Source organism: Aethalodelphis obliquidens, unplaced genomic scaffold (assembly GCF_003676395.1).
Source record: "Aethalodelphis obliquidens isolate GAN/ISIS:26980383/991018 unplaced genomic scaffold, ASM367639v1 scaffold3, whole genome shotgun sequence".
Lineage (NCBI taxonomy): Eukaryota > Metazoa > Chordata > Mammalia > Artiodactyla > Delphinidae > Aethalodelphis > Aethalodelphis obliquidens.
The window spans coordinates 69105135-69393492 of record NW_020837947.1 but is presented as its reverse complement, the minus strand read 5'-3'; the positions used below and the strand labels follow the sequence as shown (position 1 = coordinate 69393492).

The following is a 288358-nucleotide window of genomic DNA, read 5'->3' as shown; positions in this document are numbered from 1 at the left end:
CCTACAGGGCTTTGAAAAGCTAACAGATTATTCATATCAAGTTGCCAGTTCCAGAGATTCTACCAATTTCCAGAGTTCCCCTCACTTGCAATCAGGGATAACACTGAACACAGATGTACAGACTCTTAAAAAGAATGTTGGGGCTTCCCTGGTGGCGCAGTGGTTGAGAATCTGCCTGCCAATACAGGGGACACGGGTTCGAGTCCTGGTCTGGGAAGATCCCACATGCCGCGGAGCAACTAGGCCCGTAAGCCGCAACTACTGAGCCTGCGCATCTGGAGCTAGTGCTCCGCAACAAGAGAGGCCGCGACAGTAAGAGGCCCGCGCACCGCAATGAAGAGTGGCCCCCGGGTCTTCCTTGGTGGCGCAGTGGTTGAGAGTCCGCCTGCCAATGCAGGGGACACAACTTCGTGCCCCGGTCCGGGAAGATCCCACATGCCGTGGAGCGGCTGGGCCCGTGAGTCATGGCCGCTAAGCCTGCGTGTCCGAAGCCTGTGCTCCGCAACGGGAGAGGCCACAACAGTAAGAGGTCCTCGTGTCGCAAAAAAAAAAAAAAAAAGAGTTGCCCCCGCTTGCCGGAACTAGAGAAAACCCACGCACAGAAACGAAGACCCAACACAGCCAAAAATAAATAAATAAATAAATAGATAAATAAATAAAATTAAAGAAAAAAAGAATGTGTTTGCCACTAAGAAAATGAGGTAAATTGGGAGATACTATGAATGTATAAATTTCTGGGGGAAGAGATAAGGAGATGAGTTAAATAGTAACTGTCTCTAGTTCAAGGACTTTGGATGGAAAGTGAAGAATGAGCCTCTCTGGGATGACAAAGAAAAAGGGGCAAGCATCCAAACAGAAACATGACATCTCTGAAAATGAAACAAATTATGCTCTCCTTTTTTTCAATTGAAATGTAGTTGATTTACAATGTTGTGTTAATTTCTGCTGTACAACAAAGTGACTCAGTTATACATATAAAGATATTCTTTTTTATATTCTATTCCATTATGTTTTATCCCAGGTCATTGAATATAGTTCCCTCTGCTATACAGTAGGACCTTGTTGTCCGTCCATTCTATATGTAATAGTTTGTATCTATTAACCCCAAACTCCCAATCCTTCCCTCCTCCCACCCTTGGCAACCACAAGTCTGTTATCTACATCTGTAAGTTTGTTTCTGTTTCATAGATATGGTCATTTGTGTCGTATTTGAGATTCCACACATAAGTGGTATCATATGGTATTTGTCTTTCTCTTTCTGACTTACTTCACTTAGTAGGGTAATCTCTAGGTCCATCCATGTTGCTGCAAATGGCATTACTTCATTTTTTTATGGCTGAGTAATATTCCATTGTATATATGTACCACATCTTCTTTATCCATTCATCTGTTGATGGACATTTAGGTTGTTTCCATGTCTTGGCTATTGTGAATGGTGCTGCTATGAACATAGGAGTGCATGTATCTTTTCAAATTATAGTTTTGTCTGGATATATGCCCAGAAGTGGGATTGCTGGATCATATGGTAATTCTATTTTTAGTTTTCTGAGGAACTTCCATACTATTTTCCATAGTGCCTGCATCAACTTACATTCCCACCAACAGTGTAGGAGGGTTCCCTTTTCTCCATACCTTCTCCAGCATTTGTTATTTGCAGAGTTTTTAATGATGGCCATTCTGACTGGTGTGAGGTAGTACCTCACTGTAGTTTTGATTTATATTTCTCTAATAATTAGTGATGTTGAACATCTTTTCATGTGCCTATTGACCATCTATATGTCTTCTTTGGAGAAAGGTCTTTTTAGGTCTTCTGCCCATTTTCCAATTGGGTTGTTTTTTTTGTTGTTGAGTTGTATGAGCTGTTTGTATATTTTGGAAATCAAGTCCTTGTAGGTCACATCGTTTGCAAATATTTTCTCCCATTCCATACTGTCTTTTTGTTTTGTTTATGGTTTCCTTTGCTGTATACACTCCTTTTTTTTTTTATTGAGGTGAAATTCACGTAACATACAATCAACCATATAAAGTGTACAGTTCAGTGGTGTTTAGTGCATTCACAATGTTGTGCAACTACCATCTCTTTCTACTTTCAAAATGTTTTTCTCACCCCAGAACACCCATCATTCTCCCCTCCCCCATCTGCTTTCTGACTCTATTGATTTGCCTATTCTGGATTTATCATATAAAAAGAATCATCCAATATGTGTCTTTTCGTGTCTGGCTTCTTTCACTTAGCATAATGTTTTTAAGGTTCATCCAAATTGTACCATGTCTCAGAACTTCATTCCTTTTTATGCCTGAATAATATTCCATTTTATGTACATATTGCATTTTGTTCATCCATTCCTCCATTGACGGACACTTGAGTTGTTTCTACCTTTTGGCTAATATGAACATTCATGTATAAAGTTCTGAGAAGTCAAATCACTTCTTCTTGCAACCCTCACAAGAAGGAAAAAAAAACATATCTAAGGTAGCAATTCAGCACTCATCCTCTACATGTTCCAAGGTGTGCAAAAGTATTAACTTGAAGATTACCCAGACCCAATAAAGTAGAAAACCTGGTTGTGTTCTTAGCCACATATCAAACTGGAAAACTCCAGAGGCTGCCAGCAGCACCCAAACACACTTAACAGGGACCCTGTTCTCCACCCAGACAGAATCAACAAGAATGAAACTGACCACACTTTACCAAGAATAAAGAAATGTCTTGACCAACTTCAGAGACATCTGAACAGGGGTGTTTGCAGTGACTAATGAATTAACATCAGTGAGAAGTGAGCTCTTATGATCACGTGCCTACAGGCAGACAAGGGGTGGGGGCAGGAAAAGGAATTCAGAACCATTGTCTACTTTTTTTTTTTCCATAAAGCTTGTTTTTTTTTAATTTACTTTTTTAAGGACTGCACAGCTGCAGGGATTGTGTGAGCATTCTGGGACTGTCAAACCATCCTTCGACTTTGTGAAGAATTCTTCTGAGGTGGATTTTATTGTTTTCAGCTGGAGAATCCATCCCAGCCCACCCCCTCACCAGCACAAAGCCACATGCCCACCAAGCTTTGCCTCTCTCTTCTGCCCTGCAGTGTTCAGAAAGCAAGAGTCCACCACAAGGGAAACACCATGAGGAGATAAGGCAGCGATGGCAACATCCCAACAGAAGGAGCAACCCCACAAGGATCACCTTTGCTACGGGCATTTGTCCCTTTGTGGAGTCTCTGTTTTCTTTTTCTTTTTGGCAGGCAGTGCTCTTGATTTTCTAAGTGTTCAGTAGAAGAGTGTTCAAGATTTTTCCTTTCTGAAGCTCCTTTCTGGAGCTTCCGCAGCACTCATGTATTCTGTACGGCAATGGAGAAATATTGCTGGCACCAAATAAATAAAGAGTCTAGGGAAAGGGGTGGGGTGGAGGCTGCTGGGAAGGAAGCCGACATCTGCTTCTGCTCACACATTCAATTCGGCCCACCTCGAAGTACCGCCCCCTCCCGTCCCCACTCGTTGTGGATTCTCTGATGTTCACAGAGCGGCTCGCCCCTCCTCCAAGTCACCACGTCAACACAGGGGATCTAACAAAGTGTTGAAAAAGCAACGTAGAGGACCTCCTCCAGACACACACTGTGAACAGAAACGGCAATCAATTCAGTTCTCTTTGCTCGGAAAACCAAATGTAAGCCTTTGCCAACTCTCTGGCTTTGAGGACAAGCTTTGAGGAAGACCACTGCAGGATAATATTTCCCATGTTGGAGATAAATTCTAAATTTTTCCAGGCCCAACATGAAGGAAAAGTTCTTAAAGACAAACGAATCCAGCCAAGTAATCTTCACTTTAGGAACCCTGTGACAACTTCCTCACCATTAAAATGCACTCAAAAGAGACAATTCTACAGACTCCCCAGAGAGAGAGGTAGGGGAGAAGAGAGAGGGAAAGAGAATTCTCGATAGGGAGTCAGTCGGATGTGTCTGGGAGTTCAAGTTCAAGAAGACCTCAAGATCAACAAACTTACAGTTACCAGGGGCTGAGGGAGGGAGGGATAAATTGGGCGATGGGGATTGACATATACACACAACTATATATAGAATAGATAACTAATAAGGACCTACTGTATAGCACAGGAAACTCTACTCAATATTCTGTAATGGCCTATATGGGAAAAGAATCTTAAAAAGAGTAGATACATGTATATGTATAACTGATTCACTTTGCTGTACACCTGAAACTAACACAACGTTGTAAATCAACTACACTCCAAAAAAAAATTTTTTTAAAAAGACCTCTAAATAAACTTGACTTAGTTTAGTGTACTCATTTTTTAAAAAGAACGTTCTCGCTGAGATAAAAAACGTAGCAGTTCACTAGAGTCTCTGACTTTTAACAATGGTAAAAACACACATATAACACATAACATAAAATTTACCGTTTTAACCATTTTTAAGTCTACAGTACAGTAGCGTTGACCATATTCACATCTTGTGCAACAGCTCTCTAGAACTCTTTCATTGTGCAAAACTGAAACTCTACACTTATTAACGACTCCCCTTTCACCCTCCTCTCAGCCCCTGGGAACCACCATCCTACATTTTGTTTCTAAGTTTAGAGTCCCTGACTTTTAAAACCGCAGCCCAAACCCAGCCCTATCCCCAGGGTAGTATGACATCAATAACGTTAGTATGATATTTGTTTTCTCCCATCATCCAAATCAAGGTTCACTTCCATACAAAGAAGCAATTTTGCAGTAATTCATATATTACAAACATCAAACTACAATTCCAGAAATATTTTGTAAACAGAGCAAGACAAAGTTATGTCCATCACATAATCCTCCCCGAAACCCTCTGCTCAGGTTTGTGAAAACAGTACAAAATTCCCATGCAGAGTCTGGAAAAAGCTCTGTGTTAAAAAGAAGGTGAGTAGTAAGCCTAAGTAATAGAAAATTTTGCAATTTTTTTATCTGCAATGAACTCACAGTAAGTATAAGACTCAGAGAGGGAAAGAATGTGCTGATCACAGGGTGGCGAGACATGGGAATGAACCACCCAAGAATGTGGCAAAGTCACCTTTCCTGATGGTCATTAGAATTGGTCTCCAGACCCTCCCCATCATGACATCCCTGAGGGAACTCCTCATGTTTCCTTTCCAGGCTTCAACTCCATGACTCTTAGGCACCTGGGTTTTCACAGGCCATCCCAGTGGCCCAGGTATGGGCTGAGAAACAAATGAGGGACTCTTGCATCCCAGTGGGAGCTTTATCTTTGGGGCAGCAGAACAGAGATTCTGATAACACCCTGTATTGGGTTTTTGTTTCTCCCTGGATCCTCAAAGTCTACCTGGGTGACAGCCTAGGAGACAGAAGATAGGGGGAGCCCAAAGTTATGACACTAGAAAGACTAAAATTGTGTTTGTGAACTCACAAATTTGAGCTGGCGCTGGAACTCCAAAGATGTGTACACAGTAAATGAACTCAGAGCAAGGAAGCCACAGAGCCATCCAAGACCTTTGGCAGCAGCAGCAAAACTCATGGTAAGGAGTTTGGACTGTGGTGACAGCCCATCTGTGTTTGCATCTCACCTCTTGCTTGAAGCCCTGGACAAGTCCTCAAACCTCTCTCTGCCTCCATTTCCATAAGTATAAAATGAGGGTGATACTGGTAACTACCTCAAAGGATTGTGATAAAGATAAAATTAGTTAATATATCAAAAGAACTTAGCGCAGTGCTTGACCAATGATAAACAACTCTAAAAAAAATGCCAGCAATGGTGATTACTAATCTATCCAAAATATGCTCACTCTCTCTACCACTCTATTCCTCCTCTTTCTTTCCCTAACATCTTTATTTTCTTCCCTTTTTTCCCTTATCAGATACTGCCTATGATTCCGCTCATACCCATGGGCAAGACCAATCTCATGTTTGGTGATTTGAGCAGACTCTCTGCCATATCATAAAACTTCCTCTAAAATATCATAATTAGAACTTCATTCCTATAAATAAATAATCATCCTTTTTAATATAAAAGGCCTGGGAGAAGCAGTACACTAAATTATTAGCCTGCCTCTTAACCACTCTAGTACATCCTCTTGCAGTTATATCCGTCTGAAATTATCTTGTTTATTTATTGAGTGTTTAATTACTGTCCTCCCCAAGCTCTGTAAAAACAGGAGCTTATCAATCTCATTCATCACCATATCCCCAGCCCTTCAACAGAGCCTGGCATGTAGTCATTGCTCAATAAATATTTGTTAAATGTTGAATGGCTGAACTACTTACTTTTCCTCAAACTATGCCCTGCTGTCCACCCTCTTGCTCTCTGAATATGCTATTTCCTCTGCCCAGAATGTGAGTTTCATTCCAGATGTTCAGTGCCTGCCAACTATGTGTTCCCAGGCCCATTCCTACCAGTTCTCCGGGGCTCAGCATGGGCATTTTATCTTCCACGGGGCCTTCTCTGATCCATCCAGACAGGGTCCATGCTCTTCTGCTGGCTCCCACAGTGCCCTTGCCTATTCCACCCTCAGCTCAGCAGTCCTGAAATCGTCACATACCAGACCACCCCTCAGTATAACGAAGCTGAGAGTCTCCACCATAAAATTGCTACCGGCGTTGAAAACAACAAAGCAGTTCCAAAGGGACTGTCGTGGAAGGAGGAAAGCGATGAGGGAGTCCACTGAACTCAATCACTGTTTCAGTGGCCCCCTTGCCAACCATGACCCGGACCTCTGCAAAATTCAAAATTCTAAATGAACATCAAAGGTCCAGTTCTATAACTGTTAGGTTTCTCACTCTGAGAACTCTTTGAAGAGGAAAACTCTGTCTTCCTCAGTCTCCCCACACTTGGCCCACTGTTGGAAAGTGTTAAAACCTCCACCATGTTTGCGAACTAAATGAACACTACTGAACTTCTATCAGTTTAATTACTTTGGGCCATGAAACTGTTTGTTTTTTTTTTAATCAGATTTTGAAGGATTTCGATGACATGCTTTCCCCATCCATTGTGTTCTTGCTTAAGCAAGAACACAACGCTTAAAAATGAAAGGTTTCTTTTTACTTCTTCCTTCTCCAAGTTGAAACGATGCATCTAAGACAGAAAATCCAGAAATAACACAGGCGGAGAATGGAATTCCAGACACTTCAGTAGACTCAGCTCTACCCCAAATCGAGACACAGGGTCTTGACAAGTGACTACCCACACACTTGGGTTAGACCTTGTTCTCTGTTCTACACTGATGTTCTCTGGACACAGTTGCTGGAGGTAAAAAAGTTCTGAATGTGTGACAGAGCTAGTGGCAGGCACAGGCCAATGTAGGAAAGCAAAACTTGCCACCCCAAACGTCTCTTCAGCATGAAGATTATCTTGAGCTGGAAACAATCAAGCCCCAAAGACTTGGGAATAAACTCTGACCTTCCCTTTAACTGCTTAAAAGAATGTAGACAGAGGACCTGTTCCAGGAAGGGAGCTATCACCATGATAACTAGGGTATGAACCAGGTGTGTAGACAGGGAGGAACCTAGCAAAGTCTGTTTGTTAAAATTCTTCTCTGTGTCCCACTGTCTCTGCAGGACCCAGCAAACATTGGTTTACCAACCATTTGCTGTTCCATCTCCATGTCAATTGCTTTCCTCCCCTTTGAGGTTTCAAAACCACTACCCCCAGCAACCTCTTTTGTCTTTAGCTGAAGATGGTATTTAAGGTGAGGGTTTTGGCCATTTTGGTGAATTACTCAGTTTTCCTTGGTCTCTCCCATGTATGTATGTTATTAAACTTTTGTTTGATTTTCTCCTGTTAATCTGTCTCATATCAATTTAATTCTTAGAGCAGCCAGAAGAACCTAGAAGGGTAGAGGAGAATGTCTTCCTCCTGGACACCGGCATCAATAGATTTAACCAGGGTAAGTATGGAAAGGGACTGGATTCTGGTTCTGAACTAGTCCCCCTGCCCCCCAAACCCAGAGATAATCCAGTAGCTCTAAGCCTTATTTCTCAAGTCAAGTCAGGCCCAGAAGACATTTTGAGAACCTCCATCTGTGGGAATATGCCCTCAGTTCCCCATGGGAACAGGTAATAAAATAGGGTGAGATCAACATACCCAGTTTTATTTCTAGACGATATAGTCAAAACAGAAACAGTCTAAGGTTGACAAATTTTCTCAACTGTACCATAGCAATGATTTATATCTCTTGTAATCTTAATATTGCCTCCAAATGTGTGAAAGAGGGAACTGTACCATTTCAAGAAATATAATTTTTGATGTCAAAATAAGTTAGACTCATTGTACCACTTCCAGACAATTAGGGAGGTCACCCTGATATATGTCTGTACAACACACCCTCCCTGAAAATACTCTGTTCCATTGCTGAAAGAGAAAATGCACTGGAATCGTTTGGGGACAAATTTAGACATGTTGGGCAACAAAATATGCAGACAGCTGCTTGGTATGCAATTAAAATACCACTAGTGGGAAAGACTGGCTCTGGCAATGGTACGGGAAATAGACTTTTCCCTTCAGGAAACCAATTCCAGTTGACAGCCTCACTCAGCAAAATGAGATGGGGTACTTAGCCTGGCTTCTGGGGAGGGGTCCACGTGGCCATGCTCAGCACCTGATCAGCCACTGACAGACTGCACAGAGGGAAGTGAGAAATACTTCTGGAACAGAAGCAGAGAGAGCTACACACACCTACAGTCTGAGTTCACAGACAAGGCATGTTGGTGCAGCCTTCTGGGAGCAAGTTGCAAGAGTGGAACTTGGATCCAAAATCATGAGTGCCCCTCTCAGTGTCCTGGAGGAGACACTTGAGCTAGAAGTCACCAAGTGCACAAAACACCTCCAGGAAGGCCCACGACAGAGTTTCTAGAGGATGCAGCTGCCCTCTTCATAGTACTTCCAAAGATCCCAAAATGGCAGTTAAGCTTTCCATTGCATGAAGGAAAGGCCAGTTTACCTCATTAAAAAGTCCACAAACAATAAATGCTGGAGAGGGTGTGGAGAAAAGGAGACCCTCCTAAACTGTTGGTGGGAATGTAAGTTGGTGAAGCCACTGTGGAGAACAGTATGGAGGTTCCTTAAAAAACTAAAATTAGAGCTACCATATGATCCAGTAAGCCCACTCCTGGGCATATATCCCAACAAAACTATAATTTGAAAAGATACATGCACCCCATATTCATAGCAGCACTATTTACAATAGCCAAGACATGGAAGCAACATTAAGTGTCCATTGACAGATGAATGGATAAAGATGTGGTATGTGTACAATGGAATATTACTCAACCATAAAAAAGAATGAAATAATGCCTCTTGCAGCAACATGGACGAATCACGAGATTATCATACTAAGTGAAGTAAGTCAGAAAGAGAAAAACAAATACCATATTATATCTCTTATATGTGTAATCTAAAATATGACACAGATAACTTATCTAAGAAACAGAACAGACTCACAGACATAGAGAACAGATTTGTGGTTGTCAAGGGGGAGGGAGGAGGGAGAGGGATGGATTAGGAGATTGGGATTAGCAGATGCAGACTATTATATACAGGATGGATAAACAACAAGGTTCTACTGTATAGCACAGGGAACTATATTCAATATCCTGTGAGAAACCATAATTGAAAAGAATAGGAAAAAAGTATATATATATATATATGTATAACTGAATCTCTTTGCTGTATAGCAAAAACTAACACAACACTGCAAATCAACTATGCTTCAACAAGATAAATTAAAAAAAGAAAAGGCCAGTTTATTCCATCGTTTCACCATAACTGTGGGTGAGAGAAAATCCTATCTCTAAGTATACCTCTTCTCTCTTTTTATGGAAAATGTCAAACATATACAGAAATAGAGAGACTAACATAATGAACCTTTCACCCATCACCTAGTCTCAACAGTTATCAACTTTTGGCCAATCAGGTTTCATCTATAACTCACCACTCCCCTCCACCAACTATGGATTCCTTAAGGCAAATCCCAGACATCATACCATCTCATCTGTAAACATTTCAGTCAGTATCTTTAAAAGATAAGGGCTCTGTTTTAACACAGCCATTAACAAATGTAAAAATTTTAAATAGTTCCTTAATATAATCAGATATCCAGCCAGGAATCAAACTTGCTTGAGTCTCATAATACTTTTATTATTCATTCAAACTGAGGTCCATACACTGCAATTGATATGTCTCATACCTCAATCTATACTCCCCGCCTTTCTCTCTCTTGAAACATATTGTTGAAAAAAGCCAGGTTTTCTTTCCTGAATCATTTCTCACATTCTGTATTTTGCTGGTTGTATTCCCGTGGTGTCTTTTAACATGCCTCTCTTCCCCTATTTCTTCCTGTAAGCTATTAGTTAGGTCTAAAGCCTTGATTACATTCCAGTTTCTTTTTTTTTTTTTTTTACAAAAATACTTCCTGAGTGGTTAAATACAGGCATCAGGAAGCAGGCCATGGCTGTCTGTCCCTCTTTTTATAATGTTAGCAGCCATTGCAGATCATTGCCTGAATTGACTGTTTCATTAGTAGTTGCAAAACGGAGACATTCTCATTCTATTCTTTCTTTGTTTCTCTTCAATACTTCTTTAAAGAGAATGGTTCCTTTGTCAACTATTACCCTAAGGTACACCTTGCACAGGAAAGAAGGTAAAATGCTTGGTTCTTTTGCTTCATCAACTTTCAAAAGAAGGAGTTAGCTCACGAGCATCCTCAAAAGGACTTTTTTTAGTATTATTATGAACACATGAATTTTAAAGTATTTTGTATATTTCAGTCTATTGCACTTATTAGTCCATTGTTTATTGATGATCAAATTGTCCCATTTTTTAACTAATAAGAATTCCTTCAAGTTGGCTTCTGAGTTCTTTTGTCCAGATCTCATATTCTTTAATAAACTCCTTGCTCTATGTTATAGTAAGATGTTTCAGGCTTATCTTGTATATTTTGTACTCCAGAGCTGAAGTCAGACAATTCTCTAGGAAACATTTTTTGTCCTTAAGGTGTATAACCACTAGGAATGTGTTTTAAAAGTCTCTGGGAATAGACTTTATATGATTATAGATTTATATGATTATGTCACCAACTTGATACTCGGTTGGATTCATTTGTTTCATTTTTAGTTGATATTTTAGAGATTTCTTTTATCAAATTTCTCCACCTTACTTTTTTCACTTAACGATACATAATGATATATTCTGGTGATCACTTCGTGAAAATATATAGACATACTCATTTACTTTTTTTTAATACTGTAGTTACACAGTGCTCTTATTTATTTTTACAGCTATATAGTACTCCATTGGGAGCCTGTACCATAATTTATACAACCAGTCCTCTATTGAAGGACACATGGTCTTTTGTTATAGCAAATACTGTTTCAATAAATTGTCCTGTGCATAACTTGGGGACATAACTTTGGGGACAGATAGTGTCTTTGGGATAGAGTCCTAGATGTGGGACTGCTTGCCCAATAGATAAGTGCATATGTAACTTGCCTAGATATTATCAAAATCCTGCAACAGTTTGCATTCCTACTAGTAACACCTAAGAGAACTTATCCTCCACAAATTGAGAGTGTTTAATGTAAAACTTTTGCATTTTTGCAAGTGTGATAGTTGAGAATTTTTATCTCAGAGATGTTTTAATTTACATTTTTCTTGTTAGAAACAAGGTAGCATCTTTTCACATTTCTAAAACCTATATGAATTTCTTTTGCTATGAATTGTCAATCTTCCTTATTTTATTTTTTTATAGGATTGCTGGCCTTTTTTATTTTTAGAAGCCCTTTAAATACTAGGATATAAATCCTTTGTCTGTAAGAAAAGTTGCAAATATTTTGCCAGGTTGCCATTTTACTTTATTTATAAATGGTATTTGGGGGAAGGGAATAAAAATTATTTTTCCTGCATATTTATCAATTCACATTGCTTATGGATTTTGAATCATAGGAACTTTTTATCCAGCCTATAGAGAAACTCATCTGTGTTTTAATCTGATAATTATATGGCTTCATTTTTTGACAGTAAATCTCTAATACATTTAGAATTTATCCTGCTGTGTGGTATCCTTTTCCACATAGTTATCCTGCTATCCTAATACCATTCATTTGAAAGTCTATCTTACTTATCATGGTGCTCATTTTGAAATATATAGAAATATTGACTTACTGTGTTGTATGACAGGAACTAACATAGTCTTGTAGGTACTAACCTATAAGTGTAACTGTAAACTTCACACACAAACTCACTCATAGAAAAAGAGATCAGATTTGTGGTCAACAGAGGCTGGGGAGAGGGGAGAGGGTATTAGATGCAGGCAGTCAAAAGATACAAACTTCCAGTTATAAGATTAATAAGTACTAGGGATGTAGTACACAACATGATAAATATAATTAATACTGATGTATGTTATATGTGAAAGTTGTTAAGAGAGAAAATCCTAAGAGTTCTCAATACAAGGGAAAACTTTTTCCATTTCTTTAATTTTCTATCTATATGGAGATGATGGATGTTCGCTAAACTTATTGTGAAAATCATTTCATGATTATGTAAGTCAAATCATTATGCTGTACACCTTAAATTTATACAGTGCTGTCTGTCAATTATATCTCAATAAAACTGGGAAAAAAATAAAAAACTAAAAATGTATAATCAGAATTGAATCGAGAGGAAGCATCACAGAAACCCAAAATTAAGAGATATTCTTTAAAATTACTGGCCTATATTCTTTAAAATAGAGCACATAAGCAAAATGGCACAAAAGCTAAGAAAAGAAACTAAAAGAAATACTTGATTCCAATTGGCATATTGAACTAGGGGAAAATTTGCTATGAAGGACATAGTTGGGATAATTGACAGAACTGGGATACAAATTGTATATTAAAGTGCTTTTTCAATGTTGGATATGCCAACATTGATACTCATATGGTAGGTACATATGAGAATATTCTTATTCTTAGGAAATACACACTGAAATATTATCAGATAAAGGGACATGACGTGTCCCTGAATCAAGTGATTCAGAAAAAGTATATACATAAATTGTGTGTGTGTTTGTGTGCGCTGGGGGGAGAGAGAGGAAAAAAATGAGGATAAGGAATGGGAATGATAAAGTAAACCTTGGGGAAGGTTATATAGGAGTTCTTTACACTATTCAAATTAACAAAATAAATAAAATTCTATCTGAGCCCACTGAGCTCAGATGCTACCTGCATCATATTCATTATTTCCATCTGCAATTAGGTTTATACAGTTCCATTCTCTATGAATGAACACTATAACAGTTTTCACTATAGAAGCCTTATAATACATCTTAATATCTGACAGAACTCACCCTCCTCATTGCTCTTCTTTTTAAGTGTTTCCTGGATGTTCTTGCTGCTTTGCTCTCCTTTACAGACCCTTATGGTATTTTTATGGGATTTGCATTACAGGTGCTGGTTAACTTACAGAGGACTGACATCTTTATAATCTTAAGTCTTTCTAACCAAGAACTTAGTATGCATTTCCATTTGATCAAACCCACTTTTGTGTTTCTTGACATATTTTATAGTTTTCCTCATCTACGTTTTGACACTTTCTGCTTGCTTATTATTCCCTTCCGTGATAACTTTTCCAAGTTTCAACATCCCTTTTGAGTTTCCCAAATGAAAAACTTCTCTATCATTTTGTAATTATTCTAAGGCAGACATTTTATAACCTATTTTTAGCATCATACTGTTGCCGATTGTGCTGTAAAATTCTCAAAACAAAATATACTATAATTTGCTGGAAAGAGTCAAGATGGCAGAGTAGAAGGACATGCGCTCACTGCCTCTTGCAAAAGCACTGGAATCACAACTAACTGCTGAACAAACATCGACAGGAGGACACTGGAACTCACCAAAAGAGATACCCCATATCCAAAGACAAGGGAGAGGCCGCAATGAGATGGTAGGAAGGGCACAATCACAATAAAGTCAAATACCATAACCACTGGGTGGGTGCCTCACAAACTGGAGAACAATTATACCACAGAAGTCCACCCAATGAAGTGAAGGTTCTGAGCCCCACGTAAGGCTTCCTAACCTGGGGGTCCAACAATGGGAGGAGGAATTCCCAAAGAATCAGACTTTGAAGGCTGGCGGGATTTGATTGCAGGACTTCGACAGGACTGAGGGAAAGAGACTCCACGCTTGGAGGGCACACACAAAGTAGTGTGCACATCAGGACCCAGGGGAAGGAGCAGTGACCACATAGGAGACTGAACCAGACCTAACCTGCTAGTGTTGGAGGGTCTCCTGCAGAGGCAGGGGTGGCTGTGGCTCACCATAGGGACAAGGACACTGGCAGCAGAAGTTCCGGAAGTACACCTGGGCATGAGCCCTCCTGAAGTCCACCATTAGCCCCAACAAAGAGCCTGTAGGCTCAAGTGCTGGGTCGCCTCAGGCCAAACAACCAACTGGGAGGAAACTCAGGCCCACCCATCAGCAGACAAGTGGATTAAAGTTTTACTGAGCTCTGCCTAACGGAAGAACACCCAGCTCTACCCACCAGCAGTCCCTCACATCAGGAAGCTTGCACAAGCCTCTTAGATAGCCTCATCCACCAGAGGGCAGACAGCAGAAGCAAGAAGAACTAGAATCCTGCAGCCTGTGGAACAAAAACCACATTCACAGAAAGATAGACAAGATGAAAAGGCAGAGGGCTATGTACCAGATGAAGGAACAAGATAAAACCCTAGAAAAACAATGAAATGAAGTGGAGATAGGAAACCTTCCAAAAAAAGAATTCAGAATAATGATAGTGAAGATGATCCAGGACCTCGGAAAAAGAATGGAGGCAAAGATGGAGAAGATGCGAGAAATGTTTAACAAAAACCTAGAAGAATTAAAGAACAAGAAAACACAGATGAACAATACAATAACTGAAATGAAAAATACACTAGAAGGAATCAATAGCAGAATAACTGAGGCAGAAGAACGGATAAGTGACCTGAAAGATAGAATCGTGGAAATCACTGTTATGGAACAAAATAAAGAAAAAAGAATGAAAAGAAATGAAGACAGCCTAAGAGACACCTGGGACAACATTAATACACCAAAATTCACATTGTAGGGGTCCCAGAAGGAGAAGAGAGAGAGAAAAGACCCAAGAAACTATTTGAAGAGATTATAGTTGAAAACTTCCCTAACATGGGAAAAGAAATAGCCACCCAAGTTCAGGAAGCACAGAGAGTCCCAGGCAGGATAAACCCAAGGAGAAACATGCCAAGACACATAGCAATCAAATTGACAAAAATTAAAGACAAAGAAAAATTATTAAAAGCAACAAGGGAGGGCTTCCCTGGTGGCGCAGTGGTTGAGAGTCTGCCTGCCGATGCAGGGGACACGGGTTCGTGCCCCGGTCTGGGAGGATCCCACATGCCGTGGAACAGCTGGGCCCGTGAGCCATGGCCACTGAGCCTGCGCGTCTGGAGCCTGTGCTCCGCAACAGGAGAGGCCACAACAGTGAGAGGCCCGCACACAGCAAAAAAAATAAAAATAAAAAAAAGCAACAAGGGAAAAATGACAACATACAACGGAACTCCCATAAGGTTAACAGCTGATTTCACAGCAGAAACTCTACAAGCCATAAGGGAGTGGCCCAATATACTTAACGTAATGAAAGGGAAGAACCTACAACCAAGATTACTCTACCCCGCAAGGATCTCATTCAGAGTCAATGGAGAAATCAAAAGCTTTACAGACAATCAAAAGCTAAGAGAATTCAGCACCACCAGACCAGCTCTACAACAAATGCTAAAGGAACTGCTTTAAGTGGGAAACACAAGACGAGAAAAGGACCTACAAAAACGAACCCAAAACAATTAAGAAAATGGTAATAGGAACATACATATGGAAAATTACCTTAAATGTCAAAGGATTAAGTGCTCCAACCAAAAGACACAGGCTTGCTGAATGGATACAAAAACAAGACCTGTATATATGCTATCTACAAGAGACCCACTTCAGACCTAGGGACACATACAGACTGAAAGTGAGAGAATGGAAAAAGATATTCCATGCAAATGGAAACCAAAAGAAAGCTGGAGTAACAATACTCATATCAGATAAAATAGACTTTAAAATAAAGAATGCTACAAGAGACAAGGAACGACACTATATAATGATCAAGGGATCAATCCAAGAAGATACAACAATTATAAATATATATGAACCCAACATAGGAGCACCTCAGTACATAAGGCAAATGCTAACAGCTATAAAAGAGGAAATCAACAGTAACACAGTAATAGTGGGGGATTTTAACATCTCACTTATACCAATGGACAGATCATCCAGACAGAAAATTAATAAGGAAACAAAAACTTTAAATGACACTATAGACCAGATAGCTTTAATTGATATTTATAGGACATTCCATGCAAAAACAGCAGATTACACTTTCTTCTCAAGTGCACATGGAACATTCTCCAGGATAGATCACATCTTGGGTCACAAATCAAGCCTTGGTAAATTTAAGAAAATTCAAATCATATCAAGCATCTTTTCTGACCACAACGCTATGAGATTACAAATAAATTGCAGGGGAAAAAAACGTAAAAAACACAAACACATGGAGCTAAACAATACGTTACTAAATAACCAAGAGATCACTGAAGAAATCAAAGAGGAAATCAAAAAATACCTAGAGACAAATGACAATGAAAACACAATGATCCAAAACTTATGGAATGCAGCAAAAGCAGTTCTAAGAGGGAAGTTTATAGCAATACAATCCTACCTCAAGAAACAAGAAAAATCTCAAACAATCTAAACCTACGCCTAAAGGAACTAGAGAAAGAAGAACAAACAAAACCCAAAGTTAGTATAAGGAAGGAAATCATAAAGATCAGAGCAGAAATAAACAAAATAGAAACAAAGAAAACAATAGCAAAGATCAAGAAAACTAAAAGTTGGTTCTTTGAGAAGATAAACAAAACTGATAAACCTTTAGCCAGACTCATCAAGAAAAAGAGGGAGAGGACTCAAATCAATAAACTTAGAAACGGAAAAGGAGAAGTTACAATGGACACCACAGAAATACAAAGCATCATAAGAGACTACTACAAGCAACTCTATGCAAATAAAATGGACAACTTGCAAGAAATGGATAAACTCTTAGACAGGTATAAACTTCCAAGACAGAACCAAGAAGAAAGAGAAAATATGAACAGACCAATCACAATGAAATTGAAGCTGTGATTAAAAATCTTCCAACAAACGAAAGTCCAGGACCGGGGTGCATTCTATCAAACATTTAGAGAAGAGCTAATACCCGTCCTTCTCAAACTCTTCCAAAAAATTGCAGAGGAAGGAACACTCCCAAACTCATTCTATGAAGCTACCATCACCCTGATACCAAAACCAGACAAACATACTACAAAAAAAGAAAAATTACAGACCAATATATCACTGATGAATATAGATGCAAAAATCCTCAACAAAATACTAGCAAACAGAATCCAACGACACATTAAAAGGATCATACACCATGATCAAGTGGGATTTATCCCAGGGATGCAAGGAGTTTTCAATATATACAAATTAAACAATGTGATACACCATATTAACAAACTGAAGAATAAAAACCAAATGATCATCTCAATAGATGCAGAAAAAGCTTTTGACAAAATTCAACACCCATTTATGATAAAAACTCTCCAGAAAGTGGGCATAGAGGGAACCTACCTCAACATAATAAAGGCCATATATGACAAACCCACAGCAAACGTCATTCTCAATGGTGAAAAACTGAAACCATTTCCTCGAAGATCAGGAACAAGACAAAGATGTCCACTCTCACCATCTCACCACTATTATTCAACATAGTTTTGGAAGTCCTAGCCAATGGCAATCAGAGAAGAAAAAGAAATAAAAGGAATACAAATTGGAAAAGAAGAAGTAAAACTGTCACTATTTGCAGATGACATGATACTATACATAGAGAATCCTAAAGATGCCAGCAGAAAACTACTACAGCTAATCAATGAGCTTGGTAAAGTAGCAGGATACAAAATTAATGCACAGAAATCTCTTGCATTCCTATACACTAACAAGGAAAGATCAGAAAGAGAAATTAAGGAAACAATCCCATTCACCATGGCAACAAAAAGAATAAAATACCTAGGAATAAACCTACCTAAGGAGACAAAAGAACTCTATGAAGAAAACTATAAGACACCGATGAAAGAAATCAAAGATGACACAAACAGATGGAGAGATATACCATGTTCTTGGATTGGAAGAATCAACATTGTGAAAATGACTATACTACCCAAAGCAATCTACAGATTCAGTGCAATCCCTATCAAATTACCAATGGCATTTTTCACAGAACTAGAACAAATTTGTATGGAGACACGAAAGACCCCAAATAGCCAAAGCAATCTTGAGGGAAAAAAACAGAGCTGGAGGAATCAGACTCCCTGACTTCAGACTATACTACAAAGCTACAGTAATCAAAACAATATGGTACTGGCACAAAAACAGAAATATAGATCAATGGAACAGGATAGAAAGCCCAGAGATAAACCCACATACTTATGGTCAACTAATCTGTGACAAAGAAGGCAAGGATATACAATGGAGAAAAGACAGTCTCTTCAACAAGTGGTGCTGGGAAAACTGGACAGCTACATGTAAAAGAATGAAATTAGAACACTCCCTAACACCATACACAAAAATAAACTCAAAATGGATTAAAGACCTAAATGTAAGACTGGACACTACACAACTCTTAGAGGAAAACATAGGAAGAACACTCTTTGACATAAACCACAGCAAGATCCTTTTTGACCTATCTAGAGTAATGGAAATAAAAACAAAAATAAACAAATGGGACCTAATGAAACTTCAAAGATTTTGCACAGCAAAGGAAACTATAAACAAGATGAAAAGACAACCCTCAAAATGGGAGAAAATATTTGCAATGAATCAACAGACAATGGATTAATCTCCAAAATATATAAACAGATCAAGCAACTCAATATTAAAAAAATAAACAACCCAATCCAAAAATGGGCAGAAGACCTAAATAGACATTTCTCCAAAGAAGACATACAGATGGGCAAGAAGCACGTGAAAAGCTGCTCAACGTCTCTAATTATTAGGGAAATAGCTCACACCTCTCAAACTGAACATGAGCCATCCTGGATGTCTGAGGGAGGTTTAAAACCATCAGATCAAATTAATGTAATTTCATGTCTGCAAAGATGTTGGAAAACCCTAGATTGTTTTAGCTCTGTGATGAGGAAACAGTTGGCTCTTCTGGACCTGTAACTGGAATCCTGAGGAAGAAGCCGGGTGGACCGATTGGCCTTTGAGATTCCTCAGACATGCAAGATGCTCCACCTGATGGATTCAAAGGAACTCAAAGGAACCCCTACAACAGGGCATGGGAGTCCATGACGGAAGCAATCCAAGGATTGTGCTGCCAGGAAGGAAGCCTGACAGGAAGAGCAGATTTTCTAGTCATTCCAATGAATGGCGCTCGGGCTACGTAACACTTTAAACCTCAGCAGTTAGGTGATGGATACTCTCTTCTAGTAGAGATTCAGGAGGATCGACAGGAACTCCACTTCAAAGTCACACTAATTTAAAATTATTCTCCAGAGCGGCCCTACCAAGTTCTCCAGGGTTTTTGTTTTTTGCCTTCCTATTCAAGGGAGGAAACCTGACAGGATTAGGGAGTTTGACTGCCTGCCTGGAGTTTGACATTTCACATAACCAAATAAATAGGTTCATTCCTCTAGAAACTCTCTCAGATGAAAATTAATTTAAGAACCAAGTTGAAATCTGCTTCCAGCTGACTCTTTACCATTAAATTTCCATTGAAAATTTTGCCTCCACTTTTTATACATCCAATATATTTCCTACTTTATTTCTTCTCAAGATTCTTAAGGTCAAAAACTTTAAGAGCTAGATTACAGTAAATGATGCTGAAATTATACTAAACCTTTGAACCCAAAGTCTGGCTAAACCTACGGCTTTGCTAAAATAAATAAGTGGTTTTATTAGGAAATTGCACAGTACATTTAGAAAGAGTCAAGGCTTCTATCCTATTTATTAACACTGGCTTTCATCTCTACCCCAACTACCTTTTTCTCTGCCAACTAGAAAGAAATACCAAGTCTTCTTCTCAGGCTTTATTGGGGTTTAGCAGGCATTCTCAAAGTCACTAATCTGACTTGTTCTCAAGAGCCTGTGCATCCTCAGACTTGGAGAGGTATGTGTATTTTTCTTATCTTTTCTTTCATGTTCACTAAGAGAAATAGATAGCTAGGAGACAGCTTTGAGATAATAAACTTGCCCCTTGACCCGTGGGTTCACTTTGCCAAAATAAGAAATGACACAGAATAGTCAGGAAGACCCACGTTCTACCCACTACCCTGGCAACATAGGTATTTACCACCTGATGACCAGTTATCACTTCATGCTATTAATATTCCAGGACATTGAATGAGGAAACCAACAACAGACCCGAAGCTTCCTATTTTTAATTCACTCTTTTTGGGGCCTGATTCACAGCTTTGTGCCCTGCCCGCAACTCACCCCCTTTGAATCATTGGGCTGTGAGTGACTTTTTTTTTTAATTTATTTTATTTATTTATTTTTGGCTGCTCTGGGTCTTCATTGCTGCACGCGGGCTTTCTCTAGTTGCGGCAAGCGGGGGCTACTCTTCTCATTGCCATGGCTTCTCTTGTTGCGGAGCATGGACTCTAGGTGCGCAGGCTTCAGTAGTTCTGGCACGCAGGCTCAGTAGTGGTGCATGGGCTTAGTTGCTCTGCAGCACGTGGGATCTTCCCAGACCAGGGCTTGAACCCGTGTCCCCTGCATTGGCAGGCGGATCTTAACCACTGTGCCACCAGGGAAGCCTGAGCTGTGAATGACTTTTGACCTGCTCCATTCAATGTCAGATAATCAATCAACCATCAGTTTTTACTGAGTGCCTACTATGTGGAAGAAGAATTCCTAACCAATGTGTTAGGACCCTTGTGTTTAAGGGGGATAATTTAGGAAGGATGACATACACATAACCAAAGACCCCCCCCCCAGAGACTTATAATATGTATATCTCCCTCCCTAACTCTTAAATTAATTGGGTTTGTGTCCTGAGTGTTTATGAGGGAATTATATCACTCACACACATACAGATATGCATATGCACTTAAACCTGAGACACGCCTGGTCCCTGCACTAAATGTTAAGAAGGGCCCAAATATTAACACGGCAGTCAAAGGAGAAAACAGCTTTCCATACAGAGGAAAACACAACTGCAAAGCATGGAGTCATGAAATAGTATAAGAAACTACAGCAGATGGTGAGATGTAGAAAATGTTAAGACCAGAGGAGTGGACAAGGTCCAGATATGAAATACCTTGAAAGCCACCTAAAAAATTTAAAGGTTATCCTTAGCGATGGTTTCAAGTAAGAGAGACATGATCAGATTTGTATCTTGGAAAGCTCATTCTAATAGCCACATGGAAGATGGATTGGAGAGTTCTGACACTGAAGTGGGGAGGGGGTCCCAGTTAGAAGGCTGTTGGAATGATGCAGATAAGAAACGAGGAAAGCCTGATAAATCAGTAGAAGAAGAGATAGGAGGGTCATAAAGAAGACACTATGAGAATGCATGCAACATATTCATCAATTAGGAACTGAAAAAAAGGAAACGGCGGAGTCAAAGATGACTGTCAGCTTTCCAGTTGGAATCACAGGGCATAAAGCAGTGATATTTACAACATGAAGAACAGGTTTGGCTTGTGGGGAAAAGAATGAGCTCAATATTAAACGTACTGAATTTGAAGCAACTGAATAAAAGACAAGTGGGGATGTCCAGAAGGCAATGGATAAATCATTCTGGAGACCAGGAATGAAGTCTGGACTGGGCTCCATATTCACATACATGGCAGTTTAAGGCAAAGGGGTAGGTCAGGTCTCTGAGGGAGTGTGTCGAGAGAGAATAAAGCAGAAGACAGAACCTGGAGTCCCCCCTCCCCACGATATTAGGGGCAAGCGGAGGAGGAGGGGCCAACACAGAGACGGAGGAGAACAGAATATTCGCCAACTGGAGGAAGACCAAGAGGTCATGTTACCACGGAAAGAGTCTCTGAGGCTGGAGAGCGCTTCAAATGCAAAGACATGGTCAACAGGGTCAAACTCCACTAAGGATATAAACAAAAAGAGAGGGGTAATGAAGATTCCTTTGGATTCAGCAATTTGAGCACAGTCCTGAAAGAGGTCCAAGAGAGTCCAATCGAGAGCGCAGGTGGAGGAATCAGTCTGGAGAGAGGGCAGAGGTGCCCCTGAGGTTAGTGATAAGTTGAGCACAGAGAGGGCAGAGAGGAGGTATCGTAGAGTGGAGGTAGAAACTTGAGGAAGTTCATGCCAATGGACTCAGTTCGTCTGAATAGAGGCAGCCAAGGGAATCTGTTAAGAGAAAGGGGGGCAGCAGCGAAGGGCAGAAGCCATGATGTTTGCAGAAGATGCTGCAGGAAATTCCTCCCTGCCCCACTCCACATCCTCAGTGCCCACCCACCCTGTCCCTAACACACAGCCCGTGCCTGGGTCACAACAGGTGTTTAGTGGAAGACGGACAAGATGACACAGTAGAAGGGCCTTGAGCTCACCTCCTCTCATGAGCACACCAAAATCACAACTAATTGCTAAACAGTTAAAAAAAAACTGGATAAAAACTCGATAAAAAAAAAAGACTGGAACCTGCCAAAAAAAGATATTCTATAACCAAAGACATAAAGAAGGAACCACGACAAGACGGTAGGAAGGGCACACTCACCCTATACCCCTCAGGTGGGTGACCCATAATAGGTGTTTGGTATTTATTTTTTAAATGTATTTATTGGCTTTTATTGAGTACCTACTTGGCATAAGACACTGTGCTAGACTCAAGAGATGCAAAGATGCCATAATATTTGGAGAACTCTAAGTACTCCCCACCAAAACTTCATCAGTGTAATGTCTACTCATCCTTCAGGTCTCATTTTCAAATGCTACCTCCACAAGGAAACCTGTCCTCACTCCCAGACTGGGTCAGGTCCCTCTATTAACCCTTCTCAGCACACCAAATGTCTTTCCTTAGTACCTCTTACAGTAGTGACAGCTAAATGATTAGTTGTATACTTATAAAATATACAATATAAATATATTGATTATGGAATTGTACATCATTTTTAATATCTATCCTCTTTCCCCACCTGATTGTAAGCTCCACAATGTCTAGGAGTTTGTCTCTTTCATTCAGTGCTGGATGGTGGACATCAATAGACTGACTGGTATTTATTCATTCTTTCATTCATTCACCCAATAGTTATTCAGTCCTTATCATATAAAAGACATGGTGCACATACCAGACATTCAAGAAATATTCATTGAAGGGACTTCCCTGGTGGTCCAGTGGTAAAGAATCCGCCTTCCAATGCATGGGACGTGGGTTCGATCCCCGGTTGGGGAACTAAGATCTCACATGCCACGGGGCAACTAAGCCCGTGAGCCACAACCACTGAGCTCGCATGCCTCAACAAGAGAGGCTGTGCTGCAAACTACAGAGCCCACGTGCCCTGGAGTCCGCGTGCCACAACTAGAGAGAAGCCCGCACGTCACAATAAAGATCCCGCATGCCTCAAAGATCCCGCGTGCCACAACTAAGACCCAACACAGCCAAATAAATAAATAAAATATTAAACAAAAAGAAATATTCATTGAATAAATGAATGAATGATGTGCTATAGGCTCATGCCTGAAGGACAAATTCTAACGAGCAAATAATCCTTCATCACAATTTGCTATAGTACAAACTACTTGCCATAAGGCATTCCAAGTATGATGCACTCAGTAGGGTGAATTCAAATAGGGAAAGCTAACTCTCAACATTGAGGATTTGAAGAGAAAATAATGAGTATGGATTAGAACTGATGCTAGAAGGGTGGGTGGCCGACAAAAGGAGATGTTATTACCAGAACCACTCTTCCCAGTATTCACAGGTGGGATCCAGCTCTCTACTACAGCACTTTGAGTAAAAGGAATAGAATTTCTTACTTTAACTGAACCATGAATAATACTTCCGTGCTACTTCAAACCATAAACCTATATATGACTCCAACAGTTGTAAGATAAAAAACTAGAACTTGCAGTACAATCCTGAGAAAAGAAGTATCATTGTACTTTTCAAACTCTCAGATCTAATTAAAGTTTAGAAATGAAAAGCGGCTCTATGTCACTCCCCAGGAAAAATGATCTTATCCCACCATGAGGAGCAGAATCATAAAAACAGTAAAATGATAAACATTACGGTCCTTCAAGCTCGAAGTTGTCTACCATGTAAGACATGAACTTGAGAATGTTTTCTTGGCACTTTTGGACTGTTTGAACTAAATAGAGCATAAAAAGGCCTTACTCATTTTTTTTTTAATTCCATTCACCATCTTAAAAAGACCAATGAGTCTTTGAATAACTAAACAGTGAGTCTGGAATCATACTTGATCCTAGGACCTTTTACACTGTTGAACTGGGTGGCCTTCAACAGCAGATACAAAAACACCTTTCCTGCAGTAGCTCTTTGCAAATAAATCACTCTTGCAAACAGCTTTCAAAAATCAGGAGGGCTCCAATAGCAAAACCATGTGGCTTCCATGGTTTCCTTGGCCCTGGCCATATTCACCCAACCAAGGTCTCCCCACATTTCCATCATTGCCCATATATCTAATACAAAGAAAAAAAAAACATGGGCACCATTTCATCTCCTGCCCCCAGCCCCATAGAAAATCATAATAAACAAACCAAATGCTAATAAAAGGAAAAGCTAATTAAAGGAAAGTGTAAGTAAAGGAAAAGGTTTAAGTAAATATTCACCAATATGGCCGCACCAGCTCTTAAAAGGTTGAAATACTTCTACACCACCTGAGGGCTCCCTCCCTCCCCGGCCATCTGTATAGTCTAGCAAATAAAAGGTTAATGCCTGGCACCTATAGAGGCAGGCATTCTGACTGGTCAGTGCCTGTGCTATGTGTGATTACACAGAGATGGAGGTGGAGATCAGGCAAACAGACAGACATAATACTATCCTTGGAAATAGGCAAACTGCATTCATTCTCCTTCCAGCACCTACTTCCTGATTCCCTTTACGGTCATCATACTTTTTCTTTAGCTCCTGGGCAAATGCACTAATTTCACAGTTAAAGAAAATAAGAAGGCAATGTTTAAAATAATCCTATATTTCTTCAGCGATATAATGCAGCAAAGCTGGCACAAAAGGATTGTAATAATAACCCAACTCCTACTTTGATTTCATTATGAAATGGAAGGTTTTTAACCCCAAAGAAAATCTCCTAACAGACTTTGTCATAGGGCTGTAAACCAGTGCTACCCAAGAAGGTCGGCTTGTGCTCAAGGGCTGAGGCAGGCTGAGCCCCACTGTACATTTGCCACCCTAGTTCTCCTGATCCTGGGAGGTGCCCTAATCACTCACCTCCCTAGCTAGCCCCTTCCCAACTCCCGGTTGTCTCCTCTGCCACTCTTTAAAAATATCTCTCATATTCTGTTAAAAGTTTCAGGAATTTCACTTTTCCATTCCTTTTCTCTGGGTGTTTACAGTTCCTTAAGGAGCCAGGGTACTTACCAACACTTCTCCAATAAAAAGAAACCCATGAAAATTCTGGGAATTTGAGGCTAAGTGTTAACAAATGAGTGAGTTCCCTCGAAGCAAAGGACACCCCAACTGCACGTGGACGCCTGCTAGATTCCACATTCCCCACTGGCTGATCATTAGCATGCAGCTGTAGCTGGGTGAGCCTAGGGGCGCCTAGATTGACAGCAGGCTAGCTGTGGAGTCAAGGGTATTCCCTCACCTGTGTCTAATGAATGAGTTCACTTTCCTGAAATCTGCATGCCCGAATCCAAACCCGGTGTGATAGGATTAGGACGTGGGTTACGCTATTAGGTCATGAGTGTGGAGCCCTCATGAATGGATTAGTGCTTTTATTTTTTTTTATTTTTACCGGAGTATACTTGATATACAATGTTGTTACTTTCTGCTTTACGGCAAAGTGAATCAGTTATACATATATCCATTCTTTTTTAGATTCTATTCCCATATAGGTCATTACAGAGTATTGAATAGAGTTCCCTGTGCTGTACAGTAGGTTATTATTAGTTATCTATTTTATATATAGTAGTGTGTATATGTCAATCCCAATCTCCCAGTTTATCTCTTCCCCCCTTTCCTCCCTTGGGAAAACAAACCATGAGTTTGTTTTCTACATCTGTAACTCTATTTCTGTTTTGTAAATGTAAGAAACCCCAAGGAAGACCTTCAAGATGGCGGAGGAGTAAGACGCGGAGATCACCTTCCTCCCCACAAATACATCAGAAATACATCTACATGTGGAACAACTCCTACAGTAACACCTACTTAACGCTGGCAGAAGACCTCAGACCTCCCAAAAGGCAAGAAACTCCCCACATACCTGGGTAAGGCAAAGGACGGCACTCACCAGCCCGAGAGGCTCGTCTGCTCACCCGCCGGGGCGGGCGGGGTCTGGGAGCTGAGGCTCGTGCTTTGGTCGGATCCCAGAGAGAGGACTGGGGTTGACGGCGTGAACACAGCCTGAAGGGGCTAGTGCGCCACGGCTAGCCGTGAGGGAGTCCGGGAAAAGTCTGGCGCTGCCAGAGACAAGAGGCCTTTTCTTGCCTCTTTGTTTCCTGCTGCGCGAGGAGAGGGGATTAACAGCGCTATTTAAAGGCGCTCCAGAGACCCACGGCCATCAGCGTGAACCCCAGAGACGGGCATGAGACGCTAACGCTGCTGCTGCCGCCACCAAGAAGCCGGTATCCCGGGAGCCTGTGCGGCCCGCCGCTGACAGGGTCACGTGATCCACGGACAACTTCCACGGGAGAACGCACGGCGCGCCTCAGGCTGGTGCAACGTCATGCCGGCCTCTGCCGCCGCGGGCTTGCCCCGCACTCCGTGCCCCTCCCTCCCCCGCCCCTCGGCCTGAGTAAGCCAGAGCCACCCCATCAGCTGCTCCTTTTTTTTTTTTTTTTTTTTTTTTTTTTGTGCGGTATGTGGGCCTCTCACCGCTGTGGCCTCTCCCGTTGCGGAGCACAGGCTCCAGACGCGCAGGCCCAGCGGCCATGGGTCACAGGCCCAGCCGCTCCGCGGCATGTGGGATCTTCCCGGACCAGGGCACGCACACGTGTCCCCTGCATCGGCAGGCGGACTCTCAACCACTGCGCCACCGGGGAAGCCCTCAGCTGCTCCTTTAACCCCGTCCTGTCTGGGCGAAGAACAGATGCCCTCTGGCGGAAAGGCGGGGCCAAATCCAAAGCTGAACCCCGGGAGCTGTGAGAACAAAGAAGAGAAAGGGAAATCTCTCCCAACAGCCTCAGGAGCAGCGGATTAAAGCTCCACAATCAACCTGATGTACCTGCATCTGTGGAATACCTGAATAGACAATGAATCATCCCAAATTGAGGAAGTGGACTTTGGGAGCAACAATATATATATATATTTTTTTGCTTCTCCTCTTTTTGTGACTGTGTATGTGTATGTTTCTGTGTGTAATATTGTCTGTATAGCTTTGCTTTTGCCATTTGTCCTAGGGTTCTGTCAGCCATTCTGTTTGGGGTTTTTTTAGTATAGTTTTTAGCACTTCTTATCATTGGTGGATTTACTTTTTGGTTTGGCTGCTCTCTTCTTTCTTTGTTTCTTTTTGTATTACTTTTTAATTGTTTTATTTTTAATAATTATTTTTTATTTTAATAACTTTATATATATTTTTTCTTTCTTTCTTTCTCCCCTTTATTCTGAGCCATGTGGATGACAGGATCTTGGTACTCCAGCTGGGGGTCAGGCCTGTGCCTCTGAGGTGGGAGAGCCGAGTTCAGGACAGTGGTCCACAAGAGACCTCCCAGCTCCACATAATATCAAACAGCAAAAATCTCCCAGAGATCTCCATCTCAACACCAACACCCAGCTTCACTCAACGACCAGCAAGCTACAGTGCAGGACACCCTATACCAAACAACTAGCAAGACAGGAACACAACCCCACCCATTAGCAGAAAGGCTGCCTAAAATCATAGTAAGGTCAAAGACACCCCAAAACACACCACCGGACGCAGACCTGCCCACCAGAAAACAATATCCAGCCTCATCCACCAGAACACAGGCAGTAGTGCCCTCCACCATGAAGCCTACACAACCCACTGAACCAACCTTAGCCACTGGGGACAGACACCGAAAACGGCAACTACGAACCTGCAGCCTGTGAAAAGGAGAGCCCAAACACAGTAAGTTAAGCAAAATGAGAAGACAGAGAATCACACAGCCAATAAAGGAGCATGGTAAAAACCCACCAGACCAAACTAATGAAGAGGAAATAGGCAGTCTAACTGAAAAGGAATTCAGAGTAATTATAATAAAGATGATACAAAATCTTAGAAATAGAATGGAGAAAATACAAGAAACGTTTAACAAGAACCTGGAAGAACTAAAGAGCAAACAAACAATGATGAACAATACAATAAATGAAATTAAAAATTCTCCAGAAGGAATCAATAGCAGAATAACTGAGGCAGAAGCATGGATAAGTGACCAGGAAGATAAAATAGTGGAAATAACTACTGCAGAGCAGAATAAATAAAAAAGAATGAAAAGAATTGAGGACAGTCTCAGAGACCTCTGGGACAACATTAAACGCACCAAATTTGAATTATAGGGGTCCCAGAAGAAGAAGAGAAAAAGAAAGGGACTGAGAAAATGTTTGAAGAGATTGTAGTTGAAAACTTCCCTAAAATGGGAAACAAAATAGTCAAGTCCAGGATGTACAGAGTCCCATATAGCATAAATCCAAGGAGAAACACACCAAGACACACATTAATCAAACTAGCAAAAATTAAATACAAAGAAAAAATATTAAAAGCAGCAAGGGAAAAACAACAAATAACATACAAGGGAATTCCCATAAGGTTAACAGCTGATCTTTCAGCAGAAACTCTGCAAGCCAGAAGGGAGTGGCAGGACATATTTAAAGTGATGAAAGGGAAAATCCTACAACTAAGATTACCCAGCAAGGATCTCATTCAGATTTGACAGAGAAATTAAAACCTTTACACACAAGCAAAAGCTAAGAGAATTCAGCACACCACCAAACCAGCTTTATAACAAATGCTAAAGGAACTTTTCTAGGTAGGAAGCACGAGAGAAGGAAAAGACCTACAATAACAAACCCAAAACAATTAAGAAAATGGGTATATGAACATATATATCAATAATTACCTTAAATGTAAACAGATTAAATGCTCCAACCAAAAGACATAGACTGGCTGAATGGATACAAAAACAAGACCCGTACATATACTGTCTACAAGAGACCCACTTCAGACCTAGGGACACATACAGACTGAAATTGAGGGGATGGAAAAAGATACCCCATGCAAATGGAAATCAGAAGAAAACTGGAGTAGCAATGTTCATATCAGACAAAATAGACTTAAAAATAAAGACTATTACAAGACACAAACAAGGACACTACATAATGATCAAGGGATCAATGCAAGAAGAAGATATAACAACTGTAAATATTTACGCACCCAACATAGGAACACCTCAATACATAAGGCAAATGGTAACAGCCATAAAAGGGGAAATCGACAGTAACACAATCATAGTAGGGGACTTTAACAGCCCACTTTCACCAACGGACAGATCATCCAAAATGAAAATAAATAAGGAAACACAAGCTTTAAATGATACATTAAACAAGATGGATTTAATTGATATTTATAGGACATTCTATCCAAAAACAACAGAATACACTTTCTTCTCAAGTGCTCATGGAACATTCTCCAGGATAGATCATATCTTGGGTCACAAATCAAGCCTTGGTAAATTTTAAAAAATTTAATCATATCAAGTATCTTTTCTGACCACAACGCTATGAGAGTAGATATCAATTACAGGAAAAAAATCTGTAAAAAATACAAACACATGGAGGCTAAACAATACACTACTTAATAACCAAGAAATCACTGAAGAAATCAAAGAGGAAATCAAAACATACCTGAAACAAATGACAATGAAAACACGACGACCCAAAACCTATGGGATGCGGCAAAAGCAGTTCTAAGAGGGAAATTTATAGCAATACAATCCTACCTCAAGAAACAAGAAACATCTCAAATAAACAACCTAACCTTACACCTAAAGCAATTAGAGAAAGAAGAACAAAAAAACCCCAAAGTTAGCAGAAGCAAACAAATCATAAAGATCAATTCAGAAATAAATGAAGGAAATGATAGCAAAGAACAATAAAACTAAAACCTGGTTCTTTGAGAAAATAAACAAAATTGATAAACCATTAGCCAGACTCATCAAGAAAAAAAGGGAGAAGACTCAAATCAATAGAATTAGAAATGAACAAGGAGAAGTAACAATGGACACTGCAGAAATACAAAGGATCATGAGAGATATACTACAAGCAACTATATGCCGATAAAATGGACAACCTGGAAGAAATGGACAAATTCTTAGAAGAGCACAACATTCTGAGACTGAACCAAGAAGAAATAGAAAATATAAACAGACCAATGACAAACACTGAAATTGAGACTGTGATTAAAAATCTTTCAACAGGGCTTCCCTGGTAGCACAGTGGTTGAGAGTCCACCTGCCGATGCAGGGGACACGGGTTCATGCCCCGGTCCAGGAAGATCCCACATGCCGCGGAGTGGCTAGGCTCATGAGCCATGGCCACTGAGCCTGCACGTCCAGAGCCTGTGCTCTGCAACGGGAGAGGCCACAACAGTGAGAGGCCCACGTACTGCAAAAAAAAAAAAAAAAAATCTTCCAACAAACAAAGGCCCAGGACCAGATGGTTTCACAGGCAAATTCTATCAAACATTTAGAGAACAGCTAACACCTACCCTTCTCAAACTTTTCCAAAATATTTTTAGCAGAGGGAGTAACACTCCCAAACGAGGGAGTGTTCTACGAGGCCACTATCACCCTGACACCAAAACCCGAAAAAGATGTCACAAAGAAAGAAAACTACAGGCCAATATCACTGATGAACATAGATGCAAAAATCCTCAACAAAATACTAGCAAACAGAATCCAGTAACACATTAAAAAGATCATACACCCTGATCAAGTGGGGTCTATCCCAGGTATGCAAGGATTCTTCAATATACACAAAAAAATCAACGTGATACACTATATTAACAAATTAAAGGAGAAAAAATATACGAACATTTCAATAAATGCAGAAAAAGCTTTAGACAAAATTCAACACCCATTTATGATTAAAAAAATACCCTCCAGAAAGTAGGCATAGAGGGAACTTATCTCAACATAATAAAGGCCATATATGACAAACCCACAGCCAACATCGTCCTCAATGGTGAAAAACTGAAACCATTTCCACTAAGATCAGAAACAAGACAAAGTTGCCCACTCTTACCAATATTATTCAACATTTTTTTGGAAGTTTTAACCACAGCAATCAGAGAAGAAAAAGAAATAAAAGGAATCCAAATCAGAAAAGAAAAAGTAAAGCTGTCACTGTTTGCAGATGACATGATACTATACATAGAGAATCCTAAAGGTGCTACCAGAAAACTACTAGAGCTAATCAATGAATCTGGTAAAGTAAAAGGATACAAAATTAATGCACAGAAATCTCTTGCATTCCTATACACTAATGATGAAAAATCTGAAAGAGAAATTAAGGAAACACTCCCATTTACCATTGCAACAAAAAGAATAAAATACCTAGGAATAAACCTACCTAATGAGACAAAAGACCTGTATGCAGAAAACTATAAGACACTGATGAAAGAAATTAAAGATGATACAAACAGATGGAGAGATATACCATGTCCTTGGATTGGAAGAATCAACATTGTGAAAATGACTATACTACCCAAAGCAATCTATAGATTCAATGCAATCCCTATCAAACTACCACTGGCATTTTTCACAGAACTAGAACAAAAAATTTCATAATTTGTATGGAAACACAAAAGACCCCAAATAGCCAAAGCAATCTTGAGAAAGAAAAATGGAGCTGGGGGAATCAGGCTCCCTGACTTCAGACTATACTACAAGGCTACAGTAATCAAGACAGTATGGTACGGCACAAAAGCAGAAATATAGATCAATGGAACAGGATAGAAAACCCAGAGATAAACCCACGCATGTATGATCACCTTATTTTTGATAAAGGAGGCAAGAATATACAATGGAGGAAAGACAGCCTCTTCAATAAGTGGTGCTGGAAAAACTGGAAAGCTACATGTAAAAGAATGAAATTAGAACACTCCCTAACACCATACACAAAAATAAACTCAAAATGGATTAAAGACCTAAATGTAAGGCCAGACACTATAAAACTCTTAGAGGAAAACACAGGCAGAACACTCTATGACATAAATCACAGCAAGGTTCTTTTTGACCCACCTCCTAGAGAAATGGAAATAAAAACAAAAATAAACAAATGGGACCTAATGAAACTTCAAAGGTTTTGCACAGCAAAGGAAACCATAAACAAGACAAGAAGACAGCCCCCAGAATGGGAGAAAATATTTGCAAATGAAGCAACTGACATAGGATTGATCTCCAAAATTTACAAGCAGCTCATGCAGCTCAATATCAAAAAAACAAAAAACCCAATCCATTATGTATGACTGATTCACTTTGTTATAAAGGAGAAACTAACACACCATTGTAAAGCAATTATACCCCAATAAAGATGTTAAAAAAAAAAAACCCAATCCAAAAATGTGCAGACAACCTAGATATTTCTCCAGAGAAGATATACAGATTGCCGACAAACACATGAAAGGATGCTCAACACCACTAATCATTAGAGAAATGCAAATCAAAACTACAATGAGGTATCACCTCACACCAGTCAGATTGGCCATCATCAAAAAATCTACAAACAGTAAATGCTGGAGAGGGTGTGGAGAAAAGAGAACCCTCTTGCACTGTTGGTGGGAATGTAAACTGATACAGCCACAATGGAGAACAGTATGGAGGTTCCTGAAAAAACTAAAAATAGAATTCCCATACGACCCAGCAATCCCACTACTGGGCATATACCCTGAGAAAACCGTAATTTAAAAAGAGTCATGTACCACAATGTTCATTGCAGCTCTATTTACAATAGCCAGGACATGGAAGCAACCTAAGTGTCCATCAACAGATAAATGGATAAAGAAGATGTGGCACATATATACAATGGAATATTACTCAGCCATAAAAGGAAACGAAATTGAGCTATTTGTAATGAGGTGGATAGACCTAGAGGCTGTGATACAGAGTGAAGTAAGTCAGAAGGAGAAAGACAAATACCGTATGCTAACACATATATATGGAATTTAAGAAAATAAATGTCATGAAGAACCTAGGGGTAAGACAGGAATAAAGACACAGACCTACTAGAGAATGGACTTGAGGATATGGGGAGGGGGAAGGGTAAGCTGTGACAAAGCGAGAGAGAGGCATGGACATATATACACTACCAAACGTAAGGTAGATAGCTAGTAGGAAGCAGCCGCATAGCACAGGGAGATCAGCTCGGTGCTTTGTGACCGCCTGGAGGGGTGGGACAGGGAGGGTGGGAGGGAGGGAGACGTAAGAGGGAAGAGGTATGGGAACATATGTATATGTATAACTGATTCACTTTGTTATAAAGCAGAAACTAACACACCATTGTAAAGCAATTATACTCCAATAAAGATGTAAAAAAAAAAAAAAAAGAAAGAAACGAAATTGAGTTATTTGTAGTGAGGTGGATGGACCTGGAGTCTGTCATACGGAGTGAAGTAAGTCAGAAGGAGAAAAACAAGTACTGTATGCTAACACATATATATGGAATCTAAGAAAAAAAAAATGTCATGAAGAGCCTAGGGGTAGGACGGAAATAAAGACACAGACCTACTAGAGCATGGACTTGAGGATATGGGGAGGGGGAAGGGTAAGCTGTGACAAAGTGAGAGAGTGGCATGGACATATATACACTACCAAACGTAGGGTGGATAGCTAGTGGGAAGCAGCCGCATGGCACAGGGAGATCAGCTAGGTGGTTTGTGACCACCTAGAGGGTTGGGATAGGGAAGGTGGGAGGGAGATGCAAGAGGAAGGAGATATGGGGATATATGTATATGTATAACTGATTCACTTTGTTGTAAAGCAGAAACTAACACACCATTGTAAAGCAATTATACTCCAATAAAGATGTTAAAAAAAAAAAAAAAAAAGACACAACAAGAAGCCTGCAACCTGGAAAAAGGCCCTCACCAGACCATGCTGCCACCCTGACCTTGGACTTCCAGCCTCCAGAACTGTAGGAAATAAATTTTTGTTGTTTATCAGCTACTCCGTCTGTGGTATTTTGTTACAGCAGCCTGAACAGACTATGACGCATGGGGACACAGGGATCCTGTGAGAAGAAAGTCATGCTATGTTATGAATTTGGAAGCGGGATGGAGAAGATGAAAACAATGGAGGGCAGGATGTAGCCCCTGCTCCAGCCCACCCTCGATGCTCCATCAGACCCCTGAGGAGGAGACGACTGGGTCCCTTTCTCTGAGGCGTCTCTGGGGCTTCAGTGAAGAGTGGGGAGTCCAGGGACCCTTCAAGGTGAACGGCACCAGCGACAAGACAGGGATAAGTCCCTCCCTTAATTACGGAGAGCAGTGGGCACAAACAGAGACACTGGAGAAGAAAATATGAAGAGCCTGAGTCCCAGGCACTTGAGAGAAACCTAATGAGGGCCACCCAGAAATAACTGAGGAGGGCTTTCAGGAGGAGCTGTGGTCCTTCACGAGCAGGTGCAGACAGGAACCAGAAGACGTAGCTTCTGGCTCTTTCTTCACTCATACTCCCGGGAGCTCCAAACACACACGGAACCCCTCTGAGGATGTCAGAAGGGAAACAGCAGAGCTGTTCATGAGAGTTTGATGACATTCCCTCCCATGGGCCTGTGTCTTTCTACACATGGACTTGGAAAGAAGGTTCCGGACAACAGAAGTGCTTTGACTCACTCGGACTTCAGCATCAGGGACAAATTGTCCCCTCCACTTAGACCAGTGTTGCTAAAGTTTCTTTCATTATTGCCCTCCAAGGAGCCTTATTAAACTATTTTATTCCTAGTTGCCCTTCCTAATGATATTTTAATACCACAGATATACTACACATCTGTTTATGAATGTATTCATATATGTATGCTTCGTACACCAAAAAAAAGAGTAAGACTTTTTTGCCTCCCAAGAACACTATTTACCCCCTTGAAGGTGATGTTGCATTGGGAATGCAAGATTTAGACTTCTTTTGCTTTCACAGCATGTGCATCTCAAGATCTAACCCTGCAAACCTCTGGCCCATCCGAGGCGCAGCCCAACTTCCACTGGAGCCAGCAGCACATACAAAATACCCTCAAGGGTCTAAAATGTATCCTCGTGCAGACGCCGGAGGTGGTATCCACGTAGACTCCCCAACACCATGGCTTATTATTATTACAACACCAAACTGGCTGGCTGTTGCTTTGCTTATGTCCAAATAATATCAGCTTTTGTTTTGCTCTAAAAAAAACATGTGCCTGATCAAATGAAAATCATGACTACTCATTAATGTAGTTAGATGTGTTCTGAGTTTCTCCTGAACACTGTAGTCTAATCACTTTTCCCTCCGTGAACTAGAAAATCAAATTTCCCTTTTTATACCAGATGTGTTTTTATACAACATAGCCTCTCTGAAGTCTCCCTTCATACAAAGTTTTTCGAATTTCCCAAATTTCTAACTTTATTTTTCATTATCTGTACCAACTGTCAAGTAATGGGTGAAGGTGGCAAAAATGGGAATTCACACTAGTTTTTATTGGCTCGCTGCTCACCACTGAAAGAAAATAAAGTCAACATCTGCCTTTTTTACCACGGGCTCTAAAAAAAATCCTCAAAACATGAATTTTTAAATAGAGAAGGTGTTTCCCAATAATATGAAGCAAAGGGAATCATTAAACAGGCACCCACCACTCTAGGGGAAAGTCCACACATTAAACGCTAGTCATCATAAAATAGAAGTATCCTAAACAGAGCCTTTATGCTACACCATGGCACCTTCAGCCTGCATTTAGTGGTCTGACCTTCTTAGTAAGTCTACTCCAAAGCTGCTGATAGTGTTCAGTTAATCAATGGGGAATTAGACTTTGTGATGCAGAGCAATGAAGTGCTAACGAGGACCACGTGTGGCTGTGAATGGCCTCCATGTGACCAGCCAGGCTTGCCAAGTGGGGAGAAAATACTTAAGACAGAGCTATTAGGAATCTTAGAGGGTGACCCCAAACAGTAATGCTGTGTGTGCTGGGGCGTACCAGGGGCCTCAGAAAGATTCCAAATGGTACATTGATGTTTTGTGTCAATTTAATTTCAAAACATAGTGTTTTCAAAATCTTTGGGGAAGTTCCTAATTCACTCATAATGGTCATTATGGGTCCATTACCCTTCAACACATGACAATTTAAATTAATTTAATTCATTAAGAAGAATGAGTGCATTGGAAAAACAAACATACCCAAACTATGCCAGGCTTTGTCCTTCCCACCTGAACTAATCATACAGAATTGATAATTGGTTAACATATCTGAAATATGCTTTGAAAGACTTGAGTGCAAGACCAGCTTCAACTTTTAATCAACCCTCAAGATTCACACATTTTCACATTTTGCATTTCCGTCAATCATTTATCAGCCTGACACCAACTGCATGTAGAGATAAACGGCTCATGTCAAACTTCTAAGTCAACATTTCTTAGCCAGGGGCGTGCCTCTAAGTAGCCTGGAGAGATTTTGAACATGACATGCTGATTCCCTCACCTGGACAGGTAGACTGAGCAAGGTCTAGGGGTGGGCTCTGGAATCCTTATTTTTATTTTTATTTTTTTATTTTTTTGCGGTACGCGGGCCTCTCACTGTCGTGGCCTCTCCCGTCGCGGAGCACAGGCTCCGGACGCGCAGGCCCAGCGGTCATGGCTCACGGGCCCAGCCGCTCCGCGGCATGTAGGATCTTCCCAGACCGGGGCACGAACCTGTGTCCCATGCATCGGCAGGTGGACTCTCAACCACTGCGCCACCAGGGAAGCCCCATGGAATCCTTATTTTTAAATAGCTCACCCAGAGTTTGGTTTGCATGTAGGTTTAGGAATAAATGCACTAGTCTTTAAAAAACAATGATTCAGAGACTTTCCTGGTGGTCCAGTGGTTAAGACTCAGCACGTCCATCGCAGGGGTCACGGATTCCATCCCTGTTCGTTCAGGGAACTAAGATTCCGCATGCTGCATGGCAAGGGCAAAAAAAAAAAAAAAAAAAAAAAAAAGATTCAATTAACCTTTTTTATTCCTATACAACTTTAAAGATGTTGCATTTATTTGTGCTTATATATAACTTTAAATCTTTTGTGTAGAGTGAGGTAAATGTGCTCAGAAGACAGGGCAGTCCGTCTCTGGAGCTTACAATGATAAGACATGCAGAAAGAAACAGGAGAATGTGTGATGTCGCAAGAGCAAGAGCAAGAGGCCTAAGGAAATCGACATCGTGCACCATCAGCGACAGTGCAGCAAAAATCAAAGAAAGCTGTTGAGCAGAAGGAACTGTAAGGGCTGCAGAGTCTCCTGAACAAGCCTGAGGAGGCTGCATAAAGCACTGCTGCTGCTGATGCAGAGGCTGATGGTGTCGCTGTGCACCAGGGCTGAGCTCGCCCGAGCCATGGGCGGCAGGCATCAGGTGCCGGGCACCTGCATGGCCCGGAGAGCCACGCATCCAACACCATGCACAGCAGCTGGCACTCTGTGGCCTCCCATCTCACCTGGAGCCATAGGTGCAGCTTCTTAAAGAAAGGAGGAAATGGCAAAACAACAAACACTGGATTTCTTTTTTAAGTTAATGCAGAAGGAAAACAGGACCAGCAAACCAGAGCACCCCTGGGGCCATAGCGTGCTGTCCTCCGATTCCCTTCCCTCCGCCTCTTCTCCATAACTCAAAAGCCCGCATGTTTCACTGTACAACGCCACCAGGAAAGCCTCGTGCTTTCTGAAAGGTGAAATGCTCTAGGTACCATAGTCTTTTTTAAATTTGTTAGGGATTTAAGATGTTTAAAACTTTTATTAGGTTTTTAGAAGAGTATTCCTTACTAGACTATACAGGTGTTGAACGTTCCACCCAATTCTGTTTTTCCCATGAGCCCCATCCTTTTTATTGCACGAAATTCTATCATGTCTCAATTTTTAGGAAAACATATATTACATTGTAGGAGAAACAACTGTATTATCTCATTTAATTCACCTTTTATCCTGACTTTACGAAAGAAAATACTGAACACTGGGAGTGGTTTTCATTTGACATCAAAACCCCACATCTGGAGCATCTTTTCCCAACTTGTGTTCCTCTTCTTTTTTCTAATATTACATTTGCCAAGTTTCTCTTCCATTCAAAAGCCTTTTACTAAGATGTCATGCTGAGAAAAATCATGATTAGGGGAGTAGCTCCCAGCCCCTCTGAAAGGAGGAAATTTGCTCGGCATCCAAATGGAAACTGGTTTCTAGTATTTAGGTCAAAAGTTCACCAAAAAAAACAGTTCTCAAAAGAAGTTCTTGAGGACTAAAGAAAGAAATAAAAGAACTTCCAAGAAATAGATCCTAAAGAAAAAAAAAAAAAAATCCAACTGGCTATCTGAAATAACGTAGGCAATTTTCCCTAAGTGACTGACCACTACTGCATTACCTTCCCCATTACCTTCCTATTCAGCAACAGAATAGGAATCAGAAAGACCAACTAGGGACCTTCTCTACTCCTTTTAAATATTGTGTTTCTGTTGGTTGGAATGTTCGTATTTCTGCATCAGACTGTTCTCCTTGCTATATTTCACACCCCCTCTGGCTTCACATCAGAAGAACGAGGTCAGTATTTGTTTATAATGGAATAGGGGTGCGATGGTGAATAATACGGATGTATAGTTGACTTGGAACAAATGCAGTTCACCTTTCTTCTCTGAGTAAGTTCAAATCTTGAGAGAGACTGCAGTGTATAGGCCTTCAAAAGGAGGCCCTCCTTGGGTATTCAAAACATATTTTATCAAACCACAAGATCATCTTGTTTCAAGCAAGAAGCACCTCCAAAGAAAAAGACAGTTTCTGTAAAACACTTGTTGCATTTTTGGTTTGTTTTGAACAGTTGTTATTTCTTTTGGGACAAATTTTAAATGTTAACAGAAAACCAAATTATTTTGATGAAATTAGGGTGAGGGGTTTAAGTGAATGATTTCAAAAAAGTACATCTGTGATATGGAGAAAAGGGAAACATCATAACACTCTTGGTGGTAATGTAAATTGTTGCAGCCACTGTGGAAAATACTATGGAGGGTTCTCAAAAAACTAAAAATAGAACTACCATATGACCCAGCAATTCCACTCCTCAGTATATATCCAAAAAGACCCAAACTATAATTTGAAAAGATACATGCACCCTAGTGTTCAAAGCAGCATTATTTACAATTGCCAAGATATGGAAGCAACCTAAGTGTCATCACCAGATGAATGGATAACGATGTGGTGTATACACACACACACACATACACACACACACACACACACACACACACACACACACCATGGAATACTACTCAGTCATAAAAAAGGAAGGAAATTTTGCCATTTGCAACAACACGGTTGGACTTGGAGGACAATATGCTGAGTGAAATAGTCGGAAAGACAAATACTGTATGATATCGCTTACATGTGGAAGCTAAAAAATACAACAAACTAGTGAAAATAACAAAAAAGAAGCAGACTCACAGATGCAGAGAACAAACCAGTGGTTACCAGTGGGGAGAGGGAAGGGAGGAGGGACAAGACAGGGGTAGGGGACTGAGAGGTACAAACTACTATGTATAAAATAAATAGCAGGCTTCCCTGGTAGCGCAGTGGTTGAGAGTCCGCCTGCCGATGCAGGGGACACGGGTTTGTGCCCCAGTCCGGGAAGATCCCACATGCCGCGGAGCGGCTGGGCCCGTGAGCCATGGCCGCTGAGCCTGTGCGTCCGGAGCCTGTGCTCTGCAACGGGAGAGGCCACAACAGTGAGAGGCCCGCGTACTGCAAAATAATAATAAAAAAAATAAATAGCTACATGTATACATTGTACAACACGGGAAATATAGTCAATATTTTATAATAACTGTAAATGGGATATAACCTTTAAAAAATTGTGAACCACTATGTTGTACACCTGAAATTTATGTAATATTGTACATCAACTATACCTCAATCCAAAAAAATGCAATAAAAATGAACAAATAAGTACATCTGTAACATCCTGGAATAGTACATTTTCTCAGACCCTTTGCTTCAGGTTTTAAAAAGAATTTGGAATAAATGTTTCTACATTAAAGTAGAATGCTAAGACTAAGACGAAGAGAACCGATCCTACTGAGCTCTTGAAAGAGACAGAACAGGCCCAAGCTTTCAGCATTACAGGAGATTATCTCCCATTTGGAAATAGGCAGGAACTAAAGATACAGAACATAAAACTTTCCATTAGATCCGTATTTTATTTCTTTTGTGGCCACATGTGTCTGTTGAATCTTGACCACAGAATCAGAACGTTGAAAGACTTTGAGGGTTCATCGAATCCACACCCAGGCTTATAGGAAGACCTCCCACTAAACCTCCAGACACATGGGAACTTCATCCTGTTTTTAAAGACCTCCACGAAGTCTTTACAAAAAGTATTCAAACACCAGCTCTCCTGCCAGCAGGCGACTTGGCTGGTTGAATTTGCATTGGTCCCACCCGCGTTAATCAATCCCACCCCAGCAAAGAGGAGTAGGCCTCTTGTTTCTGCTCAAAACACCCCAACATCTGCCCATGCTTATAGGCCTGGTGTTGCCCAATCCAGCCCCCAAGACAGCAGAGCCCTGTTCTAAGCTGGGGCCAAGGCACAGGTGCGGGTCTCAGAACCGGAACCCCTCCTCACATCCCCGACATTGGCAGCACTTCCGCCTTGGAGAGGCCACCATGAGGGGAGGCAAATTCCTAAACACTGGAGAGCTTTGGAAGGTTTTATTCTTCACAAGGAAGAAAGATTCGTAGATCATCTGTCAGGGAGGCTGCATGTGACTCCTGACATGAAATATTTGCCTTTGTTTTTAAAAGCAGTGGATTGATCGTTATTTAGCTTCCCCAAATCAGACTCCCAACCACGCCTCAAAGTGTGCAGGGCCAGCTTCTAACAGAATTCCCACTCTGCTAGCTTGAAGCAGCAGGGAAGTAAACTTTGTTTCCCTCACTAATATGAAAGAATTGGAGGTGTTGGAAACAGCCCCAGGACTAAAGAAACAGGTGCTAAGAATGCTGTTTCCCAGGAAATGTCTGTGGCCAGCAACCTGAATGAGACACACGCCTTCAGCTTGAGGGATCACCTGCTCTCCTGTTTCCACTGTTATCATTCCACTTCGGAGGGGTTCCCGGAAGCAGCTTTTCCTCCATTTCCCCTGGCAGTGATTTAAGTTTTCCCCTGTGTTGGTCATCCAATGGCCTGAGAGAAAAATATGGGGATTATCAGTAAGTAATCAAAGAAGCTTGGATCATGCAAGAAAAGTGGGGTGATCACTGTACCCACAGCCCTGGGCGGGCCACCCTGGAGACCAGTGAAGGGCCATCACCCACCTGGGGAGGCAGAGCCCTGTCTCACCATCTGCCTCTGTTTCAGCAACAGAAGCAGAAAGGCCTCGAGCTATGTGAAGAGAAGGGGTCTGGTGTTACTGATGTGACCATCCACTCCAGTCTGCAATGACAAAACCCTGAGAGAAACCCAAGCTGGAAATGGAGAGGCCTTCAGGAGCAATCTCTGGTTAGGCGGTACAGATTTTCCAAAGCCCAGGCCCCTCAGACCAGGACCGTATCCCAGAGAGTTGGATGAACCAGCTCCACCCCTGCAGATGAGGCCACTTGCTTCCCTTTAACGTTCTGCTTGTTGTAGGTTCTCTCTGAAGGCCTCCCTTGAGCTAAAACCAGATTTCGATATTTAGTGTAATAACTATGAAATGTCCCCCCCCTTCATTTATCATAATCATATTTCAACCTCCCTTACTTGCTTCCATATTCACTGAGAAATCACGTCCAAGTTCCTACGACCCCTAGCAGCTCAGATGACCTTGAAATGACGTGTGAATTTGGGTCCCGTTAAATCACTATTCCCAAAGCTCGGGTCATCCTTTCTTTCACAAGGTGACTTTCCCAAACTAAAAGAGGACATTTTTATGTGGCAAACAGATTGCTTACACAAAATAGCTTCATGTGACTTTTAAAGAAAGCATATAAATTACACCATCATAAACCTTTCTCTTTGGGGGTTTGTAACTAGACTGTCATAAATATCAGGCTTGATCATCTTTGGTCCATAATCCAGATGTCACTGTCTTCCAGTGAGAACCACGTGATTCTTAGGAAGGGTAGCAGCGCCACCTGCTGGTGTACTTTGCAGGCTGAGTTTTTACAAGAGGGAAATAATGGGTATGAAGTCGTTTGAAATCCCTTGTAGTTAGGAGAAATGAGGGTTTGAATGCATCTTCATTTCCTCAGCAACGCACACTGCAGCAAAGAGACGCTCACATTTCTCCCATTATTATTTCTAGCATTTAATATAGCCAGTCACATTAGAACTGATGACACCTTGATGGCATCGTTCCCCGTTACTAATAGGGTGCGACAAAACTAAGGGGACTCAACTCTTTCCACTCTGTGTGATACTCGCACCCCTGGCAATCTTTGAGGTGGTCCCTCGGGAACCACAGCAGGACAAGGACAGCCCACTTGAGATGAGAGGCTCTGATTCTGTGCCACTCAGCTTACTACTCCAGAGACCAAGTAAGAGCTTGAGTCTGCAGGAAGAAATCCCTGAAGAAATTTATAGATTATAAATCCTGATCTGAAAGTAGCTCAAACACCCCGACCATTTACTACCAAAGGAATCCCTATGGATCCAGAAAACCAGAAGACACTTTGGGTGGCTGGAGTGTATAGCCTTGTATCGATGCAGTCATTCACTACTCAACAAAAATATAACTGTGTTCAACAAACATTTAGTGAGCACTGATAATGTCTTGGCACCCCGTCGAGATCAAGGATACAATGGTGAACAAAAAAATAAATAAAACCTGCCCTTAATGGAGCTTGTTGTCCAGGGGGAAAAAATAGGAAACATGCAAATAATCCCCCAAATGAACATATTACAAACCATGGCAAAGGACACAGAGGAAAGGCACCTGGTGCCAGGGGGCATATAAATTCTAGGGGATTGGACACAGTTTCTCTGAGGATGTGACATTAGAACTGAGACCAGAGGGAGAACAGGAGTTACTGGAGGTTGGGGGTAAGCATTCCAGGCAGAGCAATGAGCCTGTGAAAAGCAACTGTGAAATTCCAGGCAGAGAGGGTCAAGTCAATGGATGTGAACCTGCCGTGGGTGTCCACAGTGTTTTATGACAGTGTTTCTATAAAACTGACTCCAAAAAAAAAAAAAATTGCAAAAGCCAATAAATCTTTCCCAGCAATTGACCAAATTCCTGCAGCAAATTGAGTCATCAGATTCTGTCTCGGGAAATGAGAGAACAGCGGCCAAGCTTTCTGGCAATCTTTGAGGTGGTCCCTCAGGAACCACAGCAGGACAAGGACAGCCCACTTGAGATGACAGTGGGCGTTCCTCCAGTTCTCAGGTCTAGCTGCAGGGAGCTCTGGATCCCACTGAGCTCTCGGCTTTGTTTCTGCAAACCTCTAGCATCTTGCCCCAGGTCCCCAGGGCCAGAGTTTTCCCTTGCACAAATAACATACTCAGGATCTCTCAACTTCCCAGACCCCAGGCATTCTTCCTGTACTTCACAGTGACTCCACACTAAAAAGTCCAGGAATTTCACCCTCGTCTTCTTTGACAATGCCTCGGAAAGATGATCTGCAACATCATCTTATTTATATCTGTTATTTTAACAAACACTCATTTAGAACTTACTCTGTGCCCGGTGAGTGCAAAGTGCTTCACAAGTAGTAACTCATTCAATCTTCACGGTAATCCTATGAGGTAGTTACTAACATTATCCGCATGTTACAAATGGAGAAACTGAGGCACCCAGAGGATAAACTTTCCTAGAGGGGTGGGATAGGGAGGGAGATGCAAGAGGGAGGAGATATGGGGATATATGTATAACTGATTCACTTTGTTATAAAGCAGAAACTAACACACCATTGTAAAGCAATTATACTCCAATAAAGATGTTAAAAAAAAAAAAAAAGAAAAGAAACTTTCCTAAAGTCACTCAGTCAGTAGGTGGCAGAGCCACAATTTGGCTTCTGGAAACCAAGCTCAAAACCATCACTCCAGGAAGGATAGACTCCATCAATTCTACCTCCTAAATCTGTCTCAAGTCCTTCTTGCCTCCCTCCCTTTGGTTTTTGCACCAGCCCAGTTCTATCCTCTTCAGTGACCATCATAGCATCCCAGCATCCTAGGTGCTCTCCGGGCTCCAGGTCTTCTTCCCTTCTCATCCACACCCCACACTGTTCACAGCACTCTAGAAACAAATATTTGCTCTGTGTATAACCTTCACTATGCCATCATCTCACCACTGCCTACAGATGGACGTTAACCCTCACATCGGGTCCTCCACAAGTTGGTCCCAGACTATTTCTGCCATTTCATTTCCCAAATCTCCACCCCACTCTCATCCCCGGCTCACACGTGCCCCTCCAGCATCACTGGCCCACTGCCTTCCTCCAGGGACCCATGCTCTATCACACTTCCACGCCCTCCAGATGTGGGGCCTCCTACTGGAAACGTCTTCCCCTTTGAGGCTCAGGTAATAACTCCCTTGCCAGGCCTCCCCTGACACCCTGCATGCCCCCTTCTCCATCCCCCACAGGATCTTCCTTTTCTTTGTGGTGCCTCTAAACCTCGTGCATAAAGTGCTGGTGCCAGGCTGGGAAACACAGAGAGGAGAATGAGGCACCTAACACAGGGGCACATTTCAGGGGATGCCAAAGCATTCAGTAATCAAATCAGTAATCAAAACCAATAATATTTTTATTGTGGGAAAATACACATAACATAAAATGTACTGTTTTAACCATCTTAAGTGTAGAATTCAGTGGCATTAAGTATATTCACAATGTTGTACAATCATCACCACTACCCATTTCCAGAATCATTCACCTTCCCTACAGAGCCTCCTCACCCATTAAACAGTAACTCCCCATTTCCCCTCACTCCAGCCCCTGGTGAGAACTATTCTGCTTTCTGTCTCTAGGAATTTGTCTAGTCTAGGTACTGCATATAAGTGGAATCATGCAGTATTTTATGACTGGCTTACTTCACCTAATAAAATGAAGATAAATAATACTTAAAGACAATGTGTTTAATAATCAAAATTAATGCAAACAATTCAAGATGAACAAAGCTTCAAAATTTTAGATAAAAATAGGATCAGTATCACTGATTTTTGCTCTTGCTTCAGGCTCCGATGTGGCTCAGAGCTGATGCTGTCTTTACTGAAAATTTTAATATTTTGTTCATCATCTATTAAAATGCATGCATTAAAATTTCATGTCTCTTGATTACTGATTTTTTTGGTGCTCCCTTGCCTGTTGCACTCAAGGCAAGTACCTCACATGTCTTATCCTAGGTCCAGCTCTGCTGGTGCCAAACTCCGTCCTCACACCACCCCGAAAAAGCGTACAACCAGGGTAAGGAATGATAGGCTTGTCTGCAAACTGAGCTTCAGGACAAGCCCTCCTGCAGTCATCACCCCTCAATTAGACTGTTACCATCAAGTCCCTCTCATACTCCAGACCCACACTGCACACACCCTGGCTTACACATCCTGCCACACTCTCTACCTGCCTTTCTAGTCTGTGAGCTCTTTGAGGCCAGAGATGGAGTCTTTTTCATCTTTGTACCTACACTGCCTTATACAGAATTGGATTCACAGAAGACATTTAACAACTGTTTGTTGAATGAAAGCCCTTCAGCTCCTTTTCTCGCCATTAGTGAGTATTTCAAGGTAGCTCAATGAGACTTTGCCTTTATCTAGTTTAGCTCCAATAATCCATATAGGATGATCATATATTATAATAATATATAATTTTGAGATCAGCCCCATCTCCATATAGGTCTGTATTAAAGGGCTGGTGTTCTAGAAAGTTCTAACCTTGGCACTCCTCGGAAAAGGATATTTCAGGGTTACTTGGTCTCCATGGACCACGCACTCTCGCTTCCCCACACTGCCTTCACCCACTCACCATCCTCTTGGTCAGCTATAGCACAGAAGAGGGGCAAGCCTTGAAAATTGTGGGAGCAATAACTAGTTCTGTTTCTCTAAGGCACTGATTCCGCCTCTGTCTCTGCTTGACCAGAGTCCCGTCTGCATGTTAGCCTGGGGCTCTTGGCTGTCTCCCTCCTGGCTTACAGAACTGGCTGAGCCTCCAGTAGGTATGCCTGACCCACTGTGTGGTTTCCTGCTCTTACTTCCTGTCTTGTGGCCATAGTTCTGACATTGGCTTGAAGTCTCCAACCACAGCCTATGGCCAGCATCCCTGGGTTTCAAGTCCTAGCATTGTGATTTACAGATTTCTCACATTTGAATTTAGTCTGGACCCTATCACCTCAATGGAGATTTTACTTCTTACTTGATGCCAATAGAAAATGGGGGTTCCAACTCTTGCACTGCTGGTGGGAATGTGAATTGGTACAGCCACTATGGAGAACAGTATGGAGGTTCCTGAAAAAACTACAAATAGAACTACCATATGACCCAGCAATCCCACTACTGGGCATATACCCTGAGAAAACCATAATTCAAAAAGAGTCATGTACCAAAATGTTCACTGCAGCTCTATTTACAATAGCCCGGAGATGGAAACAACCTAAGTGTCCATCATCGGATGAATGGATAAAGAAGATGTGGCACATATATACAATGGAATATTACTCAGCCATAAAAAGAAACGAAATTGAACTATTTGTAATGAGGTGGATGGACCTGGAGTCTGTCATACAGGGTGAAGTAAGTCAGAAAGAGAGAGACAGGTACCATATGCTAACACATATATATGGAATTTAAGAAAAAAAAATGTAATGAAGAACCTAGGGGTAAGACAGGAATAAAGACACAGACCTACTAGAGAATGGACTTGAGGATATGGGGAAGGGGAAGCTGTGACAAAGTGAGAGAGAGGCATGGACATATATACACTACCAAATGTAAGGTAGATAGCTAGTGGGAAGCAGCCGCATAGCACAGGGAGATCAGCTCGGTGCTTTGTGACCACCTAGAGGGGTGGGATAGGGAGGGTGGGAGGGAGGGAGACGCAAGACGGAAGAGATATGGGAACATGTGTATATGTATAGCTGATTCACTTTGGTATAAAGCAGAAACTAACACAACATTGTAAAGCAATTATACTCCAATAAAGATGTAAAAAAAAAAAAATGGGGGTTCCAAATTCTTAAGTGCCTAGAATTGTTCCTCTGGCTCTATATCTAGAGCAAAACCAAACAACCCAACATCCAAAATCTCAGCTCCTGAATTTATCATCCACTTCAGAGTCAAACATCCCTACCCTAATGAAGTTCATTTCACCAATAACTAGTTTTGCTTGGATCGATTTTTCTATAACTGTTGGATCACTTAACTTTATAACTAGAAAGTGTCTTCCTCTGCTTCAGGATGCCCACTGGTTTTTAAAGTTCCTCCTTCTCTCCTGCCTTGATAGTCTTCAGTCAGTTTGCACAATTAAAACCAACTGACAGGAGAGGTGTGATAAGCAAGGTACCCAGGAACAAAGAGATGGCCAACCATTGTCTTGTAACTGCTGTATCATCTTTCACAATATTTTAAAATAAAGTCTGAGCTGAAACCAATCTGAGGTGCTCTTTCCAATTTGATGGATGCCAACATTAACTAAAAAACACAGACCAAAACTGGAAGAAAAAAGAAAATGGAAGAGTTCAGGGAAGATGTAACATCCAAATTCATGCTGAGACTATGGGAGAACAGCCAGTTCATGAATTTTAGTTGGGAAATAAGTGTCCTTAAGCACGCAGAAAAGTATAAAGGTAAAATTACTGTGGTTCCTTCATGGCATAATTCAGGCACTTGAAGTTGAATGTATTTCATGGCATTAATCCAGATCTCTTTCTTTATTTAGAGGGTGATTACAATCATTAAAGCTAATTTTCATCTGTGCCTTATGGAATTAGTTAGATTTTTAGTATACCCATCTTAGATAACTTGGATAAATATGCGATGATAAAATTACTATGATCTTAGATAACTTGGATACATATGCAATGATAAAATTACTATGATGATATTATTTTTACATATACATACTGTATTAGTTTGCTAGGGCTGATGTAACAAAGTGCCACAGATTGGGTGGCTTGAACAACAGAAAAGTTATTGTCTTGCAGTTTTTGAGGCTACAAGACCAAGATCAAGGTACTGGCAAGGTTGGCTCCTTCTGAAGGCTGTGAGGGAGGGATCTGCTCCAGGTCCTTCTCCTTGGCTTGTAGATGGCCTTCTCTTTACGTCTCTCAATGACATATGCTTGTCTGTCTCTGTGTTCAAATTTCCCCTTTTTCTAAGGACACCAATCATTTTGGATTAGGGCCACCCAAGACCTCGTTTTAACTGAATTACGTCTATTAAGACCTTACCTCCAAATAAGGTCATGTTACGAGGTACCATGGTTTGGGATCCAACATAACTTTTTGCGGGGGTGGGGACAAAATTCAACACATAACATATACCATGTTCATGTTTTTATACCTTAATTCACTTCAGAAAGGATTTAAGATAACCATATGTGTATGTTAACATGAAAAGTAAATTTAGAAAATATATTGACTTACAAGACAAATTCCAGCGTTTCCCACACTCATGGACCTTCCAGAAGAGATCATTCCCATGGCGGTGAGCGCCAGCCCTGTGGAGAACAAAGAAACAGAGCAACTTCCTTTGTTTCTTCTGGGTCATGATTTTCTGATGTTATGGTGAATTTTATGTCATGGACAGCCATGGAAAAGTTTTAACACAGATATTTTATTCTCAAATTTATTACATTATAGGATTTAAATGTTACGTCTTGTCATGGTTGAAAGAGCAATCTACCCCACCTTCACCACAGCTGAATTCATTTCTAATCCCGTTCTCATTTCACCCGGTCAGAACTGGCTACCATCATTTGCAAGGCCTAGTGCAAAAAGAAAATATGGGGTCCTTTGTTCAAAACGTATTAAGAATTTTAAGACAGTGACATCAGAGCATCAAATTAAATGTAGGGCCCTTCTAAGCATATTGGCCCCGTGCAACCACACAGCTTGTGTGCCTGTGAAGCCAGCCCTGGATGCGTGTATTGGAAGAGATCATACCAAATATACATTTTGCAATGGTGAAAATATCGTTAAATTGTTTGTGTTGAAGAAAAGTTCTAGTGGAGGGTGCAGGGCACAAGTGACAGACCTCCTCAGTGACCTATGAAAAAAGGAGACTGTACTGTTCGTCAAGGTTCCACAAACAGTTTTGGGGCTTGGGGGGTAGACTAGATCTCAGAGGCTCAGCCCAGATCTACCTCTTGCTCATTTCACTGTTGGAGGCAAGTCAGGCAACAATCGCATGAGGCTTTACTCTGAGCATATCGAAGCCTTCTGTCTTCCAGCTCCACCACCTTGGAGTTCTTTGCCTCTAGCCACAAGGAACAGAAAGAGAGTAGAGAAAGCCCTTCCTCTCTTAATTGCCTCAAACCACAAGTGTCATATCATCTTTGCTCATGTTCTTATCGACCAGAATTCAATCCAATATTCCCAGCCTAACCTCACGGAGCTTGAGAAATACCGTTTCCTTATATGCCCTCCAAAATGGCAAGGAAGTGTCAGGAACATCTAACTTGACTCTGCCACAGAAACGATCAGTTTCCATGGAAATATGAAAGTAAAATAAATCCATCAACTACATATTAATAAGTGCTAACTAAGCACATAGGATTGTGCTGGTCTTTGAGAAGACGTTAGAGAAAATATTTTTTTGAGTACCTTCCCTCAAAAAGCTTAACGTTTTCATTGTGGAGATAAGACACACAAACATGAAAAAGATCAACACCCAAGGACGTGCTTATATCATTGTAGGCTAAGGGACTGGGACAATTCCTTGCAGGAAATTACTTGAGAAGCGTGTGGAAATAAATGAAGACCACCCGCATGAAAACAAGCAAATTCTTTTTTAATTTTTTTTAATTGAAGTATAGTTGATTTACAGTGTTATGCTAATTTCTGCTCTACAGAAAAGTGATTCAGTTATACATATATAAACATTCTTTTTTGTGTATTCTTTTCCATCATGGTTTATCACAGGATACTGAATATAGTTCCCCATGCTGTACAGTCGGACCTTGTTGTTATCCATTCTATATATAACAGTTTGCATCTGCTAACCCCAAACTCCCAATCCATCCCTTCCCCACCTCCCTCTCCCCTTTGGCAACCACAAGTCTGTTCTCTATGTCCGTGAGTCCATTTCTGTTTCATAGGTAAGTTCATTTGTGTTATATTTTAGATTCTACATATAAGTGATATCATATGGTATTTGTCTTTCTCTGACTTACTTCACTTAGTATGATGATCTCTAGTTCCATCCATGTTGCTGTGAATGGCATTTTTTCGGGTTTTTTTAGGGCTGAGTAATATCCCATTGTATATATGTACCACATCTTCTTTATCCATTCCTCTGTCGATGGACATCTTTTTTGTGTGAATTACCACTCATCTTTATTTTTTTATGCAGAGCTTGCTGTAGCAAGAGAGACAGCCACCATTACGTGCATTTGGCAGGGACTCAAAAGTAGGCAGAGGAGCAGTAAAGTTTCACAGTAGAAAAAAAAGAAGACTTCAGAGAAGCCCTGATTGGAGGCTACTGACCTGGGGAAGCTGTGGGTGAGATGAGTGGAAGTGGGGCACCCTGTATGATTGGTTGCTTAGGGTGCATATTTGACTTTCTCCAGTTGGTCCTAAGTTGAAAGTGTGGGAAAATTAGGGATTTTACGATGGCTTGGCTGTTTAGGCCCGTAGGTCACAGGGCTTTGGGCTTCCCGGACTGGTTGCTGGAGATGGGGGGTCAGAGTTCTATTTTTATATATCATCTGGTTATTGTCTGTATATTCGGTCTCTCACGAACTTTGGAAATCTCAACCACAGGATTGGAATCTGTGTACTGTGGAGCACAGGCCCCGTTTCAGAAAGCTTCAGGAGGGTGTGTATCTGGTTCTAGTTTATCCCCATCAGGAGGATGGCCATGTGTGTCCCAGAAGAAAGCCAGCTTCGGGTTTGCGATCCAGTTCCACCCCTGATGAGCTCTGTAACTCAGGAAAGTTACAGAGCTGAATCTACTGGTCTGGGTCTAGTTTCTTTCTAGAGAGAAAGCACGCTTGATAAGGTTTTGCATGACTGAAAAGAAATTACTAGCTAAAGTGACTGAGAGGGTACCAGGCACTTGTAGGATCTCATGAATCCTTAGGTCCTCTCCCTTTCCTGCCCCTTCGTTCATGCGCCACCGTGAGTTCCAGTTCTGAGGACTATCTGGGCGAGGAGGGGGCAGAAAAGGTCTTACCAGATCTAATCCAATCTTCAGGCCAGCTCTAAGCAGCCTGTGACCCACGGAGACCTTGGGCTACTGAACACTAACTGTTCCCTTCTCCAGGGCTGATCTTCTCCTAAATCTGCAACTCTGGATAAGACCTGCCCTCTGCAGGCCAGAGAACATGGTGAATACTTGCCCAGTGTTTTAGCAAATTGTTTCCAGTCAGTCAATTTCATTTGGGGAAAGAAAGAATTCATTAGAGAAGGTGGCCAGAGAACAAAGGAAGTCACCCGTTCTTCCACAGCAAACACCCCTGGAACGATTCTCCCTAGATCACCAGCCCTGGACACACAGCCAACCTCACAGGGCCCCCGCCAAGGTCCAAAGTCACACACCATGCAGTTTTGTACACTCACCCTTGAGTTCTCGGATTAATAATGAGATTATTACGGCATCTGCTCCCTGCCATCCACTGCCCTGACTCAGAAATCTGCTTGCCTAACTCTCTTTGGAGCAGGGGGCCATGGTCCCTCACAAGAGTCTCTCGGGTAGTCACACACGCCCCCAAGGCTGCTCCCCAGATGCCCTGCGCCCTGCACTTCTGAGGTAGGAGACTCAAGTGAAATCTTCCCCTTCTCCTTTCTCTCGTTCTCACCCACCAAACTGCCTGGCAGCTCTGGTGACCATGACGAGCACTCTGCAAAGAGGGGAGCAAGGTGACCCCTCCCCCCAACTCAGCAGCTCCCAGGCCCTGAGACCCACTTCAGCACATGGCTGTGTTTTCCCAGTTGGAATCAGGATAAGGTCTCTTTGCCCAGCTGTGCAGATTGCACCCTGGCATGAGGCTGTATCCACCAAGAGGACATTAGATTTCTCTGCCTAATCTGCAGAGCTATGACAGCTCTGAATGTCAAGTTATACGCATTCTACATTCTAAAGTAATACAGCCAAGAGAATTCGACCTATTTTGAAGGTGTTCCATGATGGTAAGTTCCTATCTCCACCAGTCATGCCAACATACTTCTGCATCAATCTATATATCAACTCAGAATCCAGTGGGCTCTCTGCTCAATACTATGTAACAACCTAAACGGGCAAAGAATTTGAAAAAGGATATGTATATGTATAAATGAATCACTTTGCTGTACACCTGAAACTCTCACAACATCGTTAATCAATTATACTCCAATATAAAATAAAAAGTTAAACAAAAAAAAAAAAGAATCCAGTGGCCTCATGCAATGTAGATGGAAGGCAGGACTTGAAGTCAGCTGGACTGGGTTCGGCCCTTGGATGAACCTTCATTCATTCATTCAAAACTATTTATTGAGCACCTCCTCCTTGCCAAGAATAGGACTAAGCACCGTACGGATGCAACAGTGAATAAAATAGAGAAAAAGCCCAGCCTTCGTGGTGTTTACATACTACTGAAGGAGAGAGATGATAAATAAAATTAACAAGTGAAATATACGGTGTGTCAGAGGGTAGAAACTGTTGTGGATAAAGTAAAACTGGGAAAGGGGATTGAGTGTCCTGGAGGAGAGGGCATCTGTAGGTGGTCAGGCAGGAAGAGAGCAGGCCATGCAGATAAATGGGGCAAAGAGCATTCTGGGCAGGAGGGACAGCAAGAACAAAGGCACTAAGGCAGGAGAACACTGGGCTCATTTGGGAGACAGCCAGGAGGCCACTGTGCCCGGAGCAGAGTGAAGAAGGGTTAACAAAAGTAGAAGATGCAATTTAACTACGAGACTGTAACTCGTCATGTAGCCCTTTTAAACATTTAGTTTCCTCCTCTGTTAAAAGGGACCAGAGATACCATTTCACAAGGAGTGATAAAGTACTGGAATACATATGGGAGAATTCTGCAAACAGTAAAAATTGTGAGGTATTGTGTAAACTGAAACAGCAACCCCGTCCTCCCTCCCTTCCTGCTGCCATTTTCATTCTTCTTTCTCTGTGTCCCTATCCAGCCATGGGTACCACACAAAATGGAAGTATATCATCCCAAATTCTCCAAGAATGAGCTCTGGACACCAACACCCATATCCTGACTCTGTGGTACGTGGAGGTCTCTCACACCCAGTGCCTGGACAGTTTTATAGAAGAAAGGACGACACACTTAGCCACCCACTAGCTACCACAAGGAGTCACTCATCTCCACACAGTGCCTAGAACACAGAAGAGGCTCAATAAATGCCAAGTGAATTGGATTAAACTGAAACAGAGTTTACAGCACAGGTGAGAAGACAGAATAACAAAAGTATTCACAAAACAGAGGCCAAGAACTAAGGAAGGTCTCTACAGACACTCATAATTAGGATGAAACTTGCAGCTAAAACTATAAAATCTTGGTCTATCAGAGAAAACCTGATTGCCCTTGTCCAGCATTTCAAGCTACACCTTCAAGCCAGATGGCTCCCAGTTGCATCTGCTCTCGTACTGAGGACACATCTCTGCTGAGGTTGAGTAGACTTACAAGGGAATTGGGAAATCATTGAAATGGAGAAAATCCCAGAAGATCAAGGCTTCCAGTCACATTACTCTAGGGAGCCAATCCATGGTTATTGGCTTACCCCACAGGAAGGCTGGTTCCAGCATTTGATGCTCAGATGGGCCACTTCCCCACTCACGGTGGGGCAACGGCTGAACTAGACCAGTTGTCAGCCAAGAGGGCTAGGGCAACGGCCAGCGGTGTTCCAAGCTAAACTCAACAAGGGAGAGTGAAGAGTCAAACCTCGAGGCAACCAAATACAAACACCAGGTCCAGAGGCAGAATCAGAATGGGAGTAAGGAGCTAGGAGCTCAAAGAGAAGAGAAGACCAAAGCAAGAGAAGCTGCCTTCAAGCAAAGGGAGGCCCAAGCACTCACCTGCAAGAGTTCTGGGGGGTCGGCCACCCTGGCTCAAAGGGCAAGAGGCGGGTTCCACATCAATCTAGGAAACAGGCATTCTTCAAGGCTTCCTCTCTGCTTGTGCAGTGATACCCAGTGAGTCCACCTGAGCTCTCTCCTTTCCCTCCACCACATTTGCCCATGCCTATATTTCCATTTTTATCAAACAATAATAATATTAATCCCTTAGGAAGTCCTTTACACTTGCACGGGACTTCATATTTTACATCTGTTTGACATGCATAGCTACACTATGAGGTCAGCCCAGCAGGCAGCAGTATCCCCATTATACAGACGTGAAAACAGATCCCAGTCACACTGGTCAGCAGTGGGATTCTGACTGGAGTCCGGATCTCCCGGGCACATCTAACTCAACGTGGGGTTGGGGCTTAGAACTCCTGGACAACCTCATGCTTCACGTGCTAACGGAAACGAAACAGTCACGTCCTTTCTCGTGTAGCAGCATTTTGGCCGTGCACTTGGTAGGTGCTGGGTTACGCTAACAGAGGGTTGACCTCTGATCAGCAGCTGAAGGGCCAGTATATCTGTACTGACTGAGGACACATCCCCACTCTCCACCCACCCTCCAGCCGCGTCAAATCGACAACAAAGGGGACATTTCAGTTTAGAGAGAGGATCTTAACCTTTGTAGTAAGGCCTGAGTCAAAAGTTTTCTGGCCTCCTATGAAAACAGGCTACAAGGGTTCCAACCAAAGGACGAAAATTTTTCTCCCCAAAGTCACATGAGCTTAGAAAAAAAGGTTATGCTTCCTTTCACTGAAGAGAAAAACATACGAAAACAGAAATATAACCATAAGCACTCATGCTCCATAAAAGCCGGTCGCCACCACCACCACCAAAACACACCTTCTAATTCAAGTAGTGCTTTGGGTGCTTTCTCTCCATCCACGTTGCTTTATTGCTCATTAGATTTGATTTTGCGTCCACTAGGGTTGGAATTGGGGAGGAAACAGTGTGATTTTCCCCAAGGTCCAGCCCCCCTCAAAGACGGCACGTTCATTCAGCTCAGTCTTGGGGGGTTAAATCACTTAAACACATTTCTGTGGTTTCATCTGAAACATGGGTTCTTCCACCTGCCTTTTCCCAAGTCTGTTTTGAAGGAAATCCAAACACTGTCCTTAAACACGGCATGGCCCCGAAAAGGATGGTTTTGGTAGAACCAGCAAATTCTTGACTTGAGGAAGGCCAGTAGAGAATGCTGTACCATTTCTAAGAACACGGTTCTGGACTGCTACCAGATCCCTCTCTCCAGAGAGTGGTTTTTACAAGCACCTTGAATGTATATGTTTAACACAAATTATTTGGTTCTTGATAAAACACTGGCACATTTAGATTACCATGGCACGTTTTTGCCTTTATAAGGATTTTAATAACTTTTTCTCTGATATGAGTTCCGAGAACCTCTGGGCTAGCGGAGCTGGCATGTGACGGTGACACGCTAGATGTCCAAAGTTAACAGCTATTGGAAATTTTAATTTACTTTCTTCTGCTTGAGTGTACTTAGTGCTATTAAAGTTCTGTCTGGCAGCAGAAAAGGGTAGAAACGTGGCCACTTAAGAAAAGCAATTGGGCCATTTGTGACAACAGCTGCCTGATACTGCATTTTATTTAATTGGAAAAGGATGCAGGAAGTCTGTGGCGCATTAAAGAAACTCAGAGTTTGGAGATCATAGGAATTTTCTTCTAATAAAATTACCATTATTCAGTAATTTATTGAGTGTCAACAACATACTAGACACTTCTTAAATTTTTTGAAATGGACTGATTAAGAAAAAAATCATTTAAACTCTTTTGGAAGGGCTCTCCACAGACCTTGCAGAGCATATGTTCACCTGACAGGGTGACACTGTCATTAAGACCATCCCCCCATAGCTGTGGAGTCAAAGCCAAGACCCTGAACAGGCACGTTAAGGCCCTGCCTCCACCTTCTGGCCCTGCCTGGCTCCAAACTCTTCTCCACCATTTGGTCTTCCAAGCACCCCAGGGCTCAGCACCCTCCCACTTCCCCATCCTGGCACCCGCTCTTCTGTTTGGCACACGCTTTCCAACCGGTCTGCCTAGTGAACTTTTTATCCCTTAAAACACAAGCATCAGATCCAGCAATTCCTCTTCTGGGTATATACCCAAAAGAACTGAAAGTGGGAACTCTAAGAGTTACGTGCATACCCATATTCGTAGCAGCACCACTCACCACAACCAAAATGTGGATGCATCCCAAGTGTCCATCAACAGTTGCCTGCATAGAGAAAATGTGGTGTGTACATACGATGGAATATTATGGAGCCTTAAAAAGGAAGGAAATTCTGGGCTTCCCTGGTGGCGCAGTGGTTGAGAGTCCGCCTGCCGATGCGGGGGACGCGGGTTCGTGCCCCGGTCCGGGAAGATCCCACATGCCGTGCAGCGGCTGCGCCCGTGGGCTATGGCCGCTGGGCCTGCGCGTCCGGAGCCTGTTGCCCCGCGGCGGGAGAGGCCGCAACAGTGAGAGGCCCGAGTACAGCACAAAAAAAAAAAAAAAAAAAAAAAAAGGAAGGAAATTCTGACACATGCTACAAAATGGATAAACCTTGAGGACATTATGCTAAGTGAAATAAGCCAATCACAAAAAGACAAATATTGTATGATTCCACTCATGTAAGGTACATAGAGTAGTCAAATCATAGAGACGGAAAGTACAGTGGTGGTTGCCAGGGGCTGAGAGGAGTGGGGAACGGAGATTTATTGTTTAATGGGTATAGAGTTTCAGCCTTGCAAGATGAAAGTTCTGTGGATGGATGGTGGTGATGGCAGCACAAGAATGATAACGTACTTGGTGCCGCTGTACATTTTTAAATAGTTATGGTGGTAAATTTTACGTGTGTTTTACCACAATTTTTTAAATTTAAAAGTTGGAAAATTAAAAAAAAGAAAAAATAATAATTTTTAAATGTTTAAATCTCAAGTATCAACATCTCTTGGAAAACCTTTCCCATCTCCCAGCACCAATAGAATTAGTCCTTCCTTCCTCTGAGCTCCTGCTACACCTAGCACCTAATTTAAATTATTTGTCTCACAAATACTATATGATATCACTTATATGTGGAATCTAAAATACGACACAAATGAACTTATCTACGAAACAGAAACAGATTCACAGACATAGAGAACAGACTTGTGGTTTCCAAGGGGAGGGGTGGGGGAGAGATGGAGTGGGAGTTTGGGGTTAGCAGATGTAAGCTATTATATATAGGATGGATAAACACCAAGGTCCCACTGTATAGCACAGGGAACTATATTCAATATCCTGTGATAAACCATAATAGAAAAGAATATAAAAAAGAATGTCTGCATATGTATAACTGAATCATTTTGCTGTACAGCAGAAATTAACACAGCACTGAAAATCAACTATACTTCAATTTTAAAAAACTTAAAAATAAAATTAAAAATATATTTTTTTAAATTATAAGTAAAGAATTTCTCTCTGTGCTGTTCTCCTCTCCCTTCCAACTGGGAACTCCTTCAAAATCACAACTCTGTCTTTTTCATCCTTATCTTCTGTGATTGTCACCAGGACAAATATCTCCTTCCTGGCACCTGGTAGGATGGTACTTCTCTATCATGAATTTCTTTGGCCAATGAATCAATGTGCATTAGCCACGTGCTCTTTCCCCTCTGCCAGAGAGTAGCCACTCTATCACAAGTCCCCAAGTAAACACTAGATGACTCAGAGTGACCCCCAACGGACATGCAGAGAGAGCAAGAAATAAGCCATGTTGTTTAGGCCACCAAGATTTTAGAATGCTTTGTCACCACAGCTTGGCCTAACCTCTCATGACTGATAAATCCCTAAGGCTTAGCATAAGCCTTACGATATGGCCATTACTTGAAAAAATGTTCTTTATATAAATGAGTAATTGCATTACTAACTTAATGAATAATAAACTACCCCTTTAAGATAAAGTCAAATATAGAGAGTTTAAAAGTATTTTTAATCCATTTAAACTTAGTCTGTAAACTGAGGGGACCACATTAGCAAGCAAGAGAAATAATGTAATAACGAATCCGCAATTCTTTCTCCAGCCCCTTATATCATTATTTATTAATTATAACAATAACAGCTACCATGTATTGAGTTCTGGTAGCTGCTAGAGATTGTGTTACGAGTTTCACGTCGTGTATTTTATTGAGTAATTGTAACGATTTACAAATTGCAAGACTGAGAACTAGAAAAGTTAGCTAACTTTCTCAAGACCATAGAGCTGGGAATTAGCAGAGCCAGGATTTAAATCAGACCTATCACTTTTTTTCCAAAGCCCAGGAAAGTTCCCCTCTAGGCCTACAGATGAGAGAAACAAGTAAAATCAGCAAGGAGAAAACATCACTCATCCATCTGGTTGGCAAAACTAAAAAAGAGTGATATCATCCAGTGCTGGCGAGACTGTCAGAAACAGACCTTCTTACATTGTGGATCAGAGTGTGAAATGCGATCATGTTTTTGGAAAGCAAATTGGAAATATCTGTTAAAATACACATACGGTGTTGCCCAGGAATCCCACTTTGGGGAATCTTATGCTACCAAAAATATGCACAGATGTCGTACAAGAATATCTTTAGAGTCAAAAACCTGGAAGAGGGGGCTTTCCTGGTGCCACAGTGGTTAAGAATCCGCCTGCCAATGCAGGGTACATGGGTTCGAGCCCTGGTCCAGGAAGATCCCGCATGCTGTGGAGCAACTAAGCCCATGTGCCACAGCTACTGAGCCTGTGCTCTAGAGCCCCACGAGCCACAACTACTGAAGTCTGCATGCCTAGAGACCGTGCTCTGCAACAAGAGAAGCCACTGCAATGAGAAGCCCACACACTGCGACGAGTAGCCCCCACTTGCGGCAACCAGAGAAAGCCCGCGTGCAGCAACAAAGACCCAATGCAAAAAAAAAAAAAAAAAAAAAAAAACCTGGAGGAGGAACTAAGGGTCCATTCATAAGGAAATGACTGAATAAAGTTCAATAAGTCCATGTGATGGGATATTACCTAACTATTGAACAGAACAATTGAGATTCATAGCTTTGTTGCCCAGAAAGACGTCCTTGATATATGATTGAGTGAAAGCAAGTGTCACAAAATGTTTACAGTGCAATTCATTTTTGTGAAAACAAGTCAAATGAGATCAACAGTAAGAACAACACGTGTGTATCTATGTTCATATGGGACGTGTAAGGATAGTCACCAGCTGTTGATTAGTTAGTCACCCTGAGGGGATGAGAAAGGAGAGTACGAGGTAATACTTGTCACTTTTTCTTTATGCAGATTGAGCATGTTCCACTTGTGTTTGAGATCGAAAAATATTAATCTAGACTTTCTTAAGATATGGATAGCATTGATTTTTTTTTTAGATCTCAAAAATAAGTGAAACACCCTCAGTCTGCATAAAGAAAAAGTGAAAATAGGTTAGGTCATTCCTTTCCACTCCTTTCCTCAGGACCACTGATGCTGGGTGACTAGCCCAGCTCCTCTCCTCAGCTTCACGCTGAGTCCCCAGTATCAGACCAGCTGTCTGATGATGAGATTCACCTCCCAGTCAGTACAACTGGACCCAGTACCCAGTCTCCTCCACTTGCCTCAATCCCTTGAAACTAGACCTTGCTCCCTTTTACTCTGCGTCTCCCAGATGAGGCCCTCAGGCCATTGACTGATACCTCCCATCCCAGGGACAGTACACCTCTGGCTCCCAACAGACCAGCCTAAGAACAATCAAAGGCACTGCAGCATTCTGGTGAAACTATTGTACTTTCTTTTTAAAGATGAAGCATTAGGTGCTGGAGAGGGTGTGGAGGGAAGGGAATGTACACTGTTGGTGGGAATGTAAATTGGTGCAGCCACTGTGGAGAATAGTATGGAGGTTCCTTAAAAAACTAAAAATAGAATTACTATATGATCCAGTAATTTCAATCCTGGGCATATATCTGGAAAAGACAAAAACTCTAATTCTAGAAGATACCTGCAGCCCAATGTTTATAGCAGCACTATTTACAATAGCCAAGACATGGACGCAACCTAAATGTCCATCGACAGAGGAATGGATTAAGAAGATGTGGTACATATATACAATGGAATATTACTCAGCCATAAAAAAGAATGAAATAATGCCATTTGCAGCTACATGGATGGACCTGGAGATTATCTTAATAAGTGAAGTAAGTCAGAGAAAGACAAATATCACATGATATCACTTATATGTGGAATTTAGGAAATGATACAAATGAACTTATTTACAAACAGACTCACAGACATAGAAAACCAACTTATGGTTGCCAAAGGGGAAAGGGGGCAGGCGGGATAAATTAGGAGTATGGGATTAGCAGATACATACTACTATATATAAAATAGGTAAACAACAAGGATTTACTGTATAGCACAGGGAACTAGATTCAATATCTTATAATAACTTATAATGGAAAAGAATCTGAAAAAGAATATATTTGTGTATGTGTGTATACATATATATATATATATATATATATATAAACTGAATTGCTTTGCTGTACACCTGAAACTAACACAATATTCATAATATTGTTAATTAACAACAGTTCAATTTTAAAATTAATTTTTTTTTTTAAAGATGAAGCATTAAGGATCATTCCAACCTTTCAGTAGCTGGAAGTAAGGCAGGTAACAAATACATAAGTATCCTCTTGAAAGGTCAATGTTCCTAATTTATAAGAAAGTCAAGAACCCATCCACTAGAATTAGAAGTAATCTGATTAACCACATCATAAAAGATCAACTGCACAGGGAATGAATTTTGTTTGGAAGGTGGAGGGTACGGTTGGGTGGTGATGACAGTAATGATTTTAGAGCATAGGGTCCTTTCTGGAGTGGGGCAGGGTTAGGGATAGGGTTAAGGCACATGAGGGAGGAGGATGTTGAACAAACAAACAATCTGTTTAAAAAAAAAAAAATTAGGTCTGGTTGGTTCTGTGTCCCAGAAGGGGGGAGTAACTTCTTGTCTTTTCCTCTGCCCAGCACCAAAGAACTAATCCAGTACTCAGGGTACTACTATAGGTTATGCTGTAAGGAGTAAATAAGCCCTTGTGAAAATATTTCTTAACTCATAAACGTTAGGAATACGATATATGTGGGTATATTAAATGAATTAATAAGTATAATTAACTATACTTAATGAATTATGAATTATACACTATATACTTAATATAAATAATGAATTATATTTTTACTATATTTTCATTAGTAATCTCTTGGAAAAATACAGACTAATTTCCAAACTTTGTTCCATTTGTTCAATAGAAGACCCCCTGTGCTGAATGTAGTCAATGAGTTGTGAGCTAAAGAAGATATGGGGATATACGTACATGTATAGCTGATTCACTTTGTTATAAAGCAGAAACTAACATACCATTGTAAAGCAATTATACTCCAATAAAGATGTTTAAAAAAAAAAGAATACTTTGGGAAGAAATACCAATAAATAACACCCTCTATGGAGTTTCCTAGGGCTGCTCCAACAAATTACTACAAATTTGGTGGCATAAAATGACAAAAAATGTATTCCCTCACCATTCCGGAGGCCAGAAGTTTGAAATCAATGTGTCAGCAGGGCTATACACCCTCTGAAGGCTCTTCCAACTTCTGGTGGCTCCCAGCCATCCTTGGCATTCTTTGGCTTTTAGCTGCTTCACGCCATCCTCTGCCTCTTTCTTTACGTGGGGTCTTCTCTGTGTCTTCTCCATCCAAATTCCCCTCTTCTTTCCTCTATAAAGACACCAATAATTGTTTGCAAGGCAGAAGTAGAGACACAGATGTAGAGAACAAATGTATGGACACCAAGGGGGAAAGCAGGGTGAGGGGTGGTGGGATGAACTGGGAGATTGGGATTGACATATATACACTAATATGTATAAAGTAGATAACTAATAAGAACCTGTTGTATAAAAAAGTAAATAAATAAACAATGTACTACTAATACCAAAGAAAAAGACACCAATGATTGGATTTAGGGCCCACCCTAAATCCAGGATGACCTCATCTCGAGATCCTAAATTAATTTCATCCACCAAGACCCTGTTTCCAAATAAGGAACATTCTGAGGTTCCAGATGGACATGAATTTGGGGGAGACACTATTAACCCACCACATCCTCCAACCATGAAGCCAGTAAACGTGAATATAGAAGTGAGATGAGTCATTTACAGGAGTTCCCCACTGAGAATGAGGTGCTCCCTACGACTCATACAGGGAGAGGAATACCTTCTAAATGTCTTCTAAATCTCTGCGTACTATCAGTTATTTATATGATTGAGACTTGTGTCTACACAGAAAAATAGGGATGTTCGAGGCCAGAGGAGGGGGAGTCTGCAAGCCTCGTGGTAATTTTTGGTACCATCCCAGAAAGAGGAGGTTTGATGATAATTATCATTATCAGTTACCCAGAAGAGAATTTCTCAAATTGATTTTCAAGAAAAAGTACATCTGTGGGATGTTAGTAGAATTAAGTCTCAACACTCACACAATTGCATTTGGGAGGAGACAAGCTAAGCACCTGCCCTGGTCCCAAGGTGGCCTCACCGCAGGCGGTGGTCTGGAGCAACTTCCTAAGCAGCCAGCTGTGCTCTCTCCACAACCCCACCCTCCTCCCACGGCCCCCTCTACTCCTGCAAACACGCACACATTCCACATGTCAACAAACGCTTAACAAGAGACTGAAAATGTCCAAGTGTTTAGTCTCTTTCCATCAGGCAACTGAAGGAAGCAGCTGTTCTCCTAAGAGAATACGAGTCACCGAATATATAATTAAATTACAGAATCTACTTCAAATCATACAATGAACTTCTCGAATAACTTAGAAATCTTAAAAATGGCATTTGAACAAGTGGGTGTGCTCTGAAGCATTCTGAAGTTCCACCTGTTTAAAGATTCACTAAAGGTAAAAGAGATTTCTAGAGGTACCTCATTTAAAAGTTGGAACTCTGGGCTTTTTGCACACACACACGTGCACGCTTGCACCCGTACCATACACTCCTGGCCTGGTGCCACAGTCACCTCCTCACCGCCAGGCACACCTATTTACAAGCAGGAGGAATCCGGAAGGAGTGAGACATGATCCAAACCCCCAATATTTGCTAAAAATCCATTACATTTGGGTGCACCTCTAAGTATCCAGTCTTCTCAATTATCCTCACAATGGAGACCCATTCTCATCATGACCCTAAACAATCCCCAGAAACTTGAAGCCATCCCCTTCTGGCAGAGTAAGAGCAGAGATGAATTAACCATTAGTGGTTAGTTGATCAAGTACTGGTACCCAGGTGGGATGTGTTTCATAAAATAAGTTGTCAGGGTTGGGGACAGGAAGGAGATAGCATTCTAGGCTCCAAATAAATGTCTCTTGGATGCATGGATGGACAGATGGATGGATAACTATCCCAGGAAGATGGAAGAAGGTTGTTTAAACTTTCAACGACATGATAAAGTGGTTACTGAGCTCTGTGTTGGGCCACGACTTACATGTTTACTTTTTATAAAGTGAAGCTAGGCTTAACTGTTAATTACCAAAACCCTCAGCTAATAGGAACAATATGTCTTCGGTTTCAACAAGTCATTGTGTGTGTGTACACGCATGACTTCTATTTGTATGTATATTGCTATTCCTTAAAAGATGACCGTTACAATGGGCATCGTCAAAAAATCTACAAACAAATGCTGGAGAGGGTGTGAAGAAAACTGAACCCTCTTGCACTGTTGGTGGGAATGTAAACTGATACAGCCACTATGGAGAACAGTATGGAGGTTCCTCAAAAAACTAAAAATAGAATTACCATATGACCCAGCAATCCCACTACTGGGCATATGCCCAGAGAAAACCATACTTCAAAAAGACACCTGCACCCCAATGTTCATTGCAGCACTGTTTACAATAGCCAGGTCATGGAAGCAACGTAAATGCCCATCGACAGACGAATGGATAAAGAAGATGTGGTACATATATACAGTGGAATATTACTCAGCCATAAAAAAGGAACAAAATTGGGTCATTTGTAGAGACGCAGATGGACCTAGAGACTGTCATACAGAGTGAAGTAAGTCAGAAAGAGAAAAACAAATACCGTATATTAACGCATATATGTGGAATCTAGAAAAATTGTACAGATGAACCGGTTTGCAAGGCAGAAATAGAGACACAGATGTAGAGAACAAACATATGGACACCAATGGGGGGAAGGGGGGTTGGGATGAATGGGGAGATTGGGATTGACATATATACACTAATATGTATAAAATAGATTAACTAATGAAAAAAATGAAATTGCAAAAAGAAAAAAAAGATGAGTAAGATCCCAGATACCTCCAAATTTCAGAAAGTTACCTCTAACTTGATAACCTCTAAGACTACTTGATAGCTGGTCCCTTACTATTAACTAAGCTAAAAATATCTTAAACTCATACTCACAAATTCAAAAAGGCAGTGAGCATTACTCTTTCTGCGCTTTGGGCAAGTGGTATAACAGATTTCCAGGTCACAAAGCCAAGGCCGGGGGGCAGCTGCGGGTGTGGGTTCTGACTCTGGGCGTGTGATTTGGGGCAGGTGGCTTTAGCCTTTCTGGATCTCCGTCTCCTCACTAGCAGAACACGGTGTGGCAGATTCGAATAACTTCTTAAATTATATTTTTAAATATTTCTGTAGAGTGAAAATAAAATGTAGTGTAATAACTACCATGTACCTAAAAAACCAAGCTTCACAAATGTATTGGTAACCCTTTGAACTGGGCTCATCAAAAAGGCCCCGACTTATAAAACGAGGCCCGGGGTGAAACCAGCCCTGAGGGACTCATGTGCCTACAGCTGGCAATTACAGAAACAGCATTCTAGACGGAGATCTGCCATTTGGAACTGGGGTTTTGCAAGGGCACAGACACCTGGCCAAGAGGTGACTAAAAGGATGTTCAAATGGGACTCTGGACTTCAGCTGAGAACAAAGAATATTATGTGTCACACTTTCTAAAAAGAGGTACAGGGTCATCAGGGCGGGACTTGCTGAGGGCGTCCCAAAATATGCTCTGCCATTTAAGTCCATCAATCTCCAGGCTATAAAAGAAAGAGCTAAAGATTCTTTAAGAAGATTGGCAGAGAAGACCCGTGGGCAAAGAGATGTCAGAGGACTGAGCTTCCTTCTCTCAGCAGGGGTCCTGGGTCCCCCTCACTCACTCCAAGAGTGGGCAGGTCCAGCTTCCACAGAGAGCTTGGCCTGAGCCCCTGAAGTCTAGGGGACACACTGACAGGTAAAGGCGAGAGTGGCTGTGCTGCCCTGGTGGTCAAGGGAGGGGAGGGGAGGGAACCTTGCTGAGAGCAGCTGACAGTAGGCGGTGTGTTTCCCACGGCCAGAAGGGACCTTGGGAAGAGAGCAAGGCTTATGGCATCTGGAGGGAACCCCATCCAAGAGCTCCATCTGCCTGGGCTGGGAGACCTCAACAGAAGGGTCCTGTGCCAGGGGCACTGCCAGAAGCACAGCAGCGGACAGCGCCAGACAAAGGCACAGTAGGAGGGTCCCTCATGGGGGAGATGCTCCAAGTAGTCCAGATGTGCCCCACATCACATGGGCATCTGCTCAGCCAGCGGGCACCAGCCCAAACCGCAAACTGAGCCGGTCAGATCCAATTTCTCTGCCTTGACCTCTCCTTCCCACCCCTGCTTCGTGTGTGTGCGTGTGCGTGTGCGTGTGCGTGTGCGTGTGTGTGTGTGTGTGAGCGTGCAGCTGTCTCTATGCTCAAGGGACAGCAGAGAGTAAGGAAGAGGAGAGGCTGACACCAGAAGTGTCCGAGCCTGTAGGTCCAGGTACCAGACATGGTGAGAGATGCTTGAAGGACACAAGAGAGTGGCATGGACATATATACACTACCAAGCGTAAGATAGATAGCTAGTGGGAAGCAGCCGCATAGCACAGGGAGATCAGCTCGGTGCTTTGTGACCACCTAGAGGGGTGGGATAGGGAGGGTGGGAAGGAGGGAGACGCAAGAGGGAGGAGATATGGGAACATATGTATATGTATAACTGATTCACTTTGTTATAAAGCAGAAACTAACACACCATTGTAAAGCAATTATACTCCAATAAAGATGTAAAAAAAGAAAAAAAAAAGCTTTTGTTTAGATCAGATTGAGTTTTTAAAGAACTTTTAAAGGTATTAAATTTTTAATACCTAAAAGTGACAGCAAAAGCTCTGGAATCTGCCCAAAATATCATCCAGAGATAGAAAAAGGAGACTTCCATACACAGATGTGAAAACAGTGGTGTGAGAACATAAAAGTATTTCGTGAGATCTACACCACCGAGCTCAGCCGGGACATAAATATTTTGCCACGTTGTCCTCAGATCCTTCTTTTCAATAAATAAAACTAAACAAAGTCCCCTCTTTCTGATACTATTTATCCCCCTCCCTCCCCAGGAGCTACCTCCATCCTGAAGTTGGTGTGTTTCATTTCTGCCTGCGTTTTTATTTTCTCACAATGTAATTATGTATTTGAAAACAGTATATGGTGTTTGTTGGAAGTTTTTGGCATGCTGTCTAAGGTCTTTTGTAACTATAATTCTACAGTACAGTTCAGCTTTTTTATTTTAGTAAAATAATAAGTGAAGGGACCACTTAAATTCTCTACACTTATGTCTCATTGATCATGAATGAAATACTGCATGATAATACAGAGGAGTTCGGCCTGAGCAATCGGCTAGGCTAAATTAAACGAAGCAAAGCAAGGCAAACGGTGCACTGGAAAGAAATCACAGAGCAGATACAGAAGGCATCCAGAAGAGGGCGACATCATCTAATAAAAAGTGCAGATGCAGGCTGGAGCTTCGGACAACGGGATCATTAGGAGAACAGAACAGAAAAGTTCTCTAACAGAACTTTTAAGCGCTAGAAGGTAACATTAGGAAACACAAGCCTGATCATGTGAATTATTTGCCCAAGGTCACAAAGCTAGTTAATGTTTACTATCTCTGCCTTCCAGTTCAGCACTCTGGGAGGTCTGTCAGCAGCCCTGGGAAGGATGCAGCAGACACAAGGAATCCGATTAGCCTAAACCAGATCATGAGCGATATTCATACTTATCATCCCTTGTGCCAGTTTTAAGCCCTTATCGTGTTCACCTGAACACTTTGTTCGTCACGAAGACGACGTTAAGGCTCGAGGAAAGAACCAGAGATGAAAAATTTACACACTGATAAAATTATAAAATCGTGCTGAAGCAGGGGTATCTTTACCCACCCCCCAAAAAGAAACTTGAAGCTCTAATCCTTTATATTTGTTCTGAGCACGTGTTGATAATGTTTGTGTGAAACTGTTTGCATGATGTCAAAGGTACATTCTGTTGACCATCCGGTTGAGATAGAAGCATTAGACAGATTAGGATGCTTTATACTGAAGCCACAAAGAAAGCATCGCAGTAGCCAACTCTATAAACCAGGGCTCAGCAAATAGGCCCAGTGCTTATTTGTGCAATGAGTTTTATTGGAACACAGCAATGCCCGTTTGTTTACACATCATCTGTGGCTGCTTTCAAGCAGTTGGGTCATTGCCACAGAGTCACATGGTCTCTTCAATTTGGGCTCTTAGCCTACAAAGCCTAAAATACATATACTAACTGGTCTTTTACAGGAAATGTTTGCCGACCCCTCCTATAAAGCAATGTCATCCAATAAAACTCTCCACGATGATGAAAATGTTCTATATCTACACTGTCCGATATGGTAGCCACTGGCCACATGTGGCCACTGATTCTCAGGGGTGGAGGCTTACGGGGGTTCTGATGCCTCTGTGACTATTACTCTCTCCTTGATTATCCTCCCCAGACTCGAGCTTGGAGAAGCAAGGGTTACCCCTGTAAACCATCACAAATCCCTTAGCAACTTCTGCAAGACTTCTTTGGGAGTTTCCATTTGACTCCTGTAGTCACAGTAAATACATTATAAAGCTTTTTCATTCCCAAAGTTAATTTTCCTGGAAACCAACTGTTGAACATGGATATTTTCCCACAAGACTCATTGGGTTTTAATTTTGAGCTCCAAAGAAAAATGCCAGTGAAAACTATATCATTATTAGAAAGTGCCTTCCATTTTCAAATCTTAGCTATGTTATTTTTAACAACTCTAGGTTTCAAATTCTTTATCTGTAACATAAAAAGCCAGAGCCCTGCAGTCTCAGGTACCACGATTTCTGGGATTCTGGGATTTCTGCTCTTCAAGCTTAGAACTTTGGGAAAAGTCCACACCACAGTGTAAAAAGACACCCGAACTCAGAGTCTAAAACTGTCACTGACTGACGAGAGTAGATTCTCAGAGGATGCTTCATAGAATTTTAGCTCTAGCTTTTTAAAGGCTGGAGGTGATTGCAAAGTGTACGGTTGGACTTGGAAAAGGAAGACATTGATCATTGCCAAATGGCCTGAAGAATCTGTAGAAAAGCCAGAAAAGTGATGATAGACTAGGGGAAAACAGAAAAGAGGGAGGGGAACCCCTTCCCAAAGCATCCACTCAGATGAAATGGGCTCTGATGCAGGAAACCAGATATCCTGGGCTGGTCAGATTCGCCTTCTCCATCCACATCAGAGCCTGATTGAAAGACTATCAAACACAGACTAAAGACGTGGCCTGTGTCAGATAACACGGGTCTTCTATCCCTGCAGTGGAGTTTTCAAAAGGATGTTAATGCGTACTTTGTAAAGGAAAACCTGGAGGTCAGCCCGACAGAGATTTCAGTTAGACAACCACAGCCCTGAGACCATCCCGTTCTGAAGTGGAGAGGGGGAAATTAGTGAACGGAGTCATATAGTCAGGCAACTTTATTCCTTTTTGACATGAGTTTAACAAAAAAAAAATAATGACTTTATGGGCAGTTTGCAATAGGTTTATAATAATAAGTCCCTGAAATTTTTATACCAACTATGATAATAAGCACGGTATATGCTGGGGTTTTTTTTTCCCCCTGTAATGGGATTTCTTAGCTTTCAACAGCATCTTTCACAGGGGTTCACAATCCCTAAAAGGCTGACAATCCCTGGTGGTGGTGGGAGAGGAGTTGCTGAACCACCATCAGGAAAAGTTATTAATAAGGGGAGTCAGTGTTCTTCGCAGCTGAAATAACCAGAGAGGCCAGCTGTGAATGTGGGTAATCTGTGATTGCTGGCTATTTGGTAGGATTTTATTAACTAGTTATTTAGTGTTGAACTACCAAGGGAATGGGGTTTGAGCTAATCTTGAGAGGGCTACTGATAGCAGAGGGACCACATCTGGGAGGCAGTATATGATTCCGAATGACAAGACCTGTACAAATGAAAGCGCTGTGGAGCAGAATCCAGAAATCTTCCACCGCAGAACAGAATGAAAGTGTTGACATTGATTTAAGTCAATCTTTTTCCTACAATCACATAGGACATAAATTAAAACCTCTTTTCTCATCCGCAAGACAGACACATAGTAGGCAATCAACGGGTGATGACGTGATAGTGGTGGAGGTGATGCAGGTGATGTCATTTATTGAAAGAGTCCAGAGGGGATGGGTTATTATTTTGACCTGGAACAAGTCTTCCCAGCCCAACCATATCTTATCCATGCCAAACACCTTCTTCATAGAGCCTTCTCAAAGACTCATGGGATTTCAAGTGTTCATACTGAAAGGAAAGTTAGAAATCGTTGACTCCAATGCTCCTGTTTTGTTTTGGTTTGGGTTCTTTGCTTGTTTGTTTTGATATGTTGTGTTCCATTTTTATTCTTTTTTTAAAAAGACTTTAGGGACTTCCCTCGTGGTCCTGTGGTTAAGAATCCGTCTTCCAATGCACGGGACGTGGGTTCGATCCCTGATCGGGTAACTAAGATCCCACATGCCACGGGGCAACGAAGCTGGCACGCTGCAACTAGAGAGAAGCCCACGCACCGCGAGGAAGAGGCCACATGCTCCAACTAAGACCCTACACAGCCAAAAATAAAATAAATAAATGTTTTTTAAAAAAGACTTTCATTTTTACAGCAGTTTTGTTCACTGCAAAACTGAGAGGAAGGTACAGAGATGTTCTATGAAGTATCCCCTGCTACCACACGTGCACAGCTTTCCCCTTTCTTCACATCCCTCACCAGAGTGATGCCTCTGCTACAACTGATAAGCCCACGTTGATGTAGCACCCAAAGTCCATAGTGTACGCTAGGGTTCACGCTTGGTATTGTATATTCTGTGTGTCTGGGCAAATGTGCAATGACACACATCTATCATCATCGTATTGTAAAGGGTAGTTCCACTGCCCTAAAATTCCTCTTTGCTCTGCCTATTAATGCCACCCCTTGTCCCCCAAACTCTGGTAACCACTGATCTTTCTACTGTCTCCATATTTTGCCTTTTCCAGAATGCCATCTAGTTGGAATCATATAGTATGTAGCCTTTCCATATTGGCTTCTTTCACCTATTAATATCCATAGCTTGATAGCACATTTCTTTTTAGCACTGAATACTATTCCATTGTTTGGAGGTACCACAGCTGATTTATCCACTCACCTACTGAAGGACATCTTGGTTGCTTCTAAGACTTGGCAGTTATGAATAAAGCTCCTATAAACATCTGTGTGTAGGTTTTTGTGTAGACTTAAGTTTTCAACTCCTCTGGGTAAATACCAAGGAGTATGACTGTTGGATCATATGCAATGCTCCTGTTTTAATAGATGTGGAAAGAGATTAAAGGAACTTTCTCAGAGTTAAAGGCAGACTTCCACATCACTCCTCCCTCCTCTACCCACCCCTAAACAACCACAGTCTTTACAATTCACCTGGAAATCATCCACATTCTGCTCTGTGACACCTTTTCTAATAAGTAGGTGTTGAGAGCTTTTGCTTTCATTTTCCTTTATTTCACCCAAGGTGGTTAAGCCTTATTTGTAACTTTTAGATTAAATTTTCTGAGCTTTGCTCTGAGCACTCAGGAACTGTGTGCTAACTTGACTCACTCCCAGCTCCTGAGGGCCACGCCAAATGCACGGAGCATGTGCTTGTTATCAAGAACATTTATTCAGAACTTCAGACACATCCCTATTAGTATGAATCACTAAGCTGCTTGTTTGCCAATAATGTGCACTAGAAATGTACATTTGAATGCGTAATATTTGATTCTAATAAGACCAAACATGAGGAGTATGGTTTTCTCTTTAAAAAAAAAAAGGCTGAAACCATTTTGTAAAAACTCCCTGGCACTATTACTAGTTGCTAGAAGTCCAAAGTTTGTTCACCTCACGTCCACTGCACACACACTCCCCTTTTCCAAGTAAAACCAGGGCGTGTCTCAACTAGAAGAAAAGTACAACAGATATCAAGTGCTACAATCTTTTTTGTTTAAGGTTGCATTCCCCCGCCGCCCCTCCGTTATGAATGCAATTGGTACCTGCGAACATCATGGCTTGTTTGACTGGACACCTATATAGAGACCTTTCCCTTGGGGGAGCACCATGTCCCTGAGTTACAGACACCAGAAGTCTATTATCCAACCCCTGGATTTTTTGACTGAAAGCTCATTAATATTCATTCACTGTTCTTCACAAATAATCACCATGCAGATTACTTTAAAAACTAGCATCGGGCTTCCCTGGTGGCGCAGTGGTTGAGAGTCCGCCTGCCAATGCAGGGGACACAGGTTCGTGCCCCGGTCCGGGAAGATCCCACATGCCGCGGAGTGGCTGGGCCCGTGAGCCATGGCCGCTGAGCCTGCGCGTCCGGAGCCTGTGCTCCGCGACGGGAGAGGCCACAACTGTGAGAGGCCCGCGTACAGCAAAAAAAAAAAAAAAAAAAAAAAAAAAACTAGCATCAATGGGTAGAAATAACAACAAAATTTTAGTTCAATAAAGGAAGAATGTCTCAGAATTCAGAGCTGTTAAAAAATCAAATAGTCACGTTCATGCACAACCAAACTGAGGGATATTCTGCAAAACCTCTGGTCAGGGCTCTTCAAAAATGTCAATGTCAGGAAAGAAAAAAAAGTAATAAGCAGAGAAATTGTTTTGTATTAACGGAAATTACATCAACTGGATTAACTACAGGCTAGATGAAAGGAAATACAATGCAAAATATTTTGTCAAATACTGATTTGACCAAAAAAAAAAAGCCATAAAGAAACCATTATTGGGAAAATTGGAGAAACAAGTATAGATACACAGTTCACATTAAATAACAGAAGTGTATCAATGTTACGTTTCCTGGGGGTCGTGATGTGTACATCAGTTCCCCAAGGTCATAGGAGGGAGGGAGGATCAGAACTCAGCCCTTTGGCTCCAGAGCGTCCTAACAGTTTCCTGTCATAAGGTGTTTATACAAAGACTATCAATCACCAGTAGTAAAATTATCAATTCAACTCACCTAGCCAGGGAAAGCTTCACTACTGGCTACCTAGGTATAGTGACCTCATTTTGGAAAGAATGAGGAGAAAGGAGGCTTCATAGGCAGGAACAAATATGCATTAAAGATTTACTCTGTGCCAGGCATTAGGCCGTGCACTTCCACACATTATCTCATTTAATCTCTCAGTAGAGCATTAAAAGGAATGAAGGGCTTCCCTGGTGGCGCAGTGGTTAAGAATCCGCCTGCCAATGCAGGGGACACAGGTTCAAGCCCTGGTCCGGGAAGATCCCACATGCCGTGGACCAACTAAGCCCGTGCGCCACAACTACTGAGCCTGCGCTCTAGAGCCTGCGAGCCACAACTACTGAAGCCCATGTGCCTAAAGCCTGTGCTCTCCAACAAGAGAAGTCGCCACAATGAAGAGTAGTCCCTGCTCGCCACAACTAGAGAAAGCCACGCACAGCAACGAAGAACCAAAGCAGCGAAAAAAAAAAAAAAAGGAATGAAAAGCATATCCTGTTAGGCAATAAATTAGTGCTACACGGAGGCAGGAGACAATCTGGGTCCCAGATTGAACAGCCAGAGTTCATCCCCTTGGACAGATGCTCCAAAATAGCAGGAAAGAGGAGAAGCTGAGTCCTACCCAGATAAGAGAAAAAAGACCACATATTCCTCATTCTCGAAGTCAAGGAGACCTTCTTGACTACACATGCGCAGAAAGGCTCCCCGGAGGTCAAAAGGGAGGGGGCGTCACCTCATAGTAAGTGATGCCCACTACCCACAGGCCTCTTCGCTAGAATCCATCTTGGCTAAGAGAGGTGCACGCACACAGGGGAGGACCCTGAGATACACCAAATACGCACTCAGAACCAGGCAAAGCAAGATGACTGGCCAGAGGAAACCCAGAAGAAATGCCCCATAAAAGTGGGGGCGCAACTCTTTCTGAGCCCGCCCGTGTGTCTATCCACACGTACTCTTTTTCCTCCTAATAAACACTTTATTTGTTTCACTACTTTCCGTCTCTATGTGGAAATTCATTTCTACACAGCTGACAGGCCAGGGCCTTGTCACTGGCCACTGGTGCCAGGTGGTCTAGTGGCTAGGATTCGGCACTCTCACTGCTGCGGCCTGACCTCAGTCTCTGGCCGGGAACCGAAACTCTGCTTCAGGCCAAGGCCACCCGAGATCATATTAACCTAGAAACAAAAATGGTTGCTCACTGCCAGAGGGAAGGACTTCACGACGCTCAAAGGAGACAAGATCCCTCTCCCTCTGTGCACACTCAACCACCATTCAGCAGCCTCACTGCTTCACTCGTGTTGTCTCGCTGGGTTTGTCATCTGAAGATGGTGTGTCTTGCCGTTTTCCTCAGGCCTGTTGTCTCCAGACCACCTTACCAGACTTGGACGACTGGCACGGAGCTCTGATCTGTCCCCGTCCCTCCGTAGCACTGAGTAGATGCCCTGATCCCTGGAGCTGCTCCCCGTACACTTATTGAAAGAAATTGCAGTCAGAGAAGGTAGAAGGAGACCTTAGTGGAGGAGGTGGGAACAGCATTCCCCAGGAAGCACCCCACAAAATTACCTCAGCTTTAATTGCTTAATTGGAGCAATGGTATTTAACAACTTAATTAAGTTATTCAAGTACACTCCAGGAGGCCCTGTAGCATCCATCTTTCCCTGCTGCAAAGCTAAAAGAACTTTTCATGACTTAATTGAAAACATGTTCCTCAACTTAAGCTGCTTTGGTGCAGCTCTGAATCGAAATGCAAGTCATGAATTCCACCAGGGGTTCATCTAGGCCTGTTGATTCTGGGGATTAAGTTTTTCAACGTCTGGTGGAGCCACCTGAGGATATTCTTAGACTTGTCCATGTTTTTATTCTGTGAGCTAGGTCTGGACTAATCTCTCTTCCCTCACTCTTACATTTCCTAGAGGGCATTTAGCTTCAACCAGCAATAGGTTAGCCAGGGTGCAATTTCAGGTTTGGGGGAGCTGGAGACTGTTAGATTTGAATCACATGTAATTCTCTCAAGCACTACAATTAAACCTACTTATAAAAATATGTTAATAATACAACGTCATTAACACTGACATGTCACAGCACACATACAAAAACATATAATGTCACACTACCTTTCGCAGTTGTCAAAGACTTAAAAACTAAAATTCTAAATTTGGACTTGCTGACATTCAGTTTTCTTTACCTTAGCCTTTGACTTTTGGAATATTTCTTTTCCTAGGAATTATAAGTGGGGCGGGTAGAACTGTAACAAACTAGAACAGGTTATTTCACGTCCCTGATCTCGTGAGCCTGGAGTCAGTAATGTTTGAACTGAAATCACAAGGTAGAGAGGAAGTCACTAGGGGGTGGGGAGTGGGGATATGGAAGGGACAAGAAGGGCATTTCAGGGAATGTAAACAATATAAATAATGGTCCTGTGGTACTTCCTTCAAGACGTCAGTTGATTAGATGCAGGAATCTCCAGCCTCATTCAAAATACAAAGGAAATTAAAAATATATATAATATTATAATATATATATTGTTGTTTCATGTTAAATACACAGCTGAGCCCAAAAGAAATGGACATCTTCATATGCCAGAAATGAAGAGGGAACACATCACCATGAATATATGCGGTTTTTAAAACCACATAGTCCTTGGAAGAAACTGGACCTGATATATATCTTAAGGGCTGGCAAGTTCATACCTTTGTGAGAAAGGAATTTAAGCCTCAGTCCCCACATACATCAAGGAGTAGGAATGAGCATTCTGCTTAGCACTGACTGTCCAAAAATGTGCTGAAAAACTCATAAAACACCTGAAAATCTCCTTCAACATGCCCAGGGTTTCAGGAAGAAGTGAGCTGACTTTCTCAGGCTCTCAGAGACAGAGATTTCAAAAGCCACTCCCACATACAGAGAGGTTTGAATGTTGAGCCTGTACCAGTACAGAACCAGCCACCTTTCCATTACCAGTGTAATATGGGAATCTGAAGCTGAGAACCTAGTGTCAAAGTTGGTTCGCAATCAGTGGACTCAGTAGGACTTGGGCAAGGGCAATGGTGAACCTTGTCATCAAGAGAACTCTCTAACCCAGGGCATGGACAGAATTCGCTCCAAAGATAACCCTTCCTGAAGATGAACTTGTAAACCTAAATTATAAAACACATGAGGAAATACAAAGCAAAAAGGGAAAGTCCAAAGACCCCAAAGTGGAAGAATTTATGCTTAATAATGAGTATTGTTAAATAGATTTTCAGCTGAGTATTTTAATTGTACAAAGAGATAAAAGGAAATGTAAATACAACTTTTTAAAAGGTACAGAATAAACAAGAACAGGTTGACTTGAAAATGAACCAACTAGAAACTTCTAAATGTGAAAGATACAGTGGTCAAAATAGAAAGAGTCATTAAACTGGCTAAATAATAGACTAGACTTGGATGAAGAAATAATTCATGAATTGGAATATAGATCTGAGGCATCCAGAGAACAGTATAGACAGAAAAAGAGGTGAAAAATATGAAACAGAAGTTAGGAATACGGCAACTAGAATGAAAAGTTCTAACCTATGTTTAACAGATGCTCTAGAATAGAAGACTAAGGAGATTCGGAAAGAGGAACTTTTCAGGTAACAGTGGAGAATATTCCAGATTTGAAGAAAGTTATGAGATGTCAGATGAAAATGCACAAAACTGAACAAAATAAATAAAAACAAAGGTTTATCTACTGCCAAACCATCCACAATAAACAGAAAATCTTGGAAGCTCCTGGAGAGAAAGGATAGGTTACCTGAAAAGGATCAACAATGAGACAGAATACTTGTCATCAGCAACCATATATGCCAGAGACAATGGCTGAATATCTTAAGAATGATGAAGGAAAATAATTGTCAGTCTAGAGTTTTATATCTGGCTTAACTATAAGAATTTAGAGGAAATAAAAGCACACAAAGACAAGGAGGTAACTTTCCAGAGACCCTCACTGGATAAGCCTACTGAAGGATACACTCCCACAAAATGGAAGTGAGTAGCCTCCACAAAGCCAAGGTTAAAACAGAAACAAAAACAAAAAGAGAGAGAGAGAGAAAGGAAGAGAGAGAGAGAAAGAAAGAACAAAAGAAAGAATGAAAGAAAGAAAGAAATGAAGGAAGGAAAGAAGAAAGAAAAAGAAAGAAAGAAAAAAAAGAAAGAAAAGAAAGAGAAAGAAAAAGAAAGAAAGAAATAAAGGAAGGAAGGAAGAAAGAGAAAGAAGGAAAGAAAGAAAGAAAGAAAGAAAAAGAAAGAAAAGGAAGAAAGGAAGGAAGGGAAGGGAAGGAGGAAGGAAGAAAGAAAGTTATAAGTTGTTGAGAAATATTTAAAACAAAAGCTTCTCCCAACCCAGAAAACTTCTCCCCAAAGATAGAAGAGAAAGAAAAAAATATATTATTGAATAATCATTAAACAAGAGTGTGATGCTGATCACAGGCAACATCTTGGCTGGAGATTGCAAAGACAGAAGAAAATCTTACTTTTTTTGTATAGCTAAGTAGACACAACCCATTACATTCATATTTTCAAGATGAGATTGTTAAGCTTATTTTGTCCTTACAATTAGAAATAGGGTTTGCCATTTGGAGTCAGGGGACTGCTGAAGTTAGGCCCGTTATCTCCCCGGTTATTAGCACCTGGGTTCCAGAGGCATTTTTGTCTCTGAAGTCCTGTGACCCCAAAATCATACCTTGAAGTGATTAGCTTCTCCCCTTGCTCAAAAAATCCATTCAAGTTTAAACGTTCAAATTTGTATGTTCAACTCAGATGTTCAAAGCATTTTAGATCAGTAGTCAGGACATATCTTCCCTGTCCTGACTGTGCCGTTAATGAGCTGTGAGGACCCACGCAAGTTATCTCCTCTCTGGTATGAATGCAAAATGAGGGAGCGACGCTGAATAATTCCTGGTCCCTCGGCTCTCGGTCTGTATGCCTCTATTTAGGACACAGTTCAAATTGGCTGTGTGTGATGGACTCCTATTCCTGTTCTTGAAGAGCCTTAGGGCAGTTCCATCCTGGAGAACAGAGCTCCTTTCAGTCCAAATGCAAATAATCAACATGAGAGTGAGAATAAATGAGCAGCTGCCGTCTCTTCAGCCCGTGGGTAGTGGCAAAGCATTGAGAAGGCAAGAGCACAGGCTCTGGTTTGATTCCAGAATAAGACTTTGACGTTTGCACAGAAAAAAAATCACTAGTGCATCAAACCCTAAAAGTTAGTGTCTGAAAACAACAACCACTTTATTTGCTCACAATTCTGTGAGCCTACTTTGGCCTAGATTCAGCTAGAAGGTTCACCTGCTGGTCTTGGCCTGAGTCACTCACATAGCTACAGTCATCTGAGAGCTCACCTGGGCTGGATTGGTCTAAGACAGCACGAGTCTAACATCTGAAAGCTGGTATTGTCGGCCAGGTGGTCTGTGTGTCCCCAGAAGGCTGCTCAGAGCTTCTTCATTGGACAGCAGCATTCCTAGACGGTGAGAGCACAAGCTCCTGGGCAGGGCCTCTAGAGGCATAGCCTTGAATTTGAAAGTTGCACATCATTCCCCTGTCTTCTATCCCTCAAGTAAGCCTCAAAGCCAGCCAGATTCAAGGGGGAAGAGAAACAGATTCCACCAATGGACGGGAGAGGCAGAGTCACATGGCAAGGGGGAGTGCGTGAGAGCATGGGAGGTATTTTGCAAATGTCTTTGTAAACAAGCGACCACACTCATCACAGGCAGCATCTCTAGCCTAGCGTGAAGCAGGCACTCGGTAAACTTGTTTAAAGGATGTATGTCTTCATCTGCAAAGGCTGATGGGTCCTTCCCCCTCCTAGGAGATAGTAACAGTGATATAGATTAAGAGATCTTACCACTGGACCCAGTCAAGCCACTATTGAGTACAAATACTGGTGCACACCATTAGGGGGTGGGTTTGGTTTTTTTTCCTTTGGTTTGCAGTGGAATTGTCATTTCCCTTTGCTCCGTGGATACAAAACATACTGAAATGGAACGTCGACCCCACAATAACATCTTAATGACAATTACGTTTCTGTAAGAAAAATACCACAGGTGAGATTTGATTCCCATAGATTCCCTCATGGCAAAAAGAAGATATGTATTGTTCTCTATTTGCTTTCTTACTCTCTTATCTTCATGAGGAAAACAAATTATCAAGTCGATCAAATTCAACAAATAGGTAATTAATGCCTCTTTAGGGCAGGGACATACTACCTGGAAAAAAGGTGGCATGGAAATAACGTGTGCACCTCCTCGCCCATGTTCAGCCCAGGTTTTGTTAGATCTGGAGGTACAGAATGTTTCTTACTATTCTCACTGTTACAGTCTCAGAAGTACATGCACCAGGATAGGTTGCTCTAGATACCCTGCCTTTCAGATGAAAAGTTATGAGCTAGACTTAAGCAACTACTTGCTTTTGGGGAGAAGGGAGGGTAATTTGTATTTACATATACTATTCCTTTTTTAATTTTTATTTTATATTGGAGTATAGTTGGTTTACAAGGTCATGTTAGTTTCAGGTGTACAGCAAAGTGATTCAGTTTTACATATACATACATATACCTATTCCTTTTCAGATTCTTATCTCGTATAGGTTATAACAGAGTTTTTCGTTTGTTTGTTTGTTTGTTTGTCTTGGCTGCTTCAAGTCTTCGTAGCAGCACGTGGGCTTCTCTCTAGTTGTGGCGTGCGGGTTTTCTCTCTCTAGTTGTGGCACACAGGCTTCAGAGCACATGGGCTCTGTAGTTTGCGGCGTGTGGTGCTGAGTTGCCCCGCAGCATGTGAGATCTTAGTTCCCTGACCAGGGATCGAACCTGCGTCCCCTGCACTGGAAGGCAGATTCTTTACCACTGGACCACCAGGGAAGTCCCTATAACAGAGTATTGAGTAGAGTTCCCTGTGCTATACAGTAGGTCCTTGTTGATTATCTATTTTATATACAGTAGTGTGTATATGTTAATGGTCCGAAGGTTGTGGGTTATTGTTAAACTATTCCTTTTGAATGAAGTGCCTTTCTCCTCTCTTCTGCTCAGCTCAGCATTTCCTTCCCTAAACCCACACCCTACCCCAGCCACGTGGCTGGTCATCCATCTTCCAGACTCTTTGTTGCCCTGAGCATAGCTCCACTACACACCCATCACACCTACTGTACTATTGGTCTACGTGGCCATCTCTTCCAGGACTTTGAGCTTCCTGAGAACAGATAGTTTCTACTTATCTCTACAACTCGAGGCAAATAATAAATGTGTGATAAATGATTTAAGAAATGAGTGAAAGAAGAAATGAACAAATAACAAGTCAAAGAGCAATAGGTAACCTGCACTAACATTCTGAAGCCCCCAGCATGAGCTGACCTCTACTTCTCATCTCAAAACAACAGAACCCATTCCTCTTTGTTTCTGCCTCCTTCATGTTTTCTGCCTCTAACAGACCTGAAGCAAAGTTTTAAATCTATAATCGTATTTTATGTTACCGTCAAGGTAACACAGATGATGACTTTCTATGAAAAGAAAGATCCCTGTTCTTGACTTGGCTTTTTTTTTTTTTTAACAGAGGGATTGCATTTTATCTTTAAATGCCTAAATGATCCCCTATGTTGACAATAGCTGTTGGGTTTACTTCAACAGAAATGGTTTACTTCAACATAATTTCACTGGAATCCAGAAAGCGTTTTGGGGATATTAGTTTTAATCAGATACAAAATCATATCTAGGGAGGACTGTGCTTAGTAAAACCTTTGAAATGTGTTCAGTCATGGTTTTACCACCTTTGCTGCAGCTGTGCTGGGGAAAAGGCAGCTGGGGAACTCATGTCAGTCTATCAAGGTGGCAGCTTCAAGGCACAGAACCTAGGCCACCAACGCCTGGTTTAGTGATAGACTTACCAGTGGATGTGTCACCAAAGCTTGGGTAATAAAAGCACCCAATCAAAACAACCAAAAACACAGTAAGTCTCCAATGATATGATTTTGTTTAATAATATGGAAGCATTAGGACATAATGTCTTTGCTAATCTAACAAAGAAAGGCCCTAAATTTCTTGAGGGCAAACCTTACTACATCCTTCTTTATCTCATCATTATCTACCATGACTGGCAGACACAGCGTAAATTAGATACCTAATTAATACTTGTAGTTGAGATAGGAGTATATGAGTCAGAACTTATTTGGAGGACTTCCCTGGTGGCACAGTGGTTAAGAATCCACCTGCTAGTGCAGGGGACATGGGTTTGGTCCCTGGTCCGGGAAGATCCCACATGCTGCGGAGCAACTAAGCCCGTGCGCCACAGCTACTGAGCCTGCACTCTAGAGCCCATGAGCCACAACTACTGAGCCAACATGCCACAACTACTGAAGCCCGTGCGCCTAGAGCCCATGCTCCGCAACAAGGGAAGCCACCACAATGAGAAGCCCGCACACCAAAACGAAGAGTAGCCCCTGCTCGCCACAACCAGAGAAAACCCACGTGCAGCAACAAAGACCCAATGCAGCCAAAAATTAAATAAATAAATAAATAAATAAAAGAATGTAATGGCAGTAAACAGACTCATGCAAAAATTGTGGAGTTCCACTTCATTAAAAAAAAAAAAAGAGAAGTTATTTGGAACCGAAGTCCAATAGATGCAGCTAATTAAATCATAAAACTTGGACCAGAATTTGTTGGGTGCCTTAAAAGCTTATATCAATGAATTCATGCAAAAATGAAAAGCAGTGAAGACAGGGGAAAAAAAATGAAACCAAATGAAAGAAAACAGCAAAGTTTCATTGGAGTCCTCACCAGGGGTAATCCTTCTATGGTTCTCCTGAGTAACTACTCTCCTTTTGTTTGACTTGGTCTTTCTAGAATGTTAATAAACATGCCAGGAATTAGTTAGAACAGTGGTTCTCAAACCCAGCTAATTATCTGAATTACCTGGGGTGTTTTTTAAGTGTTCAGATTCCCAATCCCATTTCAGACCCACTGAAGGAGAATCACTTGAGGAGTACCCAGGAGTCTAAATTTTTCAATCTCCCCAGGTAATTCTTATGATCAGCCACTCTCAGCAAACATTGCTTTAGACCAGTGATATTTTTTTTTTTTTTACAAAAAGACAAACTTGAAGGTGTACTGTTATGGGCTCAATTATGTTCTCCCAAATTCATATGTTGAAGTCCTAACCCCAGTACTTCACAATGTGACTGTATTTGGAAACAGGGTCTTTAAAGAAGTAATTAAGTTAAAATGAGGTCATTAGGGTAGGTCCTAATACAATATCACTGGTGTCCTTGTAAGAAGAGGAAATAAAGACACAGACAGGTATGGAGGGAAGACCATATGAAGACACAGGCAGAAGAGAGCCATCTCCAGGCCAAGGAGAAAGACCTCAGAAGAGACCAACCTTGCTGGCATTTTGACCTTGGACTTCTAGCCTCCAGAACTGTGCGAAAATAAATTTCTGTTGGTTAAGCCACCTAGCCTGTGGTACTTTGTTAAAGCAATTCTGGCAACTAATACATGTACCTTCCTCTGCTAATTTGCCAACTGACAAATCTGAATGGCAAGAAGACATTGTAAAGGGTGTCATGTAATAAAGAGGCATTATATTATATTTCAAAAGAAACAACAGTCCTGCTCCGGTAGCTACTTAATTGTTAAGTTTCAGTATTGTTTCAACTTCAGTAGGGAGAGAAGTTGCTGAGGGAGAAGGGAAGGAGAGGAGGAGAGAAACAAGTCCAAAAGAGAAAGGGAATAGTGAAGAGCTGGTAAAATGGGAAAAAGGAGGGACATTCTGGAATATGAAAACTGTAACCCTAAGGAATGAGCTCTAATACAATGACATTATTAGGAAAGAGCCTCCCCAGGAGGGAGACAATGAAAAGGCATGCCCACAAACGCCTTGAAAGTGTAAATAAAGAAGAACAAAGAGGGCTTCCCTGGTGGCGCAGTGGTTGAGAGTCCGCCTGCCCATGCAGGGGACGCAGGTTGTGCCCCGGTCCGGGAAGATCCCATATGCCGCGGAGCGGCTGCGCCCGTGAGCCATGGCCGCTGGGCCTGCGCGTCCGGAGCCTGTGCTCCGCAACGGGAGAGGCCACAGCAGTGAGAGGCCCACGTACTGCAAAAACAAAAAAAGAACAAAGAGCTTTCTTTGCTCACCACTCAGTTCTGCCAGGATTAAGTCATAAGCTGCTGTAGTCGCTGATGACAGGGAACTCTGAGAGGAAATTAAGATGATAACAGCATGCTTTGTGCTTTGGGCAAGCAGCCTCCATAGGTAGTTAGGGTTAGGGTTAGTTAGACGACTAGCTCAGGGATAATTTTAATTATGTTTAATTATATTAATTATTATTTAACTAATAATAATTATTTAATAATTATTCTATGATGGATTCTTCCATCTTCCCGTACATAGAAAAGCATTAAAATCATTAGCTTGAGATATCTGTTCCTTGTGACTAGCTGTCATCTTTTACTGAGATGTAAGCCTGACTGCACATATTCCCCAGCCGACAATCATGATTAAACTGGGCTTCTCCCCCTACCTCTTTGGAGTTTACTCAGAGCTACCGAGCAGCTGTCTCCCAGGCTATAGTCATCAGTAAGGCCCTTGAATAAACTTAAACGCGCAACTCTTATGTTGTGCACTTTTCTTTCAGTTGACAAAAGGTCATAGTGAATTTTGCCTCTGAGTCTTTCCTGGCCAGAGGGAAAAGTTTAATTTCTTTCATTCATTAAGTCAATGACCATTTATAGCCGACCTACTACCTGTTAGACACTCAGACACACTCTGGCAAAGATGATTAACACAGGATCTGTGCCATCTAAGAATGCCAGTCTAGAAAAAAAAGAGTTCTAGGCCTTCTTCAAGGTCCAATCCCAAGAAGACATGCTGATACTTTCTTTAGGAGATCTTAGGTTCTACAGCTATTTATCTCTCTGTAGAGCTCCCAGGTTTCCACGCTGGGAACCCATTGGTAATTCCTGTCCCTAGGAACCCAAGGAGCATGTATGTTTCAATGTTTTCAAATGTGCCCCCAGTGGGCTGTGATCAGGAACTGTACTTCTCTGACATTCCGACTCTAGCACAGAGCCAGGCACAAAGCAGGTGCTCAATAAATATTGACTTAATTAATTAATGGTTCAGACAATCAAATCTATCAACACTAGAAGCCCTCCTAGTGAGTCTGGTACACCTTCCCCCTCCCTTGCACCCTAGATCCTTCTCAGAAGCAGTTTGCCTTACCAGACTCCCCCAGAAGAGGCCACATAAGGTATTATTTGGGAAATTTAGTTAAAAAACAAAATCTCCTCCAAACCTAGAAAACCTCTCCACCAAGGTAAAAGAGAAAGAAAACAATTTTATTATCGAATAAAACCAGAATATGATACTCATCACAGGCAAAGAGATTGCAAAGACAGAGGAAAGTCTTTTACACAGCTAAGGGGATACAATTCACTGCATTTATGTGTTCAAGACAAAATTGCTAATTCTATCATATCTTTATGACTGGAGGTAGGAATTGCTGTTTGGAGTTGGGGGACAGTTGAAATTAGGCCCATCTTCTCCCAGGAAGCTGGAGATAGGGCCTTACCTTCTTTGATGGTCACATTTCAAAGAGATGTGATCTCAGGTCTGTGACAGAACATTCCTGAGCTGGCAAGAGATTAACTTAGCATTTGAACTTACAGTAGCAAGAGAAGTCCTCCTGGAAGCCCTCCTGGAAGCCTGAAGACTGGCCTGCCCACCTAAACACAAGTGCCCAGGAGCAGTCACAGAACCACAGGTGTTCTGTTAACCAGGTCTCCTGGCCATGGCACAGGAAGCTAAGGTCAACTCTGAGGACAGAAAGGTGAAACCTCTTTCTGAAAAGCTACTTGATAACCTGTTTGACCATGATCTTTAAGCAACATAGCCCATAAAGCACAAATTTTGAAAGTAGACTTGCACTAAAAGCCATGCTCCATCATTTATGTTGTCTGATTTTGAGCTAATTGATGAGTTAATTTTTCCAAAACTCAATGTCCTTGTCTGTAAAATGGAGATGATCCCTTCCACAGAGAACACATAAGAAGAGTTATTAAGCACTCATGTTACTATCATTGAAGCAAAAGAATATAGAAGCTTGGAGCACACACTCTGAACCTGCCTGGCTTTCATCCCAGACCCACTTCAGCGAAAATCATTATCTTGTTGCCCGATTTCTTCATAAGTAAAGTATTTAGAGAAGTATAAATGTGTATACACATATAAGTGTGTAATCAGTGTTGGCTATGATTCTTTTAATTCTCATTAGTGTTTCCAAGATGCTAAAGCAAACCTTCCATCTCACTCCTTTCTCTTTTTCTCCTACTTCTCTCTTCACGTTCACCTCCCTTTTGCCCATGGGGATGGAGAAAGAGTGTTAGGATTATATTCCATCATGCTTTCAAGTTGTTTCTTTCATTTTTAATTAGGTAGAAACCCCTTGAATTGCAATATCTCTAGACACGATATTATCCAGATTAAACCCATTTAAAAGCCAATGAAAATAATTTGAAAAACCTAAGAAGCACAAAATTCCAAAACTGCAGTAGAGAGAAGGCTTCTGGCTTTCCTCCTTTCTTAATACTTATTGGCTTCCCTCTCATTTGTTTCTTTTCTTGGCAGTTTCTGAATTAAAGGAGAAAAGCCTAGCCTTTCATGCCATTTCACACCTACTTAACAATTTACATCACTCTTAACAAAGCCAACTATATACCCAGAGACAAAGTGACTACTAATTGCCCTCCTAATACGTAACAGTAGTCATTCTAGGTGGAGACCAGATCTGGGGGCAATGCTCAGCTAAATAAACGACCCTAATCAAGTCCACTGACAAACTAGAGTATTACATAAAGAATATTTTTAAACATCTACATTAGTTGACCAGATGCAAGCCATTTATTCTATTTAGTTGAAACTAAATACAAATCAAAGCCTTAATGTGTTGTGTAGTGTCTATGGAGATGGGAATTAACTGTCTCTCCATCTAAAAAATAATGCAGTGTCCTGGAACTGGTAGTATTAACTCCCAGGTCTTAGGCCTTCGTCTGTTGAGTAGCCATGATTAAAATTGTCTACCAAGTTTGATTTGGCCATAGAATAAGCCAGAACTTGGGAGTGGGGGGTAAATAATGAACATCATTTTGGGTACTGTAGTCCAATGGGACAATTTAATCTTTCACTTTTCAACCAGCTGCGTTTGCATCCACTTTCCAAGACTGGCCTCTAGAGATCTGGATCCTATATTTGCTATTTACCGACTGTAAATTCCTTGAGCCAACCAATGAAACTCTCTGCACCTCAAATTTCTGTTCCATAAACTACAGATCATGATACTGCAATGGACTGAAAGGTTGCGTCCTCCCAAAACAAATATGTTGAAAGCCTAATCCTGATGTTGATGGCATTTGGAGGTGGGACCTTTAGGAGATAATTAGGTCATGAAGGCAGATCCCTCATGAATGGGATTAGTGCCCTTATAAGAAGAGGCCAGAGAGCTAGCTCTCTTTCTGCCATGACTGGATACAAGAAGTCAGCAGCCTGCAACCCAGAAGAGAACCTCACCAGAACCCAACCTTCCTGACCCCCTGATCTCTGACTTACAGCCTCTAGAACTGTGAGAAATAAGTGTCTGCTGTTCATAAGCCACCCACTCTATGGTACTTTGTTACAGCAGCCCAAGTTGACTACAACAGATACCTTGCCTCATATGGTTATACAAGGGGTAAATGTGACAGTGTGGGTAAAATCTACATTCCTAATCACTAATTCTAATTCCTAAACCCCCTTAAGGCTGTGGCCCATAGCCTACACCCAATAAATGTTGGTTCCCTCCCCTTTCCTTTCCCTTCCAGTCAAAGGGTCTATTTGTCAGGCTCAGACCACAGATTCAATGTCATCCACCCAACCCTGTAGGAAAATAACTTAATTCTGACTCATTCTTCAAATCCTAACCTTATCCTGCTCCCTCCATGATCTTGTTCATCCTATGCTGAAACCATTTCTCCTTTCTCTGAATCCCTCTATAGCTGTTATTTTGTTCCCATTCACAGTACGCAGGCACATTCAGCTGGTGATACATTTTGCTTAGCCCTTTCTCTGTCTCCATCACTAGATCCTTGAGAGTATCTCTGGTGCCATAGTCACAGTATATGCTTATCTGCTTCTGGGTTCCTCTGCAAGAAACCCTGAGGCAATGCTGGGTTCGAGTGTTTATTAGGAAAAGGATCTCAAGAAACACAAGTGGGGGAAGCAAGGCAGGGGTGGGAGGAATGCCAATAAAGCATGCTCTGATGAGCTGATGGCCACTGTGGGCAGCGAGAGCTCAGTCCCGCTGAGGACCCCCTGAAAAGGAGCCTTCAGAAGTATCCCACCAAGGAATGGCAAAGCTGGAGTACTCATCCACTGACCCTCATCCCTCACTGTTAACAGCTGACCTCGGGGCATCCATTTCCACACTTCCAGCAGCCTTGTACATGCACTGTACAAACCCTTTTGGTTGCAGGTCTCCCTTGCTTTGCTTCTCTTGAAGCAAAGAGACATGAACATTTAAGGTGGGAGGCTGCCAGTGTACACAGGAGCTGTCTGCTGCAGCTGCAGGTGAACTCAGGGATGGGGCTCAATAAAAATCTAGATGGTATTGAATGAATGGAAAAAAATATTGCATAAACACTGCCTATATCTTAATGTAAAGTCACCCATCTAGAAAAGTTACACCATATTTTTTTTTATCCACTATTCTATTTAACCCGTTTAACATATAATGTTCTAAGACCCAATTCTGGAGTGTTCTAGAATAGAGATCACGGGTATTTTACTCTCCGATTCTGTTTAGGAGATTGTCGAAGCCCCTGGGTTTTGTAAAAGACGAAGAGGAATGTGGGAGCTGGTGGCTACCAGGAACTTTTCTCAATCATCTTTTGAATATGCTTTATGAATGTACAGTGACTTGTCCAGACCCAAACAGCAAGTCAGCTCTCAGACTGGAAAAACAACTTGGCATTTCTCAAGTTTACCGAAAGCCCAATCAAGTGAGACAAGTAATTAACCACTCACACAACCCACATCCTTGACTCTCCACCTCACTAACTATTCCGTTCATGCTTCCATCACATTTTCTTTCCTCCTACAAATACTGTGACTTTATGTTTCCACAGAGCTGCTGCTCCAGGAAGACCACAACTCCAGGATTCTACATAGCTTCTCTTTATCCCTCACTGTTTCCCCCAAACACTGTGGGTGGTAATAGTAGAAGCCCATAATTTTGGTGCCAACATGTAATATTTTTAATCAGGCTATACAAGTCACACAGGAATTTCTTGGGGGAATGTCAGCTTTTACATCTTACATTTTTCTACATTAATAATGATAAGATTAGCCTAAAATCGACTAATAAATAAATGCAAAAGCAGTAATAAAACTCAGAGTTGCTTATCAATTTTTATCAACTCCAGTCCTCTTGTTTTGTAATAGCTCTAATTTGACACCTTAAACTAAAGCAAAGATTCTCAGCTCAAGCTCAGAGTCTTCAAAGATTCAGGAACATTTGACCAGAGTTTAGCACAAACCACTGCTCAGAATGAGGGCTTAAATAAACATAAGCAACTCTGGGAAATTGTGTACACTCTCAAAACTGATTCTAAACCAAACTAAAGATGACCATCTTTAAGAGCTATTATTCTGGGGCAAAGCAAAAATGTGAAAAGTTTCCTCAGGATTAAACTTTTAAATTATTCCTGTTCGAACTGTTTCTTTTTTATTGTTTTTTAACTTTATTATGGTGCTAAGCTAAGAGGAGATCATTTTATTTGGGTAAGCTGGAATCTCCTACCAGTTTTATTCACAAATATAAAACTGCCTAATGAATGCCAAATATTCTCATCACCCATGTTTTACAACTACCTTCAAAGAACAGAATTTTCAAAATCACATGAAAACCAGGAAGCCTCAAGCAAAGAGCTTACTAACTGCACCTCTTCCTTAGCTACAATTTTTAAGAAACAGAAGAGGGAGGAGACCCGAGAACACGAAAGGGAAGAACAAAAACAAAAGACCTGTGTACGTGCCAGGTGCAGACTCGGGAAGGTCTGGGCACAATGAAAGCAGAAGTGTAGTGCTGGCTTTAGTAGCACATATACTAAAATCGGAACAATACAGAGAAAATTAGCATGGCCCCTGCCCAAGGATGGCACACAAATTCCTGAAGCGTTCCACATCTTTAAAACAAACTTATGGCTGCCAAAGGGGAAAGTGGGGACGGAGGAGGAATAAATTAGGACATTGGGACTAACATGTACACACTACTATATATAAAGTAGATAACCAACAAGGACCTACAGGGAACTATACTCAATATTTTGTAATAACTTATAAGGGAGGGACTTGCCTGGCAGTCCAGTGGTTAAGACTTTGCCTTCCAATGCAGAGGGTACAGATTCGATCCCTGGTCAGGGAGTTACGATCCCACATGCCTCACAGCCAAAACACCAAAACATAAGACAGAAGCAGTATTGTAACAAATTTTTAAAACATTTTAATAATGGTCCACATCAAAAAAAAAAATCTTGGGATTTCCCTGGTGGGGCAGTGGTTAAGAATCACCTGCCAACGCAGGGGACACGGGTTCGATTCCTGGTCCAGGAAGATCCCACATGCCGCAGAGCAACTAAGCCCGTGCACCACAACTACCAAGCCTGCGCTCTAGAGCCCACGTGCTGCAACTACTAAGCCCACGTGCTGCAACTACTGAAGCCCATGAGCCTACAGCCCGTGCTCCGCAACAAGAGAAGCCACCGCAATGAGAAACCCGCGCACCGCTACGAAGAGTAGCCACCGCTCGCCACAACTAGAGAAAGCCCGCGTGCAGCAACGAAGACCCAACGTAGCCAAAAATAAAAATCTTAAAAAAATTAAAACCTATAAGGGAAAAGAATCTGAAAAACTATATATACATATATATATATATGAATCACTGTGCTGTACACTGTGTTGTGAAACTAACATAACATTGTAAATCACCTATACTTCAATAAAAATAAAATTTTAAAAAGCAGAGTGTGGAATGACCCCCAGCAACCACGAGGATCTTGGGAAGTGCTTAAAAATACGAGTGGTGGCCACGAACAAGAGAGGTGTTCACAGCTCCTGTGGAGGAAAAACCAGCAAACATTACATCGAATAGACTCAGACACTTTGACAGGCAGATTTCTACCTTGTGGGCTCTTTCTCTGTTTCCTCCTTACTGTACCAACCCCAGGACTGCCCATTTAGAAAGCAATCCTTCAACCACCCATAAGTATGTATTGACTCTTTTCAAGAGACCATGCTAGGTATTTTGGGAGGTGAAGAAGTAGAAGGTTCTGTCCTTGCTCTCAGAGTGGTTACAGCCTAGCTGGGGACTGGGTTGATAACATTCAGAAAGAAACAATGAGCACCTCCAAGCAATCCCACGCTGCTGGATTCCAGACTCAACATGGCCTGGAGTGGAGGGGAGGAGTCTGGGGGAAGACTGACTGCCCCTTATTTACCATTTACCTTCTCTGAGCTTCCATTTCTGTACAATGAGGAACCTAGGATGTCGTGAGAGTTTTATAAAGTTGATAGCACTGCGTAAGTACAAAATAAACAGCTACTTCCATCGTTATTATCATAAGCATCATCATTATTTAGTAGTATCTCCTAAAAGAAGAACTTCCCAAAAGGTAGGGCAATGTCTTGCAAGTCCCACCCTGGAACTGAAATGCACTTGCCTACTGTTATCAATAGTATTTAGGGAAACTGACTACTTCATGGATTAAACGAATGTTTATTATTTGTTATCAGACTACATCCACCACAGATAATGTTCTTTGAGACACTGAAACCGAGCTCCCAACAAGGTCAACATTACTCACGCTCGGCAGATGAACAAGCAGACATTTGGAGCCATGCCGTTTATAACTAGTGTCCATCAGTGGGTGATAGGGAGCAGACTGATAAAATAAGCAATGTGCTCAGGTCAAAGTCCCCCAAGGATGGAAGGGCTGGATTACAGAGGCTCTGTGATGGCAACTGCTCGTCAGGTGTCTTAGCAATTTTTCCACCAACTCAGGTGCCACCTTCTCCATGAACCCTTCTCAGAGGCCCCCAGACAGTTAGCTGCTTCTCCCTAGGAGTTAAGAGTATTTTCATGCTATATAGTATAGAATATTATGCTTGGTTATTTACATGTCCCTCTGCCCAGTTAATGTGAATGTTCATCATGGTCTAGGGCTATAACTGAATCAAAACTTGTTGAAACTCAGAAGGTGTCAACTTAAAGAATTTTTTGCCCTCAGAAAAATTAGATGAACCTGGCTCAGGCCTCCCAATCGCACCATCTTGGATGAGTCTCTTGTCCTCCCCACAAGAGCTGTGACATCCAACCCTATTCCTTTGAGACACTCTTGTCTCTGCTCCTGCCTCTGCACAGGCAGTTCTACCCCGAGGCACCCTAAAAGCAAAACCCACGCCTATCATTTTTCCCAGAAAGGAACTCAGACACACTGAGCATATCATGGTTATGGTTGTTGGCTTGAAGATCAGAGGGTCCCTGGGGGTGGGGGCCCTTGTCACAGTACATCACAGGGCTCCCACCCTCACCTCTTGTCTTTCTCAGAGAACCAGCCCACGCCCATGCCCTGGTCTCCAGAAGCCCCAGCTCCAGCCACCCACCTGCATCCTACACATGGAAATTTGGGGAAATCCAGTTCGGCCGTGTCCTCCTGCCTGCTTCTCTCCTGGGAGCCAGCCCCTGTCATTCCTAGTTTCTCCCAAAATTCCAGTGAATAAAATGTATTCACATAAATGAATAACTGAGTGAGCATTTGGCCCATAGCTGACACTTAATAAACAGTGGTGGAATATATGTAAAGGAGTGAATGAACAAATGAATGAACGGAAGCTAGTCATGTGTACCTCTGAATCAAGCTGGATTCCAGGTTGAGGTGCAGAATACATGAAAATGGACAAGTCAGCACAAGGCATCTGGCTGTCATCCAATTTCCTGATCAGACAGAATAAAAGCCTATATGGCATAGAGGTTACCTACAGGCTGGAATGTTTTCTATTTACTTATTTATTTCTTTTTATTTATTCATTTTTTTTTTTGGCTGCATTGGGTCTTCGTTGTGTCATGCGGGATCTTCCTTGCGGCATGCAGGCTTTTTTGTCGTTGCGGTACACGGGCTCTGCGTTGCAGTGCATGGGCTTCTCTCTAGTTGCAGTGCGCAGGCTTCTCTCTAGTTGTGGCACACAGGCTCTCTCTAGTTCTGGCATGCAGGTGTTCTCTCTCTAGTAGAGGTGCACAAGCTTAGTTGCCCTGCAGCATGTGAGATCTTAGTTCCCCAACCAGGGATTGAACCCACATCCCCTGCACTGGAAGGCAGATTCTTTACCACTGGACTGCCAGGGAAGTCCCTGGAATGTTTTCTAAACAAAAGAATAAAGATATTATGCCTGAGAAGGAAAAGCAAACCTGGAGCAAGGGAAGATTCCTTAGTAAAGAAGCCCAGAGCACTTGCCTGTGACAAGAAGGCAGACAGTGAGAAGACTGGATTCCTGTCACCGTTGATGAACGTGCCCAACGCACAGTGAGGTCAAACGAACCAAAACCTCAGAGTTTGGAGCAGAGAAAGGTTTATTGCAGGGCCAAGCAGGGAGAATGGGTGGCTCGTGTTCAAAAGACCCCCCTCCCAACTCCCTGATGGTTTTCAGGGAAGAGTTTCTAAAGGTAAAATTTGGGGTGAGGGCTGTAGGGTGTATAACCCTCCTCTGATTGGTTGGTTGGGAGGTAACAAGGTGGTGTTTCAGGAATCTCAGTCATCAGCCTTCTGATTCTGACCACTCTGGGGTCTATGTGCTTGGGCTCAGCCTGAAGTTACCATCCTCAACCCAGGTGGGGACTTAGTTCCTGTAGAAGAACCCAGAGATATATATCAGATTGTTCTGTAAAAGGACACAGAGATGCTTTTGTACCTGGGAGGGCCCTGTAGGGCCCTGCTTGGCTTCATCACCAGAGCAGGCCCCCTTCCCTGATTTACCAAACCCCCATGGCCAGTACTGGAGCAAGGCACAGAATGTGGCTTCAGCTGTGAATCCTCATGGTCAGGGAACCTCTGTCCCCAGCTCCAAAAAAGGGCCTGATTGCCGGTCTTCACTGAACAGAAAATCCCTCCTTTCTCAGAGCCTTGGGGTGGACCTGCAAGCTGTCCTCACATCCCCATTGGCAGCCTCAGAAACCTCATCTCCAACCCCTGCCCCAGAGAGAAATGCCAGAAACATCCACATCATACTGTAAAAGACAGTTTTCCAGAGAGACCAGTTTTATCCACCCCTCCTTATGTGGGCTTTCAAATGTTCTTTCCTTCTCTGCTGGGTATGAATGAATCACATCCTCAGGAAATACAGCCCGTTGAGTAAATCAGCACTCTGGAATGTCTTTAGAAATAAAGCTAGTTTGGCTGACTCATTGGACCAATGCAGCTGTAACCAAACACTTGAAGTCCTGAAACAGGTATCCTCTGGTATTGATTCAAGGTGGGTTACACTGGTGCCCAGGTATTTGTTGAACTAAAAGGGCAAGGCGGCTTAAGAGCCCTTCCTCAGTGGGGTTACTCATTTACCTGGAAAAATGAGGAGAATCAAAACAGTCTGGGAATCTAGCTTCAGGAGTAGCATGGCTAAAGTTCCTTTTAAAGGAACAATATTAGGGAGCTACCAAGGAGAGGTGGTATGTATTTAGAGCATCTTTTATCAGTGTGCTGGAAAAATGAAAGAGATTTAGAACTTTGTGTCCAAAGATAAACTCTGAAAAAAAGAACAGTATTATTAGTTTATGGTCACACAATTTGTCCCTGGGTTTCAGACTTAATGGAATAATTTAGCATTACTGGGGAATGTGAGTCAAGCTGGGGGCAGTTCAGGAAATTGGGTGAGGCCCATCTGTCCTATGCAAATAAATAATACTCCCAGACACAGGCAAGATTTTCATCTACCTTCCAAAATCAGAGTGAACTCTTACGCCTAAAAATAAAGGGCAGTGAAGTGTACTCATAATGCCATCTGAGGCACATGACTCAAACCACTTAAACCCAGTTACTCCCCCCTGTCTTTTTTCCGTCACAGCCAAAAGAGACCTGACTGCAAACCTGGCTGAAGGGGTCACAGGTACCAGAACACAGGTGAGAGATCCTTGGCACCCCCTAGGTGATGGAAGGGAATCACAGGTGTCAGTACTCAACTGGGCACAGCACACCAAGTCACAAGAGAAAATTTTATTTCTCTTCTAAGCTGAAATAATACATCCTTCCAGACCACAATCCCTCAAATTTCATTCCAGTCCATGTCCTTCCAGTCCAGTTCAAGCTGTGGCTAGGAATTCAAAATAAACTGTGCTGATTTTGAGAGCCATAAAGCTTTGCACAGAAAAAGAAAGAAAGCTAGTTGTTATTGTTAAGGGAAAAACTACACACATATTTGGCTCAAACCAGAGGAAAGGTGGGGCTAAAAGCCAAGTATAAAATGAAAAAAATTCCTCTTTCCAAGGATGGGTGGGTTCGTCTTAATAAGTTAACGCCTGATAAGCCAGTGCAAAATCCAGGGTGGAGGGCTGCCCCAGTTCTAGCCAGGTCAAGTCAGCCTTAACACTGACTTGGAGAAATCCTTACCTGGGTGGACCTTGCCCTTTAGAGATAACTCCCAACATCCCTCCTGTTTTCTGGCCTTCCTCCACCCACTCTAATGCTCCTTTATCTACCTGCTCTCTCTTCAGCAAGATGCTCCCTTACAGGGGAGCTACCAGCCTATTCAGTCCCTTTGTGTGAGATATGAAAGCATACATCCCAGCCTGACGGACGGGTGGCACCTCTAAGGGGCAGGCAGCAGCCCTTATAAAGCTGTCCAATATTCCCCTCACCCTCAGAGGGCACAGGTTCACACAGAGATATACCCATGACTGTCTTCATTCTCCCCAACTCTAACTCACAACCCAACATGAGAACCACCTCAAGCCAGGTCCCAGGTTATCTGTCACTTTGTCACTTCCAAAGAGCCTCAGGTGACAATTTCCTAACCTCACCCTTGCTGGAATGCTAATTAAAAGTGGTTAAGAAGAGAGCCTTAACCAGGGCCCTTCTTTCTCAGACACTGTTTTTGATGTTTGTTTATGATTTACAGTGATACTTTTTTACTGTAGAAAGTATAAGAGCCTATTCTAATTCTTTTCTTTCTTTTTTTTTTTTTGCAAATTATTGAATAGGAATTTTTTGCATAAGGTATCATACTTATTCTCCTATGCCATTAAACATTTTTTGAAACATTGTAATGGCTGCAATATATTCCCTTGCATGAAAGTACCTATTTTTTACCCTCAGCTTTATTGGGGTGTAATTGACAAATAAAAGTGTAAACTCTGCATTTTTACACCCTTCCCCACATTTTATGTTTTTGATGTCACAATTTACACCTTTTCATATTGTGTATCCATTAACAAATTACTGTAGCTACTTTTAATACTTTTTGTCTTTTAATCTTCATACTAGAGTTATAAGTGATTTACCCATCATCATTACAACATTAGAGTATTCTGAATTTAACTATATATTTACTTTTACCAGTGAGTTTTATATTTTCATATATTTTCATATTTTCCTGTTACTAATCAGTTTCCTTTCATTTCAGCTTGAAGAACTCCCTTTAACATTTCTTGTAAGTCCTGTCTGGTGGTGATGAAGTCTTTCAGCTTTTGTTTGCCTGGAAAAATCCTTATCTTTCCTTCAATTCTGAAGGAAAACTTGGCCTGGTAGAGTATTTTTGATTGGGAGTTTTCCTTTTCTTCCAGCACTTTGAATATATCATCCCAGTCCCTTCTGGCCTGCAAAATTTCTGCTGAAAATTCTGATGATAGTCTTACGGGGGTTCCCTTGTACATAACAAGTTGATTTTTTTCTTGCTGCTTTTAAGATTCTCTCCTTGTCTTTAACTTTTGACAATTTAATCATAACGTGTTTCATGGTTATGAAACCATGAGTCTCTTTGGTTCCTCTTATTTGGAACTCTCTGATCTTCCTGGATCTGGATGTGTGTTTCCTCCCCCAGGTTAGAGAAGTTTTCAGCCATTATTTCTTTGAAGAAACTTTCTGCCTCTTTCTCTCTTTCTTCTCCTTCTGGCATCCCTATAACGCATATACTTGTCTGCTTGCTGATGTCCCATAAGTCCCTTAAATGATCGTCACTCTTTTTCATTCTTTTTTTCTTTTTGTTTCTCTGATTGGATGGATTTCACTGCCCTGTCTTCAAGTGTGTTGATCCTTTCTTCTGCTTGATCTAGTCGGATGTTGAACCCCTCTACTGAATTTTGCATTTCAGTTATTGTATTCCTCCGCTTTGTGATTTCTATTTGGTACTTTTTAAAATATTTTCTATATTCTTGTTGAAATACTTACTTTGTTCAGGCACTGCTCTCCTGACCTCAGGGAGCATCTTTATAACTTGTCATTTTGAACTCTCTATCAAGTAAATCACTTATCTCTGTTTCACGGTGCTCATGGTGTGTCAATGTGGGTTCATCAATTGTAACAAATGTACCACATTGGTGGGGAATGTTGAGAATGGGGAGGCTGTGGCGGGGAGGGAGGGAAGAGGGTATGTAGGAACTCTGTACTTTACTCTCATTTTGCTACAAATCTAAAACTGCTCTAAAAATAAAGTTGTTTAAAAATTTAAAACTAAAACTAAAACAAAACAAAACAATTGTTTCTGGAGATTTATTTTGGTTTTTGTTTGGGACATATTCCTTGCTTTCTTCATTTTCCTTGACTTTCAGTGTTAGTTTCTGCACAAGTCTTGACAGCGTGGTCTTGTGTAGGAGATAGACCTCATCAATCACTCCTGCCTGAGCTCCTGTTTGTCTTTCAGACCTTTTGGTTGTCCAAGCCACCTTCTTTGTTCTTAGTGGCTTCCAGTAGTTGAATATGCCAAGACCCATCAGTGTCCCAAAAGAGAAGATTACATTCAATACCTAGATGCAGGCTGACTGGAAGCTGGACCTTCAGGCAGCAACTGGGAAAGTATGTAGTTAAGGTCCTTCCAGGGAGAAACTGGGAGATGGGTGTTTTAACCTGCTCTTTCTGCGCTGGGCCCACAGGAGATTGTTCTTGTGCCCATTAAGAACTGCTTATTTGTTTGCTAGAACCTTGTAGGACTTGTGAATGCAAGCTCCACTGACTATGAGAGCCAGGTGATCTGGGGGCCCATCTCTCAGATAGCAGCTACGAAAAGCGGGGTGCCAGATGTTTGTAAAACTCCTTCCAAAGAGATACTGGCAACTTGGAGCCAGCTAGAGGGATAAGGAAAAGGAGGTGTTTGCCGGTTTCCCCAGCCTCTAGAGAGGACTGCAGGCAGCACCTAGATGTGTACAGATGAGATGCCTAACCCTCTGGCAGCAGCTTTCAAAGTACCTCAAAGAGAGGTCCCAGCTTCTCTCAAGGCAGCCTTTCCATATGACTCTCTGCCCTGGTAGCCATACTCCCTCCCTGGCCCCTTCAGGCCTAGGCTATTTCTAGCCCCACACTGAATTCCCCAGTAGTTCCCCCAAACCCTGCTCACGCCTTTGTAAACAGTCCCTTAAATAAAACCTTCTTAAGTGACCCTATTCTGTTTCCTTCTGGGGCCCGGACTGATATAGCAGGGATGCACAAGTTCTCCTTTAATTAATTAATTAATACACCTACAAGTAGGGCCAGCTCCAGGTTTCACAAACAATTTTGCTTTTTCAGGTCCTTTGAGGTCCTACCATGAAAGAATAGGGAGCAAACTGGCAAAACAAGTCATAAAATGTTTCAGCCCATGATATGTGCTGTGAAGATGGGGCAAATAACGTGCTGTACAAGCACACATGAGACGGACCCACTCAAGCTAGATCCCTGAGGGTGAGGAAGAATTTAATGGGGCAGGGAAGCCCTCACCTGGATCAGAGAGCCTCCCTGCCTATGTTAAACTATGCCAGGCACTGCCTGCAACTTGAAGCTTGTTCTGGCACCAAAAAACTCATGTCAAGGAGAGTTATAGGACACCCGGCACATCATTCATTTATTTATTGAATGCCTCAATGTGCCAGGCTGTGTTCCAAGTAATGACCTCACTTCCAAGCATGCCTTTTATCCCTATATTCTCCCATCATGAAACGAAAGGCAAGTCACACACCATCATCATCATCACCGTCATCATCATCATCATCATCTCTTATCTGCCATTAGACTTTGGTTTCTCACCTTTAGAACCACATCTTCAATTTTCCATCACCCAGAACTCTTCTTCCTCTTAAGTTTTACATAAGATACCCCAATATCCTACTCTAGCAAACCCCTAGCTGTCTCATGTTCTCATTCCCACGGTACCTTCCCTTCCACCTCATACAGATATCTAGGACTTTAACCTTCCATTTATTTCCACTCATCTATTTCCTCTTGGATCCCCTTCCTTCCTTACTATTACCCCAAGATTCTAACAGGTCTCCCTACATTTAGGGTCTTCACCACTCAAATCATTTTCCACCCTGACATCAGGGAGATATTGCTAAAATTACTTCTGTTCATGCCACTCCCCCAAATCTTAGCAGGGCACAACAATCCTGAACTACTCACTCTTCTTCAACCTTGGCGTGATCTCTTAAGGTTTGGAAATTTTGGCTTGTATTGTGTTCTACCCAGAATGTTCTTTCCTCTTTCTGCTTCAGTGAGCCCTTATGGAACCACAGAATTCCAGTCTGTCATCACTTCCTCACCCTGGTAGATGAAGCTGAGAAAGAACTTAGAAGAAACAAAATATTCAGTAGAAATTTCATGTTTCTGCAACAGGGTGATCAGTGAAACCCCTTCTCACAGCTCACTGCATTGTGTTATTTTGCTTTTGTGGGCATAGAGTCTTCTAGGAATAATCATGATAGGTGTAGGATTCTGCCTCTGGTTGACATGGTATGTTCCAGGGACAAAAACAAGTGACCTCTGTTGCCTCTGCTACATCCCTGATCCCACTGCCCTGGTTCATAAGCCCACCATTGCTTCCACATACTAGGGCAGCCCCTCTACCTGAAAATGCTTCATGTATTTGATTGCCTGTTAACTGTCAGCTTTCCCCACTAGAGCAGAGATTTTATCTAACATTTATTTATTTACAACACCTGCAACATTCCAGGAATCTAGCAGTTCAATAAATATTATCCGAATGAAGGCAGGAAGAAAGCCTCCTAACAATTCTTTTTTTTTCTTTTTTTTTGTGGTACGCGGGCCTCGCACTGTTGTGGCCTCTCCCGTTGCAGAGTGCAGGCTCCGCGGCATGTGGGATCTTCCCGGCCCGGGGCACGAACCCGTGTCCCCTGCATCGGCAGGCGGACTCTCAACCACTGTGCCACCAGGGAAGCCCTCTAACAATTCTTATAATTGCTAAGTCATGTGTGCCTCCAGGTTGGAGAGGCCAGAGACTTTCGGATTACAGCTAAAACTCAAATTTATCCATGTCACTTTGCTTCTCAGAAGTTTCAAATGCTTCTGTGCTTCTCACTGGCTGTGGTATAAGTGCTACAAAATTCAACTTCTTAACATGGGAGGAGGAAATGTCTCTGATCTGGCCCCTGCTTGCACGCTGATCTCATCTTTCACCATTCCTGGTGCCATATTTTACCCTCCAGAGCCACTTAGGAGTTTGCTGCTTCCCCGACACATCATGACGTGCTTCCCTCTATGCCTCTGCTCACACAGTCCTCTCCACACCTGTCCCCATTCTTCTCATCTCTCTCAGATCTACTTATCCTTTGAGAATTTACTCAGCTCTTATGTCTTCTATCAATTCTCCCTTTCATCCCAGGCCCCATCAGGTTTGGGAACGTGCTCCAGGTCTTGGGACAAGGTCTAGCAGAACTTGAATAACTGGGCAGGTTGTAAGGGCAGCGATTCAGGTTTGAGAAATAAGGTAGAAGGCTTAGAAGCCTTCACTGAGAAGGCTCACTGAGAAGAGGTGGAGTCCCAGGTCAAAGAGATCCCAGCCACAGGGCTAGTTTCATCTTTATGGTGAATATTTACTGAGCACTTACATGACATACTCTTTGCAAAATGCTTTACAAATTTAAATTAACTTAATCTTCACAATGATGCTATAAGATGGGGACTACTATTGTTCTTATTTTATAGATGAGGAAGCTAAGCCGTAGAGAAGTTTTTTCCATATCTGGTTTCATAACCTCTCCTAGGTCCCCCAGCAAGTAGGTGGCGAAACCGCTGCCTGGCTCCAAAGTCAAGCACTTAGCCGAGGCTGCATACCTTCCTGCACAGTGATTTACAGTCATGAAGCGGTCGAAGTCTGGACACGACAGCACCTAGACTCCTCAGGTCAGCCAAGAGATGGACTTTATCTCGTAAGACTATGAAAATTTCTTTGCCCTGAGATCCAAACTCATCAAGCAACTTTTAAATTAATGTTAATACCAAAAGGCACCAGGACTAGGGGGAGGCCTGGATCACAGATATAAATATTCATGTAAAAAAATTATACGATTTATCTATTGTAAGTAGATAAAGTGACTTTCTGATTTACGGACAGTCTCTCTTGTACCTAACTCAGCTTAAGATCAACTCTGAGTATAATAAATTCACCCAGATAGACCATATTCTGGATCATAAAACACATCTTAATAATATAAAGGAATAGATATTATATAATGACTGCTCTCAAACCACAATGGAATTAAAGTAGAAATTAATAACAGAAAGGTAGCTGGAAAATCACCAAATACTTGAAGACTAAATGATATACTTCTAAGTAATACATAGGCCAAAAAAGAAATCTCAAGAGAAATTTAAAATATTTTGAACTAAATGAAAATGAAAGTACAACTTATCAAAATTTATGGGATGCTGTGAAAGCAGCGCTTAGAGGGAAATTTATAGCATTGAATGTATATATTAGAAAAGAAGAAAGAGTCAAAATAAATTATCTAAGCTTCCACCATAAGAAACCAGAAAAAGAAGAGCAAATTAAATCCAAAGTAAACATTAAGAAATAAATAATAGGGCTTCCCTGGTGGCGCAGTGGTTGAGAGTCCGCCTGCCGATGCAGGGGACACGGGTTCATGCCCCGGTCTGGGAAGATCCCACATGCTGCGGAGTGGCTGGGCCCGTGAGCCATGGCCGCTAAGCCCGTGCGTCGGGAGCCTGTGCTCTGCAACGGGAGAGGCCACAACAGTGAGAGGCCCATGTACCACAAAAAAAAAAAAAAGAAGAAAGAAAGAAATAATAAAAATTTTAGCAGAAATCAATCAAACTGAAAATAGGAAATCAACAGAGAAAAATCAATAAACCAAAAGTTGACTCTCTAGAAGATCAACAAAATCAATAAGGCTCTAGCCCGGCTAACTGAGAAAAAAAAAGAAAGAGAGGTCGCAAGTTACTAATATCAGAAATGAAAGAGGGGACATCACTATAGATCTCATGAACAAGGACAATAAAGAATACCATGAACAACTCTATGCCAACAAATTTGATAACCTAGATGAAAAGGAACAATTCTTTGAAAGACACAATCTGCTAAAACTCACACAACAAGAAATAGATAATATGAATAGGCCTATATCTATTAGATAAATTAAATTAGTAATTAATAATCTTCCAAAAGAGAAAACACTGGGTCCAAATGGGTTCACTGGTGAATTCTACCAAACATTTAAGGAAGAAATTATACCCATTCTCTACAATCTTTCTTTAGAATTGGAGAGAAAACGTCTTAACTAATTCTATGAGACCAGCATAATCCTAATACCAAAACCAAAGACATTATAAGAAAATAAAACTATATACCAACATCGCTCATGAAGATAAATGCAAAAATCCTCAACAAAGTATCAGCAAATCAAATCCAACGATGTATAAAAAGAATTGTACACCACTACCAAATGGGATTTCTCCCAGGAAAGCAAGGCTGTTTCAAAATTAGAAAATGAATTAGTGTAGGGGGGCCTTCAAGATGGCGGAGGAGTAAAACGTGGAGATCACCTTCCTCCCCACAAATACATCAAAAATGCATCTACATGTGGAACAACTCCTACAGAACACCTACTGAACGCTGGCAGAAGACCTCAGATTTCCCAAAAGGCAAGAAAATCACCATGTACCTGGGTAAGGCAAAAGAAAAAAGAAAAAACAGAGACAAAAGAATAGGGATGGAATCTGCACCTTTGGGAGGGAGCCGTGAAGGAGGAAACGTTTCCACATACTAGGAAGACCCTTCACTGGCAGAGATGGAGGGTGGGCAGGGGGGAAGCTTCAGAGCACAGAGGAGAGCGCAGCCACAGGGGCACAGAGGGCAAAGCAGAGAGATTCCTGCACAGAGGATCAGTGCCAATCAGCACTCACCAGCCTGAGAGGCTTGTCTGCTCACCGGCCAGGGCGGGTGGGGGCTGGGAGCTGAGGCTCAGGCTTCGGAGGTCTGATCCCAGGGAGAGGACTGGGGTTGGCGCCGTGAACACAGCCTGAAGTGGGCTAGTGCGCCACAGCTAGCCAGAAGGAAGTCCAGGAAAAAGTCTGGACCTGCCGAAGAAGCAAGAGACCATTGTTTCAGGGTGTGCAAGGAGAGGGGATTCCTTCCCTGTGTGCCCATAGAAGGCAGAGCACTGCCTAAGCGAGTTCCAGAGACGGGCATGAGCCACAGGTAACAGCACGGACCCCAGAGACAGGCATTAAACACTAACGCTGCTGCCACCAAGAATCCTATGAGAAGCACAGGTCACTATCCACACCCACCCTCTGGGAGCCTATGCAGCCCGCCACAGCCAGGGTCCCGTGATCCAGGGACAACTTCCCTGGGAGAACACATGGCGCACCTCAGGCTGGTGCAACGTCATGCCAGCCAAGAGTGCCCTAAGCAGCCACTGCTTTAACCCCATCCTGTCTGGGCAGGAACAGATGCCTGAGGGTGACCTACATGCAGAGGCGGGGCCAAAACCAAAGCTGAACCCCAGGAGCGGAGCGAACAAAGAAGAGAAAGGGAAATCTCTCCCAGCATCCTCAGGAGCAGTATATTAAATACTGACAGTCAACTTGATGTACCCTGCACCTGTGGAATACCTGAATAGACAACCAATCATCCCAAAATTGAGGCGTGGATTTTGGGAGCAACTGTAGACTTGGGGTTTGCTGTCTTCAACTGATTTGTTTCTGATTTTTATCTTAGTTTAGTTTTTAGCGCTTGTTATAATTGGTGGATTTGTTTATTGGTTTTGTTGCTCTCTTTATTATTATTATTTTAATAATATTTTTATATTTATTTATTTTTCTTTCTTTTTTTCTCCCTTTTATTCTGAGCCGTGAGGCTGACAGAGTCTTGGTGCTCCGGCCTGGTGTCAGGCCTGAGCCTCTGAGGTGGGAGAGCCAAGTCCAGGACGTTGGACCACCAGAGACCTCCCAGCCCCATGAAATAATAACTGGCAAAAGCTCTCCCAGAGATCTCCATCTCAACACTAAGACCCAGCTCCAACCAACAGCCAGCAAGCTCCAGTGCCGGATGCCCCATGCCAAACAACTAGCAAGACAGGAAAACAACCCCACCCATTAGCAGAGAGGCTGCCTAAAATTATAATAAGGTCAAAGACACCCTAAAACACACCATCGGATATGGTCCTGCCCACCAGAAAGAAAAGATCCAGCCTCAACCACCAGAACACAGGCACTACTTCCCTCCACCAGGAAGCCTACACAACCCACTGAACCAACCTTAGCTGCTGGGGATAGACACCAAAAACAAAGGGAACTATGAACATGCAGCCTGCAGAAAGGAGAACACAAACACATTAAGTTAAGCAAAATGAGAGGCAGAGAAACACACAGCCAATGAAGGAGCAAGGTAAAAACCCTCCAGACCAAACGAAGAGGAAATAGGCAGTCTACCTGAAAAAGAATTCAGAGTAATGATAGTAAAGATGATCCTAAATCTTGGAAATAGAATGGAGAAAATACAAGAAGTGTTGAACAAGGACCTAGAAGAACTAAAGAGCAAACAATGATGAATAACACAATAAATGAAATTAAAAATTCTCTAGAAGAAATCAATAGCAGAATAATGGAGGCAGAAAAAGGATAAGTGACCTGGAAAATAAAATAGTGGAAATAACTACTGCAGAGCAGAATAAAGAAAAAAGAATGAAAAGAATTAAGGACAACCTCAGAGACCTCTGGGACAACATTAAATGGGCCAAAATCCGAATTATAGGGGTCCCAAAAGAAGAAGAGAAAAAGAAAGGGTCTGAGAAAATATTTGAAGACATTGTAGTTGAAAACTTCCATAACGTGTGAAAGGAAATAGTCAATCAAGTCCAGGGAGTGCAGAGAGTCACATACAAGATAAATCCAAGGAGAAACACAGCAAGGCACATATTAATCAAACTATCCAAAATTAAATACAAAGAAAAAATATTAAAAGCAGCAAAGCAAAAGCAACAAATAACATACCAGGGAATCCCCATAAGGGTAACAGCTGATCTTTCAGCAGAAACTTTGCAACCCAGAAGGGAGTGGCAGGACATATTTAAAGTGATGAAAGGGAAAAACCTACAACCAAGATAACTCAACCCAGCAAAGATCTAAGTCAGATTCAATGGAGAAATTAAAACAAGCAAAAGCTAAGAGAATTCAGCACCACCAAATCAGCTTTACAACAAATGCCAAAGGAACTTCTCTAGGCAGGAAACACAAGAAAAGGAAAAGACCAACAATAACAAACACAAAACAATTAAGAAAATGGTAATAGGAACATAAATATTGATAATTACCTTAAATGCAAATGGATTAATGCTCCAACCAAAAGACACAGACTGGCTGAATGGATACAAAAACAACACCTGTATATATGCTGTCTACCTGAGACCCACTTCAGACCTAGGGTCACATACAGACTGCAGGTGAGGGAATAGAAAAAGATATTCCATGCAAACGGAAATTAAAAGAAAACTGGAGTAGCAATTCTCATACCAGACAAAATAGACTTTACAATAAAGACTATTACAAGAGACAAAGAAGGACACTACATAATGATCAAGGGAACAATCCAACAATTGTAAATATTTATGCACCCAACATTGGAGCACCTCAATACATAAGGCAAGTGCTAACAGCCATAAAAGGGGAAATTGACAGTAACACAACCATAGAAGGGGACTTTAACACCCCACTTTCACCAATGTACAGATCATCCAAACTGAAAATAAATAAGGAAACAAAAGCTTTATATGACATATTACACAAGATGGACTTAATTGATATTTATAGGACATTCCAGCCAAAAACAACAGAATACACTTTGTTCTCAAGTGCTCATGGAACATTCTGCAGGATAGATCACATCTTAGGTCACAAATCAAGCCTCGGTAAATTTAAGAAAATTGAAATCATATCGAGTATCTTTTCTGACCACAATGCTATGAGACTAGATATCAATTACAGGGAAAAAAACCTGTAAAACATACAAACAAATGGAGGCTAAACAATATGCTACAAAATAACCAAGAGATTACTGAAGAAATCAAAGAGGAAATCAAAAAATACCTAGAAACAAATGACAATGAAAACACGGTGACCCAAAATCTATGGGATGCAGCAAAAGCAGTTGTAAGAGGGATGTTTAAACCAATACAATCCTACCTCAAGAAACAAGAAACATCTCAAATAAACAACCTAACCTTACATCTAAAGCAATTAGAGAAAGAAGAACAAAAAAACCCCAAAGTTAGCAGAAGGAAAGAAATCATAAACATCAGAGTAGAAATAAATGAAAAAGAAATGAAGGAAACAGTAACAAACATCAATAAACTAAAAGCTGGTTCTTTGAGAAGATAAGTGAAATTGATAAAGCATTAACCAGACTCATCACGAAAAAAAGGGAGAAGACTCAAACCAACAGAATTAGAAACGAAAAAGGAGAAGTAACAACTGACACTGCAGAAATACAAAGGATCGTGAGAGATTACTACAAGCAACTATATGCCAATAAAATGGACAACCTGCAAGAAATGGACAAATTCTTAGGAAAGCACAACTTTCCAAGACTGAACCAGGAAGAAATAGAAAATATGAAGAGACCAATCACAAGCACTGAAATTGAAACTGTGATTAAAAATCTTCCAACAAAGAAAAGCCCAGGACCAGATGGCTTCACAGGCGAATTCTATCAAACATTTAGAGAAGAGCTAACACCTATGCTTCTCAAACTCTTCCAAAATATAGCAGAGGGAGGAACACTCCCAAACTCATTCTATGAGAGCACCATCACCCTGGTACCAAAACCAGACAAAGATGTCACAAAAAAAGAAAACTACAGGCCAATACCACTGATGAACATAGATGCAAAAATCTTCAACAAAATACTAGCAAAACAGAATCCAACAGCACATTAAAAGGATCATACACCATGATCGAGTGGGGTTTATCACAGGAATGCAAGGGTTTTTCAATATATGCAAATCAATCAATGTGATACACCATATTAACAAATGGAAGGATAAAACCCATATGATAATCTCAATAGATGTAGAAAAAGCTTTCAAAAAATTCAACACCCATTTATGACAAAAACTCTCCAGAAAGTAAGCATAGAGGGAACCTAACTCAACATAATAAAGGCTACATATGACAAACCCACAGCCAACTTCGTTCTCAATGGAGAAAAACTGAAACCATTTCCTCTAAGATCAGTAACAAGACAAGGTTGCTCACTCTCACCACTATTATTCCACATAGTTTTGGAAGTTTTAGCCTCAGCAATCAGAGAAGGAAAAGAAATAAAATGAATCCAAATCAGAAAAGAAGAAGTAAAACTGTCACTGTTTGCAGATGACATGATACTATACATAGGGAATCCTAAAGATGCTACCAGAAAACTACTGGAGCTAATCAGTGAATTTGGTAAAGTAGCAGGATACAAAATTAATACACAGAAATCTCTTGCATTCCTATACAATAATGAAGAAAAATCTGAAAGAGTAATTAAGGAAACACTTCCATTTACCATTGCAACAAAAAGAATAAAATACCTAGGAATAAACCTACCTAAGGAGACAAAAGACCTGTGTGCAGAAAACTATAAGCCACTGATGAAAGAAAATAAAGAGGATACAAACAGATGGAGAGATATACCATGTTGTTGTATTGGAAGAATCAACATTGTGAAAATGACTATACTACCCAAAGCAAACTACAGATTCAATGCAATCCCTATAAAACTACCAAAAGCATTTTTGACAGAACTAGAACAAAAAATTTCACAATTTGTGTGGAGACACAAATGACTCAGAATGGCCAAAGCAAACTTGAGAAAGAAAAATGGAGCTGGAAGAAACAGGCTCCCTGACTTCAGACTATACTACAAGGCTACAGTAATCAAGACAGTATGGCACTGGCACAAAAACAGAAATATAGATCAATGGAAGAAGATAGAAAGCCCAGAGATAAACCTACACACATGTGGTCACCTTATCTTTGATACAGGAGGCAAGAATATACAATGGAGAAAAGACAGCCTCTTCAATAAGTGGTGCTGGAAAAACTGGACAGCTACATGTAAAAGAATGAAATTAGAACACTTCCTAACACCATACACAAAAATAAACTCAAAATGGATTAAAGACTTAAATGTAAGGTCAGACACTATAAAACTCTTAGAGGAAAACATAGGCAGAACACTCTATGACATAAATCACAGCAAGTTCCTTTTTGACCCATCTCCTAGAGAATTGGAAAAAAGCCCAAAAATAAATAAATGGGACCTAATGAAACTTAAAAGCATTTGCACAGCAAACGATAAACAAGACGAAAAGACAACCCTCATAATGGGAGAAAATATTTGTAAACGAAGCAACTGACAAAGAATCTCCAAAATATACAAGCAGCTCATGCAGCTCAATACCAAAAAAACAAACAACCCAATCCAAAAATGGGCAGAAGATCTAAACAGACATTTCTCCAAAGAAGATATATAGATTGCTAACAAACACAGGAAAGGATACTCAACATCACTAATCATTAGAGAAATGCAAATCAAAATTACAATGAAGGGGCTTCCCCGGTGGCGCAGTGGTTGAGAGTCCGCCTGCTGATGCAGGGGACACGGGTTCGTGCCCCAGTCTGGGAAGATCCCACTTGCCATGGCGCGGCTAGGCCCATGAGCCATGGCCGCTGAGCCTGTGCATCTAGAGCCTGTGCTCCACAACGGGAGAGGCTACAACAGTGAGAGGCCCGCGTAACACACACACACACACACAAAAATTACAATGAAGTATCACCTCACACCAGTCAGAATGGCCATCATCAAAAAATGTATAAACAATAAATGCTGAAGAGGGTGTGGAGAAAAGGGAAATCTCTTTCACTGTTGGTGGGAATGTAAATTGATACAGCCACTAAGGAGAATAGTATGGAAGTTTCTTAAAAAACTAAAAATAGAACTACCACATGACCCAGCAATCCCACTACTGGGCATATACCCTGAGAAAACCATAATTCAAAAAGATACACGTACCACAATGTTCACTGCAGCACTATTTACAATAGCCAGGACATGGAAGCAACCTAAGTGTCCATTGACAGATGAATGGATAAAGAAGACGTGGCACATATATACAATGGAATATTACCCAGCCACAAAACGAAATGAATTTGAACTATTTGTAGTTAGGTGGATGGACCCAGAGTCTGTCATACAGAGTGAAGTAAGTCAGAAAGAGAAAAACAAATACCATATGCTAACACATATATATGGAATCTAAAAAAAAAAAAAAAAATGGTTCTGATGAACCAGGGGCAGGACAGGAATAAAGACGCAGACATAGAGAATGGACTTGAGGACACAGAGAGGGGGAAGGGTAAGCTGGGACAAAGTGAGAGAGTAGCATGCACAGATGTACACTACCAAATGTAAAACAGATAGCTAGTGGGAAGCAACTGCATAGCACAGGGAGATCAGCTCGGTGCTTTGTGACCACCTAGAGGGGTGGGACAGGGAGGGTGGGAGGGAGACGTAAGAGGGAGGGGATATGGGGATATATGTATACATATAGCTGATTCACTTTGTTGTACAACAGAAACTAACACACCATTGTAAAACAATTATACTCCAACAAAGATGCTAAAATAAAAGGTATACAGATGGCAAGTAAGCATATAAAAAGATGCTCCACATAATATGTCATTATGGAAATGCAAATTAATCCAACAATGAGATACCACTACACACCTATTAGAATGGCCCAAATCCAGAACTCTGACAACAGCAAGTGTTGATGAGGATGTAAAGCAACAGGAACTCTCAGTCACAGTTGCCAGGAATGCAAAATGATAAAGCCACTGTGGAAGAGAGCTTGGTGATTTTTTACAAAACTTAACATACTCTCACCATAAGATCCAGCAATCACACACTCCTTGGTATTCACCCAAATGACTTGAAAACATCTGTCCACACAAAAACCTACATCTTTATTTATAGCATCTTTATTCATAATTGCTGAAACTCGGACGCAATCAAAATGTCCTTCATTAGCTGAATGAATAAATAAACTGTGGTACATCCAGACAATGGAATATTATTCAGAGTTAGAAATGAGCTATCAAGTCATGAAAAGATATGAAGGAAACTTAAACGCATATTACTGAGTAAAGAAGCCAATGTGAATAGCCTACATACTGTATGATTCTAACTATATGACATTCTGGAAAAGGCAAAACTACGGAGACAGTAAAAAGATCAGTGGTCACTAGGAGTTGGAAGAGGAAGGGAAGGATGAAAAGGCAGAGCACAGAGTATTTTTAGGGCAGTAAAAATACTCTGTATACTACTATAATGATGGATTCATGTCATTATACATTTGTCCAAATGCACAGAATGTACAACACCAAGAGTGAACCCCAATGTAAACTATGGACCTTGGGTGAGTACAATGAGTCAATGTAGATTCGTTGATTATAAAAAAAATGTACCACTATGGTAAGGGAGAGTTATGCATGTGTGGGGACAAGGGGTATATGGGAAATCTCTGTACTTTCTATTCAATTTTGATGTGAACCTAAAACTGCTCTAAAAAACTGTCTATTTAAAAATATCTAGGTTCTGCATCTGGTAAGCTGAGAAATATATAGTACATATCTTAGGATGGGAAATGTAACCTACCTACTTAATACATAGGAGTAAACACAGAGAATTAGGCAAAATGAGGAGACAGAGGAATATGTTCCAAAAAACCACAGAAGAACTAAGCGAAGTGGAGACACTTCATAGAATTTTATTTTATTTTATTTTTACTTTATTTTTTTATTGAAATATAGTTGATTTTAAATGTTGTGTCAATCTCTGCTGTACAGCAAAGTGACTCAGTTATACACATATAGACATTCTTTTTTTAATCTTCTTTTCCATTATAGTTTATCAATAGGACCTTGTTGTTTATCCATCCTATATATAATTGTTTACATCTGCTAATCCCAAACTCCCAGTCCTTCCCTCCCCCACCCCCCTCCCCCTTGGCAACCACAAATCTGTTCTGTTCTCTATGTCTGTGAATCTGTTTCTGTTTTGTAGGTAGGTTCATTTGTACCATATTTTAGATTCCATATATAAGCAATATCATATGGTCTTTCACCTTCTGACTTACTTCACTTAGTATGATCATCTCTAGTTGCATCCATGTTGCTGCAAATGGCATTATTTCGTTCTTTTTTATGACTGAGTAGTAATCCACTGTATATATGTACCACACCTTCTTTATCCATTCATCCATCGATGGATATCTAGGTTGTTTCCATGTTTTGGCTATTGTGAATAGTGCTGCTATGAACCTAGGGGTGCATGTATCTTTTCAATTATAGTTTTGTCCTGGTATATGCCCAGGAGTGGGACTGCTGGATCATATGGTAATTCTATTTTTAGTTTTCTGAGGAACCTCCACACTGTTTTCCATAGTGGCTGCACCAACTTTCATTCCCACTAACAGTGTAGGAGGGTTCCCTTTTCTCCTCACCCTCTCCAGCATTTGTTATTTGTATACTTTTAATGATGGCCATCCTGACCGGTGTGAGGTGGTACCTCATTGTAGTTTTGATTTACATTTCTCTAATAATTAGTGATGTTGAGCATCTTTTCATGTGCCTACTGGCCATCTGTATGTCTTCTTCGGAGAAATGTGTATTAAGGTCTTCTGCCCATTTTTGATTGGGTTGCTCTTTTGTTGTTGAGTTGTATGAGCTGTTTGTATATTTTGGAGATTAAGCCCTTGTCTGTTGCATATTCGGCAAATATTTTCTCCCATTCCATAGGTTGTCTTTTTTTATGGTTTCCTTTGCTGTGTAAAAGCCTGCAAGTTTGATTAAGTCCCAGTTGCTTACTTTTGTTTTTATTTCTATTGCCTTGGAAGACTGACCTAAGAAAACATCGGTACAATTTATGTCAGAGAATGTTTTGCCTATGCTCTCTTTTAGGAGTTTTATGGTGTCATGTCTTATGTTTAAGTCTTTAAGCCATTTTGAGTTTATTTTTGTGCATTGTGTGAGGGTGTGTTCTAACTTCACTGATTTACATGCAACTGTCCAACTTTCCCAGCACCACTTGCTGAAGAGACTTTTTCCCATTTTATATTCTTGGCTTCTTTGTTGAAGATTAATTGACTGTAGGCATGTGGGTTTCTTTCTGGGCTCTCTATTCTGTTCCATTGATCTGTATATCTGCTTTTTACCAACACCACACTGTTTTGACTACTGTAGCTTTGTAGTATTTTCTGAAGTCTGGGAGAGTTATGCTTCCTGCTTTGTTTTTTTCCCTCAGGCTTGCTTTGGAAATTCTGGGTTTTTTTATGGTTCCATATAAATTTTTGGATTATTTGTGCTAGTTCTGTCATGGGTATTTTGATAGGGATCACATTAAATCTGCAGATTGCTTTGGGTAGTATTGCCATTTTAACAATATTAATTCTTCCAATCCAAAAGCATGAGATATCTTTCCAATTCTTTGAATCCTCTTTAATTTCCTTTATTAATGCTTTATAGTTTACAGCATATAAGCCTTTCACCTCTTCGGTCAGGTTTATTCCTAGGTATTTCATTTTTCTGGTGCTATGTTAAAAAGTATTGTTGTTTTACTTTCCCCTTTTGATATTTCATTGTTAGGGTAAAGAAATGCAACTAATTTTTGAATGTTAATCTTGTATCCTGCTACTTTGCTGAATTCACTTATTAGATCTTGTAGTTTTTGTGTGGAGTCCTTAGTGTTTTCTATATGTAGTATCATGTCATCTGCATATAGTGACAATTTTACCTCTTTCCTTCCAATTTGGATACCTTTTATTTCTTTTCCTTGTCTGATTGCTGTGGCTAGGACTTCCAATACTATGTTGAATAGACATGGTGAGAGTGGGCATCCTTGCCGTGTTCCAGATTTTAGCAGGAATAGAATTTTAGTTCTTTTAAATTTGTTAAGGCTTGATTTATGATCCAGGATATGGTCTCTCTTGGAAAATATTCTTTGTGAACTTAAAAAGAATGTGTGCTCTGCTGTTGGATGGAGTTTTCTATAAACATCAGCTAGATTCAGTTGGTTAATGGTGTTTTTCAGCTTTCTAACCTCACTAACATTTTGTCTATTGTTTCTATTACTGAGAGAGAAGTGTTTATCTTTCCAACTATATTTTCATGTATTTTGAAGCTCGTTGTTAGGTATATACACATTAGGAATTTTTTTTAATTAATAAATTTATTTATTTATTTTTGGCTGCATTGGGGCTTCGTTGCTGTGCGCGGGCTTTCTCTAGTTGCGGCAAGCGGGGCCGACTCTTCGTTGCAGTGCAGGGGCTTCTCATTGCAGTGGCTTCTCTTGTTGTGATGCATGGGCTCTAGAGTGCGAGGACTCAGTAGTTGTGGCTTGTGGGCTCTAGAGAGCAGGCTCAGTAGTTGTGGCACACGGGCTTAGTTGCTCCACAGCATGTGGGATCTTCCCGGACCAGGGCTCGAACCCATGTCCCCTCCATTGGCAGATGGATTCTTAACCACTGCGCCACCAGGGAAGTCCGCACATTAGGAATTTTTATGTTTTCTTGGCAAATTAGTCTTTTTTTCTTATGTAATCAATGTGTAATGTTCCTTTTTATCCCTGAATTTTCTTTCCTCTGAAGTATGCTTTGCCATTATATAATCATTCCAGCCTCATTTTTATTTAATTTTTCATGGTATATCTTTTCCCAATCTTTAACTTTTAGCCCACCTATATCACTGTATTTGAAGTACTTTGTTTACATACAGCATATAGTTTAGACTTGCTTTTTTTAATCCATTCTAACAATCTTTGTTTATTAATTGGTGTACTGAAAGTATTTACATTTAGTGAAATTAATGATATGTTTGGATTTGTTTACCATTTTATTATTGTTTTCGCTTTGTTCTCTTATTTTGCATTTCTCTGTCTCCCCTTTCTTGTCTTTTATTGTGGGGCATTATTTGAGCACTTTTTAATGTTACTCTATTCTAATTTATCTATTATGATTTTTAACAGCATCTCTCTATATAGTTTTTTAGTGGTTGCTCTAGGGGTTGCAAAATACATACTGAACTTTTTACAATCTTTTTAGAATCAATATTTTGTCATTTCCATTGGAATATAGAAACTTTAACATCATAAAGCTCCCCTTATCCTGCCCTTCTTATTGTTAGAGGTATTGTCTTAAATATCACATATACTGAAAACTTCATCAGACCATGTTATACTTTTTGCTTTCAACCATAAAACGTATTTTAAAGAACTCAAGAGAAGAAGAGTTTATTACATCTATCCAAATATTAACCACTTCTGTTCCTCTTTCTCACTCTTGATGTTCCCTGCTTCTCTCAGGTATCATTTCCTTTCCATCTGTAGAATTCCCTTTAGCAATTATTTTAAAGCATCTGAGGATGCCTTTATTTTACTTTCATTCCTGTAAGATATTTTTGTTGTACACAGAACTCTGAGTTGACAATTCTTTTCTTTCAGCGCCTGAAAAATGTACTACTTCCTTTTGATATCTACGATTTCTAATGAAAGAATCATTGTCATCAAATCACTGTTTTTTAGGGAGGGATAAATCAGGAGCTTGGGATGAACATACACACACTACTATATATAAGATAGATAACCAACAAAGACCTACTGTATAGCACAGGGAACTCTACTCAGTATTCTGTGATAACCTACAAGAGAAAAGAATCTAAAAGAGAATGAATATATGTATATGTATAACTGAATCATTTTGCTGTACACCTGAAACTAACACAACATTGTAAATCAACTATACTCCAATAAAATTAAAATTTTTAAAAAGTCACTGTTTCTCTCTAGCTGTTTCTAGAATTTTTCTTTGTCTTCGATGTTTCAGAAATTTGTGATGTGTTTAGCCATAAATTTCTCTGATTTTGTCCTGTTTGGAGTTTGCTCCACTTCTTAACTTTGTAGGTATGTGTCTTTCTCAAAATGTGTTAAGTTTTTAAACATTATTTCTTCAAACATTTTTTCAGCACCACATTTTCTTGTCTCCTTCTGGGAGTCTGATGACACAATACTAGACCTTTTGCTGTTGTTCCATTGGACTCTGAGGTTCTGTTCTTTATTTTATTTCAATCTTTTTTCTCTCTGTTGTTCAGATTGGATAATTTCCATTGATATGGCATCAGGTTCACTATTTCTTTGCCCTGTTCTTCATTCTGTTATTGAGTCCTTTCAGTGGATTTTTAATTTTGGTTATTGTGTTTTTCAGTTTTAATATTTTCATTTGGTTCTTTTCTATGTCTTCTATTTCTATTTTTAACTTTCCATTTTAACTTTGTTTCAAAAAGCACTCATGATTGCTCCTTTGAGTATATTTATAATACCTGCTTTAAAGTCTTTGTCAAATAATTCCAACATTTGTATTATCTCATCATTGGTATCTGTTGATTGTCCTTTCCAAACCAAGTTGAGAATTTCATAGTTCTCCATATACCAAGTAATTTTGGATTGTATCCAGGACATTTCTTTTTTTTTTTTTAAGTCTTTATTGGAGTATAATTGCTTTACAATGGTATGTTAGTTTCTGCTTTATAACAAAGTGAATCAGCTATACATATACATATATCCCCATACCTCTTCCCTCTTGGAGACGCAAGAGGGAAGACATATGGGGATATATGTATATGTATAGCTGATTCACTTTGTTATAAAGCAGAAACTAACACACTGTTGTAAATACTTTATAAGACTCTGGGTCTTGTTTAAATCATATGAGAGAATGTTGATGGTTCTGTTTTAGCAGCATTTGACCTGGTTAAGTTCAAGTCATAAGTTCCAGCTCACTTTCTGTGTGTTGTGGTTACAACATCAATTCAGATTTCAAAGGCTTTAAGTGCTATTGAGATGTGTCCTGTAAGTATGTCACCCAGTGATTAATCTGGGACAAGGGAAGAGGTCTGTTAGCTCAGTTCTCACAGTCTTTGGAAGGCTAATTAGGAGCAGAGGTTGAACATGTTGGAGACCAGCACAGGTTGAAGACCAGCCCAGAAAGACAAACAATTTTATGGGATCCATTTCCTGACCTCTTTCTTCTCCGCTATCTCCCAGCACTGTCTGGTTCCCTGAGTCTCCTTTTTTCAGTCCACCAGCCAAATGTCACTCACTTCTGTGATTGAGTCACATCTGGGGTCCAAATGACAAGAGGCCAGAGACAGAAAGTGAAGAAAAAAAAAAAGAAGGGAGAGGTGGCTTGGTCCCGCCTCTTACAACTGCAGCTCCACTGTCCCCCTGCTCAGAAGTCTGGCTTCTGCAGTTTTCCACAGGGGCTGCTTTGCTCCCACTGCTCCCACCGCAAAACTGCCTGGGACCTGGGGTGAAAGTGAATGGAGAAAAAGGGGAGGGGGAAAAAAAAGAGTGATTTCCTCAATCTCTGAGTTTTAGGAGTTCTTTTCTGCTCCTCAAGGCAGAACTAGAAGGATTTTCCTGGGTCTCTCTCTATCTATTCCATAATGCTTACTTTTGCATTTTGACTGAATGAGATCAGGCTGGCGATACCTGAGGAAAAAAATATAGTTAACTCCCTGCTAATTTGGTGGTACTCCAAATTCTGATATTCTTTCCCCACCTGACTACTATTGCAGATGGAAGTGAAGGGCAGTAGGGCAATCCTTTGAAGAGACTAACCAGCCACTTGTTGGCAAGTTGACTTAATTCAACCCCTTCAACCCTCAAAGGGGCAGCAATTCATGCTGACCGGTAACCTTCCTTTTATAAGTTCCCTGGGAACACAGACTAATCAGCATCCTGAAGGAGCTATTCCCAGAACATAGTATACCAAAAAGGTGCGTCCAAGTGGTTCAAGAGCTGAAGTGTAACGTATGCTGTGCTGTGCTGTCCAGATCCCCCCTCCGGGACTGAAACGCTCATCCTCCCAGCCGCTAGGTGTGCTGGGAATTGATGGCTCTCAGCCGAGTCCCTCTCTGGTCATTGCCCTGGAAAGGCAAGCCAAAGAAAGCCACTCTCCCCAAGGCCACATGCTACGGATGTGAGTCAGCTCACATCCAGGGAATGGTCATGGAGTAAGTACAAAGCCAGGCAGTCTTAATGCAAGGAAGGACAACTCTGCCTCAGCTCAAGAGTTCCCCATGGAGTTGGCTGAGTTTTTTGTTTAACCCCTTCCTTTGCCCAGTGCTACTTCCTTCACTCCCCAACAAATGTTCATTGGAGGACACCCTCCAGTAAACCTCCTGCACACAAACTGTCTCAGAGTTTGCTTCCTGGGGAACCCACCATACGACATGTACTAGGTCTAAGCATGAAGCTCCCCTCGTGATGAGAATTGGTTCAGAAATGGGCACATGACTCAAATCAGGTTAATATGAAATGAAGGGACTTGTCCTGGGATCTTCTGGGAAATCTTCCTGCCACTAGAGAGAACCATAGGAAAAGATGATCACTCTTTCAAACTAAACCAGAACAAGGACTCTTATACCTCCAATTGCAACTGACAAGTATATTTTGATCCCCAGAACATCCAGCCTTAGAACAAAGTTTATACTGTCATTGGCAGAATAGTGAGATGGGAGGAGCCTGAGTCCCTAATGATATCATTGAGTCACAAAGTCAATGCACCCTGAAGGCCACCCTATTTTTAGATTTCTTATTATATAAGCCATAGATTTTATTATTTAAGGCAGTCTGAAGGCTTATTTTTTGTCTGTTTCTGCTACTTGCTGCCGAAATATCTAACTGATACAGATGTGCATTTTACTGTAAAGGAACTCTCCCTTCCTTTACTGCTTCAGGAGGAGGTTTTCATGTTCATTGAAAAAAGCATGAAAAATCCTTAGCCAAGACAATGGACGAAAAAAATTGAACAGTGACCAAGTGCAAGTGGCTGATGATAAATTTTCTTTTCCTTCCTCCTTTCCTCCCTTCCTTTCTTCCTCTCTTTCTTTCTTTCTTTCTTTCTTTCTTTCTTTCTTTTCCTCCCTCCCTTCCTTTCTATAGGGAACTGAAGATACTTTTTTTTTAAGAATGAAAAAAGGAGACCTAGTTGAACAAATATATTTTGTGCACAAAAAAATAAAACCACAGCAATACGTGCAACTTGGTTGAGAAAATTTACCTTAAATTCTGTTTTTAAGATCAAAGTACAATCTAGGCCATGATCTGAAATTTGGTATATAATTGGAACTTCTGAAAACTCTCTCTGCAATAGGCAGGTGAAGACAGACACCTGGTAATTGCGAAGAGTATTTATACGCCTGTGGAGGAGGAAGAGAGAGATTTTTGCAAAATTACTTCAGAAGGAAAATGCCTATAAAAGAAAAACGTGATTCCAAAAGTGATTCAGTTTTCAATCTGAAAGACAAACAATCCATTATGACAACCCAAGAAAAAGTTACTTACCCCCAAACACATAGTATCTTGAGTCAAACTCTGAAGGTTAAAAGAGTGATTTTGGCAGACGAAAGAGGAAAGAGCTTTCAAGAAGCAAAGGGCTTTGCCTTTTCTTAGAGAATGCCACACTTGCCCTGTTTCAAGATTCAAGGATATGGCAGTGGAACACTGTGCTCTGATTTCAAAAGTTATGAGAGTCTCTCATGTCTGCTTAATTAATCATGTTCTCTTCTTCCCTATCACTTGCCGTTTCAAAACTGTTTCCTCAAGCATCTGAAAACAAAATCTAACGACTCCATCATTATAGATAACAGACAAAGCATAGGGCTGGACTTGGGAGACAGGTTTTAATCACGGGTCTGCCCACGAGCAAGCTGGTGGTCATCGGTCACATCACTTTTCTCTCTGGGCCTCCATTTCCTCATCTGCAAAATGATCCTTTGGTCTCCATAATTATAGATTCTTGGGGAAATGAGGATCTGTATAAATATTGGAGTGGCATGTGGCAGTGATAACCCACTTTTCCATCCACTCTATTCACCTGACATGTCACAACTCAAAGTCTTAGCCCAATTTACAACCTATGGTATGTCAGTCTGTTGTGGGCAAATACCCAAGACAGAAAAAAACAAATCCTCTTCTTCCAAATCTGCATTCAACATCCACTTTACTTTTGATGCCTTGAGAGCGAGTCCACATCATCACTGCAGAGGAAAAATGAATCAAACACCCCGGTTTCTTTTCTGCTTCACATTTTAGAAATGATCCCAGAGGTCGCAGTATGTCGAGTATGACTGATTTTGTAGAAACATAGGTTAAGATGGTGATAAGTAGGAACTGAATGAACCTGGAGTCCTTCGGAGGCATATTAATGAGGTTGGGTCTTCAAATGTGTATAAAAATAAACTCAGTTCTCTAAGTGCTTACCCTAAACATCCAGTAAGGTTCTCAGGCTAAAACATCCAAGGCAACCCCATGACTCATAAGACCAGGACTAGAAGGACTGACTCAGAAGTACCATCTAACACGGAAACAGTGATAGGAACCCATGGAGCGCTTTGCAGAACATCTGGCCTGGACACTTCCAAGATTCAATACAAAAGAACAGAGGGAAAAGGGGAGGCTGCTCTAGAGTGACGTCTACTAAAGAAACACAGCAGGCAAATGCAAGGCATTAACTTTGACTCTAATGATATTCTGGAAACGATTTAAGAAATTTGATAATTGACTATGTGTTGCATATTATTGAATTAACGGTTTCTTTAGATGTGGAAATATTATGATTATTGGCTAGGAAAGTGAAAATGTCTTTGTTTACGAGAAATCCATTATTTGGAATCATATAGAAGTGAAATGTCATGATACCTGCACACTACCTTTGGATGGCTTACAAAAGGAAAGGAAAGTGTGTGTGTGTGTGTGTGTGTGTGTGTGTGAAGATGTTAACAACTGGTGAATCTAGAAGACCAGTATATGGGTGTTAATAATTCTGTTCTTTCAATTTTCCTCAGATTGTTTTTTCTTAAGATTTCTTATTTATTTTATTTATTTTTGGCTGTGTCAGGTCTTAGCTGCAGCACGTGGGATCTTCTCTGAGGCATGTAGGGTCTTTCGTTGCGGCACGCAGGCGTCTCTCTAGTTGTGGTGTGTGGGTTTTCTCTCTTTGGTTATGAGGCGCAGGCTCCAGGGCACATGGGCTCTGTAGTTTGTGGCACACGGGCTCTAGCTGATTCTTTACCACTGGACCACCAGGGAAGTCCCGGGATTTGATTTTTTTACCTTAAGAAAGGTATACAATCCAGCCCAACCTAACATGGCCAGAGAGCATGTGGGCGTTCCAGGGGGTCTCATGGCTGCAGGACCCCAGGATGTTTCCCTTTCCCAGGAGTCACTTTGCTTCCCGGGCTCCTAGTAAAAATCATACTGACACTTGTCACGGCCAAACACATAACTCACAATTGCTAGCAAAAGATACAGGGGGAAATACTATAATCTCCACTTTACAGAGGAGAAAACGGAAGCACAGCCAAGTCAGCTGCCTTGCGAGACCTCTCTGCAGGAGGCAGGCCGATGTCCTGCCTGCTTCCCCTGGAGTCCCTCTGACCAGTTCTGTGGGCCTGTCTCCCAACTTCTGTCTCCTTCACTGCCAATGGCTCTCACCTCCAACCTTCTTCAAAGGACGTACCTTGGGCTACCAGAACCTCTGCATCCGGATTCCAAACTCCGGAGAGCCCGAAGAACTAGGGAGCTGATGTCTCTCTGGAGTGACTTGCAGCTGCTGCTGCCCTATATCAGTTTCAGGAGACTAGGGATTCCTTCCATTTCAGTTTTAGCCCAGAAAATAAATCCTCCCGTCATTGTCATCACTGTACTTACGAAGCTCGACTGCTTATTTCCCACATCAAACCACTTCCTTCCTAAACATCCTGGTAATCCCACACACAGGCTTGTCGTTTCATCCCACGTTCTCTGGGTGGCCATGGATGAGCCGCGCTCCGAGATAAAGTCCCGTAATTGCAGACTTACACTGTATTCTCTTGACTCTTGCGGCCACCCTATGCCTAAACCCAGAACAGGCAAACAGAGGCCTTAAGGTAGCACCTGGTTCTTCACTTATTTAATGCCTATGAATCTCATGTAACATGCGAGGTATGCACTTTGTGAAAGGGTTTGCAAGGTTTATGATTTTTTAAATATCGCGTTTGGAAGGGGCCTTGGAGGACATTCAAGTCTGCTTCTAGTGACAGGAAGCTCACACTTCAGCAAGATAGCTGGGTCTGGATTGTGGCCATCTAAGTTATCATAAAGTTCTTCCTTATGAGGAAAGTGTGTGATCATTAGTGCCTAGACTTTGAGGGGTCTATCCTTACTGTTCAGGGATTTCTTGAGCTTCCTTCACAAATCTTGGCTAAATTCCAGGACTGGGACTTCCCTGTTGGCACAGTGGTTAAGAATCCTCCTGCCAATGCAGTGGACAGGGGTTCAAGCCCTGGTCCGGGAAGATCCCACATGCCACGGAGCAGCTAAGCCCGTGCACCACAACTACTGAAGCCCACATGCCACAACTACTGAAGCCCGTATGCCTAGAGCCCATGCTCTGCAACAAGAGAAGCCACCACAAGGAGAAGCCCACGCACGGCAGCAAAGAGCAGCCCCCGCTCGCCGCAGCTAGAGAAAGCCCACGCGCAGCAATGAAGACCCAACGCAGTCAAAAATAAATACATTAATTAATTTTTAAAAAATAAACAAATAAATTCCAGGACTAAGACTGAGTGGATAACCATGTACTGTCTAGGTTAAGTTCAGTTATTTTCAGGAGCTGATAACCAAATATGTAATACCTGGTTTAGCATAGACGGCACCAACTAAGCAGAGTGGATGCAGGCATGGGTACAGGGCCCTAGGGCCCCAGGGGATCCTGCCCCACCTATGCCAGGGGTGAACCTGACAGTAGCTGGACTGTGTGGAGGCTGGGGGACCCCTGGCAGCAGAGGAGCATTTGGGCGGCACTGGCGGGGGGAGCGGATTTGTGGCAACAGTTATTTGCCATCAGGTCCAAAAGCATTTCCACATTTGACAGTCATCATAGCCATACCACTGTGCACTGTGTGAACAACAGTTCTGGTTTTGTTTTAATGGTAGGAGTAATAGAAAAAAAAATACTTTGAAACCATAAAAAAGGAGAAGGTGAGAATGAATGAATGAATGCAACGTGGATGTAAAAGACAGCCCTATACACAGACACCTACAGTCTCTCTCTCTCTCTCTCTCTCTCTCTCTCTCTCTCTCACACACACACACACACACAATTAGAAAAACAAGTGAAGCTCCACATCCATGGCAACCAGAATTTGTGGTCAACCTCAGTTCTCCCTCAGCTTTAGAACTTCAGTCCCCTCGAGCTGTGTTTTAAGGCCGCTTAGAGAAAAGGCTGTTTTGGTGCTTTCTGCCACTGAGTTTCCCGGCCGGCCAGCCAGGTGCTGACCTCAGGAAAATGTGAAACATTATTCAGCAAACAGGGAGGACACTGGTCAAAGCAGGGAGGAGAGCACTAAAGGTAAACAATAATATTATTCAAGAGAACTCAACAGGGGAAAAAGCAACCCCGAGCAAGATAAGCGAGGAGGGACACAGAGGCCCAGGAGGACAGAGCTTTCCCTCCCCCGCTATCTAGAAAATGCTTCCCGTCCTCAGGCCCTAAAAATCGTCCCTGGTCAGCAAAGTCCACGATGGCCGATACTGACGCCTTACCCCTTAGTCAGCAGCACCGAGGCAGCAAAAGGAAAAAGAGCCTTGACTTGAAAGACTAATTTAATCGTGTTTCCCAATTAAAATGAATATAAGGAGTTTTACTTTTGTTACTCACCATTTAAAATCCATACAGAAAACAAACTTACAATTACAAGTGGGGGAAAAGCGGGGAGGGATGAGCTGGGAGATTGGGATTGACATATACACACTGTAATAGCCTATATGGGAAAAGAATCTAAAACAGAGTGCATATATGTATATGTATAACTGATTCACATTACTGTACACCTGAAATGAACACAACATTGTAAATCAACTATACTCCAATAAAAAATTTTTTGAAATCAAAAAAATAAAATCCATACACAGTGAGAGATTAGGTTAACTAAAACAAAGAATGGTCTATTGGCCTGGAGGTAGAAAATCGCTGCAAATTCCAGGTGGGGATTTCCAACCATCCAGTCAACATAGAATGCAAACCCACACCAGGAGAGCCCAAAAACTTCACACGAGGGAGAAAGTTCACTTTTTTCTTTGTGACTCTCCATCACACCAAATATTCGCATGGATCTAAGTTTTATCTCCGACAGAACTGTCACCAAAAAGGAGTTTCCTCATTTCAGGATGATGCTACTAAGGCAAGAAAAATGAAATGACTGTTAACAAAAGACGTTTGCTTTTCCCGATGACCCCTCAAAGACAGGAATAATACCAGGGGCAGCTGCCAAAATGTGTACTTAGGGCGATCGCACTAACAGGGCAACCTAAACAAGTTTAACTGAGCCAGTGGTTGCGTGTCAGTAATGAGATAACCTGGAGAGGACAAGTGTAGGAAACACAGCCTATGACAAAAAATGGGAGCGCTTGACCTCCTAGCATCAAAATCTGTTCCAGAAATTTAATATTTCACTTTGGACAATAGAGAACTTAAAAAAAATACAGGTTCAGAAGGAACTAATCCAAGGCACAACAATATTTGTTTTTCTTTAAGAATCATCAGTAAGACTATCTTAGCTATTGATTCCTGATTATTCTTCAAGTCCCAAGTGCCCTGGAAAGTCTTTTCCCCTGACCATCTGAGACAATGCTGATGTCTCCCTGTTCTGAATGTATCCTATAGTATTTACATACACAGCATAGTATGCACTATGTGAGGTCATCTTTACGTGTGGATATTCTCATTACTCTAGCTAAGGTATAAGTTCCTCAAGGACAAACACAGGCTGTGGTCATCTCTGCATCCTCCACAGTGCCCAGCGCCATGCATGGTGCATCGTAGAGGTCTACTGGAGAGTTGATTTATTGATGCTACTGGGGCTCCCAGACATAGTGCAGGGAGGAATGGAAAGTAGAGAGAGAGGTGGAAGACAAGAGAGGGAAAGAGGAAGGGGAAGGGGAGAGAGGAGGAAGAAAGCTCTATGCGGAGGGCCTGATCTAGAATCTGGAACGCTGTCACAGGAGTCCATTTAGTGACCTCAATGGTACAGGTGACCTAATTCAGTCTAAGGCAACCCCCTGATTTCAGAAAGGTATGACTATAAAACAATCCAAGAAACACCTGTCTAGTTGATAAGAACTTAAAGGGGTTACATTAGTCAAAACCTACTTTCAGAACATTTCAGATGACTGTGGAACAAGGCATTGCCAATTTCTCAAATGCATCAATTAAGTAGATTTTTCATGCCAAGCTTTATCCATATGAGAATTCAGGCTCATCCAGGCTATTGATTAGACCAATAATCAGCATTTTCTTCTGAGATAAACGAGAGTTACACCTTTGCTGAAGTGCTTCTGATGCTGTACATGATGATGATGCTGGATTGGGTAACTGGACAGGCCCTGTAAGGATGGGCTGCCGTGCTCTATCCCCTCCTTGCTCGGTTTAAAATTCTCCTCTGCCAGAGATATCTCGAGAGTTAGTTCCACAAAAACGAAATGCAATAGCCTAGGAAACCTACAACTCTTGCCCTGTTTTAGACGTTGGACAATTCCCTTAAGAAAAGTCCTTGAGGCCTGGCATGATGAGGATGTAAGAACTTCTGATGAATTACATCTGAAAGGCACTAATTCCTGAGATGCCTCCTACTGCCGGCTTGACCTGGGCCCAGTCTTAACCCTTTAAGCTCCTCGGTGGCTCCCAGGTTGCTGCTCATTCCTTGTCCCCCACTTCCTAAGGTTTCCTGGGGTTGCTGGGCTGCAGGGAGAAAAGAATGTGCTTCTTGTTTCTTTCTGTTGCTGCTAGCACTTGGCACAAGGTCTCGCACTGCTGCCTCGTGGCTTGAGCTCAAGCCTGAACGTCCCAGAAAAACACACAGACGAAAACATTGTTCTTACACTTGATTTTTCATCGTGGGTGTGACCATGTCCCCCAGGTCTGCAGAGCCAAAATCCTTGGGTCCTAATCAGTTCCCCAGCAATGGGAGGGAGGATGAGGACGGCAGGGCAAATGGAAGAAAGGATGATGTCAGCACATGGCCAGGGGCCAGCCTCAGCTATAATTATATCCTATCCAGTGCCTTACAAAACTTACTTTTTGTTAGATTTTAATAATAGATTCAATTCATTTTAAAAGGGTAACATTAAAAATAAAAAGGGCAACATTTATAAATAACAAACTTGGAGTATGTTCATTTTAAGTGTTTTATATGAAGTATGAAGTGCTCTAGAATTTTAATGTGCACACGGATGCCCAGTGGATCTTGTTAAAATAGAGCCTGATTCATTAAGCCTGGGATAGGGCTTGAGATTCTGCATTTCTGACAAGCTCCCTGGCCAGGTGGGTGCTGATGGTCTTGGGACCATATTTTCAGCTAGAAAGTGTGTGGACTTGAAAGAATGTGGCCTGCTCCCAAAAACATTTAGCTGATTTAATGCCAAAAAGGAATATCCTATAGCAAAGAGTTTAAATCATTTGCCCCTGAAATATTCACAACAATCAGTCCTATACTGGCACAGAGAAAAAGTCAATAAATTCCAAAAGTAGAAAGAGTACAGATAACATTCTCTGATATCAATGTAATAAAATTGTAAATTAAAAGTACAAATACACAAAATTAAGAATGAGAAAGTACTGTATAGCACAGGGAACTATATTCAATATCCTGTGATAAACCATAATGGAAAAGAATATGAAAACAAATGTATATATGTATCACTGAGTCACTTTGCTATACAGCAGTAATTAAGACAACATTGTAAATCAACTAAACTTCAATAAAAAATAGAAAAGAAAAAAAAAGAATGAGAAAGTAAAAATAACTACCAAGAGTAAGGTAATTTAAACTTCTTATTAAGAAGTCTGGAAATCCAGAAGAAATTCATGACTTTTGAGAAAGACGCAAATTACCAAAAATAACTCAAGAAAAGAGAGATAATCTAAAGAAACTTATAACCCTGGAAAATGTTTTGAAAGTTGTCTAAGGCTAAACATCCCCCAAAACACAGAGACTAGAGAGTTTTACAGACGAAGTCTTTCCAGTCTTCGTGGAACAAATATTTAAATGTTTGTTAACATTTCCAGCGGAAAAAGTGGAAAACTTTCTAATTATTTGTACAAAACCATGTAACACTGATTTCAAAATTTAACAGAAAATTGTATCCCAATGTGTCTCATAAATATTGACACAAAAATCCTAAATAAAGTATTAGAAAATAAAATCAAACAATACTTGAAAAGACCACAACCCCACGATCAAGGGCAGTTCAGTCTGACAATGCAAAGTTAGTTCAATATCAGCAAATCACAGGGAGATCAGCTCGGGGCTTTGTGACCGCCTGGAGGGGTGGGATAGGGAGGGTGGGAGGGAGACGCAGCGGGAAGAGATATGGGAACATGTGTATATGTATAACTGATTCACTTTGTTATAAAGCAGAAACTAACACACCATTGTAAAGCAGTTATACTCCAATAAAGATGTAAAAATATATATATCAGCAAATCATCATGTTTAAAGGTCAAAGGAGAAATACAGTTCATCGCCTCAATAAATGATGAAAAGACATTTGTAACATCCAATATCAATTGTTTTTTTAATTAGAAAAGTGGGAATCAAAAGGTACTTTCTTAACATGATCAAATATATTATTCAAATAAAAAGCTAACATTGTACATGAGACTAACATTCTGGATTTCAGCCTGGGGGCTCTTCCTTGGGCATCTCTCTCAGCCATAGGAGTAGTGGCTGCTCCTTATATCTGCTATTTCTAAATTTCTTTGAGTTCTATTCACTTCTTACTAGCCAATTCCTTATTACTCCAATCCTCTGTTGTAGATAATAGCTATTTATATTAAACTTTCCCCATTCACATTATTGCGTGGTTTCCCTCCATTGACTGATGCACTAACCAAAATACCAAATAAGATTCCTGTGACTTGGATAAAATTATTCTAAAGCTTTTATGAAGAAATAAACAAATGAGAACATCTTGGAGATTTATGGAAAAGGAGAGTAATGTACAGAGATAGACCTGCTATGAAGCTAGTAAGCTTAAACTTCAGAGCCCCACCCTTGCATGGATACTTTCAAGGTCCTGGGAGGGGTCTAGCAATGCATCCATATGGCCATATGTTTTTGTGAAAACTCCAAATGTAGGGTATTTTAACCACCATCAGTTGGGACCTCTGTCTCTTTTCATTCCAACTTCCTCTTTATCCCACTTTCTCTTGTGATGAATGGTACCAGAGCGGACATAATGGTTTTGGGGAGCCAAGTAAGAGGAACTTGACTTGAAGATTCATTTAGTTTAGGTTTATTTGGATATATTTATGTGGTATTCAGTCATTTTGATGTACAGTTAAACTCATCGTTAGCCATCTCAGTATAGGAATGGCTGCTAAGACTATTTCTACTGTCTATTATGCCAGCTCCCTCAGATTTAGGACGTGGAGGTGCAAGGTGACTACAACAACATCAGAAACCAATTAGTTGGGCTTCCCTGGTGGCGCAGTGGTTAAGAATCCACCTGCCAATGCAGGGGACACAGGTTCAAGCCTTGGTCTGGGAAGATCCCACATACCACAGAGCAACTAAGCCTATGCACCACAACTACTGAGCCTGCCCTCTAGAGCCCGCAAGCCACAACTACTGAGCCCACATGCCACAACTAGTGAAGCCTGTGTGCCTAGAGCCCATGCTCCGCAACAAGAGAAGCCACCACAATGAGAAGCCTGCGAACCACAACGAAGAGTGGCCCCTGCTCACCACAACTAGAGAAAGCCCGTCTGCAGCAACGACGACCCAATGCAGCCAAAAATAAATAAAATAAATTTAAAAAAAAAATTTCAAAGAATATATTAGTCACTGAAAAAAAAAAACTTAAAATGCCCTTATAGCTTTTATAGCTCATATATTACAGAAACTTTATAGAGGTTTATGGACATTGAAGAGCCAAACTTGAAGCTTCCCCCAATTTACATGACGTTACTAATGACAAGCTGTGAAGCTGAAAGAAATTTCATTTCAATCATAAAAAATTATGAACTTCAACACTATGGAGATTCCTCAAAAATCTCAGAACAGAATTACCCCAAATGATCCAGCTAACCAACTTCTGGCCATTATCCAGAGAATACAAAAACACTACTTCAAAAAGATATATGCACCCCTATGTTCATTGCAGCATTATTTACAGCAGCCAAGATATGGAAACAACCTAAGTGCCCATCAGTGGATATGTGGATAAAGAAGATGTAGTAATAAATACAATGGAATACTACTCAGCCATAAAAAGATGAGATCTTGCCATCTGCAACAATATGGATGGACATTGAGGTTATTATGCTAAGTGAAATAAGTCAGATGGAGAAAGACAAATACTGTATGATTTCACTCATACATGGAATATAAAAAAATAAACAAACAATAAATAAAACACATAGATACAAAGAACATAGTAGTGGTTACCAAAGTGGGGAGGTGGAGAAGATGAAATGGGTAAAGGGGATCAACTGTACGTCAATGATGGAAACTAAATTTTTGGTAGTGAGCACACTGTAGTGTATACAGAAGTAGAAATATAATGTTGTACACGTGAAACCTATATAATGTTATAAATCACTGTTACCTCAATAAAATAAATAAATTCCTAAAAAATTATAAACTTCAATTATAAAAATGTTTCAATCATAAAAAATAAATCTCATCTATACATGATAGAAAAAAACTGATTTTTTCCTTCTCTCTACAGAAAATTAAATTATAAAATTGTTTGATATGAAGAGACAATCAGAGGATGCAGCCAAAAAAGTAGGGGAAATATAGAAAGATCAGAGGCAATGATTAGATAGCTAGTGGGAAGCAGCCGCATAGCACAGGGAGATCAGCTCGGTGCTTTGTGACCACCTGGAGGGGTGGGATAGGGAGTGTGGGAGGGAGGGAGACGCAAGAGGGAAGAGATATGGGAACATATGTATATGTATAACTGATTCACTTTGTTATAAAGCAGAAACTGACACACCATTGTAAAGCAATTAAACTCCAATAAAGATGTAAGAAAAAAATTAAATAAAATGACTACTCAAAAAACAAAAAAGAATGCTTTTTCCAGATATTATGATGTTTGCAGGATTTATCATCTTCTAAAACTCTAATTTGTGATGATTTTTTTCTCTTTCTAGATAAATATTCTCTTTTGTACTAATTTTCATAATTTTGTATTCTTTTTCTTAAAACTTCAGGTCACACAAAACCTGGATCAAGCTTGGTAAATGAACTGGTAGTTCTACTAGATTTTAGTAGCAACAATAATTGGTAACTCTGTCAAAATAGACTGATAAATAAAACATAACTATGACTAAAGTACATAAAGAAATTTCTTTTAATAAAAAGTTACATTATCTATAAATTGGGAAAAGGTAAAACTATTCAATGATAGAAGTGAGTCACCTGGCAAATCATTTGGGAAAACAGTAAACGTGAATCCCTACCTCACATTCCTTAGACTAAGATATATTTTAGTTGGGACAATTATTAAAAATGAAACTGTTAAGACTCTCGAAGAAAATACATGAAGAAAACTTGACTTTTTCAGAGTATAACATGAAACCCAGAGACCAAATGGAAAACTAAACTAGACTACATTAAAATGTAAAACTTTTATATGCCTAAAAACACCGGAAACAGAAGTCAAAGAACCAACATGTGAAAAAATATTTTCAATCTATACTATTTAATAAACAAATAATCCTAGATAAGGTACATAAGTCATTTCCCATAAGATACACAAAAGACGAATGAATTTATGAAAGATGCCCAATCTCCCTAATAATTAAAAGAAATATAAACTAAACCACAATGAGACATTATTTTCTCATTATGAAACTGGAAAAATTTTTTCTAAAATACTCAGCATTTGATTAAGATAGGGGGATATAGCTTCTCTCTCACGTTGTTGGTAATAGTGTAAATTGACATAACATGAAGGGGATAGCACTTGGAGGTAACTAAACACCAAAATCTGTTCTGACCCAGATGCGTAGACATTTATGTATAGGTTGTAAAGGTCGATAGAAACATTGTTTGCAACAGTGAAAAACTAAACAACCCAAGGATCTATTAAGAGAATTAAATAAATTAGGACTTTTGTATAATATGGAATACTGAAAAACTGTTTGGGTTTTTTAACATAAAATCTCTATGTATTCATATGGAAAAAATGATACATTAGGTTAAAAATGTAACTTGATATTATATATATATTACATATGGGGGAAAATCAAGAGGAGTATACACTAAAATGTTAACACTGGTTATCTCTGAAAGGTGGGACAACAGGTAGATTTCATCATCTGTGTTATACATTTCTGAAACCCATACCTAACAACTGTAAGTCTGTACCTCTTAATCTCCATCACCTATATCACTCTTCTTCCAATCCCTCTCCCCTCTGGCAACCACCTGTTTGTTCTCTGTATCTATGACTATTTCTGTGTGTTATGTTTGTTAATTTGTTTTATTTTTGAGATTCCACATATAAGTGAAATCATACAGTATTTGTCTTTGATTTATTTCACTTAGCATAATACCCTCCAGGTCCATCCATGTTGTCACAAACGGCTGAGTGAAAAAAGAATTTCATTCTTTTCTATGGCGGAATAATATTCCATTATATATATACATGTGTGTATATAAAATTATCACATCTCCTTTATCCATTTATCTATTGATGGGCATTAGGTTACTTCCATATCATGGCTATTTTTGTTTACTTGTTTTGACCATGCTGCATGGCTTGTGGGATCTTAGTTCCCTGAACAGGGATGGAACCCGTGCCCTTGGCGGTGATGGTGCAGAGTCCTAACCACTGGACAACCAGGGAATTCCCGTCATGGCTATGGAATTGCTGGATTGTATGGTAGCTCTATTTTCAATTCTTTGAGAAATCTCCATACTGTTCTCCATAGTGGCTGCACCAATTTACATTCCCACCAACAGTGCAGGAGGGTTCCCTTCTCTCCACACCCTCTCCAGCACTTGATATCTGTGGTCTTTTTGATAATAACCCTGGTGGGCAGGGTCGGTTCCCAACATGGCTCGCTGTGGGCTCCTGAATTTTCTGGAGCTGGTGTCGGCCTGCTGGTGGGTAGGGCTGGATCCCAGTGTGTCTAGCTGAGGGGCCCAAAGTGTCCAGAGCTGGTGTTGGTAGGCCGGTGGGTTAGGTCAGGGCCCAGGTGATCCTGGGGCTGGTGCCTGCCCACTGGTGGGTGTGGCAGAGTCCTGGGGCTAGTGTTGGCCCACTGGTGGGTGGAGCTGGGTCCTGGAGTCTCTGGTGGGTGGGGCTGAGTCCCTGGCGGCTTGAGGCTCAAGAGGGTCCTGTGGCAGCCTGCCTGCTGGTGGGCGAGGCTGTGTTTCCACCTGGTTAGCTGTGTGGCCTGGGGCATCCCAGGACTGGTGTCCGCTGAGCAGTGGGAGGGTCTGGGTTCTGGTTCTAATAAGCTAGAGGGAGGAGTCCAAAATGGGGCTTAGTGGCACCAGTGTCCTCAGGGTTAGAGTGAGCTCCCCAAAATGGCCATGGCCAGTGTCTGTGTCCCCAGGGTGGCTCCCAGTTGTCTCCTGCCTCTCCAGGAGGCTCTCCAAAATTAGCATATGAGTCCGACCCAGACTCATTTCCAGTTTCTGCTTCTGCCCTGGGTCTCGAAGCAGGTGAGATTTTGTGTGCATCCTTTAGGAGCCGAGTGGCTGTTTCCTATAGCTCTCTGGCTCTCTTGAAAGTCAGCCTCGCTGGCCTTCAAAGTCAAATGTTCTGGGGGAACATTTTCCCTGTGCAGGGCCCCTAGGCTGGGGAACCCAATGTGGGGCTCAGACCCCTTGCTTCTTGGAAGAACCTCTGCAAATTTCCTCCCATTTGTGGGTCGCCCACCTAGGGGTATGTGTCTTGACTATCTACACTGTTCTGCATCCCTCCTACTCATCTAGTTGTGGTTTCTTCTTTATACCTTTAGCTGTGGAAAAGTTTTTCTTCTAGTCTTCAGGCTGTTCTCATAGATAGTTGCTCTGTGAATAGTTGTAATATTGGTGCACCTGTGGGAGGAGATAGCTCAGCGCCTTCCATCTCCACCATCTTGGCCACCCATGGATCGTTTGTGACAAGTCCTGTGGGGGAAAGGCTATTCCACTGAGCAGGTGCTGAGTTAGGTCAAATAAAAACCAGCCCTGTGAGTGCAGGTTTCTAGGGAGCTATCAGACAGGTTATAGAATGACAGTTCTTTGGGAATGGAGATTTTGGGGGAGTGTCAAACCTGTTCTGCATCCCCCGGTGACTGCTAGGTTGCTTGTGTTAACAGCTGCTGATTGCAAGACTACTGCATTTCAAGGTTACCGTGGGGATGGGAACAGGGCAAATTAAAATTCCACACGATTTTCTTTTCTTACAGAGATCCAGCCATTTTTCTCGAGGAAATAGAAAAAATCGGATTGTTGCAAGCCTTTGATTAATTTCCAGAATAATGCAAATGTTAATTTTGACAATTTTTGCCAGTACTCTTATTGTTTTTTATAAAGAAGTGAATTTGGGAGGTTTTTGTTTTTTTTTTTTTAAAGCAATTATATTGAAACTTGTCCTGGAGAGAAACAGAAATTTCCCAGTTCCTTGTTCGTTGCCCTGCCCCCCAGGTCTATTGTCCAATTTTGATCACTATAGCCATCTTTGAAAAAAGTCACATGGTTTTCTGATCCTTCATCCAATCCCTTAACTCTTAAAGAGAAAGGGGGTTGAAGTGTAAATATCCCCTTAGGTTTGATAATTAAGGATTTAATAATTTTTCCATTTCTTCAGTTTGGATTTTAGAGCATTATTGTGTATCATTCACTTTTCTTAGAAACTTTTAAATCTAACTCCCCCTCCTTGAGTTTACTAATATGTAACCACTGCACAGAGCAAGTTAATACACGATCACTTCCTTTGATGAATGGATGTCTCATAGCCAAATTGAACAAGGGAGAAAGCTCTGAGCAATGAATTCCCATTGACTTCTTTTTAACCATTTGATTTATATGCTAAGGAAAAAAAATCTGAGTTGAAAACTCATGGTGAAGGAGCAGTCAATGTTAGACCAAACACTAGAGTATTTTAAGTTCTTTTATGCCTCTTACTTACCATGTTAGCATTTTCAGCTCTGAGTCTTCCTGTGAGTTTACACCTCTTCTCTTTTTCTCCCCTTTCTTTCCAGCCACCCAGACTGTAGAAATTGCCCTCAATCACACATCCAAACCTGGCAGCATAACTTCTGGGTTTTGTCTTACTCTTTTCCATCTTCTCCACTGCACCAAGCACGTTTCTTGGAGGGCATGACATTATTATAGAGCGTGGATGAGGCAGAGTAGAAAGTATCTGATAACGATGCACAGGAAATGTCCCAGAGTTGTTGTCTTCTGGATTATGAGTCTTGTTTAAACTATACTCTGTCTGCAAATTGTTCTTTTCTAACCAAAACCAAACCCCCAAACTCAAGAGCTAATAAAAAGAATTTGCTCCTTCCAGTGTGGAAAGAGACAACAAAGACACAGCATACACAGTCAGAAGTCAATTCTGGGGCAATAAGAAGTGGTTGTTTTTGCCATGATTTCAAAGAGAAGGACTCTACTTTTCGAAATTGCATTCGTGCATGCAACAGGCCAGCGAGGCTGACTTTCAAGAGAGCCAGAGAGCTATAGGAAACAGCCACTCCGCTCCTAAAGGATGAACACAAAATCTCACCTGCTCCGAGACCCAGGGCAGAAGCAGAAACTGGAAATGAGTCTGGGTCGGACGCATTTGCTAATTTTGGAGAGCCTCCTGGAGAGGCAGGAGACAACTGGGAGCCACCCTGGGGACACAGACACTGGCCATAGCCATTTTGGGGAGCTCACTCTAACCCTGAGGACACTGGTGCCGCTAAGCCCCATTTTGGACTCCTCCCTCTAGCTTATTAGAACCAGAACCCAGACCCTCCCACTGCTCAGCGGACACCAGTCCTGGGATGCCCCAGGCCAAATAGCTAACCAGGTGGAAACACAGCCTCGCCCACCAGCAGGCAGGCTACCACAGGACCCTCTTGAGCCTCAAGCCGCCAGGGACTCAGCCCCACCCACCAGAGACTCCAGGACCCAGCTCCACCCACCAGTGGGCCAACACTAGCCCCAGGACTCTGCCACACCCACCAGTGGGCAGGCACCAGCCCCAGGATTACCTGGACCCTAACCTAACCCACCGGCCTACCAACACCAGCTCTGGACACTTTGGGCCCCTCAGCTAGACACACTGGGATCCAGCCCTACCCACCAGCAGGCCGACACCAGCTCCAGAAAATTCAGGAGCCCACAGTGTGCCACGTTGGGAACCGACCCTGCCCACCAGGGTTATTATCAAAAAGACCACAGATATCAAGTGCTGGAGAGGGTGTGGAGAGAAGGGAACCCTCCTGCACTGTTGGTGGGAATGTAAATTGGTGCAGCCACTATGGAGAACAGTATGGAGATTTCTCAAAGAATTGAAAATAGAGCTACCATACAATCCAGCAATTCCATAGCCATGACGGGAATTCCCTGGTTGTCCAGTGGTTAGGACTCTGCACCATCACCGCCGAGGGCACGGGTTCCATCCCTGTTCAGGGAACTAAAATCCCACATGCCATGCAGTACGGTCAAAACAAGTAAACAAAAATAGCCACGATATGGAAGTAACCTAATGCCCATCAATAGATAAATGGATAAAGGAGATGTGATAATTTTATATACACACATGTATATATATATAATGGAATATTATTCCGCCATAGAAAAGAATGAAATTCTTTTTTCACTCAGCCGTTTGTGACAACATGGATGGACCTGGAGGGTATTATGCTAAGTGAAATAAGTCAGACAAAGACAAATACTGTATGATTTCACTTATATGTGGAATCTCAAAAATAAAACAAATTAACAAACATAACACACAGAAATAGTCATAGATACAGAGAACAAACAGGTGGTTGCCAGAGGGGAGAGGGATTGGAAGAAGAGTGATATAGGTGATGGAGATTAAGAGGTACATCCAGTTATAAAATAACGAAGTCACAGGGATCTAACATACAGTATAGGGAATATAGTTCATAATAATAATATAATGTTTTTGTATAGTGACAGATGGTAACTAGACTTGTGATCATTTTATAATGTATAAAAATATCAAATCACTGTTACACACCTAAAAGTAATATATCATTTTAAGTCAATTATACTTCAATTTTTAAAAATCACAAATACTCGTTGGCAGAAAAGAATTAAACCAAACAAAACCCAAAAACAATCCATGGCAATTCTTTAGCATCACAGGCGCCTATCCTAGCAATAACATTTGGGCAAATAAGAGACCGAACAAAATATTTTAAAAGGCAAATCTGGTGAATAAGAAGTCTTTAGGGGGCTGTGAAAAGCTCAACATATTCCTGGGAATCTACAAGGCCACCTGCATGTCCTGGGCTGTGAGTATGCCCAGGGAAGATCTGAGAAGGTCCTAATATTCCCCCTCTGTCTAGCCTTGAGATTCTGCACAAGCAGAAAGTGAAGGCTAAGGGAGAGTTGTGAATTGTCTGTGAAAACTTTGAAAGTAAGTCCCAATATGCACAGAGAACCACCCCCGCCGCTCCCCCCCCCGCCCCGGCAAAGGCTGGGAGATATACTGGGTCAAGGAATTTCAGGACACGTATGTCCAATCGTTAGCTAATCACGAAGTTAACTGAGCAAAGACTTCAGTGACAGTACACAACAGAGAATATTGACTCTAACTAATCCAGGAAAGTCACTAAACAAACAAACAGCAACAACAGTGACACCCACAATCCCAAACAGCAACAACAAACTCTAGTTGGGGGTGGGAAGGGAGGGGATGGTCTGATTTGCACAATGTATTATTTTAAATGCAGTATTTAATTAAAAAAAAAAAAACCTATAAGATGTGCAAAGAAACAGGAAAGTATGGTCCATACTCAGGGGTATTTTGAAGCACATCACTGAAGAATTGAAAACCTCAGGTTTCCCTTCGGCATGCAGCTGGTGGGAGAGACAGGCCATCTCCTTAAAATAGGCATCTCCTTGTTTTGTTCACTATGTGTTTGCTGGTGCTATTGAAGAAAAATTCTTTTTTTTTTTAGTCCATTTTAGGAATTACAATGACTGAATGTTTTCAAAATGACTTTTTTTAAGAAAAGAAAGAAAAGGGAAAAATAATGCCAAACACAACTTTGTCTGAAAAGAAACACTTCATACTCTTTGCACAGGTAAAACTCCTGCCACCCTCCGTTATATAGCTTGTTCTGCTACTTCCACGAGAAAGGGACCTCTCAGGTAATCATCAGTCATTACCCACTACACAGACAGGCGCTGATAGCAAAGACTCCTCATGTTACCCTGAAGATGATTTTTAGTCATAGAGGCAAGACCATTATCAGAAACAGATCTCTGAATCACCACATATTTTTTTAAGATTTTATCAAGAAATGGGAACATGGTGGAGATCATTTCTCTACCACTCAGAAGAGGGAAATCTTTAAAAGCACTTTAACTATGAGCAGAAGTTTCCCTTTTTCTAAGAGAAAAAGAAAACCCATTCTTGTTTGGCTTTGGGGAAAAAACATATCCTTTCGTTGCATTACCTGCCAGTTAGTTACACTTACATGAATAAATCTTTCCATTTAAATTTCTACAGTCACCATCATGGATACTACTGAAAAATAATACGCTTTCTCAGCTAAGCTGCTGAGATGAAAAAGGAGAACAGGACTAGCATCCTTCTAACTTTTTTTGAAAAAACAGACTTTACTCTTTGGAGCAGTTTTAGGTTCATAGCAAAACTGAGCAGAAGGTACAGAGATTCTCATATGTCCCCTGGCTCCACACACACAGTCTCCCCACCTGCCAACATCCTGTACAGAGCGGTACACTGGTTATAATCTATGAACCCGCACTGATACATGATTATCACCCAAAGCCCATACTCTACATAAAGGTTCACTCTTGGTGTTGCACCTTCTATGCATTTTCACAAGTGTATAATAACAAATACCCACCATTATAGTATCGTATGTAGTAGTTTCATTGCCCTAAAAATACTCTGTGCTTCACCCCTTTATCCTTCCCTCCACTCTGACCCATGGCAACCACTGACCATCTTCCTGTCTCCAGAATTTTACCTCTTCCAAAATATCATATAGTTGGAACCTTCCAGCATGTAGCCTTTTGGTATTAGCTTGTTTCACTTACTGATATACATTTAAGGTTTCATAACTCATTTCTTTTTAGCACTGAATAACGTTCCATTGGTTATGGAATGGAGCTGGTTTCATAGTTCCACATCTTTTCATGGTTTCATAGTTCATTTCTTTTTAGCACGGAATAATATTCCATTGTCTGAATGTATCACAGTTTATCTGTTCACGGACTGAAGGACATCTTGGTTGCTTCCAAGTTTTGGCAATTCTGAATAAAGCTACTATGTGCAGGTTTTTGTGTGGACATAAATTTTCAACTCATTTGGGTAAATTGCCAAGTAATGAGATTGCTGGATTATATTGTAAGAGTATGTTTAGTTTTGTAAGAAACTACCAAACTGTCTTCCAAAGTGACTATACCATCTTGCATTCCCACCAACAATGAATGAGAGTTCCTGTTGCTACTCATCCTTGCCAGCATTTGCTCTTACAGTGTCCTAGGTTTTGGCCATTCTAATAGGTGTGCAGTGGTATCTCATTGTTGTTTTAATTTGCATTTCCCTAATGACATGTGACGTGGGGCATATTTTCATATGCTTATTTGGGTTTTGTTTTTGTTTTTTGTCTGCATTGGGTCTTCGTTGCTGTGCGTGGGCTTTCTCTAGTTGCGGCGAGCAGGGGCTACTCTTTGTTGTGGTGTGCAGGCTTCTCATTGCGGTGGCTTCTTTTGTTGCAGAGCGCAGGCTCTAGGAGCATGGCTTCAGTAGTTGCAGCACATGGGCTCAGTAGTTGCAGTGCCCACGGGATCTAGAGCGCAGGCTCAGTAGTTGTGGCGCACAGGCTTACTTGTTCTGCGGCGTGTGGGATCTTCCCAGATCAGGGATCGAACTCGTGTCCCCTGCATTGGCAGGTGGATTCTTGACCACTGCTCCACCACAGAAGTCCCCATATGCTTATCTGTTATCTGTACATCTTCCTTGATGAAGTATCTGTTTAGATCTTTTGCCAATTTTTTAATAGAATTGTTTGTTTTCTTATGGTTGAGCTTGAAGAGTTCTTGGTATATTTTGGATAATAGTCCTTTATCAGATATGTCTTTTGCAAATATTTTTTTTCCAGTCTATGGTGTCTACTTATTCTCCTGAGAGTTGTCACAGAGCAGAAGTTTTTAATTTGAATGAAGTCTAGCTTATCAATTATTTCTTTCATTAATCATGTCTTTGGTGTTGTGTCTAAAAGGGCATCACCATACCCAAAGTCACATGGATTTTCCCCTGTTATCTTCTTGGAGTTTTACAGTTTTGAGTTTTACAGTTAGGTTTATGACTAATTTTGAGTTAACTTTTGTGATGGATATAAGTCTGTTTCTAGATTTTTTTTTTTTTTTGCATGTGGATGTCCAGTTGTTCCAGCAGGAATTGTTGAAAAGGGCTACTTTTTCTCCATTGTATAGTCTTTGCCCTTTTGTCAAAGATCAGCCTACTGACCAGTTTGTAATTTTGTGAGTCATTTCTGAGCTCTCTATTCTCTTCCATTGATCTATGTATCTACTCTTTCACCAATACCACACTGTCTTGAGTACTGTAGCTTTATAGTAAGTTTTGAAGTTGGGTAGTGTCAGTCCTCTAACTTTCTTATTCTCTTTTAATATTGTTTTGGCTGTTCTATGTCTTTTGCCTCTCCATACATACTTTAGAATCAGTTTGTCCAAATCCTCATAATAACTCACTGGGATTTTGACTGGGATTGCATTGAATCTACAGATCAAGTTGGAAATTACTGACATGTGGACAACAGTGAGCCTTCCTATCCATGGATATGCAACATCTCTCTATTTATTTAGTTCTTCTTTGATTTCTTTCATATAGATCTTATACATATTTTGTTAGATTTATACCTGAGTATTTCATTTATGGAGGTCTTAATGTAAGTGGTATTGTGTTTTTTATTTCAAATTCCACTTGTTCATTGCTGGTATATAGGAAAGCAATTTACTTTTTTTTCTTTTTCTATTGAGGTATAATTGACATATAACATTATATTAGTGTCTGATGTACAACATAATGATTCAATATTTGTATAAATTGTGAAATGACCACCACAATTAGTTACCATCCATCACCATACATAGTTACAATTTTTTTCCTTTTTTTTCTTGTGATGAGGACTTCTAAGATTTACTCTCTTAGCATCTTTCAAATATGCAATACAGTGTTATTAACTATAGTTGCCATGCTGTACATTACATCCCCAGGGCTTATTTATTTTATAGCTGGAAGTTTGTACTTTTTGACCCCCTTCACCTATTTCCCCCCACATTCCACCTCCCTCCCCTCTGGCAACCATCACTCTGTTCTCTGTATCTATGGGGTTGATTTTGTTTTGTTTTGTTTGTTTTTTAGATTCCATATGTAAGTGAAATCGTACAGTATTTGTATTTCTCTGTCTGACTTATTTCACTTAACATAATGCCCTTCAGGTCCATCCATGTTGTCGTGAATGGCAAAATTACATTCTTCCTTATGGGTGAATAGTATTCTATTGTGTGTGTGTGTTTGTGTGTGTGTGTGTGTCTGTCTGTCTGTCTGTGTATCTCACATCTTCTTTATCCATTCATCTGTTGATGGACACTTAAGTTATTTCCGTATATTGGCCTTTTGTAAATAATGCTGCAATGAACATTGGGGTGCATGTATCTTTTTGAATTAGTATTTTTGTTTTCTTTGGGTAAATATCTAGAAGTTACTGAATCACATGGTAGTTCTATTTTTAATTTTTTGAGAAACCTCCAAACTGTTTTCCATAGTGGCTGCACCAATTTACATTCCCACCTACAGTGCACCAGGGTTCCCTTTTCTCCACACCCTCACCAACAGTTGATATTCATGGTCTTTTTTTTTTTACTTTTAATATTTTTTTATTGAAATATAATTGATTTACAATGTTGTGTTATTCATGGCCTTTTTGATAACAGCCATTCTGACAGGTGTGAGGTCATATCTTGTTATGGTTTTGATTTTTATTTATTTCCCTAATTAGTGATGTTGAGCATCTTATGTGTCTGTTCGCCATCTGTATGTCTTCTTTCGAAAATGTTCTGCCAATTCTTTAATCAGACTGTTTGACTTTTTTGCTATTGAATTGTATGAGTTCTTTATATTTTATATATTAACCCTTATCAGATATATGATTTGCAAATATTTTCTCCCATTCAGTAGGTTGCTTTTTCATTTTGTTGATGATTTCCTTTGCTGTGCAGATGCTTTTTAATTTGATGTAGTACCAGTTGTCTGTTTCTGTTGACTTTGCTTTTAGAGTCAGAGTCAAAAAATCATCGCAAAGACCAATGTCAAGGAGCTTACCACCTATGTTTTCTACAGGAGTTTTATGGTTTCAGGTCTTACATTCAAGTCATACTCCATTTTGAGTTAATATTGTTGTATGGTGTAAGATAGTAGTCTAGTTTAATTCTTTTGCATGCAATTGACTTTTGAATATTGACCTTGAATCTTGCAACCTTGTTATAATTGCATTTTAGTTCCAGGAACTCCTTCAGGCTTTCTACATAGATAATCATGTCATCTGTGAACAAAGACAGTTTTATTTATTCCTTCCTAATCTGTTTACCTTTTATTTCTTTTTCTTCCCTTATTAAAGTAGCTATGACTTTCCATAAAATGGTTAAAAGCAAAGGTGAGAGGGGACATCCTCTTCTTATTCCTGATCTCAGTCAGAAAACTTCAAGTTTTTCACCATTATGTATAATGTTAGCTTTAGATTCTTTGTCAATATTCTTTATCAAGTTGAATAAGTTCCCTTCTATTCCTAGTTTAGAGTTTCTATCATGAATGGGTGTTAAATTTTGTCAAACACTTTTTCTGCATTTATTGATAGGATCATGTGATATTTCTTATTTAGTCTGTTGATGTGATTGTTTACATTAATTGACTTCTGAATGATGAATCAGCCTTGCATACCTGGGATAAATCTCACTTGGTCATGGTATATAATTCTTTTCATATATTGCTGGATTTGATTTGTGAATATTTTGCTGATCCTTTCAACTTTTAAATGCTGGAGGACACAGTTAATATCAGAAAGGAAAGAACTGTGAATCCATCATTCAACTTTAATGTCATCTAAATAGATATAACTTTTGATAGGCCTCTGAAATGACCCCAGTGTTCTCAGATTTCTCTTTTCAAAGAAGTCAACATGACCAAAACTCCTCAACAAGATGAAAATAGAAGGGATTGTTTTTAGTCTGATAAAGTTACATAAAAAACCCTACAGAAAACCATCATACTTTACAGTGAAAATAGTGAATGATTTCCACCTCAATTTTAGAAGAACATAAGGATGCCTACTACCATCATTTCTATTTACTTTTATACTGAAGATCTTCTGTTGAAGAAATATTTGTCTACCCCAGGTCATCTACAGGATGTAAAAAATACTAAACATAAAAGAAAGATTGAGAATCTATGTTGAAAATAATGATGTAGCCAAAGAAGAACTCACTGATTTCTGGACAAAAATTTGACTACAGCTGGCATTTAATTTTTAAAGTTGTGATGTTCTCTGAAATACGTCTGCCTATCTTGGCCTTGTAAAGTGAACTATGGAAGCCTTAATTCTAATCACAACAATATATTTTGAGAACTGGGATTTTCAACACTGTGACCATCCAAACAGAAGATCAAAACTGACTGGCTTCCCAACATGCATGCATGTTGCCTTGACAAAGGCCCTCCCCATAGTTTAATTCTCTTATTCAAGCTAAGCAACTACTGCTTTCACACTAATGTCTTCAAAAAAGAAAACCTAGTTTACCTTGCCAATACTTTAAATGTTTTTTTGTCATTTAATGTGTTAATAAAGAATACATGTATTACTATAACACAATTTTTTAATATTTTGATAATTGTATCTCACTATAATTAGTTTATTTTGTAATCCAATTTATCTTATGCATTTAAAACATTATTAGGAGAAGAGTCCATAGGCTTCGCCAGACTGGCAAAAGGTCCATTGCACAGATAACCTTAAGAACCTCTTGATGCTGAAAACTCAGCCTCTGTGCACCGGTGCTGAATCAAATCTCAGAGGCAGAGTTTTGGGTGAAGTAGAAAAGAATAGCTCTATTGCTTTGCCAGGCAAAGGGGGACACAGCGGGCTCCTGCCCTGAAAAACTGTATACCCCAACCCAGGAGGATCTGATGAGGAGTTTTACAGCAACGGTTCAAGGGTAGGGTTGCTGATGAGATTAGGGTGTGTGCCCGGCCTGCACTCCTCTAATCTGGTCTCAGGTAATCTTATGGATGAGTTTCTCTGGTTCCTTTAATGTAGCCTCAGGTAATCTTCCTCTGGTGTGAAAAATGCTGACATCTTAAAGAGCTTGAAGACATTGCTGTGTGTATCCCTTGAGGGGGAACCAGGACCCTGCCCCAAGGCTGCACTATAGTTTCCTGGCTTCCTCTCCCCCATCCCTGAATCCCCTCCCTTCCCAGATTAGCAACTGTTGGAATCTGCCCCTTAGAACCCAGGGAAGGTCGTGGAGGCTGGAGTCCTACAAGAAACAGGGGACAGAAAGGCTTCCCTGCCCAGGACCCCCACAGGGTCCCGCTCAGTTTCACTGTGAGCTGGAAAGGTTGCGTTGGTGTGGAAATAAGTGTGGCCTGGCAGCTCACGGTTTTTCTGAAAGGAAGTTGGAATAGACTGCCTTTAATGAAGACAGCAGTATGCCCTCCAGTTATTGGAACCATCATGGGCAATCTCATGAGATTACTTACGGTGTGAGTCTCCCATCACAGCAACTGGAAGACCACTTGCTGCTTCTTATAAAGTCAATGATCTCATGTATTAGCACTGATTTGGGCCATACAGCTACCTAGATTCTTTTTTTTTTTTGGACCCTGATAGGATGCCCAGAACCCTATTTACAGTTGTTATAACAATGATTTCACACCATCAAGGACAGGGTGATCACCATGGCCACTTCCCCAGATTCATGTTACACACATTGCCTAATTCTTATGTTTACTTGTACCTTTTAGCCCCAGACATGGAATCAGTTGTTTGTTTTAGAGGAAAATAGTACTAGAGATCATAGTACTGGACATTAGCCTGTGTCATGGGGCGATACTGCTCCTGGGCGATTTTAGTGGAAGAGCTAAACAGGATTTTCTTTTAAAGGAATGATTTAATATTGATATTTCCAATCCAGTTGTAACAGGTCGGTGCTCCCATTTTTGATTTCCTCTAAACTGAATATCTTGTACTTATCTTTTTCCTGATAAAATTAATATAATTATTTACTTTATCCCACAATTTAAGTTAAAAAAATACAGTATCAATACAAATCTCAATTCTGAATATAATTCAGAACTTTCTAATAATTCCTTTTGGTTTTAGATGGTAGCTGGTTTTAGCTACTAATAGAAGGATGTCCTCTGTTTTGAAATAATGGGAAAATCCTGGCAGATAAACAATAGTTTATTTGTCATCATCCTCTGGTCCATCTATAATGACTGAATAGTTATAAATACAAGAGTCATATGATTTCTAACTAAATAAACCAATTCTAACTCCTACTGTTTAATTTCTAGTAACATCAAAATTTTTATGTTCAAGTATATATATTTTTTAACTTTGTTACATCCTGGCCTTATCTCCAAAGATTTTAAATTTTGCACACTTTTCATACCTATAAACTTTTGTCGTTTTAAACATGCAACATTCTCTTATAAATTTAAAATATAATAGTTATTCTAAAGTGTGTATCATACACATCCAAATGATTCTCCCAGTTAGTATTATTAGTATTATTTTAACCAATGCCCATCAAAGTGTTTAATTTTCCTGCAGAGAAGGTACCTACTACCAATTAGCAAGGAACAATGCAATACAGGCTTTTGAGGTTTTGTTCAAAAGATTCCTGGGTGAAATTCACATTATCAGGATCCTTATTTTAATTACAGATAAACATAGTGTAGAACTGCAAATTCTCAGAAGTCACTGAATAAATACAAATATCAGTTACTTTAAAATTATGAGTTCAAATTCTCCCAAGCCAATTTAAAATATTATAATATATAACCAAAACATATGAAAGGAAAAAGCAAAAACAAAAAATAAACACTGACTGTAAAATGAATCTTACTCAGAATGTTTGAGAGGAAAATTTTATAGATTCATATAAGTCCAGGGTCCTGCTAGAACTATTTCCTTCTTAAAAGACACTATTTTTTCCCATTATAATACACTCTAATTGCAATTGAAATCCCATGTTTTATCACATTTGCATAGTATTTATCATTTTTGGTTTTAGTGTAAAAATCCAAATACTTACTGTACACCAAATTTCCAATTTTTCACTCTGTAATAACTGCGTGTATCACTACAGAATGAAACACAAAATTATATTCTTTAAAATCAAGGTAAATCCATAGATCTTTCCAGTTTTATTGCAATGTTTAAAAAAAAAAAACTTTTGAAATTTAAAGGGCATTCGATACAAAAATCCTCAAATTTGGAAAAAACAGTTTTGGCAGAAAAATAAATATTATTTTTAAATGAGCACATTGCCAAAGAATGGCAACTCCCTGCTCCTTTCTAGAATCTAGTTTTTTGCCTTTGGAAGATTGGAAGACCTTGGTCTCATGCCAAGCTTCTTATCAATTCTTTGGTTTCTTCTTATTGGCCCAAATATAAATTCCCTTCTTGAGTTTTAAACTCTGCTGGGGGAGAAAAAGGATCATTGCTTTAAAAACAGTTTAATTCACCTAACTGTTATAATTTCATTCACAGACATTCTGGCTAAAAATCATCAAATACGTGAAATCAAAATGCCCCCATCCATGGTCTTCTTCCCACAGCAGCTTGGCGTGGCCTGGGCGGCACCTGGAGCAACACGAATGGGGGAGCAGCCGGACCAGGGCATGCACTCCAGTGTAAGACCCTTCCAGGGGTACTTGTACATCTTCCTTATCTTCCCTCTGCTGCCAAGGATCTTGGGGCTTTGCTCCATCTCTTAGCTGTTTCCAGTTAAGGAAGCCTCCATCCTGCTAGAAGAAAAGAGTTCAGGTGGGGAAGAATATGTCCTCTTCTGTGGTTTAAAAAACTAAAAATAAAATCCTTACGTGCCTTCTGCCAGCGGCATGGACCTCCTGGCTTGTCTCTCCACTATCTTCCCTCCTTTGACCCAAGGGCAAATCTAAAGCCCTTACATTGGCCCTCAAGGACTGCATGACTCGGCTTCTGCTCCCTCTGAGGGGTCACATGTATGCCCCGTGCATCATGTCACACAGTTTTGTGATTGCTTCCTTCTGCTTTCATGTATAGTTTCCTAGGGCCGCCATAACAAAGTACCACAAACTGAGTGGCTGAAACGACAGAAATTTACTGGCTCATTTTTCTGGAGACTAGAACGAGATCAAGGTGTCAGCAGAGCTGGTTCTCTCTGAGGACTGCGATGGAAGGATTTGTTCCATGCCTTTCTTCTAGCTTCTGATGGTTTGCAGGCAATCTTTGGCGTTCCTTGGCTTGTAGAAGCTTCACCTTGCTATCTGCCTTCAAGTTTATGTAGTGTTCTCCCTGTGTGTGTCTTGATTAAAAAACAAATTCAACTGAGTAAATTTTAAAGATCTTATTGGCTCTATTCAAAGATTCATGAATCAAGCAGCATCCAATCTAGTAGATGGAAAAGTTCCCTGAAGAGTTATACAAGGCAGGAGATCTTATAGGCAGAAGGGAGCAGGAATAAAGAAGTTGCAGGAGGCAAAACAGCAGATTGGTTATTGCAAGCTTACTTTCCTTATAGGGGATGGCAGGGGCCTGCCGGGCAGATTACCTGACTGGTGCTGGTCAGGCTAGGCCTTATTGACTGGTGTAAGATTCCATTTCTGGGAGAGCCGAAACTGTAATTAAGTCTTGGTTTTGTGACTTGGGGCTCAGCATAAGTGGCTCCACTTAGGGCCTCTTGTCTGTTTTCAACAGTCTTCACTATGTCTTCCTTCTTTCTATGTGCACCTGTCCCTGTGTCCAAATTTCCCTAATAAGTACACCAGTCATACTGGATCAGGGCCCAGTCTAATGACCTCATTTCCTCTTGATACCTCTATAAAGACTGTATTTCCAAGTAAGGTCACATTCTGAGGTCCTGGAGGTCACAGTTGGTGGGACACAATTCAACCCATAACATTTTGGCCTCCTCTGACACCTGTCATATAGTAAGTGTTCAGTAAGTATTTGCTGAATACATGAACAAAGAGCTTCCAATCCCAATTCCTATGGACTTCTCTCAAACCAAGTAAAATATGACCTGAGCACACACTACAGGCAAAGCACTGGATACAATTTTATTTGTTATTGAAGATATTAACAATTCTGCTTGGAACTCTCCCTAATTCTAAAGCATGAGTGCCTACACACTTGGGGAACAGACACCAAGTTATGTTACAAGAATTTGGAAGAAAAGTTAATTTTTGCCCCAGCACATTAAGGACTTCAAATGGACATAAACATCTTGGAAGATTTTCTGAAGAGCTAGGAAATAAATATCTAGGGCTCATGGTAAATGGAAACTGCTAAGCAAGAGCAGTTCTTAAGTTGTTCCCTGCTAAACAGAGAACAAGGCTCCCAGAGTTTTCCCTTTAAGAACTGCAATAGCTCTTGGACTTCACTGGTGGTCCAGTGGCTAAGACTCCAAGTCCCCAACGTAGGCAGCCCGGGTTCGATCCCTGGTCAGGGAATTAGATCCCGTGTGCCGCAACTAAGACCCGACACAGCCAAATAAATAAATAAATAAATGTTCAAAAAAAAAAAAGAATCACAGTAGCTCTCAAGTTGATCCTCTGGTATAAAATGGAGTAAGGATTTACATTTTTCTGTGCACCTTTCTTTTTCTTCCTGGTGATTTGGTAGGATCTAACAGAAGGATGTACTTGAATTCTCTGGACTCTGAATCCAGCAACATGGTACTACATACTGTAGAAGCAGAAGGGGCCTAGAGGCAACAGTGATATTCAAACCTGTCCACTCAGAGCCACAGAGGATTCTGTCCCAGGAGTGTCACAGGTCCTCCTGCCTGTGGGAAAAGCATCACAATCCCACCTGGAGGAAGAAAGGCCCACATTCCATGTGGCTTCTGATGGAGGCTGAGGGGAGGGAGAAAGTCCACTGTGTGGAGGGGGCAGGGTCTGATGGGGGGAGATGCTACTGCTGCTACATCTTCGGGTGGGGGGGAATGTGAGTGGGCTGTGACAGAGAGGCTGCACATCGAACATCTGTCTGCCTCCAGGATGCTGGAGAGGGAGGTGGGTCTGCGCTGAGGTACCAGAGGGGGTGTGTGGGCACGACGGCCTGTGTCCTCAGGCCCTGTAAATTCTGTGTGTCCCGGACTGACTCGGACCCAACCCATTCTATTCCTTGTGGTTTATGAAAGGGGCAGCTTATACACTGACCATCCTGCTGTGGCCACAAAGAGACCATGGCAAAAGCTGTAGGAGATGATCCCAAGCTTCTTGAGGGACCTCAGAAATCCCCAAGAACTGCTCCCTGGGTATCAGAGATGCCGGGATGAAGGACAGTAGGAAATAAACATTGTGAGTGGACAGAGACCTTGTGTGAGATATAGTTACACACATAAAAGATAAAAGTCCACCTGTGGAAGACTTCCCTGGTGGTCCATGGTTAAGTCTCCGCGCTTCTAATGCAGGGGGGCGTGGGTTCGATCCCTGGTCGGGGAACTAAGATCCCACATGCCCCTCCTGGCGGCCAAAAAAGAAAAGTCCACCTGTGGAAACTTGGGCAATCCATTTAACATGCAGAACCTAAAGTTTATTACCTATAAAAGAGGAGTGATAATGTCTACTCCTTAACACTTAAGGACCATACAATGTAGTCTGAGTGCTGGAATTCAATTCTATTCAAAATCTGTCTGCCACCTACTAGCTGAATGATGTCTAGGTAGATTTTAGGTGGGTGCTACGTGAATCACACTACTGAAGCAGCTACTTTGTATTTAGCACTTGGAGGAAAGACAAGCCACACACATTGAACACCTAGGGAAAAAGGCAAAACCACAAGAAAGCGAGAGTGTAAGAATAGATCAGAAATTTAGAGAAAAGAAAGCTCACTGCTGTCTGGAGTAGTCAAAGAAATTTCACAGGGACTTGAACCAGGCCCTCAAGGAAACTTGGGCCTCAGCCTGAGGGCAGGCTGAGAATGGTGGGGAGGGAAGGAAAGAGGAAGCATGGACCTGGGAGGGACAGTGGAAAGTAAAGTTAGATGGATGAAGTGACTGTTTAAAAGGCCAGGTTGGGAAGTTTGAATCTGATCCAATAAGCAAGCAAAGTCATTTTAGATCTTGTGTGCAAACAAATGACAGAGGAATGATGTTGGAGCAGAATTTTGGTGGCATCCCCAGGACAGGAATTTTGAAGACTATTTCAATGGCCCAGGTTTAAAAAGCAAGAAACAACAAAGCATCAGTTCTCCAGTGGTCAGTGGTAAGCTGTGTTGATATCATGTACCCACAGATATGACGTGATGAAAAGGCACCTCACCTCTGCAGTATTCTCGCCCCAAATCCATAACCTCAGCCTCACCAGGAGAAAACATCAGACAAACCCAATCTGAGGGACAGTATACAAAAACCAGTGCTCTTCAAAAGTGTCAAGGTCATGAAAGACAAAAGACCAAGAAACTGGGCTTCCCTGGTGGCGCAGTGGTTGAGAGTCCGCCTGCCGATGCAGGGGACACGGGTTCATGCCCCGGTCCGGGAAGATCCCACGTGCCGCGGAGCGGCTGGGCCCATGAGCCATGGCCGCTGAGCCTGCGCATCTGGAGCCTGTGCTCCGCAACGGGAAAGGCCACAGCAGTGATAGGCCCGCGTACCACCAAAAAAAAAAAAAAAAAGACCAAGAAACTGTCACAGATTAGAGGAGACAAGATTAAGGTCTAAGTGGGGTGCCCTGGATCGGCTGCTGGAACAGAAAAGTAATGGAATAACTGGTGAGCTCCAAACAAAGTCAGCAACATAGTTCATAGTTTTGTTTCAGTATTGTTTGTTTAGTGGTTTTTTTTGTTTGTTTTGGTTTTTTTGCGGTACGCGGGCCTCTCACTGCCGCGGCCCCTCCCGTCGCGGAGCACAGGCTCCAGACGCGCAGGCCCAGCGGCCACGGCCCACAGGCCCAGCCGCTCCGCGGCACGCGGGATCCTCCCGGACCGGGGCACGAACTCGCGTCCCCTGCATCGGCAGGCGGACTCCCAACCACTGCGCCACCAGGGAAGCCCGTTTGTTTCGTTTTGATGGTTATATATGCTGTTTGCTTTAGGGGAAGATAAGTGAAGGGTGTGTGAGAATTCTCTGTACTACCTCTGTAAGTCTTCTGTAAGTCTAAAATTAATTTTAATTAAAAAAAAACTACCAGTTCCTCTACCTTTCAGCCAGGTGGGCAAATATTGCAAAGCATGAATTTCAGGATTAAGGGGTCTTGTATGGCCTCAGGCTCTGCTGCTCCTAACCTGTACAGCTTTCCCTGGGCAAATGATTTACACTCTCCATGCTGGCTAATTTTATGTGTCAACTTGACTGGGCCACAGGATGCCCAGATAGCTGGTTAAACAGTATTTCTGGGTGTGTCTGTCAGGATATTTCCAGAAGAGATTAGCATCTGAGGTGGAGGACTAAGGAGAGCAGATGGCCCTCCCCAGTGTGGGTGGGTACCATCCAGTCTATTGAGGGCCTGAATACAACAAAAAGACAGAGGAAGGTTGAATTCCCTCTCTGCCTGACTGCTGAGCTGGAACAACCACTTCTCCTGTCCTGGCACTCCTGCTTCTCAGGCCATTACACTCAGACTGGAATCTACACCTTGGCTCTCCAGCTCTTGGGCCTTTGGGCTACATCAATGGCTTTCCTGGGCCTCCAGCCTGCACAAGGCAGATCGTGGGACTTCGCCATATCCCATGAGCCAATACCTTATGATAAATAAATAAATATCCATCCTACTGGTGTTGGGAAAACTGGATATCTACATGTAAAAGAACACCTTTGCACTCATCTTACACCATTAACAAAAATTAACTCAAAATGGATTGAAGACTTAAAACTAAAACTCTTAGAAAAAAACATGGGAGAAAGCTTCATGACATCAGATCAGGCAATGATTTCTTGGATATGATACTAAAAACATAGGCAACAAAAGAAAAAAATAGATAAATCTGACATCATCAAAATATAAAACTCTGTGCAGCAATGGTATCAACAGAGTGAAAAGACAATCCATAGAATGGAAGAACATATTCATAAATCATATATCTCAGCAGTCCCCAACCTTTTTGGCACCAGGGACTGGTTTTGTGGAAGACAGCTTTTCCACAGACTGGGGTGGGGGTCAGGGGGGATGGTTGCGGAATGATTCAAGCATGTTATGTTTACTGTGCACTTTATTTCTATTATTATTACATTGTAATATATAATGAAATAATTATACACCTCACCATAATGCTGACAGGAGGCGGAGCTCAGGCAGTAATGCGAGCAATGGGGAGCGGCTGTAAATACAGATGAAGCTTCACTGGCTGGCCTGCCGCTCACCTCCCACTGTGCGGCCCAGTTCCTAACAGGCCACGGACTGGTACTGGTAGGAGGGTTGGGGACCCCTGACATATCTGATAAGGAGTTAACACCCTGAATATATAAAGACTGCTACAACTCAACAACAACAACAAAAAACGCAAGTAATCCTATTAAAACATAGGCAAAGGACTTGAACAGACATTTCTCCAAGTAAGATATACAGATGGCCAATAAGCACATGAAAAGATGTTCAACGTCATCCATTATTAAGGAAATGAAAATCAAACCACAATGAGATACTACTTCACACCGTTTAGGACAGCTATTAGCAAAAGCAGAAAATAAGTATTGGCAAGGATGTAGAGAAATTGGAGCCCTTGTGCATGGCTTAAGGAAATGTAAAATGGGGCAACCATTATAGAAGAAAGTATGCAGTTCCTCAAAAAATGAAACATAGAACTACCGTACATACGATCCAGCAATTCTATGTCTGGGTGTATACCCAAAAGAATTGAAAGCAGAGACTTGAACAGATATCGTACCCCACGTTCATAACAGCATTATTCACAACAGCCAAAAAGTGGAAACAACCCGTGTCCACCAATGGATGAATAGATAAACAAAATGTGGTATATACATATAATGGAATATTATTCAACCTTTAATAAGAAAGTTCTGACACATGCCACAACCTTGAACAGCCATGTTTGAACCACTATACTAAGTGAAATGAGTCACACAAGGACAAATTGTTTGATTCCACTTATATGAGATACCTAGAGTACTCAAATTCACAGAGACAGAAGGTGGAATGGTGGTTGCCAAGGGCTGAGGGAAGAGGGGAATGGGAAGTTATTTTTTAATGTCTATGGAGTTTCAGTTTGGGAAGATGAAAAAGTTCTGGAGATGGATGGTGGTGATCGCTGCACAACGATGTGAACGTACTTAATGCCACTCAGCTGCACATTTAAAATGGTTAAAATGGTAAATTATGTTATGTATATTTTGTTCCCCAAAGCTTTAAAAAATACAGCAGGACTGGCTTGATGAATTTTGGAGAAGTGTGAGGACAACAGAGGCTGTTCTTTAAAGCATAAATAATGGGACACCTAGTAGGGGCTCCTTCCCTTCCCAAATTCGATTATTAACTGTACCCAGGAATCAATCTCTTAAACAGGGGGAAACTCTGCAGCAATATTAACTCGATTTTAATGATGATTTGTTTACTGTATGCATTCCTATTAGCATTGCCTTCCTTGCCAGAAGTTTTGCCTTAAACACACACACACCCCCCACACCATCCTTAAAACATTAAAACCTCTAAAATAGGACAGGAAAAAAAAAAAAAAAAAGCCGAGAAAAGCAACAGAAGGCAGCATCACACCCTCAGCGCTACTGGTTTTACTCGGGATGGTCCGTTTTAGCTTCCAAGAGCTACCGCGCACCGCTGCTGTTGTGTCGCTAAGGTTATAATCATCCATAAACGCGCGACTGGATTAGAATGATTTCTAGCTTCTGAGATTCTACGTCTAAGCAACGCAGACCTGGTGTGTCCTTAAACTGGCAAGGGAGCAGTCACAGCTCACGACCCGTCTTTGGCTCCCACAGCCCCAAAAGCACAGCGCTCCCGTCTCCCTCGTCTCGCCCTTCTTCCTTTCCACCTCCTCTTTCCTCTTTCGTTCTTTCAAGTGATGAGCTCGCGCAACCACAAACCCACTCACACAAACAAGGCATCCCTCTTTAGAAAAATTTTAAAGAGGCGAGAATCAGCGAGGACCTGGAAGCGGGGTGGACCCTCCAACTCCTCCCTCGCACCCCGTTAAGAACAGCCCACCGCCGGCGACCAGGCTCCCCGGACGGGCCGGGCCCGCGGCCGGTGCCCGGTCCCCAGCGTGAACAACCTCCCCACTGTTCCCGCCCGGAGCGGGTGCCAGCCGCCAGCCGCGCCCCGGCAGCCCGGCGGGCCGGGGTCCTATCGGGTGACCGCGCGGGCGTGCGCCTGGCCGTGGGGCCGGCCTCCGGGCCTCAGGAGAGCCCGCCCAGGCCCGGCCCCGCCTCGCCTCGCCCGCCCGCCGGCCCGCCCGCTCGCCGGCCAGGGCACTTGACTCCGGCGCCCTCCGCGCTCGCCACCGCACGCCTCCACCCGCGCGGCTCGCCAGCACTCACCGCCCTCGCGCCCTCGCCGGCAGCTGCAGCCATGGGTCCCCGAGGCGCACGCGCCTCAGCGCTGAGGCTGCTCGCGCTGGGCGCGCTGCTGTGGCCCGCGGCAGGCGGCTGGGAGCTCACCATACTGCACACCAACGACGTGCACAGCCGGCTGGAGCAGACGAGCGAGGACTCTAGCAAGTGCGTCAACGCCAGCCGCTGCGTGGGCGGCGTGGCACGGCTCGCCACCAAGGTGCGCCAGATCCGCCGCGCCGAGCCCCACGTGCTGCTGCTCGACGCCGGCGACCAGTACCAGGGTACCATCTGGTTCACCGTGTACAAGGGCGCCGAGGTGGCGCACTTCATGAACGCCCTGCGCTACGATGCCATGGTAAGAAGGCGAGCCCGGGAAGCTCGGGAGCTCCCTGGGTAGAGTCCCCGGACCGAGAGAGAAGCCGGGGTGGAGGAGCCGCCGACGGCGAGGCACGGGTGGCGAGCCTGGGACCGGGGCGCAGAGCGATGTGGGGAGAAAGCGAGACTCCCCGTCAGTGTGCCAGGTGGACGCAGACATAGACGTCCCTTGGCCGATTCGTCTTAAACGGACTGATGTTGCTGCACCCTCACCGTGAGATGGGGCGTTTCGAGGAACGGGTTCCAGCCCTGCCAGTGAGGGCGTTCCGCTGGGGTGCGTAGGACCCCAATTATCCAGAGCCTGGGACCGAGGTAGACTCGTCACGAACCTCTCATTTACTGGTCGGTCTTTCGAAGAATGCTTTATCTAGATTTACCAATAATTGGAAGTGAAACTAACTCAGGGTCAAAGAGGTTGAGTGCATTATGCAGGTCCAGAATAGGGAGACAGGTTAAGAATGGACTCCAGAGCCCTTTGACCCCGCAGCTTAAGCATATTTAAGCTGGCAGACTTGGGAAAAAGGCTGGGCACCTTCTGTGTGCAATTGACTTTCTCTCTGCCTCAGTTCCTTCCTTCAGAGGATTGCCTAGCACATAGTATGGCCTCTTTAAATGTTAGTTCTTATTATTACCAGACCCTGCTGTAGAGGTTTAAACACAGAAAGAAAGAAACTTCGAGAGGAGGCCAAAATGCTGAAAACACTGGGTTTCAAAGGATTTCAGTAAAACCAGTTTAGCAGAAGAGATTTAGGAAGAGACTCCAGCTTAAGAGATGAGAGGCTCTTAAAACATGGGCAAGAGTTTAAGTCCAAGTTCCCCAGTGCTCTGTTAAAGGTGGTGCCTTATTGGTTAGACTGAATTCTAGAAAAGGAGCAGAGAGGAGTTAGTTACACAATAATAAATAGGTATGACTTTTGTAACTCAAACCAGCACCAAGTTTAACCCTGTGTAAAATCCTAGAATAAAGAGATTCTGTGGAGAAACTGGGGGCAAGAAATCCTAGGAGCTTTAGAAGAACAGAGCAGGGATCCAGGGAAATCTGTGAAGTCCATGTGTGTGCATCTGGAAGGCAGGGAGAGGTGTGGTACAGGCTGGAATACAGAGGGCTAATGGCACACTTTGTATCAGAAGAGCACAGAGGTCAGCAAAGCACGGTGCTGTATTTCCCCCACCCCTCACCCCAGCTGGAAACTTGGAGAGAGGAGGACAGGAGAAGATAAGAGGGTAGAGTTGTTTTGTCTGGGGGGGGTTTTCCAAGAAAGCTCATTGTAGAGAGATGAAAGAAGGGCAGAGAGCTCTCCTCTCCATTCTGATCGTTGGTTTTAAGGTTATCAGGGATGCTCAAAGCAGCAGCAATACAAAGGGACCCCTGAGCCCCAGAGTTTATCTGGGGAGCTCGCCAGCATCTGGACTCCACCAAAGAATCGTGGGTCCCAAGAATTCCGTGAGTGGCCTCATCGCGTTCTTATCTGCGCAGCTCAACCTGCCTGATGCTTTGCCCTAAGGTAACAGCAGAATAAATATTTATAAAATTAACCTGTTACTAGCCTACGTTGCCATTTCCTCTGAGGAAGAATAAACCTTACATAAGTTTGTTTTGATTTCATGTATAAACCACAACTTTCTAAACTTTTCTTTTTGTGTCACTCTTTTGTCCACAGTTGTGTAGACTCTTTTTGGTGAAAAAAAGATAGATAATTCCTAGTTTTCTTGAATAATAATGTTTTTCTCTTTAAGTCAAATTAAGCTCATGGTGTTAGTCATCATATCAAGTGTTTATGAAGGATTCTGGGTAAAGCCAAAGCAGTCTGCTGCAAGTTACAGCCCATCACCACCGGGACCTTTTAGAATACTTTCTATTGGATGGAATTACTTTCTTTTCAGTTTCACTAAGAATAATTGGACTGGGGCCTGAGGAAAACTAGGCAGCTTATATAATGTTGGCAGCGGGTAAGGAGGGAGAGGAGGGTCAACAGCCAGGTTCCTGATAGCATCTTATCAGACTTAACTCTGTGCAGTTCTGGGGTTTGACAAACATGATTTGACCTGCGTAAAATCCTAGTTCTCGCGTTGCTTTAACAAAGCTCTGCCGTGTTCTGGGTTTACAGAGGTTTTTCACTGTCCTTTTGCTTATACTGCTCTCAGGGAATTTATCGCTTTTCTGCTGTTAATGTTCCTCCCATGCCCACCCACCTGCCGCTACATCTTGACTCCCAGGAAGCTGGAGATTTAGATCAGGGTGGAAAACAGTTGTGCAGCGGCGTCTCCAGTTCTCTAGAAACTGGACCTGGTTCGAGGAGCCACATCTAAGGATGCGTGGGTCTGGAGGGCAAAGAGGAAGCTACTAGAATCTAGCTTAACTTCAGGAGTACCCTAGACCTCTGGACCCGTGTGTCCCAGGGAGAGAGCGGGGGGGGGGGGGCGGTTCTGATAGCTCTGGAGCCTAGGGCAAGCCTGGGGAAGACCCCTGGACCCAGCTGCCAGGCAGAAAACTCTAGAGGGAGAATGTCACAAGTCGCTAGTTGGTGTCGCTTTATTGGCAGAGGGACAGGAAGACAGCTCAGATGTGCATCCGACGTGCATCACCATGTGATTTTGGCACGTTGCTTTCTCTGAGTGTCCTGTTTCCAACTGCAAAACAGGAGGGATCACCCCTACCCAACGGTGTAGGAGTTTTGCAAGCGATACATGAGATAATAAATGTACAAATCCCTAGCACCCTCCTGGCTCAGAGTACTCAGTAAAGGTTAGCTCCATGTGCCCGGCCAAAAAGAGCAAAAGTTGTGAGGAATGGGGGTTTGGGTTTTCAGCTCTCAGTTTAATCCGATTCTGACTGCCCCGCACAGCCTACCACCCTCCTCCAGCCCCTCCACCATCTCTTCTAAGTTCCACTGTCTGAACTAATTTTTTTATACATTTTTTAAAAAAAATTTATTAAAAAAAATTCTTTTTAAATGCTAATCCTGTAACACCATGTAGCAGTTTGTATTTGCAGGGCTCACCAGAGGTGTGATGATTATTTTTTTTGGACTGAGCTATTCTTAATGTTTCCTCATTGAGTGGTGTCACTCTGTATCTACCCCGTACGTACACTGTGCATCCTGCTCCATGGACACCTCCACACGTTTTAGCATCTGCTCCCCCATGATGGGTTTGGAGATCGCACACATCGTGCTGCAGTTCCACAAATGCGCTGCCCGGAGCAGCCTCCTGCGGGTCCCGCCTGTGAGGATTTCTTTGGGATCCACACCCAAGGGCAGAATTGCTGGCCACAGGGACTGCGCTGTAAGGATCGCCAGACTGCTTTCCTGGAGCCCTCTACTCACCACACCCACCCCCAGGCAGATGTGAGCCCCGCATCCTTACCCCTGCTTTGCATCATTCTCCAGCTTTCCAGGAGGTGTAAAATGACATCTCATTGTTTGATCTTGTATTTTTCTAATAACTAGTGAATTTGATATGTTTGTTAACTTTGGGGGTTTCCTCTTCCCTAATTGCATGTTCACATACTTTGCTCTATTTTTAAAAATTAGGTTTGCTCTATTTTTCCTGATTTTCAGGAATTCTAAGTGTTGATCTGTAATCAAGTTTAGACATTGCAGATATCTTCTATTTAGGTTTAGTAATTTTGTCCGTAGTGTCTTTTCACTGAACAGAAATCCTCCACTTGGTATAATCAAATTAATTTTGTGTGTGTGTGTGTGTGTGTGTGTGTGTGTGTGTGTGGTTTGTGCTTTTGAAAGTTTACACAAGACTTTGTTCATTTGGAGCTTGTCATCCCCAGCGCTCATCCCCGGAATTCAGAGATGGGTACCTTTCTCTCTGCCTTTGAGAGATAATGAATCTATAATCTGGGGCTATGCCATTCAGCAGTCTGGGTCATCAGTTCCTCATCTATAAAATCTGAGGTTCCTTACATCTCTAAACCAATGGCGTCCTAAGAAATATTTTGATTCCATTTTTTAAAATTTATTTTATTTATTTTCTTTTGTTTATTTATTTATTTTTGGCTGTGTTGGGTCTTCATTGCCCTGCGCGAGCTTCTATTTATTTCCTTTTAAAAAAAATTTTTTTTGGCTGCGTCGGGTCTTTGTTACGGTGCGCAGGCTTCTCTGTAGTTGTGGTGCACGGGCTTCCCTCTAGTTGTGGCATGCGGGATTTCTCTCTCTAGTTATGGCGCACGGGCTCCAGGGCGCATGGACTCTAGTTTGTGGCACACAGGCTCTCTAGTTGAGGCGTGCAGGCTCAGAAGTTGTGGTGCACAGGCTTCATTGCCCCGCGGCATGTGGGATCTTAGTTCCCTGCCCAGGGATCAGACCCGCGACCCCTGCATTGGAAAGCAGATTCTTTATCACTGGACCACCAGGGAAGTCCCTTGATTCCATTTTGATTTAGTGAGGGGGCAGGAGGATGAAGCACAGGTGCAGAGGCAGGAATCTGCACGATGGATCAGCCCGGACCAGAGCAAGGTGGCAGGAATCAGGGGAGATGAGATTGTGTACGGTTTACAGGCCACCCTGAAAAGTGTGGGCTCTCCTCTGTTGCCATGGGGAGCCACTGGAGGTTTCTGAGTAGAGGGACTGTGGTTAATGAAAAATAAACATTTTGTCTTTGTCTGCAGTTCCTGGCAGCATAGCTCCCCAAACTCTTGGGGATGAGTGATGAGTGTCCTTTGTATGCTAATGAGGTGACTGATAGCTGGGAACCCCTAGGCAGCTTCAGAATGAGGGCTGGTGGCCAGAAAGGAAAAGGCCAGAGGGTAGGAACTTTCAACCTCTGGGGAGGGGAGGGGGCCCAGAGATTGAACCAATCACCAGTTGTCAGTGATTTAATCAATCATGTCAGTGTGATGAAACCTCCATAAAAACTCCTAAACAGCGAACACACCGAGGTGCCCGGAGGGTGGTGTGCTCCAGGAGGCCACGTGCACCCCTCTGCTTGCACGTCTTGTACCATGCATGTCTTCCATTTGGCTGTTCCTGAGTTGTAGCCTTTAAAATACACCAGTAACAGTAACCAAAGCACTTTCCTGCGTCCTGTGAGTGGTTCTAGCAAATTATCCAGCCTGTGGAGGGGCCGTGGGAATCCTTGATTTGTAGCTGATGGGTCAGAAGTACAAGTGACCCAAGACTTGCAGCTGGCATCTGAAGGGGCAGGCTTGTGGCTCTGAGCCTGGGATTTGTGATCTGATGCTCACTCCAGGTAGACAGTGTCAAAATGGAATTGCATTGTTGGACACACAGTTGGTAACCGCAGAGAACTAGAGAACTGGTTGATGTGAGAAGACACCTCCCAGCAACAGAAGGAAATCCTAGTTTTGGAAGATGAACAGAAATGGATGGGAGGGTGAAGATACCAGAGAAGAGGAGGGGAGAAGGGGCTGGCCAGCGGTCTGGGTGGGAGATGATGGACCCTGAATGCAACCCGGCAAAGTGCTCGTGTGCCCACGGCGCAGAAAGCCAAACTCTGACAGCGGGAGTCTGTGTCAAAGTCAAGGTTTATTGCAGGGCGCCAAGCAAGGGAGTGGGAGATGAGCCTCAGATCCACTCCAGCTTAGACTTTGAGTTACTGGTGTTTTTAAAGGGGATGAACAAAGGAGCTGGGATTAATCATTGTCTTGTGACATTTCTTAATCACAGTTTCTGGAGTCAGGATGTCTCCGGTTTACAATTCTCTGGCCAGGTGGTCCATGGCTCCAAGGCCTGTTAGGAGAACCACCTGAGTTTGTAGTTAATGATGAAATCTACAACGGGCCATCTCCCTCCTCTGACTCTGGTTGATTACTGTTCAGTTAGCACGTGGTTGAGGTCAGAGGGGACAAGAAAGGGAATAAAGTTTTGAACAGAGAGATTAATCATAAACTCAGTAAGGGAGCTCGGTTTTAGGGGGACTCTGGTTCGGAACTATGGTGACGGGGAAAGGAAGGCTGAAGCCACCGGGACCAGTTTCAGTGGGCAGGCAGCGTGGCACAGGGCTGTGAGGGTGAACTCGGGGGTGACTGTCTGGGATCAGGTCCCCTTTCTACCACTTAAAATCTATGGGCTGTGAGCAGGTTCTTGGACCTCGTGGAGCCTTCCTTTCCGCAGGAGTAAGGTGGGTGTGATGGCGGTCTTCTCCCCATAGATTGCTGTGGGGTTTAAAGGAGATGATAAAGCATGGAAAGTTCTCTGCACAGTGCTAGCCACGGTCACCTTCTGTTGGCAGGAGTGGCTCAGGAGAGGTTATAATCAAAAGATGACTAAGAGGGTTCAAGCCGCAGACACGGGGAGAGTCAGCATTGTTTAACACTACACCTCAGGAGTGCAGAGGTGTAGTAAGCTTACCCCCTGACAGCTGAAGCCTGTTATTTCCAGCTAAAGGCGTTTCCTGAACTTACTGGACATGCTTGTCCCCTGTAGGGCTGTGGCAGACAGAAGCGGTGGAAAGAGATCTGGACAGGACCTCAGGACACCCAGGTTTTACTTCTTGGCTTTTGCAGGTCATTATCTATGTGGGTTTGGGCAGCAGATCCCTCCTCTATGAAACAGGGCATTTGGAGAGGGGGGTCTGCCCCTGTCATTTCTCAGCGCCTCAGCGCCTTGCCGTCTGTCTTGCTTCTGATCTGCCAACATAGCTCGGCTGGTGCTGGCGCTGAATTTTACGCACAAGTCTAAGTTTGCCTGACAACGTTCTTATGTCCCCTTCACCATCCCTTTCATGGCGGCTCTTTCCTTGTGGAGGGATGGCTTGGGTCTTCTCCCAGGTACCTGCAGGTGGCCACTGCTTCCAGACAAACAGGTTCCCAGGATTTTGGATGGAGGGTTACCTTCTTCGTAATAGAAGGCGGTGGCCACAATGGGAGGATGATGAGCCCAGGTTCAAGCCTGCTGTCTGTGAGGTTCTTTTATTCATTCAGTCCACAGATATTCACTAGGCACTGGCCTGTGCCAGGCTTCGTGCTGAGTGCTTCGGGCAGTGAACAAGACCTGCCAGGGTGAAACTTACTGTTCAGTGGAGGGGACCATGCCCGCCTGAGCCCTTCATAACCACATAAAGAGGCTGGGTAGGACCTATGAAGGGGGGAGGGGGGAGGAGCAAAACAAAGCAAAAATGACTGAAATTCTAATACCTGTGCAGAGGGATTCTCCAACTAAACATCTTGTCTGCAGAAGACAATGCCTGGGTACCATATATGCCCAAATCAACAGTGGGCATGTTTCCCCTCCTCCCCAGAAAACCAATCTCTAAGCAAAGAGAAGTCACCTTATATTCAAGTGGTTAATGGCAAAGCCTCTCATATGGAGGAAACTAAATGAGTTTATCTTCAATAACAAAGCAGATGTTCTGGGAAGACAGACTAGCCTTGCTGATTTGGGAAGCTTAAAAGAGATATCTAATGGCAGCGGGAATTTTGTTGTTCTCTTTTTAAAAGCAAAGAAAGTTGTAGTTTTTCCTAGAGCTCAGACCTCAGAAGTTGTACATGTCTAGTGGGTTGTGGATCCTCGGGCCTCAGTGATGTGAACATTCACCCCCCCGACCCCGACCCTGTCCTGTGGCTGTGGTCCCGGACCTTACGCTTCCTGTTCCAGTCTGAGTTTCCACACCAGAGCTGGGCTGGGTGAGACCAGCCTCAGGCACGGAGAGGAGGAAACAAAGGCAGCTTCTTAGCTCATCTTGTCCTAGCCATCTGTGTTTTCTTAACTGAAAAGGGGAAGGAACCAAACAAATCCCACAGCAGATTGACAGTGTTCCCCACTTCACTCACAGACGCCTCTGAATGCTGTGTAAGCTCCTTCCCTGGCTGTGTTCTTCAGCTGCGTAACCAGAACTTGAAAATCCCCTTGACACTTCTTTTCCCTCACCTGAATAGTTGGTTCTATATAGAATCCAAACATTAGCTGGAGCCTTCTAGCCCCTCCGAGATGTAGTTAAACCTGCCTGGAACCCAAGTAGTTGAGCAGGTGATTCTAAAGGTAACAATGGTATGGGTATTTTGCATGTACAGAGAGCTTATATGGCAAATGTGAAATGCTGTCTGTTCACTACTTGTTTGTTCAGTCATTCATTCAGCGAACATTGAGGTGCAGGAAAGCTGGATTAAGTCTGGGAATCTTTTCTGCTATTCAATCAGGTGCCACATTCACCTACCAGGGCCTAAAACTGGGGGTGTAGAGTGCAACCCAACACCAGAAGTGGCCACAGCGCCAGAAATGTACCACCCAAACCAGACCTACCTTGTGATCCTTCCCACTTACGGTTGTTGCTGAGTCTCCCTGAGTGATTGGCAGCTGAGCCCTGTTGTATGATAGACCAGATTCTCCCCTCACCCTTAAATTATAGGGTTTCCTGCAGACTCCTTCATGGGATGAGCTAGTGTCTAAATGACTCACTAAATTCATGTGTTGCAAATTTCTGACAAATGGCTTTTTGACGTTCTCACAATTGAGTTCTGCGGATTAAAACAGAAATTCTTTTCTTCTGTGTAATGCGTCCTGCGCTGCTCTTAAATCAGTTCTTCTTTCCTTCGTTTCTCTTCCACCTGGATTTAAGCCTCTTGTCTTCACTTGGAACATTTTTGACTATCTCAGCTGTCATGTCTTCATCCCCTCATTTGTTAATATAGCTGATGTCATTTGCCTGGGGGCTTCCCCTGACCAAGTGAAGCTCACACTTGGAGCCCTGGCCATCCTTAACGGGCAGGGCGGGCCTGCGTCCTTGCCAGGCTCTCTCACACACGTCCCCGTCTGTGGTTCCCACTTGCTTGATGGATGGCATGGACGGATGTGTTTATGTCACGCTCTCTCCCTGTCTGCCCTACCCTTCCTAAGGACAAGGACCAGGGCCGTGTTGCTTGGCGCTGTAGAAATCTGGAAGAAACCAGTGGGTTGTTGAGTGATACTCATCCCTTCCAGAGGCTTGTATTTTTCTATAATCTCTTCCATTATGGTTTTTCATAGGATACTGAACATAGTTCTCTGTGCCCTATAGTAGGACATTGCTGCTTATCCATTCTAATAACTATTTTTTATTTCTTTATAATTTTTTATTGAAGTATAGTTGATTTACAATGTAGTGTTCATTACTGCTGTACAGAAAAGGGATTCAGTTATACATGTATATATACATTCTTTCTATATCCTTTTACATCATGGTTTACAGGTGCTTGTATTAGCGGCAGTTTGGCAGAATAGTTAAGGTCCCGGATGCTAAAGCCTCGCTTTGTTCAGACCCCAGCTCTGCCGCTTGCTAGCTGTGGAAGACCCGTGCCTTAGTTTTCCCATCTCTATAAAGGACAAATAATAGCACCTACCTCATAGCATTGTGAGAATTGAATGAGTTCATGTGTGAACAGGGCTTGGCCATGTAGCAGGGAAGTCTTAACTATTAGTATTTCTTTTTGTCATTTTTTTGTCTTTAAAATTTTTTCTTTTTCTTGAAATTCCCTCATGTCAAATTCACTGGTAATTTTCACACTTCTTTGTAGACAAAACTGGGGCTATGAAATGTCCCCTTTCTAATTCAGATACCCTATAGGTATCCTTTGATAGACCAAAGAGTTGATCCCCTTGGTAGATTCCCAATAGAAAGACACTTCAGAAAGTTCCATTTTCTTGCCAACTGCTATCATGAAATCTGTACAGCGTTCACATGTGCAAGACAAGACACTGAACAGTTCAGAAAACTTTGTTTAAAAATCTATTCACCAACAAATGCCAATAAGATATTAGTGGAAATATAAATTAAAACACAGGAGGGACTTCCCTGGTGGCACAGTGGTGGGAAGCAGCCGCATAGCGCAGGGAGATCAGCTCGGTGCTTTGTGACCACCTAGAGGGGTGGGATTGGGAGACGCAAGAGGGAGGGGATATGGGGATATATGTATATGTATAGCTGATTCACTTTGTTATAAAGCAGAAACTGACACACCATTGTAAAGCAATTATACTCCAATAAAGATGTTAAAAGAAAAAAAAAGAATCCGCATGCTAATGCAGGGGACATGGGTTCGATCCCTGGTCCGGGAGGATCCCACATGCCGCGGAGCAGCTAAGCCTGTGCACCCCAACTACTGAGCCTGCACTCTAGAGCCCGCGAGCCACAACTACTGAGCCCATACGCCACAACTACGGAAGCCCGTGCACCTAGAGCCCGTGCTCCGCAACAAGAGAAGCCGGCACCACAACGAAGAGTAGCCCCCGCTCACCGCAACTAGAGAAAGCCCTCGCGCAGCAACGAAGACCCAACGCAGTCCAAAATAAATTAATTAATTAAAAAACCCACACACACAGGAAATGAAATAAGAGGACCAGGCGATGAATTGTGAAGCAGTTGGCTAAGCTTCCAAGCTTACTGTCTGGTTCACCTGCTTCCAAGCAATTTTGTTTCTCTTGTTTTACAACTAAGTATCACTTAACTACTATTTACCAAGTGTTTTTATATCCTGCCTTCTACTGAAAAGTTTCAGTGGCTCACTTACCAAATCATAGGTGAAAATGGAGCCCGTTTGAAAGAAGCAGGTGGTTTTACTATCCGTTCAGTAAACACCTGCAGGGCGCTGGTGCCAGGCGCTCATCTGGCATCACCAAGGACACTGGGACAGTCGACACCACTCCTGCCTCCGGGAGAAAGATGTGTGGACAGCGGCAGCGAGGTGTGACGGATGTGGCTGGAGGGCTGTCTGCGGTCATGGCGCCACGAAAGGCTTCTCACGGAGCTCACCTTGGGCTGCATCTAAGGCAGCTCATTGCGTGCAGGTGGATTAGTGTTCCTGGAACTGAGGGCACCTGGTCTGGCAGAAAAAACGCGAGAGCTCAGGGAGATCAGGGAGGGGCTCGCTCATGCGGCGTCCGAGGAGGCAGGGCTGGGGTTTCGGTGGGCAGGGGGGGAGTCTCGCAGAGACTCACACCAGGGCTAGAAGCGGTCGGGTGGGTGTTTGGGGATGCGCGTTCTGGGGGCCCGCGGGCTGTGGTCGAGAGGTGTGTGAGCCTGGCGACCAGACACCGGCTCGGAGACTCTGCAAAGGTGTGGGTGAAGAGCGATGAGGCAGAGTGGGGCATTGGGAGCGCAGAGAGGAGGGGCGCCCTGGCTGGGGCGGTGCAGGAGCAATGGAGCTTGGTGGCTGGTGGGTCGTGAGGGGAAGGGAGGGTCGCCTGGGTGTTGCAGCGCTTCTCCAGGGGTTTCTCTGAGGTTGTGGAGACTCTTTGCCAACACCTGGGATCACGCGCATCCTCACAAGTGTCTCCTTCACTGGCTTACTGAGGGTGAGTTCCTGCTGGAGGTTGATGGCGGGATAGGGGGCAGCGGGGAGCCATGGGGAGGGTGGGAGAGCCGGCAGTGAGCACCAGGTCGCTCCCAGGCAACTCCGTGGAGCACGTCCTGCCTTGATTTTTGTAGGAAGAGTCAGCTGTGTGTAGGAGAAGGACATTTGATGGAGATTTTTCTGCTCATTCATTTATTCATGCTCTGCTCCAGGGACTGTGCTGGGTGATACGGGGACTCAGTGGGCAGTTGTGGGGTCTGCTAGGGCTGCCTGAGGGGACCTTCGGAGCAGAGAAGGACAGCTAACTCAGGGACGACCACGAGGGTTTGGGGAAGTCTTTCTTCCAGAAGGACCATCAGACTTCAGGAGCTAAGGCCATTCGTTGAATAAAGTAGTAAAGGCCTGGCATGGGAAAGGAATGTTCTGTCTCCCTATGTATGTATCAATTGATCATCTTTTCTCCATCATATACAGAGGGACAGAGATCCGTGAGAGCATGGAAAAGTACGAGTAGTCAGGATTTTATTTCGAGAGCTCACCCTGTACTAGGCCTTATGCGAAACCCATTACATCCAAGCATAGAGGTGAAGAAGGTTGGAGTCAAACAGAAGTGGCTCTGGTCCCAGCTCCACCACTTCCTAATCGTGTGACTTTGAACGATTGATTTAACGTCTGTAGAGCTCAGTTGTTCTCCTCTGTAACATGAGGATAGTAATAGTACCAACGTCACAACAGGAAACCAGCTTTGCTCTGCAAACTCACCTGGCATGGTGTGTGGAGAGTGCTTAGTAAATGCCGGCTCGTTTTCATTACGACTTTTGTTTTATTCATTGACTGCTCTTCCGGAGGAAGCTGCAGTTTAGAAATGTGCCTGAATCACTGCTCGTTAGTCATGGCGTCAGGCCTGACTGCTGCCTGGGGGTGGGTGTCAGAGGGAGGCTGAAGGGGAAGGCGAGACCAGACCTCAGAGAGCTCAGGACATTGAACTTTATCACAAAGGCAGTGGGGAGCCTCTGTGGGACCTTAAGGTCGGACGGACAAGTTCAGATTTGCGTTTTGGAAAGATGATTCTGGCAGCAAGATGCGTGCAGGATGGTTCAGAGAAGGCGATGGTGGTAGCTGGAGGCCCGGCTGGGAAGCTGTTGCAGTTCCCAGAAGGAGTGGCCAGGGCGCAGGTGGGTGGGAGCAATGGGGTGGGCTGGACCAGAGCATTTAGCCAAAGGGAAGGGATGCTGCTGGGAGATGTGGGAGAGGCAGCGAGGGGGACGGATTCAGCTGCCCCAGGGCTTCTGGCTGTACTGACTTGGGAGATGATAGCACCTGGACCAAGATGGGAATCCCAGAGGCAGGGGCTTTTTTTTTTTTTTTTTTCCTGTGGCACGCGGGCCTCTCACTGTTGTGGCCTCTCCCGTTGCGGAGCACAGGCTCCGGACGCGCAGGCTCAGTGGCCATTGGCTCACGGGCCCAGCCACTCCGCGGCATGTGGGATCTTCCCGGACCGGGGCACGAACCCGTGTCCCCTGCATCGGCAGGCGGACTCTCAACCACTGCGCCACCAGGGAAGCCCGAGGCAGGGGCTTTGAACCGGGTGAGCTTGGGGTGCCTGTAAGACCCTGGAGGGCAATGTCCACGTGGCAGCCGGAGAGACAGATGAAGAGTCAGGAGAAAAGACAGGGCAGCAGGTGTTCAGTTTGGAGTGGAAGGTGTGAGTGCCAGGGAGATATTTCAGGCACCCATGCACCGCTCCAAGCACCCGGATCAGGGCTCCTCTCCCCGCGGGGCAGAGAGGGGAAAAGGCAGCCAAGATCACCACTTTCAGGGCATTACACTCAAGTCCAAGGAGGAGTCACCAAGCAAGACAAATAAAGGAAAAATGTAACTTCAGCTGTTGCGGAGTGCTAGCAATATAATGGTACAGTGTAAGGCGGCCGACTTATTGGATAATCTCTCGTGAAGAGCTGTAGGAACATTCATTTTTTAAAAAAAAACTTTACAGCTAAGCAAGATAGTTATTGTAACCTCATAAGGCAGACTTATTTCACCATAGGAAAGAACCATAGTGTTCTAAGAATAGAAGAGAAAAAGGCAATTACCGAAGACTGGGAGAACCTTTAACTCGGTCAGCCTTGAAGAGGGAAGCAGTTAGGTAAGAGGAAGAAGTAAAAATGAGCAGATACTCAGAAACGGGGGGGAAAGGCAAGTTCAGAAATTCTGAGTCTGGTCGGAGAGACAGGCACATGGGGACATGAAGACACTGTGCTGCTTTCTCCGTGGAGAAGCAGTGCACGTGAGGACACAACACACATGGCCCTTTGAGCCCAGGCACCCAGGGGGCACCTGCCGGGCAGGTGAGGGGCTCCAGGGCTGAGCAGGGTGGAGGTGGTGGGACGCAGTGGCTCAGGGAGCTCTCCACGCGGGGAGGACCCCACGGGCATGCAGAGCGCACCGCTGCGGAGGGGAGCGTGCAGGAAGGAGAAGGGCGGGGCAGTAAGAGAATATGGGGGGGGGGGGTTCATTTAGACAGAGGGGTCACCCGCCAGCACTTCCAGGCCTGTTCTCAGATGACCCTCAAGGTGGAGCAAAATCGGGTGTGGTGTTGAGAAAGTTTGAGACTCACTGGTTTAAGTACTAAGTTAGCAAATCAGGCTTGGCAGCCGGAGCAGGTGGGTGCGTGCCCCCAGGAGGTGGGCTTCTTCCAGGAGGCCCGCGGACAAGGGGGCGGAAGGCCTTTGAGGAGGTGGCTGGCACGTTGTGTTTTGTCAGCATCACCCCAGGGGAAGCTGCCAGACGTCAAAGTGGTCATTTTGCCCCCTAGAGCCAGTCCCAGAACAGTGAGGAAAGGAAACGAGGGAAGCAGGTGGGAACAAGGGTTGTGTTAAAGCATGCCAGCTCCTCCCAAAGCCCTGGCTCTGAGCCCGTACAGACTCTTGACCTGTCCCAGATCTGGGAGTGGCAGGTCAGTGGACACCCAGCCAGGTCTCTAGGTGACTCCTATGCACATTGATGCCACCTTCAGCAGGTGGTATGGACCCTGGGGAGCAGTTTTCAAACCAGCCTGGTGATCTGGTTGCCCCTGGGCCCAACCCCAGGGCCCCAGAATAAAGTCTCTGAGCCTGAGAAGGACAGCAGTCATGCAGTCGGCTTCCTAGGGCTCCGCCAGGTTTGGGAGCCCCGTGCCAGGGTAACTGTTTTTTGGCCACACCGCCTGGCTCGCAGGGTTGTAGTTCCCCGACCAGGGATTGAACCCTCATCCTCAGCAGTGAAAGCACGGAGTCCTAACCACTGGACCGCCAGGGAATTCCCCAAGGTAATGTTCTTTAAAGTATGCTTTTACTGGCAATTCCAGAGTACCTGATTCTTTTTCTCTTTTCCCTTTCTACCAGGCACTGGGAAATCACGAATTTGATAATGGTGTAGAAGGCCTGATTGATCCACTTCTCAAAGAGGCCAGATTTCCAATTCTGAGTGCAAACATTAAAGCCAAGGGGCCGCTGGCGTCTCAAATATCAGGACTTTATTTGCCGTATAAAATTCTTCCTGTTGGTGATGAAGTTGTAGGGATTGTCGGATACACTTCAAAAGAAACCCCTTTCCTCTCCAATCCAGGTATTTTCTTCTTTTACAGCACTTGTTGCTTGAAAATAGATGCACTGAATCAGAGCTTGGCATTATTTTTCTGGACCGTTGGTTAAAGTAGGAACGTGTGGTGTTGGACACGTGTGTACTTAGGATGACACTGAAAAACGAGTCCAGTGGCTCCCAGTTGCCCTGAGTTACTTCTTAAAGACATTCGCCCTCCTGCTCGATGAACTTCTTTGTTGACATAAACAGTATCTTTGTTTAATTCAGTGCATTCAGAATTGGACGAGAGGGCCGCTGATATCCAGTGCTGAACCGTACAGAGTCCCTCACTGGAGGATGAGAGCCACGTGACTCACGCCCTTCTTCCTGTGGAGGCAGAGCCCAGAGCCAGGGTTTTACCTCAATTTACCTCAACTTTCCTTTTCTAATGTGATTATTACATGTCCAGTTAACTCTGCTTTCTCTGTTCTTAGTTATTTGTCTCTTACAGTTTTAATGACTTTGTTGTATCTGGCTTTCTGGGAAATATATATACATTTTTGAATGGTCTTGTGTGTGTGTGTGTGTGTGTGTATATGTGTATATATACCATACAGGAGATATATATATATCTGCTATATCTATACACACACACACACACACGCGCACATATGTATAACCCTAAGACCATTCAGAAAACATTTTTGAGCCACTTTTAGAGGAGCACTTTGGCAGTAAAAACAAAAAGATGTTTTTTTCTAAATTATCCAAATCAGTGTTCTTTCCGCATTTGAAGAAAAAAGGGAAATAAGGGTTTTCGTTAAGAATGAACTGATAAAGGACATCTAATTAACAGTTAGAAAAGTCACATGTCTGTTGCTGCTGTTTAAAATAGTTGCAGGCCGTCGGAAACAACGAAAAGGTCAACGGTTGGCCTTGAGCGGCTCCGGGGCCCAGAGGGTCCTGCGGGGCTTGGATGCAGGGCTGGGCCGCTCTCCACGGCTGGGGACCTGGGGCTTGTCAGGCACCCCAGGTGGCAGGTGGACGTCTATCGCACGGTGACCAAGCCTTTGCACACGGTCACCGGCTGTTGCTGAGATCATTGTGAAGCCACAGAGGGTAGCCACGGACGTGATGAGTCACTGGCTTTTTTTCTTTTAATATCTTTATTGGAGTGTAATTGCTTTACACTGGTGTGTTAGCTTCTGCTGAGGCACTGGCTTTTGAAGTGTCTTAGGAGTGCTCTTCTGCCTCAGAGGGACGTGGTCCCACCAGAGGGACCTGGTCTCGGGCTGCTCTCCACCACCCGGCCTGACCTCTTCCTCTCCCCACCCCTGCAGACATCGCTGTGCGGGCTGATCACACCTTCCCCGGGGCTCAGGGGGTGCTGCCTCTGAACCACCTGGGGCTTTTCTGCCAAGAGGCCAGGGTGGCGATTACAGAGTGAACCAATCACCGACATGGGTAGGGCTGGAGTAATGTGGCCTGGTTGCCGCAGGGCGCCCTCGGGTGGGACGCTTCTGCTGTTGGGTCCCCGTCACCCCCAGAAAACGCCTCCCCCTCATCACATTTGTCCTCGCTCTGGGCTTCCTGCATGACTGGAGCAGCCTGAGGACACAGCTGGGTCTCCTCTCAGTGAAAATCTGGAACCCAGTAGAGTGGCCAGCTGAGGATCTTGGGCTAAAGATGTGGACGTGTTGAATAACTGAATAGTTATGTGTCTCCATAATGTCTGTTCCACCCAGGGGGTTTTGAGTTCATTTAAGGCGGCATGTAATTAACGCCATAGGAGAGTCATAAACAAAGTCAGGGAGGGAGAGGGAGGGGTTCTGGTGAGCGAAGGACGTGATGGCCAGCTTGGGGGTGAGGTAGACGCGATGAAGACCTTACTTGGCCTCTCCAGGTTGTGCGAAGCAACTGGGGCAAAGGGCATTCCAGGAGTGAGGTCAGAGTCACCTGATAGGACGCAAGCTCCTGAGGACGGGGACCTGCTGGGTGTCAGCACAGGGGAGGTTCCCAGTGAAAGTTGCTGGAATGAACTTGTGAGAGCAGGCAGGTGTGGGACCACAGTCCCAAAGTGGCTGGGTGTTCAGTTTTCTGGAACATGGGTTCTAAGCAGAGAAAGCTAGAAAGGGGGACTGAAGACTGGATTGTCAGGCTGAGGAGTTCAGCATGATTTGGAGAAAAGCATTACCCCTCCTTTAATAGCCACCAAGAAAGGGACTTCCCTGGCGGTCCACTGGTTAAGACTTTGCCTTCCAATGCAGGGGGTGCGGGTTCAATCCCTGATCGGGGAGTTAAGATCCCACATGCCTGGCAGCCAAAAAACCAAGACATAAAACAGAAGCAGTATGGTAACAAATTCAATAAAGACTTCAAAAAAAATTTTTTTAAATAGTCACCGGTAAAAAGATAGAAGGGGAGTGGGGTGGTGGAGAGACAAAGGGCTCCAGAGCTCAGACCACCCTGTCTGGGACTCTGACAGCACCCCATCTTAGTTCTTTACCAGGTTACAACAGACAGGGGCTCCGAAGGGGCCATGCTCTTTCCAGCAGCTCTCAAGAGAGAAAGGCTGCACCATGCAGGGGCCAGGGCAGGAGCTGGGCAGGGGTGGAGAAGGACACTTGCTTCTCCCAAGACCACAGTCCCAGCAGCCCGGCTCCCCCTACAGACCTCTGACCCCAAATCCAGCCTCATTCCTCCCGTGCTGGTGACCCACAAGTATCATTTGTATTTCTAGCACGTTTAATTTATTTTAGCTAGATAATGAACTTCCTCTCACTCCCCTCATGATATACTGAAATATATCCCACGCTTTCTGTATGTGAGATGACCGATCCTGTGAGGTTTCTGATGTGTTAGGAGAACACATTCCTTTGTCCTCAGAGGCCTTTCTCTCAACTTTTTTCTTTCTTCTTGCCAGCCACACTGAAGTAGAGGACGGTAGCGTTGTCTGAAAGTCTCAGCAAACATTTCTTCAGTTATTCTTTCATTCATTCCCCTGAGAGCTTGCCTCTGTGCCAGGCACTGTTCTAGGCATCAGAGATGCTGACCCCCCAAAAAGCCCTGCCCACTGGAGCTTCACGTTTAGTGGGAGAAGAAATAAATGAGGAAAATGTGTGGTGCCAGAAGGTGATAAAAGATATAGAGAGAAATTAAGCCAGAGACGGGGTGGCAAGTGGGGCATAGGGGTGAGCTCACCTTGTCGTTTTAAGGAGAGACTCAATGAGCAGCTCACAGAGATGGTGACATGGCACTGGGGGTGACCTGGGAGCCCTGAGCTTCTTGGGGTGACTGGCAAGAAGCATATTATTATTCTTGATGGCCTCATGGCAGACAATGGTGGCCAAGCTGTTACACCTCTTGATTTTTTTTTGAAAAAAATCGATATTTATTTACTTTTCAAAAGTAAAGTAGGATTGGATAGATGATTTCTTTTTCTTTTTTAATTGGAGTATAGTTGCTTTACAATGTTGTGTTAGTTTCTGCTGTACAGCAAAATGAATCAGCTCTATGTATACATATATCCCCTCTTTTTCCCGTTTAGGTCACCACAGAGCATTAAGTAGAGTTCCCTGTGCTATACAGCAGGTTCTCATGAGTTATCTGTTTCATGCGTGTTAGTGTATATATATCAATCCCAATCTCCCCATTCATCCCACCCTCCCTTTCCCCCTTTGGTGTCCCTACGTTTGTTCTCTACGTCTGTTTCTCTATTTCTACCCTGCAGACATCACCTCTTGATTTTTAAATGTTGCCTGTGCGTTACAGCACTGCGGGTCCCACCCCACATCTGTGAGCCACTCGTTTTCAGGCCGTCCGTTTGGGATGCCCCCGGCTTTGCCGTCAGCCATGCTGTTTATTTTATGTGCTCGTTGGCACGTGTTGGCTTGACTGGTTCGAGAGACTCCAGAGTTCCCCGCTGGAGCACACGGAGACCCCCCAAACCCCACGGCATCACAAGGGATGAGTTTAACAGTCCTGTAGCTCCTTAGAGAGTTGAATCCTTTTCACACTGGAGACGGCAGACTCCTGGGTTTCGAAAGATCGTTACGAGACTGATTCATGTTCGGCATTCTCATTTGAGAGATGCTTCTGAGATATTTGCATAAGGGAATCTGGATCCTCTAGAGGATCCCGAGTCACAGGCGGCTGGACGTGACTTCAGGGCAGCGTGTCTGTGTTTGCAGTCACCTGTGTGCCAGTCAGAGCCATAAGCCCTCAGGCCGCGCTGGGGTTTGGCCACAGGGGTAGCACGTGCCTGCGACACACAGAGCGCCCAGCTGGGGAGTCACACCCATACTCACCAGCTGCACCAGTGGTCAAGCTTCCGCTCCCACTGAGTGCGGGGCGAGCCTCCAGGGAAGGATGCGCATGCTCCCAGGGCCGGCAGTCCTTGGATGGGACGCCCCCCGCCCGCTGCCATCTAATCAGAGCTCCGTGATGCTCTAATGCTGACCTTAGCCAGTGAACAAGACAGAGTTGTCAACGGTGTCGTACAATTGGCATTCAAGGGCTAATTGCTGACAGAGTTTCAAGTGTGAAGACTGATTATGTTGAACTTGCAAACAAAGCCGTAGAGTAGCTAATCTGGTTGGTTTTTTTCAGTTTTATTGAGATATGATTGACATCCAGCACCTGTATGGGTTTAAGGTGTGCAGCATAGTGACTTGGCATAGGTACAACCCATCATGCTTATGTGCTCAGCCACGCTCAGCACTGGCCTGATGGAAGTCTAAATATACAAATAGATGTAAAAAAATAGAGAGATTCCAAATCTGAAGCCTCCTCACTGTTGGAATTTGAGTAACACAATATCATCCACAACCTGAAACCGGTGCAACATTAAACGAATGCAACTGAGCGTATTGCTGTGAATTTGTATTGGCTTTGTAGAGATTTTATACTGAATTTATAAATAAGTTTTGGTCTTAGTAATTTAAGAGCTTTAGGAGATTAAGGTGTTTTTATTTGGTCTGCTTGTATAATAAGCAATATAATAAAAAATCGTTGTCAATAAATGTCCATATTTATTTTCTTCCTTAGGAACGAATTTAGTATTCGAAGATGAAATCGCTGCATTGCAACCTGAAGTAGATAAGCTACAAACTCTAAATGTGAACAAAATTATTGCACTGGGACATTCTGGTTTTGAAATGGATAAACTCATCGCTCAGAAAGTGAAGGGTGTGGACGTAGTGGTGGGAGGACATTCCAACACGTTTCTTTACACAGGTAATGGCAGCGGGAGGGCTAGATGATATACGTTACATATATAGTATAATAGATACATGTAATAATGTACACAGGTGGTGCACACTGAGTGGTAACATGTATAAATCTTACTCAAAGAGACTTTTTAAAACATTTTATTGAAATATACGGTTGATTTACAATGTTGTGTTAGTTTCAGGTTTACAGCAAAGTGATTCAGTCATATGTATATGTACATTCTTTTTTAGATTCTTTTCCGTTATAGGTTATTACAAGATATTGAGTAGAGTTCCCTGTGCTATTCAGTAGGTCCTTGTTGGTTATCTATTTTATACATAGTAGTGTGTATGTTAATCCCAAACTCCGAATTTGTCCGTCCCCTGCTTTCCTCTTTGGTAACCATAAGTTTGTTTTCCATGTCTGTGAGTCTATTTCTGTTTTGTAAATAAGTTCACTTATATCATTTTAAGTTAGATTCCACATATGAGTGATATCATATGATATTTGTCTTTCTCTGTCTGACTTGCTTCACTTAGTATGATAATCTCTAGGTCCATCCATGTTGCTGCAATTGGCATTATTTCATCCTTTTTGATGGCTGAATAGTATTCCAATGTGTATATGTACCACATCTTCTTTATCCATTCATCTGTTGATGGACATTTTGGTTGCCTCCATGCAAAGAGACATTACGAAGAGTAATTTATTGGTTTCATGAGTATGTCAATTTCATTCACTTATGTAAATTATAAATATATATAACATACACATTCAAATATATAAAAGGTTACTGAGGCCCAACTAAAAGTCATTGTACATCAAAAAGCAACATGCATATAAAAATTTTAAGCATAAACAACATAATGTAAATAAGGCCTTCACAGCTCAAGGTGATAGGACTTGATTGGTAGGTTCACAGGTGGCAGAAGCTGGAACTTGGGCTCAAGCCCTAACCCTGCAGCATCCCAGGACTGTGGTGCCCTAGAAGCCACAGGCCCCCATGCTCTTGCAAGCACTCTCTCCTCCCTCGATTTCTTCCCCCCTCCTCTCCCTTCCCCTCTCTCCATCCCTCCCTCCTCCTCTCCCTCTTTCCCTTCCCTCTCTCTTTTCTTCCTTCCTTCCCGTCTTCCCTCCATTCCTTCCACATGTCTCTCTCTCTCTCTCTCTCTCTCTCTCTCCCTCCCTCCCTCTCTCTCTCTCTCTCTCTCTCTCTCTCTCTCTCTCCCTCCCTCCCTCCCTCCCTCCCTCCCTCTCTGTCCCCCCTTGGTATCAGGTAGTTTTAGTTAGGAAAAGTCTAACTCTTTTTTTTCCCATTTGAACATATACTGTCGCAAAACTTTTGGGTCTGGCTCAGTGAGTCTTTCCCACCATGCCCTCTCCCTGCCCCAACCACTGCTTCATGGGGCTTTAAAGTATTTTCAAGAAAAGGAAGACGAGCAGGAGAGCCTGCTGGAACTGGCTTCTATCAGCTCTGGGAAGGACGACTTCGATGGGGAACAACCCTCCCCTTGGAGAGGTTGCTGCTTCGCCCGTCTCTATGTGAGCTATCTCAGGCAATCCTATTTTTATAAAAGCAGCAATTAAAAATACCCAAAACAGGGCTTCCCTGGTGGTGCAGTGGTTGAGAGTCCGCCTGCCGATGCAGGGGACACGGGTTTGTGACCCGGTCCGGGAAGATCCCACATGCCGCGGAGCGGCTGGGCCCGTGAGCCATGGCTGCTGAGCCTGCGTGTCCGGAGCCTGTGCTCCGCAACGGGAGAGGCCGCAACAGTGAGAGGGCTGCGTACCACAAAAAAAAAAAAAAAAAAAAAAAACCCAAAGCAGTAAGAAATGTCCAAACCTGTTAAAAGTTCTCACTAAGAAGAGAGTATGGGTAATTTTTAATTTCTTCTTAGCACCTTTGAGTGTTTTCAAATGATGAATGCATGTTGCTTTTACAATGAGAAAAAGAGACACAAATTATTTTTTTAAAAAAAAGGAAAGAAAGAAACACAGTATTGGGTCAGAAGTCCTTATTCCTCTTTCACTTGAAGGACCTTGAGTAGTCACCCTCTCTGAACCTGTTAGCTTCGCTTCAGAATGTCAGTGACGATGCTCCAATGAAATCCTGCAAAAGAGGATGTGCCTTTTGGGAAGATGAGTTTAGTGAATGATGAATGACTGGATGGAAGAAAGATGTGAGGATAAAAATTACAATTTGCTTATCCATAAACCTTAAAGTAGATAATTACAGTCTCTGGAAAAGACTGCCTGTAGCATCTTTGTCATTTATCTCACATTTCATGATTGCTTACCAAGATTAAACTTGTTCTCATGAAAATATTCAATTTGGACATTCATCATGGTGAGGAATGAACTTAACAATGAAAGGTAATTCCAGGACACAGTAGAGGATGAGGCATATTTGCTTGTTTAAATAAATTTTCCCAGCCTCGAAAAACAAACAAAGCAACAACAAGAAACAACCCTCCGCTGAATTGCCTTTGGAATTAGCTTAAAGTTAAATATGATTAGTTAATCAAATTAGGGTTAAAATAATACATCTTTTGGAATTTTAAATCTTGCCGAGAACCATTTCAGCACACACACAGGACCGAACACACACAAACACACTCACCTGAAAGGGAATTTCACAAAGTGTCGGGATTGCACCTGATATTTTCTATTCTGTTATTTAATTTTTTTTAAAATGCTGGTGACTACCTGTTGAATAAGATTCATTGTCTTGTCACCAGTCCATATTTTTAAAACCTCAGCTTTAAGTGGGGCACGACCAAAAGAGCACATGGACGGTTCCCCTCCAAATAGTGAAGCCCCTGCAGGTTCTCTGGATTACAGCCGCCGTGCACATGCAGACCAGACAACCCTGGTATTGCCTGACCATTCTCACATTGGGATGAAGAGGAGAGGACTTCCACGTCCAGGCTTGCAAAATGTCAGAGCTGCGAGGATGAGGGCTAGAATGCAGACTTCTAAAGGATTTAAATCCTAGAGTTAAGGAACTGGTCCATGCTGTTGCCTTTGGACAAAAAAGTAGTTAAAGTGTGTGCAGGTTGGAAGATGTGGCAGGTGTGCCAGGGGACTCTCCTCTGCGTGTGACCCTTGAAGGCAGACGGGCTCCTGAGACGGTGTCGCTCTGTTTGCCTCCCGCTTTTTTAACTGGATTTTGGATCATGCAAGCCCATCAGTTTGCTGTGGCCTTGGTGAGTGTAGACGTCCGTCCTTTCCTCCATCTGCACAGTTAAGGAGTTACAAGCGTGACATCTATGATCCCTTCTGTTCAAACACCCTGCTCCCTAGAAAGGCATCCATGCCAAGAGCCTGACTGCTTACTTGCGGGAATTTGGGGAAGTAAAACATTTCTTGGTAGAATACTCTCTAACTTCCTTAGGTTACTGCAGTGATTTTCTTTATACCTCCAGCTCCTTTGAGGCTCACACCTCCTGGTTACCCTGTCTCCCCCCCCATTATCACTGTCACCTAAGCCCCTCCCCGGTGTCACCAAGAATTTAGCACCCAACGTCCTGTCTTCCTCTGCACTCCCGCTCCTGCCTGCATCCTGGCTGAGTGTCTATATGGATGGTGGAGCCAGTACCCAAGTTCAGAGTCCCTTGATCCTATCAACTCGTGACTGTCGCCTCCTTTTCAGCAACCTCACTTCTGGGACCACAGGCTGAGACCCGGTCATCATCCTGAATTGCGGCATGCCCACAGCCCCACTGCCCACCTCCCTCCTCTCCTTAAGGCTCTCTCACCCTTATTCCTCGGCGAAGAGGCCTGCAGCCTCACGGAAACCTCGGTCTGGTGAACCCTCCTCCCCTCCCAGCCCAGCAGGTGTCACTTCTCCTCCTTAGCCTGGGAGCGTCCATTACAGACTCACCACCACGTCTCTGGCTGACACCCGGAAGGCGGGTGCCCAGGATTGTTGAGTGAATGCTGACAGATGCAGCTCCTTTAAAAGTAAGCTCTTTTGGGACTTCCCTGGTGGTCCAGTGGTTAGGGCTTCCTGCTTCCACTGCTGGAGGCATGGGTTTGATCCCTAGTCAGGGAACTGAGATCTCACATGCCGCATGGCGTGGCCAAAAAAAAAAAAAAAATTTATTTTTTCAGTAAGATTTCTTTATTTGAACAGCTTTTTGTATTAAGTACCTCATTTGTGTTGCTTCTGGGTTTTGGCACACGTTTCTTGAATATGAAATTCAAGCCTTTTCATTGACTTAGAGAACATAAATGATTTTAATAACCACCGTATTTTGTTCTCAAAACAAATGGAGTTCACAGTTTAAGTATAAACAAAACCAGGAAACCTTAGCGTTTGTTCTACCCACGGCAGCCAGCGGCCGGGTACTCCGAGTGCAGGGGCGGAGCCACCCCTGCTTTGTTAGAATAAGCGAGCGAGGACAAAAGCCTTGGTTGTGGTTCGCAATCATTGTTCATCTCGCCATTGATTTTCACTCTTGTAGTTGAGATAATCTTGTCTTTTAGAACAAGAAAGTGCTCTTATTATTTACTACATCCACAGGACAGGGAAACACTCTCCGACAAAGAACTGCTTCCTTTGGGCATCCGTAGGATTGCTGATGTGTGGGTGTATTGAGTGAGCCGGGAGAATGAGCCAGAGGACAGAGGTGTGGCCGGTAACTTCAAAGATGATGTCCTTGGTGGTCCCGGGACTCACTTGTCCCAGGGGTCGCTACTCAGGACCCCTCGGTCAGCTTCCAGCCATAGGCCAGCACAGCAGCAGCTTCCTTCATGGAGCAAAGCCAGAGCCTTCTGCTTAACGATTTTTGCAGCCACATAACGCTGATCGGTTTTAGTTACGTCTCATGAAACCGCTTTCCAGGGCGAAGCGGGGTGAGCCAAACCCCAAATGATCTGTAAAACAGGGTCACATCCTTTGGCAGGGTTGAGTTGTCAGGCAAGCTGATGACCGACTGCATATTGTGAAATCCAAAGCCTGCTCCTGCCACAGGGCAGACCTCTTCCCGGGGCTGCCATCCGTGTTGCCCTAAGTTTGCCCCTCGATGGTCTTCAAGAAGGACCTCATTTTTCCAGCCTCACTGTGACAAGCAGCACGGGGTCATGGACAGGGCTTTGGACTCCGACGGCCACAGTCTCCCCCCGGGGTTGGTCACTGCTGGCTGTCCGACCTCAGACATGTTACTTAACCACTCTGAGCTTCAGCTTTTTATTTTAAAAAACCGCTACAGTGATACGACTACCTCAGAGAATGTCGTAGGGATTAAATGAGGTGGTATAGGAACAGAACATAGTGGGTCCAAGAAAAATATGTCAGTTCTCCAATATTCTGCAACATGGGAAAATGTATACAATTTCATTTTAAATGAAAAAGAGGAAGGTACATTTTTTTTTTTTTTGTGGTACGCATCCCTCTCACTGTTGCGGCCTCTCCCGTTGCGGAGCACAGGCTCCGGACGCGCAGGCTCAGCGGCCATGGCTCACGGGCCCAGCCGCTCCGCGGCATGTGGGATCCTCCCGGACTGGGGCACGAACCCGTGTCCCCTGCATCGGCAGGCGGACTCTGAACCACTGTGCCAACCAGGGAAGCCCCAACAATTTTTTTTCTTTTACAACTATACAAACATTTATTACCCAGACTGTAGTCACTTGACACAACTCCAAACTAATTTATGAGGTCACTCCTCTCTTGAATAAATAAAAAGACTCTTTATCCTACAAAACTCGGGAAACACTGGAGCTCTTCTCAACCCCTCCCCCCAAAATCTGATCATTCCTTGGGGAGCCTCTATTTTTCCTGATCCCCTAGGTCCTGATTCTTACTTGTGTCCCCCCTGTTCTTGCCTCTTTCAAACCATTCTTCTTGTCCATGCAGCAGAGACCCAAATATGGAAGAGTGCCCTTTCTTCTTGATCTCCCTGAATTCCATCCACATGAGGCAGCTTCCCTCCAAGTCGGCTACGCACAGCAGGGGACCCACCGCTGTGCAGCCTGGGATGACTCTGCCTTCCAAGTCTCTGCCGCCCCAGGGTGTGCCTCGCTGGCTGACTTTCTGGCTTTCTTCTGCAGCCGGCCCTCCTCCCATTCCGGTTCTCCTCTTGTTACTCCTGTCCTCACCCCCTTGATCCAAGGCTACCCCTGAAACTTAAGTTTTTTCCCACTATTTTTATGCAAAAAATTAGGCTCTTTGTGCACACCCCTGCTCCACCAGCCCCATCATTGTCGGGGACCCGTCCTTCCAGGCAGGTCTGTCTCACCTTCCCCTGGGGAGGAGGAGAGGAATGAGGACCCAAGACCGTCATTAGGGAAGCCTGGCGGACCCTGGTCCTCTCACAGGTGTTTACTAGACAGAAAATGATTTTTTCCCTAGAATGGATTCTGCCACCCATTTCCCCCTCTTTGCTATCCGTGCATACGTATTTTATTTATTATTTATTTGTTTGTTTATTTATTTTTGGCTGCATTGGGTCTTTGTTGCTGTGCGCGGGCTTTCTTTAGTTGCAGCGAGCGGGGGCTACTCTTCGTTGCGGTGCACAGCCTTCTCATTGCGGTGGCTTCTCCTTGCAGAGCACGGGCTCTAGGCGCTCGGGCTTCAGTAGCTGTGGCATGTGGGCTCAGTAGTTGTGGCTCATGGGCTCTAGAGCGCAGGCTCAGTAGTTGTGGCACACGGGCTTAGTTGCTCCGCGGCATGTGGGATCTTCCCGGACCAGGGCTCGAACCCGTGTCCCCTGCATCGGCAGGCGGATTCTTAACTACTGTGCCACTAGGGAAGCCCTACATATATTTTTTTAATTGAAGTATACTTGATTTACAATGTTGTGTTAATTTCTGCTGTACAGCAAAGTGGTTCAGTTATACATATATTTACATTCTTTTTTATATTCTTTTCCGTTTTGGTGTATCACAAGATATTGAATATAGTTCCCTGTGCTCTACAGTAGGACCTTGTTGCTTATCCATTCTATATATACTAGTTTGCATCTGCTAATCCCAAACTCCCAATCCTTCCCTCACACACCCTCCCTCCCCCTTGGCCACCACAAGTCTGTTCTCTTCATACATATATATATTTTTTAATTCACAGAAATTATATTGGTTATTGCCATGGCGGGGTGGGACTGCAATTAAATTTTTCTTCTCCATTTGCCAAATATGTCATGCTAGTTTTACTTTGATAAAAAAGAAAAATTTTTTAACCTCTCTAAACCCTAGAAACTGAACCATTAATCCTAAAGTTTATGAAAAGAAAATTTTCCACAGACAATTTACTGATCAGTAGGCTTTTATTTGGCAATTCATGGGCGGAGCAGCATCCCATGTGGCAGAGAAAAGGGGGCTCGGAAGAGCTATAGGAGGCCATAAGGGGGCTCGGAAGAGCTATAGGAGGCCATAGGGTCTTAGAGACCAAAGGGAGCAGAAACAAGGAAGTTGCCCTGGGCATTGCTGACGGTTAACTTCCCTTCTGTGGAGCGCAGGGAGGTCTTGGAGCCTGTGCGGCACGGGCCTGCGGGGCTGGGAGCGCCGGGCCTGCCTGTTCTGGGAGAGCCGCTGGTTTGCTGATGGGAATCTTAGCATGAGCGGCTCCATCTTGGGCCTGATCTGGTTACTTTCACAACTTGAACTCTTATAAATATGTGTGTTAAATTTTTTTAAAAGGAGAGGCATATACTCAATTTGAGAATCTGAGCTGAATACACAAATGACCAAATGTATCTTCTTACCTTTAAAAGATAAGAAACCGGGAGTGCGGTGCTTTGTCCCAAGCAGCCTGGCTGTGCCTCACTCAGATCTCTTGTCCTCAGTTTATTAATTTCCCCCAAACCTAGAAACTCATACGGTTGTCAGTTTTGACGTCCCACGTGTAAGGAAATTTCCAAATCGTCTGTCATGTTGCGGAAGCAGAGCTTCGGGCTTCCCCACCGGAAGTCCTCCAGGTTCTGAGATGAGCCCGTTTGAATTGTGCGTCGTGTGCTCCACTGCCCGCCACTGTGGCCGAAGCTAATGCTTTGTGGAAATCAGCAGTTCAGACCCTCACTGAATACAAACACCTAGCGTTTCCCAGGGTACAGAACCACTCTGGAATGCCCTGTCCAGCTAAATGCTGATTTTCCGTAAAAAAAAATGTCAGGTTTATTTACATCAATTCATGGCCCTGTGGACCTCCTTTTTAATTTCAAATGGAACTACAAAGTATGTTAACATGAAAATCAGTCTCTCTCTCTCTCCAGCCCATTCCTTTGGACTTTGCATTTTAACAGGCCATAGTGATGGAACCAGGGGATGGCTGCATTGTTATGACTTTGTTTTTAATTTTTATATAAAACCCTGTTCTATAATGTAAAAAGCGAATGGGAAGTCTGGTGTCTGGAAGGATAGTCACCCTGGCTTAGATCCTCCGTGAAGAGAAGAGGGTGGTGGACAGTGGGGGTATCACTGCATCCCCTGCTCTTTCCCCAGTGAGTGGCCTCTCCAGGCCTCACAGAGATGAAGCGAAGCCCTCAGGCCTGGCTCCACGGGACAGTGGAGTCCCACACACTGGGCACTTGTTGGAGCTTGGAGGTGTTTGTTGAGTGAGTGAATGTGTGTGAACCCATTCCCACCCTGCCGGGGTCTCTTATTTACCCCAGCCAGTCAGGACCGGGTACAGGCAGACACCCCGGATTGGACTTCATGAGAGTTTGTGCCCACTCTGGGTACCACTTGAAGATACATCATCACTGTTAGACCTTCCGGTCATCACTGAATGTCCAAGAGCCAGAATGTGGGCAGTCTATCGAAGCATGTACAAAACAGAGGGACACAGTCCCAATATGGAGAATGTCAGTGGCCCCTTGAGTTCCCTGGAGGAGACATGACAGCCTGTGTATCAGGGTCGGGTACAGAGATGGCTGAGGAGACAGTGACTCACCCCTCTGGCTGCGGAACACCTTTTGACAGCAGCTGGCCTGACTGCCCCAGCGGGGGCGGGGGAAGGGCATCTTGGCCAGCCTACTTCATGGCTTGCAATGCCACAAGACTTCCTGCATGTGAAAGATGCTCATAACTTAAAAAAAAAAAAAAATTAAACCACTTTTGGTGTCAAACACTATCAAATCTCTTGTTTTACAAATACAGGAAATAAATTTAGGTCCCAGGAGTTAAAAGTCTCTCCCAAGGTTGTGAAACAAGATGAAAAGGGAGCTGGCGCCAAAACCCATTCTCTCGACAAGCAGATGTTCGGCTTCATGAGCCCCACCCAGCTCATCAGTTGAGGAAATTGAATGGAGGGGAGTTGGGGGATGGGGCATGACTCCCCTTGACATATGGATTCCTCCACAGGAAGGGCATGTAAATCTTGTCTGATCTCTGGAAATCTGTTGGCTAAACCCCTTAAAATCAGTGGTTCAACATTTATTGACTACCTACTATGTGCTGGGCCAGCCCCAGAGACAAAGCAGCCTCTGCCCACATGGAACTTACTGGCTTGAAAGGGATCCTGATGCCAATCAGATTTTTTTTTAAGTATGCAGAGAAATCAATCATATGTGATTACAAAGCACGCTGTGAAGGAAGAAGTCCACGATGCTGGGAGAGCAGGTATAGGAGCGCCTGACCGCGTCTGGGGAATCATTAGAGATGATGGTAACTTGGGAAATAATTATCTCTAACCTTTATTGGGCGTTTACCTGAGTCAGGCTTCATGTGCTGCTTAACTTCTTTAATTCTCGAAACAACCTCTAAGGCAGGTATTGTTATTTTCTCCTTTTACAGATGAATAAACTGAAACAAAAAGATGTAAATAATTTGCCTGTGGGCCTCTGGTTCCAGGTCTTACTCTATATTCATGACTGTGGAGGCGGGTGTGGTCTAGGAATGGGAGAAACTAAGATTGCTGAAGTGCAAGGTGGAGGGTCTAGATGAAGCTGGGCCACATCGTGTGGGTCTGATTAGGCTATGATGCTCACGTCAAAAATTGTAGTGTTGCTATCCAAGCGAACGTGGGTCTGCTCACCCGCCATGCAGAAAAGCCAGTCCACTGACACCAGGTGGTAGTGAAGGAAAGTACAGCATTTGTTTGCCAGGTGCCGAGCAAGGAGTCTTGTGCCCAGGAGTCCCACAGGGCCCTGCTCCGTATCAGCTGGGCAGGCGCTTGCCCGGGCCTGCGCTGGGAACGCCCGCATTCCTGAGGGGCTGCTATTCCGTTCCCTCAGACACCCTCGCTGTTCTAGGGAATACCCTGTTACCGGCTCTAAATGTCAGCCCACAGCTCCTGGCTCCTCCAAGGCTTGCTTCCAAGAGGACGGATTTGCCAAAAGGCTGGAATAGAGTTCTGGTAAACGGTTTTCCCCCTGCCAAGAGGACAGGCTGCGTTTCTAAAGACAGATATGTGGCACTGTGTGTGGAGAGACGATCTGGGGCGTGAGCCTCTGTGGCTGAATAGAGTGCTGTGGGAACTCTGAAGCCCTGGATTGCTTTCCCTGCCAGTGGTTTTCTGGGGTTGCCAAGTGCACAGGAAGCAGAGAGGGCCCAGCTGTGGGGAACGCAGACTGGAGCCAAACTAGACTGGTTATTGTCTCAGCCACGTGGGAAACGTCCTCCTTGACTCCGATTAAGTCCATCCGAGATGAAGATGACACATCTTTTGTTCAGCGCCGGAGAAAGTCCCCTGTGCTACAGGAGCTGGGGTTGGTGGCTCCTGTTTGTAAAGAGCAAGCTGATCTGATGAGGCATCTGACCCCATAGTTCGATTCCGAATTTTTACGTTCTGTTTAAACTCAGATATATTTATGGAAGGCAGAAAAAATAAAGGCTAAAGAAGTCAGGCTTGCCCTTCTCTTGTTTCCAGGAATCTGCCAGACCCCTTTCTGAAACAGATGTAGGGCCTGGACGAGGTGTTGTGCGCCACCTTGTGGATATAATGGGAACTGCACGTTGCCAGGCTTCTCTGGGCTCAGAGGAGGAGCCACCTTCCCTAACCGTGCCCAGCTGAGGTGAGGGGACTGCCACATCCCCGTCCCCTGAAGTAAAGGCCAGGCTCCAAGTCTGTCCAAGGACCACCACAAAACGGAATGCTACTCTTCAATGCATCAGACCATCTATGGCAGTCACCGCCACCATCTGCCGGCCACCCGTAAGCCTGTGCAAATGGAGATGGGACACGGCCTGCACTGGATCTCAAGTCCGTGCTTTGTAGAAATAAAATTCCAAGGCTTTCTTCTTTATCCAGAGGAAGCAAGACAATGGGAAATTAAGATTGGCCACAGCTATGAATATTTCCTGCTGGTGAAATGTTGGTATTTGCAGCACTTCTGCTCTGTGGTTACTGAGCTAAAGGGGCTGCTTTTGGCTCAGGCGCAAGGCAGGATTGGGTTTTTCATAAACCCAGGTGTACAGCCTAATGTCGTCAGTGAAAAGGGAAGCCCAGACACAGCTTGGGGCACAAAGGTGCAGCCACTGGGCTTGCACCTGCTTTGGTGAGTGCCCTTTGGAAACCAGCTCTTGCAGGCTCTCTGAGAACAGCACGTAGCAGGCTGTGTTGGGCAGTGGAGAGAACATAAGCTCCGGTGTCTCACAGCCCTGCTTTTCAACCCGCCCTCCTTCACATACCAGCTGCGTGACCATGGACGCATGCCTGTGACAACTGGTCTTCTGGTCTACAGTGTGGGGATAATAATAGGAGCTGCCTCGTGGGATTCCTGGAGGATTAAGTGAGATCTAGCCCGGGGCTGGCTCCTGGCTGACTCTCATAACTGGTCCAATGAGGAACCAACACAAACTGAAGTTCTCCGGGCTCTCAGTGAACATCTAATAGGAAGCGCTGGTAGTGGGTGTGCAGAGGGAGGTGATAGAAATAGTAGTGGGTCAAGGGTATCTGTTCTATAGTCTCTGACTCAGAACAGCCCAGATGAGATCCCGCTCTCGCCGGAGGTGAGATGGGAAGTACAGGGCACCCATAGGAGGGGTGCAGTTGCAGAACTGAAACGTGCCAGGTGATCAGAGCCCAGGGCTCATGTTCTGAGTGCCGGGCTCCCACCCTCACACGGCGTGTGTCCGGGAGACCGTGCTGGGATGGGACTCAGCCTCTGGCTCCCCTTTGAGATAAGTGGCTCTTAGGCTCTCCCCAGGGCTCCCCTTTGAGACAGAACTCAGCAGAACCTGGCTGGTCTGTGGTCTGGCTGGGGCGGGAGGTCTGTGTGCCAGTCGGCCACCCCGGTGAATGCGGCTCTTCCTCAAGGCACCCGAGGGGACACAGAACTGAGCAACAAAACCTAAGGATGAAAAAAAAAAAAAACCTAAGGATGGCCTTTTGTCATTTCTATTTTTTATTGAGTATAGTTGATTTACAATGTTGTGTTAATTTCTTGTTATTTCTGCTGATCTTCCACTAAAGAGTCTAAGCTCTGGAGTGTGTGTCTAGGGTTTCTAGAGGTTGCCATTCCCTCATGGGGGAAAGAAATACCCATTTATTGAGTATTATGCGCCAGGCAGTCTGCAAGAGAGTTTTGTTTTGTTTTGTTTTAATTTGGCTGTGCCGGGTCTTAGTTGCGGCATACAGGATCTTCAGTTGTGACATGCGAACATTTAGTTGTGGCACGTGGGATCTAGTTCCTTGACCAGGGATCAAACCCGGGCCCTCTGCATTGGGAGCACGGAGTCTTAGCCACTGGACCACGAGGGAAGTCCCAGCAAGAGAGTTTAAATGTTTAATCCTCTCAAGATTCCTGTGAAATAGGAATTGTTATTTTGCCTTTTTTTTCTTTTACTTTTATTTGCTTTTTTTTTTTTTGCAACATTTATTCCCGGGTAATAAGTTTTTGTTTCTTCAGTTTTTTCTGGGGTATCTTTTTGTTCTGTGCAACCTCCTCTTCTGGTTTAGTAACAGTCTGTTCTTTTTCACGAAGGATCATCTCAATGTGGCAGGGAGCGCTTGTGCTGATCCAACCACAAGCTCTGTAAATCCTGCATTGCATCTTGGGGGCTCTGTTCACTTGAACATGCTCCATGACCAGAGAATCTACATCTAAGCCCTTAAGCTCAGCATTACTCTCTGCATTTTTGAGCGTGTGCAGTAACAATTCAGCACCTTTTGGAGGCCACCGACCCTGCGTCCGGCCCCACTGTTTGGCCTGGGCGCACCTACCAACTCCACGGTTGGAATGATGGAATGTCACACATTGCTTCTGTAAAGTGACATCCTTCAGATACTTGGGGGCTTTTGGCCTGGGCAGTCTCATGAGTGTCCTTAAAGTGAACACGAAGATTTGAACCGCTTGATTTGCACGATTGTATGGGGTTTTCTGGGCCCAGTGAAGAACGGACCCTTTCTAGAGGTCACCGTGAGACACTGGACCTCAGGAGTCGGCACTGCTCACAGCCTGCCTGTGCACCCGCCGTCCCCCCGCCCCACTCTCGCCCGGAGCACCCCTCTGCACGTCACAGAGGCCCGACAGCACCGGAGCACCAAACCGGGGACTCCGACATGTTCCCCCCACACGGAAGGACTCCACCACCAGGAAGGACTCAGTAGACACAAGAGTCCGCCGCCCAAGGGCTTTGAAATTGGCACTGCCAAGCCCAGGATGGCAGCAATAACCCGTTATTATGCCCATTTTACAGATGGGGAAACTGAAGCACGGTGAGGTGAAGTGGCTTGGCTGCTTCACCGGGCCAGTGAGACTGGAGCCAGGGTCAGGATGGAGGCGGGACTGTCTTAGCAGTGTCGCATCTTTGTATGCCACGTAGCACCGGGCACGGTGCCCAGGACTTAGCAAGAGCTTAGCAACCGCTGCTGAGTTGAGAATGGAAAGATTCACGTGCCAAAAGGGCATTCGGAAACAGGGGCAGATGCCCGAGCTGGGCTCTGAAAGACCAGCTGTGTAGAGCAGCAGCTGGCAAATCGTCAGTTCAGAATTCGCAGTCACCTGGCCGGCAGCCTGCAGGCTCCCGGCCGTCCGTGAACAAGGGCCCACTTGATTAACTTTGGATCTTTCATTGCAGGCACTCCACCTTCCAAAGAGGTGCCGGCGGGGCAGTACCCATTCATAGTCACGTCCGATGACGGACGGCAGGTTCCCGTGGTCCAGGCCTATGCTTTTGGCAAATACCTAGGCTATCTGAAGGTCGAGTTTGATGAAAAAGGAAACGTCGTCACTTCCCATGGAAATCCCATCCTTCTCAACAGCAGCATTCTGGAAGGTACGTGAAATTCAGGGCAGTGATCCACCAATGCAAAGATTTGGTGGCTGGATTTTTTTTTTTTTCCTTTTTATTTTTTGGTTAATGTTTCAGGACAATGTTTTTGAAGACCCGAGCTTCTTTCTCCCTTGAGTTTACTCTACCCCCTTCGTGGATAAGGAGATTTAAAACACACACGAATTGCAAAAGTCCCATGTGCTCCTCCAAGCCCTCTCAGCATCAGACACTGTGTCGCTGCCTCTCGTGTCTCTTGCAGCTTCACCCTGGCACAGGAGAGCCACTCTCGGCCCATGTCCAGAGGAGAGCTGATTGTTGGGGCAAAGGGAGCAGTGTACCTGGGCAAGCGGCCCAGTCTCCATGGGCTTCAGGTCATCAAATGCGTGTGTGTCTTTCTTAGTTTTTGATCTGGGAATCAAAACGAAAAGACATTTCATGTCATGCATTTCATACAGTGTACATGAACATCCTCTTGTGCTTCTCTCTCGCCTGCCCTTTCCTGCTTACCGTGATCAGACAGGGAAGGACGGGTGACCAGGGGCCCTGGAGAGCCAGAGCTCCCGACAGCCAGAGGGAGGGGCCGGGACCCTGTAGCCGGACGTCTCAACCCTTTATACCTGCCCTTGGGCCTCTCACTGTCTCCCCACCACTAATGCCCTCCCCGTTGAGCCAGCAGACACTCATTCAGATGTGACGAGTTGATGCTGATTTACTTGGCACGTCTTTAAGATCCAAGCTGGGTCTTACTCCCAGGAAACGGAATAGAGGTTCCTAAGGAAATTTCTCAGTCAAAATCAAAATGTACACAAATACGGTAAAGAACTGTGTACTCACGCCAGGTGAGCTGAATGACGTTTGAGCCTTTCTCCAACATTTAGTCTTTAACTGCAGGCTGATTTGTTTGTTTTCTTCTAGATCCAAGCATAAAAGCAGACATTAACAAATGGAGGATAAAATTAGATAATTACTCGACCCAGGAACTGGGGAAAACAATTGTCTATCTGGATGGTACCACTCAGTCATGCCGCTTTCGAGAATGCAACATGGGCAACCTGATTTGTGATGCTGTGGTGAGTGGTCCACAGGAGAGCAGGGCCCGTGCCTAGGGGGGGAGGATGCAAGGACGGACAACCTGACAGTTACAGAATTGAGGACTTTTAGAAATTAGTCCCCAGACAAAAGCTTGGCGTGTAATCACACTGAGTACCTTGGGAAGGTGCCCGAACCAGACCAGTGGGCCATCCCTTTATTGCTCTACAAGAACGGCAGCCTTGGACTTCCCTGGCGGTCCAGTGGTTAAGATTCCATGCTTCCGCTGCAGGGGGTGCAGGTTCGATCCCTGTTCAGGTGAGTTCTGCATGCTGCGCAGTGCCGCCAAAAAAAAAAGGACAGAAGCCTTTATTTCAAGGTGCTCATCTTAGGTGTCTGAATATTGGATGTTGCTTTCCTTTGGTAAGATGACCTGAATCCACAAACTCTGCTCCTCCCAAGAAGTAGACGTAGAATTAAATGCATCTGCCTGGGCCTATCTAGGCCAGAGTGTGTTTCACTGATCTGTCCTCTTGACCCCAGAGAACTCGGCCTTGTGTGAACCACCTTCACAAGCAAGGCCGTTATCACAAGAATAATAAGTCCCAGAGCAAGTTCCCACACCAAAAACACCCCTCTGTCCACCTGTCTGTGGGCAGCCCCCCCGGGAGGGCCGCCGTGCCCAGCCGAGGTCTCCAGCTGAGACTCACCACGCCCAGGGGCACCCAGGAGGCCGTTCCTTTGTCTGGGCTCAGCTCGGTGCTGGGTGCCCGGTACCTGGGATGCAGCCACACTCAATAAGTGTCTGCCAAGTAAATGACAACACTCACGCTTTCCAAGGTGGGACAAGTGCTGGAAGCTCAGCATCGCACGGTCAGTGCGAGACAAGCAGCTAACGAGAAGCCAGAGCTGTGAATGTGCAGAGGCAGGTCTGGAAGGAAACAACCCAGGCTCTAGCAGGGCTTACCTAACAAAGAGAGAATGAGCCCCTTCTCCCGCTAAGCATCAGGAACACTGCAGCTGTGCTGCCCTCAGCCGCCCTGTGGCCCTGTGTCTCCCTCACCTCTTCCACCATCATATGTTTTCAAATGAGAATGTAATTCGTTTTATTTCTTGTAACTAAACATATGTTTTGTAAAAGAAAAGGAAGAATGAAACTGACTCTCCCCCATTTCAGGGGCTCCCCCGTCTCTCTCTTGTATCCAAAATTGCCAACTTGGGAACTGGCTGGGGACCTAGACATGGATGCCAGGGTCCTTTGTGGCCTGAGATCTGGAGTTGAAAGGCTTGTGGGCTCCACCCTTAGGAGCAAATGTGGGTCCTGCCCTGGAGGAGCCCCGGGGGGAGCAGCCCTGTGGGTCAGTCTGCACAGAAGCCCCTTTCTCCTACTTCAAGTGCTGGCTTTGCTAAGGGCCCCTGGCCTGGCGGGTTGCAGGCGTCTTAGGAGAGGGGCTCAGAGCTACTGGCTACTCAAGAGTCTGACCTGGGACTGGTCACAGTATCTGAGGTTTGCTTCTCAGGGCATAAGACTAGTTCTGATGAATTACACTTGAGAAAGCTCTGGGCACACACAGGAGCAGGGCAACAGCAGCTTTATTTGCTCGGTGCAGCTAACCAAGTTCCGGGCACTGACCCTAAGGAGGAGGACCCAGAATAACGAGTGTAAATTCATGCTGCTGTTGCAGATTAACAACAACCTGAGACACCCGGATGAGATGTCCTGGAACCATGTGTCCATGTGCATTTTAAACGGAGGCAGCATCCGGTCACCCATTGACGAGCGGAACAACGGTATGCTCCCGGCTCCCGGCCCCCGGCCTCAGCTCAGCGTGCTGTCTGACCAGTCCCCCAAGACCCCCCCCACCGTGCCAGGCCCTTCGGCCATTCGAGTCAGTGCCCCACCTGAAGGGCGCACACAGGCTTGTGTGTTCTTGGATGCATTTGCTCACAGAGGGAGCAGCCAGCCTTACTGGCACCAAGGTTTAGCTCAACTTCTGATTCACACAGCAAAACGCAAATGGTGGCTGATATATGCAAAATAGTGATGGCCTCCCCCTGGATATCTGGAAAGAGGAGGACAAAATTGCCCATCTTGGGACGTCCCTGGCGGTCCAGTGGTTAGGACTTTGCGCTTCCCCTGCAGGGGGCACGGGTTCCATCCCTGGTCGAGGAACTAAGAGCCCACATGCCATGCGGCATGGCCAAAAAAAGAAAAAAAAAAAAATTGCCCATCTTAGGTGCTGGGAAAAAAGAGCTGGGTAAGTTCCTCTAGTGCATTTACAGGTATCCAGGATTATAGCATATGGTAAAACAAACCAACCAGACAGATATTCAAGACACTGTTGTAGTCTTCCCTTATAACGGTGTCAAAAAGTGTCAGCCTCAGTGGTGGAGGGCACGGCCAGAGGCCCCTTGATTCCATCCTCCCCCTAAGTGTCAGGAACACTTAGACGCAGCTGTGCTGTCCTCAGAGCCTCCCTGTGCCCCGTGTCTCCTTAACCTGCTCCGCCAGTCCTAAAGGACACTGGCCATGGGGTGTGCTAGTTCTCCAGCTGTTTTCCTCCTCGCCTCCTCTGTGACTACCCACAGGCACAATTACCTGGGAGAACCTGGCTGCTGTGTTGCCCTTTGGAGGCACCTTTGACCTGGTCCAATTAAAAGGCTCCACCCTGAAGAAGGCCTTCGAGCACAGCGTGTACCGCTACGGCCAGTCCACAGGGGAGTTCCTGCAGGTGGGCGGTAAGTCACCTTGCAAGGTGGGGTGGGCTTTCCTGCTGGTTGGCTTAGCTCCCCCCTTAGCAGAACCTCTTGGTCAGGCCTGTTAGGGTTTTCACACACCCAACACCAACGCATAGTCTTTGAATGGCCAGACCACTGGAGTAGGTCGGGGTCAAAGCCCCAAGACCCCGAAAATGAGCACCATTTGCCAAGTCTGATTTGGACATCGGATGGTCTCGGCAGGAGCTGGCCCCCCAAACTCTAAGCAGGTCAGCTGCCTTGAGGTCTAGTTTCTATTAAAATCTTAGTTGCTTCAACATTCAATATTCTTCGTAAAAAAACAGAAAAGGATTTTTTTTTGTCTGTTTTTTCTGTGAGTGCCTGGAACCATACAGAAGTTCAAAGGAATGCAGTGTCCAATAAGTATTAACAAGGATGATTTCTGGGTGGGGCAGTCTGGACAAAACATAGGAACTTGGCTCTGGTTCCAGCGGGACCTGGGGCAAGCCCTCAGCCTCTAGGAGCACGGTGAGAAAATGGGCCTGCTTATCTCATGGATTGCAGTGAAAACGGAAGGAAAACAAATGCTTCCCAAATTGTCACGGACTTCTGAAATGCTTTCGTCAATAATTAAGTCCACAGTCCAATGAATTCAACTTTAAATTAATATGAATGATCTTGTTTGATTCTGACTCCACATTCTGGCCTGAGTTTCCGGCCTGTAGATAGCAGGCCGCACCTGAGGGCTGTGATTGTTTTGTGAAGTCTTCCCTCTGCAGGGCACTCCGCTGCTGGGATCGAGGGGCTGCAGAGTGTGGTGGGGTCCAGGCTGCTGCCTGTGGGGTAGCCCAGATATTCTGCGTTTTCCAGGACAGAGTGGAGGGAACACCGGGGCTCTGGTGCCCCAGCACAGTGCTGGGTAGTCGTATGTTTTGTGAAAGTCACCCAAGCCCAAATTATTAACATCTCTTAGTCATCAAGATGGTGCAAGGTTCTGTGCCTGTCATCTGTTCCTCATTTTCCAGAGCCACTGAACCAAGTTGCTGGACCAATTAACTCAGGATTTTAAAAAGGTCTGTTTTCTCCCTGCAGAGTCACCTCTCGCCCACTCTGGGCCAGAGCCAGTTTTCCTCCCAGGGGTTCTCAGACCTCCCAGAAGGACTCAAGGACAAACCTAACCAGATAGGGTAGCTGCAATGTCACCTCAGCTCTCTTGCTGAAATTTCACTCAAGCTCAAACTAAATGAAAACTAAGCCCAGTGCCCCAATTCCAGATTTGGCCCTTTCCTAGAAAACAGAAATTTCCCTTTGGATCCAGTGAAAACATACAGGCTCATTTCTTTTCTAGGAATTCACGTGGTGTACGATCTTTCCCGAAACCCCGGGGAAAGAGTGGTCAAATTAGAGGTCCTTTGCACCCAGTGTCGCGTGCCCAGTTACGAGCCTCTCAGAATGGATGAGGTGTACAAGGTGATCCTCCCGAACTTCCTTGCCAAGGGTGGGGATGGATTCCGGATGATAAAAGACGAAGTGTTAAAACATGACTCTGGTAAGCACAAGTGTCTCACCCCTCCCTAGCCCAGAGGTACCCGAGAACAGAACTGGTCCCAAGAGGGGAGCTACGCATAATGCTCGGAGGGCAAAGCCAGAAATCCAGATGCGTCCCCACATTGCTGACCACTTCCTGCTTTGTTTGTTGGGAAACAGCAGCACGGCCTGAGGGAATATTGCCCTGCCTCTCCCCAGCACACGTACCCATCCACCCAAGCCCAGGGAAAAATATTTTTACATGTGTTTTGAAACTCTTTTAAGTACATATAACCAGCTATTTAAATTGTGAAATATCAATCAGTGTGGCACTTATAGAAAAACCAGACTTCTAGAACTTTAGGCTGGATGTGGGAAACTATATTAAATCATCTAAACTTTCTTGAAGAAGCTTTTAGTGTAAACAGGTCAGGTAGGCGTGGATGGGATATGTCCCCTGCCCCGTTCTGCACAGTGGGTTGGAGCAAATTATAGGAACCACCACACTTGACCCCAGGTGATATTTCCAGCAGCAGTGAGGGTCATGATACCACCTGCTCATTTTTTAAAATCCAACTGAGAACCACCTCCTATGCATAGAGTCCACTGCCAGTACACTACCCCTTCCTGTTCTCCAGGGCAGAAACTAGTGTGTTTACAAGACACGTGCACAGCTTCCCTGCATCTGTCTCCAGCAAGGAGCTCAGCCAGGTTCCTCTTCAGCCTTATCATAGGGGACTTCCATTTTCGCTGTGTATCCCAAGGAGGGTGAAGGACAGATCCAGGGCAAAGGAGACAGCCCTTCCTGGGAGGAAAGGCGCCAGGCACTTCCACCCATCCCATGATAGGAAATGGAAAGGCAGGCTTAAAAGGTGTCCTCTCGAGCCCTGCATGAAACAAAGAAGTTGATGACTGTGCATCACCAAGGCCAGACTGACAGGTGCTGGACAGAAGGACCTTACACAGAAGAAGGCTGAGGAAGCCTTGGCCCTAAGGCTTCTCAACCCTGGCTCTTCATTAGAATCACTTGGGGAGCATTTTAAATTAAATACCAATGCACTGGTCCCAACTTTTAAGAGATTCTGATTTACCTGGGTGGGGCAAAAGTCTCTTCCAGTGATTCTGACGTACACCCAGGCGTGAGAACCACTGCAGAGAGAAGAGTTCTTTTTTAAGTATTATATTGATAGTAATACATTGTTTTTAATTGAGGTATAATTGACATATAACATTATATTAGTTCCAGGTGTACAACATAATGATTCAACATTTGTATACATTGCGAAATGCTCACCACAATAAGTCTAGTTAACATCTGTCACCTCACATAATCACACACAAAAATTTTTTTTTCTTGTAATAAGGATATTTAAGATCTACCCTCGTAGCATCTTTCAAATATGCAATACAGTATTAGTAACTATATTCACTGTGCTGTACATTACATCCCCAGGGCTTATTTTTTTTATAACTGGAAGTCTGTAATAACTTTTGACCCCTTTCACCCATTGTGCATCCTCACCCACCCGACTCCCCCCACCTCTGGCAACCACCAGTCCGTTCTCTGTATCTGAGCTTGCTTTTATTGTAGAATTCCACATGAGATCATATGGTATTCCTTTCTCTGAATTATTTCACTTAGCATAATGTCCCCAAGGTCCATCCCTATTGTTGCAAATGGCAAGAGGCCATTTTTTTTAAGGCTGAAGAGTATTCTATTGTGTGTGTGTGTGTGTGTATATATATATATATATATATATATATATATATATATATATATATCACATCTTCTTTATCCATTCTTCCACTGATGGACGCTCATTTCCTTATCTTGGCTATTGTAAATAATGCTGCAATGATCATGGCGGGGGGGGCATATATCTTTTCAAATTACTATTTTCATTTTATTTAGATAAATACCCAGGAGGGGAATTGCTGGATCATATGGTAGTTCTATTTTTAATGTCTTGAGGAGCCTCCTACTATTTTCTATAGTGGCTGCACAAATTTACATTTCTGCACACGATGCACTAGAGTTCCTTTTCCCCACATCCTCACCAACACTTATTTCTTGTCATTTTGATAACAGTCGTTGTAACAGGCGTGACGTGATATCTCATTGTGGTTTTATCTGCATTTCCCTGATGATTAGTGATGTTGAGCATCTTTCCATGTGCTTGTTGGTCACCTGTATTTGAGTTGTATACATTCTTTATATACTTTTGATATTAACCGCCCTATCAGATATATGATTTGTAGTGTGGCATTTTTTTTTTTTTTTTTTTTTTGGCGGTACGCGGGCCTCTCACTGCTGTGGCCTCTCCCGTTGCAGAGCACAGGCTCCGGAGGTGCAGGCTCAGCGGCCATGGCTCACGGGCCCAGCCGCTCCGCGGCACGTGGGATCCTCCCAGACCGGGGCACGAACCCATGTCCCTTGCATCGGCAGGCAGACTCTCAACCACTGCACCACCAGGGAAGCCCTGTAGTGTGGCATTTTTTAAATAAAAGTCTGTCAGGTCCCTAGGGGTTTGTTGTAGTTACAGGCGATTAGTATTTGTCGGTTCTCCTCTCTTTTGCAAGTGAAGACTCCATTGCCTCAGCATCAGTTACGTGAAAATGATTCCTGAGCAGGCAAGCCAAAAAAAACAAGCCACTTTTATGTCTCAGCTAACTGATATTGACCCAGTTCCCTAATGCCCTCAGTCCGGAGTGGTTCAGAGGCATTGATGACAAGAGCCTCTATATTGAGTCATCTCAGAGCTTAGACAATTTATTCCCCCCAATTATCCAATATTGGACAATGGGCACATTTCACATCTGGAACATGAAAAAGCAATCAGATTCTTTGCACTTGTGATCGCCATTGTTCTTGTCTTCTGTGACACTTTATCCCTGCTTATGAAAGGAATATCTTCCCTCTTATATCTAATTACAAAGGACTTTCGAGAAGTACATTGGCTTTCCCCTTCTTACTGTTAATTGATAATTATTTTTTCTGTAGTTAAAATAATGTATGTATTTTTCTAGGTGACCAAGATATCAACGTGGTTTCCGCATACATCTCAAAAATGAGAGTAATTTATCCAGCAGTTGAAGGTCGGATCCAGTTTTCTGCAGGAAGTCATTGCCATGGAAGTTTTTCTCTAATACTTCTTTCAGTTTTGGCAGTGATCATAGTTTTATACCAATAGCCAAAAATTCTCCTTGCCATTAATGGAACTGTATTTTTTTCTCAAGTGAGATTCAAGTCTACCTTTTAGGAACTGGCTTTGTGATGGTGCGGACCATCCTTGCAGTCTCCTAGAAGCTGAGCTTAGAGGGTTGTAAATGAAGACACTGACATCATCACTCAGGATCAGCAACTTAACGAACACACAAGAAAAGAAATGAAAAGGGGCCCCATGAGGAGAAGGCCAACCATCTTTAGTTTACATATGCAAATTTTAATAAAACTTTATAAACAATTTTAAAACATACACATCATTTTTCTCCTTTATATTCATTCTAATCCACCAAACAACTTATGTTTACATAGAACTTTATCATTTACAAGGGAGTTTTAAGCACACTATCTTATTTGATGCCCATAACTTTCGCTGGTAGGCAAGACAGGTATTGTTTTTCCCATTTGACAGATGAGGGAACTAAAGCTCAGAAAGAATTGACATGTTTAAGGCCATATAGCTAAAAGTGACAGATCCCAGACCTGCACCTGGGCCTTCTGACCTCAGTCCCGCACTCCTTCAATTATATCCAGTTAACTGTTCAGGAAGATACTTAATGGTCTCCTCTCTTTTTAACTATCCGTAGCCCCAGACTCATGTAGAACAAGTCTGCTTTATTTCTGGTCTGTTTTTTCCTTTTCAGCGCGTGTTGTTATAGGGAGTTTAACGGACTAAACACAGGGTGGCGTTCTCTCCTGCACCACCATGTGCCTTTGAGGAGCTGGGACAAGAGGTGCAGCAGATAATGGGAAAGGCCAGGAGCTGCAGAACGCAGTCAGGGGGCAGGGAGAAAGGGAAGGAAAGACCAGGATGCCCAGGACCAACTTAACTTTATAGAAGAGTCAGAGCTAAAGGCCATTTACACTTGTTAAATACGTATTTGCTAAGGAGTAGCAGCAGAGTGCCTGACACACGGCGTTAGCTACTAATAATTTTATGAGATTCTATCAGTTCTCCCTCTGCTTCTTTCTTCCTTCTTCCTAATGGGAAGGTGTCATGAGAAGAGAACCTTCTTAGAGAAGGTGTAGCTCTAAACCTGCACCTGTCTCTCCCCAGCAAGATGCCAGCACTGATTCTAGTCTCACACACACACACTCCGCCCCCTCTCCCAGTTATGGGAAATCCAGAGCGGAGCCAAGGTTGATTTTTTTTAAGTGGTATACCTAAATCTAAAGTCAGCTCTGCCTCCAAATCTGAACAGTCACTCTCAGTCATTCTCAGGCACAGATATGAGAACTCCTGCCTGAGAGAGTGCCCCTCTAAGCGGGTGCTCAGGAAATACCCAGACCGACGAAATGAATGATTTATGCACAAGGAACAAATACTTGCTTAAGGGGGTGGGGGGACCACGTGAGCCTGCTCGTTACTGTAGAAATGATTCAGTAAGAAGTGGGAGCCCTCACCCTACACAGAGTCAGTGAACAGCAGCTAAAGGATGGAAGAGTGAGAATGTTTCTTGATGTTTACAATTATTAGGTATTCTTGATACAAAACATACTTTTAAATTTCACAACCTCTTTGTAAATGTTGCAGTAAAATAATGCCCTAGGTTCTATGCATATACAGACTGGCCCTAAATAACCAAATGTCCATAGACTGTAAGAGGAAAATGTCAATAAGATTGCATTTGGGGTGTATTTTCTTATGCTTGGCCTGTAAAATAGGGTAAATCCTATTGGAGCACAAATTTTTAAAAAACATTTTGTAAGTTTTCTAAATATGTGTACATGTATTATTCAGTGGTTTAAGAAATGACCTGAAAACACTTTGCAATTGTAGGTTCCAAACAATAAAATTGAAGATATACTCCTTGTCTCTGGTAGTTACTTCTCTCAAGCAAACACCTACAACCCAAGACAATATGACTGATGGAAAACTCTTTGCCAGTTCATCACTGGTATCACTTCCCTTGATTATCAGCCCCTGCCATCTACTAACACTCCCTATCCCCCTTCTTACCCCCAAAACAAGAAAAATACATGCAGTTTTTAGGTAGGAAAGAACAGTAAATAAAGGATATTTTAAGTAAGACTACTAAATTTTACGGTTTTTACGTACAGAATTTAAGACCAATAGTGGTTTCCTAAAAATAAAAATGTTCAAGTCATACAGTGTTAGGGATTTTAATTAACTTATCTGAACTGGTTGTACGTCAAGAATTTTCCTCAATTAATGCTGAAGATAGAGCAGACCAGCTGGTACACCGTGATCAGACACATTAAATGCAATTGGTGGCAGAGCTGCCCTCAGCAGTTTTCAGCAGAGTTAAGTGCCCTCAGAGAGTATGTAGCCCTGTGGATACATGACTAGGCTTGCCTAAATTAGTAACGGTCTCTGATTTAGTTTCCTGGGCCTGCTGTAACGAAGTACCACAAACTGGGTGGCTTAAACAACAGAAATTCATCATCTCACCGTCTGGAGGCTAAAAGTCTACGATCAATTTGGCACGGTTAGTTCCTTCTGAGGGTTGGGAGGGAGAATCTGTTCCAGGCCTCTTCCCAGCTCTGGTTAGCTAGCCTCAGATAGTCCTTGCCTTATAGATGGTATTCTCCCCACGCTTTTACATCCTTTTCCCTCTGTACCTGTCTGTCTCTGGGTCCAAATTTCCCTTTATACTGTATAAAGTCATAGTCATGCTGGATCAGGCCCACTCTAATGACTTCATTTTAATCATGTGCAAAATCCCTATTTCTAAATAAGCTCACATTCACGGGTACACGGGGTTGGGACTAAAGTCCTGCCACAAGACCTCAGCATCTTTTCAGGGGACACAATTCAACCCATAACCGTCCCCTAGATGATCTACGTAATCAGCCGGGGCAGCCCTGAGGCAACCTTACAGATGAAGGGTTACAATTAATGTTATTTTTGTGCTGGTAAAATAGGACACATTTTAGAAGCTGATTTGGCTCAACCCAAGCAAATCAAAAGGAACGAGTTTTCCTAACTAATGCAGTCAAAAGCAGGAGCTTTAAACTTTTATAACAAGCTGGGAGATCTCCAATCTCTAGTAAGGCGTACTGAGCCCTCTAAGAACCTGAATGAAATACTTGATGAAAATATTCGGTTAACAAGTAAGCTAGTTAGGGTATGAAGACAATTTAACTCTGACCTATGACATGGACACTGGCATATTAAAAGCAACAGCGGAGGGAATTCCCTGGTGGTCCAGCAGTTAAGACTCGGGCTTTCATTGCTGTGGACCCGGGTTCGATCACTGGTCGGGGAACTAAAATCCCACAAGCCGTGTGGTGCAGCCAAAGTAAATTAATAAATAAAACAAAAACTTCAAAAATAATAATAAAATAAAAGCAACAATGGAAATTATAGACTCACTATTCACTGGGATTTTTGGTTGCAAAAACAAGTCTATCAGCAGAGACATACCAGAAGAATATTAGCTAGTCCCCAGAATCATCTGGAAGCGTGGAGAGTCAGGCCTAGAAATGGAGAGCAAGCGAGGAAAGTGAGGCATGGCTAAAACCCTGCCACGGGAACAGCCTTCATACACCAGCCTGGTGCTGCTGGGTTCACCTCCACCACAGCTACACCTGCCCGGGCCACTGGCTGCCTGCCTCCATTCAGATGGGAGCAAATAACAAGCTGAGCCTGGTTCAGGCCCAAGCTGTCTTTCATAAAGATAAAAGAAGGCTGAGTGAGGACTCAGCTCCAGCCTTTTGGCTTCCTTCAACGCCCCCTCCCCCAATTACCTTGGAATTCCTCCAAATAAAGATGTTCCACTTCCGGACAATCAAAAGTGAGAAGTGGCCCCTGTGAGTACTCTGAGAATCTCCTAGTACAACAAATGTATATGAAATGATGTTAAAAATAAAAACGCTACCTTCTGAGTGTGTCTTGAAAACTATGTTGAGTTCTTAACTTCCACTCCAACAATGTACATTCACATGTATGAAATCCAGATTTTTATGAAAGCCAAAATCACTCTAAAAGTAAACAACACTAAACTTTTTCTGGTACTTTAATCATTAAATAATAAGCATATTAGTAATGAAATCAGTCCCTAAGATATATCTTTTTTTATAAAGAAAAAATAAATATGGCTAATCAAATTTCTAATTGAGCTTGAGTTTTTAATTTGGTATTGACTTTTTTTCAGATCTATACTCTGCAGATGAAGTAAGGAAATCCATACACTTAAAAAATAAACAAGTCTTATCTTTCTGGTAAAATCACAATGTATTGACCTTATATGTTTACATTTATATAGCATTCCTAAAAATTTCACTAATTTATCGTGTTGTGAAACTGATTTTGTGATAACTCTTGTGTCATAACTAAGAAATGCATATAGCATCATTCCTGCTCATCTACCACACAGGTGTATCATTATCCTGCTCAAGTTTTCTTCACGTAGCCTTGCCTTATTCCTTACTGAGTATCTATCTTTGGGTAAAAGTGGAAAGAGAAGATGGGAGTATAAAACAAGAGATCCCAGACACTACTGTAGAACAAGACATAATGAACAAACTAGTAAGGTAACCTCGGTCATTACTGTTCTCTAGAATGATACCACAGATAAGGAGGCTGCTGGCTCCTTGACTATCTGATCACTGCTTCATCTGCCCCTCCCTAACCCATTCAAGAAAGCCCACAATGCAAGTGAATGGGAGTAGCATTACAGGGCTAATGAGGAAGCCAATACAATTCACATTTAAAATATAAATAGAAAAAATATATCACACATTGACTTAAGTATTTTAAATATTATTCACTGTAATAAATTACTAGTCATCCCCTTCAAATCTAGATCAAGAGACACCAGTGGGCTCAAACCCAGAGTGAGACAACTGCTAATCTCCTCTAGATACCAGCCACAGCTTAATGCCAGAGGTCCCTTAACAGAGGGAGGAGAGTGTACAACTATTAGAAATATTAATAGACTGTAAAAATTAACACAAGGGCTTCCCTGGTGGCGCAGTGGTTAAGAATCCGCCTGCCAATACAGGGGACACGGGTTTGAGCCCTGGTCCGGGAAGATCCCACATGCCACGGAGCAACTAAGCCCGTGCGCCACAACTACTGAGCCTGCACTCTAGAGCCTGGGAGCCACAACCACTGAGCCCACATGCCACAACTACTGAAGCCCGTGAGCCTAGAGCCCGTGCTCCGCAACGAGAAGCCACCGCAATGAGAAGCCGCACACTGCAATGAGGAGTAGCCTCCATTCACCGCAACTAGAGAAAACCCACACAGCAACGAAGATCCAACGCAGCCAAAAATAAATAAATTTATTTTAAAAAAGAAAAAAAAATTAACACAAGTCCACCTCATTTACAAAAGATCATTAATCTATTTAAGACCGCATGAACATCTTTAAACTTTTCATCAATATAGAAAATTGAGGGAATTCCCTGGTGGTCCAGTGGTTAGGTCTCAGCACTCTCACTGCCGGGGCCCGGGTTCAATCCCTGGTCGGGAAACTAAGATCCTGCAAGCTGCATGGTGTGGCCAAAAAAAACGAAAATTGAAAGAGTGAGCACTTGGTGCAGTTCAACAGAATGCAATGCTTCAGCAGGGCTATTCTCCCTCCCTCTGGTGCTCAGCTCACCGGCCTCCTCAACTTAAGTGTATCTGTCAGTGTCCACACAGCTGTATCTCTTATATACTTAATGTCCTTCAATTATTCAATACTTTGGCCGCATTCAGTGTAACTTTTCTTGTTTTTGTGGCTATTTGGGGAAAAAAATCAGTATCAGTCTTCGTGCTCCCTTATAACTTCTCAGCAGTTAGACCTCTATAGCAGCCCCTTTCCCTTTCTTTCCAACACCTCTCTCTGCTTCCTCCTTCTCCTGAAATGCCTTTTATCTGATTCAGAAATCTGTGAGTGTGCACATGAGTCACCAGTGTCCTGAGGTTAGCTGACATGATCACCTTACTTGCAGCACTGGTTCAGGATCACAGAGAGAGAGGCATGTGCCCTGGTCTTAATATGTCTTTCACTCTGGCAACAGTCATAAGAGAGGTGAGGGACCTGGATCACAGGCCACACCCCTTCCTCTTAACTCCCTGCACGTACATTCCACCTCAACTCACCTAGTTGTTTTGTGTCCATCCTCCCACAAACTAGTCTTTTTGTGCCCATTACCTGCTTAGTGCCAGGTGCTGCTGGACTATGCACAGGTGATACAGGGGTGAGAAAGACACATCCTGGCACTTGGACTGTTCACAGCTGAGTGGAAGTGACAGCCAAAATTAACATCTGAAAACAGAAACACATGCACATATTTGCCAATCTAGCAACTCTTCCCACTCCTGGAAAGAGCCCCCATTTTGGGGAGACACTGAACCTCTTCAATCCCAGGTAGTTCTGGTGGGACAGTTAATTACAGAAGCAATCTCTTAGCTCTGGTGGAAGCATATGACCTAGGCCTCACAGTTATAGTGCCTGATCATCTTGGTCTGAATTAAGAGGCAAGCCAAGACAATAAGAATCCTTCCACAAGGTTTTATATGGGTATAGATGTAGAGAGAGACAAGCTCCCTCTTTGCCCCTCTGTATCATCACGTGATTCCACAGTTTGTTTAACCGTCCTCTCCCACGTGAAGGCATCCACAAGAATAACAGTTAACAGGACAGAAGCTGAGACAAGAAATGGACATATGTCCACAGAGAGTCCTGACCCTATTCAAGTGCTGGGTAAGTCATACTGAGGACAACTCCATTATTGCCTTTCTGTAGTTGGGTTACATGAAAAAATATGTTATTCCTCTTTTCTTTTTCTAAAGCAAAGTTGAGTTCCATCACTTACAATCAAGAGATTAAACTAGCCCACACTAGGAGAAAATGTCAGAAAGTTCCCCTGAGCACCTGTGTGTGCGGTGAGGCGGGAGGGAAGTTAAATAGGAAGCACAGTTCTGACATTAAGTAACATGAATAAAATACCTCAGGGAAAATTATGCAGTTTTCATTCTTGTATGACGAAAATGGAGCTGACAAACTTTAGAAAATTACCTAAAACACATTTCCTTATAAAGAAATTTCAATGTCACCCATTTTTTCAGACATTTGAGCCACTTTTAAAAACTGAAGTCTCCAGGCCGTACCCATTTTCTCCGCCAGGCATTGTCCCCAAATATGGATACAGTACTCCCTCCACTCCCAAGAGCAGCTAGCATAATGTTGAAGTGTTAAGTGGGCATAAGTGGAGGGAGTTACAATGGAGAAGAAAACTTACAGCTCAGTGTGAGATATCAATGCTCCTACAAAGCATCCACAAACCCATCACTTGGGAGTCCTTCCTGGGGCTCCTTCTCAGCTCCCTTAGTGTTAAGCACTGGAGAGCCCCAGGGCACGGTCCTTGGACTGCTTCTCTCTTCTGTTTACACTTCATCTCTCGGTGCTGTCATCCAGTTTTACATCTTGATCCTGGTGACTCTCAAATTTATAACCCCTCCCATGGACTCCAGACTCATAAATACAACTGCCTACTTGGCATCTCTATTTAAGACGGTTAACAGGCCCCCCCAAACTTTGTGTCCAAAAATGAATTCCTGATCTTCCCCTCAAAACACGTGCCAGTCACAATCTCCCTCAGCTCATTTAATAGGCCCTTCATCGTTCCTATTGCTCAGGCAGAACCTTGGGGTCATCCTTGGCTGCTCCGTTTTTCTCAAACTCACAACCTGTCCATCAGGAAATTCTGTTGCCCAACTTAAAAACAAAAGACCTCAACTTCACGAAAACTCCACAGGTACTGCCCTGATCCAAATGACTGTCATTTCAACTGAATTACTTCACCAGCCTGCTAAATGAGCTCCTTGTCTCTACTTTTACTCTTTAGTCTGTTCTCAACACTCCCAATGCAGTAACCAAAGTAATTCTATCACAATATAGCTGCTGGCCTGCTCAAAATCTTTCCATCATACACCAGGTAAAAGGGAGTTATCACAATGGCTTCCAAGGCCCTTTGTGATCTTGTCTCTCGTCATTTCTCTGACATTATCTCCCCTCACTCACCATGATGTAGCCACACTGATCTCCTTGCTACTCTTTCTACAAAACAGGCACACTCCCACTCAAACCTTCACACTTGCTATTTCCAAATATTTGGAATATGGGCTCCAAAATATTTGCATGGCTTGATATCTCACCTCCTTCCGGTCTTTTCTACAATGTCCTGGACACATTATTTTAAACTGCACACCTCCACCCATACCATTTTATTTTCCTTTTCAGTGTATTATTCTTCTGAGCACTTGTTACTTTCTAACATACTATATAGTATTTTCTTATTTATATTGTTTATATTGTCTGTCTCCCTGGGTTCGAATGTAAGCTTAGAAATGCACAAATATATCCCTGGCATCTAAAACTGCCTGGCAGATAGTGAGCACTCAATACACACGTGTAGAATAAGGTGAACAAATCGTGCATGATTCCTTCTCTCCTGCCTCTCTGCCACCCTCCTGACTCAGTCCAAAAGCCACACAGTCCTTTTTCTCCGGTATCAGCCCCTCCAGAGAAAGTAAGCAATTAAGAAAATAACTTCTCTACCTAAACACCCTTTTCATTATGCAGAGCAGTTAGACTCTTCTTTAACCCCTCTGCAACCAGAAGGCCAATTAAGTCTTCCCCAAGAAGGACAGGTGCCTTTCTCCAAAGAGTAAATTTTGTAGCCTCCCCCCTGCCACTCCCTAATATGAAGGTGATTACAAGTCTTCTAAGAGCATCCCTTTTCCCTCCTTGCTTCCGTTCTTCCACATCAGGAATTAGCAAACTACAGCCCAAGGGCCAAATCCTGCCTGCCACTGCTTTATGTAAGTAAGGTTTTACTGGAATACAGCCACATCCCTTACTTGGAATAATACTTTAATATAATTTGATAGAAGAAAATCATAAACATCAAATTAACAAAAAATAGTGAAATACAAAAAACATTTTTCACTGGATTTGACGATCTTCTAGGGGCCACAGGCCTCAGGTTAAGGATTTCTCCTTACGTATCTAGCAACACTGAAGACACTACTGGATACATAAAAGACAACAGTCTTTGAAATGGAAGTGGAGCAGACTAGCAAGATGTTTGCTCATTCATTTAGTCAGTCGGTCATTTTTATTCTAATGTTGACCATATCTGAAGTTACAACTTGTATATGTATCATTATACAGTCTGCAAAGAACAGTGGCAGATTAGACTTCTGACTTTTTATTGTAAAATCTAACGGTTTTTAGGAAGTCAATAAATATGTTTGCTTTCTTTCAACCATTTCTCAGAATTTTCTGCTATCTACAGCTAAATGATTACACTTATAGCACAAACTTATAATGTCCTTTATAAATTTCAAAGTATCTTCCCATCTATTTAATTTCATTTTATCCCCCAACCAGAAACAGAGAGTTATTTCTAATAAACACATTTCAAAATGTGAAACTCATGCACTACAAGACACACATAGAGATGAATAGAAAGGAATGTGCAAAGTAAAATATTTGAAATGCACCAGGGGAACTTACTTTTTAAAGGGATCCAGAGTGGCCGCTTTTGGAAATAAAGGCTCCTTTCATGGGTCAACAATGACAAGAACACGAAGACTAGAGACAGACCTAAGTTTGAATTCCAACTTTACCGTTCTCTCTGGCTTCATTATCCTCATCTATAAAACAGGAATAATACCATCTCACAGTTATTGGACGGTGAAATGTGATATAAAATGCCTGGCCAACAGAGAATGCCTCTAGTTCCTTTCCCTTTTATATAGCGAATGATTTTGTATTTGTAGATTTTTATACAGCACATTTTCTTTAAATAGAGCTCACTCACTGCTATAGATTTACATGTGTCCTCCTAAAATTCACATGCTGAAACCCTAAACTCCAGTATGACTATAGTTGGAAATGAGGTCTTTAGGAGGTAATTAAGGTTGAATCAGGTCATAAAACCTAACCCAATAGCATTTGTGGCCTTATAAGAAGAAGCAGAGAGAGAAAGATCTCTTTCTTTCTTCCCACACACTCGCACAAAGAGGTCATGTGAGCACACAGTGAAAAAAGGCAGCCGTCTACAACCAAGGGAAGAGGTCTCAGAATGAAACCTACCTTGCAACCACCTTGATCTTGGACTTACCAGCCTCCAGAATTGTGAGAAATAAATTTCTGTTAAGTCACCCCATTTATGGTATTTTGTCATGGTAGCCCAGGCCATTTGATACACTCATAAGAATTTTTTTCTCATCTAAATAAACAAAATACCACAATTTATAGGAAAGTGGGTGAGGATGGCATAAAAGGGCTATACATATTTTATTTTTCCAGTTCACCATGACACTTTAAATAATAATATGCAAAATGCTATGGATTTTTAAATGTGAAGAATTAGACTGATTAATTTCCCACCTGTCCCTGAGAAACTAGTAAATGTTTAAGGCTTGGTAGTAAAGCACTGATTCAAAGAAATTCATACATAGTCTAGAACTTTTAAGCAATTAAAAAGATAACAGACCACGCACCCTAACAGCCAGTAGGTGAACTGGGAGCCGCGGAGGTCACCGTGGGGAGGCGGGGCGGGGGCAGCATGGCAGCCTCCTTACAGATCCGTGGAGCTGCCTCTGGCCTCCGGTACTGGAGCTGCCGGCAGCAACCGGCGGTGGCCAGCCTTGCAGCGGTGTATTCTAGGTCAATGGCTTCTAAGACTCCAGTTGCATTCACTGGAGTAGGCAACATGGGGAATCCAATGACAAAAAAATCTCATGAAACATGGCTATCCACTCATTATTTATGATGTGTTCCCTGATGCATGCAAGGAGTTTCTAGACGCAGGTGAACAGGTAGTGTCTTCCCCAGCAGATGTAGCCAAAAAAGCTGACAGAATTATTACAATGTTGCCCACCAGCATCGATGCGAAAGAAGCTTGTTCTGGAGCAAATGAAATTCTAAAAACAAGTGAAGAAAGGCTCACTCTTAATAGATTCCAGTACTGTTGATCCTATGGTTTTGAACGAATTGGCCAAAGAAGTTGAGGAAATGGGAGCAGTTTTCACGGATGCCCCTGTTTCTGGTGGTGTGGGAGCTGTTCGGTCTGGGAGCCTCACATTTGCGGTGGGAGGAGTCGCAGAAGAATTTGCTGCTGCCCAAGAGCTGCCGGGGTGCGTGGGCTGCAATGTGGCGCGGCGTGGAACTGCTGGGACTGGGTAGGCTGCGAAGATCTGCGACAACTTGCTGTTAGCTATCAGTATGGCTGGGACTGCTGCAGCTATGCATCCGGGAATCAGGTAGGGCCTGACCCCAAACTCTTGGCTAAAATCCTAAATATGAGCTCAGGATAATGTTGGTCAAGTGACACTTATAATCCTGTACCTGGGGTGATGGATGGAGTTCCCTCAGCTAATAACTATCAGGGTGGATTCGGAACAACACAGGACTCTGCTGCCAGCACGAAGAGCCCAATCCTTCTGGGCAGTCAGGCCCATCAGATCTACAGGATGAAGGGCTACTCCAAAAAAGACTTCTCATCCATGTTCCAGTTTCTGTGAGACAAGGAGATGTTCTGAGTTTGCCCTTTGGCTGTGGACACTGTTGGAAACCAAACTCTATCTTGGAGCCCCTCACAGCTCACTCCACAAGTAAATGGGCTTAATCAAAGGTCACCTGTCTGCTTCTGATTGTCTAGGTCACAATAAACCCTGGGATTTTCCACCCATTTTTAACTGCTTATTCTTTTTATATATTTAGCAAACACATATTATCTGAATTTTTTTTTTCTGCAAGCCACTGATGGTCTCTGCTAGCTAGCTGATTGACCTTTCTCAAAAGTTTGATTCCTAAGCATTGTCAGTTAAAACGTTGCCTACTTCAAACAGGATATTATTTACTCCATTTTACAAATAAATCCACATTTTTTTTCCATGGGATAAAACCTATCCTGGAGGAAAGAAAAGAAATCGGTGTGAGGCAAGGAGTTAGAGAAAGGGGAAGTATAGTGAATTACTCCCTGTGTCCCTCAGAAAGTTTGTCCTGCTAACCCAGTGGTGGTATTCTTGCATTCTGAGGTTACTGGTTTATTTTCCAGGAGTTGGTAAAGCAAGAGAACTCCTTGCTGCATGCTATGTAACTTGAACTCTGTTACATTACCTTGGTGTGCCCCTCTTATAACAACTCCCAATACTTAGCAAACTTATTTTTTCTATTTTTGCTTCCTTGTACATTCTTACTACATTTTGACTTCAAAAGAATGACATCTTTAGAACTGTCTCAGAGCCAACGATGATATGTGCTTTAGAGAATTATTATATTATCCTAAATATAACCATATTATTTTGAATTCAAATAAATTTCTATGCTGATAATTTAAAAAAAATAATAGAACTACTGGCAAAACCTTTAAAACATTTACAATATCTAATGACCATTTTTACAAACTTTTGAAAAACATACATGAATAGTACCATTAAATGGGTTAGTTTTCCAACTTATATTTAGAGTTCCCACATTATCAGTGCCTGATACATGGCTGAAACTCAATAAATATATTCTGAATGAACACTACAGCCAATAACCAAACACAAAACGCCCACTCTTGAAAGACAAATGTGGTTGAAGGAGAAAACCATATCATGGGAAGAAATTATCAGTAGAATTCTCAACATTGAAACTTTAAAAATAATTATTTAACTTTCCTCAAAGAATACAGTTAATTCATATTTTTCTTTTGGAGAGACAACATAAACCCAAAATCTACTTGACTAAGTTGTTTATATAAGTTTTTGGAATACAGTTCAATGAAATGCAACTTCAATCACACATTGAATCACACAAATGTCTTTAAGTACTCAGTTTTTACACCCTAAAGGGTTATATATAACCTGTCAATCATCCAGCAAGAGTAAGAAGTCCCTTGTTTGCTATGAAAAACTCATAAAGGAGGCTATGAGACCCAATCACTTTTCATCATTATTAAGTCCGTGTTAGTCTTTATTAAAACAAAATCCAAATTTCAGACACTGAATTACATGATATATATAAGAATATACAAAAGTAAAAGAAAAAACAGCACATATCGACTACACTAGCATAGCAGACATTTCAACTGGTTATTCTATCCCAAATCCAAATGTTCACATCCAGGACGTCACAGAGGTAACCTCCTTTTGTACCTAAATTAAAAAGAAATCTATTTAATAGAAGAGAAAGAAACAAACAAACCAGAGTTGATTTGTAAATTGCCTAACAGTTTCAGTGTATTAAAATCCTAACCTAAGATATTGTGTATATGTGGGAGGGTGTGTGTGTGTGTGTGTGTGTATGTATCCACAAGAAATTATTTACGTTTTAGAGAGAAGAAAAATGGCAAGGTATAGCGATAGACCTCATAAAGTCTCAAGCAGAGAGCTGGAGGTTTCCTGGTACTGATTCCCATGTAAACTGAACACAAACTATCCATAACTGCCACCCTGCTTTAATATACATTTAATACTGCCATAACTTGAAAACTTGTATTCAGTAGGTAAATAGTCCAAATCTGGTTTCCTCTATGAAACTGACATTTCATTGCTGTATCACAACCTTGAATAGTTATTTCATCTGACCAAAGGGATTGGTCAAAAAATAAAAACAGTAAAAAGCAATGCTCAAAACTCAAAATCCTCAAAATTCAATATAATAATAATATTAGCATCCTCCAATTCCAATTCATTTTGTGTTCTTGGGTTCATATAAGCTCAACTGCTTCAAAAATGCTCAAGTCTGAGTTACACAGCATTCAGTGTTGCAGATGATAGCCTGCAGAGCTTGGCTCATCCTACTGCTAGGAGGTAAACTCGCACGTTCCTCTGGCCCTACAGGGTATAGTGTCCCTATCTGACTGTAATTGGGAAAGGAGGAAGTCAAGGCAGAGGCTATTCAGCTCCTATCTCCCAAAATCCACTCTATGTTTGAGCATGTTGAATGAAGAAAATAAGGGTGTTCATTTTTAAAATGATCAGAATCACAAGGGTTTCCTTAATTTTTATGTCTCTAATTAAAATAAATGCCAGCATACCACTAAAAACATAAAGAAAAATTGCGCTTTTCAGTTACCTTACTGAGCTCTGGAAACAGTTCTTGTATCACAATGTCCAATAAAACATAAGTCAGCTAAAACGCCAAAAAAATATTTTTTAAGACATTAGACCAAAAAACCCCATAGAAACGATAAACACAAATTTAGCACTATGGTTACCGCTAAAGGGGAAGGCAGGGAATAAAACTGACAATATAAAACAAGCACAAAAGCAGTAGCTTCAATAGTATCCATAATGTTCTATTTTAAAGATGAGTTTTACATACACATGAGTTCATTTTACTATTATTCCTCATAATTCATTTTATGTTAAACATTTTATATGTAACAACAATTTTAAAGAAAACAAGCAGGATACAAAATTGTAGCTGTATTAAGATCTCAACGGGCTATGTAACAGACTATAAACAGTAAAATGTTAACTGTGGTTATTCTATGTAACCTGAATGAATGATGGAATTCTTGATATTTAAATTTTTACTTTTTTCATGAATTTTTAGTATATTCCAAATTTCTATAGTGAATATATATTTATTTTAAATCAAAACAGTTCATGTTATAAAGAAAAAAAGGTATTCAGCAAAAGAGAGTTATTAACAAAGATACTTTTTCCTATCCAAATGTTTGAATTACATTGCCTTCCTTTAGTATAGCATCACTTCACAGTTAATAATATACCAGACACCCTACTGTGTCATTTGCTAAACGTAGCCAACACTAGTCAACCTGCTTTAATGAATTTTACCTGCTTGTTGAGAACTGGCTGCTGTAAACCGTCAAAAAGAAGTCTGATGCTTTCATACTTGGCTTCTTCACCAATACACTTGACTATCAGATCTAAACAAGAAAGCCACATGTGAAACAATTTTATATTATAAAGTGACTTATCATTTACTGGATCATAAAGCAAAATCTCCACTCTCTTTCCCGGGTATTATGCAAAAACTGTAAATTAGCATTTCCTAAATCAGTGTTCTGGCAAGAAGCTCTTGGAAAAAAGGATTCTGTGGTCAAGAAATGCAGTATTGGGAATCCTCCTTTGGGAGATTCACAATGCACAATGCATACTGCAAGCTCTGGGGAATGCTGCAGTAAAGAAATCTGTTTATACTATTAAGTGATAAAAGACAGTTGGAAAATAATACATATTTTATTATCCCATTCAAGTAAAACAAACAAAATAAAATGCTAAAATTATGCACGTACATTTGTACATACATGTATAGAGATACATAAAAACTGTCTGTGAGGATTAACACCAAACGGGAGCTCGTAGCTACTTCTGCACAGTGGGGACAGGATGGCTTCTACTTTTTACTCTCTCTGTTTTCATAATATTTGAATATCTTAATATTTTTAATAATTAATTTAATTTTATGGTGAACATAGACTCTCTTCAATGAATATGACCACTTTATTTCTGTACTTTTTGCATAATTAGTATTGACTATCTTACAGAACAATCTCCTGGGAAAATGTTTACACACTAATTTAGAGTCCCCAAAGTTCCAATTCATGTGTGACTACACAGCTGTCATGTATCACTCCTATTACCACAGTCAGTCCTTATTAAAATCTGTGCTGAATGTTTTCCTCCAAGCAGGAAAAGAAAATTATTTTTAAGTAAACAAGGTGCTCAAATATTTGTCCTTTCCACTCTGATCATAATGAAACTCTTAATGCTGTTCATGGAAAATGCTCATTTTATGTTTGCTTTTATAAGGTAAATCTAACCCTGAGAGGCAAAAGCCAAATTCAATTTATAATAAGTTTAGTAGATCCTTGATATTTATGCGTCTTTGTGAATCCTTTAATTCACCAATACTACACAGAATTTCCCAATTAATATGCATGAAGCATAATGGACAAAAATAAACGATCCTTTCAGATTCTTCATTACTAAGGCAGAAATGAGTAGAGGACAACAGAAAGCATGCTAAGCTTCCTCAGTAGCTAAATTACTTCTTCCCAAATGAAGTCTTGAAGTAGATGTGATTCAAATTCGTGCCTGAGCAAAATAAGAAATTATTACATTCACTGGCTTTCCATGTTGTTAAAACTAAGACTGTTATTAAAACTGTAAATGCTAAAGGTCACTGTAATACAAAAGAAGTAAGAAATTACTTCATTATATACCTAGAGAAGATTCACTCAAAAACAGCTGTGGTTCACTTTCACATTCAGACCAGGGATTTAACTTAACTGTCTTCACAGAGCAGCAGGCTCATTCTGAGACTCATTTTTCAATGATGAGAATTTTCTAAGGTACTTTCCATTCTTACTCTATATTTTCTCCCTGGTCATTATTACCCACTCACACATGACTCCCATATATTTATCCTATATCATCATTCCTCCAATTTCCAAACCTGGATATTTAATTGCTTACTAGACATTTCCTCCTGAATAATGTATAGGCACTTCACATTCAAAATGTCCTAAACTAAATATCCTCTGCTTTGACCTCTTGACGTTTTTTCCTCATGTTTCCCATCTCAGTAAGAGGTTACTACCATTCATTCATTTAGTGGCCCAAGCCTACCTCCTTTGTAAGAGAGGGGATCACCCTCCTCCTTTGAGATACTATGTAACTTGAACATGGCTCTATAATCACATGTATGTTTTATTTGTATGTCTACCTTCCTGCCAGACTGAGCTACCCAAGTACGATTTTTATATCCCTTGCGCTCTGCACAGTGCCTGGCACATGGAACGTGCTCAATAAACTTGGGATGAATGAATGAATTCTGACCGTTCACTCACACACACTAGTTTAGCTCTTCTCCTGGTGAAGTGCTTGGGCAGCAGGACTCCAACCGTCCCACAAACCTATCACTTTGATCAGTCTGATTCTAAGTTATTGAAAGAATCCGACTATTGTGTGAGTAGAAACAGGCTTACCTTAAAGTTCTTAGTGCTAACATCATAAAAACCAAATTTTATTTAACCAATTGAGTTAATTTTAATTGGTTTCTGTAACTACTTCTAAAATTAAAACTCACAGTAAAAATTAGCCTCAATAATTACTATACATCATGACCTCAAAAGAGTGCTAATCTATATTAAACTACTTTTTAAATATTACATTACCTGGAATGTAATTCATCATTTCTTCAAAAGTCTGTTTTGCTCGTTTTTGCTTATCTTGGAGAGAGCGAGGTTCAGTGTTTTCACAAAATACAGCATCTAAAAAGAGACAAAAAGAAACATTTGCTGGAATTTTCACCTATTATATACAAAGTATTTCCTCATGGTAGAAATACTAATAAAACAAAGAAAAGCAAGACTTTTCGCTCTTTTAGGTCTAATTAAAATCCTTACGAGTACTCAAAACATGAAACAAACACATGAGAAAATACAAACCTCTGAGAAGTGTTATGAGTGAAACCAAACGGTGCTCCTGAAATAACTGTTCTAGTTTACAATGAAGATAGTAATCAGTGTACATTTCCAGGGTGTTTTTAAAGAGGATTCGAGTTCCCATTAAGAGATGATGAAGCCAGTCAGGAACCTGGAAAACCACCCGTCCTGAGAAGGATCACACAGAACACTTCATTAAGGTAAATAGATATCTGAACATTTTCCAATGCAAAAAATACAAATGGTCAATATTTTATTTGTAAACACTAATAACTTTAATATGTTCAAGATCAATTATATACATTGAATTCTTATTTTAAAAAGTACCTTCAATTAAAAAAGATTATAATGGGGCAATACTCAAGAGCATTAATTTGCATCACAGAAAAAATATAATACATGGATGAGAAACAGGTTTTAACAGTAACCACAGATATCTTACCTACATACATCAGGTAATCATAGACTCCTTCTAAAGTCATCATTTCCATAAAATAATTCTGATTTTGCTTTCTTTCTGTATTCTCAGCACGGTTTGCATTATTCTTAAACAGATCATTGAAAAGCTAAAGTAAAAGTTGAAATAAAAAAATATAGTTTATTACACCTGCTGATAATAATTACTAAGGGTAAAGTGATACAGAGCAAAGGCGTTTAAACTTTGTCCAATCAAAAGAGAATATTTTTAAAAACCCTACAATGTCACAGAGGTTAAGGTCTGCCCCCAAAATTCCACATTTACACCCAAAATTGAATTAAAAAATACAATATTTTGCGGGGGGCCAAAATATTAAACAAAAATCGACTTTCATTAGACATAACAGAAAATTCATTATTTATAAAGAACCCCTTTGATTTTTTACACCGAAAGGAGCAAATGAACATATCTACATAAAGATGCATAAAAACATCAATAATAGCTAATTTTAATTCTAACATGATTTAAAGATTATAAATCACTATTTAATTAAAGGATGTTTAGAGGTAAACATTAAGCTTTAAGCAAAGTTTATTTGGACAATAATAGTCAAAGCTCAGAAAGGCCTACTATATAAGAATTACTTATAGCAAAAATGCTAAAGTGCAACTAAATCGCAGCCCTACTTACCCCAAAAGTATGCCAAAAAAAAAAGAGTCTATTATCATTAATAATAATCAAATAGCAGAAATTAAGGAACTAAAAACAAAAACTGATAGGGAATTCCCTGGTGGTCCAGTGGTTAGGATTCCGTGCTTTCATTGTCAAGGGCCTGGGTTCGATCCCTGGTCGGGGAACTAAGATCCTGCAAGCCACGCTGTGTGGCCAAATAAATAAATAAATAAATCTAAAACAATTTTTTTTAACTGATAGAAAAGACCAACAAAACCAAATGATAAAACGGACAAAGGCTTTGGCAAGATTGATCAAAAAGGAAAAGGAAAGAAAAAGACAAAAAATGTCAGGAATAAAAGGGGACATAATTATAGATGTCAGAGAAAACAAAATATTATTGACAACTTCAGGCCAAAATTTTGAGAATTTTTTTAAAAACATAACCTATCAAAATCTGACTCATGAAATAATAAACCTGAAGAATATTATAATCATAAAAGAAATTAAATTGGTTGTAAAAAAAAAAAAAATTCCCACAAACAAAACTTGAGGCCTAAATGGCTATTAACAGGTTATCACTTATTTAAAGCACTAATAATTCCAATTATAATTCTACCAGCAAATAGAAAAAGATTAATATAACCTTAATACCAAAACCTGACAAGGATACAATGAGAAAGAAAAATTATAGGCTAAGTACACCCATAAACATGGACTTAAATTTCCTTAACCTCATAAAGGATTTCTACAAAAAAAGCTACACTATTTATTATTTAATGGTGAAACACTGCAACCATTCCCTTCGTATAGCAGGTCCTAGCCATGAATGAAAGAAAACTGCCATCATTTGCATGTGTAAATCTAAAAGAATTAATGGATACGTTACTAAAATTAATATAAGTCTAGCAAGATTACTGAATTAAAAATTAATACACAACCATCAACTGTATTACTGTTTACCAACAATAAACCTATAAAGTGAAAAAAATTAAAGATACCCTTTATAGTGATAAACAAAATGAAGGGTTTTTTTTTGGGCTCACATAGCTCCCCATACTGGGTCCTACTCTGGCACTGAACTAAGCTTCTTGCAGACAGGTAATTTATCTTTATATTCCCAGTGCCTCTCCATAGCAGGCACACAATAAAGTATTTGTTCAATGAATCGATGAAATATTTTATAAGCCATTAAAATTATATAATACCAGCAAATAAATATATTATAGCAATTAATTCCTTGATTACTGGAAGTTGGTGATTTACAGCTTAAGAAAACCACTTTTAAAAATTCCCCAAAATACAGAATGATAGTTTACGAATACGGTTTCTAAAGAATCACTTACCCCAGGCTTCCCTGGTGGCACAGTGGTTAAGAATCTATCTGCCAATGCAGGGGACACGGGTTCGAACCCTGGTCCGGGAAGATCCCACATGCCGGGAAGATCCCACATGCCGTGGAGCAACTAAGCCCGTGCACCACAACTACTGAGCCTGTGCTCTAGAGCCCGTGCTCCGCAACAAGAGAAGCCACCACAGTGAGAAGACCACACACCACAATGAAGAGTAGCCCCAGATCGTTCCAACTACAGAAAGCCTGTGCACAGCAATGAAGACCCAACAGAGCCACAAATAAATAAACAAATAAAATAAATTTATAAAAAGAGGAAAAAAAAAAACCCACCCCGTTTAAAGCAAAGAACGAAGCAACTACATATACTCCTTATACTGTACAATTAATTTCCACATAAGGAAAATATAAAGTCCCATCCATTTCATTAACACAGGATTCTCCCTATAATGGAAAAGTCATCTCAAGTAGGACAGCTTCAAACTTAATGGCTCTCTGAGGCAATGCACAGTACCTTCTTATTATTTTCTGAAGTAGGGCTGAGAATGGTCAGTTCTGGTTTACTTGGTTTAGGCTTTGGAGATTCACAAGAATTAATGAAATTCATGATGAAAGGTTCCAAATGCTGACCTTTCTGTGGAGATCATGGTATAAAAATCAAGATTATGATTTTCATTATCATATAACCCATTAAAATTTATTGCTATTTAAATATGCTTATAACTATCATTTTATAGAATACACATAAATCAGTCATTCACCTCTTTTATTAGTTTTCCAGGAACAGACTTTATAATTTTCCCTGCAATTAAAAGTAAAATATTAATTTTAACAAGGCATAATATACCTCATAACTGCTCATATAAATACTTTACTAGGTAATTTAAAACACTAAACAGCCAAGTAAAAAGCAAAATGGTAAAAAAAATATTTATAATTGAGCATTTCACGCTTAACAAAAATCTACAATAAATCAGGTAGTCTTAACTATTTATAGATACAACATTTGGGATACTTTAAAGTAATCCAGTGGGGTGAGAGGCAGGTGAAGGGCTGGAACAAGCCAAGTGTCAATAACTATTGAAGGGATAAGGAGTTCACTATACAAATCTCTCTACTTTTGTGTATATTTGAAATTTTCCATTGAAATGTTTTCAAAACATTTTAAGCAATGGTGAATATATAAAGATATCTAAAAGTATGCAAAAGTTAGTCAAAAGGAAAAAGAAGCTCTAAAAGTTGCTACACTATTTAAATTGGCTATTTGAATAGTTTGCATTCTCAGCTTTAGATTAAGAATATATATTCTAATCCTGTTTGCCAGAATTTTCTCTTGATCGTATCTCCAGGTTCCTTTATTATAAAATATCAAACATCACGAGATTTTCTCAAGCATTTAGAAATGACTGTAAAAATCAGTCAAAGTTGATTAATATAATTTAAATTTCTTTCAGTCCGGTTTAGAAAAAAGTAGACTCTAATGGCAATAGCAAAAGGCAAAAACCCTCTCACCAGGCTATTTCTCCTATTTCTCCTATTTCTCCTTTGGTACCCCCATAAATTTCTCCTTTGGTACCCCCATAAATTACTCCTCCCACCTCAGAATTTCCCAAGTTCTTTGAACTACAGTGTTGCATCCTGTGCTTCTCTCTTCTACATGCTCTTCCTGAGCCAAATGTTTTGCTCAATCTGATTTCAAATAACATACAAATCTCTATTCTGTGCCTCTCTCCTGGCCTCTCCTACCTTATAAAACTTCCTCAACTGGATTCTATAAACTCAACAAGTTCAGAACTACTCTAAATTTATTCCGTATCTCAGCAAGTAACAGCATTCATCCAGTTGTATAAACAGAAACCTGGATCATCATTTTTTTTTATTTTGGAGACTTGATTAAATGTTTATTCATTTTAATTCTGCCTTTTTAAACATTTTGAAGCCAATATATTGTGTTTTCCACATCTGAAATATTTTTTTAAATTTTATTATTTTTTGATCATTTCTTCTTCAGTCAAACCTAGTCAGTAACCAGGTCTACCCAATTCTATCTCCTAAACATTACGTATAACCAAATACAAAATGTTCTCACATTTTCCCTCGATAAGACACACACGAAATATTCTGGCTCAACTATATGTATTAATTTGGAGAGGGCTTCCCTGGTGGAGCAGTGGTTGAGAGTCTGCCTGCCGATGCAGGGGACACGGGTTCATGCCCCGGTCCGGGAGGATCCCACATGACGTGGAGCGGCTGGGCCCATGAGCCATGGCCGCTGAGCCTGCGTGCCCGGAGCCTGTGCTCCGCAACGGGAGAGGCCACAACAGTGAGAGGCCCGCGTACCGCAAAAACAAAAAAAAATTGTAGAGATACAGATAGAAGCCAAATGCCCACTTGTAATATTTATTCATTTAGTTCTATATATACTTAAGATGACATTATATAAAATATATTTAGAAATACTGCTTCTCTTCCATTATGATATTTAACAATTTTATTCAAACTTTTCCAGCTTATCTTATTGCTTAGTCTATACTGAACTTTATATAAAAGGAATCATGCTGCATACATTCTTCTGCCTCTTGCTTCTTTCATTCAACATCATGTTTTTAAGATTATCAACACTGTTCCAAGCAGCTACATGCCATGGGTATGCATTGCTCTAAGTATTCATTTTGTGAAACTACTATAATTTATGTCTACTCTATTGCTGATGAACATCTGCATTATTTCCAGTTTAGGCTACTATAAGCAATGCTGCTAAGAACATTGTTAAATATGAATACAAGATTCTCTAGAGTGTATATCTCAGAGAGGAACTGCTGGGTCATTCAGTTTTACACCAAACTGTTTTTCCAAGTGGTTTTCCTTTTTTTCTTAATTGAAGTATAGTTGATTTACAATATTATATTACTTGCAGGTGTACAACACAGTGATTCAATATTTTTATAGATTATACTCCGTTAAAGTTACAAGTGGTTTTCAAATTTATATTCCCATTAACAGTATATAAGAAGTCCTTCAGAGTTTTGATACATGGCTTCACTCTATAAATTATTTTTCTAAATTAATCTGAAAATACTGCTTCTTTTCTTTTCAGTTTATCTTCTTCTATATGATTATTTAAATTGACTTACCAAGATTTACGTCTGGTAGTATCTTATCAAGAAATTGTGTTTCCCCACCATTGGGGGAGAGAAAATCTGCCAGAAGTTGACTATTACTCAATTCTGGATGCTGCAGAAGTTTCTTGATGAACAAAAACAGAAAAAAAGGGGGGGGAAAAACAGTTTTAACAATCTAGAAGAGTGATGAAAACTACATTAAAATGATTTTTTTAACCAAGAAAACAATTTTAAATCCTCAAAGGCTATTTCATATTCAGAATAATAACAAAGCACATTTATAGAAAGAATAGCATCATATAAGAGGGTAAGACCTCTATAGTCACACATGAATGGGTTTGAATTCTGCTCTTCCATTTGCTAGCTAGCTGTCCCTAGAAAAGTTCATATATTGCCTAAGAGTCAGTTTCCTGATGTGTAGAATGAAGATAACACTACCTACTTACAGTATTGTTAGATGAGGCACAGTACCTGATACACAGGAAGGAAGATTAAACATTAGCTAATATTATTTCTCAGTTTCTCAACTATAAAATAAGTATTACAATATCATACATCTATCTTGATAATTAAAGGAAGCTGGTATAAAGGGTTTTGCAGAGAACTAAACGTGGAAATGTGAAATAACTTGGAGACTCTGTTGCCTGATCTGCTTGCAACACACTATTTCTTCTTACAAGACAAACTGAAGTCTTAAAGTGAGATTTAACCCAGTCTTACCTAATATTCAGTTTTGTAACTATGAAAGAGTTAAAATGAAATACCAGTACTGCAACATTTAACTCCATATTACCAAAAAATATTTCTTCTAGAATGAGGTTCTCTAGTTCTTAGAATTAGTCGGTTCAAATAATGGGTTTAATGATATCAACAAAACCACAGGTTAACACTAGCATACGCTGTGTTCAAATATCCTTGCAATAGTTAATGTTTATATCATATTTCAATTTTCATATCACCAAAAAGTTATGAAAAAAATACCTTCTGGGTTGAGGTATTCATTGGCTCAAATACAGAAAATATAATGTAAACACCCCTTTACACTGTTGAATATTTTTAATTTAAAAAGTACTTATTGTTGGCTAAAAGGCATCCAAATTTAACTGAATTAACACTTAATTAAAACTACAAAATTCCATGTCCAAATAAAGGAGATTTTAAATTTTTTAAATTTATTTTTTTATTTTTGGCTGTGTTGGGTCTTCGTTGCTGTGCACAGGTTTCCTCTAGTTGTGGCAAGCAGGGGCTACTCTTCATTGCAGAGCACAGGCTTCTCATTGTGGTTGCTTCTCTTGTTGCGGAGCACGGGCTCTAGGCATGCAGGTTTTAGTAGTTGTGGCACGTGGGCTCAGTAGTTGTGGCACGTGGGCTTAGTTGCTCCACGGCATGTGGGATCTTCCCAGACGAGGGATCAAACCCGTGTCCCCTGCACTGGCAGGCAGATTCTTAACCAGTGCACCACCAGGGAAGTCCAGGAGATTTTTAAAAAATAAAACAAATAAAATTATCCAGTTTTTGATCTTATTTACTTGATTAAAGAAAAATGGTCATTAATTTTAGAAGAGTCTCAAGTAGGTAACTTTTAAGCAGACTGCACCAACAATGGAAATAGCAATTACATTGTTTACACAACACAATGTGCACACACTGAGAAAAATGGAATTCAATTCCAAGTGGTGAATGGTGGTAGAGTCAGGAGATCCCAAGTAATTAAAAAAAAATGTACAGTTGCAAAAAAAAAATAATAATTAATAAAACAGGAGGGAAAAATCCCAGAGTTCAGAAAGTGCTAAACACAAAATCAAACAAAAAATAAGAAAAAAAAAAAAAAAAACCCAGTATTCTTAGAATGCATTTAATGTTTTACATCAAAAGTTTTTTCTTCCTCTCTCTCTCACTATCTTTTTCTCTCTCTAACTTCCCACATCAAAAGTTTTAAACTATGCCCAATACAAGACATTTTTTCCTCCGAGAAAATATATGGTATTTCACTGGTTATCAAATTTCTTTTAAAAAGTACTCTTGACAATAACTCATTTCCACATGGGAAAAAATTTTTTTAATAAAGGATTCTAGAAATCCACATTGACAGGTATTGTAAGACACAGCACATATGTATGTACAAGAGAAAAAGAGACAAATTAGAGGATGTTTTAAATTAAGTTGGAGCTGTACCTGTAGATACTCCTGAAACTCTTCTCTCTTAGACTTTAAGAACTCATAATTTTTTGGGCCAATGATCCTCTTGGAAGGAAGCTGGGCATCAGGAAATGTACCTGAAATTAATATATATGAAAGGTATTACTGTGTTCTGCTATTATTTTTTAAACCTAATTTATAATTTACTATGGCAACTTCAGATTCCCAGTGCTGCCTTGTAGAGATGTGGCATTATGCTTTATATAATTTTGACAAAATCAGAGAGCTTCAAAAGTCAGAAGACCAGACCAAAGAACTTGACTCTACTGATATCCAAAATATCACCACCCTTCATTGACACAGATTTATTTAGCCTTCTATACTAGTAAAAAAGCTTCAAAAACTTACCATGAGATTATTTTGAAATTGGTGGGATTCTATTAGACAAAATCTTACTGAAGAAATACCTACTCTCTCACGGAGAAAATGGCAGCATTTTGCCAATGCTATATAAGCTTAAAAACAAAATTTAAAAACCATGGACATGTTTTCTCAGACAGGGCCAACTTTGGACATTTTAGTACCAAAAAGGAAAAATATTGTTGGGAATCCAACCAACTTTGATTGGTCCAGGATTTTAAATTACGGAGATAAATGATCTTTTCTCAACTCTAAATCAAAAGGAAAAGTCTCAGAGAAAGACCAAGACAAGGATGGCATTGTACCAGACTGGCAAAGGCAAAGAGAAAACCATTTAAGGACAAGTACAAACTCAAAATCTAGACAAAAAAGTAGATTTGTGGGACCTTGTATTTTTTATCTTTCTATAATCTCCTTATTGTGGGCTTCGTTCTTATAGCAGAGTAGAGAAGTTTTCCTGCCCTTTACAATTCAAAACCAACCTGAATTTGGATCAGGGGACACTCCACAGAACTTTTCTAAAATCAAAAGATTCAGAATACACAATTCAAGCTCAGCAATTTACATACAAAATGACTAGAAATACTTCATGACTATAAACCTAATATTAACTAAAACAAATGGACAGATAAGAGAGACTGAGAGGTGAGAGGAAGACTGAAAAGAGTGCTCTGCTTTTCTGATTGATCTACCCTTAAAAGAAACACACAACTACAAGGTTTTTTTTCCATATCGAAATCTAAGAGCTAAATCAAAACATTTGTCATGTTACATAGAAACATGTTTACCACAGAAGATGATGGCAAAAGAAAAGAGCAACTCAAATGCCTGGTTTAAATTCTCTGCCACTGTCTTTTAAATTTTAATATCATTATTGCTTGAAAAGCAATAAATTTGCATTGTAAAAACTTAAAAAATATAAATAAGCAGAAATGAGATAAAAACAGTACATTCCTATCATCACTAGTAGTGTACACAAGTGTCACTGTTACATTTCCTTAGTACAGTTACTTAAAATTAGAAAGTAATTTCAGAAAGCTGGTTCAACAGCTTTCAAGAAAGCTAATGCTGAAATGTAATGTTTTATACAAAAAGGACAACATACCATGAAATTCTGTTAGTTTTGACTCAAGTACATAGAATTCAAGGTATCTTCTATAGACAGACCAATGTTCAGGCTCATGCCCAACTGCAAAATGAATGAATACACACTGAGAAATAAACAATTTTACAAACTACTACTAAAAGAATGCACTATTTATAACATTAAGTATACAAAGCTGGAAATTATTCCAGTCTTAATAATTTATTATTTCTTGGGAATTCCCTGGAGGTCCAGTGGTTATGACTCCACACTTCCACTGCAGTGGGCATAGGTTCGATCCCTGGTCAGGGAACTAAGATCCCACAAGCTGCACAGTGCAGCCAATAAAAAAAAGAAAAGAAAGTGCCTTGGGCTTCCCTGGTGGCGCAGTGGTTGGGAGTCCGTCTGCTGATGCAGGGGACGCGGGTTCGTGCCCCAGTGCGGGAAGATCCCACATGCCGCGGAGCAGCTGTGCCCATGAGCCATGGCCACTGAGCCTGCGCGTCCGGAGCCTGTGCTCCGCAACCGGAGAGGCCACAGCAGTCAGAGGCCCGTGTACCAAAAAAAAAAAAAGAAAAGAAAAGAAAGTGCCTAGACTACATGTAAGAAAACTCGTTTGCTAATCTAAAAGCATGCTGGAGGGGCAGGGGAGAGCTGAAACTCTCCCAAGATGCAGGCAGGGGCAGATGCCATTACTGTCTCCCCACCTACCCTGCTAGCACAGGCAGACAAGCTTGGAAATGGCACCCCCCAGCCTTGCTTGGATAGGCAGGGGTAAGTGGTTGCAGCACTAACCCACTGCCTTGCTGAAGCCAGAGTGGTTGCAGCGCTCCCTGGCTCCCGGGCTGTGACTGGCAAGCACGAGCAGCTGCAGCATTCTTCCTCTCCCCGCCTAAAGCCAGCTCACTCACATAGGCAAGGCACTCTCCCACTGCACTGCTGAGAGCTGCAAGCACAGGCAGCCTTTCTGACACTGGCCAGCATGCCCTGCCCCCTACACTCACCAGCTGCCTTGCTGAAGCCAGCAGGTGTGTGCAATCCACACAGGGGACACCCCTTGATCACTTGGCCCTGGTGGCTAAGGGAGCTGGCAATACTGAGCTCCACGGGACTGTACCAGTTGGAAAGACAGTTCCTGGAAAGGCACACCGCCCCCCAGGGACTGCACAGACAGCACACTAAATAAACCCCCAGTCTTCCTGTGAAAAAGGCCTATTTACTTAGCTTGGAGCTTCAACCTGAGGGACAGGCTTCAGATTTTCCACACATCTAGGAGCTAAGGAAGAGCACCCAGAGAACGTAAGCAGGGAGACACCATCCCTGCACACCCCCTTGGCCTCACTACAGCTCAATAAGAACTCTCAGGAGTTCATACACTCGTCTAAGCAGCTATGCACCCCGAGGACACCTACAGATCTCCTGGAATGGAGGCAGGTAGGGATTTTGACTGTGGCCCTGCAGGACTGTATATATCTGCCTACTTTAAAGGCTGCTGCCTAAGTGTCTGGCTTCCCATCAGCCTGAAACGAGGCGATAAACGGGATTCCTCCCCTTGGGACACTAATAGGTCTTGGCACATGCTCCATAACAGGCATATATCAAGAATAAATCAGGCAGTTTAGACAATCACAAAGGTTCAAAAGACAAAGAAGACCTAGGGCAAGGTTGAATTAGAGGGCTAATCACCTACACAGGCCACTCTTCAAGACTGAGAGAGGTAGCTGTTTCCCCTAATACACACAAAGAAGCACAGAGTCAAGTAAAATGAGGAAATAGGGCTTCCCTGGTGGCGCAGTGGTTGAGAGTCCGCCTGCCGATGCAGGGGACACGGTCCGGGAAGATCCCACATGCCGCGGAGCGGCTGGGCCCATGAGCCATGGCCGCTGAGCCTGCGCGTCCGGAGCCCATGCTCCGCAACGGGAGAGGCCCATGTACCACAAAAAAAAAAAAAAAGAAGATAACTTATGGGACCTACAGGATAATATCAAGTGAAATAACACTCGCATTATAGGGGTCCCAAAAGGAGAAGAGAAAAAGGGGCAGAAAAGTTATCTGAAGAAATAATGGCTGAAAACTTCCTTAACCTGGGGAAGGAAACAGACATCCAGGTCCAAGAAGCCCAGAGAGTTCCAAATAACAGGGTCCTCCACAGATCTTTCCTGGATAGCCACAGCTCTATTCCTGGCTTCTGCTGAGATGATTGATCCATGAGTCACATGCCTGATCTCTTCAGCAAACCATTGTTCAGCCACACCCTTGGCTTTTTTCCAGAGCATGATATATGGATAGTTTGAGAATTTTCCAAACCTTCAAGTTCTAGTTCTTTTTTTTTTTTTTGACTATCCCTATGTCTATTGTTTTTTTAACACTTTTATTGGAGTATAATTGCTTTACAATGGTGTGTTAGTTTCTGCTTTATAACAAAGTGAATCAGCTATACATATACATATATCCCCATATCTCCTCCCTCTTGTATCTCCCTCCCACCCTCCCTATCCCACGCCTCTAGGTGGTCAAAAGCACTGAGGTGATCTCCCTGTGCTATGCGGCTGCTTCCCACTAGCTATCTATTTTACATTTGATAGTATATATAAGTCCATGCCACTCTCTCACTTCGTCCCAGCTTACCCTTCCCCCTCCCCGTATCCTCAAGTCCATTCTCTACTTCCGCGTCTTTATCCCTGTCCTGCCCCTAGGTTCTTCAATAACCAGTGTTTTTTGTTTGTTTGTTTTTTAGATTCTATATATGTATGTGTTAGCATATGGTATTTGTTTTTCTCTTTCTTACTTACTTCACTCTGTATGACAGACTCTAGGTCCATCCACCTCACTACAAATAACTCAATTTCATTTCTTTTTATGGCTGAGTAATATTCCATTGTATATATGTGCCACATCTTCTTTATCCATTCATCTGTCGATGGACACTTAGGTTGCTTCCATGTCCTGGCTATTGTAAATAGAGCTGCAATGATCATTGTGGTACATGACTCTTTTTGAATTATGGTTTTCTCAGGGTATATGCCCAGTAGTGGGATTGCTGGGTCATATGGTAGTTCTATTTTTAGTTTATTAAGGAACCTCGATACTGTTCTCCAAATGACTGTATCAATTTACATTCCCACCAACAGTGCAAGAGGGTTCCCTTTTCTCCACACCTTCTCCAGCATTTATTGTTTGTAGATTTTTTGATGATAGCCATTCTGATTGGTGTGAGGTGACACCTCATTGTAGTTTTGATTAGCCAAAACAATCTTGAGAAAAAAGAACAAAGCTAGAGGTATCATGCTCCCTGATTTTAAACTGTACTACAAACCTATAATAATCAAACAAGTATGGTACTGGCATAAAAACAGACACATAGATCAATGGAACAGAAGAGAGAGCCCAGAAATAAACCCACACATATATGGTCAATTAATTTATGACAATGGAGGCAAGAATATACAGTGGGGAAAGGAGAGCCTCTTCTGTCCTTTAATAAGTAAACATTGTTGAGCAGCAAACTCAAGTGGAGGAACAAACTCAAGTGTTTTCTACAAATAACTAGTCAGGACTCTTTAAAAAAGTGTCAAGTTCATTAAAGACAAGGGAAGACTGAGAAACTATCACAGAACATAGGAGACTAAGGAGACAAGACTAAATTCAGTGTGGGATCCTGGGTTGGATCCTGAACCAGAAAGAGGGTATTAGTGGGAAAACTGGTGAAATTCAAATGAATATCCCATCAATGCTAATTTCCTGGTTTCAATCATTGTACTATGGTTTTATAAGATGTCAATACAAGGGGAAGCTGGGTAAAGGGTGTATGACAACTTTCTGTACTATTTTTTGCAACCTTTCTGTAACCGTCTTAGTCTGCTCAGGCTGCTATAACAAAACACCATAAACTGGGTGGCTTATTTTATTTTTTTTTTAATTTATTTATTTAATTTATTTATTTTTGGCTGCATTGGATCTTCATTGCTGTGCGCAGGCTTTCTCTAGCTGTGTTGAACAGGGGCTACTCTTCGTTACAATGTGTGGGCTTCTCATTGCAGTGGCTTCTCTTGTTGTGCAGCATGGGCTCTAGGCGCACAGGCATCAGTAGTTGTGGAGCACAGGCTCAGTAGTTGTGGCTCGCAGGCTCAGTAATTGTGGAGCATGGGCTTAGTTGCTGTGCAGCATGTGGGATCTTCCTGGACCAGGGATCGAACCCATGTCCCCTGCATTGGCAGGCAGATTCTTAAACACTGCGCCACCAGTGTGACTTATTTTTAAAAATTAAAATAAAAATAGGGACATACCTGGTGGTCCAGGGGTTAAGACTCCACTCTCCCAAAGCAGGGGGCCTGGGTTCGATCCCTGGTCAGGGAACTAGAGCCCACATGCAGCAACTAAGAACCCACATGCCACAACTAAAGATCCCACAGGCAGCAATGAAGATCCCACACACAGCAGCAAAGATCCCGCGTGCCGCAACCAAGATCCGGCGCGGTCAAATAAATAAATAAATAAATAAAATTAGGGCTTCCCTGGTGGCTCAGTCGTTAAGAATACGCCTGCCAATTCAGGGGACATGAGTTCGATCCCTGGTCCAGGAAGATCCCACATGTAGTGGAGCAACTAAGCCCATGTGCCACAACTACTGAGCCTGAGCTCCAGAGCCTGTGAGCCACAACTACTGAGCCTGTGCACCACAACTACTGAAGCCCGTGCTCCTAGAGCCCGTGCTCCACAACAAGAAAAGCCACCACAATGAGAAGCCCGCACACCGCAACAAAGAGTTAGCCCCTGCTCGCTGCAACTAGAGAAAGCCCGCGTGCAGCAACAAAGATCCAATGCAGCCAAAAATTAATAAATAAATTTTTAAAAAAATTTTATAAACTAAAATTAAAATTAATAAATGGTGTTGGGAAAACTGAACAGCTACATGCAAAAGAATGAAACTGGACCACTATCTTACACCATGTAAAAAAATTAACTGAAAATAAATTAAAGATTTGCATGAAAGACTTGAAACCATAAAACTCCTAGAAGAAAACACAGGTGGCAAGCTCCCTGACATTGGTTTTAGTGATTTTTTTGTTTTCATCTGACTCTAAAGGCAAGGGAAACAAAGCAAAAATAAACAAATGGGACTACATCAAACAAAAAGATTTTGCACAGTGAAGGAAACCATCAACAATACAAAAAGGCAATCTACTGAATGGGAGAAGGTATTTGCAAAGCATATAATCTAATAAGGGCTTGATATCCCATATACATAAAGAACTCACACAATTCAATAACAAAAACACCTATTAAAAAATGGACAGATGATCTGAATAGACATTTTTCCAAAGAATACATATAGATGGCTAAACAGACACATGACAAGACGCTCAACATCACTAATCATCAGGGAAATGCAAATCAAAACCACAATGAGATACCACCTCACACCTGTCAGAATGGCCACTGTGAAAAAGACAAGAAATAACAAGTGTTGATGAGGATGTGGTAAGAAGGGAACCCTTGTGTACTGCTGGTGGGAATGTAAATTGGTGCAGTCACTATGGAAAACAGTATGGAAGTTCCTCAAAAAATTACAAACAGATTTACCATATCATCCAACAATTCCACTGCCGGGTATCTATCCAAAAAAACACTAATTCGAAAAGATATATGCACTCCTATATTCACTGCAGCATTATTTGCAATAAACAAGACATGGAAACAACCTAAATGTCCATCAACAGATGAATGGATAGAGAAGGTGTGGTATATGTATACAATGGAATACTACTCAGCCATTTAAAAAGAATGAAATCTTGCCATTTGTAACAACATGGATGGACCTTGAGGGTATTAAGCTGAATGAAATAAGTCAAAGAAAGACAAATAGCACATGATTTCACTTATACATGGAATCTAAAAAACAAAACAAACAAACCAAAACAAAATGCAGACTCATACAGGGATCAGACGGGTGGCTGCCAGAGAAGGACAAAATGGGTGAAGGTGATCAAGTAGTACAAACTTCCAGTTATAAAATAAATAAGTCATAGGGATATAAAGTACAGCATGGGGAACACAGTCAATAATATTGTATTAACTTTGTATGGTAAAGGACGGTAAGCAGACTTATTGTGGTGATCATTTTGCAGTGTATCCAAATGCAGAATCACTATACTGAATCACTATATTGTACCTAAAACTAATGTAATAATGTATGTCAATTATACCTCAATAAAAAGCAATTTATTTATATTGATAGGGATTTATATCTGAATAGTCAAACATTTTAAATAATTTTCTGAGAGCCAAGAACACTGAGAGAAAAGCCAGATTTTAAGTACTAGGCACAGCAAAGAATTGAATCCAGAAGTTAACTAGGGTATTCCTTTCCAAATTCTTTTTAACACTTAAAATTCCTATCAGCAGAAACAGCAGACAAAAGACGTAAGTGACTGTGTTTGAAACTGAAATGAAACTCTAATATCGACAAAGGTTTGTCTGTATACTTATTAAAATGCTGAGATAGAACAGCATCTAGCAAGACCAAACAGAAGTTACAGCAAAATCCAGTAGCAGTGACTCAGAACTGAAGAGAACAAGATCCTGCCTGGTATTTAACTACAATAGGGAATATCATTGCTAGCTACTCTGAGCATTCTTCCTTCCCCATTCCTATACTTTATGTTCCTATGCATGAAACAGGATCAGCTTCTGAGAAAAATCAAACACCTAATACTTTTTGAAAAATAAATAAGGGGAATCATTACCACTGACCTTCATCTTATCACTTCGTCACTCCTCTCTCGAAACCGTTTCCTAACCCTGCCACTTTTTCCTTCTTTCCTCACAGACTGTCCCTTCTTCCTGAGGTCAACTTTATTTTTCTGCTCATCATTCCCAAAATGTGCACAACTTTGATGTGTTTTTGCTTATACAGACTGCCCACTCTCTTGGACAAAGCCCAGGGTGGCGAATATTTATCCTGCTGTGGATGCTGTTTACCCCTGTCTCGACTGTAACACACGGATGAAATAACCAAAAGAAAAAAGACAGCAAAACATAAAGAAAACTTGTAAAGTTGTGTTTGATCATATTTTTACCAATTATTATTAGCCCACAACAATGGAGGGGGAGAAATGCTGTCTTAATCATTTTAATACCTGATTAGTGCTATATGCATTAATAATATTAATACCTGCTCTTCTATCATTTCTTTCAACATCAATACAAAACACTGGTATTCTCTCCTTTTTCTCCTTCCTTTCAGAGGAGGTATCTTCAAAAAAGTCTACATATGGAATGCTAATTTTCCATGCAGCAAGGTTTCGAGGAGTATTAGGTGTGTTCACAGCTTCCACTGGAGAATCATCTTCCATTACAACAATACCTTCTTCAATCTGGAAAAAAAATCATCAGAAAAAAAAATTAATACTTCCAGGACCTTTATACCTATAGCATATGAGATGTAACTACAAAGTAATATGCCCATATAAAGTCTATAATTTTTTAATACTTTTGAAATTAAGTGATATCAAATTTTCTACTGAAAAGGTTAAGGATATAAAACTAACAAGTTACTAGCATCAACTCCAGGTTTTGTTGCATCACCAATATATGAAAATTCAACAGAATATAAGACACTTCAGCAATTACTGGAAAAGATATTAAAAATACACAAATACAGAAAAATATTTAACTCTGATAATAAGAAGTAGAAATTACTGTACTGATATCTTTCATTTAGGAATGTAAAATTTTATAACAGCCACTGATGGAAACTGCACAGATAAACTGGATATGCAATATATTGTTGGTTACAAGATATACCTGTACGATCCTTTTAGAAAGTGTTTTGCCCATATACATTTATCAATATAAGAAGCCATAAAACAGTTTCAACCAAGTTAATTCCATTTCTGGCAACTTATTCTAACACAAGCATTTATTTTAGACAAATTTTTTTAAACTGTGAAAAAGGCACAAGTATAAATATATTCACTGCAGCATTAGATAATATAAAATTAGAAAAAAGGTCTGAAAGGGACCCACCTCTATATAATTAAGATTGTTTTTTCATCTCCTAGCTTCTAAAATTTTAATAATATAAATATTTAAAATAAATATTCTTTAAAATATTACTTGAAGAACAATTATTTTAAAAAAACAGTGTTAAACATGTTCTAGAAATAAACATGCAGAAAGAAGGGGAAAAAAATGTCTGTCTTCACTAAATCGGAAAAGAATCTCTGAATTGGCACATTATAACACCTGGTCACCTAGACATCTCTGATTCATGTTAAAGGGGGCAAAATTTTACAGATAAAACACAACCATCTTGAACACACTTTTTTAAGGAAATGAGTCAAAGGTTGTAGCGCTTAAGAGAATTCTGAACAGTCTAGTCAGAGCAAACCAGTAGAGAAGAGGTATTTCTTTCCAGAATTCTAGCACCCTACCTTCACTCTCCATTCTACTCTCTTCCCACACCTGGTAGCCAACTCTCTTCTAAGTGAATTCTTTTCCTCCCCCACTAAGTCCCTTGGCAATTATCCCTTTTTCTGTTCCTATCCTAAAATGGCTTTCTGTCACCCCTAATAAGACTGTTAAGAATCTTAGGAAGACTTCTTAATGCTCTGTTGAAAACAAAAATGTCTTCCAGGCCTAAAACAATGAAACTGTAAAAACAGACGATAAGTGTTAGTTCTTGCCTTTTGGGGACAAGGCTATCTATCTCCTTACAAACCTGGAAGAAAAACAGAGAAGCATGTGTGAGGGAAACACCCACTCCACTGCTTGGAATCTGAGGTACAGGGCAGCATTTTCCATGGTTATTACAACTGTAATTTTGTTAACAGACTTGGCTTTTGACGAGAAATGATAAAATGAATCATAAAATGATAGAAAATTTGTTTAACAAGCTGACTAAAAGCCAAGAAATGGGACATTCTTAAATAAAAATCAATCTAAGAAACAAAATAGAAAATTCTTAACATAAAAATATCAATAAAAGACAAAGAACAAAGTTTAATATTTTATTACTGCTACCATTTAAATGGTGTTTATATCAAAAAAGTAAATGAAAAATCTCTAGGGCAATATTTCTTCAAGAATTTTCAGGGATTCCTTTAATATTATTTAAAAATATATAACCAAAATTTTATAAAAAGGAAAACCAAGTGCTTTCTCATTTTCAAACAGATGTTCCCGCTACAAAGAAGACAGGGAATAAAACAGGCAGAGGATAAAAGGCAAAGAGATGTCCCCCTATTTCCTTGAGAAATACTATAATTTAACTCATTATTAGCCTTTCCTATGTTGGGGATAACTGCCAATATACCAATGGGCGTATTACGTTCCAGAAGTTTATCTGTGAATCAGTTCTGAACTTGGACAGAAATGCATTTTCAGACAGACCCAACCTTACATAGAAGACTTTGGTTCCCAGGCCAGTATACATATGCCAATTTAACTTATAATTTATCTGATGGTATTATAACACTGTATAGTACTTACTGCACTTACTGTGTGCTGGGCACTGTCCCAAGTGCTTCATATATATCACTTATTACTCCTCACAACACCCATATACAAGCTAGATACTATTATCCCCATTTCACATGTGAGGAAGTTAAATCAAAATAAAATTAAGCAATTTACCCAAGGTCACATAGCAAGGAGGCACTGCTACCAAATGATCACATCAAGTTGATCCTTTTCTAAAAAAATAAAAATCTTCCAGGTCTCAATTTTGGATCACATACCACTTTAGCCCTGGCAGTGAGACTGGCAATTTCCCTTTCCCATACACTTCCTAAACAAGGCAAAGGAGATTTCCCCGAGGTCCCACAGTTTAGAACTAGCACAGTACCCCCAAATCCTAAGTGGGACTATCTTGGTCTGGTTTAACACCCTAGCCACCTCCTGTCTTTTCTCTTCAGAGTACTAACAATTAGTTTGCCCTCTTACCCTACTTTCCATTATTACTATCTTTGCTTCCAATCAAGAATTTCCAAGACAACCCTTAGAATGGGAGAAAATATTTGCAAATGAAGCAACTGGCAAGGGATTAATCTCCAAAATATACAAACAGCTCATGCAGCTCAATATCAAAAAAATAAATAACCCATTCAAAAAATGGGCAGATCTAAATAGACATTTCTCCAAAGAAGACATACAGATGGCCAAAAAGCACATGAAAAGATGCTCAACATCACTATTAGAGAAATGCAAATCAAAACTACAATGGTATCACCGCACACCAGAGAGAATGACCATCATCAAAAAATCAACAAACAAGACTTCCCTGGTGGCTCGGTGGCTAAGAATCTGCCTGCCAACGCAGGGGACACAGGTTCGATCCCTGGTCCAGGAAGATCCCACATGCCGTGGAGCAACTAAGCCTGTGTGCCACAACTACTGAGCCTATGCTCTAGAGACCACGAGCCACAACTACTGAAGCCCGCACGCCTAGAGCCTGTGCTCTGCAACAAGAGAAGCCACTGTGGTGAGAAACCCGCACACTGCAACGAAGAGCAGCCCCTGCTTGCTGCAACTAGAGGAAGCCCGCACACAGTGACGACCCAATGCAGCCAAAAATAAATTTAAAAATTAAAAAAAAAAATCTACAAACAATAAATGCTGGAAGGGTGTGGAGAAAAGGGAACCCTCCTACGCTGTTGGTAGGAATGTAAATTCGTACAGCCACTACGGAGAACAGTATGGAGGTTCCTTAAAAAACTAAAATTAGAACTACCATATGACCCAGCAATCCCACTCTTAAGCATATACCCAGAGGAAACTATAATTCAAAAAGATACATGCACCCCAATGTTCATTGCAGCACTATTTACAATAGCCAGGACATGGAAGCAACCTAAGTGTCCATCAACAGAGGAATGGATAAAAGAAGATGTGGTACATATATACAATGGAATATTACTCAGCCATAAAAAAGAAAAAATAATGCCATTTGCAACAACGTGGATGGACCCAGAGATTGTCATACTGAGTGAAGTAAGTCAGACACAGAAAGACAAATATCGCATGATATCGCTTATATGTGGAATCTAAAAAAAAAGCATACAAATGAACTTATTTACAAAACAGAAGTAGAGTCACAGATGCAGAAAACAAACTTATGGTTAACGGGGTAAGGTGGGGGGTAAATTGGGAGATAGACTGACGTATACACACTACTATATATAAAATAGATAACTAATAAGGACCTGCTGTATAGCACAGGGAACTCTATTCAACACTATGTAATAGCCTATATGGGAGAAGAATCTAAAAAAAAAAAAAAGAGTGTATATGTGTATATGTATGACTGATTCGCTTTGCTGTACACCTGGAACTAACACAACATTGTAAATCAACTATACTCCATTAAAAATTAAACAAAAAATTATACTTCAATAAAAAATAAGTAAATAAAGACCAATACAGAATTTCCTTCCTCCTTGGGCCACTACAAAACAGAACAAACTTTCTCAGCTTTTTAAAGATAGCCTCCTGGATTTGCCTGGTGGCGCAGTGGTTAAGAATCCACCTGCCTATGGTACTGGCACAAAAACAGAAAGATAGATCAATGGAACAGGATAGAAAGCCCAGAGATAAACCCACGCACATATGGTCACCTTATCTTTGATAAAGGTGGCAGTAATGTACAGTGGAGAAAGGACAGCCTCTTCAATAAGTGGTGCTGGGAAAACTGGACAGGTACATGTAAAAGTATGAGATTAGATCACTCCCTAACACCATACACAAAAATAAGCTCAAAATGGATTAAAGACCTAAATGTAAGGCCAGAAACTATCAAACTCTTAGAGGAAAACATAGGCAGAACACTCTATGACATAAATCACAGCAAGATCCTTTCTGACCCACCTCCTAGAGTAATGGAAATAAAAACAAAAATAAACAAATGGGACCTAATGAAACTTCAAAGCTTTTGCATAGCAAAGGAAACCATAAACAAGACCAAAAGACAACCCTCAGAATGGGAGAAAATATTTGCAAATGAAGCAACCGACAAAGGATTAATCTCCAAAATTTACAAGCAGCTCATGCAGCTCAATAACAAGAAAACAAACAACCCAATCCAAAAATGGGCAGAAGACCTAAATAGACATTTCTCCAAAGAAGATATACAGACTGCCAACAAACACATGAAAGAATGCTCAACATCATTAATCATTAGAGAAATGCAAATCAAAACTACAATGAGATATCATCTCACACCAGTCAGAATGGCCATCATCAAAAAATCTAGAAACAATAAATGCTGGAGAGGGTGTGGAGAAAAGGGAACACTCTTGCACTGCTGGTGGGAATGTGAATTGGTTCAGCCACTATGGAGAACAGTATGGAGGTTCCTTAAAAAACTACAAATAGAACTACCATATGACCCAGCAATCCCACTACTGGGCATATACCCTGAGAAAACCAAAATTCAAAAAGAGTCATGTACCAAAATGTTCATTGCAGCTCTATTTACAATAGCCCGGAGATGGAAACAACCTAAGTGCCCATCATCGGATGAATGGATAAAGAAGATGTGGCACATATATACAATGGAATATTACTCAGCCATAAAAAGAAACGAAATTGAGCTATTTGTAATGAGGTGGATAGACCTAGAGTCTGTCATACAGAGTGAAGTAAGTCAGAAAGAAAAAGACAAATACCGTATGCTAACACATATATATGGAATTTAAGAAAAAAAATGTCATGAAGAACCTAGGGGTAAAGCAGGAATAAAGACGCAGACCTCCTAGAGAACGGACTTGAGGTTATGGGGAGGGGGAAGGGTGAGCTGTGACAGGGCGAGAGAGAGTTATGGGCATATACACACTAACAAACGTAGTAAGGTAGATAGCTAGTGGGAAGCAGCCGCATGGCACAGGGATATTGGCTCGGTGCTTTGTGACAGCCTGGAGGGGTGGGATAGGGAGGGTGGGAGGGAGGGAGACGCAAGAGGGAAGACATATGGGAACATATGTTTATGTATGACTGATTCACTTTGTTATGGAGCAGAAACTAACACACCATTGTAAAGCAATTGTACCCCAATAAAGATGTTAAAAAAAAAAAAAAAGAAAGAAAGAAATAGGTATACCTTTTTTCATACCAAAAAAAAAAAAAAAAGAATCCACCTGCCAATGCAGGGGACAAGGGTTCGATCCCTGGTCCAGAAGATCCCACATGCCACAGAGCAACTAAGCCCATGTGCCACGACTACTGAGCCTGCACTCTAGAGCCCGCAAGCCACAACTACTGAAGCCCACGCGCCTAGAGCCTGTGCAGACCAAAAAAAAAAAAAAAAAAGCCTCCTATTCCCGAAGCAAAACTATAGCTTGTATTTCAAGTAATTGGGAAGAACAAAAAAGAAAAAGTACATCTTTCCCCATAAAAATTATGTTTCGAGTTCACAATAACATGGGTAAATGCTTTTGTTATATTAAGTTATATTTAAGTTGTATTTTGTTATATTAAGTGGGCAGAGATCAGGATAGCAATCTACATATAGCCTAATTTATGGGGGTGGGAAGGGGAAAGATATTTTTAAAAAACAGAATCACAAGAATGTTAATAGAAGAAGTTATTGGGTGGCAGAATTACCGGTGGTATTTTAAATTTTTTTCTATTTTTCTATACTATTAAAAAATTGAGATGCTTAAAATCTAAAAACATAAACATTGTTTTTTTTAAAAGACTCCCTCCTCTGGTCTACTGTCTTTCTTCTACCCATACTTTTAAGGAAAATATGGGCATGAAAAGAATGCTGTATTTGGATTATCTAAAAAGAAAAAAAAGGATTAAATAAGTTTTTCTTCCATTAAAATTATTGTGAAGAAGCAATGAATCTTTTTAACAATTTATCAGTGCAAAGGGACAAAGGCTGAAAGGAAGGGGTAAAGAGGAAAAATAGGTTTATTTACTCTTCCCTCCCCACTTCCTTCTTCTTGATCATTACCAATCCAATCACTAATATTCATCCCTTTTATACCCAGGATAGTAAATTTCTTAAGAGCAAAGTTTAGGTCTTAATCATCTTTTTATCTCCAGTGCTGAGACATTAAAAGGCAAAATGAAGACCCAGGATGTCTGTTCAATAAAGATTTTTTAAACAAATGCAAAGTACAAATGAGATAATATCTGCCTTTATAGAACTCCTTAATTGGTAGGAAAGACAATCATAAACATACTTTCAAATACATAAATTAAATCGTAATTTCAGGGAATTCCCTGGCAGTCCAGTGGTTAGGACTCAGAGCTTTCACTGCCAGGGCCCGGGTTCGATCCCTGGTGGGGGAACTAAGATCCCACAAGTCCTGCTGCGCAGCCAAAAAAAAAAAAAATCGTAATTTCAAACACAACGTGGTACATGTTTTAACATATGATCTAACAGAAGCAAAAAAAGGAGGGAATGTTCAATTCTGCTTGGGGACTCAGGTAGGGGCTTATGGGAAGAAACTAGATTCTGAAAGATAAGTATGAATTTTCTAGGTAAATAAAGGGGGGAAAAAGGCATTTCAAGCAAAACAACATGTGAAAAGACAGAGAAATAAAATAGCATGGAGGGTATAATGTGCTTATAAATCTGGGATCTTGTTAAAATGTAAATTATGATTCAGCAGGTCTAGGATGAAGCCTGAGATTCTGTACTGATAACAAGCTCCCAGGTAATGCTGATGCTGCTGGTCCACAGATCACAGTCTGAATATCAAGGGGTTAGGTCAGACATCGATTAACACAACTCCGTGTGCCTGGCCATGTGGTTAGAAAGAGATAAGATCAGGATATGAAGTAAAAGCTTAATGAAAACGTGGTAAATTATTTGACTATTTAGCAGTATATCAGCTTAACAGAAACCATCTGGCCATAGTAAGCAATAACTTAGTGCTCAGGAATTTAAAAAATTAGATTAGCACCATGAAACTATAATGACTAGTGAAAGAATGGGAAACATAAACAAAATCTGAAGTAAGAAGTTAAGATTAAGAAAAGGGAAAATAACAAGCATAACCAATTTTTTATGCCACATTAAGTCTGAAATTATACATACAACAAACTGAAGAATTTTTACTTACAAAGTCATCTTCACCTTCAGCTAAGCCATAATTAGGCAACATAGCTCCCTCCATTGTGGTGCTCTTGAAGACTCCTTTAATTTTGCTACCTATTCGGCTAATTCCAAATGATTCTCCTCTCTTCTGTGTGCTCCTAAATATTAAACAAAAATGTATCAAGAACACAGTAAATTATTACATTATCACAACGGTCCAGTTTACTGTAAACAATAATAAAAATGGTTGCAAAAAGGGTAAACTGAAGGTATAGCTAAACATAACTTTTTGGAGTTCTCAGTCATAGACTGTCTCAACATCTCTATAGCCAAAAGTGACAGAACATTTAAAGTTTAAATTTGAGGGGATGAATTAATGGGACAATATTTATTAACAAACATTTGAAATTTACCTACTATTTAACCTTAAAACATTAACTGAACTAAAAAGAATAAAAGATGAGAGCCCCCTAGTGGTGCATATTTCTTACTGCCATACATTTTTTGAAATAAATTAAAAATGTGGTTAGACCAACGTTCAAAATAGACTATCCTATTCAAACTGTACTGTACTGCTAAAAAAGCACAGTGTAACAGGAAAAAAACAAAACAAAACAATGACCTTCTCAGTACTTTATTTTTAGATGGAAAAACAAAAAAATTCTGAAAATTTTCTTCAACTTTATAATCATATAAATACTCAAAAGAAGAATGAAGTATAAAATACACCATATATAACTTCAAAATAATAACAAGAAAAAATAAAATGCCAAAGGGAAGGGTTAGCAATGAACATAAAGATAAAAGCAAATGTAGCCTAAGGAAGAAGCTTGCTCTGCCATATATATTAAATAATGGTTTTGTAATTTTTTTCAAAAGTGAATTTCTAAAAGCAACAACAAAAAAAGCAGCAAAAATTTCCTCCCCTACAGCCTACTTATTATTGCCTCATGTTTCAACAAATAAAAACATAACTTTTATCCAATTTAAAACTCACTATGTAATACTGCCCTTACGACAGATGTCCAAAGAAAAATGACCATTTTAAAATTCAAGGAGATTGGTGTTGAAGGCCTAACTTAACGAATAGCTATTATTCCTATAAGAAAACGTATTTATAAAAATAATGCAACAGGGCTTCCCTGGTGGCACAGTGGTTGAGAGTCCGCCTGCCGATGTAGGGGACACGGGTTCGTGCCCCGGTCCGGGAAGATCCCACATGCCGCGGAGTAGCTGGGCCCATGAGCCATGGCCGCTGAGCCTGTGCGTCCGGAGCCTGTGCTCCACAACGGGAGAGGCCACAACAGTGAGAGGCTCGCGTACCGCAAAAAAATAAATAAATAAAATAATAATAATAATAATAATGCAACAGTTACAGAAATAAAAGTAAATTGATGAAGTGTCAAATGCACCAGTATATTAGTGATATGTGCATTTTATACATGTTCAAGGAGTAAATCAAACTTATTTTAAAACTGGAAAAACTCTAATAGTAAGTAGTAGTAGTAAAAAGGATACTTAAACTAGAATATTGTTTTACTTAAACAAGCATGCAATTAGTGTTTTTAAAAAATCCAGGATTATAAATATAACTTTCTATGAGAGAAGAAATTTTTCTGAAAAAAAATATGAAAATCTTAACAAAATATTATTAAAATCTCTAGGATCTAGATAGATTATGCTAGTAGACCTAGATTATAAAACAGTTGGGCTTTTTGAAATGACATATTTTTTAAATATTTCACTTGTGATTACACCCAGAAATACTGAAATATTGTACTTCTTGCTTTAAAGAAAGTTCTTTAAACACAAATAATTCTAAAAGAAATTTAGCAAGATCAATAACAACAACAACAAAGAATGAGTCAACAGCCTTAAAAAGCTAAATACTGGATTTTTCACTTTATTTTTATGCTGACATTTTAATTTTCTGATGACATATACAATGCTATTTCAAAAAGGAGACATCTAGAATAAAAGTAGAGGTTAATCTTAAAAGGATGTCCCAGGGCATTCCCTGGTGGCCTAGTGGTTAGGATTCTAGGCTTTCACTGCCCTGGCCCAGGTTCAATCCCTGGTCCAGGAACTAAGATCCCTCAAGCTGTGCGGCGTGGCCAAAAAAAAAAAAAGGATATCCCAAATACCTGATATAAAGGCAGTAATTGGAGTTAAACAGATAATTTATACAGAAAAGAATCACATGCTGTCTCAAGACTTACCGAAAATCATCCAAACTTAGGCTACTTCTGCAATAACAGACGTGAAATTACACAAGGAAAAGAGAAAGAGAAGCCCAGATATTAAACAAGTTTCACTTTAGAACATAAAACAAAATTTAAAAGTTACACAGATGGATAGTATTATGAATAACATGATAAAGGAAAGAGAAACAAACACAATGGCTATTTTGGGGGGGTTGGAATCTGAATTCTAGATCTTTTTTTTTTTTTTTTTTTTTTTTTTAACATCTTTATTGGGGTATAATTGCTTTACAATGGTGTGTTAGTTTCTGCTTTATAACAAAGTGAATCAGTCATACATAAACATATGTTCCCATATGTCTTCCCTGTTGCGTCTCCCTCCCTCCCACCCTCCCCATCCCACCCCTCCAGGCTGTCACAAAGCACCGAGCCAATATCCCTGTGCCATGCGGCTACTTCCCACTAGCTATCTACCTTACTGCGTTTGTTAGTGTGTATATGCCCATGACTCTCTCTCGCCCTGTCACAGCTCACCCTTCCCCCTCCCCTGAATTCTAGATCACTTTAAAGAAAGTTTTTAAAAACTCAATATGTCAGGAAATAATTCTGGTTTTTTGCCCTCATTTAGGCAAACCATTTGTTTGATACAGTGGAAAATATTCAGAGACTAAGCCACCAAAAACTTGGCATCGAAAACAAACTTGTATTTTCTAATATGGAATTCATGTCTATATTAGATATAATTGTGCATGCTCCACACATTTTTAGTTTGAGTATTTTTTTAAGTTATGACTTAAACTAAGAAGCAAAGTTAACAAAAGATCCCTAAATATTTTTTAAGTTATGCTTTAAGTATGGAATGAAACAGAAGAGTAGGTTAATATTAATTAACATGCATTAAAATTTTACTTTTTAAATGCAATTAAATAGAATGTAGACATAAAACATATGAATAAACATTTTACATATTTTAAGTCATCTAACAGCAAATCAGCAATGCTACCCTAAATTTTCAATGAAAGAATGTTAAGAAAGGCTTTTACTTATTCTATTGATATATAGGTAAATCAATCAAGTATCACAGAAGCAGAGTCCTGACAAGACTGATAGCTAACGTTAAGAGTCAGGTCAATATAAAGAAAAACTAAAGACTATAAGCAGTACCCAGAATGAAAACAACCTATATTTTCTTCCTATTAATTTTATATTCTAAAGCCAGCAAAATTAGTGCCTTCATATGTTGAAGACAACTAGGTGTTCACCAAGTGGCAAAGACAGCTTTCCATCTCTGAGGTTATGACTCTGACTTACACTTAGCTACTCAGCAGGCTAATAAGGTAAAAGAACCACTTCCTCTTTCGCAGTCCTATACAGGAGTTTCACTAAAATTAATAAATGGGAAAAAAACAAACTACTCTCTAAAACTGAGTTATCTGTGGATTTCAATTATGCATGCAGTCCATAGTCTCCAATAAAGCAGGTGATCAAGCAATAATAATTATGAGATTAACAAGGCAATGGTGTACATATCTTGTTAAATTTTTCTGAAAGAATGTCAGGCATTTTCACATTACTATATGTAGTATAGCTCTACAATTCCTTAGTAATCCTGTCTACTTATGTAGCAAGGAAACCAGATTAATAAAGATAATGATGTTATCACAGAATGATTAGCGTCAACAAGAACCAAAAAAAAGAAAAACATATATATGATTGAATATACCTACCTGTTGAGTTTTGAATTGCGTGTTGGTGATTCTGCACCTCTTAAAAGTTGTCTGAAATACTTAAAAAATAATTATGGTTTATTAAACCAATATTTGATATTGAAACTTGCTACTTCACCTTACTGATTTGAGCTTAAAGGAAACATTACTTAAATCAAGTGAATACAACCACAGTCAAACAGAGTAAGGATTAAGATATTGCAAATGGAGGTATTCAAGCCACTTGACTTCTACAAGTCTGTAAATAACGTATATACAAGAAGAATGGGGGACTTCCCTGGTGGTCCAGCGGTTAAGACTCTGTGTTCCCAATGCAGGGGACCCGGGTTCGATCCCTGATCAGGGAACTAGATCCTGCATGCTGCAACTAAAGATCGTGCGTGCCGCAACTAAGACTCAGCTCAGCCAAATAAATAAATAAATAAATATTTTAAAAAGAAGAAGAATGGGGTTTCTGCATCACCACTACAAAGCCACTCAGGCATATGGCAAATCAGATAGACCAATTTGGTTGCAATCTTCTAGTCACATATATACAAACATGGTTTTGGTATTAAGAATTGTTGTTATAACCAACTTCTAATCTCCATTAACTTATGTAGTGGAAAATAGTATTCATTTTCTTAATGAACCATGTTTTATTTTCCTGTTTATTTTGTTATTTGCATTACTCATGTAACGTTATCAAAGCCACTAATAAATTTTGAGGAAAAATCTTCAAACAAGATTAATATTTTGACTAACCTCATCACTGTGGCAAAACATAGGAGTAAACACATTTTCCAAGAGAGAAAGTACATGTTCATATGCTTCAAAAAGACATCTCATAGTCTGAAGTTTCACAACATCTATATATGGGCCTTCAGCAACTGTTAAAAAAATTATATTGCAAAAATTGTTTATGAAAAGCACAAATACATTATATATTAGTTTAAAGTTCATTACAGTGAAAAGAGCATACAAACAATACTAAGACTGTTTTGCAGAAAATCCACTGTAAGGTACAGATCACACTAGAGAGGAATTAGAACAACCAAGCTCCAGTTCTGGCAAGTATTAGTTATGTGAATTGTGAATAAGTTTCTTCATCAAAGCTTTCATCTTGTTAGTAAAATAGGATAATGCCTGCCTGTGTATCTCACACAGCTGTTGCAATAAGCAGGGAATACAAGAGAAAACTCTGAAAAGAGTAAAAGAGCTACAGAATTCATCCTCATCTTTTACTTACTTTTTTGAATCTCTTCTACAATGAAGGGATCAAATCGAATTTTGTCAATACTTTCATCCAAACAATATGTTTTATAAATCTTTTGCAACTCTTCATGAAGAGACAGCATTTCATCATTTGATAACTCTGGTCGCAAAATTCTGTCATTGAATTCCTCTAGCAAATTCAGAAAGAATAAAAAAAAAGAATTATTTTCATAGAATAAAACTACTCAATGAAAACTTCATGTTCCCACTCTAATTGTGATCAATATTAAAAGCAGCAAATATAAGCAATCTACTCATCATTTTAAGATTTTTAAAAAGATTTAATTGGGAGTAAAACAACTGCTGAGATGAAAGAGAAGCTCAATCAAATATTTTATATACGAATATAAAATGCATAAATATTTCCATAGCAATACAAATTTTCTAAAATTTAGAATAATAAACACACTTGTAAAATTCTGTTTAAAGAACATATTGGATTAATTTCTTATACCAAGGGTCTTTAATATTTTGAAATTTGATTCCCTAAATAACAGTGAAAACTAAGGCTTTTTTTAGTCCCAATGTTTTTAAACAATATTTCTGTCCATCATGGAGGCTGTAGACTAGTGATGGAGCTCAGAGTCTGAACAAATCAATCTTTTTTTCCTAAAATGTGAAAGAACAGCATTAGGAAAGCCAAAATATTGACTACCATTTTTTTTTTTTTTTTTTTTGCGGTACGCGGGCCTCTCACTGTTGTGGCCTCTCCCGTTGCGGAGCACAGGCTCCGGACGCGCAGGCTCAGCGGCCATGGCTCACGGGCCCAGCCGCTCCGCGGCATGTGGAATCCTCCCGGACCAGGGCAAGAACCCGTGTCCCCTGCATCGGCAGGCGGACTCTCAACCACTGCGCCACCAGGGAAGTCCTTGACTGCCCTTTTTTTTTTTTTTACTACAAGAGGTAATATGGAAGCTTACCCCTTAATTCTTAATTATCCAAACTGAAACCCAGTGAGGTAAGGAAGGAGTTTTTAAAAAAAGAAAAAACTGGAAGAGAACATATAAGATCTTTGGGATGATAGCAAATTCATATAATTGGAGTCTCAAAAAGAAAGGAGAGAGAAAATAAGGCAGAATACTTGAAGAGGTAACAGCCAAGAATTTTCAAAAATGATGAAAAACACCAACATTCAAGTAAAATTCGAGCAGAATAAATTTTTTTTAAACTACACATTACAGTCAAATTGCTGAAACCCCCAAAGAGAAAACTGAAAAACCAATCAGGGAGAAAAGGGACATACATACAGGGGAACAAACATAAGAATGGAAGTTAATTTCTCCTGAGAAACAATGGTGCTGTTCAAAAGGTAATGGAAGAATGATTTAGAATTAGAATGTTGAATGAAAAAAACCCATCAACCTAAAATTTTATATTTGGTAAAAATATCCTTTTAAAATGAATATAAAATAACATCTTTTCAGACAAAAGTTAAGAGAATTTACCCCCAGCTGAATGGTACTATAAGAAATAAAAAAAAAAAAAAAAAAAAAAAAAGGTACTTCATCAGAAGGAAAATGATATAGAAACCGGTTCTGCAGAAAAAAATAAAGACCACCAGAAAAGTAAATATGCCAATAACTATCGGGGCCAAAATATGTGTGTGTGTGTGCACGTGTGTGTGTAAGAATGTGCACAGCAGCTTTATTCAGAATAGCCCAAATGTGGAAGCAGTCCAGATAGCCATCTACAAGGAGAATGAATAAAGAAAGAGTGGTATCCTCATACAAAAGAATACTACACATAGCAATAAAAAAGAGCAAACCACTCATCTACAAAACACCATGATTCAATCTTAAAAAGCACTATCCTCAATCAATGAAGCCAGGCACAAAAGAGTACATACTATGAGATTCCATTTATATAAGGAAACTGTACAGGCAAAATTAATCTGTGGTGAGAGAAATGAGATCAGTGATTGCTTTGGAAGGAGTGGGAGCAGGGGTGGATCATTTGGGAAGGGCCCTAAGGGAACTTTCTAGGGTGATGGAAATGGTCTTTATCTCAATAAAGGTGTAGGTTTGTAGGTTATAAAGAGTGCAGATTTGTCAAAACTGATTAAACTGTATATTTAAGTTCTATGAGTTTCACTGTAAATTATACCTCAATTTTTAAAAAGCTATATTTAAAAAAGAAATTAGGTACATTAAAAAATTAGTCTGCTCACAGAGTCCACACAGTGTCTCTAAATCTAATAATGTAAAACGTTATAGAGCTTCTAGCCAAAATAAAACATTTTTGTATTTGATTATTGAATCAAAATAATCCTTAATAAAAACTGTGACAAAGTGCTAATGACTGGGTCTTTAACATATTTTCATTATTCTGAATTTTTGGCAGTTATTTTTCTGCTAAGAGGATTTGGTTGAAGTCAGTTACAGATTATGTTCCAATGTGGAAAGGAGTGGACACTTGAGAGATAACTCACAGGTACTCTTAGAGTATCTAGCAAATGAAATTTAGTACAATAACAGATGACAGCTACAACATCTGATCTAAACAGTCAAACATATGACAAAGTTTAACAATGACTTTTGTAAAGTACACAGATAAGCCTCACCCACAGTCAGACAAATTTGCAACACGTGCACTGCTCCTTCTTGTTTCAGAAAGTTCATAAACCGAAATAAGAGATCTTGTTGCTCTCTGATTTGCTTCAATTCTAACTTCAGCACCTTGATACAACATGGGAGAAAGAGTAAGTTAGAGCTATGTAAATACATGATAAAATTGTTTATATCAAAAGTAATATAAGTTATTGCCGAAAATACTTACAGATGGTTTTTTATTTCTAGGTTCTGCAAATTTCTGCAAGAATGGAACCAAAGGGGAAGGTGGTTCAGTTGCTTTTTCAGGCTTTGAAGAAAGAATTAATTCAGTAACATGTCATTTGATTTTACAGATGTGAATCAAAACTCAATGCAATCTGAAGTACTTTCTAACACGTTCAATACTCACTGGACTGTCATCTATGAAGATGATAAGCAAATGATTCACAGTATCCTAATGGAAAATAATAAACAAGGATCAAAATAAATCCATTACCGCGTTCTGCCCAGAATTCTCAAAGCTTTTATCATATTATGAAAGTTTCTGGAAAAATGAAGAAACAAATGGAGCAGTGGCAAAGCATCTGCACTTATGTAATACAGAGGGGCTTTTTAAAAATCTACAATACAGGGTTCTTCGGACTTCCCTGGTGGTCCAGTGGTAAAGAATCCACCTTCCAATGCAGGGGACACGGGTTCAATCCCTGGTCCGGGAAGATCCCACATGCCACAGGGCAACTAAGCCCATGCACCACAACTACTGAGCTCAACCACCTCAACTAGAGAGCCTGCATACCACAAACTACAGAGACCACACGCCCTGGAGCCTGCGCGCCACCACTAAAGAGAGAAAACCCACATGCCACAACCAGAGAGAAGCCCACGCACCGCAATGAAGAGCCCATGCAGCACAACGAAAGATCCCACATGCCTCAACAAAGATCCCGCGTGCTGCAACTAAGACCCAATGCAGCCAAAAATAAATAAAATAAATAAATAATAAATAAATCTTAAAAACAAAATCTACGATACAGGGTTCTCAACTTTTGTGAAAATGGGAAAAGAAAAGTTATTCTGACTTTGGCATTCAAAACATTTATCAATTATCCCTATTTCTTCAAAATCTTACTGGATCAAAAGTAAAAGCAGCCCAAGTATCCATCAATAGATGAATGTATAAGCAAAATGTAACATATACCTAAAATGAAATATTACTCAGCCTTGAAAAGGAAGGGAATTCTGATATATGCTACAATGCAGATGAACACTGAGGATATTATGCTAAGTAAAATAAGCCAAATACTGCAAATACTGCATCATTCTACTAATATGTGGTAACTAGAGTAGTCAAATTCATAGAGACAGAAAGTACAATCAGGAAGTAGAGTTGCCAGGGGCCAGGAGGAATAGAGAATTACTGTTTACATGGGTACAGAGTTTCAGTTTTACAAGATAAAAAGAGTTCTGGAGATAAGTAATGGTGGTGGTTGCTCAACAATATAAATGTATTTAATACCACTGAACTGTACATAGAAAAACATTTAAGATGGTAAATTTTATATTTTATGTATCTTATCACAATTAAAGAAAAAAATGTTTTTTACGTCTTACTGGATCAGCTAGGAAATCCAAAGAAGGGAGGAACACTGAACCAGAGAGAATCTCTCTTAAAAGTAAGGTCAGGGATCTGGAAAAAGGAACAATATTGTACATATTTAGTGATTTACATCAGTTCTTACCTGGGAACCTTGTTATTATGCAGACTATGATCAGTAGGTCTGGGGATGCCCTGAGATTCCGCCACCTCTAACAAGCCCCCAAGTAACGCTCATGCTACTGGTTCACAGACCGCACCCAGAGCCCTTAACTGGCTAAAAGAGAATACTACTGAAGAGGAAGAAAGCATTTCCTCAGCAGGAGGAACCTGAGTGAGCATTAGAAAAACACCACCTCAAATATGAAAATTTTACATATAATAAATTAATATGTAAAACCTAATACCTGTAACAGTATAATTTTTATAATTAATTTAAATTATTATAAAACAATTTGTTTAAAGTAAAAACATTTTAATTAAAATATTTTTTAAATTTAATTAAAAATTTTAAAGACAATAAAGTAATATTTAAAGTACATCACTAAAAATAAGCCATGGTTGTATGTATTGTACAGCACAGGGAAATATAGCCATTATTTTGTAATAACTCTAAATGGAGTATAATCTATAAAAATATTGAATTACTAAGTTGTACACCTGAAACTAATTTAACGTTATAAATTATACTTCAATTTAAATAAATAAAAATAAGCCATGGTCTTTTTCTCTAAGGATTATTAGGATAAGAGTAAAGAGGTAACTTTATGGAATAATCTAAACATGCTCTTTCGGAAATAAGGGAGGCTGGACTAAACGACCTCTAACTATACTTCCCAGGTGAATACCTTAAAACCCAAACTTGTCTGTATAATTTGTTCAAAGTGTCTCTGCCAGTGAATCATAATATGCATGTCTTTTAAAAGGAACACCAAGGAAGTAATAAAGTATAATGATCTCAAGTAAGACAATTAATTTTTTACATTTGTCTTTGATTTCCTACGATCAATTTCCAAGAAAAAATTCTTAGCAACACAATACATCATGAATGCTTAGTACCTAAAATGGCATTTTAAGACCTGATAAATTATATTTCTTAAATGAAAAATTATATCATAGCCTAATCTCAAGTTTTAGTGTATTCCTATTATGATCAAGAATAGCAATATACATACGGTATGGTATGCTATGACATTTTCTAGTCTATTTATACCTGCAGTCTGTTGCTTTCGGAGGCAAAATATAAGGAAAAAGTAGTTCAGTAAGTTTCCTTAAATAATGTAATTCATCTCTTCGACTCCTCAAAGCCACATGAAGCTCCGGACCATATTCTTCTAAAGCAGCTTGCTGTAAAAACTCTGTATTTTCTACTATAAATAGAGATAAAAAATAAATATTGGAAGAAGTTAACAATGTTAAATAACTTCAGCCATTTCCACTAACAAATACAAATTAATTTAACATAGCCATTCCTTTCTTAGCCTTCCTTTCTTTCCAATATGTATTCTACTGGGAAATTTTTCACAAAAAGGATATAAAGAAAATAAGTTTCCTCTTTGCTGGAAGTTTTTTAATTATTCAAAATTAATTGATAAAAAAGCCTTTCACCCTTGGTAAACAAAACTTTAAACTCAGGTCATTACAAAGTATATTAAAGAAAAGCAAATTGCTTAAAGTGGAAAAAACTAAAGAAAACATCTTCTAGCACACACAAAGCTTTTGTTATCAAACGTTACATTCTGTTCATCCCCTGCAAATATTTTAAAAATCCCTCTTAGGGCTTCCCTGGTAGCACAGTGGTTGGGAGTCCGCCTGCCGATGCAGGGGACATGGGTTCGTGCCCCGGTCCAGGAAGATCCCACATGCCACGGAGCGGCTGGGCCCGTGAGCCATGGCCACTGAGCCTGCGTGTCCGGAGCCTGTGCTCCGCAGTGGGAGAGGCCACAACAGTGAGAGGCCCGCGTACGGCAAAAAACAAAACAAAACAAAACAAAACAAAAAACAAACAAACAAAAATCCCTCTTAAAGTTCTAGTCAAAATCATTCAGGTAACCCTTTGAAGAAATTAGAGTATAGAAACTGGCTTCCTTGGTTCAGTTCTGCATCTTCTGCCCACAGTACAGGACACAAAAGGTACAGAACTGTATATGGTGGAAGTCCATGAAGTTAGATTACTTAATAAACATTAACTGATGATAAAAGTTACACTAACAAAAAGTTTTCTTAAAAGGCCAAACACTAAACTAATACTTTAAAAAGGAGCAGGAGAAAAACAAGTCATGCTTTCTCCCCTATTTGCATTCTGAGCCAAGTTTTAAAATCATGGAGTCTGTGAAGGGAATCTTAACCCTAATTCAAATGGCATTTATTTTTTACAATTTATTTCTATTTTCATTGACAGAATGCAAGCATATTTACCAAAGAAAAGCCAAAACATACATTCTAATGGTATAAGAACTAAGAAAGTAAATAAAGGCTACCTGTGCCAGAGGTATAAAAGAAGGACTGGCAAACAAGGACATAGTTTTTATAAGAATGTACTTTATTTTATCATTATACAATTGTTTACCATGCATTTTGCCCCAAGAATTTGGGGTACAGGTCTTTTAAAAATTTATATCATGAGCAGGGATTTAAAATAAGAAGACTAAGCTATGCTAAATCCCAATTCTACTTCTTTATTAACTGATGATGTTAAATGATATAATCCCTTTGAGTCTCAGTTTCCACCTCAGTAAACAGTCATTAAATAGTTAACACTGAAAAAGCTGCCATGCAAAATGCACAAGTAATTATAATATCTGGTGCAATTAAGCATTCACACATAATATATAGATGCTGAAAAACGGGGCATGGATTAATCCCCACTAATCACCAGTATATCTCCTGTCTAATTAGTGGGCAGTTTTCAGACCACAAAAGGAAAAGTCCCCAGAATCCACAACAAAGAGATAACTTCAGGGTGAAAGACTGATATAAGATCCTTCAATTACTACTGAATTTAAATTAAACCAATGCTTCTAATGTATATATTTTCAACATTTCTAAGGGTGATAGAAGGACTTACATAGAAAACTTCTTTGTAATTCCTACTCTCAAGAGGCAGGTTAAGGAGAGAACACCAAGAAAGTAAAAATGAATATGTATAAAGAGCTGAACCTTTAATTTCCTGAATATACACAATTGTGGAGCCAAAGAATTTAGAAAACAAATTCATGCATGAAAGAGAAGAAAAATCAAAAACCTGAAAACCTTTTTTACAAGTCTAATTCACTGTTATAATATTTAGAACACCAGGACCTTTGGATAAAATGCAGTCCTTCTAATCCTCTGGCCTTTTAATTCTATGGAATTCATTAATTACAATGTCATTAATGAATCCAATCTAGCATTTTATGCTGATTTTGTAATTGAGGACCATTTTTTGCATGAATAGTAGCAATTTAGCAACCCCTCTCTTGCAAAGACTCAAGGATAAATTTCAGTCAAAGTGGTCTATATATATGACAGCACTTTCACAGAAACAAAATAACTTGGATATTTTATTAAACTGATCAATTGAAAAATAAAAATAGGGCTTCCCTGGTGGCGCAGTGGTTGAGAGTCCGCCTGCCGATGCAGGGGACACGGGTTCGTGCCCTGGTCCGGGAAGATCCCACATGCCGCGGAGCGGCTGGGCCCGTGAGCCATGGCCGCTGAGCCTGCGCATCCAGAGCCTGTGCTCCGCAACGGGAGAGGCCGCAACAGTGAGAGGCCCGTGTACCACAAAAATAAAAATAAAAGACTCAATTTACTCATATCCTGAGTTCAAAGTGTTTGTCTTTACAACAAAACTAAGACCATATTAAAAATAATTTTCCCACACAAAAACCTGCACATAAATATTTATAGCAGCTTTATTCATAATTGCCAAAATTTAGAAGCAACCAAGATATCCTTCAAAAGATGAATGGATAAACAAACTGTGGTACATCTGTACAATGGAATATAATTGAGCAATAAAAAGAAATGAGCTATCAACTCCACAAAAAGACATGGAGGAGCCTTAAATGATAGTTCTAAATGAAAGAAAAGGCTACAGTCTGAAAAGGCTACAGTATGATTCCAACTATATGACATCTGGAAAAGGCAAAGCTGTAGAAAGAGTAAAAAGATCAGTGGTTGCTAGGGGTTCATGAAGGAAGGAGGGAGGGATAAATAGGTGAAACACAGGGGGCGGGGGGGGCAGTGAAACTATTCAGTATGATGTTGTGTTGATGGATACATGGCATTAAGCATTTGTCAGAATCCACAGAATGTACAATATGAAGAGTAAAACCCTAATAAAAACTATGGGGCTTCCCTGGTGGCACAGTGGTTGAGAGTCCGCCTGCCAATGCAGAGGACACGGGTTCGTGCCCCAGTCTGGGAGGATCCCACATGCCGTGGAGAGGCTGGGCCCATGAGCCATGGCCACTGAGCCTGCGCGTCCGGAGCCTGTGCTCCGCAACGGGAGAGGCCACAACAGTGAGAGGCCCGCGTACCACAAAAAAAAACAAAAAAAAACTATGGACTTTAGTTAATAATAATGTCTCAGTACTGGCATATCAATTGTAACAAATGTACCAACCAATGCAAGGTGTTAATAATAGGGAAGGGGGGAAATATATGGGAACTCTCTATAATTTCTGCTCAGTTTTTCTGTAAACTTAAAACTGCTCTAAAAAGTAAAGTTTACTAATAAAAAAAAAAACACTTTTCTATATTTTTTTCTGACAGTACAGTAGCCTTAACAAAATGGCTACAACAAAGTTACTATCTTCTGGTGTGTTTTTGCCAGTGACAGGACAATTATTTTAAAAGTTAATTTTTTTAATTTAACAATTAAATTATACATATTTAAACTCTTCCACTTTTTAACTATGTTGAAGGTAAAACTTGAATTGTTATAATATTATAAGATGAACACAGAAAAATTTTTAAATGTAATTTGAAATGCTTCTCATACCTGAGGAATTATTCATACCAAAGGACAAATAAACTAATAATTTAACTACCACTCTACAAGTTCCCCAAATATACTGTGATTATACAAACTGATATTATGAGGGAGGGAAAATTGGTTCCATGCTCAAATGAGTTTGGGATGTGCTGGGTTAAAAAAAGTTAAAGTTATTTCTTTGCTGCAGGAATACTGAGATATTTTGGAATGCTAGTACTTACTGGGTATTTCCAGAAGAGGAATACAATACATAGTAATTACCAGAAAATATAACCATGATACTTCTTCTACATAGTCATCTACATAGAGTAGTATTCTGCAGAACATACTTGGGGAAGCACTGACAAAGAAGAATACCAAATGCAGATACAAGGAAAATCTCAGTTTCACAAAGAACTAAGTACAGAGCATATAAGTAATTTTGTTTAAAAGGTATATTTCAGCTTGATCTAAGAGCAAGAAAAGCCCCCAAATGAAGGTTTCATCCAATCAGCAAACGTTTGGTGAATGTATGCTATGTGTACATCATGACAGTATAAAGGCCAGGATACACATAAGAAACTGCAAACAGGTCATCCTGGCTAAAGTATCATACATAGTGAAGGACAAGAGTAGATCAAAATACTTGACTAAATAGGAAAGGGTTTAAAATATAGGACAGTTTTGACTCTGTAGCACTCGCTATTTTTTTTTTTTTTTTAAGTAGGCAGGTAACAGAATTGTGGCATTGTGAAATTAACATAGTAGCAATAAATAGGATAGGCTTCATCAAAACTGTTGAAATCATTAAGAAAAAAGGAGGGAAGAGATGTGAAAGACACCTCAGAGGAGGTAATGAAGTCAACAGACTACCATGCAAAAAAAGACAAGATTCATCAATAATATAACTAAAGATTATCCGAGTGTACCTTAATTTTCATAGATTCTTGAGTTCTCAAAATCACTTATATGTTAACAAATTACTGAAAGAGATTTCAGTTTAAACTAATACTTTCACAGCATCTGTGAATATATCACTTAATTTATCAGTACTCAGACTTAGATATTTAAAGTGAAAGCTGGTATATAAAAACAAACTCAAACTTTGTAGCAGTGTAAGAAACATAAAACTTTGTATTACCTTTCTGACTGGCTTTAACGATCACTTCTATATGCTTCATTGCTGCTTTTAATAGTTTCTTGGTGATAATAGATGGAATATCCACCTAGAAAAATTCAACATTAAAATAAAACTTTTAAAATAATTATCACTAAGTTACAATGGCAGCAACAATGTATTTAAGGTATTGGAACATATGATCTTAAAAATCAGTGGTATTATTGGGAATCTTTCAAAAATATAATTTAAAAGCACTTTACATTCTTGGATCATACTAACTGTAAATTTAGACCGTTTTACTACAACAGTAATGAAAATACACCTTCATATGCATACCCTATACACTAAATTTTTCTCACAAAATAGCATCTTTATTCTTGACTTATTTCTTTAATGTGTTCATTCTAAATGCATTCAAGAAAAAAATCTCAAGTAACTTTATCATCCCTTTGAGGTTATAAACTTGTGTTTACTAAGGTCACTTGAAAATAAACTTTTCATTCAGCTTACAAGGTAAATCCTGGTTTCAAGATATATGGAAGCATTCTATTTTGGAATAAAATTAAGTTTCATCATTCCCCACAGGTATTGTTCAACTTAAAGGCTGGAAACTGTAATGACTATGGTAGGTTAGTAAGAGAGGACTGGAGGCTTACAAGTACACACATAAAAGAGACATAAAATAAAATAACTAAAAAAAAAAAAAAAAAACCCTACAAATTAAGTAAATCACCACCAAAAAGCATGTTTATTGGAGTTCAACAGCCTTAGCTTCCATCACAAAGCTCAACACATCATATTCTCCCTTTATCAAAGGCATGAGAAAACTGCATCACAATAGTGTTGTTTTGTGTTAACTTTTCAGTTCTTTTTAAATTCCTCATTAAGAAAGAGGAAAAACATCACAAGCTGATAAATCTAGTAAGTGTAATGGATCATAATCCCCCAAATTTTAGTGATTTACTAGTAAAACCCAGAGCAGATTACAGATATCTTTTGGCTGTATAAGATCAAACATGTTCAATAAGAGGGGATGTTTTTGCTAGTAGCACACCTTTTTGCAAAATAACATTACTCTTCATTTATCCCTGCTCTCTTGGTACTCAGTGATTATAAATTAGTCTCATATATATATTTATCAAATAAACAAGATGTTTTCATTTTTAAATATTTTATGGAATCTTGTCTTCTGAGAATACGCACGAAAATTTTCCCTTGTAAGTTCCATTTTAGAGACTTCAGATCAAAATCAAAATGATAAAATAGTGAGTTTGTCACTAAACTTTGATTAAAAAAAGAAAAAAACAAAAAACCACTGTGGACCTTAAATGATTGTTTTCATTATCCCCAAACTCCCAATTTACATTAGTCAGGCCATGTTATCAAGGATATAACATTGTACTAGGAATGACATGACCCAGGCCTAATCTTTTGCCCATCAACTACCTCTGACACTTTGACAAAGAATATTACTAACTTTCTATAAAATGGGTATGATAATGACCCACTTATCTCCCAGGACAGTATACAGATAAAATGAAATGTACCATAACAATCCAGAAAGTGGAAAAAAATATTTGAAAATCATATATCTGATGAAGGAAGTATACCCAGAATAGATAATGAACTCTTACATCTCAACAATTAAAAGACAAATAACTCAGTTTAAAAAAATGGGCAAAGAATTTGAATACACATTTCTCCCCAAAAAAGATACACAAATGGCCAATAAGCATCTGAAAGGACGCTCGACATCATTGGTCATAGGGAAAGGCAAATCAAAGCCACAATGAGATACCACTTCACACCCACTAGCATGGTTAGAATCAAAAAGTGAGATAATAACTAGTTCTGGCAAGGATGTGGAGAAATCAGAACCCTCATACACTGCTGGTGGGAATGCAAAGTGGTACAGCCACTTAGGAAAACAATCTGACAGTTCCTCAAAAGTTAAACACAGAGTTACCACTTGACCCAGCAATTACACTCCTAGGTAAACCCAAAAGAAATGAAAACAAATATTCCACCCCCTCCCTCCCGAGAAAACCTATACACAAACACTATGGCAGCATTATTCATAATAGCCAACTGATGGATGGATGGATGCATGAACAAAATGTGGCATATCCATACAACAGAATATTACTCAGACATAAAAAAGAATAAGTACTGATATAGCTACAAAATGACAACATGAATAAACCTTGAAAATATTATGCTACGTGAAAACAACCAATCACAAACATTATGCTAAATGAAAGCAAGCAATCACAAAAACTACAGAAAGGATTTTATAGTTAGCATGTATTATATTCAATCAACCAAAAATCCTACCACTGGACATGTTTTCCTTTTCAGACTTCCTTATTATAAACTATACTGCAATGAATCTTTGAACATACATTTTTACAAACTACTGTGATTATTTCTTTAAAATATACTAAGAAAAACAATGGAATTAAATTTGGGAGCACAGACATTTTTAAGTCTTTTAATAAAGATTACCAAACTGCCTTCCAGGGTAAGAGTTACATCAATCTGAATTTGTACTTGCTTTGCCTGTTTCCCCACAATCACCACTACTAGATATTATCATGTTTTTTACCTTTCCCAACCTGATAGGCAAAAGAACAGTATCTCATCAAAAGACTATATTTCATGTGAGACAACATATTTTCAAATATTCACTGGCCATTTTATATGTTTCTTTTGTGAACTACTTATTCATAATTTTTGCATATCTTTGCCACAGTACTTGACTGTATTGTTCACTTCTCAAATAGGTATAGAAACATTTAACAAGATTTATCTTTATTTACTAATGGCAGATACGATATGCCAATTTATTGTCAATATGTTCAATTCTATCAAACTGACAAGGCAGTAGACAAGTATTTATGTCTACAGCCAACACACTGTTAAGTATATACAGACAGAAACTCAAACATAAACAAACTATGGCTTGAAATTTTTTAAAAAGTAGATCATAATCATTACCCTGTATTCAGTAAATTCATCTAACTGGAACATGAATTTTTTTTTCTCTAATTGTCTTTTTATTTCTACTTGCCACAAACCAAGATATCCAAACATTAAAATAAAGAAAGCAAAATTGATCAATTAATCAAAAGTAATCCATTTATCTTTTAATCTAAAAAATTAGAAGTGAGGAACAAATACATACAGTATAGAAATTCCCAAATTTCTCATTATAAATATATACCTTGTGAATCCTTCGAATTAAGACAGATGCAAAAAACCGTAATATAATTCTCAGTTCATCAACAAAGGACTCATCATCTGTTACATCCCTTCAATTGAGGAGAAAAGCAAGCATTTAGAAGTTCAAAGAAATACACAGCTTCCTCTTCTAGAAAACAAGAAAAGTCTAGAACTGACTTTCTTCCATTTACTTACGCTACTTTTTTTTAACAAATAATGCATTACAGTAGAGAAAAAAAGAAATGTACAAAGAATAGAAATCTCCCATAATTCTAGTGACAAGACACAATTACTGTTAACTAAATTATAGTACATATTTCCCTGCAGACATTCACATGTACGTGGTCATATTTTTAAGATTTTTAAGATCATTTTCTAAACATCATCAAAGAAATATCTAAGAAATAAAACAAAGAATAATTTTGAGAAGCAACAGAATTACATACTAAATTTTAAATTAGTTTAAATATTTCTAGATTAATAATATAAACTAATTCTAAAAGTAAGGGAAAAAAGTGTGTGTTCTATTTGAAAAAGAAAATAAACTGAAACTCAACTGTTTTTAAACAGAAATTTTGACAACCTTCTCCTGAGTTTTCCTGTAGTCCTGAGGTCCCTAGAAGAATAAGGATACTTCCCTAACCAAAGGCAAGAAAGAAAGGTACGTATAATGGTGATATTCTGAACTTGAAGATGATGCTACCTGTTAAGTCCCTTGGTAAAATAAGGAAGATAATTGTATCAACCATGCTTTCCACTATTAACTCCAAGGAAGGGGATATCACAGCATCAAAGGAGAAAATACAGACTTTAACATTTACAAATACAGCCATATTTTATACCTGAAGAGTCATAATGTGGGCGTAGGGGTGGGGCGGGGTCGCAGTGGGGAAGTTTTACAACAGGATTCATTTTACAAAAGGCCTCACCATCAACTTTACTTAAATGGCAAATGCCCCATATTTAAGACAGACTCAAATGTAAAAAATTAATTTATATAAGCTTTTCAGGAAAATATGCCATATAAACTGAATATTAAATTTGTTTTAATACACTATAGATCAACTCAACTACTAGCATTTTTTTTTTTTCTGGCCATGCCACGTGACTTGTGGGATCTTAGTTCCCTGATCAGGGATCGAACCTAGCCCCACAGCAGTGAAAGCGCTGAGTCCTAACCACTGGACCACCAGGGAAGTCCCCTACTAGCATTGTTAAATTAGGAAATTCAAAATATACTGAATCTATATAAAATTTGGGTAGTTATCATTAAATATTACATCTGTAAGTCATACGGGTTTAAGTGTTCAAATACATAACTAAATACATGATGCTTATGTAAGGGAACATCTGTTTTATAATATAACTTGGGATTTCTGATTGTCAAACTATATATTTTTTTCAGATCCATATCCTGCTAAGCATAGGGCACTTGTACATCCACCTCAGACACCAAAAACAAAGTTGCTTTGGAAAAAACATATTAATTTTCCAGGAAAAGTCTATTGAAATTAACTTTCAATTTAATGAAATATCTGAATATAAATTTTTCCTGTAAATGTACAACTATTTCAAATGTAAAAAGTGCATACAAAATAGTAAATCACTCCTACAATTAGGAGTCATGAGAAATTCTACAAGTTACTTGAGGACACAGGGAGGGGGAAGGGTAAGCTGGGACGAAGTGAGAGAGTGGCATGGACATATATACACTACCAAACATAAAACAGATAGCTAGTGGGAAGCAGCTGCATAGCACAGGGAGATCAGCTCAGTGCTTTGTGACCACCTAGAGGGGTGGGATAGGGAGGGTGGGAGGGAGACGCAAGAGGGAGAGGATTTGGGGATATATGTATACATATAGCTGATTCAGTTTGTTATACAGCAGAAACTAACACAACACTGTAAAGCAATTATACTCCAATAAAGATGATTTAAAAAAAAAAAAGAAATTCTACAAGTTACTTCTCTTTCAAAAAGTAGCCTAAGTTCCTCTTTGCTATCACTAAACTGTTAATTGATGACCTAATCAATGGTTCTTAACTGGGACCACTGTGCCTCCCAGGTAAATGTGGCAATCTCTGAAGACATTTTTGGTGGTCACAACTAGGGGAAGAAGGGATACCACCAGCATTCGCTAGGAAAAAGCCAGGGGTGCGGCTAAATACCCTATAAGGCACAGTACAGGTCCCTACAGTAAAGAATTACGTGGTCTAAAATGTCAATAGTGCCAAAATTGATAAATCCTGGCCTATACTGAAAACATATCATTAGCACTTAACTTAATGGTATTCACTATACTATAGAAAAAAGGTCTTATAGAAAGAGCTTACCTGTACCAGGGGTAAATGAAGTTTTCCAACACTAATTCAAGAACCTGCATAAAAATTATTTTTCAAAGAAAAATCAAGTTAGTTAACTCATTCTGGGAAAATAAACTCTACTACTAAGAAATATATAATAAAAACTAAGTTTAGTATCCCATATATTGACATCTAATATCACACTTTCACATGACAAAATGTATATGTCAACTTTACATGTTGTGATGATGAAAGAAAACATGAAAAAATACTTTGAAAACCATAAAAAAGAAAAATTACTATTAGAATGACACACATTTTTAAATATTCCTATAATTTAAAAAAAATTTTAAAAACCTAAATTGTTCTGACTCTGAAGCTTCACTGAACCAAAAAATTTCTATGGAAATAAGGAAAATAATAGGCTAGTCTTTTGCATTCCTAACCCTCTCTGTAAGTCAGTATTCCCAGAATAAAATGAAGAAACAAATATATAAGACTTACATAAAGGGTTAAAGTTAGGTTTCAGTGATCATCTTTGAAGCGAGGATAGTGACCAGAAGGGAGCATGAGGGGTACTTCTGGGTGCTAATAATGTTTTTGTTTCTTGATCTGGGGGCCGGCTACATGAATATGCTCACTTCGTGAAAATTTTAGCTGTACACTGAAAATCAAGTTATATGTGAAAGAGTAACAAAACAAAACAAAAGAAATCTTGGGTGTTAAACCTTCCATTCCTTGAGCCTGGGTGCAGCAGTATAGTTTAATTTTTAAAAGGACTTGTAGCAGTGGGCATTAACTTTAAAAAACACTAGGGAGGGAATGAAACAATATATCTAATCTGACTATATACCTTCTCTGCAGTAGTAATCAAGACTGTGGACTCTCTAAATACTAAGGCAACAAGATTTGGACTTTTTACTAAAAAAGTAAGCATTAGTGATATCACCTGGAAAAATAAGATACATATAGACAGTGTTAGGACACAGAGAGGAGACTAGAAAATTTACCATTAAACATTTCATCTTATTATTATATTATTCCCTCAAATTCAATCAGAAGCCCTACTAAGTTTACATCCTAAGTAGCTCTTTTCTACAGCTCCACTATTCAGGTCCTCATCTTCTCATCCCTATACATAGAAATAGCCTCTAAACTAGTCTCCCTCCTTCCAAGCTAGCTCCCCTCCAACCTCCATAAACCTGCCGAAGTGATCTAAAACATGTATTTGACCACATCACTCCGCTGCATGAAACCTTCAATATATCAAACCACAACATATCAAAGTTAAGACAAGTGGAGCTGCACTGATTGTGAAGGGGTGAGAGAAAGCTGCTTGCCAGCCCCTGTGACCATCCACTTCCTTTTCACCTCCCACTGCATCCTGTGAATCACATCTGAAAACTCTAGTTACACAATTTGAAAATCACTGACTCCCGATCAATTAAACTCCTTCAGCGTGGCCTTTTAAGTCTTCTGATGATCTGATTTCTAAAGGGCCATATAAAAATCAGTTAAGAACTACGGCAGTCCTGGGTTTTAGACTGAGTTCTGCTACCAACCAAGTATGATACCTGAGAAAATTATTAAAACTCTCTAAACCCTTCCTTTGGTAAAACCATCAAATCAATAATAGCACCTACTTCATAGGCTGTATGATTACATGAATAATGCAAGTACAGTGATTAGTACAATATCTACTATACAGTAAGTGATTGATAAATACTAGCTAATAGAGTCTGGTCTCTTCGTTGCCCACACCCTCCTTCGCATTTCACCCTCCAGTCTGCTGAACACTCCACCTTGTTTCAAAGCCTCTTTCTTTCCAAAAGCTCTTCCCACACCCTGAAATACCTTTTCCCACACTATCAGGCTGATAAACTTCTAGTTATATTTCCTGACTGCTCCTCTCAACAGTTATGCACTTCGTCCTCTGTGCTAATGATACACCTTGTACATTTCTTCCATCATAGCCTGCATTACATTATATTGTATATGTCTGTTTAAATGGCTATCTCCCCTCCTAGACTGAAGTTCCCAGAAGAAAGGAACCATACCTGATTTCTCTTTTTATTCCTAGGGCCTAATCCAGTTCCTGCCTACAGCAAGATCTCAGAAAATATTTTTAAATATTGGAGCTAGTATTTATTGAACACCAATATGTGCCAGGCACTAGGCTAAGAGCTTTACATCAGTTTTTTCAATTTTTAAAAAGAAACGAAGTGTCAAACTACAAATAATACTCTTCCTATATGTCTTGTCTTCAACAGACCTCAAATCAGCACTCTCCCCAACAGAAATATAATGTGAGCCACAAATATAATTTCAAATTTTCTAGTAGCTATGTTTTTTAAAAAGTAAAAAGAAACAGGTGAAGTTAATTTTATGATATATCTTATTTAACCCAATATACCCAAAATATTATCATATATGTAATCAACATAAAGTATATAATAGGATATTTTACATTTCTTTTTCCTTACTAAGTCCTCAAAATCCAGTACATATTTTACTGTATTTTACATATACAGCACATCTCAATCTGGACTAACACATTTCAAGTGTTTATCAATAGTTGCATGTGGCTAGTGGCTACTATACTGGACAGCACAGTCTTAAATCAGGGAATCTGAAGGATGAAAAAGAGCTTACAGAAGAAATGAAAAAGAAAACTTCCAACAGTTTAGCATTTATGCAGCATACTTTTCGCCAAACAAAGATACAAACTGGGAAAAAGGACAATTAAGGCAGGATTCAGATGCCTAATGTTATTCTTCAACTAATTAGCACTCAGTTTAGTTCAATAGATATCTATCAGGTACCAACAATATATCTGGCACCTGCACTTGGTGCTGGGAACAAATGAGACCCATTCCTTGCCTTCAAGGACTTGACTGCTTTCTTGGATGGAGAGACCAAGTCTCTCAAAGAAATAACTAAAACATGATATGTTACCAAAAAGGTACATATAAAATGTGACTGGAACAAAGATAAGAGAACATGCTTTCTATTCCTATACTATGGACAAACACTGAAATGTATCTGACTCTCTGCTCAAGTTAGTGTCAAAAATGGGGTCACAATTCAGTAAGATACACATTGGCTCCTTGTAGCTCAGGTCTCCTCTGGAATTACAAAATGGTTATTTCTACTGTCTTATAATAAAAATGACTATTTTTATAAGAGGTAAACAATAACTAGGTAAACAGTACTTTTTTTGACTAAAATGTCCATTTCAATTAGACATGGGATCCAAAAACATTTCTAGTTTACCATTCAAGTTGTATAACAATCAACTACCAGCCAAGAATTGATTAGGCAGCATATATTAAAATACTCCATGATTAAATTTTCCATAGGTATTTAATACTTTCTGCTTCGGTATACATAGCAATTTTATTTAAATCAGTTACCTCTGAAAGAGATGCATCAACCTTGGAAGAAATTTTCAGGTCTAGCCATGGCTGGTAGTTCTCAAGCAGCAAGGCAGGTCTAAAGAAAATCATACAGTTAAACTGCTTGAAATCCAAAATGTAACTGGAAGGATCAACAAATTAAAAGTGTTTAACGTACCTATGTCGTTTACATTTCACTTTACCACAAACAGCACAGCTACGACCTTGAGGAAATAATTCCTGAAGTCCTAACTGCTAAAAAAGGGAAATGGGGAGATTCGTCTTTACTTTACGTATCATATTTACTGAAGAGAATCAACTTTCCAAAAGTTTGTTAATCAATGTATGAATTCAAAGGACATGATTTTTTTTAACTAATATCTGCTTTAACACTGAAACCATTCTTTATAATAAATAATACTTGCTATACCAAACTGCCAATAGGAAAAAAATACCTAATGAAATGCTTTACAATAACTAAGCCAAATTTTCAAGCTTAAAATTAAAGTCAATTGTTACGCTCACTTACTAAAAATAAATAAATAAATATATAAATCTATATTTGAAAATGATACTGTACTGCAAAGGTATAAGAAAAAACTATTTTCTATTTCTCCAAAACCTTGAATTCAATGAGGGAGAAGACGCGTGATAACTTGTAAGGTTCCTGACCAAATACGGGGTATCACCTTCAGCTGTGTTTCCTCTGAGTAGAAATATCAACCAACCTGAGATGAGGGACTACATCAACTTGGAGAATTTTCAAGGAAGAGTTCAAAGTTCAGAAAAACTAATTATTTTCGTTAAAGAAATATTACTGGTTTGTTTCTATGGAGCAAATAAACATTTAGGGAACAATTAGTTCCCTGTTTGTGTCTGTGCCTCAGAATCACCTGGAAGGCTTTGAACAGGTCCTAATTACAAGGCCCTAACCCAGAACTATTCAATCAAAATCTAGTGGTAGGGCCCAGGAGTCTGTACTTTTTAAAAGATTCCTCAGGTGATTCTACTGTACAACCAATTTTGGAAACCTCTGTTTTAATTCACTGTCATCATAGTTAATATGCAGTCAAAGGACACTCTAAAATCGTGGAGCCCAATTTTCTGAGAATTTTCTGTTTTCTTTCTTTAGCTCCTCCTGGGAGACCTATATACTTTAAAAATAAACATATATGCAAATTTCACTTTAAAAATGTTCTGATGTCTTCCATTATTAAATAATAGCAGAGGTATTTTTTAAAAATCACTGCTTTAACATGCTTTCATGAACAATATCGAATAGCACAGGGTCATACCTACTAATTCTTTTAAAAGTAAGAACACATATATTTTACCTTGGGTTTGTATTTTATCGTGAAGAATATATTTGGTAAGAGAGAATCAGGTCCCAATGAGCAGTAGAATGTGACAACTCCAGCAACAAATGACCAGAAGATCATTAAAACATGAAGATACCTTAGAAATAAAGGAAGGTAATTATTAGAACCAAAAAACAGCATATAACACTAATTTGTCCCTTCATTGATTTCACAAGTTTTTAATTAAGCACCTACCATACTAGGCTGAAGCAACTTCTCCAGTCATGATTTTCTGTAATGTATCTACTAACTATAAGAATCATAGAATGTATGCTATCAAATGTATATTTCATTAAATGTATAAAGAAGTATAACTTCTCAATATTTCATAATTTGGTACCTAGGTTGTCATATTTAGCCAATACCACATTTTTCCAGAATACCTTCTAATGACAGGGTAGTATTCAAACCCCACCAAAATTCTGATTATTTGTCATTAAATCAATTTTACTGAGTGCCCGTTTTGTGCTACATAGTACTAGGCTCTAGGGATACAATAAGGAACAGCACTGCCATGGTCTCTATTTGCATGGAAAACACTATCTGGTAGGTATAACAGATAAGTAAGTAAATACAATACAGTGTGATGATGTGTTCTATATTATGACAGAGAAAGTATGCATGATATGAGAACTCCTCGGGCAAAATACACAACCCAAACTTGAAAAGACAGAAAAACTCTTTTCAGAGAAAGTTGTGTCTGTGGAAAACCTTAAAGAGTGAGTAGGAGAAAACCAACAGAAGAGGACAGGGTAGAGGAAGGAGGGACTGGGGAAGAGGCAGGGGAATTCAAACTGGAGAGAACTACGTGGGCTAAGATCTGAGCACAGTTCCAAGGAAGAAGTGGTCTTGAGATGAATCTAGAAAAGCCAAGCCAAAGCCACATGACACAGTGTCATACAGTAAGCCATGTTAAGGTGTCTCGATACGGCCAGTCCTCACAGCGCACAGCTCTGACGTGCATACATTTCAGTTGCCAAAACTTTGTGAGACACCAGCCCCCCAAACATCACAGTTCAAATTCTAATTACCGCGTCACGGTTGTTAGCTGTGCAAACCATACAGTACAAACTTTGGTGCCAGCTCTTCAGGCCACAAATCACTATGTAGTGAGAAGAGAATGAAGCCAATCCAGAGAGAAGCAGAAAAATCCAGGAGGGGAAGAAACTATTGGCAGTATTCCAAACCCTGGTTCTATGTGTCTCTGAGGCCTAGCTACACTCCAGTTCTTTCTGCACTTACATAATCTTCCCATGATTCCCCTCTTTGCCAAACCTAGTGTGAGCTGAGTTTCTTTCATCTACCATCAAGAGTCCTAAGTAATGCCCAGGAGACAATGAAGATTTTAAGAATTTTTAAGAGTTTTAAGAAAAAGAGTAGTATCACCAGATGATCAGTAGACACTCAGGCAGCAATATGGAGAATGGCCTAAACTGGAAACATGCAGGCTAATTAGAAAGCTGCTGAAGTAATTAATCTAGGAGAGTCTACAGATGGCCTGTACTAGGGAAGAGACTTAGAAATAAAAAGAAGCTGACTGTTTTGAGACATCTAGGAGGAAGAATTAAGGGGACTAAGTAGTTGATTAGATGCAAGGAGAAGGGAGAGATTAAAAATCAGTTCCCTTTGGACATGTTGAATTTCAGATATCTCAAGACGTGTCAAGCAGAAATGTTCCATAACCAGCCAAATACTGGGTAGTTTAGATCTCTGCAGAGAATATGCGCCAAGGATAAAGGTTTGGAAATTACCAGCATAAAGATCACTGAAGTCATGGGAACGAATGACATGACCAGGGAAAAGCTGCAGAATGAAAAAAGAAGAGAACATAATACATTTAAGAAATAAGCAGAACAAGAGGAATCCGTAAAGGAATCTAGTAATTAGAAGAGTTGAGAAGACAACTGGGGGTCAAGTCAAAACGGCTGTCAAGATTAAAAAAAAGAAAGAAAACATTTCAACAGGGATGAAGTAGTTAACATGATCAAATAGTTGTAAAATAAAGTGAGACAGATTGAGAAGTGTCCGTCAGTTTTAGCAACAAGAGAGCCACTGATGAACTAGGCAAAAGCAATTCTAGTAGAATGGTAAAGGACTGCAGTGGGTTGAAGAGAGGTGGGGAAGTGGGACTGGTACATGTGGATAATTCTCTTTTTTAGAAGTATTTGATTTTTTTTTGCGGTACGCGGGCCTCTCACTGTTGTGGCCTCTCCCGTTGCGGAGCACAGGCTCCGGACGCGCAGGCTCAGCGGCCATGGCTCACGGGCCCAGCCGCTCCACGGCATGTGGGATCTTCCCGGACCGGGGCACGAACCCGTGTCCCCTGCATCGGCAGGCGGACTCTCAACCACTGCGCCACCAGGGAAGTCCCTGGATAATTCTCTTTTTAAAGGAAAGAAGAGCTAAGGTTTAGCTGGAGAGGGACCGTGAGGAAAGGTGTTTAGAAAAACCTGATCATAATTAAATGTTAATAGGAGAGAAGGAGAAAAGAGAGAAAAAGGTAGGAGACAAAAGATAACTTGAGAGAATTATTTTCTCCTAGAGAGATAGGAGTAGTTGGGATTCATAGCCAAAACAGAAGAAATAGTTATAACAGGAAGAGAGATCTCCTCCCCAATACCAGAGAGAAAGAACAGATTGATGAGAATGGAGTCAAACCTGTAGATTTCAAAACAGGAATTTATGATGGCCTTTAGGTGAAACAGGAGATGCTGAGAGTGAAGGGTAAAGGTGGCATGAACGGAAGTTCTAGAAGACTGGGGAAGTTCTGAAACAGCTGCTGGGAAGAAGTAAAGAGAAGGGTATCCTGGGGAACTGCCGAGCAGTACTGAGGCTGAAGAGTTAAATTTACAGGTGTGGGATCTTCTCTAGCAACATTCAGTAACCAGGATATAAACACTAAAAAAAACAAGCAGCATCACTGATCCAAGATTTGGAGTTTGTCAGGCGAGTGGAATGTAAGGAAAGAGAGCCAAAGATACTGGCAATAGAGTGGCTGAAGTGACGGGCAATGGAATCTAAGCTACACTGACTCCAAACCACATAGGAAAGTAAGTGACAACAGAAGAGGGAAAATGGATAGGAAGAAGGCAGAGGAATCGGGAGGCTGAGGAAAGCAGGCTTTTACGAATGAGAGAAGTAGGTCAGCAAGTGGGAGGTTTGATTTTTAAGATTTCACAGGTAGAATACTTTCTGGTGATAACCAGGGCCACCATAGGGTGGTCTAAGTGGGAGGCTGTACAGGAGTCACCTCGAGATAGACTAGCATATTTGATGGGCTACTTGCCCAAACACTGGAGTCATCTAGAATGATGGCAGAATTTAAAATGGAGAGAAAGTTTATAAACCAGAAGCTTATAGTACAAGTGACCTGGAGATCAGTGAGAAAACAGACAGATGGTATATGTTCCAAAGGAGTAAGAGACTTCTATTTCTTTGACAGAATAATTTGTACCAGACTTGCCTTCCTGCCATAAACAACTATAAAACTGAACAAAACATGTGCAGCAACTGCTTTTAGGCACTGGATAACAGGCAATATACAGCAACAGAATCTTTAAGAGAAGGGAAGCACACAAGTGAGTTCCACATTGATCCCAGTTCTTTGACTGGGGACAACTGTCCAAGTGCAGCATGGAATAGAAAAGGTTACAGAAGATATTGTGAAGATCTGGGATTTCGGAATTGGGGAATAAAGCACCAAGTAATAAGAAGGTGAAGACAGATGATTAAAGATGCTTACGTATTATAGACAGTGACCAAGTAAGTGCAAAAGCTGTGAGACAAAGGCTGCACCACCCAACTACATGAAACCGCCTGGTCTCCAGGCTTCCAGAGCAATTCTATACTTGAGAAACATCCACTAAATACCGATTATTAAATGCTCTCACTCAGCACTTAAAACATAAACATGATTACTATTCACTCAAAAAACTTGCTATGGCTTAATGTTGCCTGCAGGATGAAACACAAACCCCTTAAACCTTTATGGTCCCTTTCAAGCTGACTCCAACCCACCTTTCTACTCTTATTTCTTCTCATTCCTTTATACAAAGCTTCACTCCAACCAATACCATAATTGACATCAAGTTTTAAAGAAACATTAAGTCTGGAAACTAACTCAATAGGTTATACAGGTATTCACAGAGGAAATTATGAAATTCATGTCCATAGCCACTTACTGAAAATCATTTTGAGCCGGAGAGATATGACTCAGAATTCAGAATTTTTAGGATTCTTGAACAGTTTTATAGCATGTATTTCATAAATAACATAATGTAATATGTTAATGAGGTATGATACAGTACTCCATAATCAGATATTAATATTTCTGCAGCAAAACATATAAACAATAAATAAATAAATAAGTCAGAAATAAATACTATAAATAGTCTCAAGTCTATTGAGGTCAGCTTTTGTTATTAAATGCCAAACTTATGGGAAAAGTTACTTCTTCAGAGTTTTTTGGATCTCAGAATTACAGATTAGGAATTGTAGACCTGTGCTTAGACTGAATGACAATAAACACTACATGCAATATGTATACTGCTATAACTAGGTCAAGCAATAACTAAGGCATTATTTAAGAAGGAAATCTATAGCATTAAATGCATTAATCCTGTTGTTCTCAACGAAGGGTGATCGCACTGCCCAGGGGACACATGGCAGTATATGGAGACATTTTGATAGTCACAACTGCAGGGAGAGGGAGAAGGGGACTGTGGTACTTACATCACATGACTAGAGGCCAGGGCTCTGCTAAATATTTTACAGCGTACAGGACAGCCCCCCACAGCAAAGAATTATCTGACCCAAATTATCAACAGTGTTGAGGCTGAGAAACCTCGCATTAATCAGAGACAAAGAAATGCTGAAAACCATCAAGCTAAGCATTCAGAAGGATGGGGGGAAAAATGCAAATCCAAACACATTAAAAGGAAGGAAACACTAAAGAGAAGAACAGAAATCAATAATGTGGACAATAATGATAAGACAAAAAAGAAAATTAAGCTGGTTCTTTGGAAAAACTAATAAAATAAGCAAACCTCTAACTGGATACTACTGAAAGTTTTAGGGCACCAATAATTACTCTAAAAACCGATAATTAAGAGAAAAGTGTAAGTATTTAACCCATTTTTCCAATTTGAGATGTACTTCATTGTAACTAAATACACCTAATGGAGGATGGAGTAAAGCAATTTTACACACACACACACGAATTTTTTTTTTAATTATTATTTATGTATTTATCTATTTTTGGCTGTGTTGGGTCTTTGTTTCTGTGCAAGGGCTTTCTCCAGTTGCGGCAAGCGGGGGCCACTCTTCATCGCGGTGCGCGGGCCTCTCACTATCGCGGCCTCTCTTGTTGCGGAGCACGGGCTCCAGACGCACAGGCTCAGTAGTTGTGGCTCACGGGCCTAGTTGCTCCACGGCATGTGGGATCTTCCCAGGCCAGGGCTCGAACCCGTGTCCCCTGCATTAGCAGGCAGATTCTCAACCACTGCACCACCAGGGAAGCCCCACACAAGCATTTAAACTAAAAACTACAGAAGGAATGGAAGAATACAAAATCATCATGTTGCATCCTATAATGAAGTAACTGATTCAGGGAGTAAATGAACGGTGAAACCAAAGAGAAAGTTTGTTGGGCAGTTGTCACCACCTGAATACACAAAGTGAGGCAACTCCATCTAACGTGGAGTTATCCTCTGATGTGATGTAATAGGATGTACACAGCATCAGTGAAGTACTCTTGCACCAAATAAATAAAAACAAATCTAAATCTAATTGAGCCTATAAATCTAATTCCCTGTCTACAAAAAATATAAAGGTGCAGGTGAGAGTAAAAACAGAAGACACCACAAGGAAACTATCAGCAAAACCCAAGGTGTGAACAAATGGCTCAGTTTCTTCAACAACTCAATAGCAAGGAGGAAAAAAAGAGCGGGTGAGGAGGAATGTTCTAGATTTGGGTTGACAAACTATGGCTTATGGATAGCCCTCAAGCTAAGAAAGATTTTCACATTTTTAAAGGGCTCTTTTAAAAAATAACATGGGGGCCTTCCCTAGTGGCGCAGTGGTTAAGAATCCGCCCACTAACGCAGGGGACACGGGTTCGAGCCCTGGTCCGGGAAGATTCCACATGCCATGGAGCAACTAACCGTGAGCCACAACTACTGAAGCCCGCGCTCTAGAGCCTGTGCTCTGCAACAAGAGAAGCCACCGCAGTGAGAAGGCCACACACCACAATGAAGAGTAGCCCACTCTCGCTGCAACTAGAGAAACCCCATGCACAGCAATGAAGACCCAACACAGCCAAAAATAAATAAATAAGTTTTAAAAATAATAATATGGGACAGAGACCTGATGTAGCCCGCAAAGCCGAAAATATTTATTCTCTGACACTTTACGGAAAAAGTTTGCCAACTCCTGTTCTAGATTATAAGACATTTACAAAAGTTTAAGAAATGCATCAACTACATACAATGAGTGGACCTAGCTTAGATTCTGATTAGAACAAATGCACTACAAATTTTTTTTTATAATTTTTTTTTATTTTTATTTATTTTTGGCTGTGTTGGGTCTTTGTTGCTACGTGGGCTTTCTCAAGTTGCGGCAAGCGGGGGCTACTCTTCATTGCGGTGCGCGGGCTTCTCATTGCGGTGGCTTCTCTTGTTGTGGAGCACGGGCTCTAGGTGCGCGGGCTCCAGTAGTTGTGGCTCGTGGGCTCTATAACGCGGCTCAGTAGTTGTGGCGCATGGGCTTAGCTGCTCTGCAGCATGTGGAATCTTCCCGGACCAGGGCTTAAACCCGTGTCCCCTGCACTGGCAGGCGGATTTTTAACCACTGCGCCACCAGGGAAGCCCCTACAAATTTTTATATAATTAGGAAAATTTGATTATGGACTGGTTATTAGAAGACATTAAGAATTATTGTTAATTTTGTAAGGTTATGGTTTTGTGTAGAATAATTTACTTTTTAAGGGAGGAAGGTTAGACTTTTTTAAAACATTGATGGTTACTGAAGCTGAGTGATGGGTGCTTAGAGGTTCCTTGCACTCTCTTTTTTCTATATATGCTTGGAAATTTTCAAAACCAAAAGTTAAAAAGACAAGGTTTTAGCAAGACAGATGAGGGAATAAAAAAAAAAAAAAGATACAAATATACAATACAGAATGAAAAAGAAATAATTATAGCTATAACTGAAATGAAGAGTAAGACTATAAAAACTATATGTATGCTCATAAATTAGATAACCTATATGACATAAATTTTTAGAAAAAGACAAAAATGCCAAAACTTAGGAAGTGAAGAACTTGAATAGACCAAGTATCATTAGAGGAATTAAAATATAATCAGAGACCTGACTATAAAAAAAAAGACCCCTGGCCCAAATGGTTTTACCAAACTTTCATAAAACAGATAATCTCTACTTTATACAGACTGCTTTCAGGGGGAAAAAAAATGAGAAAAAGCTGCTAATTTTAAAGGATTAATATAATTTTAACTCCCCAACCTGATAAAGATAATATAAGCAAATCATTAGGTCTATTTTACTTATGAATATAGATATGAAGTACTAAGTAAAATATTAGTTAACTAAAACTAGCAGTATATCATAAAATAAAGAATAATACCATAAGAAAGGCATATTTTTTAAACAGTTCAATATCTTTAAATCTACACCATCATGAACTAAAGGAGAAAAAAAAAATCAAAACAATGAGGCCTCTTGACCTAACTACTAGTTTACAGGGAACACAGAGGGAAAAGAACATGCCCCAAAACAGTACAGGGATGCAATCAGCAAAAGCCAGACTGTGGAAAACTCTACAGAACAAATGGCCAGTTTCCTCAACAAATAAATTACAAGGTTAAAAAAAGGGACGGGGGAGGGAAGGCAACATTCAGATTAAAAGATCATATTTGTATCTTATTTAATTAACTATGAAAAGCTGTTTATGAGTAAGATTCATTACGGATGCAGTAATGGATAGACAGACACACAATAAAGCATATAAAAATACAGTAAAATGTTTGAAAGCAAACTTATGGTGACCAAAGGGGAAACACGGACGGAGGGATAACTCAGGAGCTTGGGATGAACATACACACAGTACTGTATATAAGATAGATAACCAACAAGGACCTACTGTATAGCACAGGGAACTCTACTCAATATTCTGTGATAACCTATATGAGAAAAGGATCTAAAAAAGAATGAATATATGTATATGTATAACTGAATCACTTTGCTGTACACCTGAAACTAGCACAACACTGTGAATCAACTATGCTCCAATAAAAAAATATGTAAAATGTTAATGTAAAATCGAGGCAAAACATAATTGGTCATTTACCGTAAATTTCAACATTGCTATATGTTTAAAACTGTTCATCATAAAATGTTGGAGGGTAAAGCTCTAACAAATTCAGGGAAATCTGAACACTGAATAGATATTTAAGGATGCTAAGAAATTAGTTTTTTTGTAATGTGAAATGGTATTGTGGTTACGTAGAAAAAAAGCTCCCATCTATTAGAGATACATACTGAAATGTTTAATGTTTGCTGATAAAATATATCATGTGGGATTTCCTTCAAAATAATTGGGGGAGGGGGTGATACTGGACTTTAAGCTGATCATTTTTGAAGCTGGGTGATAGGTATTTACAGGTTTCATTGTACTATTCTATTTTTATTTTGTGTTTTAAGTTTTCCATAATAAAGTTTTTAAATGAAAAAAAGCTATTAAAAGGACATCAGAGCAGATCTGAATGAATGGAGAAAGATTATGTTCATGGATGAAACCATTAAATACAGTTAACTCATCAATTCTATTGATAGAATATTTAATTGACAAATTAAATAAAAACTGTGCAAATTCTTTGCCCTCCTCACATCAAAAGCAGGAGCCTAATTTCTTTCCCCTTGAATAGAGTCTGGCCTTAATAACTTACTCCTAACCAAAAGAATGTGGCAGAAGTGAAGCTCCCTAACTGCCTAACTTCCAAGGATAGGTCATAAAAAAGATACAGCTTCCACCAGAAACTCTTTCTCAGGATACTCACCCTTGTAACCCAGCACCAGGTTGGGAAAAAAGCCACACGTGAAGGCCATATGTACATGTTCCGGCCTACAACCCAGCTGTATATAAAAACACACTACAAAACTATAATACTGTCATTAAAAAAAATTTTGGTACTGTTGTAGAAAGAGAAAAATAGACAAAAGAAACAGAACATAACAGTGAAAGACCCACTTAGTTTGGAAACAAAAACATTGTAGAGTCTGACTGTCTGGGTTCTAATCCTGGCTATGACACAATGCAAATTACTTAATCTCTCTGACTCTTGCTTGGGCCTCTATAATATGGGGTAATAATAATAACACCTAACTCATAGGGTTGTTATGATGATTAAATAAGTTCATAAAAGTACTTGGAAAAGCCTGTCTTAATACTAAGTTAAGGGACTTCCCTGGTGGCAGTGTGGTTAAGAATCCACGTGTCAGTGCAGGGGACATGGGTTGGAGCCCTGGTCTGGGAAGATCCCACATGCCACGGAGCAACATAAGGCCATGAGCCACAACTACTGAGCCTGCGCTCTAGAGCCCATGAGGCACAACTATTGAGCCCAGGTACCACAACTACTGAAGCCCATGTGCCTAGAGCCCGTGCTCTGCAACAAGAGAAGCCATTGCAATGAGAAGCCCACACACCACAATGAAGAGTAGCCCCAGCTCACCGAAACCAGAGAAAGCCTGCGCACAGCAACAAAGACCCAACGCAGCCAAAAGAATAAACAAATAAATAATTTTTTTTAAATACTAAGTTAAGTGTATATAAGCCAGTTGTGGTAATCTGAAAAGTAATAAAGAAAATAATACTAAAACACATTAAGCAGGCTCCATATATAGAAGAAGGCTATATGTACAGAAAAAAATCGCAATTTATAAAATAAAATTGCGAACCGCAGGTAACAGTGACTAGAATGTTAACAACAGTAGTCAACTCTGAATGGTAAATTTATGAGTGATTTTTAACGTCGTCTTTATATTTCTATTTTCTGACTTCTTTACAGTTTATATGAGTCAATGTTATTTAGAAAGTTATCAATAATAAGTATTTTTTCTTAACAATGTCTTTTTAATGTAATTTTAAAAGTCTGGGCTTCTAAATCAGAACGATCTACATTAGAATCCCATTTTGCTACTATCTATGAGCCTGAGAAAGTTATTGAACAACTCTAGGCTTCAGTTTGCTTATTTGTAAAATGGGGCTAATCAAGGAGCTGCAAATTAAAACTACAATGAGCTACCACTATACACTCACTAAAATGGCTAAACTAAACCTATAAACCATATCAGACAGAACTGTAAAACATTTTTGGCAAGAGTAAAATTGGTATAACCACTTTGGAAAACTGTCTGGCAGTATCTACTTAAGTTAAACAAATGTATATGCTATGATTAAGCATTTTCATTTATGGGTATATAAACCCAAAAGAAATAAGTACATATGTCTATCAAAAGAAATACATATTAGAATATTCACAGAAGCATTATTCATAATAGCCAAAGACTGTAAACAATTCGAATGCCTTTCAAAAGAATGGACAAAGTGTGGCATAGTCTCAATGGAATACGACACAATAACAAAAAAGAATAACTACTGATATATGCAACAATATGGATAAATCTCAAAAGGAGAGTTGAGAAAAAGGAACCAGATACAAGACCATATGATTCCATTAATATGAAGTTCAAAAACAAAACTGATACATGACAAGGAGAAGGTTATTGACAAGGGAGCCTACTAAGTTGCTAAAAATGTTTTACATCTTGATCTGAGTGGTGGTTACATGGGGAGCTATATTTTAAAATTCACAGAACTATACAATTACGTATGTGTTATACACTTTTCTGTAAGTTATATCTCATAAAAACAGTCACTGAGGCTAGTAACAGTACCTACTTCACAGTGTTGTGAGGATAAATAAGACAAAAATAACTGCTAACATTTAATAAAAGCACATGTGCTGAGCACCATTCTAAGCACTTTCCATGTGTTAACCCACTTAACTCATCAAAGTAACCGTATAATGTAGGTACTAGTATTATGCCCATTTTACAGATTACGGGACTGGGACAGATAAAAATTAGATTACTTATCCAAAGTCATATAACTAGTTAAAGGAGGAGTCAGAATAAAATTCTTACAATCAAGCTTCAGATTCAAAACTTTCAACCACATCAATAAATTGCCTCAATAATAAATGAAGGGGACCTCCCTGGTGGCAAAGTGGATAAGACTGCATGCTCCCAATGCAGGGGGCCCAGGTTCAATCCCTGGTCAGGGAACTAGATCCCACATGCATGCCGCAACAAAGGAACTGGCGAGCTGCAACTAAGGAGCCCACCTGCCACAACTAAGACCTAGCGCAGCCAAAAATAAATAAATATATTTTTTAAAAACCTCAATTACAGTTAAACGCTAGGAAAAAATCTATACAAATAATAATAATAATAAATGAAAGCTCTTAACACAATACCTGAGCCAAACAAAGTACTCACAAAATGTTATCTATTATAACTATTACCATTATTATTAGGATTAACTTAAAATGTTCCTAATTATAATACTCAAATATTCAATCCTATGACTGGCCAACAAATCTATATATAATTGTATCTATGCTCTTAATTTATCCCAACAATACTGCAAAGGTGATATCATAATTTGAAATATATAAAGTATGTTACTCTACTCTTCCCATAAATCAGTTACAATGGTCCAAAGGTTATATCCATTTATCTTTCCACAGATAAGATTCATAATTTTAATGCATATTGAAAGAAAATTTTATATGCTAAATAACACCTTGAGAGTTCTTTAGGAGTTAAAGTTTCAAGACAACTAGAGAAAAAATTAATTTCAAAAAGAGTATTAGTCCGGGACTTCCCTGGTGGTGCAGTGGTTAAGAATCTGCCTGCCAATGCAGGGGACACGGGTTCGAACCCTGCTCCAGGAAGATCCCACATGCTGCAGAGCAACTAAGCCCGTGCGCCACAACTACTGAAACCTGCACACTCTAGGGCCCACCTGCTGCAACTACTGAGCCCACACGCTGCAACTACTGAAGCCCACGTGCCTAGAGCCCGAGCTCCGCAACAAGAGAAACCACCGCAATGAGAAGACTGCACACTGCAACTAAGAGCAGCCCCTGCTCACCGCAACTAGAGAAAGCCTGTGCAGCAACGAAGACCCAACACAGCCAAAAAAAAAAAAAAAAAGAGTATTAGTCTAAGTTTAACCATACTAACCAGGGGAGTTTTTGTTTGGTTGGGTTTTTTTGTGTGGTTTTTGTTGTTGTTTTGTTGTTTTGTGTGTGTGTGTGGGTTTTGTGGGTTTTTTTGGAGGGGTTTTTTTTTGGCTCTACCAGGTGGCTTGTGGTATTTTTTTTTAACTTTTTATTTTATATTGGGGTATAGTTGATTAACAATGTTGTGATAGTTTCAGGTGTACAGCAAAGTGATTCAGTTATACATATACATGTATCCACTCTTTTTCATATTCTTTCCCCATTTAGGTTGTTACATAGTACTGAGCAGAGTTCCTGTGCTATACAGAAGGTCCCTGTTGGTTATCCATTTTAAATGTTGCAGTGGATCTTAATTCCCCGACCAAGGATCGAACCCAGGCCCCCAGCAGTGGAAGCACGGAGTCCTAACCACTGGACTGCCAGGGAATTCCCAACCAGGGGAGATTTTAAACTGAAAATTTCTTTTAAAGTTATTTCTAAAACTTAACTGGTGAAATGCCTGTACAGAAATCATTTGTTGAACATATGTACAAAGCATATCTTCTCATTTTTTTCTAGTTCCATAGTTATGCCCCCAATGTTTTCTGCATTATATACACATACATATATATTTTTAAATTTCTGAATAGATGTGCCATGTATGCGAAAACAATTTCATTCATAAATCCAACCACTCAGAGATAACACTTATGTGTTATTTCCTTCTTTCTTTGCATAACACAAATACAGGGTACAGAGATCAGATGTTATACAGACCTGACGCTATCCTATGACTCCTTAACAACATAGAACACTGGATGCTATGATTAAGTTGGAAATCTAGTTAAACCTGCTCCTACATAGTTGCCCTACTTTAGAGACCTAAACTGACCCGACTCCCAAAGAAGACAAGTAAGAATCCCTGGACAAAACTTAATAATCGTATAAAGTTTACATGTTTTTCAGACTAAACCTGTTAATCTGGCTTGAAATACCTTCCAGATGACAAAGCAAGTAAGTACTTAATATTTTCCACTCTCTTAAGGATTCCACTTCTTCCATACTCTTACAATCAAACATCTTGCCATGACAATCAAAGTACATTTTCCAGTAATATCAATCGCTGTTTAAACCTAATATTATATAAACTCAGAGTTAACTAACAAGAAAGCAAAGAGGCCAGGGAAGAAACCCAACTTCAACACAGTCACAGGAAACGGTTATCTTAGAGCAAAATTAAACTACCAAATTTCTTGTGAATGCTTCCCCGTTCCTATCCTTGGGGATTAACTACTTCCAGATAAAGAGTAAGGATGGCTGCACGCTCGAAACATCAGAGGAAACAGCATGCAGATGCTGTCGCTGACAACTGTCTCAGATTTCTTTCCACCGAATGCAAATCTGAAGAATTCTAAAGGAACATTTCTCCACTACTTCCTATATCATCGCTACCGTTTCTAGAAAATCTACCAGTTTATTTCAGGGGCAGAACCTTCCGTTTTCAAAATGTCAATTAAATTTACCAATTTTACTTTTCAGTCTTCCCTTTAAAACTATTCTAGAGATGATGGTACTATTTTGCTTTCTGACTTGGGTTCAGAAAATCTTTACGACCTTGCGCTGTAATCAACAACACTGCGGGAAAAGCCGTGATCGACTGTGATCTATATTGTGGGTGGGCGTGCGCGCGCGCGGTGAGAGCTAGGGGAGTGCGTCTAAACCTGCGACTGCGACAGGACCTTGCACCCTCCTCTATCAGCTGACCGTAACGCCCGGACAGATTTCATTCCGAAAAGCATCGTTGATGGAGGCCCAGGTTTTAAAAAATGGGTGAAAACAAGGGACGAATGGGGTCCCGGTGGCTGAGGAGGCGAGGCCTTGGGAGAGGGGGTACTCGAGCCCAACCCCGCCCGCACTTCCGGGCTCCGGCGCCCAGCCCGGCTTCCCCGAGCCGCTCTCCCCTGAGGCCCCGCAGGCGGCCCCACGTCCCGCAGCTGCGCAGCCCGGCGTTCTCCGCGCAGCGATGCAACGCGGCCTGCGTCCGCAGTTTCGGAGGAGAGCTACCATCTGCCCCCCGCCCGGCTGGCTCGGCGCCGCCGCGTTACCTGTTGAGGAGCAGGGAGGCGGCGCTGAGGCAGAGCAGCAGGAAGCAGAACATCGGGTACTGGCGACAGATCTCGCGTCCTACGTCCAGCCGCAGACGCTGCTTCAGCTTCTCTCCTAACGTCCGCACCCAGGGCGCCATCTCCGTCGGCGTGGCTGAAGCTGCACTACAGACTGAGGCTGAGGTCGAGGCGACCCCCCATCAACCTCCCGCGTCTCCGCCCCCGGGCCGGGCAGCGGACCCAGACCGCCGGCGACCGGCGAACGGTCCGCCGGCTGCAGCTGCCCAAAGCCCCGCCCACGGGCTCCGCCGCGCGTGCGCGACCGCGCCCCCATCCGCCTGGGGTTCAGCCGTACGACGTGTCCGCCGTCACCCCGCGCAAGGCCTGTCGGTCCCGCTGCTCAGCACCCGGGTAGGAGCCACGCGCCGGCCTCCGGTGGAGGGCCCCGTTCCCCAGCTACCGGCCCTTTTCGGAAATCGGGGGGAAGCTGCAGCACCCAGTAACCGCCTGTATTGCGGAGGAAAAACAGAAGGTTGTGCCCGAGCACAGGAGAAACTGCAGCCGCCCGCAGCCGTCGGGCCCTGCCTGCGGGACTCCCTGAGCTCGCGGGCCGCTGGGGACTGTAGTCTTTGTGACGCGCCCCCCAGCACTCTCCACGCCTCCACTCCGTAAGCTCAGCTCTACGTGGGGACAGGTCCAAGGTTTGCATGACGCCCAAATGGGAGGAGGGGGGACACCTCTCAGTCCTTATTTTGCACGGGCCGCGCGTGGGTGAGTAAAACAACCCTGGAACACGGAAGAGTCCAACCCACCGGGACGCTAGCCCTGCGAGAAAGCATCTTTTACGTGCTCACGGGCGAGGCAGACCTCAGTTCACTACAGCCCCGCGGGCCTAACCAGAACCCAGGTGTTTGGGTGAGGCAGCTTGAAAGGTTAGGTTGCATACCTCTTGTAGAGTGTCCTGCGGCTTTCGCTTTAGTAAGGCATCACATTTCTAAATTTTAATTTCCGTATTCTCCGCTGCTTTGACAGATGCAGGAAGACAGTATCGTAATAATAAGTAAAATTTACTTAGGCGGCGCGCTAAGCACTTTCATTTAACCTTCACACATTCACCTCCGGATAGAGGTACTCTGGTTTTTCCTATTTTACAGCTAGATTACTGACATTACTGAGGGGGAGAGGAACTTGCTCAGAATCATACTGCTAGCGAACCCGGGGTTGGAAGCCATTCTAACCCCAGAACCGGTTCTCATGCTGTATGTCTTTTCTCTTTCTTAGTATCTTACCCTCCAAAGTGCGGAGACAGACAGACAGGTTCAGAAATGATTTTCTAAAAACATAAAAACCATGGTGTATGGACAGTTTAATGACTATTTTCCCATGTTATTATTCCGAATACATGGATCATCTTTATGCATTACTTTCCTTCAGAATGTACCATCCTTTATTAATGCCATTTAATTTCACTGATATTATGAGTATTCCCACCCTTGATCACAAATTATACACATTTCTAATAACTTCTTTAGGATCAACATCAGTACAATTGCTGGATCAAAGAGTAAGAACATGATACATACTGTCAAAGTTCTTCCTAGAATGGTTAGCCAGTTCCACAGTGGTATAAAAGTATCAATTTCACTGATCCTCATCGTTAGGTATTGTTTAAACTAACATCGCAAATATATTGTAGGATTACTCTGTAACAACATCGTTGGAAAGCTTAGGGCTTTTTTTTTTTTTTTTGAGGTACATAAACGTTTGTTTCACTTTTTCTTTTTTTTTTTTTTAGTGTCTTTGAACTACGTATAACCCCTCGTTTATATGAACATTCTAGGGCTAAACTGAAGTATAAATAAAAGGTGTATGTTGAATTAATCTACATGCATCAAGTGCCTACTGTGGACTTGAGTACTTTATAATTGGGTAAGTTACTTTATTAAACTTGTTGGGAAGTTACATTGCCAATCTTTCTTTTTCTGTTTAAAAATTTTGCTTCTTGGGCTTCCCTGGTGGCGCAGTGGTTGAGAGTCCGCCTGCCAATGCAGGGGACACGGGTTCGTGCCCCGGTCAGGGAAGATCCCACATGCCGCGGAGCGGCTGGTCCCTTGAGCCATGGCCGCTGAGCCTGCGCGTCCGGAGCCTGTGCTCCACAATGGGAAGAGGCCACAACAGTGAGAGCCCCGCGTACCGCAAAAAAAAAAAAAAAAAAAAATTTTGCTTCTTTATAGGCTCATTCTAAAATTCCTGTTCAACTTTTCACTGAGAGCCAGTACATTTTAATGATAAAATGTTTTCTGTTCTTTCATATTAGACATCTTTACAACATCCAACTAAAACTCCTTTCCCATATGATTTTCCTTGAAGGGGCAATTAGAATAAGCTAACTAGACAATAGACCAATTTAAATTTTCATATTGCTCTTATGCTCAGAAAAGGAAAAAATAAAAATAAACTTATGCTATAAGAAAATTTTACAAAATCCCCACCTAAAAGAAGAAAAAAATTCCTATTGATCCAACTTCATCTAATGAAATAAAATTTTTACTCCATCAAATGTTTTCTCTTTAAACTTATGGTCTGGTATACACGTCAGCACTCATACACAGAGCTTGAATTTTTTCTTCCAACTTTTTATTAAAAGATACGAACTTCCTAGTGGGAATATGAGATATCCGTAATCAATCCTGGTTCTGAAATCAGCTTCACCTTCTACTGGCAAATTCTTTGAGCAAGGTTAACTTGATATATCTCAAACCTGGAATCCTCAACTCTAAACAGTTACCTTCCTCAGAAGTTTTAAGGAAGATTAAATTAGGTGGAAAGTGCCTATTAAATGTCTTTGTACAATGCCTAATACAAAAAGTTTTATTTTATGGATTTATAAACATGACAAAAAAAGTCAAGTCAATTAGCTTTATTTGGATTTCAACAACGTAACATGACAATGACATGAAACCAAAGCTATGAGATACCTTACAGGAAACTGAGGTCCAAAGCGTTTTTTTTTTTCCAAAGCGGTTTTTATTGCCTGCCCTCAAGTGTTAGACCTGCACTGTGCAATACTGTAGCCGCTAGCCAGTATCTGGCTATTGAGCACTTGAAGTGTGGCTAGTTTGAATTGACATGTGTTATTCGTGTAAAACACACCATCAGACTTTGAAAGCTTAGCGTGAAAACAAGAATATAAAGTATCTAAACTTTTAAAAGCTGATTACATGTTAAACGATATTTTGGAAATAATGGGCTAAAAATTAATCTCTTGTGTTTCTTATTTTTGTAATGTGGCAACTAGAAAATTTTGAATTACATATGTGGATTGTGCTTCTACTAGACGGTGCTGCTCCAGACTAGTGTTAGCTGTGGAGGGGCCAGTACAACTTAATGTGTAGACTTTTTATAAATGCCACAATTATCACATATGCTAGGGGAACATTTGCAGACTACAAAAAGTAAAAAATAGTTGATAACGCATTCATCTAAAGGGCTCATAAACACCAAAGTACAATATCTCCATTATTTTAATGAATATTTATTAGCAAATAAGTATAAGGCACTGTACTAAATGCAGTGGTAGAACCAATGATTTCGGTGTTTTCTGACCTCCAAAGGCTTACAATCTAGCGAAGGAGACATGTCACACATGAAAAATAATGTGTCACACATGAAAAATAATATATCACACAGGACATATTTATATATAAAGTCTGTAATAATAGAAGTCTTTTTTAATGACAGGTGAGGGGAAAGGGAAATTTTCAGCTGGTGAGGATCAGGAAAGTCCTCTGGGAAGACAATAATTTGAGCAGACTAGGATTTATCTCTTTGCTTTCACCTAATTTTCAGCAGTTATGCAGCACTAGGCAAAGTATTTAAAATGCTTCTACCTGATTAAACCTGATTCCCCCAACCCACCAACAAACTGCATAAATTGCTTTTTACATTGGTACAGGAATCTGAAAAGATGGTGTTGACTACCTGAATCCCAGTGATTGGGCCTACTTAACGCTGAGGACCCTGAATGTACACCAGGCTTTAACTGTCAAGGGCCAATGGTTGTGTGGCATATGTGTCAGGAAAAGGATAGAGGCATACTTACCCACTACCCCTTGGAGCCATTCAGTCCCTCCCTCTCACAGCTGCCTCCTGTAATTTGGAGTATGCTTTCCTGTCACAGGTTTGGCATTTCCGAACCCCAGTTCCTCCGCCCCCCCACACCCTCCGCCCCCGAGTCTCAAAGCATCAAGGTTCTTGTTTTACCTTTTGTGGCATTTGTAATGTTACTTTTACAGTCTTAATTTTACATTTCATAATACCCTCTTCTCCCCACAACCTATCCCTATGTATCAACTTCTGGACATAATAATACCTGTAACAGGAACTATTAAACTGCCTTTTATACTTCGAGAAATGTTCCTTTCCTTGATTTTCAAAAAAAGGAAACTCATTACAATGGAGACTGTACAATTCAAGGAGGAGCATTAAGGGATTTTTGGATGGGAGTGCAAGATGTTCAAAATGCAGTTACGATTTCCATATTTAACCCCCACTTTTTTGTGTGATCATGAAGTAAAACTTCCAATGGTAAGATATGAAGAACTACAGCTTTACAGAACCAGTGGATCAAAGAGATACTCTCTGGATAAAAGCTGTTTGAGCATGAAATTCTGGGCGGTCTCATTTTATCTTAGCAACAAAAATGAAGCATTTAATGTTTGTCATCTTATTTCTAAGATATGTTGGAATAACCATCCTCTTAAACCTCACTTTGATGTTAACAGGTCATAACTTCAGAAAATATAAATTATTAACTGATTAGGAGCTGAAAATATATCCATCTGCCTGTTGATAAATGTTAAAGATTGGAAAAGGCACTTATAATCTAATACTGCTACTCTTTGTATAAGATGGCCAATGTCTTTCTCATCTAAAAAGTTTTTTTTAAAGTTACATAGGGACTTCTCCGGTGGCGCAGTGGTTAAGAATCCACCTACCAATGTAGGGGACAGGGGTTCCATCCCTGGTCCGGGAAGATCCCACATGCCACGGAGCAACTAAGCCCATGTGCCACAACTAGTGAGCCTGTGCTCTAGAGCCTGCGAGCCACAACTACTCAGCCCACACGCTGCAACTACTCAAGCCCGCATGCCCTAGAGCCCGTGCACTGCAACTACTGAAGCCGAGGCGCCTAGAGCCCGTGCTCCGCAACAAGAGAAGCCACCGCAATGAGAAGCCTGTGCACCGCAACGAAGAGTAGTCCCCGCTCTCCGCAACTAGAGAAAGCCCGCGTGCAGCAACGAAGACCCAACAAAGCCCAAAATAAAATTTTTTTTAAAAGTTACTTAAAGTTATCCTTTAAATAAGTAAAGCATTCCACCTCATTTCTTATGTTTACTATGGACACAATAGCTTTCTTTCATAAAGGAAAAATGCTAACTATATTCAGATGTTTAAGTACAGCTTTCAACTGATTTCAGTAACTCCTGAAAATATTCTGGAAAGTCTTTGCAGTCGTTCCTCTTACCTCTCAGTAGCTGTTTTCTAAAATACAAAAACAAAAGCACTTTGACATGGTACATATAAACCACCATACAGCTAGGTAGGGTTGGTTCAGAATTGTGAAGATCACTAATATCGGTACTTCAATTCCAGTTCTAGTAAGGTTGCTACCAAAATAGTTAAAATCAATTTTTATCTTCACTTTTAAAAAGAAACTTTCTGTATTTTGGTAAACTGATTCCAGTTATTAAACAATCAATCAAAAACAAACATTAAAAAAAACCCACAGAGCTTACCTGGTGGCGAAGTGGTTAAGAATCCGCCTGCCAATGCAGGGGTCACGGGTTCAAGCCCTGGTCCAGGAAGATCCCACGCACGTGTCATGGAGCAACGAAGCCCGTGCGCCACAACTACTGAGCCCGCGCACCTAGAGTCCGTGCTCCCAACAAGAGAAGCCACCGCAATGAGAAACCTGCGCACTGCAACTAAGAGTAGCCCCCGCTCGCCGCAACTAGAGAAAGCCCACGCATAGCAACGATGACCCAACACAGCCAAAAATAAACAAAACAAGAAAACCCCACAACTCAGTACAGTATATCTAAGTAGAAATATTGAATAAGTAAATTGGAAATTCTTACTAAAAAAATTTTTATTGGAAAATTGCCCTTGTATATTGAAAGACAGTTACCATTTAAATTTAGGGTTTTTAGCTCAGATGAACACATTTAAAACAGTCTGAATTTTGAGCATTATCAGAAAGTCATATGGCCTATACTCTTCAATTTTGTAAAAACAGTTCAAGATATATACTTATTTATTCAATATAATTAAGAACTATCCCAGATGTTCACTGAGCATTTCTATCACTTCTATTTTCAGTTTATATATATATATATATATATATATGTGTGTGTGTGTGTGTGTGTGTAATTTAAAAGATTAGCTCACGTTCAGTTCTTTATATTTCTTAAGACTAAGAAAGCTTCTCCAAGAATGCCCACAGAAACATTGGTGGTAGGATTGGAGCAATTTTTGTAAACCTTCAGAGTTAAGAGACAAACAGCAAATAGCCCTACCTAAGCAGTCCTTTTCATGAACTGGATTTTCAAATGTTGATAACACATCACGTATTATCCCTAAATTAGTTTAAGCCTACTTACATATTCAGTCTCTGCCGAGTTTCATAGCTTGCTTCCCACTGTGTAAAGCAGCATATGAAGCTGTTACTGATCACAGTAGAGGACGGGAAATTGTAATTACCACATACACTGTTGACAGAAAATGAATTTGAAGGGTAGCAGCAATAATGAATATAATTTACTGTTTTAAATATAATGAATATTATTAATTTAAATGTTTCTGAAGATTCTTCTTGCAATTACAAAGCATAGAGATACCAGATTTTCAAATATTGCCAAATATTTGAAAACCATGGTTTTGCTCCTAAAGTTACCTTTAATCAGAGGTTAGTAGATTTGGGGTTTTGACTCATACATAAATAGCTATGTTACAAACCTACTGCACAAGCAATAAAGGAAAAAACATCAGCTAACACCCTTATATAAACTCCAGAAAGCCAGGACTTTTGATGTTCCCCTAACTGTACATGTTCCTCAGGGATACTTTGTTGATCATCATTTTAACGCACATACAGCAAGGAGACTTTACTATTTTCGCTGAAGAGGATTTTTGAGAGCTTGGCTTGGAAGGGTGGGTTGGGGACACACACTAATAAGACACCAGAGATGTGAAGTGAGCCAAAGAAAGACCAGGCCAGCAGTTTGCTTACAGGCAATACCAATGGAAGGTTAAGGTGAGAAGGATGAGCTCAGACCAAATTATAAAATTTTAAATTACATATATGGCTTGCACTTTTACTAGAGAGTGCTATTGTAGACATAGATATGGAGAGCCATTATAATGTGCCACTTATAAATCTGGAACCACTTAAGATCTTTGTAAATATAAAGTTCAGCCAGACCTGACCTGAACTTCTCAAAGGGTACAGTAGAACTTGGATAGAGAGGATTTTTAGGCCTATTCAGTAAGTCATCAAGTGTAACTGGATGTGATGAATTAACAGCATATAATCACTGACAGAGCAAAGCACTCTAACATGTACAGCAAAGAGCTGGAATGGCAAACCTGCATATAACAGATCAAACCCTGACATTAAAGCAGGAGTCCACACAGATGTGACACGAAGCTGGAAATACAGTTGAGATCAAGGAGACAAGTATAGAAGAAAAACGGGAAATAAGAACAGATAAGAACAGGATAGAGAATATTAAGATAACCAGCAAAGTAGCAAGGAAACTTTTCAAGCAGAGTGATTCAATGCCTCAGAGAAGTTAAAGCTTTTCTCGCAGATTATGGGATCTTAATTCCCTGACCAGGGATCAAACCCGGGCCCCGGCAGTGAAAACGCCAAGTCCTAACCACTGGACCGCCAGGAAATTCCCTAAAGCTTTAAAAAAATATAACTTTCATATCAGCCTACTGGTATCCTGTGAACAGTTCTTGAAAACAGAGGGGAGAGGAAAATCAACTTAAAAGGGGCATCATTCCAAAATCACCACGCTACCTAGGAAAAGGTGCAATAATATGCTTTATCCTGATAATGAAATACATGGTGTTTCAACTTAAAGAGAGTTTACTAGGGGCGGAGAGGAAGAGGAGATTGCTGGTGCTTAGGAGAACACTTACACTCTATAATTTTTAGAAAATATTTGAATCATTATTATTATTAAAGCAAATTTGGGAGGCTGGTTTAGCAGTTAAACTGTCTTTTATTTCCTGATCAGGTTAATATATTTATTAGCTTTACACTAAATGAGTTTTGCCTAGAATTTCAGAACAGAGAGACCGAAGTAAATGAACACTAATTCTAAAACCTAAAAAACATACTAGCACAAAAGTAGATCCATATGGCTAATTTTAATTGACGTCTTACACAGGTTGACTCTTAACTAGTACAACATTAACACACTAATTTAGGGAACTTGGAAATAACTTGAATAATGCTCTGTGAAGAGTTGAGAGTTTTATTACTCAGAACATATGGCTTTGAGAAAGGTTTGTCTTACCACTCTCTCCCTCAAATAGTAACTAAGTATCACAAAAATAATGTACCAGGAAATGTTCATAATATGTAAGGTATTACAGGGCAAATGAACAGCAATGTAACATTTCCTGCATTTTGTAAAACTAGGTCTTCACAACAAAAGTATGAATGAAATAAAGCAAAAAACCATCTAGGCAGAATTTTTTTTAAGTATTTTTTATTTTTTGGCTGCACCACACATGGAATCTTAGTTCCCCAACCAGGGATTGAACCTGTGCCACCTCCATTGGAAGCGAGCAGTTTTAACCACTAGACCACCAGGGAGGTCCCAGAATTTTTTTTTTTTAACACAAGCTGTATCTCATAGAATGCTGAAAGCTAGAAAAATATCACAGTCTAACAGCATCTCTTTTTTACAGGAAAGCAAACTCAGGACCAAAGAGGTTATATTTGTGTTTGCTCAGTTCCTTTTATTAAATGTCTCAATGATTAAGAAAAAAATAATTTTTTCACCTGAAACTATTGGGGAAATAAGAGGGAGTATCTAAGTCATTGAAATTGTGAGACTATATCAACTCACAGTCTTTTGCTTTAGCAACCTGTACTTTTCTAAGTTTATATGAAAAGTGAATATAAACAGGCTACATCAGTCTTATTAGAATGGGAAAGCCCTATAAATACAAGAGATTAGTGTGTCTTATGTCCATCAATTTTAATTGAAACAGTCTAGGTACACTAGTTGAAACTAGTTCAAAACTGAGCCAAGATTTTTGGTACCAAAAACCTCGAAAGTCAGTTTCTCCCTTGATATCAACTAATTAATATTTAATATCATAAAACCTGTTAAAAATGGTTTTAAGGGAGGAGTTCCCTGATGGTCCAGTGGTTAGGACTCAGCGCTTTCACTGCCATGGCCCGAGTTCAATCCCTGGTCGGGGAACTAAGATCCTGCAAGCCACACAGTGCAGCCAAAAAAATAAATGGTTTTCATACCTGGAAGAGGTCCTTAAGGATAGGCAAAACGATCTAAAATGTTTGAATTGCCATATTTAGGTGGAAATGCTTTTTAAGGATTTAGACCCTCTAATCAGCAAAGACAGAGCATATGACAAAAGTATAAAAGAATATATTCCACAAGTAGGTTAACATGGACTCTCACCAAATCCCAGAACAACAAATCTGGAAAAGGTAGGTTTGAGACCCCTACCAAAATAAGGAATGTAGTCTCATTAACTAGTAAAAGAACATATATGAAGGTATGCTGTATTAAATGTAACTAGACAAAGAAAAAAAAAAGGAAATGGGAGTTCCCTGGTGGTCTAGGGATTTTTGGTGCTTTCACTGCCCTGGCCCGGGATCAATCCCTGGTCAGGGAACCAAGATCCCACAAGCCACACAGTGTGGCCAAAAAAAAAAAAAGGGGGGGGGTGGGATAAACCAAAATACTGCTCAATGGTTTCTTCTAAGTGTTCAGAAATTGTATGCTAAAGTAAAATCTATCGTACTATTCCCCAAAAAAGGGCTTTCAAAATAATCTGCTTTGCTCAGTCAAGAATGCCACTAAGTTTGCATCCTTAGTCACAAAATGTCTTCTATATACCCATTAGCATGCTAAGTGCTGTTCTCTTTTCAAGTAAGATTTATTCGAACTTTTTCCTAGACAATTTATTTTAAATGAGCTGTCACATGTGATTATACAGAGATTAAGGTGGTTTCTTCTAAGATAGTGTACACCATAATGTTGTATTTTACTACTCAGTTCTATTTTTAAATTATCACTTTTTATATTAATTTGCACAAATTAGTACAAAAGATGAAGAACTGAGGCTATGTTCATTTTGCAACCAGAGGACTGCAGGAAAAAGAGCCATTTTTCATGGGAGGGATGAGTGACTTCCGGAAAAGGCAAAACCTCTGGCTAGCAAGAGTGGAAAGGGAAGAAATTTAGGTGCCTGAGGGTTGCAGACCTGCTTTCAGGGTCTACCCACCTCCTCAAAGCAAATAACTCGCCCGCCTAGGAGGAGTCAGTGTTCCTACAATTGAGCACTCTGCTTCCTGGCACTGGAGGGGTAAGCTTGCCTGCCTACCTGCCTGCCTGCCCTCAAGGAAATGATAAAGCCTGTTAGTCCTTGTGTTCTCACACACACACACACACAACTTACAGTCACCTGTCTCAGTGGATAGGCCCAGGAACACCAGACCACTTTGATCTTTCTTTCATAAATATGAAAAAAACAGAATCACCAAACATTTGAGAAAAAAATCAAAAGCACTGAAAGTAGATAACCAAAGTGAAGTAGTATTTCAATGCATTAAGAAACTGGTTATCTTTTTAAAAACTGACAGAATTCAAGAGTGAGCAAGACAGTCCATACATAATGTGAGCCCGCTCTACTGCTAAAATTTAAAATCAATATATGCCCCAGAAGAA

At 41.2% G+C, this 288358-nt stretch overlaps 2 protein-coding genes, 2 long non-coding RNA genes, 1 other non-coding gene and 1 pseudogene across 12 annotated transcripts; 3 read left to right on the top strand and 3 right to left on the bottom strand.

Annotated features, from left to right (window-relative positions):
- Positions 1 to 89092: 89092 nt before the first annotated feature.
- Positions 89093 to 89199, top strand: LOC113613294 (U6 spliceosomal RNA). The gene has a single exon (XR_003430164.1). It is a non-coding gene; the product is annotated as a U6 spliceosomal RNA (small nuclear RNA).
- A 54564-nt stretch (positions 89200 to 143763) lies between these two features.
- On the bottom strand, positions 143764 to 152705 carry LOC113611860 (uncharacterized). Its single transcript, XR_003429636.1, has 2 exons — positions 152595 to 152705; positions 143764 to 145448 (listed from the first exon to the last, which is right to left on the bottom strand). It is a non-coding gene; the product is annotated as an uncharacterized LOC113611860 (long non-coding RNA).
- Positions 152514 to 197454, top strand: NT5E (5'-nucleotidase ecto). Its single transcript, XM_027091240.1, has 9 exons — positions 152514 to 152964; positions 167607 to 167829; positions 172831 to 173019; positions 186955 to 187152; positions 188065 to 188219; positions 189864 to 189969; positions 190768 to 190917; positions 192245 to 192445; positions 195451 to 197454. The coding sequence occupies exons 1-9, from the start codon at positions 152626 to 152628 to the stop codon at positions 195612 to 195614; spliced, it is 1725 nt and encodes a 574-aa protein (XP_026947041.1). The 5' UTR covers positions 152514 to 152625; the 3' UTR covers positions 195615 to 197454.
- On the bottom strand, positions 187207 to 188113 carry LOC113611864 (uncharacterized). Its single transcript, XR_003429639.1, has 2 exons — positions 187984 to 188113; positions 187207 to 187557 (listed from the first exon to the last, which is right to left on the bottom strand). It is a non-coding gene; the product is annotated as an uncharacterized LOC113611864 (long non-coding RNA).
- Positions 197455 to 206117: 8663 nt separating the features above from the next.
- On the top strand, positions 206118 to 207155 carry LOC113611854 (3-hydroxyisobutyrate dehydrogenase, mitochondrial pseudogene; annotated as a pseudogene).
- A 1386-nt stretch (positions 207156 to 208541) lies between these two features.
- Positions 208542 to 277627, bottom strand: SNX14 (sorting nexin 14). 8 transcript variants are annotated; one of them, XM_027091198.1, is made up of 29 exons: positions 277362 to 277627; positions 262934 to 263054; positions 261778 to 261854; positions 261618 to 261696; positions 258235 to 258278; positions 255903 to 255990; positions 252701 to 252785; positions 247813 to 247969; positions 246617 to 246692; positions 245415 to 245459; positions 245232 to 245312; positions 245017 to 245131; positions 242431 to 242586; positions 241947 to 242071; positions 241203 to 241261; positions 239494 to 239520; positions 237300 to 237432; positions 229403 to 229604; positions 222250 to 222333; positions 220761 to 220861; positions 218598 to 218709; positions 216225 to 216265; positions 215978 to 216097; positions 213465 to 213588; positions 213026 to 213190; positions 212753 to 212848; positions 210408 to 210499; positions 209680 to 209736; positions 208542 to 208757 (listed from the first exon to the last, which is right to left on the bottom strand). In XM_027091198.1, the coding sequence occupies exons 1-29, from the start codon at positions 277499 to 277501 to the stop codon at positions 208719 to 208721; spliced, it is 2841 nt and encodes a 946-aa protein (XP_026946999.1). In that variant the 5' UTR covers positions 277502 to 277627; the 3' UTR covers positions 208542 to 208718. The 8 variants fall into 8 exon arrangements, with proteins under 8 accessions (XP_026946999.1, XP_026947021.1, XP_026947007.1 ...); XM_027091220.1 differs by having other exon boundaries at positions 245232 to 245264; XM_027091206.1 differs by having other exon boundaries at positions 247813 to 247966.
- Positions 277628 to 288358: the final 10731 nt, after the last annotated feature.

Bases quoted from the DNA above. Each gene is read 5' to 3' on its own strand.
- NT5E (XM_027091240.1), top strand. From the start codon at position 152,626: ATGGGTCCCCGAGGCGCACGCGCCTCAGCGCTGAGGCTGCTCGCGCTG. The intron at 173,020-186,954 runs GTAATGGCAGCG...CTTTCATTGCAG, and splicing joins CAACACGTTTCTTTACACAG to GCACTCCACCTTCCAAAGAG. The intron at 190,918-192,244 runs GTAAGTCACCTT...TTTCTTTTCTAG, and splicing joins GGAGTTCCTGCAGGTGGGCG to GAATTCACGTGGTGTACGAT.
- SNX14 (XM_027091198.1), bottom strand. From the start codon at position 277,501: ATGGCGCCCTGGGTGCGGACGTTAGGAGAGAAGCTGAAGCAGCGTCTG. The intron at 261,855-262,933 runs GTAAAATATATG...TCCCTTTTTTAG, and splicing joins CGATAAAATACAAACCCAAG to CAGTTAGGACTTCAGGAATT. The intron at 218,710-220,760 runs GTACAGCTCCAA...TTGTTCATCAAG, and splicing joins AGTTTCAGGAGTATCTACAG to AAACTTCTGCAGCATCCAGA.